We start from the raw sequence: 288,358 nt of genomic DNA, 5'->3' as shown, positions 1-288,358 counted from the left end.
TCACAGTCGTTAATAATTTCTTTAAAATGTAATAGCAGTGTGTTTATAATGCAATTTATTTGCATTTTTTGTTGCTGTAAGGTGTTCATAATGTAATTTATTTGATGTAGTAAATAATGAATGTATCTTACAAATAATAGTAATCATTGTTATTGTTATAAAACATTTTTTTTTCATTGATTGCATTTCACTGCTAAGAAAAATGCTAAAGTATGTAATAAATAACAGTAATCATTGTTGCAAGACATTTTTTAATTTCATGCATGTTTGCATGACATTAAAATTTCATTAGAGTTTGAAATTTCTGTTTAGTATGCTTAATTATTTGCATTGACCAAACCCCATTTATGATTATAAATATTTAATAGTAAATGTGATTATTTTGTGTTATTTATCGCATTAAACCAACAACTGGATTATTATTAATAATCACTGGATTTTTTTACTTTGACCATAATATATGCAATGAATACAAGGGGGAATATATACTGTAACAATTTCATATGCTAAAACAGATAAAAATATGCCTAGGCTAAATTACTGTAACAAAACTAAGAATTGTTGTACATTGCTTCAGGGAATCTAGTGGTTTGGCTCATCGATGTTGCAGTGGCAGTCTGTCATTGGCCATATCTTAAGTCGTGGGACCACAGATGCGGGCTGTAGCAGCGCAATCAGCAAATTACGTAGCATAATATATCCAGAAGAAAGATCAAATCAGCGTAAATGTTGCACTTGAGGAAAAGGGCAAGGAAAAAAAAAAAAAAAAAAACTACGAGGAAATGACACTCAACCTAAACACCATACTAAATTAAAATGTGTGTGACATGTCCTTGAACATTATAGTTGCAAAATCTTTGCCTGTTTCATTATATCTGGGATATCAGTTAAGAAAAATGCTTGGAATAAAACCATAACTCAAGGATAAATTATAGATCATCTTCTGTCTGACCAAAGTATTTTTCTTAAATTCTAACCTGATAAATCACACTGTGTTTCATATGCTGGGAAATACAGTATCTTGAGATACTGCAATCCATGTGACTGAAATTTGTTGCCAGAATTCTATCATTTGCAGCTGCTGGTAGTCTCTGTTATTCCAGTGTGTGCTGCATTTGTATACCAGACATGTTCAATTGGGAAAACATCTAGTGAATCCAGCAGTCAAGGCAGAATTTTAACCTTTTATGTGTTGCAGAAGTTTTGACATTGATTGCTTACTGTGATTGTGCATTACCTTGCTGTAAGGTAATTCTGAAGTCCTTGTGAAGATATGGGAAAAACCACAGTTTTTATCATATCTGTAATGTAACTCTGGCTAATTAGTTTATTGTATGCTTTCTTTACACAAGCTTAACTCGTATCAAATGGCACCCCACAAAGCAGGTCGTTTCGACACTGGGGCAGTTTGAGGCCATATTTTTTTTAGTATTTTTATTTATTTTTAGAATAAATATGAAGTAATATAAATAAGTAATATGACTGATTTTTATTTATTGAATTAGCAATTGTTTGCATGCATATTTGAAATAAATATATGTGTGTATATGTGCGAAAGTGTTCTAGATTTTTGTTTATGTCCCAGATTAGTGAGAAGCCCTCTCGCCAATGTCACGGCCCCGGGACATGAAGGAGGTTTTTTTTTTTTATTTATTTATTTCAGAAAACAGTATCAAAACGGCAAAATGCACAAATTTTAAAAAAAACATATGGTTACAGACAAATATAATTACAGGTAAATAAGGTTACACATAAATAAGATTAGAGATAAATTAGATTACATCACAGAACTGTTATTATACTAATCCATTGCTAAGTTATGCGTCACACTTTTCAGATATTCCATTATTTTGTGGATTTTCAAAATCTTCAACTATTACTTTAATTCTCATATCAGCTCGCAGATACCTATTCTGCTTGTGCCGCAGTTCATCTCCACGTACAAATTGTTCATAACATTGATCAATTGATTTAAGAACATGCCTGAGACCATCTATGAATTCCCATAATGTGGGGTGTGAAACACCAAATGATGATAACACCAAATTTATTTGAATGATGGTGCAAACTTATTCTAAAAATAAATAAAAATATTAAAAGTATGGCGTCAAACAAGAACAAAAAAAAGTATGGTGTCAAACTGACCCCGCGTCGAAACGACCTCGTGTCAAATTGACCACACATCGAAATGCTGGCGTCGATCTGACCTGTAAAGGGCACCCCATACTATACCTCCTACTGCTGGACCTGTAGGATTCATACAGTAAAATTCTAAGAAGCACTTCCTACTGTGGAGGCATCTGTATATTTGTCTACCTTGATATTGCATGTAGAAGCAGAATTTGTCTGAGAAATGTCATTCAGTTCATATAATCGCATGTACCACTCTGTTCACAAATGAAGGTCATATGCTGCTGCACCATAAAGGTAGGCGGAGGAGTAGCAACTGTGCCTATTCCGCTTATAGCAACCGTGCCAAGGTATGAATTCTGTGAATGGGCTGTTTGATGGCAGATTTCGCCATCTGTTACTCGACTAATTGAAGCATTGTTATTGCAATGAAAAATTCAACATAGGTTTTAAAAAGACTATCTTACATCTGCATCAGTGTGCAAAGCACTCTGATACTCATTGGGCAAATGATTTATGTTTAATTTGGAGGAAAGAAAAAGATGGAGACATTAGCTAAAACATTAAGTAATGTATGAGCCGAACAGTTGTCTATAATTGCTAAAATTTTGCATCATCGGATGAATGAACTAATTTCAAACGTTGCTGAGCATCTGGTATGAAATGATTTTCAAAATCAGTCATTTGTTAATGTTTCTGTCATTCATGCTTTTATATTTAAGCGATGATAGAGAAAATTTTACTCTTTCAAATGTCAAAGTTGTGTTATTCCCAATTGTGTAAAGTTTAAATTTGTGCATTCCTGTAACATTTGCACATACCAGAAGGATTAGTCTCGCTTTGGAATCTTTGACACAAGGTTAGGTCTTTTCTGTAGAGGTAGCTCGGGTATTTCAAAATTCGTATATTACCAGGCAACACCAATGTCATCACAGCAATAAATTCTGGAGATAACTTTCATCCTTAATGAGTTTGGTGAATACACATGGATCAGCTGAAGCTTTATTGCCTGAAATTTTGAACTGCCTCATGCCATGGTGATTTTTAAATTTGGTTAACCGACCTGCTGAATATACGAATTAAGCTTTTAACTTCATCATCATTAAATATTTTGCCTACAGCCATTAGCAATGGACTGTCAATGATGCAGCATCGCTATCTCATCTATTCAATCATCACTTTGTCATAATTGTCATTTTTAGAATTATGAATAGTTTTTTTTTGTTATTCATTGTTGTTCTATTGACTCTCCAGTGCCATATTCCTAACATAAGTTCTAACTTTAATTTTAATAGTGCAGCACCAATTATACCAGATCTAAAAAATAATAAGCTGAATCAAATTAAAAAGTTAAGAAAGAGCACAATTTGCAATGTTAACTGAACTTAAATTCCTCAGAATCAAATTCCTTCTCCTGTTGCTATGCAAGTGAACAGAAACTAGGATGAGCGACGTTCTGCTCCCAAAAAATATGTCTTGGACATTCAGTTATTGTTTATGTTAAAATATAAATTATATTGTTAAAAAAAATGCTAATCCCCCCACAACCATTCAAGGGCAAAAAGTGTAGTCATAGCCACTGTTAATACAGTGTTAATCAATGTATTGCTATTAGCCAACATGTTATTCTGAGCCAGCAGGTGTTTGAATGTTATGAGTAGGAATCTCAGTTAGTCAATGAGAAAAATCACTGTTATCGAACAGTTTCTTTCTTTCTTTCTTTCTTTCTTTTTTTTTTTTTTTCTTTTTTTTTTTTTTTAAGTATTATACTCTCCATTCCAACACTTTGTAAGAAAAAAAAAATCTTAAAAAATTGCTGAAGGCTGTTCTGAAGTCCAGATATTAGATCATTACGAATATGAAAAATTCAGATTTTGGACTTTTTATTATAAATGCTGTATTAAAGTAAATTGGTTGAGCACTTTTTGTAGAAAGCATGAACAATATCATTTCTAGTATTGGAATTAAAATTTTGGATCTTAAATCAAATTTAAAAAATACTCATGTATAGAAATTTATTCCCATTTCATTAAATATTTATCTCATATACAAGTTTGACATGTTTAAATTGCGTTTATTTAATATAATTCTTAGACTTCTGGTTTGGTTACAATATTAAAAAATTTAAATGTAATATCCTTTGTTCAATTTGATAGAGTTCTGCTATAAATTAAGTTAGAAAAAGTGTGTTGGAATATTACATGGCCTACATAATGATAAGAAAACACTGTTAAGAGGTTTTGGATATGATAGTTTTCTAAAAATTAATGGGCAGCAATTCATTGGTACTACTTTCCACATCTTAACTCTAAAACATATTAAAGACTTAATTCTAAAATATGCTGTATGCACATTATCTTATGTTTTTACTAAGGTGTTTGACATTTGTTAAGTTACTTTTTTTTTTTTTTTTTTTTTTTGTTTCATTTCTGTTTTTAGAGTAAAGGATTCATGACAACACGCTGGAGTATTGGTCATACAATCTTTGATCTAGTCTAGATACATCTTTTTCCTGACGCATCAAATTTCATAGCCATGGAAGATGTAAGTTTTGTTTAAATGATTTTGCTGAAACTTTTGCAAAAATTATGCTTTTATGTTTAATCAGATTTGCATGAAAACACGGGAGAGTCTGAAAGATACTGCCATATAATGTAACTGGAAATTTAAAGGGAAGTTGAGTAATATGTTTCATGTGCCTTGCAAGTTGTTATTGGATTTGAAAATCTGTTTAATACATTTAGTTTTGACATTATTAATGTGCTTTATTGGATTTGAAAATCTGTTTAATACATTTAGTTTTGACATTATTAATGTGCTTTTCTCTCTTTTTTTCATTCATGATTTTGATATCATGCTTGAATGCTTATGGGGGATGGTGAAGACCAATTTTTATTCTATGAAACTAAAAACTTTTAATGACATTCATTAATGAATTACCATGGGATTCAGTCCATACTGCTTGTTGTGTGTTGCTGTGTCACGGAGAGCATGATCCAACTGATGCATGTGTGCATTTAGAAACACGGTGACTGGATTGAAGGTATTTACTAACTCAGGTAAAATAAAATTACCTGACTTGTACATGTGCAATATGCTTTGTATTGCCATATCTACTTATATGTAGCTTGCATTAAAAATTATTATATTCATTGAAGTGGTAACATTCATGTTGCTTGTCCTGTATAAGTAGAAATAATGGATTTCATTAAATGTCTAAAATTTGTATTATTTTTATGTTCCAAATTTTCATAAATTTACTTAAAATTGAAAATATTTTTGTATTGGCTATTGTGAAGATTTTTCAGTTTATTAAGCCATGTTGGGGAACTAAATCATTTTGCTATGCTATTTTTGAAGCTAGAACTTACTCTGTTTCTGTTTTCAAGGTCTTGGCTCCAAACAGAGTTAAAAGCAAAAGTTCATAGTTTTGCTGGATGAACACTCCACATATGTAAAAATGAAATAATCACCTGTTAGCATTTCTTAAAATGTTTTATCTGTCCATCTTTTAACCCCTTGTCTTATGATTTGAATTACAAGAGTGCATGCCTTACACACCAACAAGGTTGGTCACACATCAAGATATTTTATGATTTGGCTAAGCATTTAAACTGGAGGCAACTTCTAGCATCAGTTATGTCTAAATACTTCACTTTCCTAAATGATTTATGTTTCACTTTCCTAAAAACTGTATTTTTGCAAAATTGACTGACATTAAAGATATATTTCTAACGTCCCGCTTATATTGCTGAATAGCCGAACTGAAGAACTGATTGCTGTTTCACCCATAGTAATCAAATAGACTGTTCTGTTATTAATACTTCATCTTTGTTTTCATTTCTGACCTACAAAATGCTAAGAAGTTTCTTTGATCAAGTAACGGAAAATAACAATTGCTAGCTTTTAAATGTAGTTTGACCATCTGAAAAATACTAGTGAAAAACCAGACAAATCTTGCACTTGTCTTTTGATAAAGCTATTGTTTGCAAAATGGAAACATTTAACTATCGGGTTGTAACGAAAGTTTTCAACCAAAAAACGTTCTTAATAAAGTTAAAAAAAAAAAAAAAAACGTGAAACCAGTACCTCTAGTGCAGGTAGTAATCACCACCCAAATGTATGATTTTCTGCTAACATTTTGATAGCTTTTCAAAGCCTTCAGCCCAGAATGGAATATAGCACCAGCAAGGTGTAGCTGCAGATGTAAAAAAAGTAGAAGTCCAAAAAAGCAATTTCAGGGCTGTACAGTGGGTGTTGCAAAAGATCCCATTCAAGTCTGTACAGAGTCCAGCTGGTGAATGCAGACACATGTGGTCTTTCATTATTTTGATGGAGTATGTTACCTTCTTGCGCCGGAACTCAGTTTGACATTTTTCTTTGATAGTAGCATCAGCATGGACTAGTATCTTGCTGTACACCTTACTGTCAGGGGTTTTACCTTTTTCCAGATACTATTTGTGTATAATACCACGGTTATCCCACCAGATACAAAGCATGATCTTTTTATTAGTCAAAATTATACTTTGCAATGCTGCCGACAGGTTCACTGCATGCAGAGCAAGCCACTGTTTGGTTTTTGTTGTTGAAGTGAATCTGCTTTTCATCAGAAGTGTTGATTCGGTCCAGAATTTTATCCTTGCATTGATATTCGAATGGATTAGTGCAGGCCTGAACATGTCTGTCTGTATCTGCTTCGTCTCATGCGGCACCCAGTAATTGAACTTGTATGTCAAGTTTATGCGATGCATAGCATGAATGATGGACATGGCACTAACATCTAATTCCTTAGCAAGCTCTCGAGTAGTTGCATACTGATCTTTTTCTGCAAGTTCTGGCAGGCAGGCAGGCCTCATTAACATCAGTAGGACGGCCAGAGCATTCTGTTTCTTCTATGTCATAGTCCTTGTTTTTGAACTTTCGATACTAAACCATCACAGTGTTATATGATACAATGTTAGTACCAAAAGCTGTTCACATGATTTGGCGAAATTTTGTAGCTGACTTTTTGCAATAGAACTGGAAATAAATGATGTTTCTAATGTGGTAGCCTGATAGTTCTATTTGTGACCCAATTCTACTTGACAATATTTTTTTACAAATTTTACAACACAGTGTACTAAAGCAAGTGCCTTTCTTTCAAATATCAAAAATCATTTGACAAAATGCGTTTAAACAGGCGAATGTGATCTGTTTAGTGGACAATATTTGCAGTGGTGGGAAACTTTGATTAAAACTCGATATTTGCAAAAATCTGTTGAACTGCATCATTTTTCTGAATACTCGAGTTTCTTAACTGCCCTCATTAGAGGAATTCATTTGAATTGTTGGCTTCAGTTCAACCATTATTGTACATAATGGAAACTATATTTTCATGTCGTCCCAGTCTACAGGAAACCAAGTCTTGTCTATTTTTTGTCTGTTGCTTGTCTATTTATTTAAATTGCATGCTGTATGGTTTACGTGCTTATGTTTTCATGCAGAAAGTAAAATATCACTACTGTCAATATTATTATTTAAAATACCTGTTAAAGCATAGTTTAAAATGTTAGCAAACTTTTATTACCCTCATCAAAGCTTAGTATTCTTTCTGAAGACATTTTCAAGGGTATCTAATATTCAAGAAATATATCTTCACATTCCAATGTAGACAGAAAAATTGATAAGTGTTTTGTTGCATGTAGCTCAAAGAATATAACTAGCTCATGTCTGTCACATGTTGTGTTTACTTTTGGCCCTATTGACGTACCACATCTCTCATATGCCATAGTTAATGCAAGGTGTTAAATTTTACAGCTAACAAATGCAGAAAGCCTGGAGTTAAATTTTCAAAGTTTATAGTTGACAAAAGAACTGAATGTAATCATACAGTGATGTGTGCTGTGCTGGATATGTGCATAACATATTGTTTGTTCTGCATTGCTACTTTTACCTGAGTGGATTCTCTTTGCTGAAGTGAGTTAAGGGGTGATAAAATATAAATAGAATACAAAGTCTATAATGCAGACTCGTCGGGACTTCGGTAATTCTGGATTAGGGCTTTTTTTCGGATTATAGATCATCAATTTAAATCTGGTAAGATGGCATGAAGAAATTATACAGTTAAAAATATGAAATCGTAATTTATGAAATAAAGAGCAATTATGATCTAAAGGGTATCAAAATTTACAAAAAAAAACATAATATTTATTTGTTTACTTTATTAAACATTTCTTTCATATTAAGTTGCTATTTTTTTTTCCCCTTTAATACTTTTTATAAACTATATATCTTTCTATAAACAGACATAATTACTTGTTCAGTTACAAAGTTCCACTGTTCAAGTCCTGTAAATGCTGTGTCGAGTATACCAACTGACTTGTCAATTGAAATTTTTTCGTTTTCAATAACCTCTCTGTCACTTTCTTTGCTATACGGTATTTTCTGGATCTAGAACCATACTACAGATTTCGCTGTCCATTTATTGAAGATTGGGGCATTGTCATTGCAATGAAAAACTTCTGCTATATCACCTTCATTTATTAACACATTTCCACATTTCTTTACAAAATTTAATAACTGGAAAATTTCGCCTTTGGTTTGCGATGTCCGAAAACCTTCAAATTTGCGGCTATCATCTTCATCGTCCTCACCATGAAATATGGTAGCTGGCCATAAATTATGCCATGCATTTTTTAACGTATCTGGAGACACATCCTCCCAATGCGCATGTGCAAACGTGCGTTAATGCGTATGTGTAAACGCATTACACGCATGCGTAAAGCATACAAAAAGAAAACTTTGTGGCTTTGAGTTTCGGATTATAGATCATTCCAGATAGTGGATGTCTGTATTACAGACTTTGTACTGTATTATGCTTTTAATATTGAATTTATGATCAATTGCTCTAAAATTAAAAATTAATTTTTTAGTTTTTTAAGTTCCTTACTATATATTAAAGCAGAATGAAATTCTGCTATGCTACATCAAAGTGGCGGGGTGTGTCACTGGGCAGAATGAGCGAAGTATGTTGGGAGCATAACTCCTGGTAGGGCCACCTTAGACATGAAGGCCATTTCAATATGCCCAGCTAAAGCATAGCAGGTGAAGATCCTTCAGGGGATTACTGTCTTAGTGATCGGGTATCACAATCCTAGGCCTTTTTCATCCTTTCTATCCTTTTTCCATCTCCTCTCAAATGCTAACTTTTCTCTTTTTCTTCTGCTTTGTGGTATTCCTCTTCCGAGGTTGAGGTTTGTTATGAGAAACTAGAACTGTTCTTGTCTCTAGTTTTCGAATGGTGAGAAAACTGCGTGCGTGGAGATCCATGTCACTGGAAAGGAGGGTCCTGGTAGTTGAAGGACGAGGTACTGTCCCCAACACACTGCTTTGGCTTCTACTTCTTCTAAATGGGAGGCACTTTATTGTACTCATGAGTATCAATCGGCTGGCCATTGGTCCTTTTGTCAGTGGCTTGGGGACAAGCTCTCGGGAGTACCTGCTTTTAGGAAAGCTGACTGTGGGGCTTCAGTTTGCATATAAACCTGGTTATCCTTGGTGCAGGAATCTGAGTCTCCTTGTTAGACTCTGTGGTGGGTGGGGATGCGGGGTTCGAATTTTTATTTCCTTCAAATATGGCTTTGCAAAATTTTATTACACTTCATGAAACTGCCAAGTAATCATCTAGTAAAAGACCTCAAACTACAGAAAGTACAGAAAACACTAAAATTGTTCCCCTATTTTTGGTTATGACAAGATCTGCTGAATTGCATAAAATGTCACATTTCCTTGTTCAAAAATATATAAAAGCCTGTGCAGTGTTTGTATGTAGAATGTTTCGAGCCACCCCTTCAGCTGAGACATGAGTAGTTGTCTCTTCACTATTACTTCAAAAACTGTTTCACATCCTGATAATTGAGCCAACTACTTAGTGCTCGATAGCCAGTTTTATTTGCTGTACCAAGTGCATCTTTCTTGTATTCCTGCTTTGGGATTATGCGTTCAACAGTGGATGCAAGAACATGGCTTCTAAGAGGTGAAAGTTCCAGCAGTAAAATATTTGGAAATCCTCCTTGGAAATATGCTTACATTGAGCTTCTCAACACATTTTCCAACTTAGCTAAAGATAACACCAATGATGATGTGTACAAGCAGATTTTCTATGAACATAGACAGGCTTTCAATGACTATGTTGCAGTGTATACAGATGGATCTAAGTCCCAGGATCACGTCGGCTCTGCCTTCGTGTGCAGGAATACTGTTGAGGGAAGAAAACTTTATCTCGCTTATACCATCTTTACTGCAGAGATTGTTGCTTTGCTATTAACTCTATCTTTCATAGGTAAACAACATATGAAAAATTTCATTAGTTACACACACTCGCTTTGTGTGCTAAAAGCTCTTGAATCCTATGTGGATAACACAAATCTGTTAATCTTAGAAGTTCTGAAGTTCAGTGTTAGCTTAAAAATCAAAGGTTACCAGATCCTTTATTGCTGGGTACTAAGCCTTGGCTTGGTACCCAACAATAAAGGATCGACAATGACCTTGTCGTGCTTCCATTTTATCCTTCTGTTAGCTATAAAATTGCACGGATTCTCCAGAAATTCAATTTTCAAGTCGGTTTCTCGCCTATTAATAAAATTCACCCTTCGATTCTAAAAGATTGCGTTTCTGTCTTGAATTCTTGGGGAATTTATAGTATATCGTGTCAGTGTGGTTTAAGATATATTGGCCAAACAAAAAGAGCGTTAAAGTTTCGTATCAGGGAACATGAATCTTATGTCAGAAAAGGCGAAATTAACAAGTCTTCAATAGCGGATCATAGTTGGACATTTAACCATAATTTTGACTTTGGGTCTGCAAAAATTATCCAAAAGGCTTCTTCCATAGGTGAATTGGATTTTCTTGAGGCTTTTCATATTCACAAAGATTTAGCATGTTTAGTTAATGATTTTAAGTCCAATCCAGTCCTTCCTAATGCCTTTAAAATTTTACTATCTTAATTCAGTTATTTTTGCCGAAAGATGGCGTTACATCCTCGCATTTGGTATTACCAGAGGGTATAAAAATCTGTTCAGTGGTTGCTTTCCATTATTCGAAGTTCAGATTTTGAGCGTGAAGGTGCATTTGCCCCTCGCTCCCTATTTTTAACTTCGCCATTTTTCTTGTCCTTTGTGTTACATGTTTGATCAGATAGCCTGGCTCAGTAAAAGTAGGCGGCCAGTGCAACTCTGATTAAAAATTTGGTTACAACCACGTGCAGTGCTGATAAGGACCACGTGTTTCTAAGACTCCTTTCCCTGTATTTTTCTTCTTTCTTGTTATTTCTTTCTCCTGAGGAGGAGGGACCTTTAGCTGCCCTCGAAATCGATTGAGTGTTTCAAATTTCTTACGCTAAATACAAGGTTGTTTTTACGATTTTGATTGTCACATTAGCATGTTTCTCTTCTATTCTACTCTAATAAAGGATCCATTGGTGTTGTGGGAAACGAACTGGTGGATGTCACTGCAAAATATGCCTGTTCAGCTAACCCGTTCCCTATTCATATAACAACACTTTGATTAGGAGGAAAATTTTGATGAAATGGCAAAATCTTTTGGATGCACAGTTAACCAATAAATTACGAAATACAAAACATAAAATAGAACATTGGAAATGTACCCTATATCGAAAGGAGGAGGTCCTTCTGACCTGATTAAGAATTGGTTTCACAAGGCTAATACACAAATACCTATTGATGGGTGAAATTGAACCAGTTTGTGCTAAATGCAACACTGTTTTAACCATTAAGCACATTTTAATTGATTGTCCAAATTTTAATTGCTTTCGAAATTTTTATTTTAATACTTGGGAGATTTCAGCAAAAGATTAAGTTGGTAAAGAACCACATTCTAACATTTTTAACTTTTTAAAAGCTACAAAGCTTTACCATGTTAATTGTATGCCCTGAATCCAATTTGAGTTTCAGAAGATCTAACTGGGATCTAGTTATATTCATATTCATCAGAATTTATCCTTTGACTATAGAGTTTACTATCTGTATTTCATGGTTTTCAAAAATTAGTAAAAAAGAAAATTGTGTGTTTGATCTTATAGCTTGCTATTTTATACCTATATGTAACATTGTATTAAATTTCCAATCATGACTCGTGAGTATGCACTGAATGGTGCATGTGTTCTTGTCTTTATTTGTTTAAGTTTTGAAAATACATAATCTTTTGTTTGGCGCAATATTAATCACCATGCGTTTTGTGCCGAAAAGTTCCAACCAACCAACCTAAATTTTCTGTGCTTTTCAAATTTCTACCATTTTCCTAGAGAAAAATGCAAATATCTTTCGGATATTCTTACCTAACATTTTGTTAATTATTTAACTTAACATTTTGTTAAGTACTTACTACTTACCTTATTGATCCAACTTTTTTTCACATTGCTTGTCTATTTTTATTCATTACATTTTTCTTCGCAGACTGATGGCGGCTAAGTGAAATATCCCATTTTACCATGTAGATTCTTCTTATCACCCTTTTGTTGTTCCAGACATTCTTTTATCTGATGCAGAGTAAAAGTGCACTGTCACTCTCTTTCCATTCGATACAAGCAAATTTCTACCAGCATACTATTTTGACAAAAAAAAATTTGGATTTTACCAACTGTATCATCTTATCATGAAACATTTCTTTTTTTTCCTTATTTGATTAACCCTAAAGGTAGGAAATGCATATATGGAAGATAAAGTATATGCGAATTAAAATTACAATTTAAATTAGCAATAGCCAGTTAATTAAATTAGCCAGTTAAATTAGCAATAGCCAGTTTATATTTAATTTGGTCATTTCCCTCTCTGTTCTAAAAATATTGTTAACTGTTTCTGGACTGTGTTCTGTCTAGATCAGTCCGTATAATATGACTTACATAACATTGAAGATGTAACTAATTCAGAACTTGAACTTGAAATTTTGAGAATAAATCTTTCTCTTAGTGAACTTTCATATTGAATAGCTATGCTCTTTTGCATATCCCTCTGTTCTTGCTAAGACACTGCCTTGCTGCTCTATTCCTACTACAGTATCAGAAAGGTAAATATTTTTTAATAGGCATGACTAGAGTGCCAAGTGAATTGTGTCTGTAAATGTCAATTGAAATAAAGATGAATATTTATTTGCCTCAACTGCCAAGTTTGTTTTTTTTTTTTCAATATTGATCAGCATTCTATGCTATCAATATTGCTAAGTTTGCTGTATTGCATATAGTTACTGAAAACTTAGTGTATTAAAATTATTTTTTGCTAGTGAACAGGATTTTCATTACTGCATATAATGTCTGAAAGAGATTATAACATGCATTAAAAAATTTCTACTCTTTAAGTACCTTGAAAGGTGTTGCAGCAAAATAGTTTTTGAAGCAGTGGTTGGCAAATTAACTTTTAAATTTTATAAACTAATAATGTATGTTTATATTAGATTTCTGTTGCAATGCTTAAAGTTTCAGTAAATTTAGATATGTTTTGATAACTGAAAACTGGCATCTATTAATGTATTTATTTTGTGGCTGTTTTTACTTTTATATCGTCCAAGGATTATATTAGAGGCAGTTTTATCTTTGCTGATTTCTGAAATTTATTTTTAGTATTTATTATTAATATGAAAATATATATTTGTTTAAATGAAGCTTTAAAAAAATTGTTGTGGATGTTTAGGTCTGCTTTTTGCAGTTTATGAATTAACAATTTTACAGAAAAAAACAAAAACTGCGTTTGAATTTGCTTTTGCTAAAGTGACTGGTCATTTGAAGTATTTTTTTTTTTTTTTTTATTGTTAAACATTTTGCTTGATATGTTGAAAGCGTAATGCTTCATTGTCATTTAAGCTTTTTAAAATATGAATCATTAGATTCATATTTTAAAAACTGTTTGTTTGTTGATATTACTGTTGTTTACTTCTATTTGATATTACTATTATTTTGTTTTCAGTTGGTATTACTATTATTTTATATTCACCAATGTACTTCATTTTAAACTTATCCGATATATGATTGGACCAATATTTTTATATTTCAGTTTCTGTCAAGATACTAGGCAAAATGCATTAGGTTATTTATTACAAAAGTAAGCATATTTTTTCATTTTACTTACTAATTTTTCTAAATACCTTATGGTATGTATATTTTAGTTTTTTTTTTTTTTTTTTTTTTTTTTCCTTAAATGCTTTGTAATATACTGAACTCTCCTGTGATGACCACCTTTTGTAGACAGCTAACTGCATGAGAACATTAACAAACACTGGTATTAAAAATTACCTCTGGGGTGTCCAAAATCATCTGAAACCTTGAGTGGTTTTTGAAAAGCATTCACTGTTTGTATAAAGGCATTTGAGAATCAATCATTATTATTGAAAATGCGTGATAAAGAGTTAAAATCAACAAAAATGCAAAAATTATTTTTCATCATAGTAAAAAAGTTAAATGAACTCATCTGTATTTTCACATATCATCAGATGATAATTCATGTTAAGAAATCTCTATGGGCTGTTTGTCTTGCTTCATTGTCTTGCAGTCCTTGTGTGAAGAATTGTTGTTAAAAAGGTTAATCAGTTGCAAAGAAGATGAGGTTAACCACTTGTTGAAGGTTAAAATAATCATAAGACAAAGCAGAGTATTCATGGACTGATGTCTCCACAAAGTGCTGAACAAGCCATACAGTATTATTTACAGGATTCAGAGAAGCCTTCTAGGTTTGGTTGTGTGAGGGTTGCAACAGGCAAGCATTATTTTGACACTCAGTTGTGTCTCCGCCTTTGTATCTTTCATGCATATTTTTTAATTTTATTAATTGTAGGTGACTTTTAACCAATTTCCTCAAGGAATGAACAGAATTTTTGTGTTTGAAGTTGAAGGAAGTCTATGATTTGTTTCATGTAGGATATCTGATGGTATAATTTTAACATCTTGTAGAATTCCAAAAGTGTGTACTTTCTTCATTGGTTAGATGAAAACAAATCCCAATGTGACATGCAGTTCACCTTCTTTCATGTTTCTGATATTAATATAAGTTACTTTTCTTCATTCTCAGTGAAAAATGGGTTAATCTTGTAACTACTATTGTAAAAATCATTGCATTATGCAATTATTTCTAAGTAAAGTACAGTGCTCATTTAAACCCTTTCAAATGTCAAATATGAATTTGGTGAAATGTTTTGATTAGTTGCTGTTTTAGAAATAAAATATGCATTTTGATTGCCTTCTTTTATTAGAGAAGAAAATTCTAAATCTGAAGGCTATGGCAGGTGAAGCATGCAGAACTAAGACTTGTTAATAGAACATATTGTGTCAGTTGATAATTTTATAACATCATACATTGAGTAAAATAACTGATAAGTATAAAACAGCTTGTTAAGAAATATGAATACTATTTGAAGAAAAATTTTAGATAATTTAAAAAGCTGGAAGCATATTTTATTTATTTATTATTATTATTTATTTATTTTTTATTTTTATTTATTTATCACACACATAGCAGTGTAGAAGTACAAGTAGTCCTTCTTCAACACAGCATCCTGTAACACGGTTTCACTGCAACACGATTCATAAATTGCAAGAACCCTATAACAATATACAACAGGGATAAGATTAGATTGTCTTTAAAGAAATTGTTTTAGTTCTCATTTTATCAATAGATGTCGCCGGTAGCTTAACTCATGTTCAGTCTTTCTTATCTCAACTTATCTAATCACTATATCTTATCTTGTTCATTTCACTTTTGCAAATGAGGATGATGGTTCGGTAAAACCATCGAAACTAGTCCTGTGAAAATTTGAAAACATAATACTGATTTTTGTTGTTTGACTTCTAAATTAATGTCTAGCCCTATATTGAGAAATTTAAAATGACTGGGTAAGAACTAGTAAGCAAAGTAAAATTAGGGATTTTGTAAAGATGGAAGAAAATGGCAGAACTTTAAATGAAGAAAGAAATAATGAAAGTGAAAGCGATCTCATTCCACTGAAAAAACATTCTCTGTTGATTATACTGAGTAATGACAAAGAAGAAATTTATTACACTAAAGTTGTATTAAATTAAAATATGTAATATTCTTTGTTGTGTGTTAGGCCCACCAGCGGCCGAGCGGTAAAGTCGCTGAACACTGGTAGTTCGGTCCGAGGTTCGAATTTCGCGAACGGGCTGGCTGCATGGGCGTTTTCGTGGTTTTCCCCATGTGTAACGTGTATACGAGCCAGTTTCCCTTAGAAAGTCCTCCACGAAGGCATCCCTCCCCTTAGGCAGGTAGCCCTAGTGTGCTTTGCCATAATTAAATACACCACACCACCTTTGTTGTGTGTTAGCCCCTTTTTATATTGGCTCTGGGTCTCGTACAACATGATTTCACACAACACGGCATTTTCTAGGAACTGTGTTTCTACTGTGTTATACGAGGGTTACTTGTATTGGCATTATATTAGCAACATTATGGTAATGATAATCTTAAATTGAAGCATTTTAGTTACTCATAATAAAGAAACAATTCTAAAACAATTGAATTTCGGCCATAAAGACCAAACATTGTTCAGATCATTGTTTTTACAAGTATTTCATAAAAGCATTATCAGTATGATTGTCAATCCATACATTTTACAAGCATTTTAAATCTTGCAGTTATAAACATTTCAATCATTTACCAAACCACAAGGTTTAAAATTTCAAAGACAAAATTGCACTTAAATTATGTGTTAAAGCATCTAATATGTGTAATCTATCCAAGGAAATTAACATGCGAATTGCAATGAAAATGGTATAAAAATTGCCTCTTTTTTGAGAAAGTGGCATGTGTAAAGTATATACCATGTTTATAAATATGTAAATTTTAAATACAGTATCTATATGTTTATATTTGTTAAATTAATATTACATCTATCTAAATATTATAGTATCAAAATAAATGAAAATTATTTGTTTTATGAAATTTCAATTGTCTGTTTTTCTGCTCTAAAAAGTTAAATTTAATGTTTAACCATATTTTTCTGAAACGCAAATAATCAGTTTTAAGTAAATTTTGCTGAATAAATTTCACTAAAATTAAAACATTTTCAGCTGAAGTAGAGATTACATGCAAAGCTTCTGAGAGATTTGATTGCTGACATTGAAGTGATATTGGGAGTTGTTCTAGGTGTTGGGAGGGTGTGTTCTATTGTAGTATTATAGTCATTCGTACAGAAATGTCCTGTCATATATTTTAGAGATGCCTTGGTCCAGAATTTATATTCATGCTATATTGCATGTTTTCATGAAACTTGGGTGAGGGAAGTGCTTTTCTCCATGTAAAGGATTCTGATGCATGGAAAGAGTGTCTAACTATAAGCTTAGCAGGGCATTTTCAGGTATAACTGAATCAAGGAAATAAAAGAAGGCGGGGAAGCAATTCTGTATCGTCCATTCTACTCGGCCAGTTGCTGAAATTCAGCTTGCATTTTTTATGTCTTGAAAGCATAACATAAGATATATATTTGATAACATAAGATATATTTATATGCAGTGTTATTCTAATATACTTATTCTGACATAAAATTGGAATTTTTCTGAAAAAGCATGGCAATTTTTTTCCATATTTCAATTCTAAGACTCAACTTATGCATTCAAATATCGAATTTTATAAATTGTGATCAGAAATTTAAGGAAAAATTTGAGAATTAAGTTTTGCTCACTTTTTTTACATTGTGCCAAGAGTAATTCACTTGGAGAACTTCCTAGTTTTTGGCAACATATTTCACTTTTCTTTTCATTCTTAATCTGCCAAAGTCTCAGTTCTTCTTTCGTAGAAATATTTTTGCCATATATTACATTTTTTAATCACTGTTGAAATTTTTTCCCTTTTCAAATTTTACTGAATTGCTGTAGATATATTACTGAATTATATTCCTTTAAATAATTATGTAAAAAATTTAATTTTATACATTTGGATTGTGTACTTTTAATTATTTATTAATAAATTTTTTCAGTGTTTTTTTATTTATTTTAACTGCATTTCCTTTTAAAGAGTGCTTTGTGAACCAGTGTACACCGTGATGCATTTAAAAACTAGATGTCTTAAAAAAAGGAAATATAGTAAGCACAATTCGTACGTCTTTCTGTGAGCCGTTCTGGAAGAATATATAAATGAAAAAGATGATAATAGAATTTTAATTTAGGAGGAGATGCATGTATTGTTTATGCGGTTTTTCATTGCCTTGGCTTTAAACAATTTTGTTATTGTGACTTTTTTTATATATTATTACATTTTTACCATCTTACTTTTAAGTTTGTTAAAATGTTATGCGTATTTCAGAATAAGTTTAAATATTTCATTTTTTAAATCATAAGAATTAAATAGTGTAATATAAAAAAAAAAGAGTTCGCAAAAAATTATTTTTGAGTTTTTAATACTTTGCCAATTTTTTTGACATATTCTACAAATATGTCTGCTGTCATTCACTTTTTTGGGCTACATATTGTCAATAGTTGTGAAACATCTTGGTTTTTGTAACATTCTTAAGAGTAGTCTTCTATTTTTTCCTTATTTGCTCAATATAAAATAGTGAAGGGATTTTCACCGTGATACTGAAGGTCTTCAGAGGTGAGGTATTTTAAAAACTGGAGAAGAAAGAAATGACTAGTTTCATCAACATTTAAATGTTTTTAGATGGTATAAATGTTTTTTACTTGATTGTTGAACTTTGGATAAATTCTTAATCATTTGGCTGAGACATCTTTGGGTTTTCAATTTACGATATAACATTCTGTGAGACATGTGTAAATTTATACAGCCCTTCAGTGAAAAAATAATCATCTTTTGCATTCATCCACAAAGTTGTATCTTGGCCCTTTTCAGTTTACATAGGCCCATTTGCTTAACTACTTGATGTGCTACACTGCCTGAAAAATTTTAATAAAATACGGTTTGAACATTCAGATATTTTGCTTTGAACATGCAACTTCTCTGAAATGGATTTTCTGCAGTTGTTCATTCTTCTAATTTCCTTCTTTCAGAAATATTTGTTTTCAGTGTTGACACAAAAACATTAGTTTTTAAACAGTTATATTTCCAATTATTATGTATTCTGGCCAAATTCTCAAATTTGAATTGTATCTTTCAGGAAGACCACCTTTCATTTTAAAGATATTTCACTTGCAGATTAAATTTCAAGCAAAGCTCATTGGACATACTATTGAGTTAAAACCTGTTTAACAAATGATAGAGGCTTGTTTTGGGCAATGCTGTGAGAGAGGATCCACTATCCAATTGCAACTCAATGATATGTTATATATCCAATTGCAACTTAACTTTGTATATATTGTTTATTTATCTATATCCATATCATGTACAGTATGGATGTTTTCCTGACACTCTAGTGAGCAATCAGCTATGTTGTTTACTAGGATTAAGTGAACTGTGAGTGCGGCATAGAAAATATTCCTAAATTGATTTGCTTCAGAGGGGCAAGAAAATTCTACCTCCAGTTTGAAAAGCAGTTGTTCACTGAGCTCTTGCACCTGCTGAATTTAGTTACTTTGTTATGTACAGTAATGGGTATAAAAAGCCTCCCCTCCCCCCCCCTTTTTTTTTTTTTTTTTTTTTTTTTTTTTTAATATTCGGGTTATCTTGCAGGTTTTGGTATTTTTGAAAAGAATGATCAATAAATTTCATCTCTGATAATGCCAGTTTGCAATATATTTGAGAAATATTCTAATTAGATTCTTAGATGTTTGTGGCAATAATTATTGTTTGTTATTTGTCTTGGAAGGGATGCTTTCTAAGAAAAACTGCTATGTATTCACATTATTTATGGAAAACATCAGCCTGTATGCCAGAAGCCAAATCCAGTATAAACTATTAGAATTCAGTGGATTTAATTGCTTGGCCTCTGATTGATGAAATATTCTCATATAAGAGCTGTTAGTGATTCATTTAAATATTATTATTTGCTGGTACTGTGCTTTAGTGTCTAAACTGTAAACCCAACATATGTGCATGTATATACGAAAATTCTAAAATAGATATTTATAGGTGTACATAAAAATAGAAATCTGTTTGAAACTTCATTGAATGAACTTTGTAACTGCATATGTTTCTAATTAGCCAGTATGAAAATTTTTAACATCAGAAAGAGAATATTAATGTAGTTCATTTATTTTGTTATGGGCTATCTCATCAAGGCTGTCTGCCCACTCTGGAGGTCTCTGTGAAGAAAACTCACTTATTGATGTGTTGGAATTTATAAAAATTCACTCACTCAGCCAGTTCAGAAATAAAGAAGTCAGAGCAAATTCTCATTATTTTGTGCTTTTTAGCCTCTGAGGCAAATAATATATTTCTATGAAGGTTTTTAATTGTGCTCAGTTTATCAGGACCACTATTTCGTCTAATCACTTTGGCGAACATGTGGGTGTCCTGAGAAGAATAGTGAGTTTACTTTAAAGTATGTCCGATGAAATTGTAGAAGATATGACAAAGATGGGAAGGATTTAATTACCCTTTATTCTTCATGGTTTGCAGCTGCTCCCACACTTCAGGATACAAAGACCAGTACTTGTGGTCTGAACTAAAAAAATAAGAACTACAAACTAACTAAATTTAAATAAGAGCTAAACTCAAATACTATACAAAGACTAGTATCACTAAGATTGGCCTTTTAGGTCTTTACGTATGTAATACACAAAATGCGGGAAAACTACAGTATGTCTTCAATATCAAGAGGACTAAATTTCTGGCCTGAAAGGTGGACAGCAACTGACTGAAAAGCGTGCATGAAATAAGGTGACGAGAAGTCTCTCCCTCTCTTAACTCCTTCTTGGCTAAAAGCCACAACTTAAATACTTAATAGTTTGCAAGCTCAATTTGCATACTAAAACTAACCGCGTTTATTCTGGCCGGAAGTGGAAAATAAGAGAAGACACTAAAGTTTTAAAATAAAATAAACTTTAGTAAAACATAAAATCCTTACAAGTTAATTGGCCTCACCTATGATAATCCCATATTTTTTGAAAGATTCTAGGACTAAGAAATAACATATTATGAAAAAGATAACTTATACATTCTACAAGGAAGATAGTTAATTTATCTAAATACCATACTGTAAGGAAAGCAAATATATAAAGTTTTATTTCAGAGGTTTGAAGTTTATTAACTATTGAAATATATTCTTAAATGTTTAAATAGATTTTCCAGAAGATCATTTTCAGGAGGAAAATTATCATATATTCTTAATATTATAGAATGCCAAATAGCTCATTCATTTGGGTAGTTAGGTGGTGAGTATTTCATAAGACAAAACACCTATAAAATCTGCAGATTAAAAAACCTTGCATTCAATCAAATTTTAATGAGCTGAATTGAAGGGACTTCTTAATCCCTTCAGTTCAAGGATGCTCATCAAAGTTTGTCTGAATTGAAAGGACTATGAAAAATTTCGTGCTGAAAAATTGTTTGACTAATTACATTTGAAGAAAATCTCGGATTCTTCATAGATATGCATATAAGTATTTAATTAAATAATAATGCTTTTTAATTAAATAATAATGTCTTGGGCATAGTAGTAATGCTGAACCTGTTAAAGCATAATTAAAAGCAAAAAGTTAATCATAATTAATTTAACCTATGATATTGTGGCAATTGAAATGATATAGGCATTCATGGATTAAGTGATGCTGACATAAAACCATACAGTTCCGTTAGTGAATTAGATTATACATCTCCACTTGAAAAAGAAACGATAATTTTTCCCATGATTATGACTATATTTCTCTTTCTTCCAATGATAGAAATATCTGGAAATGTTATTAGTGATGCAGTCCAAATGATATTAAAATATTACCTTTTAATTTCTGAATGGCAGTGTTTCAGATTTCTTGAATCAGCAAAAAGAGAGAAAGGGAAGCAGTTCAGGTTTATTTAATTACAAATAAAAATGTAGGATATACTGCTGAAATAAATTTTCTTGAAAATGTGTTTTTAAATGCTAAGAAGTGAAGTGAAGGTGACTAATTCATTCAAAAGACCATGGAAATGCAAATTACTCCACATTTATGGATTGTGTGAAGTTGGTTTGTGACATGACCTCAGGGATTGATTCATGACTTTTAGGGATAATATCAGACTTCAATTGCTAGGGAAGGGAAAAAGTCAAGAAACAGTTTCATTATCATTCAAAAACAAGTTTTTCTTATTAAATTCTGTGCATTGAAGAAATTTGCTTTATGTAGAAAGTTTACATTAAGTTTCTGTACAATTTGTTGAAAACATAAGTTTTACTATGTAAGTACTGGAATTTATTTAGTATATAATATATGTTCATTATAGAGAAATGCCGCAAATGTTTGTGCATCCACATTAAGATGTTTGAAATGTATTTGGCAAGGGGCATGGTAAATTCATGAAGAAGTCTGTTTCTTAATTTAGCTGCAAAAACTTAATGGTCATTCATATCAGGCAGGCTTTATAAAGCATGCTTATTGTTGACTAATTAATCTCTCATTTATAATTATTAAATATTATTTGTAACTTTACCACCCTTGATGAGGGCCAGTAATTTATTTTGTTTTTAGATATTGCAAAAGAATAGAAAAAATATAAACAAAAATATGAAAATGATGAAAGGAGCAAGCTATTCAAAATATAGGAAATAGAATGTTCTTATTCTATATTGACTGCATAAACAATCATTGCTGTTCCCCCCCCTTGTATACAGAATATAATTATAAAAAAAAGTTTTTGAAAATAAAAGAGAACAGTATTCTTTCTTGAGTATTTAAAAATAATTTCTGATATTAGCATTAGTTATTGAGCATAGTGTTATGATCCTTTATGTTTGTTTATTTTTATTTGTTTATATTTGAAGGTTACATCAAGTTGGATTATGCATTTTGTTCTTTTAAATATGCTACTGTGTATATAGTTATTTTAAATTTGTGACAAATTGATCAGTTTCATATTTATAGCTGTGGCATTTAATTTTATTATTTTTTATTATAGAATTTTATGTTATTATTTCAAATTTCTAAGACTGTGTTACACTAAAAAAGTTGTTGTAATATTATCTCATAGCCGTTTTGCAATTTGTCTTGAATGTTTTTTTTTTTCTTTTAGTATCTATTTTAGATAATGATATATTACAGGTTTTCTACTGACCAATATGAGAAAGTACCATTCTTTATTTTTGGAGACTGTAATTTTTGCCTAGATACCAAAGATGCAATACAGGTAATATCTTCAGAAAAATAAGTTTGCATAGTAATTATAACATTTATATGTTAGATAAATGGAAATAATTATAACAAGATAGCTAAACATTGTTTATTCTGTACTTCTACTAGCTGTTGTTATGTATTAGAGTTATAATATGTATAATCTTACAGTTACATATTTTGCAGTAATATTCCTCTAAAATATCTGAGACACAAATTTTTGTAGTTTATAGTTAGTCATGCAAATAGAATATTCAGATTCGTTAACAGATATCTTAGTATATATTATTTTCTAAAATTGAAGGAATCTACAAGTAACATTGAACTTGCCAATTTAGTTTGAGTTTTACATAGTTGTAAAAAAAGTTTTAATTTCCATGTTTGCAAAAGAATAATGCACAACTTTAAAAAATGAGCAAGAGCTTCAAGTTCTAGTAATATATATGTTTCTTGTAATATTAGAAGGTGGAGTGAACATAGTTGTGTATGTTATTTGAATTAATTTGTTGAGGTTTTTAAAATCTTAGTGATAAAATCACTGGTTTACAAGGGAAAAAAAGCTGGTGATAAAATCTGAATGTGCATATTTTCTTCCATATTTTATTTTTTGTTTACTTTACCCCCCCCCAACTCCAATTTTTTTTTTAAATGACCAACATAAGAGTTTCGAGAAAAATCAATTTTTATTTATTTTTAGATGTATACAAAACAACATATTTCACCTTTATACTGAATGTATAATGGCCTACCATACTTTTCCTTTCCTTTGGAAATTTTTCTTTAAAATTTCAAAAGGTTGAAACAAAAAAAGGTTCAAAAGGTACCATTGCTTGCTTTTTAGCATCAGACATGACGAAGCTTCCACCCTTGTCCTTTCAATTACTGCTCTCAGATTGATTTTGATTGAAAGCAACAGCTGTCTTTTTCTTCTCTCTAATGAATTCATCTAATGTGAGCTGTTCATTACTGTATGTTATGGACAGAGATCAATCTCATTATTTAATAACCACACCATGTAGGTGTCTATGAAAACTGGAATTTCATTTGCAGTAACACAGTTAATATGTAATTTTTTCGTATATTAAATGTGCCCACCAATGGGCGAGTGGTAAAATCGCTGAACAGTGGTAGGTATGACCTGGGTTTGATTACAGGCGAACATGCTAGCTGCTTGGGCATTTTCATGATTTTCATCATATGTAACGTGTATATGAGCCAGTTTCCCTTAAAATGTTCTCTACAATGGCATCCCTTTAGGCAGATAGCCCTAGTGTGCTCTGCCATAATCAACTAAATCAAACCATATATTAAATATTGACCTCTTTATGTTTATCATTTGTATGTTGCAACACAAGCTAAAATATTAAGAACTTTATAGTCAGTAAGGAGATTTTTGTATCTGCAGATGTGAAAAAACTGAATTCCAAAGAATAGTAAATGACAGGTTAATATGTAATTAAGTGAAAATATTAATTCTGTTGGTGGAGATTTCCGAAACATAGGGAAGGGAAAACTACTGTAACACAGCTAGAATTATCTATGATATGTGTTTTTCATAATAAACTGAATTGCCTGTTTATTTTTATTCCTCTAGATTAAGTATTACAAAAGCCATGTTCCGAATTTCCTTGATATATCCAGAATACTAAAAAAATCATACTTTTGTTGGACCATGTGTCAAGAAATGCCAGCTAAAGGTGCTAAAAAGGTGTTGTTAAATAATAAATTAAATATTACTACCATCTGAGTCATTGACTTGAGATGACATCTGAGTCATCTCAGCCTAGTATAATGATATTATACTAGGCTGAGATGGCCAATATGTATTTTGCTTATAGGTCTATGGATAGAAATGGATGTATGTGAAATTGAACGTAAGATATATGTACTGCACTAGCTATTTAACACATCTTTAAGGTCTTTCAGTCCAGATGTAATAAGTATGCACAACTAGTGTTTATCTCCTTATAGAGACAATTACTAGGAATAGGAGATTACAGCCAGCATGTAGAATTTCCACACTGGTTTTTGTAGTTATGTTCTGAAGGATGAATTTTTCCATTGCGGGTATGCATATGTAGGTATATGACAAGCCATATAGCTTTATACTATAAAACTATAGTTCACTATAAATGTTTGCATTGGTACTCTTTGATTGGTCTTTCTTTCTTTCTTCATGACTTGACTAGCGAAAGATATTCCGAGAGAAGATCTTGTCAGAACTGCAGTTTAATGTTCCTGGTGTTTTAATATATTTATTTTTTATACAAATGTTTTAATGATTGAAGCTAATATGTATCCATATTCTAACATATTATTTTATTTATTAACAAGTTTTATGTACTTGTTAATAAATAAAATAACTCTATCATCAAGTTCTACTTATGATGCTTCTTCCCTAAAATGTATATATATGACATGTATGGAATGGGCTGAAATATATATACCCAATAGCACAGGGGTTCTCAGCCAGGTTGAAATTTCCCCTTGGGGGAAAATTTTCATGGTTTCATGTGTGGGATGTGGTCAGCCTTTTACTCTTAAACTTGTTTTAGTTTATGTATATAAAAAATTATTCTTATTCAAGTTTTATCAACATTTTCTATACTTTTGGTTTACTTAAAAGAACATTAAAAATAATCTAAATTTAAGTAGATGTATATGCATTTTTCAGTTTTGGAGTTGCATGGGGCAAAAAAACTTGAGAGCCACTGCAGTAATGTAAGCTCAAAGTATACCCTCGTAGTTATACCACCATAATATGAAATGTATAACTCTTTCAAAAAAGTTTGTGGAAGAATCATATCACATGTATAAAACTTGCAACAACTGAATTTTGTTGTTAGAGGATGTTAGTATATTCTTTATAAAAGACATATGTGAAGTAATATCTTGTGGGGCAGCATACACAGGTGATCTCATGCAAATAGAAATTAAAGCATCTTTTGACTATTTAGTGTGATGCTGCATTTTGTAAAAAGTGTGCTCGAATGCAAATACTTGTGTTTCTTTGATCGGAGAAAAATTTTCATCAAACCACAACAACCTTTTTGGGAAATGTTTTATCCTCCAACTCCATTTTTCTGCATTATTTAAGTGTTTCTGTAAGGTCAGCATTTCTGGACAAGCTATTCAGTATGATATAATGGACTGTCTGAGATGTACATGTAAAAGAGGCATTCTACTAATGCTTCCACTGAAGTGAATGTTTGTACATTCAAGTTTTGAAAAAATTTCTTGGCTGCAGTTATCCCCCCCCCCCGATATTTGCATTCAATAATTTGTGGTAAGGAATAAAAAGTTTTATTATTTAAAAATAATGACTGAGTCATTTCTTAAAAAATACTTCCATGCTAGGTGTTTTAAACTTTGTGCCTGTCATTGTATGCAGGTGGTTGGCACTTATTTATGTTTTACATTTCTGAAAATCAAGTAAGCCTTATATTTAAATTTTAGTGATTTAGATTTATAATTAAAATCTCGGTAATGTTTTTATGTTGATTGATTTTAATATTTCTGTATATCTTTTTCCTTTACTCTTTAATTGAATAATCTGAATATTTTATAAGTTTTGAAATTAATCAAAATTATTATTTAGAAACTGACCAACCAAGCTGTTCCTGTCTATGTCAAAAGTGCCCAAAATGGAGAAGTTGAAAAAATGTTGTATAGAGATCCAGGGAATGAAAATAAGGTAAGTCTTTTATCCTCACGAGCAAAATTTAAAATGGAAATAAAGTAAAATTTCTGCTAAGATTCTGCAATATCCAAGGTGAACTTCTAAATGTAATGTGCAGTGTGCATCAGAAAAATGTATACATACTTTGAACTGTCATAGAAAATTTATTTTCCTACCTACAAAATTAAATTTCTAAGAAAACATAATGTTATGTTTCCTCAGTAGGTAACAGCAGTCATTGATCTAGCTGTACAATCCAGTTAGTGTCAAGTGAAGTAACATCAACATAGCAGACATATGTTTGAGCTTTCAAGAGCAGATGCAGGTTATTAAGTGGTAGTGAAAGTTTGAAAATATTGCTGTAGTTCAGAGAGAGTGGAGGTGTGAGTGTGGGACTAATCCGCTTTCAAGAGTAATAATTACATGTGTACAAGAAAAATCTAATGTCCGTGGAACAATGTGTGATGTGCATAAAAGCTAATCAGGCCAACCTTGTATGGCTACAAGTGATGAATCTTCATTTGTGGTGCTGGAACTGTTTCAACATTCACCAAAACAAATCTTCAAGCAAGGCTTGCATGAGAGTGGTGTAAGTGCTAGTAGTGTGCTATACATTTTGAAAAAGGGCAAGTTTAGGGTACATTCCAAGGCTGGGGCAACAGCTAAGTGATGATAACCCTAATCGCTGGGTACAGCTTTGTGAACGAGATCAGAAGGTGCTTAAACGCGATTCGGGGTTTATGGATAGCATTGCTTAGTCAAATGAGGCACAATTTAAACTTAATGGAAATGTCACTACGCATAATTGTGTGTAATGGATTGAAAATAATCTCCACATTACTGTTGATAAGCTGTGAATTTTCTTGGTGTGGTTTGTCTCCTAAGGTATCATAGGGTCTTTCTGTTTTGAAGGTACTGTAACTGGAGAAGAGTATTTAACATTGCTTGGTGATTCCATTTTCCTTGCCATTCTTGCAATATGTGGTAATGGTAAGGTATTACCAGCAAGATGACACCTTTCCTCTACATAGCATACCTGGATCAAAATGTACTAGGACATTTTGATAGGGTGCAGGGAACCAGTTGAGTTCCGTGTATGCTCTTCACACCTTACGCTGCTTGATTTTTTTGTATGAGGCACAGTAAAAAATGAAGCGTATTGTTGTTAACCATTCAACCTTGACACACTTGGATAAGATTCTAGTAGTTTGTGCAGAAATCCCATCAGACACTGTAGTGCGAAGCACAAGTCAATGATGATTCATACTCTGAAATACTCTCTTTTGCAAAAAAATCAAAGCACCATGGAGGAAGTGGTTGTTTTTGATGAAATTGAATATGTATATAGCTCATACATAGATAATAAAATAATGAAAAAAGTAAGGTCATAGTACCTGTTCATGGCTCATAATCACCCACTGAATGTTCAAATTCTATAGTACAGTCAAAAGTCGTTAATTCGGAGAGCCATAATCCGGACCTCAAAGTTACAAACTTTCTGCGCATGCATCGCGTTTACGCGTGCGCGTAAGACCTTTACGGCTGCGAATATGCGTGTGCGCATGCGCATAATACGTTTACGCATGCACATTTAATGTATAACGGACGGTATAAGCTAAGCTAAAATTATCTAATTCAGTTAATGTTGCAGATTGCATTGTTCCTTAATCTTCAAATTGAATACGGCTTATTATTTTTTGCAGACTGTTAGAGCAATTTTATAAAAGTAAGCTTGAACTTTCGATTATGTCAAATAGAATTTCCGATATATATTTACTAATATGTAAAGGATCTACAAAGCGAAAGTATGTTTCGAAGTCCATGAAACAAAAAGTGGAATTGCTGCAAAAAATGGATAAAGGCATATCTTTGTTTCTTAACCATTCCGAAATCTGTTTATCAATTTCACGCTGCTCTGCGGGGGGTGGGGAGGGGACATCGCGGCGCGCAATGAACTGGAAGTTGATCTGTTAGCACCATCCTTATTTTCAGGGCAGATGTTTTTTATTTTATTCAGCTTATAATTCCTTACTAAATGTAGTATTTCATCTCGATGTATTCCGTCTTTGATATGATTTAAATCAAATTCCTCGTCATTATATATATCACGAGTACACATCAAATAGTTTTCTGGTTGCAATTTTCTAATTTCGACTATGCGTAATGTATGCTTTACGCATGCGCGCGTTGGAAGAAATGAATAAAGTAAACAAATAAATATTAAGCTTTTATTTTGTAAATTTTGATACCCTTTATATCATAATTGTTCTTTATTTCATTAATTACGGTTTCATATTTTTAATTTTATAATTTCGGCATGCCATTTTACCAGATTTAAATTGGTGATCTATAATCCGGAATCACCAAAGTCCCGATGAGTCCGGATTCACGACTTTTGACTGTAGTTGGTCGAACCGCCCCTGGTGGCAACTCATGCTTGAATTCGTTGAGGCAAGGAGTGGTAGAGATTCCTAATGTCATCCAGCGACACATTTTGCCAGGCATTCATCAGTTGTCACTCCAGATCTGTGATATTTTGTGGTGCCCGAATCTGGCGGCCTACTATGTCTCAGACATGCTCGATTAGTGAAAGACTCATGATTCCAACTTCCTCTTTCCCCAGTGTAGGGGCCCACTAGCAGCCAAGTAGTGCTGAACACTGGTAAATTGGTCTTGAGTTCAAATTCCGTTGAACATGGGGCATGGCTGCATGGATGTTTTTGTAGTTTTTCCCATGTATAATGTGTATATGAACCAGTGTTCCATAAAAAGCCCTCCACAAAGGGAAGAAAGCATCTCTTCTATCTTGGGCAGATAGCTCTTGAGTGCTTTGCTCAACCAGCCCCCCATGTAGCAATCATCCTTCAGTACCCTCTTCCTTCCTAGTCCTTGAATTGAAGCATATGTGCTTCAATTTTCTTACAGCTTCTTTACATAAAATATTCTTCATAACAATGCAGCATAAATAACAGTATTCTATACTATATTATGTATTGATATGATTATTACTGAGCTCCATAAACATGTGCAATATTCTAAAATTTTAAGTTATTAAATTATTTTAAGATTAATTATTAATAATTTTATTTAAGATTATTTAAATTAGATTTTCTAAAGGCATTTCACTTTGATATAAATCTTTCAGTTCTAGTTAGCAATCCCAGTTCCAATCCGTCTTTACCCTCAGTTTCTAATGAAATTATTTGACAGCTGTTTTCATTTTTCATCATCAGCAGAGGGTGCCAGCAGCTTGACATCCTTCTTATCATTCTTATTGCCTAATCTTATTACTGCTTTTTCCTTCATCATTTGCACTTCTGCAGTTGAAGAAGGAGTTTCTATATTAAACCTTCAAAACTAGTCCTGTGAATTTATAAATATTGTGCTAATTCTTATTGCTTTAACTCCTGCAATAATAACTATTTGCATGTCATTTTAACTCGGATACACTTGATTTCACATATGTAATATTCAATTAAAAACTCTTCCTTGCCAAATAAGATTTAAAAAGCTCAATAGCTTTTCCATAATTCTCTTTAGAGAGCAAAATCTTCTAATAAGCTAGCGAGTTTGGTTTCATGCATTGAAATTAATGATCAAATTTATCCTCAGAATTAAGAGATTCATATTTAAAGTAAACAATATTTTCATTGCCATTCTGTAAAAGATAAATTTAAAGCAATGCAACAGTATTCGTGTTCAACAGATACACAGTTTGCTTCACGTTAGTGCCTTTTCTGCTTAAAAACTGCTTTCTCTATAGAAAACAAATTATTTCTCAAAAAGAATGAGCAATCCAGACTTTTTTAAGGTTAGTTTGAAATTAAAATAGGTGAAAATTATGCAGGATACCTCTGTTTTTTAAGGAGGACTTTGCTGCTGAACAGTGCAAATTATTATGAAATAAATGCTGTACATCTTATATGTATTACTTTGTGTATTTTGACTTAAAATGTTGTCTTTAGAATTTAAAGAAAATTCTGATCAGGAACAGTTTTTCCCTTTCATTATGAAAATAACTTGTACTTGCGTAGATCTTAAAACGTTTCCCTTTTTATCAGGTAAGCTTTTCATTAGTTTTAACATTATTGATAAATATAAATACATAACATGAACAATAGAGTTAATTATTACTCAAGGAAAGAATATCAGCTATAGAACTATGATTAAAAACAATAAAGACAGTAGGAGAATAATCATTAGGATCACTGGCTTTTTTTAGTTCATCAAAAAAATCATCTCAAGAAATTAGAATGTCATTATTGTCTACAGAAACATCAGTCTTTTCTCTCAGAAACTGGTCCTTGCCACCAAATGTTACCTATTCAATAAAATGTCAGCACCAACTCTCCTGCTGAGATCTGCGAGATTTTCTTTCCCAGGGCACTGGTATCACTTAAACCCTATATTTCGTTAACTCTGTTGGCAGCAAATGATTTCTATCATTTTGTTGTCCTCTTAATCCAACAGAGTGATTTTTGAATCCGTCCAAAAAACACCAAGGAGCGCCTTTTTTTAAATGCACCATTTCCTTGACTTTGCTTGCTAACTGAGCGGCAAGCAAAGCGCCGAATAATTCTAGTTTTGGAAGAGTGATTTTTCTTAGTGGCGTCGCTTCACACTTGCTAACCAATAAATTCACTTTGTTTGGGTTGTTTACTGTATTTGGTATTTTAGATTTTTCTGTATTTAACAATTTCGAATGAAGATGTTTGAAGTGTTTATGTACTTTTGCATTGCTGCGAAGTGATTGATTGTAACAGAAATGCATTTCTAATGAAATTCGAGGAAATAAGTCTAAAGAAATTGCAGGGATACAAGTAATATAAAAAAATTGTCTAAAGTCAATTCCTACTTAGATCAACACAGAAACATTTTAAAAATACAACAAAATTTTAAATATGTGAAAAAATTATATTAACATCAAGTGTCATGAACTACAACTTTAAAAAAAATGTATTTGAACTTCAGTGGACGAATAGAAAGTATTTTATTAACAATTGAAAATTTGCACAAGATATTGGTTGAGTGTGAGCTGATAGTAGGAATTTTAAAAAGTAAAATTTCAATAGTCAGTACAAGGCAGTCGCATGGTGTGCACATTATATATTTACTATGAATTTAATTCAAATCTTCTCTAACAAGTTTATTATTATCTATTTCAATGCAGATTGAATTTGAAGGTGAAACCACTGATGGAAACTTTGCTCTTGATGACGTCACCTTTTACGATGGGAACTGTCAAAGTAAGTATGATAACACATTTTTATGCTCTTTTTAAATGCAGCTAAGATGCTCTTCCCTATGTCAGTCTGTAGCGATATCTGCCATGAAACCTCTGGCAGCCCCCATTAAAATTTAGCCTTTGGAAAGTTGTCAGAATTAAAATCATAAAATGAAGTGCAGTACAAGTTGTCAAATGAAGAAAGTCCATGGTTTCACCGGACGGACATCATCAGCAACTGCACCAATGCGGTGCAGGTATTTATATAAAATGTCTTGTCGAGAGTTGAAAATTTGCCGTAAAGAATGCACGGGGTATGTCCACTGGGATAGGCGAAAATACAAGAGTATTCCACACTTTATCGGTTGAAAGGAGTTTATACATTTAAAAGTTGGTCCACTTTCCTCTTTGCCTCAGAACTAAACTGTTAATTGGAGAGTGAGAAATGTGGCTAAAGTAATCATTTTTATCATTCAGATTTCAAATCATTATAGCATAATGTGGCTAGGGTACAAATAGGGCGCAGCCCCATCCACCTAATCGACAAGATTTTATGACAAACAAGGGCTGCGCCAGGATAGCTTACAGCCATTTTTAGGCAGAAGATGGGCTTTTTCATTTCCAGTGGCTGGGGATCCATTGAAAAACAAGCTCCGAGCCAAAAGCCATTGCATTGGATACATTTATCTTGGTCTCTTCAACAAGAAAGTAATCAGTAGGTGTATGAGACAGCTGCCCACTCGGGAGTGAGCAAATATAACTGCCTTGCTAAAGTTAGTATCAGGTACAAGAAGATTTAAAATTGCCTTTCCTGTGGCAAAAATCTCTGCGTCGAAGTTAGAGGCATTCAGATCAACAGAATAGGATTCCGCAAAATATCCTTCACAGTACAACCGGCACCAGTATTTTCCTTACGTGCAGTGTCATAAGTAGAAATGTGGATCCACTCACAGCTAGGGTTATTTGTAGCTATAACTTCTAAAAAAAAATTTTAAGAGCATCAGGAACTGCCTCGTATATTTTTTCAGCCATACCAATTTCAAGATTACAAGTAGGAGGAGAGAGGCTAAACTGGTTAGGGTGGAGTAAGGTAGGCGTGATTAGGTATTGCAATTTCGGACCAAAATTTCAATACCTGCATTTTTTGTAGGAGAAAGTTTAAATGTCTTAACAATTTTTCAAACTTGATTTAATTATAATGAACTTGATGAGTTAATATTTCATCCTCATTAGCAATATCTTCAACAATTACAGGGTGATTATAATTAAAGTTGCGATATCAAAACGCTGCTCTAACTTTAAAACTACCAGTCAGAATGACTGGATATTTTACCAATGGAATCTGAACCATCGTGAAACAATTGAATTTTGTTTAGTGAAGGAAAAATACCATATTTGCCGCCGTATAAGACGCTTTTTTTGTCTTTGAAAATAGGTCTGAACAATGGAATTCGTCTTTATACGTCAATACTCAGTTTTCGATTACATTTATTTCTCAAAATTTCCTCTATTCGGAGTTGCACAATCTTTTGTCTTGTTTTTTGCAGAGTATGGGAACATTAGTTACATAAAGTTCATTGAACCCGCATGCGCACATATCGACAATCACAGCTGAAAACTTTCCAGTTTTTGGGAACGACTTTTAAGCGTGTGAAATTTCTACTGTTCAGTTATCTTTCATTTTTTGCCAAGTTATAGCTAAAAGAACCATTGTCCGCATTGCTATAACATAACATGCAAGGTACGTGTGATTGCGTATGGTAACAAGACTATAGATAGGCATTTCGGGCCACCCCGACTGATAAAATGATAAGAACTGTGAACTGGGATGCTGTGAAACTAAAGATAGTGTTTAAATCATTTAAGAAATGTGGTATTAGTAATGCACTGGAGGGTACAGGGGACAATTTGTTGTATGAGGACTCTGATGCTGATTTAGAAGGTTTCTATTGACTTTCCAGTTAGCTCTTGAGATGAGTATCTGAATTTTGACGAAAAAAATTAAAAGATGGTCTTTCCCGGATAGATTGGATATTTGCAGAAATTATTAACTTGTATTACTTTATATTTAAAATACTGTAAATTCATTATAATGATCAGTGATAACGTTTTATCCTTCAAAAATGTGTATAAAAAAGGGGTGCGTCATATATGCCGGCAAATACGGTAGTTTAAAAAATGTGCCGATAGATGGCGTTGTCAGGGTTTACATGGCTGTTGTAGAGATATGGATATTTCAAGACTTGACATGCACACCACAGATATAGCTGTGATAAAAATGCAGAACATTAGCAGAACACGTAATGCTTTGCTTAAATGCTTTATTGTGACTGACAATGAAGGATCGCGCTCTGCTCGTGAAACTTTTCTGTCAGAACGGTGACTCTGCATTAACAGCTATCAAGAAGTTTTGGACATTATAAAGCGCATAAAATTCACCCCCAAAACCGCTTACGGCCTGCGAAAACTGATGGATAAATTGAAAGAGACAGATTTATTTAACGTGAAACGAGATAGAGGACGAAACCCAGTTGCGACAGTGGAAGATGTGGCTACAAAGTTCCAAGAATAGACGAACAGTGATACAGGAATCAGCAGTGCATGGGGAACTGGACGAATGTTGGATATGCCTGTCAGCACGGTGCGTAATGTCCTGTGGAACATCTTGCGCTGTTATCCGTGCAAGCTAACTCATGTGCATAACTTTCTACTTGCTTACCTGGAAATATGTGAATCGTTTGCACAGTGATTTCTTGCCCGGATGGAAGTGGAGAGTGGATGGCCAAGGAATATTCTGTGGTCTGGCAGAGCCCATTCCGTTTTGCAAGGTTCTGTAAATACTCAAAATTGCAGGATGTCGGTGATCAAGGATCCGTTCCCGCTACAGCGAGTACCTCTTCAGTCTAAAAAGGTCACTGTGGTGCGGAATAATGGAAACGTTTGTCATAGGTCCGTTCTTCGAGATCAGATCTGCAGGGCTCATTAACTGCTTAACCATGTCCTTCTGGCAATTCAGCAGCATCAGTGGTTCACACAAGATGCAAGATGGTGCTCCTCTGGACATTGCTACTTCTATGAAGGAACTGCTGACCACTCATAAAATCATAACCTGCCATTTTCCAACAGTTTTACCGCCACGTTCGCCCAACTAAACCCATGTGATTTTTGGCTTTGGGGGATACCTGAAAAGTATTGTTTGCAGTCGGTAGGTTGGGAATCTGGCCGACTTGAAGGCAACCATCACTTACCACATTCATAGCATCAGCACAGATACCCTCCGGAACTGTACTGGAACATGTCGTTTTGCACTTCCAACTAGTAACGGAACAAGGTGGACACCATATCGAACAACTTATGCGCGTTTGTTTTCATGAAGCTCTTCCTTTTTCTCTTGTCATTATCATTGTACACACGTATTCTTTAAACTATTCGCTGTAAACATGTCTTTTTGCCTGTCTTAAAGCCTTGGAGTCTATTATTTTCTTTTGGCTAACAACATTCGTGTGGTTATTGATTAGGTCTTACCCCTGCTAGCGTAGTCTATCGCCACATTTTGGAACTATTTTTTCCCTTCGCCAAACAAAATTTCATTGCCTCTCGATTGTTCTGGCAAAATATCAAGTCATTCTGACCTGTAGTTTTAAAGTTAGTGTTCTGAAATCGCAACTTTAATTATAATCACCCTGTACCTTGTCATTATCTTCATTGTCACTCTCTTCAACGACGGAATCGGAAGTTTCTATATCTACAGTATGCGGGTTCTTCTGTTGTTTATTTTTGGTATAATACATCTACTACTCCTAATTGGAGAGAGTGTGCGACACTGCAAAAGAGAGAGTGTGCGTGTACGTGTGAGAGAAAGTATGTGAGTGCGAGAGAAAGAGTGAGTGAGAGTGTGAGTGCGAGAGACAGAGTGAGTGGGTGTGAGGAGCGTTTGAGAGAGTAGCACTCTCACGACTCTCTAGCACTCTCACGACCCACACTCTCTCTCGCAATCACAGTTCTCTTTCAGACTCTCTCTCTCTCGCACTCATACACTCTCTCTCGAGTGCGAGAGGGAGTTCGTGAGTTGCAGAGAGAAAGTGTGTGCGAAAAAGAGTGCGTGTGAGAGAGTTTGAGTGCGAGAAAAAGTGGGAGACTGCGAAAGAGAGCGTGCGTGTACGTGCGAGAGAGTGTGAGTGCGACAGTGTGTGCGAGTGCTAGAGATTGAGTGAGAGTATGAGTGCAAGAGACAGTGAGTGGGTGTTAGGAGTGCTTGAGAGAGTACACTCTCTCTAGCACAATCACACACTCTGTCTCTCGCTCTCACACTTTCTCTCACCTCTTTCACACCCTCTCTCTCGAGTGCGAGAGAGAGTGTGAGTGCAAGAGAGAATGTGAGTGGGTGTGAAGAGCGTTTGAGAGGGTACTCACACCTCTTTCACTCCTCCCTCTCGAGTGCGAGAGAGAGTGTGTGTGCACGAGTGCGAGAGAGTGTGTGAGACTATAGAAGAGAGAGTGTACGTGCGAGAGAGATTGTGAGTGTGAGCATGACTGCAAGAGAGAGAAAGTGAGTGGGTGTGAGGAGCGTTTGAGAGAGTATACTCTCTTGCACTCACACACTCTCTCTGTCTCTCGCAATCACACCTCTCTTTCACACACTCTCTCTCGAGTGCGAGAGAGAGAGAGTGAGTGAGAGTAAGTGGATGTGAGGAGCGTTTGAGAGAGTATACTCTCTCGCACGCGAGTGCGAGTGGGTGCGAAGAGCGATAGACACACACTCTCTCACACACACAAAAGAGAGTGTGCGTGTACGTGCGAGAGAAAGTATGTGCGTGAGAGAGAATGCCTGCGAGTCAGAGTGCATTTGAAAGAGTAAGTACACTCTCTTACACTCGCAGGCGTTCTCTCTTGCACTTGTCCACGCACAAACTCCTCATACGCACTCACTCTGTCGCATGTACATGCACTCTCTTTCGGAGTCTCACACTCTCTCTCGCATTCGAGAGAGAGAGTGTACTCTTTCTCTTAAACGCTCCTTACACCCACTCACTCCCTCTTGTCCTCGAGAGGGAGGGAGAGTGTATGAGTGCAAGAGAAAGTGTGCGAGAGCGGCAGAGTGCGAGTGTCTGTGAATGCGAGAGAGTGATTGGGTGTCAGGAGTGTACTTACTCTCTGACTCGCAGGTATTCTCTCGCACTTGTGCACGCACTCTCTGTCTCTCACACTTTCTCGAGGGCAAGAGGGAGTGTGTGGGAGTGCGAGAGAGAGTGTGCGTGTATGTGAGTGCGACAGAGAGTGAGTGGTGTGAGGAGTTTGTGCATGCCCAAGTGCAAACTCACGCACGTACACGCACGCTTTCTCTTTTGCACTCTCTCTCCCACTCGAGAGTATGTGATTGATAGAAAGTGTGTGTGAGAGAAAGAGCATACTCTCTCAAACGCTCCTTACATCCACTTACTCTCACTCACTCTCTCTCGCACTAGAGAGAGTATACTCTCAAACGCTCCTCACACCCACTCACTCACTTTCTCTCTTGCACACTTGCACTCGAGAGGGGGGGGAGGTGTGTGAACGAGAGAGAGAGAGAGTACCCTCTCAAACGCTCTTCACACCCACTCACTCTCTCTTGCACTCATGCTCTCACACTAACTCCCTCTCGCAGTCGAGAGAGAGAGAGTGAGTGCGAGAGAAAGTGTGAGAGCGAGAGCCACTTTCTTGCACCCTCTCGCAGTCGAGAGAGAGTGAGTGAGTGCGAGAGAAAGTGTGAGAGCGAGAGCCACTTTCTTGCACCCACTCACTTTCTCTCTCTCGCGCGCGCGCACTCATACACACACTCTCTCACAGTCGAGAGAGAGTATGTATGATTGCACTTTCTCTCTCAAACACTCCTCACACCCACACACACTCTCACTCACTCTGTCGCACTCACATTCTTTCTGGCACGTACACACGCTTTCTCTTGCACACTCGCACTCAAACTCTCTTAATCACGCACACACTCTCTTTGACTCGCATTCACACGCACTCTCTCACTCACACTCTCACACATTCACTCACTTCTTCTCCCTCTCCCTCTTATTTCGTAAGGTAACCCCTGTGTATCTAGTACTATGGTAGTCAAATTTTTACACACCTTTGATCACCGACACTTTCCACACACGTTGCTCTTCAGTTCCCTAAAGTGTCACAGTGATAGGGTTGACATTGTCGAATACTTTTCCCCGATTACAGGGTTAGCAAGAAGCAAATTAGCGATAGACAGCAAGGGAGCAAATTCCAAAGACATCTCACCCCAGTTCTGCATAGTCAGCCAAACATTACCTTAAATTGTCACCCAGCTCAATCAGGGCTCCGTCAGTAAACCGACTATGCGACCCAAACTTCTTCATAAGTGCTTCGGGTGCCCAAGAGAGAACCATTGCTCTGTGTATGTTGAGCTAGCTGCGAGTATTCCCTGAGCAACAGAACATGGAAAATGGACTCTGGAATACTCTGGAAACTGGTATCAGGGAGTAATCAGTCTTAAAAAAGACGACACACTCAGAATAAGGCGTCATGCTCATGAAGCAATGGATCCTGCATGCCAGGCCATGGCGACTTAATCATGGTTTGGGCTGTTTTCTGTTTGGCACTATTTCGATGTTTGCTACTTGTATCAATCTCCCTCCGTCTGCTTCGGTACGTGGAGTTGCTGGCCAATCTTCTCTATCCATTTATATAACCTATTAAGTGTTTCTTTCACCGTGCCTGTATCAACAAGTTAATGCAAATGTACCTCAACTACTAGATGTTCAACAGTTGCCCCTGTAGGGCTATGTAACATATGCCTGTTAACCTCTGTTAAACTTCAGGCATTCCCATCCTCCATCACCTGTCTTTCATACGGAAATTCAGTATTCCAGCAAGATAATTGCACCTCTCACAGGTCCCAGTTGCCTACTGCATGCTGACATCACCATGCCTCTGACTTCTGCGTCATGAATTAGTTACCTAGAAACCCTAAATGACTCAATCCTATTGAGAATCTTTAGGGGAAAGATGTAAAATTCCAGAAAATTATTGAATCAATGCCTGGTAGTGTTGCGGCCAGATGAGGCCAAACGTCTTATGGACTAGCTATCCAAAATACAGTTAACACTTTTTGTAAATAAAATTCTTTTCTTTTCCAGCTCATCCTGTAGAAGCAGCAGTGGAGCCCCCTCTATCTGAGAAATTCCAAGTGGTTTAAGAAACTGCTAAAAAATGGAAAAGAAAAATGCCGCTTTTAAAATACAGAATATTTCTAATTAAAGCAACCAAAAAAATATAAAAATTAGGCTTACCATGTTTCATAAAGTGCCTTATATTTACTCCTGCATCCCATTACAGTGGCAAACTGAAAATCAGATACTTTCCTCAACCATCTCTGCTTTGCAGCAAATTTTGATACTTTGGAAAAGATATCGATATTACTTTCTCTCGTATTGAAGGACAAGCTGGGACTTCAAAGAGGAATCTGCCATTATTTTCATGCAACTGTGGTATCAGCCAGCTTTTTGTTCGCATCTACGGCATTTTCGTGGCATTCGAATAAATCTTAGCGTGCCACATAAATAAATGTCTGCTCAATTCGCAAAGCTATATGTGAAACAAATCTGACACATTAAAAAACTGAAATGTTTCACGTCATGTAATTATAAATAACCTTGTATTTAAATACATTAATATTAAAACTATTTAAAATTATGACAATTTTTATACTACATCATTAAAAAAGATATCAGTTTTGCAAGAAACTCTCTATTGAATCTTTCCTTTTAAATAGCATGTGCTTAATTACTATAAATGCAATATAAATTAATGTTTATTAAAGAAAAAGAACAAAATGGAAAGCCTTAACCTAATTTAAAAATTGATATTTGCTAAAAAATCTTAGCAGTATTTTAACACACATAAGGCAATTTAAAATTTCACGATCACCATTTTGACTACACATTATCATACACCTGGTCACATGCGCATCGAATTTCGAGTTTTTAGATTTACTTTTTGCAAAGTTAATACTTTGCACTAACTTTCATTAACAAACTCGGCGATTTCAAAGCAATAGATGGCCACTCTGCAAGACTTATGATATTTGTCTTTCAAATTTCATCAAAACCAGCAATTTCAAAGAAATATGTTCACGCTCCAATTTGTTTCCATTTGGCGAAGCATAAAATACTTTTTTTTTCCAGTCTTCACAGTATATAACCTGCCTCTTACTGATAACCAAATTAAGCGATTTAAAATCAACTAGTTCTTTCAACAAGTTCTTTGTGTCTTTTATTATTAATTGCTAGTTGGACATGTCAAATCAATCTAGGACTCATTATAATTGTATATTTTTTTCCTAATAACTATTTTAAACACTTGGTTTAAAAAAATATGTAAGTGAGAAATATATATATTCTTTAACTTATTTTTTCGTGTTTTTTCCTAATTTCTTTTGGTGAATATTTTTCCATTCTCTGTCCTTGTATTCAGTTATAACAGCCAAGCGATAAAATGTTTTCACTCCTAACACAAACTGAATATGTATACTCTGTTCAATATTTATGTTGTCGAATAATAATAAAGTATATAGCAAACATAAAATTACAGTCTTTTAATAAAATTGTGAAAAATTACAAAAATGTATAAATGAGTAAAATAAAGCATTTGTACTTGCGTTTTTTTATTATTATTATTATTATTATTTCAATTTTTTTATTTTATTTTTTTTTTTATTTAGACGGAAATTCACAGGTGCACTTTTACAACGCATTTCAAAACGACGTCGCATGACCCAACATCTTACACATTTTGCAATGAGAATGTAGTATGACAAAGCGAAACCAATATTTCTGCTTAAAAGAAAAATGTAAGCAAAGACCTGAAATCCAAGTCTTTGCGACGGTCAGAAAATCGTGGAATTTCGCATATATCTAGGTAGCTTAAAAAGGATGGATTTCATTATGCTGAATAAAACAAAAATTTATCTTTTAAATGCCAGATAAAATAATAACGGTTTAAATGAGGTCTTTTTCGTTGTTGTGTTTGTACTCATAATCTACTTAAATTGATATTTTTATATTTTTTTAACTTTCTACTAATATTTTCTACATTGCCGTAATAGCAATTCTGAAACTACAGAAGATTTTCTTATTCCTATAAATACTAAGTTATGATTTCAGATCTGAAGAATAAATTGTGCAAATTTCGCTTCAAAATTTAGTACATTACATTATTTTATATAATGCATTATACTCTGGTACCTCAAAACTTTAAACGGTTTTTATTTTATAGGTTCGCCAACAAAGGGCGCCACAGATAAAACTTTGTTATATTCGTTGCTGCAAATGCACAGCACATCAGCACGAGCAGAACTACCATAATAATTGCATTTTTCTACAACTAGGACTAAAAAATTCTCCACTTTAAAATCATAAAGTGGATCTCCTTCCCCACTACGACGTACCCTGTAGGGTAACTACTTTAGGAGTCAAAGTCTTTTAGACTAAATACTCCTTCCTACTGCAATTCATGCCGTGCAAATACGCATTTAACTCATGAAATGTAAAGATTCAACACATTTGTAACCATAAGGGTCACTTATAATTTAGTTATGAATAAATCAAAGGTAAATTTTAATTTAGTACCATGTATTTTCACACGCGAAAAGCACCCGTAAATAATATTCTAAAATATTCAATGTAGCTGCAAATAATGGTGAAAAATATTTAAAATAAAAGCAATAACAATCAAAATTCTGAAAGAATTACGATTTTAACGGTCGCCCAAGAGGATCAAAGTTTTTATGCTGTCGCTAAGCTCGCAGTCTAAGAGTCTGTTACATTCCCTCTTACCAACCCCCCTTTTATTCCTTTGTCTATTTAGCTCTATTATAAACCACCATTAACACTTATACCATATAAAGTATGTGTCATCTTTTCAAGGTATATGTGAATCTTTTGAAACAGAGTCAACCATTTAAAATAACTGTCTACTTTTTGTAAAAAAGCCTTTTAACAAATGAAATTAATTTTAAAGGTAACCTTCCCGTAGCCAAATACATATTCTCACTCACGTTATTCGACAGAAACAAATATTCTTTAATATTACATGTTTGGAATATGCACAACATAAATTATTCTTGTAAAATTAATAAAATGTATTTTAATCTTCCTGCAATATTAATTATAAAGACAAACTTTGTTATGACCCTGAATATTAAAATTATCCAATATAATACATTTTCATAAAATATCAATCTTTAACATACTGAAAATTTAAAAATAACAAATATTTTCTTACGATAAAATATGAATTATTTTATTTCTTCAGTACACGTTTTCAGACGATTCTTTTTTCATACCTCGTGTTAATTATTTTTTCTCAAACGTTACAAGTATAAAAAATTATCTTTTTTTAATTCATGAAATAAATTTAAATAACAATTATAAGCACAAATTTGTGATCTGGTTCCTTTGAATTCTGATCTTTAAAAAGTAGACATGCTGATATTTTCCTCCAAGGTAACAAACATTCTTAAAAAAGAATTTACAACAAAGAAAAAATAAATAAGTAAAAGCATTTGTTTATTGTCCGATGTTTTACTTTCGTAGAAGAACAACTTGTGTAAAAGCTCATGCTGCTAATTCAAATGAAACTTACTGAAAACTCATCGTAGGTAATTAATAAATTACATTTTCTTAATTTTTATGCAGCAAATAAAATTAATTCCTACAATTAATTACTTAAAAACTTAATCTGAAACCGAGATGCATTTCAATAAATTTTATTGGTTTATTCTTACCTCACCTCTGAAATAGTCAATATACTCATAGCTAAGTAATTCTGCGATTTGTAAATTAGTGAATTATTTTTTAACGTCAAAAGAAACGTCAGTGTCAAGTATAAAATCAGGTAAAAATTCCAAATTTAAGTTAGCTTTGGTTTTATAGCAAACTCGATCCATTTCTAGGAAGAGAAGCAAAAGGGTCTCATTTTCGGTACGAAAAAAAAAAAAAGATCCACAGTACACTGAAAACTACCTTCCTTTGAAAAAATATAAATAAATGAAAAATAAACAATAAGTCTGAAATTATATTCGACAGAATATTAAGGCTCGCCCAAAACGGTTTGCTAAGGTTTTCAGGTTCGCAGTCTGCCTGTCTGCTGTTGCACTCCCTCCTACTAACCCCCTTTTTTATCTTTTTAGCTCTATGATTAAGCATTATTTTCTTCGCACTTACCCTTTATACAATTCAATCAGAAAATTACAAAACTTTCAGAAGCAGCACACCAGTATACGTTTAAGAATTCCCGATGCAAGGTTGTTGGAATACACTTTTCTGCTCTCGTACATTCCTGTGAAAATGGGGCTGAGCAGTTGCAAAATGTGCTATGAAGTGTACTATAGGGTAGCGTGCTATGAAGGGTAACGCAAACGGCTGCAGATGTCATCAACAAACCGTTTAAAATTGCCTACGCAGGATGCCCGTTAAGTTGCCTATTCCCATATATGCTATATAAGCAATAACCGCAAATGCCCAGTATACAAGAGACAACTAATAGTGACTCAGGTGTACTGCATGCACCTTGCAAACTACGATAAATGCACCTTGCATACTACAGAGTCCAACCATGAGTGATACACCCTGTACACTCATCAAACCATACCAACAGTGTACTCAATAGATCATAAGAACTGTGCACTTTATAAATTATATAAGCCCCACGCGAACTGTGCAAACGACTTTTCGTATAACTAAGAACTGTTTGTCTTACAAACTCTATGAACTCTAAACGTAATGATCTCTATGAACTTAATACTATTGGAATATCCTTACAAACCAAATGAACTGTGTACCTTAAAAACTCTGTGAATCGCCTAAAAACTCATAAGTTTACAATGCCTAATATACAAAATTAATGTTAAATTTAAAATGTAGCATGTCAAATTTATGTATAAGGAATGTATGTGCCACATTTTAATGTTTCAATAAATGCTGACGCAGGGTTCCTCTGGATAGTTGGTGTACAGGGGCAATACCACTTATGCGACGTAATGGTGCCCCTTATACTTTTCTACTGTCCTGTCCCGTACATGACGTGCTGTAAGACACATCACACCAGGAGTAATGGCCACTGTCAAACTAAGGCTGATTGGGCCTTGGTTCCTCCACACGCGGAGGTGATCGTCATCTGCTCCAAGATTGAATGGAGGTTCATCGCTGAGCTCTACGCTTAATACTACACGACGATGTCAGTTGGTTGGCAGTACGATGATCAGTTACGAAAACCACTCCAGGCGACTCTGTCGATATTCTGAAGATAAAGGCAGGCGTCTTCAATGCCGCTGTGAGCGTAAATCCACCTCAAGCAAGCACCGTGAGATGATGGAAGGTGGTGTGAAAGATAGCTGTAGCACGTTAAATAGCGGACAATTACACCGTTCGGGCATGCGACACAATCATCTGATCTTTCCTCGTTTCTGTGAGCATTTGTTTTCCAGAGCCTTCCGCCGATGAGCGTCTTGCTGCTTCACGAAAATCTAAAATGCGACCATGTTCGAAATCGTGCAACTGTCTATGAAGTTTTCAACAACGTCCTAACGGCATTATTGATTGTGTTTCTAGGAAACTGCAACACCAAGAAGGAGAAAAGATTAAACCGTCACCGTACTATGCAAGTTGCGCAACAGAAACAGGCGCTTTGTTCGAAGTTAACAATCATTGCACTGATCATCGATTAGTCGTTATTAATCAAGTTATCAATCATCTGAAATATTTAATCATTTGCATACTAGGTATAAAATTTCGAGATGATCAGATCATTTTTTAAATTGCTTTCCTCTCAAGAGAGTATATAATAAAAACAAAGACGATCCAATTTTGCAACAAGTAATATTCTATTTAGGAATTCAAAGGAACTTTACTATCTTATTTTAAATGCGACTAACCATTAATCAACTCGCTGCTGGTCGATTCGCGTAATTTATATTATAGTTTATAGTGAAATAATAAACAATCCAGAGAAAAATAAATACGAATAACATTATAGTATTGCTGCTTGTAACTAATAATTGAAAATAATATGGCATTACTAAGTATATTGCCACAAGACTGAATTAAAATAATAGCAGTATCTGTTTAAAATCGTAATTATAAATGTTAATGTGGCATTCATGGTAGTTAATGATTAATTATATTGGAAGTGAATGTATTATATGTTCGTAGCAATAACATTTACAATTTTGAGAAGGGCTTCTTATAAAGATTTTAACTTAAATCGTTATCACACAGAAATATTTTGACTTCTTTAAATGCAAAGTTAAATGGGTTGAGAAATACCATTATAATTCTAACATATGCTAATTACGTATTAAAATATAAAATAATGAAAGCTCATCTTGCATTTCTCCTGCTTCAAAATAACCTAACGTATCTACAAATTATATATTTTAATTGAACAAATACTATAGTACATCGGTATACGTCCCTGCTTGGATGCGAAACGTTTTTGATTTTTTAGAGTACGACTCGAGGTTGATGTTATGACCGACTGCACGCACTACGCCTGGTTACCTCTTTCAAAACTGTGCTACGACTGGCCATGATCATCAGTATGCCTGTTGCTATTAATCAATAAACAATCCCAGCTATAACTCTGAATCTTCAAAAATTTTAGTGTATTTTCGAAGTGCGAATACGGTATGAGTATCCTGGATTTGACTCTCTCATACCGTATGCCGAGCACGATGTTGTGCACGACTGCGGAAAAGAAAGACAGCAGTGAATCGACTAACGCTGCAGAGGGCATAAAATCGATTACCAAACAATAACCAGAGACATTACAACTTGGAACATGTTAAAAAATTGCTTTTGAGTTGGACAGCAAAATAACATTTGCGTACGGTCTCTTGTATCATATATAGGTTTCATCCACTGCATTTGTAGTTGCATTAAAAATAATTTTAGTTGGTTATGGCAAATCATACTAGGAATATCGCCTAATGGGAGCGATGCCTTCGCAGAGGACTGTTCAAGGAAAACTGGCTCGTATACGAGTTACAAATGAGGAAAATGCTCATGCAGCCAGCCCGTTCATCTGGAATCAAGCCCAGGCTCGATGATTTTTTACAAGAAAGGATTATTTTCCCTTTATTTCTTACTGGTTAGTTTAGTTGATTATGGCAAAGCAAACTACAACTATCTGCCTAAGGGAAGGGACGCGTGGAGGACTTTCTACGGCAGACTGCACGTATACACCTCTTCGTGGAGGACTTTCTGCAGCAGACTGCACGTATACACCTTACACATGAGAAAAATTATGAAAACGCCCATACAGCCAGCCTTTTCGACCGGAATTGAAGCCAAGTTACTGTTTAGGAATTTTACCAATACAGTAATTTGGTGGGCCTTTTCATTTCTTACTGAGAAATTTTGTTTGCTATACCCCAAGGAAGAGTGGAGTAATGATGTATAACGGTTTAGAGGTACCACAGTAAACCAGCTGCCGAACCCAGATAGTAGTAAGATGACATTGGCTGCCGTACCAAAAGGCCCGGCATCGAATCTTGAAAAAGGCATAGATATTTGTAAATGTACACTGTCCATGCGGCATGGGTGGTTCCCCCCCCCCATGTGCAACGTGTATACGAACCAGTTTTTCTTAGAAAGTCCTCCACGAAGGCATCCCTCCCTTTAATATGATTTGCTATATTAAAATAAACCATACCCCACATCTTTAAGCATGCTAGCAAATATCGTTTCACAATGCAGAAAGTAGATTCATAATTTTACAAATTTGAATTACAAAACTCGACATTAGCCAAGGGAAATTAAATATGGCATTGTTTTGTTAATTGATATTCCATTGTATAATAATTTGGAGATCGTATATTCCCACAGACTCAAACATCAATATTGCTAAATCCATACTTACAGAAAACGTTGCAAAGAGAACACAAACACGAGGGCACAATAAAATTTCATCTAGAAGCAGAATTTAAACCCACTAAAGATTCCCACAGTTGCAGAATTTAATTGCAGAAAACGTGATGTACATGATAAGCATTACACGTGTATATATATGGCATTTAAATGCGTATCATGCATATATAGTATACTCGATATGTAACATATCGCATTTTAAGTATAACATGTATAATATCGCGGTATATGTATAATACGTTGTACGTGTAATGTGCATCATAACGTAAAACGCGTATGACGCGATATGTATAATGCACGTTTGAAAGGTATATGCTCATACATATCGTGTTTAGATGAGTTCTCTATGTATATAATACGCATTCAAACATGCTGGGGATCAGTGAGACAAACTATTGATAAATTCGGCGCTGATCAGTGACACTAACTATTGACAGTGTTTAAAGTGAAGAAGGTTGCATTCTCTAGGATTAAGATTTGTATGACGTACGTGAACATACGTAAATGATTAACGCATGGAAGTGTAAAGGGAAACTATTTGTTCTATTAAGTTCCCTATCAAAGCGTTTAGGGAGAAAATTTAGAGCTCGTTTTGCGTTTTCACGTAGGGTAAAGCACTTTAAGGAGCTACAGTGGATTAAGAAAGCATTGGCAATATCCTATAATTGATCATATTAGGTAGCAAAGGAAATGCTTCACAATTTTAACTGGTCATAATAAACACAGGAGGTAATGAAACTTTCATTTTAATATGGCTTTTACACAAATTTTGCTATGTTGAGCTCACGTGTTTAGACTAGCAAGACACCCTGTTAGTATAAAGCCTGGAGTGCTACTTCAAAACTTTTAAAACGTTATTTGACTAATACTGTGATAAAATGGCTTCGAAGGAGTTGGATGTTAATGCTAAAAACATGATTATTCAGCTCCGAAATGAGGGTTTAACTTATCGTGCTATAGGAATGCAACTGAAAGTCTATTTACTTCTAAAAGTGTTGTAAAAATATTCAACGAGACAGGATCGACGGAAAATAAGATTAGAAGTGGACGGCCTCGAATATTTTCTGCAAGGGAAAACGGGCATTATCAAAGAGGTTAGGAAAAACCTTCAAATCAGTGCACCCCAGTTAGCCAAAGCTTTTGCTAATACTTCGCATAAAACGTTCAATGTGAAGACTCTACGGAATATTATACCTGAGGAGAGTTATTATGGAAGGGCAGCTATAAAGAAACCTTTCATTTCAAAAATAAACAGGACAGAGAGATTATATTTTGGAAAATCCTATGTTAATTTATCAGACGAGCTTTGGAACATGGTTATTTTCTCCTACGAATCGAAGTTTAACATTTTCGGGACTGATGGACAACAATATGTGAGGAGAAAGCCAAAATCCGAGCTGGAATTCAGCATTTAACCCCGACTGTGAAACATGGTGGAGAAAACGTCGTCGTTTGGGGCTGCATGGCAGCAAACGGACTTGGTAACTTTTGCTTCATTGGTAATATTATGACACCATGTACACTTACATACTGAGCTATAACTTGAATTTCAGTGCTCAAAATCTTGGCTTAAGAACATCATTCGTGCTTCAACAGGACAATGACGCTAAGGATACAGCGAACCTCACCCAGAAGTAGTTACTGTATAACCACCTCAATCCCTTGACAAATATTTATTATTTATATGCACACGAGAGAAAACATGACAGTGCTCATACACCAGCCCACCAAAACCCGATTCCAAATTGAACTACCAATATTCAGCTGTGCCTTCAAAGGTAAATTTTGAAGGTTAAAGTTAAGTATAAAATAAAGTTCAAGCTTCACATTTCCTCAACTAAAATGCTGATTTGAAATAAAATACCAAAAACAATTGCACTTAAATAGAATTTTGAATATTTGATAGTTACCGTTTCACATACTTGTCACGTTAAAGAATAGAACTTTGGCTTTAGTTTAAAACATTTGGGAGAAATATTTTTTTTCCGTGATTTTCGCTCGCTTTATTACATGCTTCTCTGGAAGAATTATTCATGACACCTGCAAAGAAATATCAGCATCCTATTCTGAATCTTATCGTATGACCTAAAATTCCAACAATAAAGCATCATTCCCCTTAATTAGTTACAGTGGAGGGGAAAAATATTTGAACAATACTGATTTATGTCATAATTTCATTGCAAATGATGCAAATTAAATTTTTAAATAACTAGTTCATATTAGCTTATGTAATAAATAAAAATTAACTATTAAGTAATCTTGTCACAACGCAGAAAAACGAAGTTACGTGAGTTTCCAAAGGAAACAATGCATTTGAACCACCACTGAAAAACCTGTCTTCAAATACTGAAAGTGAAAGAAAAGGAATGCAGTTTGTTTTAGAACGTTCTATTAGTCGAGAACGTTCTGATTTTACCATATAACTATTGAAAACATTTGAAGTTTTTTTATGCAAAATACATTTATTTAATTATTTTCTGAATTTTATTTTGTGCATATTAGGGGGATTTTCGAGTTACTTATATATTGTGATTTTAAGAAGAATGCCGACTAAATATTTTTTGAACAGATTAGACTTAATGCATTACTGAATTATGACTACCGTTAGCTTATTTGAATTCCATTCATTCAAGCTTATTTGAATTCCATCTAGAGTTTGGTGTGATTTGGTTCATTTGATTATGGCAAAGCATGTTAGATCTAGAGATTGTATCTGCCTAAGAAGATGGATGCCTTCATGGAGGACTTTCTAACGGAAACTTGCTCCTATCCATGTAACACTTCGGCAAAGCAACGAAAACGCCCATGCGTCTTACCAAATTCTAAAAATTTTGCTGCACCGGAATTCTCATACTCAGTGTTTTTTCTACATTCTAGAAAGTTCCCCATCCCTAAATTTGGATGTTTCTCTAAATTCAAAATTTTTGCCTTTCCTAAGTACACCACATGGATTGCATCGCCTCTGGCGCCGGGCTTTAAATAAAAATCGTTGCAACTTGAAACAGAAGGAAGGCATACGGAATTGCTTATTAAAACTGAAGAATTGTTAGGCTCATCAACTCCAGAGTTTGATGACTTCTGATAAGGTGGTTGCGTTAATACCTAATTAATTCTTCATCCTGTGTCATCACTAATAATCGTTAGTTCCGAGAAGGATTGGATTATTTAAATTATAGCAAAGCACTCGAAGGTTATCTCTTTAGTAGAAAAGATGCCTTCGTGGAGGATGTTCTAACAAAAAATGGCTCATATCCATATTACACATGGGGAAACCAAGGAAAGTCTCAACCAAACTGAAGTTTTTTAATATATGAACCAGTAGCGTAGCTAGGGTTTTCAGCGCCCGGGGACAACTGAAGATTTTGCGCCCCTTGCTCTGTGCCAAGAACGGAAAACATTTCATTCTAAAATTTCGTAACATCAATTAGGCACCACCTGAATGCTGCGCCCAGGGACAGATGTCCCCCCTTGCCCCACCCTAGCTACGCCACTGATATGAACCCAGGTCACTCTACCACTTGGAGGATTGGTATATTGAGAATACGGCAAGCACACTAGGGCTATCTGCCTAAGGGAAGGGATGCCTTCGTGGAGGACATTCTAAGGGAAACTGGCTCGTATACACGTTACACATGGGGAAACTCACGAAAACGCCCAAGCAGCCAGCCTGTTCGTGGGATTCGAACCGAACTACCAGAGTTCAACGATTTTACCGCTCGGCCGCTGGTGGGCACTACTTGAAGGAACTCCAGTAAGAGGATATCAGAGGGGTATGCTAGAATTAAGATGTCCATTCAAAGAGTGCAACGATTTAATGAAATTTTATATCAAATAATATTTAATATTAAATCCATCGGTTTCGTTGACGCACATCTTCTGCGAATTTTTACGAAAGAGCTCTTATTAAATTGGTACTTTTATGTTATAGCAGTCCCCATCCATACTTGGCGATTTTAGATATGCGCCTATATCTCATCTATATTTTCGCGAAACTCGTGAAAGCAAATGTAAAAATACAATATACAGGGTTAGCATAAATTATTCATTCATTTAGAAAAGGCTATATTTTCAGAAGTATTACGGATATGCACAGGATAAATATATAAAATGAACCACAAACTCACCAAGTGTTTTTCACTCTATCACCAAGTTTACCGGATAAGTGGAACGTTACTTCATAGCTGAATATCATCTTGGTGGCAAAATCTTTGTCCTCCAGTACTGATGCAAAAATCTGGTTGACGGGTTTAATCCTCCGGCTTTAATTATTGCAGGAACTGCGCATGGTACGGTTTGAAATGCAACTGTCATTTCCTAAATCTTTTAACTATTCTTATTACTAGACGCTAAGCGGTCAGCCTTCGTCTGGCTTTTCAATGTACCGGAAAACAAATGTCCAGTATCCAAGAGAAAAACTGCACAGAATTATCGCCCTCATTTTACCGAGTGGCAACAGTGTTATATCGGCAACAATGGCTGTATGCCATTGTTGTTCCGTGCTATCGATTTGATGCGATTTCATCAAGAAACATAAAATTTAAAAAAAAAATCTCATTCTACATTTGAAAAAACCGCTTCGAGGTGCACTGGCTCTTGTCTAGATGGACCTATGGACCAAATTTCGTAGCTTTGGGTTAATTAGCTTACGAACAAAACACACACACAGACTCATCCTTTTATTATATATTGAGATTATTATCGCATGCAACTATTCCAGTCTCAACTGCAGCACTTTCACTCAAATTAAGCTGTTGATTACACCATTTCATGGACGTCAACTCGTCTGTCCTAGAATACATACACATAATAGCAATGAAAAACGATATTCTGGAACTGCTGAGCCAATGTCCGACACGAAGACCCTTCTTCCTGCAGTTTTTAATATTGCATCTACAAATGGTTTCGTTAACATGAAGTTTCATGTTGTGGCCATTTTCGCAAACTTGTTTGTCAGGCAAAAGACCTCTTTCTTGAAAAAACGATAGAGCATCTACCTCATTACTTGGTAAATTAAAGCTTGTTAATGTCATATTCACAAAAAAAAAAAAAATAATAATAATAATAATAATAATAATAATCTGAAAGGTTTCAGATTTTAAATTACGTCCAAAGGGACTTTTTTTAAAGTTTTGTGTATTATCTTTATTTATTAAATATCATGTTCTACGTACTCAAACTATAAAATTCAGTTCAACAGCAATATCGCAAATTAATTTTAAAATGAGTATATCTTTACAATTTCCGATATACAGTCTCGCGCGCTGAAGATAATTTTTTTTTTTCGTAGTGTTGCCATTATTTGCTTTGAAATCGTTTAGTTTTTAATCCAAAATTCGTTGAAGTGTTACAACATACGAAATCGATAATGAAACAAATTTCAAATTTAAATTAGGGTTTCCACATTCTACGTAAGATTACGTTATTCAAATTTTGATGGCTTTTACCGTTGTTTTATCACAATGCGAGAAACATGCATACATTTAGGCGGATTCTTCAATATTTAATTTCTTTAAATATAAGACAGGGCGATAATATATGGTGCGAACGATTTGAAAAGTGATACAGCCTTTTAAAATTTTCGTCGCAAAATGCCAAAACGAAATTAATAGTCCTTTAGGGCAAACTGCACCTTTGGACTTATAAAAAAAAAAGAGGAATATATTTTTAAATAAATAATGCGAACTCGAAAACCTCAACAAAAATGAATAATATAAGAAAACGCAGTGACAGCAAAAATGCAGCAATACTTCTGCACAATACTATACTAATATACGACCACGGTGGCGAGGTACAAAAATACGCAACCAGATTACGGCGAGATATTTCGGTTGATTGCCGACTCAATACCAGCGGTTGCTACAGCAAAAAAGGGTACTTACGTACTATGACGACTACCTTGGCAACATCTGCCGATAAAAATATTCATCGGCGGTTAATGTTTATAAATTCTTTTAAAAATAAAAGCCCTAATTATAAAGGAACAAAAACTTGAAAACAAAAAAAAACGAATATATATATATATATATATGTCTAATGAAATTATGGTTTGAAGGTGTCAGAGTGGGAAGCATGAAGACGCAATTTAGCACAACATATCTTGAAAAATCGCAATCTTTATTTTTTCCATGCATATCAAATAATCCTTTTCAGACAAGATATTTCTTAATAATATTTGAATAGAATAACTCCCATTTTGAAGTACAACGTCATCTTAAGCAAGTAAGCGGCAGCAGCATGGATGAGTGAGCGTCTTGTCAGCAGGAAAGGTTATAGTACTTTCGTAGCAAGAAGGCTGAAGTTTCAGTTCACAGTTTTGGTTTAGAATTAATTTGATTGGACGAGAGGCATCTGCATTAAAACGTTACATGAGATAGAAAAGTCTGGAACCTGTGAGAAGAGATGAATTTAGGAGCAGATTACCAAGTTTAGAATGTTAATTTTGAAATCGTCAATTATTTTTTTGAAACAGCTATCATATTTTGTTATATCTTACATATACCCCCTTAAAAAGAAAAGTTGGGTGAGCAGGGTGGAAGAACAAGCATTAGAGCAGCAAAATGTGAAAGATATAATTTTGAAATACAAACATATTAACTTTTAAACAAAAAATTATTGCCATAAAATTTTGACCGATATCTTGAATCAATTTTGACATTTCACTGAATGTCATAAAATTTAGAATTCAATAATAATTTTTTTGAATACGAATTTTATAATTATTCTAAAAATTAAGATGTTAAAAATAAGTGAAATTAGTACAGATAAGTAATATGAAATTATGGTAAATGCATGTAAAATTTATGGCTTATTGTGTGTTAAGTATAGTATGATGAGGGTGTACTGGTTCCTTCAACAGAGGCCTGTAATTACCTCTGTACAGTTGTTCCTTTTACGCTCTTCATGCAAGATAATGTTGGAGGCTCTCATTTTATGAATGCATGTAAATTTTTTTATTATTATATTTTTTTATTATGGAATGTATTAGTGCAGTTCTCATAGGCCAGTTACCTTAATGAAAGGAACGGAGGCCTTTTCAAGTAACTGTCTAGGCACCCTGGGCCACTAGTGCAGAGAACACACTGGTTAGCTCAAGAGGACAGCCCTATTGATGGATATGTTTGTTTAGAAATATTGCGAGGCTTCCAGTTTGGTAAAATCAGGAATTGCAAATGAAAGATAATAACGGTGAAACCATATTTTCTGAAGCTTACTCCTATTATTATATGCTGTTAAAATATAATTTATCAGTATAGAAATAAGTATCATAAATATTTATGTGCATTACATTTAATTATAAGTAATGATTGTGTAAAAGTTTATTTTGTGATATTCTGTAATAACAAGAACCTTCCCTGAAGAATTATGATTATGTGAATTCTCAAACAAAAAGACTTTTGGACTGAAATGCTGAAAAATTCAATAGGACTCTAAAAATTAAAAATTTATTAAAAAAAATTGATATTTATAAATTATACTTTACAGGACAAAAATTTTATGATTTATGTTTTTTTTTTTTTTTTTTTTTTTTTTTTTTTACATTTGCTAGTGCTTTAACTCTTTCTCTTTCAAAAGGCTTCTCTGTCGCTACACCTTTTTCTTTTTGAAGGGGGGAATATGTAAGATAAAATTATATGAATCAGAATAACTAAAAACATTAATTCTTCCTCTTTATTCTAAAATCGTAATAACTTCTCTGCATTACGTCATTTCTAGATCACTCTATGGCCCGCGCAACTCTGATGACGTAATAATTAAGAACTGAAACTGACCTTGTAAACCAAAACTTTTCTCTTCGCGTGCTTCCATCTTTCATAACTACGCACTTCAGCTTTTGCCCTCTACTCTGGTAAGATGTAATTTCGCTGGCTTGCTTTCTATCTCAACAATATCAAAAATGTAAATCTTCTGTGGAAAGGCACGACTAGAGTGCCAAGTGATTGTGGCCACAAATATCAATTGGAAATAAAAATGGAATTAAAACTGCCTCGACTGTTGTAATAATAAAAGCACAGGAAAAGGAAAAGACAGAACACTTTCGATGCGTGATGAGATAAAAGCACAACGAAAATAACGGAGCAGTGTCGATGTGTGATTAGACCCATACTGAAGAAGAATTTGATTGCGTAGTATGCTAGTAATGCTAACTTGGTAATATTTAAAGAACTTGGCAGTCGAGGCAGTTTTAATTCCATTTTTATTTCCAATTGATATTTGTGGCCACAATCACTTGGCACTCTAGTCGTGCCTTTCCACAGAAGATTTACATTTTTGATATTGTTGGGATAGCAAGCAAGCAAGCCAGCGAAATCACATCTTAGCACAGTAGAGGCTAAAAGCTGAAGTGCGTAGTTATGCAAGATGGAAGCACGCGAAGAGAAAAGTTTCGGTTTGCAATTTGGTGATTGGTCGAGAGGGATCTGCATTATGGGTTAAGTAAGATCGCATGATTAATTTGAATGACGCAATGCAGATAAGTTATTACGATTTTAGAATAGAGAGGAAGAATTAATGTTTATAGTTATAATTCTGATTCATATATTTTTATCTTACATATTCCCCCCTTCAAAAAGAAAGGCGTAGCGACAGAGAAGCCTTTTTAAAGAGAGTTAAAGCACTAGCAAATTAAAAAAAATATATAAATAAATAATAAAATTTTGATCCTTAAGCCGGTAGGATAGTTTCCTGCAGCCTGAAACCTCAATGGAAAATTTAATTCAGCTCTTCAAATCATCGTTTTGTGATAACTCCAAGATAATGTGAAAGAAGTGAATCATCAAGTTTGTTTTTTCAGTGTTTAAAAAATAACAGATCATTCTTCTGCTGTGGTGTTTTGCAAGTGCTTCAAAAAAATAATCTCGTGTAGTGTTTACAGATTGAAAGTAATCTCTCAATAAATTGAGAAGTTCGAATGCCTAGTGAAAAAGAATATTGAATTTGCTTCGCCGATCTCTACAATATTTAGAAAAGATGTGCTTTAAATCATCAGTGAATTACCGTTTAGGAATTAAGCATTACAGCGAGTTCAAGGTCGATCTGAGTTGGTGTTTGCAAGTATGTGCGACAGAAAATTACTATTTGCACTTCCGCTTTTGCAACAGCTCAAAAGTTATTACATTCGTGTGAATCTAGCTCAGGAACTAAATTATTTAATGTGCTGCGGATTCTATATATGCGGATTCATTTCAACTTTGGTTAAAATTTCTGCAGTTTGTTTTGAGAAAATCTGAAATTCTTGTTCATTAATTTTTCTAATTTTTCATAATTATGTGTGAGCAAATTAAGTAATTAATTTTAAGCTATTTAAATTATTCATAGGGAAGAATTAATGTTTATAGTTATAATTCTGATTCATATATTTTTATCTTACATATATATATAAATTATTATAAATAAACGCATGTATATATAGTGTTACGGATTTGGCATTTAAATAGCTAATGTTGGTAGAATTATAAATTAAATTGTTTTATTTCCCGTGCAGTGCAGCGCGTGACGAATATTATGATAAAGCTAAGCGGAAAAAAATTTTAAAAATACAAGAGCACGTGCATTTAACATTTAATAAACAAATATCTCTTTTTGATTTCGAGAAAATACAAGAAAATTCTCGCGCATTTAAAAAGCTTATATAAGCGGCATGAAAATCTCTGAATTCGTTAGTTATTTAGTTAGTTGTTGTTTTAAGAGTTTGTTTAGAAAACCGCTTGTGGACTGTAGGGAACTCGTTAATTAGTTTTCTCTCTAGCTGTTTTGAATTAAGTTCTGTTGAACGCTTGAGTAGTTAAAAGATAACTACTGTGAGATATTGTAATACTGTACGAATTTCTGAGGAAATTTAAGCCTTTTTTTTTTTAATAATAATAATAAATTTTGTTCATTTTTCATCGGACTTGTGCATTCATTTCATAACGAACCCGTATGCACGCAACAATATATATAAATTATATACTAAATATGAATTTAAAAAATTAACTTACCTAAAACTGGTTAAAAGGAAACATTGAAGTTAATGGTGAGGAAAGTGGTGGGAAATAGTTTTTAAAATAGTCAATCAATTCGAAAGGAGTTTCGTGTTTTTCCCGCCAAATAAATTCAGCTAAATAGGTATACAAATGATGGCGGCTTGTCCCACGTTGTCCCTTGTTCTTTCGTTTACCTCCTCTATAACCTATGTTAGGATTAACTTGTATAACCTACAAGAGTAGCCAGTTTTGGCGAGATATCTAGGTAGTCGTCATAGTACGTAAGTACCATCAAATCTATTGATTCCTAAGGTGAAAAAATTATGGCAGTTAGTATTGTTCCGTCGATCATGCAAATTGGCTAAAATCGAACCATGAAAGCTGGCAGAAATCCCGTCAAACGTCAAAAATTTGTCTTAACGCACTTTTTTCAGTTTGCGTCAAAGAATGGCGAAATTCTTAATTTATGATAACCTATTTCCCTTTCCCTTTCATCGCGCACCACAGGAAAAAAAGTGCATTGTTCTTTCTTTGGAATAAATTTAATTTTTAGTGGATAAAGCAAGTATAGCATTATTACTCGTATCACTTATAACAATATGCAAAATTTCAAAACCTACCATTATATAAATGCACGTATTAACTTTTGAATGGAAAACAAATGTTTTTACAGGTATATACTTTCATAAGTATATACCTGTGATAAGTAGGTGATAAAACTTTCATAAGTTATTAATCAAATACTTTTTGAAACCTAAATTTCGAACAGTAAAAAAAGTAAATTTTAAAAAAGAAAAAAAAAAAAAAAAAAAAAAGAAGAAAAAAAAAAACAGGAAATTAAATTATAATCCCCCCCAACAACCAGATTTAAAATTATAATCCCCCCCAACAACCAGATGCACTGCGCTTTACATAGATTACATCCTGTTCATATGTTATTTAACTAATTTGGACTTCTAAATGCAAGCAAAATTCGCATTCTTCTCTTCAGATTGGAAGATAACGAGGGCATACAGACAGCATTGATTTCGCAATGGTTACTAAGAAAATGTTATGTCAGCTGATTGTTGTGTGGCAACAACTTAATTCATTGCACAACAACGAGCCGCAGTTTTTTGGCTTAGCTGGCAACATTTATGAACAAAGAACTATAGCAATATACTAAAGCAACATTTATTATGAGCCGCCTAACCGGTATAGTGGTTAGCGTTGCTGACTGCCGTGCCGAAGGGCCCGGGTTTGAATGCCGGAGAAGACATGGATATTTGCAAATGTATAGTGTTTGTAAATGTATAGATGTTTGTAAACGCATGGCTGCTTTTTAAATATGCGACAAGCGGTTTGGTGGAAGGGAAGAGGAATGGAGACCCCCCGGGGTGCTCTCCATCAAAATGGGGGGCGGAACTGAGCTCAGTCGCACTGTTACCTGTAAGGTGTACAAGACTGGTTGCCAACGCTAGGTGTATCTTGCGCTTCTTGCCAAGAGGAATTTTGTGGGCGTGGACTGATGTTACTGTCAGACAAGTGAGCGTAAGTAACAACATAAAAATGGAATATCCAGTCCGCACCTCAGTGTTGAGGTATCACCGGAGCCATAGGCTAAGAATATTAACTAGTCAGCCAAAGCTAAGCTAAAGAAAATAAATTTAATAATCAGTTATTTTTTAATTTGAGTCCTAGCAAATTTTGAGGTCCGCTTATCAGGTTCAATGTTTCTTCTAACCTTCTTCGGAAACATACAATGACCTGACTAGAACAGAGAGCTTACTAAAGCTATGTTCACTAATTGTAGTAAGTAGACAGGATACAGACGAAGGGTATACAAAACCCTTTATTTTTTTTCTTTATATACAATGACTTCCGTACTTCGGAATACAATGACCCTCCACTCGGGGTCTAACTTAAAAGATATCAAAATAAAACTAAACTCTAATTTAACTTTAGAATAAGATTGGCCTTATAATAACAGGAAGCGTATGTAGCACAGAGACTGTGAACACTACAATACGTTTAATTTATCAAGAGGATTAAAACCTCTGGCCTGGAAGGCAAAGTAGCAACTGCGTAACTTCTAAGGTAAGCGGCCTGCTTCGAACTCACGGCTTCCTCTCTTCTGCTTGGCAAAAAGGCCACACTTAAATACTTGGCGTTCGCCAGACAACTTTGCATAAACTCCTTCACGCTTATAATTCTGGCCGGAAGTAGAAAATAAGAAGTGATAGTAAAGATTTAAAATAAAATAAACGTTAGTAAAACTTAAGATCCTTACATACTTCCCGCCAGAGTTAATTAGTTTGAAACTGAGGTCTAAAACGACCTTGTTGAAAACTTTTAGCTCTAGAAACTAACGCGAGGCCAACCTTTTACAGTCATAACTTAGCTAGAAACTAGAAAATTTTAAAAGAAAGAAATTTGTTACAATAGCAGCTCCCGGAATATACAACAATCTTTTTTCTTTTTCATCTGTACTGCATCTAAACAGGAGCTTTATTCAATTCTGGTTCCTTCCAGAGATCTGGAAGGAAAACTAGTTTAATGAAATGTTACAGAATGACATTGAAAATAACATATAGAATATACTTTTCTTAACATTCTTATTTCATTCATGACTATTTTAATTATCTCTCCCCGTGCTCTCTGACATGTGTTGTAAAAACACCAAACACGAATGTGTTTCTGTCTATGTGTTCAACACTTCCTCCTACAATCAAAACACTAACGTGTTAAAATTCAACATACGAGACCTCTTAACACACCCTAATTTCAACTCTAGACCCTGAGGTACTATTCTGAAAGTGGCCAACTCTAAAGTGTAGCGTCAGAGAGCCTAACTACATCATTCAACCTTTAACACATATTCACCATGATTTAATCTTTACAGTCACACGAATAACAAATTTTTAACATTACTTTCACTTTTACCATATCACGGTATTTCTAAACATTCAAAATAACAGTTCACATGTATACAAGAACATATCAAGATGCCGTTAATTTTACACATTTGAAAACATACATTAGTAGTACATTGTTAACTTCTATTCTTTTCAAAGCAAGTGCCAATTCTTTCTACATTGAAATAATACTACATTTCAAAAAGTCTTTCAGACTAAAACTTCTTTCTTGTTAGAATGTTTTAAATAAAATTTATACAATAACTTTTTACAATATTTAAGTCTTTATACAACGCTATTATACATCAACTTTAGTTTTACGCGCGAGTAATTGAAAAACATAATAAGAAAATCGGTCACAACTCATTTCTCGCCCTTTTGGCGATAAAGGTAGACCTCGCATGAGGTAAAACTTCTTGAAATCTGCCACTTGCAGTAAGAATGAAAGATTAACTTAAGTTTGTAAAGTAACATAAAATTTTACTTATCTTTGTAATATTCAGACATCCTTTTCTGGGCCCAGTCTTTAAAGGTGCTGCAGACCGTAGCTTGGTTGATCCTCCTTCTTGTACGGGCTCGCCCTTCAGTGCTTTCCTCTGGAAGCTTCCGTTTTTCACCACTACGGCCACCCTTGAACATCTTCCTTCTGCCCTCTGCTTGTGGTCTTGGCCGTTTGAAGGCAGCTGGTCTTGGTGGAACCGGGAAACTTCTGTCGTGATCCTGCTTGGACCTCGTTGTTGGCCGTTCAAATTTTTCTTGTACTTTTTCCTCCGCCGCTGATGGCCCTTCCGCAGTTCGGCGACTTTTGCTGCGGAGAGTTCTGTCGGATGAGTCAATCTTCCGTTTCACAGCCGGGTTATAGCTGCCGTCCTTTCTCCCGGTCTTTTCCACATACGTCGCCCTTCTCCCTTCTTCATTCTGGGGGTGTTCGTGAACTCTGTTTTTTGGACGGTGGAACGGCTTCTTTTTCTTTGTACCTTCAATTTTTCCGCGGGGCAATTTTCTTTTCACTTGCTTCTGTCTCTCATTGGCTTGCCCTTGTACTTGTCGTTTTCCCACCTCTGGAACTTGTACCTGCGGTGTCTGCCGTACCGGATCCTGCAAAAGATCTGAAAAGATTTGCATTTTATTACGGTCATAGAATGGTTTTATCTGGTCAATGTTTGCGGAACAGGTTTCACCATTTCTTGCCTTTAACACTACAACAGCGTGAGTTATTTTTTCTATAACATATGGTCCTTCAAAGCGTGGAAAAAATTTGGCAGTTTTATCTTCTGGTGCTGAAGAAAGTGAATGCTTAATTTTTAGTACTTCATCCCCTACTTTATAAGTTACTCCCCGTCGTTTCAAGTCATAATACAATTTTTGTTTTCTTTGTGCTACTTCCGTATTCTTTTTTGCTTCTTTTATTAGTTTTTCTATATCACCCATTTTAAATTCTGGGGCTCTTTGTTGCACGTAAAATAGTTTATCTAACGGTGTTATAACCTTTCTGCCTAGAAATAACTCAGCAGGAGTTTTGCCCGTTGTATCATGTTTTGCGGTCCTAAGGGCGAAAGCAAATTCATTGACATAGTTATCCCAGCTTTTATGAAAATTTTTAACATAACTACGGATAATTTTCACTATATTTCTGTTGACCCGTTCCGCTATATTTGATTGCGGCCGATACGGGACCATTTTTAAATGACGTATGCCCAGTTTTTGGCACATGTCTTCAAATATATTACTTACAAATTGAGGACCATTATCCGATATAACTTTTAGGGGCGCCCCGTATTTTAAAATATATTTATTTAAAATAGAATCGGTAACTAATTTCGCGGAGGCTCGTTTTAAGGGAACAATTTCGGTCCATTTACTAAAATGATCAACTATAAAAAGGAGATAGCGACTTTTGTTTAACTGACTTTTTGGGAAAGGGCCCAATAAATCGATGCCGATTATTTCATTTGGAAATTCGGATTTAATACTATTTAGAAACCCGGCCTGGCGGAAATTAATATAATTAACGGCTTGACATGTTGGGCAGGACTGGACATACGCCCTTGTTAACTTTTGCAGTTCAGGAAAGTAGACTGCCTCGCGTACGCGTTGAGTAGTTTTTCGAATACCAGCATGAGAAGCTAAAGGGCTGTCATGGAGCTCTTGCAGGATATTTAATCTAAGACTAGCTGGGATAACAGGTCGAAATTCGTTGTTGGAATTCGTAGTTTTTGTATAAAATAATAGACCATCTATTAGTTCGTAATGGGCCGCCCTATTTCTTATCGCCACAATATCTTGGTGGCTAAAATTTTCAGGATCCTTCAAATACTCATAAATACTTCCAAACTCAGGATCCTTACCCAGTTCGGTTATTACAGTTTCTCGGGAATTTATTGTACACGCTGTCAGCATTGCAACTTTTACGGTATTACCCTGTTCGTCTAATTTAATTCGTGACAGGGCATCTGCTACGATATTTTCCTTTCCGGGGGTATGCTTGATTACCAGATTATATTCTTGCAGCTTGAGTGCCCATCTTATTAACCTTGGGGATAAATTTTTTCCAGAGTTCAATCTAGTTACCGCCGCATGATCAGAATATACTGTTATTGGCGCCTTTCCAAAATAGACTCGGAACTTTTGCACTGCTAACAGAACTGCAAGTGCCTCTCTCTCGGTCGCGGAATAGTTTCTTTGTGTTTGATTTAAAGTTCGGCTAAAAAATGCCACTGGCTGCTGATTTTGCGAAAGTACCGCTCCTACCGCATAATCCGAAGCATCCGCTGAAATTTCTAAATTTTCATCCTTTTCAGGAAATTTCAACACAGGGGCTTGCGTTAATGCTTGTTTTAATTTTTTGAAAGCACTATTGGCTTCGGCCGTCCACGAGAATCTTGCCTTTTTCCTTTTTAATTTTAACAATGGCTCAGCGATAGCCGCAAAATCTTTTATAAAGGACCTATAATATGAACAAAGTCCTAGAAAAGAAGAGAGCTTCTTTGCCGTGTTTGGAGTCGGATACTTTTGTACAGCGATTATTTTTGATTCGTCTGTCTCTATTCCTTTCTGAGATATTTTGTAACCTAAATATTTTAATTGAGGGGCTGCAAATTTGCACTTTTCGACATTAACTTTTAGACCGGCTTCATTTAATAAAGAAAACACCTGTCTTAAATCCTGTACATGTTGGTCGAGATTATCACTAGTAATAATGATATCCTCTAAATAGATAAATGTGGACTTTCCATGAACAGGCCTTAACACAATGTCCATGCATCGCTGAAATGTTGCTGGGGCGCCTGAAAGGCCAAACGGCATTCGCAAAAATGCATAAGTGCCAGACTTGGTTATAAAAGCAGTCTTAGGCACGTCCTCAGGCCTGACCCCTATTTGAAAATAACCATTCGTTAAGTCTAAAGTTGTCATAAATTTGGTTGATTTTATGTTCCTTAAAATTTCTTCTATAATCGGTAACGGATATACCGGATATTTCGTTATGGAATTTAATTTACGGTAATCAATAGCGAATCTCCACCTTTTTGGATGCTCCAAAGGATAATCATTATTTTTCTTACATAAAACCACCGGACTAGCATAACTACTTGAGATAGGCGTTACGATCTTTTTACGTAGCATATCGGTAATATGCCATTCTATAATTTTTTCCTTATTCTTATCATACCGGTATGGTTTTTGACGAACCGGCAATGCATCTCCGGTGTCAATACTATGGTTAGTAACCTGGGTAAATCCTGGAATATCACTAAATAAGGAAGCAAATTCACTTACCACTTGTCGGATTCTATCTTGCTCGTCATTAGGCAGGTGGTCAAGATTTAACCTCGGCGGTTCAACCTTTTCTACACGCACTGGTTTCATCGTCAGCTTAAGAGACGCTTCATTAAAATCCAGTGTAGCTTGTGCGTCTGAAAGAAAGTCTATTCCTAGTATTAAGTGTGCTTGCAAATTCTTTAGTATAAAAAACATCACCTTTACTTGTTCGTCCTTGATACGGATGTACAAAGGTACTTTACCTACGCACTTACATTGTTCTCCTTGCGCCGCTAATACTGTTGTATTATCCGCATTATATATGCGGTATTTGCGAAAATACTTTCTAAAAAAGACTTCTGCCACACAGGAACACTGCGCGCCGGTATCCAGGAGTGCGGTGGCCGGGATATTATTTACCAAGACTTCAATCTTCGGAAGAGTTAAATTTTTCACCATTACTGTATTTAACTTGTAGGAAGAGGGGTTTTCGTGGCCTTCGGATTTCCGCACCCTCTCGTCAGCAGAAATCCGTTTTAGTTTAAATTATTTTTTCTTTCGGTGCTTTCCTTCTTTCTCCACTGGCCTTGAGACTTTTTTCCTGGGTTGCTATTGAACTGTCGACGTTCGCCGGCTGTTTTTGAATGCTCGGGTTTCCTTGCCCACTGATTCGCTTTTTCTCCGTAGCCATGTGCTTGAGTTTGCTGTAGTCTTGGCGTACCAAATTGGTTTCGCTGTTGATATTGGCGTCTTCTTTCGACGTCCGCCGTTCTTCTACTTTCAAACTGGATTGCTAGCTCAAATAATTTTTCCAGTGTAGTCGGATTTCTCAATTCAATAAAGTCTTGCACTTGGGGTAGTAGCCTCGGCAAAATCACTTGAATTATTTCAGGATCCGGACGGTTTCCATACAAGAGCTTGAAAACGTGAATTTTTCTTAAAATAAAACTCGAGAGGTTTTCCATTCTTTGTTGATATATACTGAAAAGTTCTGTTTCTAATTTCGCACGATCCCTTACAACAGGGAAAGCTTTTAGTAGGGCAGTCTTGAAATTTTCGTAGGTATAGGTGGGACTTCCTGCTTGACCCAAGAGACTTCTGCCGATACATTTGAACCAGTTAAGCGCTTGGCCCCTCAAAGCGCTGGTAGCTAAGGTAACTTTTTGAAACTCGTGCACGGGGTAGAGCATGAAGTGGTCATCCAATTTTTCCAAAAAACTGGTTACCTGTGAGTTTCCATTAAACGTTGCTTCTGGTTTCATCGAAGCGCGCATGGTCTGGACAATATACCCAAATCCTTCCAGGGCGGCAGCTGGCATTTCTGGATTCTGAGCTGTTTCTGCAGGCAGCACAGGTTCTTCTTGAAACTCGGCCATGGTTATTCTTCGTCGGGCGCCACTATCAGGTTCAATGTTTCTTCTAACCTTCTTCGGAAACATACAATGACCTGACTAGAACAGAGAGCTTACTAAAGCTATGTTCACTAATTGTAGTAAGTAGACAGGATACAGACGAAGGGTATACAAAACCCTTTATTTTTTTTCTTTATATACAATGACTTCCGTACTTCGGAATACAATGACCCTCCACTCGGGGTCTAACTTAAAAGATATCAAAATAAAACTAAACTCTAATTTAACTTTAGAATAAGATTGGCCTTATAATAACAGGAAGCGTATGTAGCACAGAGACTGTGAACACTACAATACGTTTAATTTATCAAGAGGATTAAAACCTCTGGCCTGGAAGGCAAAGTAGCAACTGCGTAACTTCTAAGGTAAGCGGCCTGCTTCGAACTCACGGCTTCCTCTCTTCTGCTTGGCAAAAAGGCCACACTTAAATACTTGGCGTTCGCCAGACAACTTTGCATAAACTCCTTCACGCTTATAATTCTGGCCGGAAGTAGAAAATAAGAAGTGATAGTAAAGATTTAAAATAAAATAAACGTTAGTAAAACTTAAGATCCTTACACGCTAACTGAAAGATGTATTGACCACGCCAAAGTCTTTATTTGCAAAAAATTATAAATAAAGTGATCAATCAATTTTTTGACATCAGAATTATAGATAATACAAAAACAGTGTCAAAGACCAAAATTGGGTACTTTTCCATTTCGCCGGCGCAAATCTCGCCAAGTAGATTTTGTTGGCGACAACATACAGTATACACATAAAAGCTGTTAACAAACATTAGTTCTAAGAATTTTTTATTTTGAAGGCATAAACATTTTAATATGGTTTAAAATTTTGTAAAAAGCCAATAATTTGTAAAAAGTCATTAATACGCTTTCATGGTTCAACATCCTGATTCGCCGATTCGTATCACATGACCCCAAGTAATCTCATATCACGTAAACTGCGCTATAAAAATCTAATTCAGTAATTATCCACATTAATTTTAAGTTAAATCTTAATTTGGAATACACGTTTAAATGCAAGAATTATTTCAATTCGTACGAATAGCTTACTCAGAAATCATGTAAAATCGCAGTGCTTTACTTCGCTAGTCCATTCTCATTAAGAATTGATGAATTTAACCCTTGATTTTGCCTTTTCTTTATTTTAGGGTGAGCGGTGTGATTGCATTCTAATTGATTTAATTACCGCGAATGGTCTTAGGGCATAAATTTAACTATCTTGTAAAAATTCTATGTAATTGTATGCCAGTATTGAAAGAAACAATCAATCTGATAAGAAATGGCTGCGACTTGTTTTGGAAATGAGGCGTAAAAGGTTACTAGCGAAGGTATTCCGTTTGGCATCAGTTGTACCATTGTTGGCGACTTTATCGTTTGCGCCGGCAAAACGGAAAAGTACCCAAAATTGAAAGATATCATAAGTTTTGTTACGGTTCGAACAGAAAATAAAATACAAAGTTAAGCATATAATAGAAAATCAAAATATTAGAAATACATTTTCAAGCCACAAATATTTTATGTTATACATAGATTGTGTTCTCATTGGAATACAGGAATTCCATAAATTTGGAAAGCAGTTGGCGACCTTTGTCTCATAGAATTAATTTGCATAGAAGGTCGAAAGTCAAGGTTTGCGGAAAAAGTTCATTTCTTTTTCTGTCCAAACTCGGACAGTGAAGAATGCAGTGCGTCCGCTGTTTCTTGTCCACATGTACAGCGACTGGGCGGAGTCTTGAGTTTGAATCTATTAAAGTAACTAGGAAAGGCTCCGTGATTTGAGAGCAGTTGATTAAGAAAGAAATCATTGAAGTGTCTTTTTTCAGAGATTCTAGGAAGAATCTTGTATTCTAGGAAGAATCTGCCCGTATCTTCTTCTTGCCATCGATGTTGCCACAGAGTGAGAGCTTTTTCTATAGCTGTTCTTACTATGAAGCTCAGAGGAAGTTTGCAGTCTATATGCACTTCAGAAGATGTGCCTTTTTTGGCGAGTTCGTCCGCTTTTTCGTTACCTCTGTAACCTTGATGGCCTCATATCCAATGTAATTTAGCTTTAGTTTGATAGACGAGCTTTTTAACTTCTATGATTTCTTGATTCAGAATGTCAAATCTTTCCAATGATTTCAGTACGGCTTGACTATCCGTATAAATGTGGGCTGTATGCGTGTGTATTATTAGCCAGTTTAGAGCTGATTTCAACGCTTGAGTTTCAGCTTGGAATACTGAACAATTGGGGTTCAGTTGAAAAGAAAATTCAGCTTTTAATGTGCCGTTCCAATAGACACAAAATCCCGCTCCTGTGCCATCTTCAATTTTGGAGCCATCCGTAAATAATTCATAATTTCTATTTAATGGGAGATGATCGTTCCATTCACAAGTCTTTATTGTGGCAGGATGGGTAAACCATTTATGTTTGGGAAAGTCGAGGGCTTCTTTTAAGAAGTGAAAATTTTCAAATGAAAAGTCTGACCAGCCTCTTTTAGTTCTTTGGATTGCACTTTCTTGGTCCAATTTAATATCTAATGGAATCAGGCCGGCTAAGATCTGTAGAGCTGAGGTCGGAACTGTTTTGTAGCATTTTGTCATAGCTAGTAGGGCTACTCTTTGAATAGTATTTTCTTTATTTCGCATTTTAACAGTTGGTGGAAACCACCAACTGTTATACAGGCGTATACAGCTGTCCTTTCTATGGCTCGTTTGTAAAGTTCCTTCATAACTGCTTTGGAGAGGCCAGGAAATTTCATAAGCCGATTTATAATCTTGCAGACTTTTGTTTTTATGTAATCCAAATGTGGAAGCCAGGTAAGGCATTCATCTATTATTATACCTAGGTATTTGATTTGTTTGCGCCTTTTAATAGTAGTGCCATTCAACTTTATTGTGGGGGCTGAATATGCTGCGCCCCTCTTTTTGACGGCAATAAACATTGAGCTAGATTTCTCCGGGGAGAAGCTAAGTTTGCTCTTCTTCGCCCATTCAGTTATTTGAATCAGGGCATTGTTGGCTCTATTATGGATTTGTTGGTGGGTAGCTCCTGATACTATAAATAGTACATCATCTGCATAAGCTTGTATTTGAACTCCCTCTCCATTTGAAGTGCAGTGTTCATGACAATATTCCAAAAAAGTGGTCCGGAGTTTGATCCCTGGACACAGCCTTTTTCTTGAGAGTGGGTAAGAGAAGTGTTGTTTGCTTCATAGATGATTTTTCTATTTTCCAGCATTGATTCTATTACTTTATATAGGTTGATTGGACATAGGAGATATTTCTCAGTTCTTGTAAAAGAAAAGGCCACCAAACGTTATTAAAGGCACTTTTAATATCGAGAGATATAATGTTCGTATAGCAGTTGTTTTTCCGGTTATTTTCAACTGTGTCGATTATATCTTTAATGGCGTCCGTGGAACAAACTCCAGCCGTAAAGCCATATTGTCTGTTACTGAGTTTGCTGTTTGAAAATAGGTAATAGTTGAGCCTGTTAGTTATTAATTTGTCATAAACTTTACTCCATGTATTTAATAGACATATTGGTCTGTATGCCTGTGGAAGTTCCAAGCTTTTGCCTTCTTTAGAAAAGAGAACTAGTTTAGCGGTTTTCCAGCATTCAGGAAAGATACCGCGTCTAAGAAGTTCATTGAATAATGCCGTGTGTACTGTTGGGTTGGCGTAAAATGCTTCTAGAATTATTTCTTTAGGAAGGTTATCCAAGCCAGGAGCTTTACCAGAATTAAGTGATTTAATCGTGAATTCAACTTCCTGTCTGGTGAACGGAAGATATTGTTTAGCACCAAATCGGGTCTTAATTTGAGTTCTAATTTGACTATGTTCTATTGAATCTGTGCTCCGGTCATCAGCTGGGAAGTGGTGCTCCAACAGCAATTTTAGAGTCTCATCAATGGTTTCAGTCATAGAATTATCAGGTTTAAGAAGCGCTTTGATTTGAAAAGGCAAGGAAATATTTCCTTTTGCCAGATCATAATGAATGCCAAATGGAGATTTTGGATCTATGCTTTCTAAGTGATTTTTCCAACACGTTCTTTTGGAACGGAGGATTTCTCGTTTATATTTGGCTAAGTCTTTCTTATAGATAGTCTTATAATAAGCTCTTAAGTTGTCGTCTTGAGTACAACGCTGATAGCGTTTTCTTTCTGCTAGAATTCTTTTCTTCATGATATTAAGCGATTGAGTCCACCAAGGGACCTCTTTGTGCTGTACGTTGAGGAATTTGCCCTTTGCTTTTATTGCTTGGTCGAAGATATCTTGGATCTTTTGGGTCCAAGTTTTTATTAAGGCTTTTAAGTCAACAGTATCTTTCACATATTGAGGATTAAAGGTAGAAAAATAACTACTGAGCTTTTCCTTAAGTGTAAGCCAGTCCATCTTGTTCAGTTTATACTTCCTTCGTATAATCTGATCTGTGCTTTTGTCACGAGAAATTTCAAAAGATACATAGCAATGATCGCTGAGCGATGAATCATCCAAAACTCGCCAATCATGAATAATATTTCCTTGGCTTACTGTTAAGTCTATCCAGCTCTTTCCTCTGGAACAGTTATATGTTGGGGGACAATTTGGGTCATTTTCAATAATAAATTGTCTAGAAATCAGAAATTCTCTGACCATTCTGCCTCTAGGGTCTTCAAATGGAGAACCCCATATTTCACTTTTAGCGTTAAGATCACCCAGGATAATATTGTCTGTATTATCCGATAGATTTCTATCGACTAAGTCTAGGAGAGAAGTTAAGTCTGTAAGGTCCGTGATTGGTGGGCTATAACAGTTAAAGATCGTTAATGATCTTTGTTCAAATTTCAGTTTTATAATATTCAAAGTTGGAGTGGTCAGCGTGTTAAGAACCGTGAGGTTAGGATTTACGACCACAGTGGCCGTCTTTGGTAGTCCGTCGGTTGTTGAAATGACTTTAGTTTGTAATGGGAAACCAACTGGTTTGTTGTCAATACAGTATGGTTCTTGCACGAAGACCAGATCATAGTCAAAAATGTGCACTTTAAGTTGTGCGGTTGCAACATGAGAGCGTGCTAAATTAATTTGTAGTGCTCTTAAATAGTTCTTTTGAGGTAAATTATCCATGATTTATGCGTTTCTTAAGTTCGTCTATCTCTAAGATGCGGCATGGACAATTTTTATCGAAGCTTGAATGTCCTTCGTCATATTGTTGCTCGTTGTTGGCGTTTCGTTCCGCACAATTAATACATTTGAGAGTTGAGCTATCGCAGTCTTTGTGAGAGTGGCCCACCTCACCACAATGACCACATGCTTCTTCCGTCTGACATTGCTTTGAGATGTGCCTAAATTGGCAGCATTTAAAGCATTGTGTAGGTCTTAAATATTCTTTGATGCTAAATCGTTAATTTTTAGGAGTTGTTTGAATAATTCTGGAGGGGCCTCGCATACCCAGTGGTTTTTATGCTTTTGTTTAATGGGGAATTTAACTACCAAACCTTCCCCGTCAAGTTCTTCATTTTGAGCCTTTAATGATGTTAATAACTCTTCTTTTGTGATATCCTTTGGGATATCATAAATAATGATTCTTGGAGACCGTTTTAATGGTCACAAGCTCACTCTTGTTGGATGGAATTTAATGGAAGTTGATCGTTACATTTTACCGCGTTGCTGTTTATACATACAGCACAGTCCCGCAAACTCGACGTTATGTGGACTAAGGATCTAGGATCGTATCTTTTCTTCTGGCATCAACTTCTATGAGTTCTAACCAGTAGTTAAACATTTTACCAAAGGCCCTTAGTAATCATAATAAAATAAGAGGTGTATTGAAAAATACACCACACCCGAAGGCAAGATCGAAGTCATGAGATGAACTCAGTAAATATAATTTTTTAAATGCAATTAAATGGCATGTCATTAGCAGTGGTCGGTGCAAAATAAGTCCTAAGTTTCATAAAATTGCTGAATAAAACGTAAAATAAGACTGTAGAAGTAACACCACGTGATGCGAGATGGCCGTAGCGAGTGAAGGAGTCGTAAGACCGCGAACTAAAACTTTTCCCTGTAAGCAAAGTCTTTGCTATAAAGCACTTTATAGTACTAAATAAATTCTTGGTTAAATAGAAATAATAAGTAAAATAAGTAAGTAATCTAAGTTGCAATCAAAGTCCATAAGCTTTGTCAGAGCATTGTCCAAAACATAAGCAAAACTTGATTCAATGAAGAGTATTAAAATATGTGAAATAAGTAGAATAATATATATATATATACTGTACACTACCACCATAATGCATTAGGATGGATAGTTCGCGGTCTTTTTACTACATGTTCTTCAGTGGGATCATAGTTTGTGAGTTCTTTAATAGCCGGGTATTGCGAGTTTTTCATTTTTTTCAAAGAAGTTGTGTGCAGTAGTTAGTATTTGATCATGAATCGGCAGAATCTTTAAATCCTTATGAATTTGCGCGTTACGCACAAACCAAGGTGCTTTGGTAATGCTTCGAAGAATCTTATTCTGTAAGACGTTTATTTTCTGGCGTTCAGTTTTTCCAGCAGTCGCCCATGCAGGAACTGCATAAAGCAGAATTGGTCTGATGAATGTGATATAAAGTTTTCTCTTGATGTTTAGATTTAATTTAGATTTCCTTCCAAGCAGGAAGTAAAGAGACATGAATGCTGCATTAGCATTATTGATGGTATACTGGATATGATCCTTGAAATTTAAAGCTTTGTCGACGTACACTCCTAAGTATTTATATGAGCTTGATACAGGAACTGGTGAATTATCTATTTTTATAGTAGTTAACAGGATAATTTTTCTTATATCTGCGGTATAAAACAACACAACATTTAGCTGCGTTAAGTTTAATTTTCCAATCTTCACAGTATTTGTTGATTAGATTAGCTTGCATTTGGAGTTTGTCAAGAGCATTTTGTGGATTTCTAGAACTGGTTAAGATAACTGTATCGTCAGCATATTTATAAATACTTGAGTGTAGTGGGACAGGCATGTCATTTATGAAAATATTAAAATATTTCGGTCCTAAAACTGAACCTTGAGAGACGCCTCGGAAAATCGTTTTGAAAAAAGTATTATTACGTGCATATGGGTTTATAATAGATTATTCAATCTACAGAACCGGTGGTAACTTGATGAAATTTTTTCAAAAGAAAAAAATTTATTTAATATTCAATCATGCTGGAATGACGGCAGAAATGTTGCTACCCAGGAAAAGAGGGCTGAAATATTATCGATTTCATTTGCTGTAAATTAAAACGCCAAACGATAATTTTAATTGTGGTGACCTTATATGAAGCTAACGCATTCTTACCGTTCTTATGTTGTCTTATATGTGATCTGTGGTTTCTTTAACTAAAAAACAAGTTCAAGAGTGTAGAAAAAATGTTTCGAAATGGCGGGGATGCCAAAATCCAGAAAGGTGGAAGCACGTGGATAGTTTTCAGTCAAGCAGTTACAAATTTCGCCAACGTCAGATTTTGTGGTTTTGACAATGGAGTTACACAAACCAGAAATGTAAACCGTTTCGAAAATTAAATAATTCATTTTCACAAATCTAATGATATATTTCATTTAGAGTTAATAGTTTTTAACAAACTTAATAAATATATACTAGATAAATAAAAAAAGGCTATATTTAAGAATTTACCAATTGTGACCGGCTAACAGAATAGTATCTATATCTTCCTGATACAAGCGTATCGGTATATAAGCCGACCAGCTTAATTTAGCTTTATAAAAAAAAGTTTCTAAAATTCTTACCGTATATACGGAAATATACTGTGTTCTTCTGCAGAAAGCATGCGAATGTGTTCTAATTTAACAAGAATTTTGGAACAAAATCGTGTAAGTGAATAACAGCTTCGTATGCGTTTTTCCATGCAATCAAGTGTTACTTCCCTGGAAAAAATGGAACAAAAAACGAGTATCTAGGACATATCCCTACTAAATTTCCTGTTCTATCACCAATGTGTTTTTGAGCTTTTGGACTTTTAACCCTTTGGCCTATAACCACGAGCCTGACTTGTGGTAAAGAATTTGTGTCATAAACAAAAGCCATGAGTCTGACTCGTCGTCAGGAATTTGTGTCATAAACAAAAGCCATGAGTCTGACTCGTCGTCAGGAATTTGTGTCATAAACAAAAGCCACGTGTCTGACTCGTGGTGATTAATTTGTGCATAAAATGCCGCGTATTATTAGAACAAGCGGTTGGTGCTGATGTATTTAATTATGGCAAAACACACGAAGGCTATCTGCCTAAGGGGGGTGCCTTCGTGGAGGACTTTCTAAGTGAAACTGGCTCGTATACACGTTACACATGGGGAAAATCACGAAAACGCCCATGCAGCCAGCCCGTTCGCGAGATTCGAACCTCGAACCGAACTACCAGTGTTCAGCGATTTAACCGCTCGGCCGCTGGTGGGACCAACAAGCGATTGGAGTTATTCTACATCGAATATTTTTCCTTTGATTGTAACGTCAGTATTTTTTTTCAGTTATTTCTGACGAAATTGGATGATCTGTTACTTTAGTTCCCCGTAAAGCTTCGTTACGTTCACACATTTCATATACAATTTCGTATAAAGAATTAAAAAACTCTTATACCCATCACATCCATCGTGCAATTATGTTTTTCAACTGTACAATTGATTACGATTACACACAATTGATTATGTTTTAAAATTACTATTTGTACCTAAACATTGTTTATTATTTCACCATTCCTTTCGTTACACTGAAATGTATATGTCATGAAAAATATACATTTTGCGCCAGTTCGGGTACACGGCTGAACAATTGAATGGTACGGCACGCGACCGATTTTCTTGTTTACTATAGCTCGCGCAATTGGCAGATATCGTGTAGTCCAAGGGGTTAAAAAGCGGTCTTTCTTAACGTCGACATACAACCTAATTAAACTTTGGAAAAGATGTTCGAGTTCTTCCGATAATGGTAAGCGCTTTATTGTTGTGGAAATGACGGTGTAGAAAAACAGTAAAGAAATATCAAATAGGTCATTTAAAACATAACAATTTTAGGTAAACTATTTCTGTAATTAGGGTAAAAAATGTACGAAAAGCCTCTGTACGTACCGATGTCACGAAAAAGTCTTCTGAATCTCTTTTGAATCCATTTTATAATCCGTTTTGAAAATCATCAGTTTAGCAGAATTTCGTTCGGTGTTCTGCCCACCAGCGGCCGAGCGGTAAAGTCGCTGAACACTGGTAGTTCGGTTCGAGGTTCGAATCCCGCGAACGGGCTGGCTGCATCGGTGTTTTCGTGGTTTCCCCCATGTGTAACGTGTATACGAGCCAGTTTCCCTTAGAAAGTCCTCCACGAAGGCATCCCTCCTCTTAGGCAGATAGCCCTAGTGTGCTTTGCCATAATTAAATACACCACACCACAACACCGTTCAGTGTTCTATCGAACAGAGCGAGAAATAATCTTTTAGAAGAACACTACTAGTCTTTTGCAATACCGCTCCTGCGTATTTGTCAATCAATATGCAGATCAACCATTGTGCTTATTAGGTAGTGAATACAGCTTATTAGGTAGCTCCCTTACAGCTTATTAGGTAGTGAATTTTCTTATATAATTTATTAAAAGTGTGCGAGGAATGTCTAAGCTCCATCATAATTTTGAGATAACACACACACAAATATTTCGGCTCCAAACTTCTTAACCCTTTCGAGACGGCGCGCCTGTGTTTAAGACGTTCTCTCCGGACGGACGAGAGTCTAAAGGAACGCTTCCACAGGACAGGAGATTTTACAGCGCTAAGCCTAACTTTAGGAAAAAGAAATAATTAAAAAAAGTTCAAATCATAATTTTTACCATTTTAGATTGTTACTTAAGCTATCATGTACTTTAAAATTTAATAGTTTTTTCTTTAATTTACATGAAAAATCTTAAACGATTCTTACTTTAGAAATTTTAAATTTAAATAAAGTTTTAATTGGCAAAACACATTGATAAACTTAAAATGTAATTAAAAGATAGTATAAGAAATATTATTTACCAGAAATGACAAAATCTTTCACGGAAAGTGGAAGGCAGGCACTCAGAGAGCTCAACCTCTGACGACACGTGACACGCCCTGTTTGCTTTCCTTTCCCATCCTGAGTCATGTTTATCTCATTTTTAGAAGGTCAAATCTATATGTATCTCAAATCCTACGGACGTGCAAAGCCATTTTGTGTCAAAAGTTGTAGTTTTTGAAATGTTCTAAGACACTGGCACGAATATGTGACGAACATGTGACGAATATGACACGAATATGTGACGAATATGACACGAATATGTGACGAATATGACACGAATATGTGACGGTGGGGCAACAAGCAGACGATTAGAATCGAAATCCATTTGATAACGAGTATTTTGTCGAGAACAGCTTACCAAGTAGTATTAGAAAGCATACATTTATGTTTCCGTTAATTTAGAAGCAAAGCACGTTCCGTTCTGAATGAAGCAAACCGTCAGACCAAGAAATCTAAATCATGGCAATGTAACATAAAAATGAAATCTACACGAATTTGAAAATGCAACAGATGCATATGCGCTTTGTTGGATAAAGAAAATCCATTGGATCAACAAATTAAACACGTTCTGAGATGGATGATGTAAATGAAATTATACTTTTCAGATGCTCAAGAGAGAAAAAAAAAATAAAATAATAATAATAATAATAATAATAATAATAATAAAAAAATCTGAAATGTTTCAGATTTTAAATTACGTCCAAAGGGGGCGTTTTTTAACATTTTGTGTGTTACCTTTCTTTATTAAATATCATGTTCCTCGCACTTAAACCATAAGATCCAGTGCAACAGCAATATCGCAAAATAGTTTTAAAACGAGCATATCTTTAGAATTTCCGATACAGAGACTCACGCGCTGGAGATAAAAATGTTTTTTCTGCACAACGTTGCCATTGCTCGCTTTGAAATCCTTGAGTTTGTTAATCAAAAATTCGTCAAAGTTTTAAAAAATAGGAAATCGATCATAAAACAAATTTCAAATTTCAAATTTGGTCTTCCACATGCTCATATTCGTTGGAGGATTACGTTATTCAAAATTCGATGACTCTATGTACCGTTGTTTTATCACAATACGAGAAATATACATACATTTATGCAGATTTTTCATTATTTAATTTCTTCAAATATAATGCAGGACTCTAACATTTTGTGGCAACAGTTTGAAAAGTGAACCGACGTTTATGAGTCCGACGCAAAATCGCAAAACGAAAACAATAGTCCTTCAGGGACAAATGCCTTTGGACTAAAAAAAAAAAAAAAAAAAAAAAAAGACCTGAAAGTTTCCAGATTTTATATTACGCCCAAAGGAGGGGTTGTGCCTTACTTTTATTAATTAAATATCACATTGTTTGCACTTAAGCCATAAAATTAAATTCAAAAGCAATGTCGCAAAATAATTTTAAAATGGGCATATCTTTTAGAATCTCTAAAACGTAGTGTCGCACGCTGGGGATTAAAAAAAAAAAAAATTTTTTTTTGTACAGTGTTGCCATTGTTCTCTTTGAAATCGTTGAGTTTGTTAATTAAAAATTCGTTAAATTGTTACAAAATATGAAAGCGATAGTAAAACAAATTCCGAATTTTGGTTTTCAGATGCCCATATTGAGAGGAGGATTACGTTATTCGAAATTGGATGGCTCTAGGTATCGTTGTTTTATCACAATGCGATAAACATACATACATTCATGCAGATTCGTCATTATTTAATTTCTTTAAATATAATACAGGGCGATAACACAGAGAGCTCAACCTCTGACGACACGTGACAGGCTGCCCCGTGTTTGTTTAGATTGTGCTTTCTTTTCTAATCCTGAGTCATGTTTCTCTCATTTTTAGTAGAAGGTCAAATCTACGTGTACAGTGGTGTTCAAATTGTGGACACTTTTGGAAATTTTTATGTTTTTGAACTTTGTATGCTTATAGAAAATGTTACGTTTCGCAAAATGCAAACTTGTGTATATCATTTTAAAGAGAATTTATTACTGAATTCAATACAAAACACAAAATTCAATTATTTGCAATACAAAAAAAGTTATATGTACTTTAATATAAATAAAAAACACAGTTATGAAGTGGTTTGTAATGTCTAGCTTTCCTGGTCAATCACTGTTCTTGTTCTGATAACCAATCAAATGTTAGTAACTGCCAGTAGAAGCTGACATCATGTTTACACTTGAAACAATTCATTATTTTACTTTGTTCTGTAGAAGGAGGACCTGTTTCTTATACACTGCAATTACAAGTAGGAATTTTTGTAAAAATGTTTAATATTTAGTCAAGAAGCAATGACATCAAATAAAAGAGTAGATCTGACATCTAAAAGATGTAATATTATTGTGTTATGAGAGAGTGGTCTTTCCTATGCTGAAATTGCAAGACAGGTGGGGGGTTCAGTGACTACATCTGGAGTCCGAAAGTTTTGTTTACGATATCAGGAGACAAATTCAATAAAAAACAAAGAAGGAAAAGGCCGAAAAAGGTGCACCACATCTATTGATGACAGAAGAATAAAAAGACTATGTCTCCAAGATAGAAAAATGTCATCAGCGGCAATCAGAAGTGATCTGAATGATGCTGGTGTTTCTGTCAGTTCAAGAACAATAAGGAGAAGATTAACAGATGTTGGACTGAGAGGTAGAATTCCACGAAAAAAGCCTTATCTTAATTTTCAGCAACGAAAGAAAAGACTACAGTAGGCAAAGGAACAAATTAATTGGACAGATGATCAGTGGTCACAAGTTATATGGAGTGATGAAACTAAGATATCGTTATTCGGTAGTGATGGGCGAAAATATATAAGACGTAGAATAGGAGAAGAGCTACATCCTGACTGCATTCAAGCAACTGTGAAACATTCAACCCAGTTAGTGTTATGATTTGGTCATGCATGTCAGCAGATGGTATTGGCCGCCTTCATGTCATCGATGGGACCCTAAATGCCAGAAAATACATTGACACTATTCTAGAACCAAAACTTCTACCTTCCATCAGAGATCTCTTTCCCAACAATGCTTTGTTTATTTTTCAACAGGATTCTGCTCCTTGCCACACGGCCAAAATATCGAAGGAGTGGTTTCGTACAAAGAGCATTAAATTGTTGTCATGGCCAGGAAACAGTTCTGACCTCAATCCTATCGAAAATTTGTGGCACCGTTTGAAAACTCTTGTCCGAATGAGGCGCCCATCAAATAAAAGGGAACTAATTGAGGCTATAATTGTTTCCTGGCATCATGTAATAACGAAAGAAGAGCTTAAAACTCTTGTCAGCTCAATGAAACGTCGAAGTGAAGCTGTAATCAAAAATAAAAGGTACCCTACTAAGTACTGATAACTCACTGCAATCATCACTATCGATAACTATTATCGTTTAACTTCTTTTGTATTGCAAATAATTGAATTTTGTGTTTTGTATTGAATTCAGTAATAAATTCTCTTTAAAATGATATATACAAGTTTGCATTTTGTGAAACGTAACGTTTTCTATAAGCATACAAAGTTCAAAAACATAAAAATTTCCAAAAGTGTCCACAATTTTGGCCACCACTGTATCTCAAATCCTATGCACATGCAATGCCATTTTGTGGCAAAAATTTGTAGTTCTTAAAATGTTTCAAGACACTGCCACGAATATGTGACGGCCGGATATGATTTTTCTTTAATAGTTGTGCCCTCGGATGTCTAAAGATGTCAGCGGATTCTCATCTACCGTATTTTTAGAAGTAAAATATGTTCTTTCTACTTCTAAACTTTTTTAACTATAAGACGTGGAGAAGAATGTTTACAGGATTTAGCATTGAAGAAACTAAACTCGAAATAACTTCAGTATTGATATATGCGCTTTCTCCGTAAACCTAATGCAGAACATTTTTCAAACATATAAAATTTAATTATTAAATTTTTTAATGCCTTGAAATTTTTAACGGTAAGCTCTTTAGTAGACAGCAATCTGAAAATCTCAATTTCGAGTCTTTTTATTCATTTTATTTTTGATTTTAAACAGTAATCGGTAAGATAGGATAAAACGTACTGTAGAAAGGTGATTTTCTGAGACTGACTGGAAATGCGTGTGTATTTTAGGAGACAATTAATACAGGATATAATTTTCATAATGTCTGCTATAAAATATTGTCAGAGTTTTTTAAACGATCGCAAATTAAAATCAAATTAACGTCTTTAAAAAATAAAAATAAAAAATTTCCCCTCGTTCACTGTTTTGGTAGCAGAAAGCCGCATAAACTCTTAAAAATTAAAAGAAAATAACTTACTACCAGATTTTCTTAATTTATATATTTTACTTTTAACTAAGCGAACGGTCTTGGGGGGGGGACGGAATTTGACCCAAACTGCAAGGAATACGTTGTTAGCTCTTCCGGTTTCAAGTTTTAATTATCATTAAATTAGTATTCGTCACGTTGAGATAATAGTGAAATATTTCACATAAATTAAGATAACGAATAACACGCCCTACATTTCATACTATGATGAACTATCAATTTCAACTGCAGCTTCACTGCATAAAAAGATTATTATCTAAATACGCTGGATTTGGCAAGAAGTCGCCAAATGTGTAGCAAATTGGAGGAATTGAATATCCGCGGGCAGTTTACTGCGCATTGATAACTTGAAGAACAGGGTGAAAAGCTGTGAAAAGGTCGTTCTAGCTTTGTATGTGTTCTCAAGTTAGCTTGTCGCGAAGTGTAGTTGGTTCGTATGGTAATTAAGTGATTTATGATGTGTTAGCAAAATTTTAGTACTATTTTTTCGGTTGGCTGGAAATTCGACAAGTATTTAGAAGAAGGTTTTGAACATTAATTTGTGAAACATAGTATGAACTTTGTGGATAGTGAGTCTGGCTGTCATATAAATAATAAATTAAAATTACGATGTCATAATAGATTACGTGGCGGCGGGTTAAAGCGACGTTGTCAACAGAAAATAGGAAATGCAATTTGGAGTTTTATTTGGTGGTATATTTTCCATCGTTGTTCTGACACGAGAGAAGAGGCTTTTAACAAACTTGTGGTGAAATTGTTTTGGTGATGTTTGAAATTAGTATTTCTGCTGTTCGAAGAAGCATTTATTTATGGTAAGTGCGTTTTGTTTTATTCTTGTTTTTAATCTAGTAGAATGTTATGTTCATTGTTTTTTTAGTATGAATTTCTGTCGTTATTGTGGTTTTTTAATTGTTCGAAATTTATTTTAGTTTATTTTGTTCATTAGTGCGCAATGCCTAGATTGTGCAATTCGTAGATGTTTTTTAAAGTTTAAACAGAACGCTGTGTACACGGTATTCTTGAAGCTTATTATTATGTTAATTTATTAAAGCGAGGTGTTCGTAGATTATTCGTTCGTTACCTAGATAACAGGATGCTGTGTACATGATATTCTTTGAAATTTAATATTGTTATGCTAATATATTAAAAAGTGGTGTGCGTAGTTCGCTATTTTGTTTCGTTGTCCAGATTGTGCAATTCGTAGATTTTTTTAAAGTTAAATCATATCGCTGTGTACATGGATTCTTGTCAGATATTTTTGGTTAGAAACTTTACGTTTTTGCTATATAAATTTTTTGTTTTTATTTCAAATTTTTAGCTTAAATTGTGTGTTTAAAACATGGTTTTTGCATGTGCGAAAACCGCGTTTTGGGAGACATTTTAGGCTTAAAGTTCGAAATGTAGATGTTACGGTGAAACACCGAAATTTGGAGAATGTCGACTTTCACCGGTGAATGTCAACATTCACATAGTCACTTGGTGTATGTCCGAAATATTTTCCAAATACTCTTATTTCTGACTTACACCGGTCAATGTCGACATTCACCATGTACTAATGGTGAATATTGAACATATAAGAAAGTTATATTTTCTTCTCCGTAATTCAATCGCGAAAAAACGCACTTTTTTGACTTAAAATAAGAACTTCAGAATATTAGAACTTAAAACACACAGTACATTCAAAATGAGAAAGGAGAATGATAGAAGTTTAAAACTTATTAAATTATGTGATTCAAATGTTATTTATTGCAACAACTTAAACTATTATGACACTTTGAATTGCACAAGAGGCCCTTGCTTTTGCAATTGCATTTATTTGCGGAACACTTCCTTTTGCAATGACAGCGTGTACATATACTCCTCTGTTTTCGACCTACACCAGAGCATATCTGTGATTGTCGACATACACCGGTGAGGGTCCGAATGTACAAGAATGTAATGCAATATTCGATCTTTCGCCGACAGTTCTTCGGATGTTGGAAATTCAGTAGCTGTAAATTGTGAGATATTGTATGAGTCTGCAAAACATCACCGTTTCGTTTTGACCTCGAAGGCAGCATGTTGTTCCCGTGGGTCTCTTTTGAAGTTTTTCTTTCAGTTTTTTTAAAGTATTTTATCGGGGTACAGTGTTGTCAGAAAATTTTCAACTAAAGTAGCAAAAGAAGACTCAAAAAGTCTCCAAAAATGGCAAATGACGTCAGAGATCACGGAAGTTTGACGTCATAGTTACGCAGGCTCATATGACCTCTGATGTCATCACAAATTTACCGTCTATTGGTTCTGTAAGTTACAGACTATTCAATTCTTAGTCTTTTTAATTACATAACTTAGCTTTAACGAAAATTTTAAAACTATATTGCTCATTTTCAGTTGTTTATATATCCATTTCTTTTTTAATTAATTCTCATTTAATTTAGTTTCAATTTTTAAATTAATTTGCAGATATCCATTCTTAAGAGATTCCTCACGTTTAGACTGTTAGCTCTTTTGTATTAAATTTTTTTAGTTGGCAGTTAATTTTTTAATTTATTTTTTTTTTTGCTTAATTGTAAACAGTTTATTTGAGGCATGCTTTTTAGTGAGTTTTCCGTTCTGTGTGGTGGATCTGTTTCAGATCCTGATTACTTAAAGAATTTTTCTTTCACTGTTAAATTTATTTTTCTTGTTATTTAGAAAAATGCCGTTGCTTTCATTTTCAAGTCATTTCCATTGCTTAGTTCTTAGCAATATTATAATCAGGAGTATGAATTTATTTCTCTTTTGGGTACCCAATATATGGCGCGCAAGCTGCAAGTTCTTTGATTCGATTCATCATCACCACAGAGCTCGGGGGGGGGCTGACTGAAAAACAAAATTCACGGGGGACTAGGGAGGGTGGTGAGAGGTCCCGAAGAATTTTTTTTCTTTCTTTTTACTTTTTTCACTTCCCTTAGCCCCTTTCTTGTTATACCAGCATCAGGCTGTGTAGTCTTGAAAATGGAAGCCCACATCTAAATAAGATTGCTAGATGTCAACTTCTATTTTAAGCCTAAATAAACTATTTTTAATATATATTTAATTGATAAATTATTTTAAAATAAAAGCATTTTACGATATATTAAAATAATCTTTGAAGTCGCAAAAAGTAGCATAAGAAAATGATAGATTTCGCAAATACTAAAATATTAGTAGCACAGGTTCGTCAAAAGTCGCAAATTTGTGCAATATCGCACGATCTGGCAACAGTGTCAGGGTACTACATTCTCAGATGATCCTCCAGCTTGGATGGTTTCATAGAGCCATTGCTTAAGACTTTGCACACTTTGTTAAGACGGCACATGGGCAGGTGGTTGCCCTACAATGAAGGAGTGAAGCCAAACTTTAAGCAAAGAACTGTATACTGCCTTTCTTTTTAGATTCAGCCGTGTCTAGTATCAGTTATTTGTGATCGAAAGTTAAGCTGTTTAAATGCAAGGCATAGCAATTCAAATTTGATTACCCGTTGTAATGTATTTTGCAGTAATTGACAAAACAGATAATCTTCTTAGTAGAACATAAATTTTCTTTTTCTTTTACGTAGATAGATAATTTCAAGAAAATTATTTTGTGGCAAAAATTTCATACAACTACTAGCTGGAAAAACTTCAGAATTCTAATTTTAAAACAATTTCTCACCTTGCTGAGCAACGGTTACATAATACAAATATGGCGTTGCCACTTCAACAATAAATATAGTTATTTATTAAATAACAAGATATTACACTGTGCAAAACCTTATTTTAATCTTGAGGAAATTATACAGCATGTTTTTTAAGTTGGAACATTACATTTATTAAGCTGTAGTACTTACTAAATAGAGTTACTCTAAAATTTTCATTATACAAGTAAGTTAAAAAAAATCCCGCTTTACCTCCACCAAAAAAATGTCTTCATTCGTCCGCAAGCAAAACATACTAATTACTTGGTCGATCTGAAATTGTGTTATACTCGATATAATGCAAAATGTTGTTTCAGAGGAATGCTTATTCGCCACGAGCATAAACAGTACTCAAAATACCTTTGTTGTTATTTTTAGACGCGCCTGCTTTAAATTTTATAAGTTACATTGTACGAAGGAACTACAAAAGTAATATTGTATTTAATAAAGATTAATTTTTCTTAAAATACACAGCATGATTCTTTTAAAATTGTATGTATTCTAAGCATTACGAATATTATGTATAATAGGTACTTATGTATTAATGCAACTACTTTAATAGAAATCGCCAAATTTTCAGCCACACCCTGGCAACCATGCGCCTAACGACTGGCAAATATGCCGATAACAGTCCTTCAGTCAAGCAGAGCCGCCATTTTCGTATGTCTTGTTTTTTTTGTCCTATTCCAAGTTCCAACGGTCTTTATAAATAAATCGTGACATGTTTTACATTAGTTTTAAAATATGAGCTTGGGGAATTAATTTACCAGCAATAGAAGAAATTGTAGTAAAATTATTGCAGGAATGCAAAATTTTGCTGAAAATTTTCTGAAGGGAATAAGAAAGATATGCGTTTTCCAGATGGTCGCTGCTGCCAAGGTTTGCGCTAAGCCGAGTCTCTACAATTCTCTAATGTTTTTTAAACGAAAACAGATTGCTGTATACTTCGGGAAAAGAAAATAGCGCATTTGAAGAAGAATGTAAGTGTTTTATTTTTTAATGCATCACATAATCCTTATTCCTTATTTTATAGCTAAATTTGCATTTTAAATTGCTAAAGTATGTTTTCTTTTCATATGTTGATAATGTTTGTTTCGCCATTCTTTGACGCAAACTGAAAAAAGTGCGCTAAGACAAATTTTTGACGTTTGACGGGATTTCTGCCAGCTTTCATGGTTCGATTCTAGCCAATTTGCATGATCGACGGAACAATGCTAACTGCCATAATTTTTTCACCTTAAGAATCAATAGATTTGATGGTACTTACGTACTATGACGACTACCTAGATATCTCGCCAAAACTGGCGACCCTTGTAGGTTATACAAGTTAATCCTAACATAGGTCATAGAGGAGGTAAACGAAAGAACAAGGGACAACGTGGGACAAGCCGCCATCATTTGGATACCTATTTAGCTGAATTTATTTGGCGGGAAAAACACGAAACTCCTTTCGAATTGATTGACTATTTCAAAAGCTATTTCCCACCACTTTCCTCACCATTAACTTCAATGTTTCCTTTTAACCAGTTTTAGGTAAGTTAATATTTTTAATTCATATTTAGTATATAGTTTATATATATTGTTGCGTGCGTACGGGTTCTTTATGAATTGAATGCACAAGTCCGATGAAAAATGAACAAAATTTATTATTATAAAGCAGTTTTCTAAACAAACTCTTAAAACAACTACTAACTAAATAACTAACCAATTGAGAGGTTTCCATGCCGCTTATATAAGCTTTTTAAATGCGCGAGAATTTTCTTGTATTTTCTCGAAATCAAAAAGAGATATTTGTTTATTAAATGTTAAATTCACGTGCTCTTGTATTTTTTTTAAATTATTTCCGCTTAGCTTTCTCATAATATTTGTCACGCGCAGCACTGCACGGGGAATAAAACAATTTAATTTATAATTCTACCAACATTAGCTATTTAAATGCCAAATCCGTAACACTATATATACATGCGTTTATTTATAATAATTTATATATATGTTACGGTGAAACACGGAAATCTGGAGAATGTCGACTTTCACCGGTGAATGTCAACATTCACACAGTCTCTTGGTGTATGTCCGAAATATTTTCCAAATACTCTTATTTCTGACTTACACCGGTCAATATCTACATTCACCATGTACTAATGGTGAATGTTGAACATATAACAATATTAGATTTTCTTCTCCGTCATTCAGTCGCGAATAAACGCACTTGAGACTTGAAATAAGAACTTAAGAACATGAGAACCTAAAACACACAATACATTCAAAATGAGAAAGGAAAATAATAGAAGTTATAAACTTACTTAATTATACAGTACGTTCTAAATGAGAAAATAAAATAACAGTAATAAAAAAGTTACTAAATTATGTGATTCAAATCTTATTTATTGCAACAACTTAAACTATTATGGCACTTTATAACCTCTCTTTTCAACTTTCACCAGAGCATATCTGTGATTGTCGACATACACCGGTGAGGGTCCGAATATACAAGAATGTAGTGCAATATTCGATCTTTCACGGACGTATTTGGTGAATGTTGACATTCTCCGGTGAAAGTCGACATTCTCCAATTTCGATCTTTCACCAGAGCATATCTGTGATTGTCAATATATATATTCGGTTTCTTTGGTTTTCAAGTTTTTGTTCCTTTATAATTAGGGCGTTTATTTAAAAAAAATTTATAAACATAAACCGCCGATAAATAATTTTTATCGCACTTTTGGTTTGGATTTGCTTCGAGCTGGTTGTCTTTCACGCATCCGGATTCTTGGTAAGCATTTTCAAGCTTTGTTCTTACGATTGTTTTCTTTTGATGAACAATGCCTTGCTTCGAGTTACGTTAAGGATCTCGTAAAGTTTAGGTTTTTGTTATGGATTTAGATTTTCTTAGGAATAGAGATTTAATTCATGATATTGTTGCGTGCTTACGGGTTCGTTATGAAATGAATGCACAAGTCCGATGCAAAATGAACAAAAATTTATTATTATCACAACAAAAAAATGCTTAAATTTTCTCAAATTATCATGCAGTATTACAATATCTCACAGTAGTACAATAGAACTACTCAAATGTAGTTAACTTTTAACTACTCAAATGTACAATAGAACGTAATTCAAAACAGCTAAAGAACGCTAATCCGCGAATTCGCTATAATCAACAACGGCAGTTTTCTAAACAACAAACTAAGCAACTACTACAAACTGAGATGTTTTCCTCCTTTTATAAGATTTTAAAATCACGCGCTAGAATTTTCCAGTACTTTCTCGAAATCAAAAAGAGATATTTATTTATTTAACGCACGCGCTCTTGTATTTTTAATTTTTCCGGCTTAGCTTTCTTTTAATATTCGTCACGCGCTGCACTGCGCGAGAAATAAAACCATTTAATTTATAATTGAACTAACATTAGCTTTTTAAATACCAAATTCGTAACACTGCCCCCTTCCCAAGGACTGCACGTCCCGGGCAGTACAATCCCTGGACAGGAAGCTAAACTTACAACTGTGGCATAAATGCAACTGAAGCATAAACATTACATTACAATATCAAACAATATAAACAATAAATGCAATAACTAGCTTAAACAAATCAAATGCTATCAAATACTAAATACAAAACAAATACTAAATACAAATCAAATACTAAATACAAATCAAATCAAATACACATTTATAAACAAAAAGGACCATGGTCTGATACTATTTACAATTATTTACATTATGTACTATGGCCATAGTAATAAGCTAACCTGTCGTAAGAGTTCGAAGACTCACGGATCCGAACCACGACGTCATTCGTGTTCAGCACTGTACATGGATCATCCGAAGGTGACTGTAGTTCAGGCCTGACTCCTTTTCGCCGAATCGGGTTCCACAACCACACCTTGTCTCTTTTGTTGAATCTATGTCCAGTAGCTCTCGCGTTGTATCTGGTCTTCACTTTCTCCGTCGCCAAGTTCACTCGCTTTCGTGCGGAACGGTGCATTACTTCAAAACGGGCCTTGACATCTTGGATGTGTTCCTCAGGCGATGAAGGCGCATCCGTACGGCGATGAAACAGGCGGTCACAAGGCAGACGAAGGTCTCGACCGAAGAGCATCTGAGATGGAGAATAGCTGGTAGTCTGGTGTTTCTTTTCGACCCTAGCATGATTTCGGCTGTTTCTCGAGCTGGTTCTTTCGGACAAAGCGTCGGCATTTCCAGGTGAGGATCCCTTCTTAGGATGGATAGTCATGTCTTCAGATCCTGAAAGCAGTTTGTTGTTTTTCAAGTCTAAGGAAAAATTGTATTTCCTTAAAAAGTCCAATCCGAGTATGCATGGATCTGTAATATCTGCCACATATGCCGTGTGATGGTAGGCGGCACTTCCAAACGTGATTTTCACGTTTAACTTCCCAGCTATGTCGATCTTATCACCAGACGCAGTCTGAAGGGTAACACAGGATGGCGTCCAAATAAGTTTATCTTTAAACTGTTCAGCTAAATCTTTCCTAATGATGGTAACGTTAGCTCCTGTGTCAATGATCATACTGCAAGGAACTCCATCGATATTCCCATTGATGGACAGTCCGTTATTGTTGCCACTCACTGTATAAATTTTAAGAGCTTTAAAACAAGGTTTTTCACTATCTGGCAACCTCCGTTCCTCGAAATGGTCACTAATTTGTTTACTGCGTTGTTGCTGGGAAATGGTCTTATTTTCCGTACCTCGGGGTGTTCTGCAGTTTCTTCGTATGTGGCCTTCAACTCCGCAGTTCCAGCACTTTAGAATTAGTTTCTTTTCACTTCTGTTCCGTCTCAAGCCACTGACTTGTCTGGTAAAATCATCTGCTTTATATTCCGTACCCTGGGGTGTTCTGCAATTCCGTCTTAGGTGACCTTCACTACCACATCTCCAACACTTTAGAGCCACTTTCTTCTCGCTCCTACTCCGTATCAAATCTTCGACTTGTCTGGCTAAATCATCTAAACGAGCCATCAGTTGATCCACTGGCTCATGGACTCGCACAGCTCTAACTGGGTAGCGATCTCTATTAGTTGCTTCCTGGGCTGCCTCGAACTTCATGGCGTACAACAGAGCGCTTTTCAAATCTTTTACATCCGCCATTCGCAGTGCTTTCTGTATTTCAGGGTCCCGGATGCCATCGATGAAATATTGCAGGGACAGGATTTCCCTTGTTTCTGTCGGGCACTCCGAAAAGGCGTGATGTGACAGCCTTTCAACATCCGTGGCGAGCTCCTGAAGCGTTTCGGTGAGCTTCTGTTGACGAGATTTTAATTGGAGCCTGCTGTAGTCTTTTAAACATTTCTCGCCGAAGCGCCGGATAGAGCTTCGAAATCTAGCCTTTGATTTTCGGGAAGCGTCTGCAGGATATCCGCTGCGTCTGCTCTCAGAGAAGCGGCGAGATGACAGGCCTTATCTTGGGAATCCCATCCATTCGCATCCGCAACGATAGAAAATTGTGTCCTATACACCTGCCAGGAGGTCTTCCCATCATATGTAGATAGTTTCAGAACGGAACGAGCAGGCATCGATAAAAATTTAAAACCTTCAGAATTGTTTCCTACCGTCGCTATGCACTTCTTTAGGCTGTCAACTTCTTTGGCGACGGCAGCAGAAACCCTATCATCAATTTGTTGTTCGACGGCAGAAACTCTCTCTTCTATATGTTCTTTTACAGAAGAAATTCTTTCTTCTACTTGTTCTTTTACCGAAGAAACTCTTTCTTCTATTTGTCCAACTTTAGTTTCAACCGCGTCTATTCTGCCTTCCATAGCCTCAAATTTATTTTCTATTACGCAGGTAATTTCTCTTTTCATTTCGTCCTGACCTGCTTTCATCTCGACTTTAAGGGATTTCATCTCTTCCTTAACGCATTCCTGGCCCAATTTCATTTCTTCCTTAACGGATATTTGACCAGCATCCATTTTCTCTTGTACAGCTTTTATATCTTCCTTAACGGAGTTGACGGCTCCTTCCATCTTTTCTTGGAAAGCAGCAAATGCAGTCATCATTTGCCTGAATTGTTCTTCCATCGCTCTTGTTATTGGCATTCAAATCCCACTTCTGACACCAAAAATTGTTGCGTGCGTACGGGTTCGTTATGAAGTGAATGCACAAGTCCGATGCAAAATGAACAAAAATTTATTATTATCACAACAAAAAAATGCTTAAATTTTCTCAAATTATCATGCAGTATTACAATATCTCACAGTAGTTATCTTTTAACTACTCAAATGTACAATAGAACGTAATTCAAAACAGCTAAAGAACGCTAATCCGCGAATTCGCTATAATCAACAACGGCAGTTTTCTAAACAACAACAAACTAAGCAACTACTACAAACTGAGATGTTTTCCTCCTTTTATAAGATTTTAAAATCACGCGCTAGAATTTTCCAGTACTTTCTCGAAATCAAAAAGAGATATTTATTTATTTAACGCACGCGCTCTTGTATTTTTAATTTTTCCGGCTTAGCTTTCTTTTAATATTCGTCACGCGCTGCACTGCGCGAGAAATAAAACCATTTAATTTATAATTGAACTAACATTAGCTTTTTAAATACCAAATTCGTAACACTGCCCCCTTCCCAAGGACTGCACGTCCCGGGCAGTACAATCCCTGGACAGGAAGCTAAACTTACAACTGTGGCATAAATGCAACTGAAGCATAAACATTACATTACAATATCAAACAATATAAACAATAAATGCAATAACTAGCTTAAACAAATCAAATGCTATCAAATACTAAATACAAAACAAATACTAAATACAAATCAAATACTAAATACAAATCAAATCAAATACACATTTATAAACAAAAAGGACCATGGTCTGATACTATTTACAATTATTTACATTATGTACTATGGCCATAGTAATAAGCTAACCTGTCGTAAGAGTTCGAAGACTCACGGATCCGAACCACGACGTCATTCGTGTTCAGCACTGTACATGGATCATCCGAAGGTGACTGTAGTTCAGGCCTGACTCCTTTTCGCCGAATCGGGTTCCACAACCACACCTTGTCTCTTTTGTTGAATCTATGTCCAGTAGCTCTCGCGTTGTATCTGGTCTTCACTTTCTCCGTCGCCAAGTTCACTCGCTTTCGTGCGGAACGGTGCATTACTTCAAAACGGGCCTTGACATCTTGGATGTGTTCCTCAGGCGATGAAGGCGCATCCGTACGGCGATGAAACAGGCGGTCACAAGGCAGACGAAGGTCTCGACCGAAGAGCATCTGAGATGGAGAATAGCTGGTAGTCTGGTGTTTCTTTTCGACCCTAGCATGATTTCGGCTGTTTCTCGAGCTGGTTCTTTCGGACAAAGCGTCGGCATTTCCAGGTGAGGATCCCTTCTTAGGATGGATAGTCATGTCTTCAGATCCTGAAAGCAGTTTGTTGTTTTTCAAGTCTAAGGAAAAATTGTATTTCCTTAAAAAGTCCAATCCGAGTATGCATGGATCTGTAATATCTGCCACATATGCCGTGTGATGGTAGGCGGCACTTCCAAACGTGATTTTCACGTTTAACTTCCCAGCTATGTCGATCTTATCACCAGACGCAGTCTGAAGGGTAACACAGGATGGCGTCCAAATAAGTTTATCTTTAAACTGTTCAGCTAAATCTTTCCTAATGATGGTAACGTTAGCTCCTGTGTCAATGATCATACTGCAAGGAACTCCATCGATATTCCCATTGATGGACAGTCCGTTATTGTTGCCACTCACTGTATAAATTTTAAGAGCTTTAAAACAAGGTTTTTCACTATCTGGCAACCTCCGTTCCTCGAAATGGTCACTAATTTGTTTACTGCGTTGTTGCTGGGAAATGGTCTTATTTTCCGTACCTCGGGGTGTTCTGCAGTTTCTTCGTATGTGGCCTTCAACTCCGCAGTTCCAGCACTTTAGAATTAGTTTCTTTTCACTTCTGTTCCGTCTCAAGCCACTGACTTGTCTGGTAAAATCATCTGCTTTATATTCCGTACCCTGGGGTGTTCTGCAATTCCGTCTTAGGTGACCTTCACTACCACATCTCCAACACTTTAGAGCCACTTTCTTCTCGCTCCTACTCCGTATCAAATCTTCGACTTGTCTGGCTAAATCATCTAAACGAGCCATCAGTTGATCCACTGGCTCATGGACTCGCACAGCTCTAACTGGGTAGCGATCTCTATTAGTTGCTTCCTGGGCTGCCTCGAACTTCATGGCGTACAACAGAGCGCTTTTCAAATCTTTTACATCCGCCATTCGCAGTGCTTTCTGTATTTCAGGGTCCCGGATGCCATCGATGAAATATTGCAGGGACAGGATTTCCCTTGTTTCTGTCGGGCACTCCGAAAAGGCGTGATGTGACAGCCTTTCAACATCCGTGGCGAGCTCCTGAAGCGTTTCGGTGAGCTTCTGTTGACGAGATTTTAATTGGAGCCTGCTGTAGTCTTTTAAACATTTCTCGCCGAAGCGCCGGATAGAGCTTCGAAATCTAGCCTTTGATTTTCGGGAAGCGTCTGCAGGATATCCGCTGCGTCTGCTTTCAGAGAAGCGGCGAGATGACAGGCCTTATCTTGGGAATCCCATCCATTCGCATCCGCAACGATAGAAAATTGTGTCCTATACACCTGCCAGGAGGTCTTCCCATCATATGTAGATAGTTTCAGAACGGAACGAGCAGGCATCGATAAAAATTTAAAACCTTCAGAATTGTTTCCTACCGTCGCTATGCACTTCTTTAGGCTGTCAACTTCTTTGGCGACGGCAGCAGAAACCCTATCATCAATTTGTTGTTCGACGGCAGAAACTCTCTCTTCTATATGTTCTTTTACAGAAGAAATTCTTTCTTCTACTTGTTCTTTTACCGAAGAAACTCTTTCTTCTATTTGTCCAACTTTAGTTTCAACCGCGTCTATTCTGCCTTCCATAGCCTCAAATTTATTTTCTATTACGCAGGTAATTTCTCTTTTCATTTCGTCCTGACCTGCTTTCATCTCGACTTTAAGGGATTTCATCTCTTCCTTAACGCATTCCTGGCCCAATTTCATTTCTTCCTTAACGGATATTTGACCAGCATCCATTTTCTCTTGTACAGCTTTTATATCTTCCTTAACGGAGTTGACGGCTCCTTCCATCTTTTCTTGGAAAGCAGCAAATGCAGTCATCATTTGCCTGAATTGTTCTTCCATCGCTCTTGTTATTGGCATTCAAATCCCACTTCTGACACCAAAAATTGTTGCGTGCGTACGGGTTCGTTATGAAATGAATGCACAAGTCCGATGCAAAATGAACAAAAATTTATTATTATCACAACAAAAAAATGCTTAAATTTTCTCAAATTATCATGCAGTATTACAATATCTCACAGTAGTTATCTTTTAACTACTCAAATGTACAATAGAACGTAATTCAAAACAGCTAAAGAACGCTAATCCGCGAATTCGCTATAATCAACAACGGCAGTTTTCTAAACAACAACAAACTAAGCAACTACTACAAACTGAGATGTTTTCCTCCTTTTATAAGATTTTAAAATCACGCGCTAGAATTTTCCAGTACTTTCTCGAAATCAAAAAGAGATATTTATTTATTTAACGCACGCGCTCTTGTATTTTTAATTTTTCCGGCTTAGCTTTCTTTTAATATTCGTCACGCGCTGCACTGCGCGAGAAATAAAACCATTTAATTTATAATTGAACTAACATTAGCTTTTTAAATACCAAATTCGTAACACTGCCCCCTTCCCAAGGACTGCACGTCCCGGGCAGTACAATCCCTGGACAGGAAGCTAAACTTACAACTGTGGCATAAATGCAACTGAAGCATAAACATTACATTACAATATCAAACAATATAAACAATAAATGCAATAACTAGCTTAAACAAATCAAATGCTATCAAATACTAAATACAAAACAAATACTAAATACAAATCAAATACTAAATACAAATCAAATCAAATACACATTTATAAACAAAAAGGACCATGGTCTGATACTATTTACAATTATTTACATTATGTACTATGGCCATAGTAATAAGCTAACCTGTCGTAAGAGTTCGAAGACTCACGGATCCGAACCACGACGTCATTCGTGTTCAGCACTGTACATGGATCATCCGAAGGTGACTGTAGTTCAGGCCTGACTCCTTTTCGCCGAATCGGGTTCCACAACCACACCTTGTCTCTTTTGTTGAATCTATGTCCAGTAGCTCTCGCGTTGTATCTGGTCTTCACTTTCTCCGTCGCCAAGTTCACTCGCTTTCGTGCGGAACGGTGCATTACTTCAAAACGGGCCTTGACATCTTGGATGTGTTCCTCAGGCGATGAAGGCGCATCCGTACGGCGATGAAACAGGCGGTCACAAGGCAGACGAAGGTCTCGACCGAAGAGCATCTGAGATGGAGAATAGCTGGTAGTCTGGTGTTTCTTTTCGACCCTAGCATGATTTCGGCTGTTTCTCGAGCTGGTTCTTTCGGACAAAGCGTCGGCATTTCCAGGTGAGGATCCCTTCTTAGGATGGATAGTCATGTCTTCAGATCCTGAAAGCAGTTTGTTGTTTTTCAAGTCTAAGGAAAAATTGTATTTCCTTAAAAAGTCCAATCCGAGTATGCATGGATCTGTAATATCTGCCACATATGCCGTGTGATGGTAGGCGGCACTTCCAAACGTGATTTTCACGTTTAACTTCCCAGCTATGTCGATCTTATCACCAGACGCAGTCTGAAGGGTAACACAGGATGGCGTCCAAATAAGTTTATCTTTAAACTGTTCAGCTAAATCTTTCCTAATGATGGTAACGTTAGCTCCTGTGTCAATGATCATACTGCAAGGAACTCCATCGATATTCCCATTGATGGACAGTCCGTTATTGTTGCCACTCACTGTATAAATTTTAAGAGCTTTAAAACAAGGTTTTTCACTATCTGGCAACCTCCGTTCCTCGAAATGGTCACTAATTTGTTTACTGCGTTGTTGCTGGGAAATGGTCTTATTTTCCGTACCTCGGGGTGTTCTGCAGTTTCTTCGTATGTGGCCTTCAACTCCGCAGTTCCAGCACTTTAGAATTAGTTTCTTTTCACTTCTGTTCCGTCTCAAGCCACTGACTTGTCTGGTAAAATCATCTGCTTTATATTCCGTACCCTGGGGTGTTCTGCAATTCCGTCTTAGGTGACCTTCACTACCACATCTCCAACACTTTAGAGCCACTTTCTTCTCGCTCCTACTCCGTATCAAATCTTCGACTTGTCTGGCTAAATCATCTAAACGAGCCATCAGTTGATCCACTGGCTCATGGACTCGCACAGCTCTAACTGGGTAGCGATCTCTATTAGTTGCTTCCTGGGCTGCCTCGAACTTCATGGCGTACAACAGAGCGCTTTTCAAATCTTTTACATCCGCCATTCGCAGTGCTTTCTGTATTTCAGGGTCCCGGATGCCATCGATGAAATATTGCAGGGACAGGATTTCCCTTGTTTCTGTCGGGCACTCCGAAAAGGCGTGATGTGACAGCCTTTCAACATCCGTGGCGAGCTCCTGAAGCGTTTCGGTGAGCTTCTGTTGACGAGATTTTAATTGGAGCCTGCTGTAGTCTTTTAAACATTTCTCGCCGAAGCGCCGGATAGAGCTTCGAAATCTAGCCTTTGATTTTCGGGAAGCATCTGCAGGATATCCGCTGCGTCTGCTCTCAGAGAAGCGGCGAGATGACAGGCCTTATCTTGGGAATCCCATCCATTCGCATCCGCAACGATAGAAAATTGTGTCCTATACACCTGCCAGGAGGTCTTCCCATCATATGTAGATAGTTTCAGAACGGAACGAGCAGGCATCGATAAAAATTTAAAACCTTCAGAATTGTTTCCTACCGTCGCTATGCACTTCTTTAGGCTGTCAACTTCTTTGGCGACGGCAGCAGAAACCCTATCATCAATTTGTTGTTCGACGGCAGAAACTCTCTCTTCTATATGTTCTTTTACAGAAGAAATTCTTTCTTCTACTTGTTCTTTTACCGAAGAAACTCTTTCTTCTATTTGTCCAACTTTAGTTTCAACCGCGTCTATTCTGCCTTCCATAGCCTCAAATTTATTTTCTATTACGCAGGTAATTTCTCTTTTCATTTCGTCCTGACCTGCTTTCATCTCGACTTTAAGGGATTTCATCTCTTCCTTAACGCATTCCTGGCCCAATTTCATTTCTTCCTTAACGGATATTTGACCAGCATCCATTTTCTCTTGTACAGCTTTTATATCTTCCTTAACGGAGTTGACGGCTCCTTCCATCTTTTCTTGGAAAGCAGCAAATGCAGTCATCATTTGCCTGAATTGTTCTTCCATCGCTCTTGTTATTGGCATTCAAATCCCACTTCTGACACCAAAAATTGTTGCGTGCGTACGGGTTCGTTATGAAATGAATGCACAAGTCCGATGCAAAATGAACAAAAATTTATTATTATCACAACAAAAAAATGCTTAAATTTTCTCAAATTATCATGCAGTATTACAATATCTCACAGTAGTTATCTTTTAACTACTCAAATGTACAATAGAACGTAATTCAAAACAGCTAAAGAACGCTAATCCGCGAATTCGCTATAATCAACAACGGCAGTTTTCTAAACAACAACAAACTAAGCAACTACTACAAACTGAGATGTTTTCCTCCTTTTATAAGATTTTAAAATCACGCGCTAGAATTTTCCAGTACTTTCTCGAAATCAAAAAGAGATATTTATTTATTTAACGCACGCGCTCTTGTATTTTTAATTTTTCCGGCTTAGCTTTCTTTTAATATTCGTCACGCGCTGCACTGCGCGAGAAATAAAACCATTTAATTTATAATTGAACTAACATTAGCTTTTTAAATACCAAATTCGTAACACTGCCCCCTTCCCAAGGACTGTACGTCCCGGGCAGTACAATCCCTGGACAGGAAGCTAAACTTACAACTGTGGCATAAATGCAACTGAAGCATAAACATTACATTACAATATCAAACAATATAAACAATAAATGCAATAACTAGCTTAAACAAATCAAATGCTATCAAATACTAAATACAAAACAAATACTAAATACAAATCAAATACTAAATACAAATCAAATCAAATACACATTTATAAACAAAAAGGACCATGGTCTGATACTATTTACAATTATTTACATTATGTACTATGGCCATAGTAATAAGCTAACCTGTCGTAAGAGTTCGAAGACTCACGGATCCGAACCACGACGTCATTCGTGTTCAGCACTGTACATGGATCATCCGAAGGTGACTGTAGTTCAGGCCTGACTCCTTTTCGCCGAATCGGGTTCCACAACCACACCTTGTCTCTTTTGTTGAATCTATGTCCAGTAGCTCTCGCGTTGTATCTGGTCTTCACTTTCTCCGTCGCCAAGTTCACTCGCTTTCGTGCGGAACGGTGCATTACTTCAAAACGGGCCTTGACATCTTGGATGTGTTCCTCAGGCGATGAAGGCGCATCCGTACGGCGATGAAACAGGCGGTCACAAGGCAGACGAAGGTCTCGACCGAAGAGCATCTGAGATGGAGAATAGCTGGTAGTCTGGTGTTTCTTTTCGACCCTAGCATGATTTCGGCTGTTTCTCGAGCTGGTTCTTTCGGACAAAGCGTCGGCATTTCCAGGTGAGGATCCCTTCTTAGGATGGATAGTCATGTCTTCAGATCCTGAAAGCAGTTTGTTGTTTTTCAAGTCTAAGGAAAAATTGTATTTCCTTAAAAAGTCCAATCCGAGTATGCATGGATCTGTAATATCTGCCACATATGCCGTGTGATGGTAGGCGGCACTTCCAAACGTGATTTTCACGTTTAACTTCCCAGCTATGTCGATCTTATCACCAGACGCAGTCTGAAGGGTAACACAGGATGGCGTCCAAATAAGTTTATCTTTAAACTGTTCAGCTAAATCTTTCCTAATGATGGTAACGTTAGCTCCTGTGTCAATGATCATACTGCAAGGAACTCCATCGATATTCCCATTGATGGACAGTCCGTTATTGTTGCCACTCACTGTATAAATTTTAAGAGCTTTAAAACAAGGTTTTTCACTATCTGGCAACCTCCGTTCCTCGAAATGGTCACTAATTTGTTTACTGCGTTGTTGCTGGGAAATGGTCTTATTTTCCGTACCTCGGGGTGTTCTGCAGTTTCTTCGTATGTGGCCTTCAACTCCGCAGTTCCAGCACTTTAGAATTAGTTTCTTTTCACTTCTGTTCCGTCTCAAGCCACTGACTTGTCTGGTAAAATCATCTGCTTTATATTCCGTACCCTGGGGTGTTCTGCAATTCCGTCTTAGGTGACCTTCACTACCACATCTCCAACACTTTAGAGCCACTTTCTTCTCGCTCCTACTCCGTATCAAATCTTCGACTTGTCTGGCTAAATCATCTAAACGAGCCATCAGTTGATCCACTGGCTCATGGACTCGCACAGCTCTAACTGGGTAGCGATCTCTATTAGTTGCTTCCTGGGCTGCCTCGAACTTCATGGCGTACAACAGAGCGCTTTTCAAATCTTTTACATCCGCCATTCGCAGTGCTTTCTGTATTTCAGGGTCCCGGATGCCATCGATGAAATATTGCAGGGACAGGATTTCCCTTGTTTCTGTCGGGCACTCCGAAAAGGCGTGATGTGACAGCCTTTCAACATCCGTGGCGAGCTCCTGAAGCGTTTCGGTGAGCTTCTGTTGACGAGATTTTAATTGGAGCCTGCTGTAGTCTTTTAAACATTTCTCGCCGAAGCGCCGGATAGAGCTTCGAAATCTAGCCTTTGATTTTCGGGAAGCGTCTGCAGGATATCCGCTGCGTCTGCTCTCAGAGAAGCGGCGAGATGACAGGCCTTATCTTGGGAATCCCATCCATTCGCATCCGCAACGATAGAAAATTGTGTCCTATACACCTGCCAGGAGGTCTTCCCATCATATGTAGATAGTTTCAGAACGGAACGAGCAGGCATCGATAAAAATTTAAAACCTTCAGAATTGTTTCCTACCGTCGCTATGCACTTCTTTAGGCTGTCAACTTCTTTGGCGACGGCAGCAGAAACCCTATCATCAATTTGTTGTTCGACGGCAGAAACTCTCTCTTCTATATGTTCTTTTACAGAAGAAATTCTTTCTTCTACTTGTTCTTTTACCGAAGAAACTCTTTCTTCTATTTGTCCAACTTTAGTTTCAACCGCGTCTATTCTGCCTTCCATAGCCTCAAATTTATTTTCTATTACGCAGGTAATTTCTCTTTTCATTTCGTCCTGACCTGCTTTCATCTCGACTTTAAGGGATTTCATCTCTTCCTTAACGCATTCCTGGCCCAATTTCATTTCTTCCTTAACGGATATTTGACCAGCATCCATTTTCTCTTGTACAGCTTTTATATCTTCCTTAACGGAGTTGACGGCTCCTTCCATCTTTTCTTGGAAAGCAGCAAATGCAGTCATCATTTGCCTGAATTGTTCTTCCATCGCTCTTGTTATTGGCATTCAAATCCCACTTCTGACACCAAAAATTGTTGCGTGCGTACGGGTTCGTTATGAAATGAATGCACAAGTCCGATGCAAAATGAACAAAAATTTATTATTATCACAACAAAAAAATGCTTAAATTTTCTCAAATTATCATGCAGTATTACAATATCTCACAGTAGTTATCTTTTAACTACTCAAATGTACAATAGAACGTAATTCAAAACAGCTAAAGAACGCTAATCCGCGAATTCGCTATAATCAACAACGGCAGTTTTCTAAACAACAACAAACTAAGCAACTACTACAAACTGAGATGTTTTCCTCCTTTTATAAGATTTTAAAATCACGCGCTAGAATTTTCCAGTACTTTCTCGAAATCAAAAAGAGATATTTATTTATTTAACGCACGCGCTCTTGTATTTTTAATTTTTCCGGCTTAGCTTTCTTTTAATATTCGTCACGCGCTGCACTGCGCGAGAAATAAAACCATTTAATTTATAATTGAACTAACATTAGCTTTTTAAATACCAAATTCGTAACACTGCCCCCTTCCCAAGGACTGCACGTCCCGGGCAGTACAATCCCTGGACAGGAAGCTAAACTTACAACTGTGGCATAAATGCAACTGAAGCATAAACATTACATTACAATATCAAACAATATAAACAATAAATGCAATAACTAGCTTAAACAAATCAAATGCTATCAAATACTAAATACAAAACAAATACTAAATACAAATCAAATACTAAATACAAATCAAATCAAATACACATTTATAAACAAAAAGGACCATGGTCTGATACTATTTACAATTATTTACATTATGTACTATGGCCATAGTAATAAGCTAACCTGTCGTAAGAGTTCGAAGACTCACGGATCCGAACCACGACGTCATTCGTGTTCAGCACTGTACATGGATCATCCGAAGGTGACTGTAGTTCAGGCCTGACTCCTTTTCGCCGAATCGGGTTCCACAACCACACCTTGTCTCTTTTGTTGAATCTATGTCCAGTAGCTCTCGCGTTGTATCTGGTCTTCACTTTCTCCGTCGCCAAGTTCACTCGCTTTCGTGCGGAACGGTGCATTACTTCAAAACGGGCCTTGACATCTTGGATGTGTTCCTCAGGCGATGAAGGCGCATCCGTACGGCGATGAAACAGGCGGTCACAAGGCAGACGAAGGTCTCGACCGAAGAGCATCTGAGATGGAGAATAGCTGGTAGTCTGGTGTTTCTTTTCGACCCTAGCATGATTTCGGCTGTTTCTCGAGCTGGTTCTTTCGGACAAAGCGTCGGCATTTCCAGGTGAGGATCCCTTCTTAGGATGGATAGTCATGTCTTCAGATCCTGAAAGCAGTTTGTTGTTTTTCAAGTCTAAGGAAAAATTGTATTTCCTTAAAAAGTCCAATCCGAGTATGCATGGATCTGTAATATCTGCCACATATGCCGTGTGATGGTAGGCGGCACTTCCAAACGTGATTTTCACGTTTAACTTCCCAGCTATGTCGATCTTATCACCAGACGCAGTCTGAAGGGTAACACAGGATGGCGTCCAAATAAGTTTATCTTTAAACTGTTCAGCTAAATCTTTCCTAATGATGGTAACGTTAGCTCCTGTGTCAATGATCATACTGCAAGGAACTCCATCGATATTCCCATTGATGGACAGTCCGTTATTGTTGCCACTCACTGTATAAATTTTAAGAGCTTTAAAACAAGGTTTTTCACTATCTGGCAACCTCCGTTCCTCGAAATGGTCACTAATTTGTTTACTGCGTTGTTGCTGGGAAATGGTCTTATTTTCCGTACCTCGGGGTGTTCTGCAGTTTCTTCGTATGTGGCCTTCAACTCCGCAGTTCCAGCACTTTAGAATTAGTTTCTTTTCACTTCTGTTCCGTCTCAAGCCACTGACTTGTCTGGTAAAATCATCTGCTTTATATTCCGTACCCTGGGGTGTTCTGCAATTCCGTCTTAGGTGACCTTCACTACCACATCTCCAACACTTTAGAGCCACTTTCTTCTCGCTCCTACTCCGTATCAAATCTTCGACTTGTCTGGCTAAATCATCTAAACGAGCCATCAGTTGATCCACTGGCTCATGGACTCGCACAGCTCTAACTGGGTAGCGATCTCTATTAGTTGCTTCCTGGGCTGCCTCGAACTTCATGGCGTACAACAGAGCGCTTTTCAAATCTTTTACATCCGCCATTCGCAGTGCTTTCTGTATTTCAGGGTCCCGGATGCCATCGATGAAATATTGCAGGGACAGGATTTCCCTTGTTTCTGTCGGGCACTCCGAAAAGGCGTGATGTGACAGCCTTTCAACATCCGTGGCGAGCTCCTGAAGCGTTTCGGTGAGCTTCTGTTGACGAGATTTTAATTGGAGCCTGCTGTAGTCTTTTAAACATTTCTCGCCGAAGCGCCGGATAGAGCTTCGAAATCTAGCCTTTGATTTTCGGGAAGCATCTGCAGGATATCCGCTGCGTCTGCTCTCAGAGAAGCGGCGAGATGACAGGCCTTATCTTGGGAATCCCATCCATTCGCATCCGCAACGATAGAAAATTGTGTCCTATACACCTGCCAGGAGGTCTTCCCATCATATGTAGATAGTTTCAGAACGGAACGAGCAGGCATCGATAAAAATTTAAAACCTTCAGAATTGTTTCCTACCGTCGCTATGCACTTCTTTAGGCTGTCAACTTCTTTGGCGACGGCAGCAGAAACCCTATCATCAATTTGTTGTTCGACGGCAGAAACTCTCTCTTCTATATGTTCTTTTACAGAAGAAATTCTTTCTTCTACTTGTTCTTTTACCGAAGAAACTCTTTCTTCTATTTGTCCAACTTTAGTTTCAACCGCGTCTATTCTGCCTTCCATAGCCTCAAATTTATTTTCTATTACGCAGGTAATTTCTCTTTTCATTTCGTCCTGACCTGCTTTCATCTCGACTTTAAGGGATTTCATCTCTTCCTTAACGCATTCCTGGCCCAATTTCATTTCTTCCTTAACGGATATTTGACCAGCATCCATTTTCTCTTGTACAGCTTTTATATCTTCCTTAACGGAGTTGACGGCTCCTTCCATCTTTTCTTGGAAAGCAGCAAATGCAGTCATCATTTGCCTGAATTGTTCTTCCATCGCTCTTGTTATTGGCATTCAAATCCCACTTCTGACACCAAAAATTGTTGCGTGCGTACGGGTTCGTTATGAAATGAATGCACAAGTCCGATGCAAAATGAACAAAAATTTATTATTATCACAACAAAAAAATGCTTAAATTTTCTCAAATTATCATGCAGTATTACAATATCTCACAGTAGTTATCTTTTAACTACTCAAATGTACAATAGAACGTAATTCAAAACAGCTAAAGAACGCTAATCCGCGAATTCGCTATAATCAACAACGGCAGTTTTCTAAACAACAACAAACTAAGCAACTACTACAAACTGAGATGTTTTCCTCCTTTTATAAGATTTTAAAATCACGCGCTAGAATTTTCCAGTACTTTCTCGAAATCAAAAAGAGATATTTATTTATTTAACGCACGCGCTCTTGTATTTTTAATTTTTCCGGCTTAGCTTTCTTTTAATATTCGTCACGCGCTGCACTGCGCGAGAAATAAAACCATTTAATTTATAATTGAACTAACATTAGCTTTTTAAATACCAAATTCGTAACAATATTATTGATAATGGCACTCCGGAGGATAAGTATAAGTTATGGATTAACTTAAATACGCATCGCAATCAAATTCTAAATGGAAAGGTTACTGTTGCTCTTGATATTCTTGATGAAATTTGTAAACTCACTGAAGTCCTTAACTTAGGCATGAAAATGTTCAAAAATGTTGATGAACTTAATGAAAATTTTCCCATTGATAATGAATCTTCTGTTAGTAAACCAACTGATTCTCAAAATATGCAAAGCATAATACCTCCCGATAATATTCAGAAGGCTACTGCTGATAAACAGAAAGAGGAATGGATCTATCCCCCCCCCCCCAAAAAAAAAAAAAAAAAAAAAAAAAAACCACAAACGCAATCTTAGCGAAGATAGCAATCATTCAACAACATATGTTAAAAATAAATATTCCGCTTTCCCTAACGAAGACGATATGGATGTTCAAGTCATCAGTTCTCAGAACTCTCAAGATAGCGAAGGATTCGTTAAACCCAGAAAAACCGCTAATAGAATACCTCCTATAATCATTTCGGACGTAAACGATTGGAAAAAACTCCGCGATGAAATTAAAAAACTAACTTCTCAAATGGAATGCAACTTTAAAGGCACTGATATACACATCAAAGTTAAAAGTTCAGATGATTACAGATTAATCACTAAATTCTTAGATGATAAAACTATTCCGTATCACACATTTCCTCTGCCAACTGAAAAACCCATACGCGCTGTGATTAAAAAACTCCCAGCACACACTAAAACAGAAGACATCTTTGAAGCGTTAACTGAAAAAGGAATCACAGTTAAAGCTGTTAAGCAGTTCACCAAGAAAATTAATGGCGAAACTGTCAAAATGCCCACCTTTTTAGTGGAAGTAAAAAGAAGCATTGAAGGGAAAAATATTTATAAAATTACACATATCCTAGATTTAGGAATTAAAGTTGTTAGCTTCCAAACTACGCCAGGTCCGACACAGTGTCACAACTGTCAAAGGTACGGTCATAGTAAAACGCACTGCAAGCATAAAACGCGCTGCCTAAAATGCGGCCAAAATCATGCTACGTATACTTGTACTAAAGACAAAAAGCTACCTGGTACCTGTGCCCTTTGCGGAGGTCCGCATATAAGTTCTTATCGTGGGTGTGAAATGCACCCTGATAATATAAAAGAGAAATCAAGAGAAGAAAATCGTAATACCAGAAGAAATAACCCACCTCCACCTCCAAGGGACTTAGAAAATTTTCCGCCGCTTCCTACTCAAAATCAAACCCAAAATGTTGAAAATAATAACAACGAAAATAATACAAGTCAAACCAATCGGAACCCAGAAAGTTCAGGAGAAGCACAAAACTCCGCCCCCGGATTCATATTATGGCTAAAAAACTTATTCAACCAAGCCAAATTACTTTTCTAGAAATTTATGACAGCAAAATCACTAATTGACAAAATCCAAATCGGATTTGAAGCATTTGAACTCTTAAGCAATATGAACTATGAATTCTAATCCTTATATTAATGTTACTAGTTATCATATCACTGCCTCGAGTAGTTTAAATGTCGCATATTTTAACGCAAATGGTATAAAAAATAAAAATACCGAGATACTTAATTACATTAATCGTCAAGATATTGATATTTTTCTCGCTAACGAAACTCATCTCAGAGCATGTGACAAATTTATCGTCATGATATTGATATTTTTCTCGCTAACGAAACTCATCTCAGAGCATGTGACAAATTTAAAATACAAGGATTTAGAACTTATCGTTCTGACCGCTCTCATAATAGAGGAGGCGGGACTTTGATTCTTGTTAAAAATTATCTTCGCTCCACTCCATTTAGCCTCAGCGGCAATACCAGCATCGAACACACAGCTATCATTGTGCACTCTCGTACCAACGAACCAGTGGTTTTTATCTCTGCCTACAATCCACCAAGGAACACCATCAGTGGTCACGATCTCATCAGCTTTAGCAACATCGCTTTTCCGGTTGTCATAGCCGGCGACCTTAATGCCAAACATAATTCATGGAACTCAAGAATCAGGTACACTAATGGTAACATACTCTATAGTTTCGCACTAAATAACGATCTCAGAATTTATGGCCCTACTCACCCTACCTGTTACCACCATACAGGGCCCACCAGCGGCCGAGCGGTAAAGTCGCTGAACACTGGTAGTTCGGTCCGAGGTTCGAATCCCGCGAACGGGCTGGCTGCATGGGCGTTTTCGTGGTTTTCCCCATGTGTAACGTGTATACGAGCCAGTTTCCCTTAGAAAGTCCTCCACGAAAGGCATCCCTCCCCTTAGGCAGATAGCCCTAGTGTGCTTTGCCATAATTAAATACACCACACCACACCACCATACAGGTACAGCTGATGTTCTTGACATTGTCATTACGAAAAATATTCTTCAAATTCCATATCTTAAAGTCAATAATGAACTGAGTTCAGATCACCTTCCAGTCAATTTCACATTTTATGGATATGAAAGGTCACTTCCTCTCAAAAGCATCACTAACTGGACTAAATTTAAGGAAATTCTTGAAACACTACCTGCACATCCGGTTTTAGCTGATATTTCACACATCGAAGAACAAATCACTAAAATCAACAGAAGAATTAACACTGCTATTATCAATTCTACTACTTTTAAAGAATATCAGAAGCCCAAATTACCTGACTACTTAATTGATAAAATCAAAGACAAAAATAGGACTGCCAAGCAATGGAGAAGGACGGCTGATCCTACTATTAAAAACCAATTAAATAGAAAAATCCGTGAAATTAAAGAAGCTATTTCTGAATATAGGTCAAATTCTTGGGATGATCTCCTCGATTCCATGGACTTTAACCCAGGAACTGTCTGGAAAATTGCAAAAACACTCCGTAAAAATCAAGACTATAATATTGGTTCTATTAACACTAATTATGGCATCGCCTACTCTGAAAAAGATACTGCAGAAGCTCTTGCTCCCCATCTGGAAAATACTTTTACTAACAACAATTATTACATTGAGGAAATAGAAGAGGATGTTTATAATTTTAATATTCACCTCCCGGACCGCATTGCTAATGAGCATATTAATCCCACCTCACCTAATGAAACATCATCAAAAATCTAAAAGTCAGAAAAGCTCCGGGTTCCGACGGGATTTCAAATAAAATCCTAAATATTCTGCCCAAAAGCTACATTGTTCTAACTACTAATATCATAAATGCGTGTCTCAGGTTAAACTATTTTCCACAGCAGTGGAGACATGCAAATATTGTTACTTTCCTTAAACCGGGGAAAAATCCAAGAGAGCTTAACTCATATCGTCCAATTAGTCTGCTTCCTGGGCTGGGCAAAGTTTTCGAAAGTGTCATACAAACAAGACTTACAAAGCACCTTCAAGATAAAAATACCATAAATAGTGAACAATTCGGCTTCAGAACTGGACACAGTACTGTTCATCAACTGCTTAATGTAACAGAGTATATCGCTGATTCATTCGTTAAAAAGAATACAATTGCAAGTTGTTTTTTGGATTTAGAAAAAGCATTTGACAAGGTGTGGCATGATGGTTTAATTTACAAGCTACACCTTGCTCATCTGCCAATTAACTTCATTAAACTTCTAAAAAGTTATCTGAGAAACCGTACCTTTCAAGTAAAAATTAACAACACTTCTACGAATAAATATATCAAAAGCGGAATTCCACAAGGAAGTGTTCTTGGACCCAGTCTTTTTTGCATTTATACAAATGACATGCCCGTCCCACTTAATTCAAAAATAGTTAAGTTTGCTGATGATACAGCGATATTGACCAGATCAATGAAACCACAACTTGCTGTTGATAAGCTTGAAATTGCAGTGAATCACGTTGTGTATTACCTTAAATCATGGAGACTCAGCATTAATCCCTCTAAAAGCAACATTCTACTTTTTCGCCGACATCGAAAATTCACCCCAGTTGAAGTGAACATTAAAATTAATAATCAAGAAGTTCCTGTGGTTAACAGCACTAAATATTTAGGTATCTATTTTGATTCACAATTGCTCTTTAAAGAACATTCCGAATATGCACTCAGAAAAGCGACTGTCGCAAAAATTGCTCTTCAACCCTTGATTGGCAGAAAATCCAAGTTAAATGTGAGAATTAAAAAGAAAATATATATTACACTTATTCGCCCGGGCTGCGGCGGCGTCTGGCGGCTTGGCTACTCGTGCTTTTTTCGTGCCTGGATTACTGTGATCGCCATGTGATTACAAGTTTTTCAGTGTGTTTTGCGAATCTACAACGTGTGATTTGTGAAATTCTGTTCACTCATCATGAGTGAAGGTGATAATTGTGTGAAAATTATGGAAAAGGCTGCTCGGCAAATTGTTAATTTCTCTGAGGATTACATCGATTACGGTAACTCGGTATTAGGTGGAAACTGGTGTGACATTCTTCATAAACAGGATTTCGGACCTAGAGATTACATCGCCTGTGTGCAATTTCGTGACAAAATCAAAGCGGATATTAACTCACAAGGTCGATATTGTGCAAACAGCCTAAGGATTATGACGGATGATACCCAGAAACAGATTGTGGAAGAAAACTACAGAAAGACCAGAGCGATTGCCGAAGGACTTATTTCTGCATGCATAGGTAAGTGCCAGTTCTTTAGTAGTCTGGATCCTGGTTTTGTTAATCGATTTAAGGAAAATGTAATTAATAGGAATCGTAATTTATCTGATGTTTTGAATATGTGTAATGTTATTGATGCTTATAATACTACTGACAATGATAACAAACTTAAGCCCAAGGCTAGAAAAAACTCGGTCAAACGAGTTAAAAGATCAATAAATGATACTAGGGATTCTCCCGAAGAATACCTCCCGCCCTGTTAAATTAGTTAAAAACAATATTGATCTCCCTTTGGCCAATAAATTTGAAAACTGTCTTGTGCAAATAATGATGCTAATGAAAATGTACCAAATAATTGTAATGAAAATGAAGTTGAAATTATTGAAATGGACACGTAACAGGGTTCTGACAGTGTCATACCACCAGCTCTATCGCCAAAAATTCGGCCTATCATGGTTAAGCCTGATATAAAATTCAGCGACTTCATTAAGATATTAAAAACTGACAGCAAAGCTGACTTTGTAGGCAAAGTCAGTGGAGAATTCCTGAAAATCTTCCCGGCTACAGAAAATGACCACAGAATTGTTACGAGCTACCTGGACTCTAAAAAAGTGGATCACTATGTTATACTCACAAAGCATGACAGACCGATCAAGGTGGTAATCAGAGGGTTGCCAATCGACTGCCCAGTGGAAGAGATAAGCGAAGCGCTGCAAGACCAAGGATTCAAGGTTCGACGAGTCGCTCAAATGCACAGAATAAAAACCAGAATTCCTATGCCACTCTATCAGGCCCAAATTAACAATGTACCTGGTGTTGAGCAGGTGTATGACATTGTCAAGCTCCTGGGATTTTATGTTAAAGTGACTGCTTACCAATCAAACAGAAGTGTTGTGCAGTGTCACAACTGCCAACACTTCCATCATTCTTCAGATAACTGCAAATTTAAACCAAGAAGTGTAAAGTGTGCTGGGCCACACAAATCTGCCGAATGCTCTGCCAAAAGGCTTGATATTGTTAAATGCTGTAACTGCTTACAAACAGGGCATACTGCTAATTATAGGGGGTGCTCTAAGTTCCCCGTCAACAACACTATTAAAAACAAAAATGCAGGTGCCAAAGTTGGTTCTGATACCCTAAGCGCTCCCAAGCAGAGCGAAACCAATGTTCAAAATTCTCATGTGTCTAATGGTCGTACCTTTGCTGCGGCAGTTAAAAATGTTATTTTTGATAATTCTGAAAATGTTGTAAATAAGCCATCTACTAAGCCTCGTAAAAATGAAAATGTACAATCTCATGTTGATATTGCTAAAAATTGTAACCCCTCTGCTGAGGGAGGCTTTAGTGCCATTATGGAATTTTTAAGTTATTGAAAGAATTAAGCTGTGTTTTTAAAGGCCTCTCAGTAGGCAATGTTATTAGTAAAATTAGTGCCAGGCTGCCAGAGTTACAAGCAGCTAATAATGCCATTGACAAGCTATTTGTTGTCTTTAACATTTGTGAGGACATATTTGGCTCTAATAATGTAAATAATGAATAACTTGATGAATGATTGTGTACATATTTTTACATGGAATGCGAATGGACTATCCCGTAAAATTCATGTACTTCGGGATTTTGTAAATAAGTACGACCCCGATATCTTCTTCCTACAGGAACACCGCCTTGGCCCTTCATCACCTATCTTTGTGCAGAATTATGCTGTACACAGATATAACAGACCAGCTACAGATCAGAACCCTCATGGCGGGGGCACAGCACTTCTTCTTATTATTCCTCACAACCCTGTTCCAATTCCACGGCTTTCAGCTTTTGAGGCCTCAGCCACCTCACTCATAACAAGCAATAATATAACATACATTTTTGTCTCCACATACATTCCACCCACACGTAACCCTCAACTTGTCCGCATGGACTTGCAGGTTTTACTCTCACTTGGCACACATGTTATTATTGGTGGAGACCTTAACGCTAGACATCGCGCATGGAACTGCTATAATTCAAATGACATAGGACATGTAGTTTTCAATTTGGCCAAATCGGCGAATCTACACATAGCAGCTCCCAAAACACCAACACGGTATACTGCCCGTTCTACTGGAATCTTGGATTTCTTCCTGCTCAAAAATACCAGCGTTCCGCTGGATATTTCTGTGCTCGACGAACTCTCTTCTGATCACAATCCGGTCAGACTGATTCTGAACGTCAGCAGCTATACTCCACCAGACACAAGAGTCTTTCGCACGGACTGGCGAGCCTTCGCCAAAACTCTAAACAACATGCACTACACAACCCCCACAGTACAATCGAGGGATGACATTGATAGTTTAATCAAGATTTTTACCGATGATATCACTCATGCTTACTCTGCAGCCAGAAAGCCTGTGCCGAAGGGGCGCACTTACAGAAGCCAAGAGCTCAGACTACTCATCAGACAACGCAACGCTGCCAGACGTCAGTTCCAGAGGTCCCGCAACCGAGAGGACAAACAAAGATTCAACAGACTCTGCGGAGAGGTCAGATCTCTACTCAATACACAGGCACAACTCAGCTGGACCAGGTACCTTCAAAACCTCTCCACAGACGATAACTCGCTATGGAGAGCCATCAAAAGGTATACGAAATGCCACAACAACATTCCGCCCCTTAAAGGTCCTCAAGGGATCCATTACACCGAAATTGAGAAAGCAGAACTTTTAGCGCAGCTGGAATCAGTTTCGCACTAACAACATTCATGACTCCACCACTGAAAGCACTGTTCAATACTTTCATTCCACTTTCTCTATAAGCCCACGCACTGACAACATTATTCCAACCTTACCTTCAGAAGTCCTAGCTATTATCAAGAAACTCAAAAACAGGAAGAGCCCTGGCATTGATAACATCACAAACATCATGCTTAAGAAGCTGCCAGTCAAAGTCATCTTCATTCTCACCAAGATCTGTAACATCATCCTGGAATGGCAATACTTTCCTGAGTGTTGGAAAAAGGCTAAAATAGTCCCTATACTAAAGCCTAAAAAACCACCAAACAAACCAGAATCATACAGGCCTATAAGCTTGCTTTCGTCCATCAGCAAAGTGTTCGAAGCAGTCCTGCTCAAAAGAATCAACGCACACCTGGAGGACAACAACATTCTGATTCCCCATCAGTTCGGCTTCAGGAAGCAACTCTCCACGGCAAATCAGCTCTACAGGGTTGTTGAGACCATCGCTGAAGGAATGGCTAACAAGAGGATCACTGGTAGAATTTTTCTTGATATAGCAAAGGCTTTTGATAGAGTCTGGTTGGAAGCACTCACATACAAGTTACATGTTCTGGGTTTCCCAGAATACATCATTAACATCACCAATTCCTACCTAACAGGTAGATACTTTGTCGTTCATGTAGCAGGCACAAACTCAACTTTCCACCCCATCCATGCAGGGGTCCCTCAGGGGTCCTTGCTTGGACCTACATATTTTAACATTTACGTGAACGACATTCCCACCACACATGACACAACATTAGCTATGTATGCGGACGACACTGCGATCCTGGCACAAAGTGCATTTATTGGTCCAGCAATACAACGACTACAGAATCACATCCATGCACTAGAGACCTGGCTCACCCAGTGGAAGATTGCAGTTAATGTCGACAAAACCAAGGCCATCCTGTTCACTAGGAAAACCAAGATCAAGAAAAATCTCCAGTTCTTTGGTACCACCATTCCCTGGGCCAAGCAAGTCCTATATCTTGGGGTGATCCTCAACAATACTCTCACATGGTCCCCACACATCACTTCTATTATCCAAAGGTTCCGGGTTCGTAAAGCGCAACTCAACCCCTTAATTGCTCGGAACAGAGTGTAATCTATAGACAACAAGTTACTTATTTACAAGTCCATTCTCAGACCATTACTCTGTTATGCCAGCCTTATCTGGGCCCACACACGCAAAACTAACAGAGGCAGGCTGCAGGCTTGTCAGAATATTGTTCTAAGGCAAATTACCAACGCAGAATGGTATATCAGGAATAATAGAATACATGAAGAGCTGGGCATGATGCAGCTCAGATCATTCTACTACAGGCTGGCCAAAAGATTTCACAGTAGGCAGCAAATTATTGACAATCCCTGCATCAAAATCTGTGAATATGATTATAACGATCTTGCGAATATTGATCGTCCCCTTGCTCAGCTCAATGTGTACATTATGTAATTTATTCCTGCTTTGTGTATACTCTTTCTCACCCTTTTACCTGCCTCTGATGTCATGTATGTTCTTATTTTTATTATCTTCTAATGTTTCATTAATTATTGCTCATATATTTTTTGAATCATGTATCATGTACTTAATGGATCCAGACTATTGACTTACTCACTTACCATGTAACTTTGTAGTCACGGCTCGACAGCTTTCCTGGGCTTCCACCATAACAGCAATTTACCCTCTAAAGACCTAAAAATTTATATAAAAAAAATATATATATATATTTTGGTAATTACTTATATTGAATGGTTAACTGTAAATATAATATTAAATGGAACCAGACATATTCTACAAGGGGTAAGGCCTCTGGCCTAGGCACCCTGGTGTTGCAAACACCGCTCTACTGGGTAATACTTATTCGCCCGATACTTCTGTACGCTATCCCTGTTTGGGCCACCGTTTATAAAACCTATAGAAGAAGACTACACATTTTTCAAAATAAAATTCTACGCGATATCATCAATGCGCCGTGGTTTGTCAGAAACTTACAGATTCATAAAGAATTGAAGATCCGGCCCATTCCTGATGAGATACTCACTACAAGCCACAGTTTCTTTCAAAAAATAGCTAACTCAAGATATGACCATATAAGGGAGCTAATTAATTATGATTCTATCCTGGAATGTGCTGCAAAGCACCTTCCATTATGTGAAGTGGTGAATTGTGAATAGTGTATATAAAAAATTATATTACATGAGATTGTATAATATCCCGCAGCATCGGACTTTGGATTAAAGCTCACTTATTCTTCGTAGTTTCAACTACCTCAAATGAACATTGCGACATCCTAATGGATAATGGCATTGCTCTTTGGTAGCTTTTTATATTTTTCAAGTTCAATTTGTTTTCTACTACTTATGATTGACTTTGCGACACCCACATAGGTAATAGCTTAGCTCATAGGTATCTGCTTTTATGTACATATTGTGTATATACAGAAATTCACCACTTCGCGTTTTGAGAACAGCTACAGAGTACAAGACTAAAACCACTGTGTTCTTGGTTCATCAAGTGTTCTTTTGCTGTTTCATTGTGTATACATTTAATTTACTATGCTTTACAAGTATTGTGTGTCTTCAAGTGTGAATTCTTCATTTTCACTTTATAATTTGACTGTGCTTACCTGCAAGTACTGTTTTCTTTTTCCACCGGAATGTGAACTTTCAAGAAGCATTGGCCGAGGTCAGTTTACGGGAGGGTGACTCCTGTCGTAACTGCCGCCGACCTACGACGTTTCAAGCCACACCCACTGGGTAGAACTCATTGCAATTCAGCCTGTAAGTGCCTTTTGATTTAATTTATGAAATTCAAAGTATTAGTGATTTAATTATGATTGTTCATGACTAGCTTACTACATAACTTAATATATTTTCATATTTTGTTGCCAGCTCTAACAGTTTTCCCAGATGTACTTCTAAATTTCATTGTGTACTCATGTACTATTCTAGCTCCGCCTATAGAGGCGCGGCGGTTACCGCCTTATTCTCATTTTTCCAAGCCTTAGGGCAATACCATGACAGGCAGTTAAAGCTAAATGCTGTCTAAATCAGATAACTGAACTGAACTAATTTTTATCGGCAAATGTTGCCAAGTAGTCGTCATAGTACGTAAGTACCCTTTTTTGCTGTAGCAACCGCTGGTATTGAGTCGGCAATCAACCGAGATATCTCGCCATAATCTGGTTGCGTATTTTTGTACCTTGTCACCGTTATCGTATATTAGTATAGTATTGTACAGAAGTATTGCTGCATTTCTGATGTCACTGCGTTTTCTTATATTATTCATTTTTGTTCAGGTTCTCGAGTTCGCATTATTTATTTAAAAATATATTCCCCTTTTTTTTATAAGTCCAAAGGGGCAGTTCGCCCTAAAGGACTATTAATTTCGTTTTGGCAATTTGTGTCGAAACTTTTAAAAGGCTGTATCACTTTTCAAATCGTTCGCACCATATGTTATCGCACTGTCTTATATTTAAAGAAATTAAATATTGAAGAATCCGCCTAAATGTATGCATGTTTCTCGCATTGTGATAAAACAACGGTAAAAGCCATCGAAATTTGAATAATGTAATCTTCCGCAGAATGTGGAAACCCTAATTTGAATTTGAAATTTGTTTCATTATCGATTTCGTATGTTGTAACACTTCAACGAATTTTGGATTAAACTAAGCAAGTAATGGCAACACCGTATGAAAAAAAAAATTATCTCTAGTGCGCGAGACTGTATATCGGAAATTGTAAAGATATACTCATTTTCCTAATTTGAATTTGAAATTTGTTTCATTATCGATTTCGTATGTTGTAACACTTCAACGAATTTTGGATTAAAAAACTAAGCGATTAAACTAAGCAAGTAATGGCAACACTGTACGAAAAAAAAAAAATTATCACCAGCGCACGAGACTGTATATTGGAAATTGTAAAGATATACTCATTTTAAAATTAATTTGCGATATTGCGGTTGAACTGAATTTTATAGTTTGAGTACGTAGAACATGATATTTAATAAATAAAGGTGATACACAAAACTTTAAAAAACGCCCCTTTGGACGTAATTTAAAATCTGAAACCTTTCATTTTTTTTTTTTTTTTTTTTTGTGAATATGACGTTAACAAGCTTTAATTTACCAAGTAATGAGGTAGATGCCCTATCGTTTTTTCAAGAAAGAGGTCTTTTGCCTGACAAACAAGTTTGCGAAAATAGCCACAACATGAAACTTCATGTTAACAACGAAACCATTTGTAGGTGCAATATTAAAAACTGCAGGAAGAAGGGTCTTTGTGTCGGACTTTGGCTCAGCAGTTCCAGAATATCGTTTTTCATTGCTATTATGTGTATGTATTCTAGGACAGACGAGTTGACGTCCATGAAATGGTGTAATCAACAGCTTAATTTGAGTGAAAGTGCTGCAGTTGAGACTGGAATAGTTGCATGCGATAATAATCTCAATATATAATAAAAGGATGAGTCTGTCTCTCTCTGTGTTTCGTTCGTAAACTAATAAACCCAGGGCTCCGAAATTTGGTCCATAGGTCCATCTAGACAAGAGCCAGTGCACCTCGAAGCCTCAAATTTTTTAAAAATTTTAACAATGGCATACAGCCATTGTTGCCGATATACCACTGTTGTCACTCGGAAAAATGAGAGCGATAATTCTGTGCAGTTTTTAAATTTAATGTTTCTCTTGGATACTGGACATTTGTTTTCCGGTACATTGAAAAGCCAGACGAAGGCTGACCGCTTAGCGTCTAGTAATGAGAATAGTTAAAAGATTTAGGAAATGACAGTTGCATTTCAAACCGTACCATGCGCAGTTCCTGCAATAATTAAAGCCGGAGGATTAAACCCGTCAACCAGATTTTTGCACCAGTACTGGAGGACAAAGATTTTGCCACCAAGATGATATTCAGCGATGAAGTAACGTTCCACTTATCTGGTAAACTTGGTGATAGAGTGAAAAATACTTGGTGAGTTTGTGGTTCATTTTATATATTTTTCCTGTGCATATCCGTAATACTTTTGAAAATATAGCCTTTTCTAAATGAATGAATAATTTATGCTAACCCTGTATATTGTATTTTTACATTTGCTTTCACGAGTTTTGCGAAAATATAGCTGAGATATAGGCACATATCTAAAATCGCCAAGTATGGATGGGGACTGCTATAACATAAAAGTACCAATTTAATAAGAGCTCTTTCGTAAAAATTCGCAGAAGATGTGCGTCAACGAAACCGATGGATTTAATATTAAATATTATTTGATATAAAATTTCATTAAATCGTTGCACTCTTTGAATGGACATCTTAATTCTAGCATACCCCTCTGATATCCTCTTACTGGAGTTCCTCCAAGTAGTGCCCACCAGCGGCCGAGCGGTAAAATCGTTGAACACTGGTAGTTTGGTCCGAGGTTTGAATCCCATGAACGGGCTGGCTGCTTGGGCGTTTTCGTGAGTTTCCCCATGCGTAAAGTGTATACGAGCCAGTTTCCCTTAGAACATCCTCCACGAAGGCATCCCTTCCGTTAGGCAGATAGCCGTAGTGTGCTTGCCGTGTTCTCAATACACCAATCCTCCAAGTGGTAGAGTGACCTGGGTTCATATACTAAAAAACTTCAGTTTGGTTGAGAGTTTCCTTGGTTTCCCCATGTGTAATATGGATATGAGCCATTTTTTGTTAGAACATCCTTCACGAAGGCATCTTTTCTACTAAATAGATAACCTTTGAGTGCTTTGCTATAATTTAAATAATCCAATCCTTCTCGGAACTAACAATTATTAGTGATGACACAGGATGAAGAATTAATTAGGTATTAACGCAACCGCCTTATCAGAAGTCACCAAATTTTCAGAATGTGCCAAACTCTGGAGTTGATGAGCCTAATAATTCTTCAGTTTTAATGAGCAATTCCGTACGCCTTCCTTCTGTTTCAAGTTGCAACGATTTTTATTTAAAGCCCGGCGCCAGAGGCGATGCAATCCATTGTGGTGTACTTAGGAAAGGCAAAAATTTTGAATTTAGAGAAACATCCAAATTTAGGGATGGGGAACTTTCTAGAATGTAGAAAAAACACTGAGTATCAGAATTCCGGTGCAGCAAAATTTTTAGAATTTGGTAAGACGCATGGGCATTTTCGTTGCTTTCCCCAAGTGTTACATGGATAGGAGCAAGTTTCCGTTAGAAAGTCCTCCATGAAGGCATCCATCTTCTTAGGCAGATACCCCTAACATGCTTTGCCATAATCAAATGAACCAAATCACACCAAACTCTAGATGGAATTCAAATAAGCTTTCTCATAATTCAGTAATGCATTAAGTCTAATCTGTTCAAAAAATATTTAGTCGGCATTCTTCTTAAAATCACAATATATAAGTAACTCGAAAATCCCCCTAATATGCACAAAATAAAATTAAGTAATCAGTTTACTGAGAAAATAATCAGATAAATGTATTTTGCATAAAAAAACTTCAAATGTTTTTAATAGTTATATGGTAAAATCAGAACGTTCTCGACTAATAGAACGTTCTAAAACAAACTGCATTCCTTTTCTTTCACTTTCAGTATTTGAAGACAGATTTTTCAGTGGTGGTTCAAATGCATTGTTTCCTTTGGAAACTCACGTAACTTCGTTTTTCTGCGTTGTGACAAGATTACTTAATAGTTAATTTTTATTTATTACATAAGCTAATATGAACTAGTTATTTAAAAATTTAATTTGCATCATTTGCAATGAAATTATGACATAAATCAGTATTGTTTAAATATTTTTCCCCTCCACTGTAACTAATTAAGGGGAATGATGCTTTATTGTTGGAATTTTAGGTCATACGATAAGGTTCAGAATAGGATGCTGATATTTCTTTGCAGGTGTCATGAATAATTCTTCCAGAGAAGCATGTAATAACGCGAGCGAAAATCACGGAAAAAATTATTTCTCCCAAATGTTTTAAACTAAAGCCAAAGTTCTGTACTTTAACGTGACAAGTATGTGAAACGGTAACTATCAAATATTCAAAATTCTATTTAAGTGCAAATGTTTTTGGTATTTTATTTCAAATCAGCATTTTAGTTGAGGAAATGTGAAGCTTGAACTTTATTTTATACTTAACTTTAACCTTCAAAATTTACCTTTGAAGGCACAGCTGAATATTGGTAGTTCAATTTGGAATCGGGTTTTGGTGGGCTGATGTATGAGCACTGTCATGTTTTCTCTCGTGTGCATATAAATAATAAATATTTGTCAAGGGATTGAGGTGGTTATACAGTAACTACTTCTGGGTGAGGTTCGCTGTATCCTTAGCGTCATTGTCCTGTTGAAGCACGAATGATGTTCTTAAGCCAAGATTTTGAGCACTGAAATTCAAGTTATAGCTCAGTATGTAAGTGTACATGGTGTCATAATATTACCAATGAAGCATAGGTTACCAAGTCCGTTTGCTGCCATGCAGCCCCAAACGACGACGTTTTCTCCACCATGTTTCACAGTCGGAGTTAAATGCTGAATTCCAGCTCGGATTTTGGCTTTCTCCTCACATATTGTTGTCCATCAGTCCCGAAAATGTTAAACTTCGATTCGTAGGAGAAAATAACCATGTTCCAAAGCTCGTCTGATAAATTAACTTAGGATTTTGCAAAATATAATCTCTCTGTCCTGTTTATTTTTGAAATGAAAGGTTTCTTTCTAGCTGCCCTTCCATAATAACTCTCCTCAGGTATAATATTCCGTAGAGTCTTCACATTGAACATTTTACGCGAAGTATTAGCAAAAGCTTTGGCTAACTGGGATGCACTTATTTGAAGGTTTTTCCTAACCCCTTTGAAAATGCCCGTTTTCCCTTGCAGAAAATATTCGAGGCCGTCCACTTCTAATCTTATTTTCCGTCGATCCTGTCTCGTTGAATATTTTTACAACACTTTTAGAAGTAAATAGACTTTCAGTTGCATTCCTATAGCACGATAAGTTAAACCCTCATTTCGGAGCTGAATAATCATGTTTTTAGCATTAACATCCAACTCCTTCGAAGCCATTTTATCACAGTATTAGTCAAATAACGTTTTAAAAGTTTTGAAGTAGCACTCCCGGCTTTATACTAACAGGGTGTCTTGCTAGTCTAAACACGTGAGCTCAACATAGCAAAATTTGTGTAAAAGCCATATTAAAATGAAAGTTTCATTACCTCCTGTGTTTATTATGACCAGTTAAAATTGTGAAGCATTTCCTTTGCTACCTAATATGATCAATTATAGGATATTGCCAATGCTTTCTTAATCTACTGTAGCTCCTTAAAGTGCTTTACCCTACGTGGAAACGCAAAACGAGCTCTAAATTTTCTCCCTAAACGCTTTGAGAGGGAACTTAATAGAACAAATAGTTTCCCTTTACACTTCCATGCGTTAATCATTTACGTATGTTCACGTACATCGTACAAATCTTAATCCTAGAGAATGCAACCTTCTTCACTTTAAACACTGTCAATAGTTTGTGTCATTGATCAGCGCCGAATTTATCAATAGTTTGTCTCACTGATCCCCAGCATGTTTGAATGCGTATTATATACATAGAGAACTCATCTAAACACGATATGTATGAGCATATACCTTTCAAACGTGCATTATACATATCGCGTCATAAGCGTTTTACGTTATGATGCACATTACACGTACAACGTATTATACATATACCGCGATATTATACATGTTATACGTAAAATGCGATATGTTACATATCGAGTTTATACGTCACTATATATGCATGATATGCATTTAAATGCCATATATATACACGTGTAATGCTTATCATGTACATCACGTTTTCTGTAATTAAATTCTGCGACTGCGGGAATCTTTAGTGGGTTTAAATTGTGCTTCTAGATGAAATTTTATTGTGCCCCCGTGTTTGTGTTCTCTTTGCAACGTTTTCTGTAAGTATGGATTTAGCAATATTGATGTTTGAGTCTGTGGGAATATACGATCTCCAAATTATTATACAATGGAATATCAATTAACAAAACAATGCCATATTTAATTTCCCTTGGCTAATGTCGAGTTTTGTAATTCAAATTTGTAAAATTATGAATCTACTTTCTGCATTGTGAAACGATATTTGCTAGCATGCTTAAAGATGTGGGGTATGGTTTAGTTTAATATAGCAAATCATATTAAAGGGAGGGATGCCTTCGTGGAGGACTTTCTAAGGAAAACTGGTTCGTATACACGTTGCACATGGGGGGGGGGAACCACCCATGCCGCACGAACAGTGTACATTTACAAATATCTATGCCTTTTTCAAGATTCGATGCCAGGCCTTTTGGTACGGCAGCCAATGTCATCTTACTACTATCTGGGTTCGGCAGCTGGTTTACCGTGGTACCTCTAAACCGTTATACATCATTACTCCACTCCTCCTTGGGGTATAGCAAACAAAATTTCTCAGTAAGAAATGAAAAGGCCCACCAAATTACTGTATTGGTAAAATTCCTAAACAGTAACTTGGCTTCAATTCCGGTCGAAAAGGCTGGCTGTATGGGCGTTTTCATAATTTTTCTCATGTGTAAGGTGTATACGTGCAGTCTGCCGTAGAAAGTCCTCCACGAAGAGGTGTATACGTGCAGTCTGCCGTAGAAAGTCCTCCACGCGTCCCTTAGGCAGATAGCTGTAGTTTGCTTTGCCATAATCAACTAAACTAACCAGTAAGAAATAAAGGGAAAATAATCCTTTCTTGTAAAAAATCATCGAGCCTGGGCTCGATTCCAGATGAACGGGCTGGCTGCATGAGCATTTTCCTCATTTGTAACTCGTATACGAGCCAGTTTTCCTTCAACAGTCCTCTGCGAAGGCATCGCTCCCGTTAGGCGATATTCCTAGTATGATTTGCCATAACCAACTAAAATTATTTTTAATGCAACTACAAATGCAGTGGATGAAACCTATATATGATACAAAAGACGCACTGTACAAGAGACCGTACGCAAATGTTATTTTGCTGTCCAACTCAAAAGCAATTTTTTAACATGTTCCAAGTTGTAATGTCTCTGGTTATTCTTTGGTAATCGATTTTATGCCCTCCGCAGCGTTAGTCGATTCACTGCTGTCTTTCTTTTCCGCAGTCGTGCACAACATCGTGCTCGGCATACGGTATGAGAGAGTCAAATCCAGGATACTCATACCGTATTCGCACTTCGAAAATACACTAAAATTTTTGAAGATTCAGAGTTATAGCTGGGATTGTTTATTGATTAATAGCAACAGGCATACTGATGATCATGGCCAGTCGTAGCACAGTTTTGAAAGAGGTAACGAGGCGTACTGCGTGCAGTCGGTCATAACATCAACCTTGAGTCGTACTCTAAAAAATCAAAAACGTTTCGCATCCAAGCAGGGACGTATACCGATGTACTATAGTATTTGTTCAATTAAAATATATAATTTGTAGATACGTTAGGTTATTTTGAAGCAGGAGAAATGCAAGATGAGCTTTCATTATTTTATATTTTAATACGTAATTAGCATATGTTAGAATTATAATGGTATTTCTCAACCCATTTAACTTTGCATTTAAAGAGATTTTTAAAGAAGTCAAAATATTTCTGTGTGATAACGATTTAAGTTAAAATCTTTAGAAGAAGCCCTTCTCAAAATTGTAAATGTTATTGCTACGAACATATAATACATTCACTTCCAATATAATTAATCATTAACTACCATGAATGCCACATTAACATTTATAATTACGATTTTAAACAGATACTGCTATTATTTTAATTCAGTCTTGTGGCAATATACTTAGTAATGCCATATTATTTTCAATTATTAGTTACAAGCAGCAATACTATAATGTTATTCGTATTTATTTTTCTCTGGATTGTTTATTATCTCACTATAAACTATAATATAAATTACGCGAATCGACCAGCAGCGAGTTGATTAATGGTTAGTCGCATTTAAAATAAGATAGTAAAGTTCCTTTGAATTCCTAAATAGAATATTACTTGTTGCAAAATTGGATCGTCTTTGTTTTTATTATATACTCTCTTGAGAGGAAAGCAATTTAAAAAATGATCTGATTATCTCAAAATTTTATACCGAGTATGCAAATCAGATGATTGATAACTTGATTAATAATGACTAATCCATGATCAGTGCAATGATTGTTAACTTCGAACGCAGCGCCTGTTTCTGTTGCGCAACTTGCATAGTACAGTGACGGTTTAATCTTTTCTCCTTCTTGGTGTTGCAGTTTCCTGGAAACACAATCAATAATGCTGTTAAGACGTTGTTGAAAATTTGATAGACAGTTGCACAACTTCGAACGTGGCCGCATTTTAGATTTTCGTGAAGCAGCAAGACGCTCATCGGCGGAAGGCGCTAGAAAACAAATGCTCACGGAAACGAGGAAAGATCAGAAGATTGTGTCACATGCCCAAACGGTGTAATTGTCCGCTATTTAACGTGCTACAGCTATCCACCCGTGGTACCTTCCGTCATCTCATGGCGCTTGCTTGAGGTGGATTTACGCTCACAGCGGCATTGAAGACGTCTGCCTTTATCTTCAGAATACCGACAGAGTCGTCTGGAGTGGTTTTCGTAACTGATCATCGTACTGCCAACCGGCTGGCATCGTTGTGTAGTATTAAGCGTAGAGCTCAGCGATGAATCTCCATTCAGTCTTGGAGCAGATGACGATCACCTCCGCGTGTGGAGGAACCAAGGCCCAATCAGCCTTAGTTTGACAGTGGCCATTACTCTTGGTGTGATGTGTCTTACGACAGCACGTCATGTACTGGACAGGAAAAAAGTGTAAGGGGCACCATTACATCACATAAGTGGTATTGCCCCTGTACACTAACTATCCAGAGGAACCCCGCTTCGGCATTTATTGAAACATTAAAATGTGGCACATACATGCATTGATTATACATAAATTTGACATGTAACATCTTAAATTTAACATTTACCATGCATTTTATATATTAGGCATTGTAACCTTATGAGTTTTTAGGCGATTCACAGAGTTTTTAAGGTACACAGTTCATTTGGTTTGTAAAGATATTCGAATAGTATTAAGTTCATAGAATTTGCAAGGCAAACAGTTCTTAGTTATACAGAGAGTACATATAGTTATAGGAAAAATCGTTTTCACAGTTCATGTGAGGCTTATGTAGTTTATAAAGTGCACAGTTCTTATGATCTCTTGAGTACACTGTTGTATGGTTTGATGAGTGTACAGGGTGTATCACTCATGGTTGAATTCTGTAGTATGCATGGTGCATTGATCGTAGTTTGCGAGGTGCACGCAGTACACCTGAGTCACTATTAGTTGTTGTCTCTTGTATACTGGGCTTATTGTTACATATACTATGCATTTGTGGTTATTGCTTATATAGCACATATGGGAATAGACAACTTAACATGCATCCTGCATAGGCAATTTTAAACGGTTTGTTGATGACATCTGCAGCCGTTTGCGTTACCCTTCATAGCATACTATCCTATAGTATACTTCATAGCACATTTTGCAACTGCTCAGCCCCATTTTCACAGGAATGTACGAGAGCAGACAACCCTGGATCGGGAATTCTTAAACGTATACTGGTGTGCTGATTTTGAAAGTTTTGTAATTTTCTGATTGAATTGTATAAGGTGTAAGTGCGAAGAAAATAATGCTTAATCATAGAGCTAAAAAGATAAAAAAAGGGGGTTAGTAGGAGGGAGTGCAACAGCAGACTGCGAACCTGAAAACCTTAGCAAACCGTTTTGGGCGAGCCTTAATATTCTGTCGAATATAATTTCAAACTTTTTATTTTTCATTTATTTATTTATTTTTATTTGTTTATATTTTTCTTTCAAAGGAAGGTAGTTTTCATTGTGCTGGGGATCTTTTTTTTTTTTTTTTCGTACGGAAAATGAAAGACCCTTTTGCCTCTCTTCCTAGAAATGGATAGTTTATTATAAAACCAAAGCTAACTTAAATTTGGAATTTTTACCTAATTTTATATTTGACACTGATGTTTCTTTTGACGTCAAAAAATAATTCACTAATTTGCAAATCACAGAATTACTTAGCTCATGAGTATATTCACCATTTCAGAGGTGAGGTAAGAATAAACCAATAAAATTTATTAAAATGCATCTCAGTTTCAGATTTACGTTTTTAAGAAATTAATTGTAGGAATTAATTTTACTCGCTGCTTAAAAATTAAGAAAATGTAATTTATTAATTATCCATGATGAGTTTTCAGTAAGTTTCATTTGAATTAGCAGCATGAGTTTTTACACAAGTTGTTCTTCTACGAAAGTAAAATATCGGACAATAAATAAATGCTTTTACTTACTTTTTTTTTGTTGTAAATTCTTCTTTAAGAATGTTTGTTACCTTGGTGGAAAATATCAGCATGTCTACTTTTTAAAGATCAGAATTCAAAGGAACCAGATCACAAATTTGTGCTTATAATTGTTATTTAAATTTATTTCATGAATTAAAAAAAGATAATTTTTTATACTTGTAACGTTTGAGAAAAAATAATTAACACGAGGTATGAAAAAAGAATCGTCTGAAAACGTGTACTGAAGAAATAAAATAATATATTTTATCGTAAGAAAATATTTGTTATTTTTAAATTTTCAGTATGTTAAAGATTGATATTTTATGAAAATGTATTATATTGGATAATTTTAATATTCGGGGTCATAACAAAGTTTTTGTCTTTATAATTAATATCGCAGGAAGATTAAAATACATTTGATTAATTTTACAAGAATAATTTATGTTGTGCATATTCCAAACATGTAATATTAAAGAATATTTGTTTCTGTCGAATAACGTGAGTGAGAATATGTATTTGGCTACGGGAAGGTTACCTTTAAAATTAATTTCATTTGTTAAAAGGCTTTTTTACAAAAAGTAGACAGTTATTTTAAATGGTTGACTCTGTTTCAAAAGATTCACATATACCTTGAAAAGATGACACATACTTTATATGGTATAAGTGTTAATGGTGGTTTATAATAGAGCTAAATAGACAAAGGAATAAAAGGGGGTTGGTAAGAGGGAATGTAACAGACTCTTAGACTGCGAGCTTAGCGACAGCATAAAAACTTTGATCCTCTTGGGCGACCGTTAAAATCGTAATTCTTTCAGAATTTTGATTGTTATTGCTTTTATTTTAAATATTTTTCACCATTATTTGCAGCTACATTGAATATTTTAGAATATTATTTACGGGTGCTTTTCGCGTGTGAAAATACATGGTACTAAATTAAAATTTACCTTTGATTTATTCATAACTAAATTATAAGTGACCCTTATGGTTACAAATGTGTTGAATCTTTACATTTCATGAGTTAAATGCGTATTTGCACGGCATGAATTGCGGTAGGAAGGAGTATTTAGTCTAAAAGACTTTGACTCCTAAAGTAGTTACCCTACGGGGTACGTCGTAGTGGGGAAGGAGACCACTTTATGATTTTAAAGTGGAGAAGTTTTTAGTCCTACTTGTAGAAAAATGCAATTATTATGGTAGTTCTGCTCGTGCTGATGTGCTGTGCATTTGCAGCAATGAATATAACAAAGTTTTATCTGTGGCGCCCTTCGTTGGCGAACCCATAAAATAAAAACCGTTTAAAGTTTTGAGGTACCAGAGTATAATGCATTATATAAAATAATGTAATGTACTAAATTTTGAAGCGAAATTTGCACAATTTATTCTTCAGATCTGAAAATCATAACTTAGTATTTATAGGAATAAGAAAATCTTCTGTAGTTTCAGAATTCCTATTACGGCAATGTAGAAAATATTAGTAGAAAGTTAAAAAAATATAAAATTATCAATTTAAGTAGATTATGAGTACAAACACATCAACGAAAAAGACCTCATTTAAACCGATATTATTTTATCTGGCGTTTAAAAGATAAATTTTTGTTTTATTCAGCACAATGAAATCCATCCTTTTTAAACTACCTAGATATATGTGAAATTCCACGATTTTCTGACCGTCGCAAAGACTTGGATTTCAGGTCTTTGCTTACATTTTCTTTTAAGCAGAAATATCGGTTTCGCTTTGTCATACTACATTCTCGTCGCAAAATGCGTAAGATGTTGGGTCATGTGACGTCGTTTTGAAATGCGTTGTAAAAGTGCACCTGTGAATTTCGGTCTAAATAAAAAAAAATAATAAAAAAAATTGAAATAATAATAATAATAATAATAATAAAAAAAAACGCAAGTACAAATGCTTTATTTTACTCATTTATACATTTTTGTAATTTTTCACAATTTTATTAAAAGACTGTAATTTTATGTTTGCTATATACTTTATTATTATTCGACACCATAAATATTGAACAGAGTATACATATTCAGTTTGTGTTAGGAGTGAAAACATTTTATCGCTTGGCTGTTATAACTGAATACAAGGACAGAGAATGGAAAAATATTCACCAAAAGAAATTAGGAAAAAACACGAAAAAATAAGTTAAAGAATATATATATTTCTCGCTTACGTATTTTTTTAAACCAAGTGTTTAAAATAGTTATTAGGAAAAAAATATACAATTATAATGAGTCCTAGATTGATTTGACATGTCGAACTAACAATTAATAATAAAAGACACAAAGAACTTGTTGAAAGAACTAGTTGATTTTAAATCGCTTAATTTGGTTATCAGTAAGAGGCAGGTTATATACTGTGAAGACTGGAAAAAAAAAGTATTTTATGCTTCGCCAAATGGAAACAAATTGGAGCGTGAACATATTTCTTTGAAATTGCTGGTTTTGATGAAATTTGAAAGACAAATATCATAAGTCTTGCAGAGTGGCCATCTATTGCTTTGAAATCATCGAGTTTGTTAATGAAAGTTAGTGCAAAGTATTAACTTTGCAAAAAGTAAATCTAAAAACTCGAAATTCGATCTTCGATACACACGTGACCAGGTGTATGATAATGTGTAATCAAAACGGTGATCGTGAAATTTTAAATTGCCTTACGTGTGTTAAAATACTGCTAAGATTTTTTTTAGCAAATATCAATTTTTAAATTAGGTTAAGGCTTTCCATTTTGTTCTTTTTCTTTAATAAACATTAATTTATATTGAATTTATAGTAATTACGCACATGCTATTTAAAAGGAAAGATTCAATAGAGTTTCTTGCAAAACTGATATCTTTTTTAATGATGTAGTATAAAAATTGTCATAATTTTAAATAGTTTTAATATTAATGTATTTAAATACAAGGTTATTTATAATTACATGACGTGAAACATTTCAGTTTTTTAATGTGTCAGATTTGTTTCACATATAGCTTTGCGAATTGAGCAGACATTTATTTATGTGGCATGCGAAGATTTATTCGAATGCCACGAAAATGCCGTAGATGCGAACAAAAAGCTGGCTGATACCACAGTTGCATGAAAATAATGGCAGATTCCTCTTTGAAGTCTCAGCTTGTCCTTCAATACGACAGAAAGTAATATCGATATCTTTTCCAAAGCATCAAAATTTGCCGCAAAGCAGAGATGGTTGAGGAAAGTATCTGATTTTCAGTTTGCCACTGTAATGGGATGCAGGAGTAAATATAAGGCACTTTATGAAACATGGTAAGCCTAATTTATATATTTTTTTTGTTTGCTTTAATTAGAAATATTCTGTATTTTAAAAGCGGCCTTTTTCTTCATTTTTTAGCAGTTTCTTAAACCACTTGGAATTTCTCAGATGGAGGGGGCTCCACTGCTGCTTCTACAGGATGAGCTGGAAAAGAAAAGAATTTTATGTACAAAAAGTGTTAACTGTATTTTGGATAGCTAGTCCATAAGACGTTTGGCCTCATCTGGCCGCAACACTACCAGGCATTGATTCAATAATTTTCTGGAATTTTACATTTTCCCCCTAAAGATTCTCAATAGGATTAAGTCATTTAGGGTTTCTAGGTAACTAATTCATGACGCAGAAGTCAGAGGCATGGTGATGTAGGCATGCAGTAGGCAACCGGGACCTGTGAGAGGTGCAATTATCTTGCTGGAATACTGAATTTCCGTATGAAAGACAGGTGATGGAGGATGGGGACGCCTGAAGTTTAACAGAGGTTAACAGGCATATGTTCCGCTTCCTCCCTGGGAGTTTATTTAAGAACTAAGTGTAGATACGTAGCCCTACAGGGGCAACTGTTGAACATCTAGTAGTTGAGGTACATTTGCATTAACTTGTTGATACAGGCATGGTTAAAGAAACACTTAATAGGTTATATAAATGGATAGAGAAGATTGGCCAGCAACTCCACATACCGAAGCATACGGAGGGAGATTGATACAAGTAGCAAAACATCGAAATAGTGCCAAAGAGAAAACAGCCCAAACCATGATTAAGTCGCCATGGCCTGGCATGCAGGATCCATTGCTTCATGAGCATGACGTCTTATTCTGAGTGTGTCGTCATTTTTAAGACTGATTACTCCCTGATACCAGATTCCAGAGTATTCCAGAGTCCATTTTCCGTGTTTTGTAGCTCAGGGAATACTCGCAGCTAGATCAACATACACAGAGCAATGGTTCTCTCTTGGGCACCCGAAGCACTTTTCAAGAAGTGTGGGTCGCATAGACGGTTTACTGACTGAGCTGGGTGATAATTTAAGGTAATATTTGGCTTGGCTGGCTATGCAGAACTGGGGCGAGACGTCTTTGGAATTTGCTCGCTTGCTATGTATTTTCTTGCTAACCCTGTATTCGGGGAAAAGTATTTGACAATGTCAGCCCTATCTCTGTGACACTTTAGGGAACTGAAGGGCAACGTGTGTGGAAAGCGTCGGTGATCAAAGGTGTGTAAAAATTTGAGTACTATAGTACTAGATACACAGCGGTTATCTTACGAAATAAGAGAGAGGGAGAGAGGGAGTGAGTGAATGTGCGAGAGTGAGAGTGTGTGCGTGATTGTGAGAGCAAGAGTGCGAGTGTGCAAGAGAGAGTGTGTACGTGCCAGAAAGTATGTGAGTGCGACAGAGTGAGTGAGAGTGTGTGTGGGTGTGAGGAGTGTTTGAGAAAGTGCAATCACACACTCTCTCACAGTCACACACTCTTTGAGATAGTGTGTGCGAGAGCTAGAGAAAGTGTGAGTGTGAGTATGAGTGCAAGAGAGTGGGTGCGAGAAAGTGTGTGTGTGCACGAGTGCGAGAGTGATAGAGAAAGAGCGAGTGAGAGGATGAGTGGAAGAGAGAGAGTGAGTGTGAGGAACGTTTGAGAGAGTATACTCTCTCTCTCGTGACACACAGTCTCTCACACTCACTCTCCCTCTCTCTCGACTGCAAGAGGGAGTGTGTGTGTGAGTGTGCGAGAGAGAGTGCATGTGAGGAGCATTTGAGAGAGAGTGTATGAGTGCGAGAGAGATACAAATCACCCTGTGCCCTGTATGAGTGCGAGAGAGATAGTGTGTGAGTGCGAGAGACAGAGACTGTGGGTCGCGAGAGTGAGAGTGCTAGAGAGAGTATACTCTCTCAAACGCTCCTCACACCCACTCACTCTGTCTCTCGCACGTACACGCACACTCTCTCCAATTAGGAGTAGTAGATGTATTATACCAAAAATAATAAACAACAGAAGAACCCGCATACTGTAGATATAGGAACTTCCGATTCCGACATTGAAGAGAGTGACAATGAAGATAATGACAAGGTACAGGGTGATTATAATTAAAGTTGCGATTTCAGAACATTAACTTTAAAACTACAGGTCAGAATGACTTGATATTTTGCCAGAACAATCGAGAGGCAATGAAATTTTGTTTGGCGAAGGGAAAAAATAGTTCCAAAATGTGGCGATAGACTACGCTAGCAGGGGTAAGACCTAATCAATAACCACACGAATGTTGTTAGCCAAAAGAAAATAATAGACTCCAAGGCTTTAAGACAGGCAAAAAGACATGTTTACAGTGAATAGTTTAAAGAATATGTGTGTACAATGATAATGACAAGAGAAAAAGGAAAAGCTTCATGAAAACAAACGTGCATAAGTTGTTCGATATGGCATCCACCTTGTTTCACTACTAGTTGGAAGTACAAAACGACATGTTCCAGTACAGTTCCGGAGGGTATCTGTGCTGATGCTATGAATGTGGTAAGTGATGGTTGCCTTCAAGTCGGCCAGATTCCCAACCTACCGACTGCAAATAATACTTTTCAGGTATCCCCCAAAGCCAAAAATCACATGGGTTTAGTTGGGCGAACGTGGCAGTAAAACTGTTGGAAAATGGCAGGTTATGATTTTATGAGTGGTCAGCGGTTCCTTCATAGAAGTAGCAATGTCCAGAGGAGCACCATCTTGCATCTTGTGCGAACCACTGATGCTGCTGAATTGCCAGAAGGACATGGTTAAGCAGTTAATGATCCCTGCAGATGTGATCTCGAAGAAGAACGGACCTATGACAAACGCTGCCATTATTTCGCCCCACAGTGACCTTTTTAGACTGAAGAGGTACTCGCTGTAGCAGGAACGGATTCTTGATCACCGATATCCTGCAATTTTGAGTATTTACAGAACCTTGCAAAACGGAATGGGCTCCCCCAGACCACAGAATATTCCCTGGCCATCCATTCTTCACTTCCATCCGGGCAAGAAATCACTGTGCAAACGATTCACATGTTTCCAGGTAAGCAAGTAGAAAGTTCTGCACATGAGTTAGCTTGCACGGATAACAGCGCAAGATGTTCCACAGGACATTACGCACAGTGCTGATAGGCATATCCAACATTCGTCCAGTTCCCCATGCACTGCTGATTCCTGTATCACTGTTCGTCTATTCTTGGAACTTTGTAGCCACATCTTCCACTGTCGCAACTGGGTTTCGTCCTCTACCTCATTTCACGTTAAATAAATCTGTCTCTTTGAATTTATCCATCAGTTTTCACAGGCCGTAAGCGGTTTTGGGGGCGAAGTTTATGCCCTTTAATGTCCAGAACTTCCTGATAGCTGTTAACGCAGAGTCATCGTTCTGACAGAAAAGTTTCACGAGCAGAGCGCGATCCTTAATTGTCAAACAACGAAGCATTTAAGCAAAGCATTACGTGTTCCGCTAATGTTCTGCATTTTTATCACAGCTACATCTGTGGTGTGCATGTCAAGTCTTGAAATATCCATATCTCTACAACAGCCATGTAAATCCTGACAATGGCATCTATCGGCACATTTTTTAAACTACCGTATTTGCCGGCATATATGACGCACCCCTTTTTTATACACATTTTTGAAGGATAAAACGTTATCACTGATCATTATAATGAATTTACAGTATTTTAAATATAAAGTAATACAAGTTAATAATTTCTGCAAATATCCAATCTATCCGGGAAAGACCATCTTTTAATTTTTTTCGTCAAAATTCAGATACTCATCTCAAGAGCTAACTGGAAAGTCAATAGAAACCTTCTAAATCAGCATCAGAGTCCTCATACAACAAATTGTCCCCTGTACCCTCCAGTGCATTACTAATACCACATTTCTTAAATGATTTAAACACTATCTTTAGTTTCACAGCATCCCAGTTCACAGTTCTTATCATTTTATCAGTCGGGGTGGCCCGAAATGCCTATCTATAGTCTTGTTACCATACGCAATCACACGTACCTTGTATGTTATGTTATAGCAATGCCGACAATGGTTTTTGAGCTATAACTTGGCAAGAAATTAAAGATAACTGAACAGTAGAAATTTCACACGCTTTAAAGTCGTTCACAAAAATTGGAAAGTTTTCAGCTGTGATTGTCGATATGTGCGCATGCAGGTTCAATGAACTTTATGTAACTAATGTTCCCATACTCTGCAAAAAACAAGACAAAAGATTGTGCAACTCCGAATAGAGGAAATTTTGAGAAATAAATGTAATCGAAAACTGAGTAAGACGGATTCCGTTGTTCAGACCTATTTTCAAAGACAAAAAGTGCGTCTTATACGGCGGCAAATATGGTATTTTTCCTTCACTAAACAAAATTCAATTGTTTCACGATGGTTCAGATTCCATTCATAAAATATCCAGTCATTCTGACTGGTAGTTTTAAAGTTAGAGCAGCGTTTTGATATCGCAACTTTAATTATAATCACCCTGTAATTGTTGAAGATATTGCTAATGAGGATGAAATATTAACTCATCAAGTTCATTATAATTAATCAAGTTTGAAAAATTGTTACGACATTTAAACATTCTCCTACAAAAAATGCCTTATTTGAAAAATATATAATAACTGGAAGTAAAACAGAACATGTTTTAATATTAGATTCTAAACCACGTTGGAACAATTTACTCCTAGTGATGGAACGATTTATGAAACTGAAATATGCAATCCCCAAAAGCAACAATCGACTTTAATCTCCCAATTAATTTTTCCGATACGGAGAGATTCTAATTTCTTAACAGTTAGTGCAACAAGGAACAGCTCACATCACTATTTAAAGAATTATATATTACATTGAAAAATCGCACAGGAGAAAGGCATACTGAAATAGAAAATGGCTTACGGTATTTACATAATTATAATGATTTAAAAATGAAAAAGAGGAAGAGACTAATCAAATCAAGTTTATGTTAAATTTTCTTAAAATGAAAATAGAAAGAAATATTAAACTTTCTTAAATTACCCACAAACCTATCCACACACAGAAGAATTCGGTACAGTTATCGAAGATGATGATGGCACTAATGTCGATAGTGAAAAGAATTGTCTCTTGAACAAAAATTAGAATTAGCACTAACTAAAAAAAAATTCAACAAGCCAAAATAAAATACAGAAATCAGTTATATCCAAAACCATCCAATGAGAAATCGATTTATTTGAAGATGAAGGATTTCGAGATAAATACTTGGAAAAAGTATATCGCCCTTGCTAACAGTACCACCTACTAGTGTAAGATGCTGAAAGAGGGTTTTAGACAGCTGGTAATTTTTACACAAAATTACGCTCCAGGCTCAATTATGTTTTTTTAAGATCACATTTCAAAAATTTTAATAGTACCACAGAATACTGATATTTACACTTTTTTGTGATTTAAATATATAAGATGGTCCTCGTTTCTTTACAATTCTTTATATACTGTTATAATGTATAAATTATGAATGATTTTTTGGTGGTATATACTCTAATAAAATTGGCAAATAAAACAAAGAAACACCTGTGTTTTCTTTCTTTTTTTATAAAATTCCTACTACCGAATACAGGTATTGAAATTTTGGTCCGAAATTGCAATACCTAATCATGCCTACCTTACTCCACCCTAACCAGTTTAGCCTCTCTCCTCCTACTATTAGGGCTCCTACTTGTAATCTTGAAATTGGTATGGCTGAAAAGATATACGAGGCAGTTCCTGACGCTCTTAAAGCTTTTTCCTTAGAAGTTATAGCTACAAATAACCCTAGCTGTGAGTGGATCCACATTTCTACTGATGACACTGCACGTAAGGAAAATACTGGTGCCGGTTGTACTGTGAAGGATATTTTGCGGAATCCTATTCTGTTGATCTGAATGCCTCTAACTTCGACGCAGAGATTTTTGCCACAGGAAAGGCAATTTTAAATCTTCTTGTACCTGATACTAACTTTAGCAAGGCAGTTATATTTGCTCACTCCCGAGTGGGCAGCTGTCTCATACACCTACTGATTACTTTCTTGTTGAAGAGACCAAGATAATGCAATGCAATGCAATGGCTTTCCAATGCAATGCAATGGCTTTTGGCTCGGAGCTTGTTTTTCAATGGATCCCCAGCCACTGGAAATGAAAAAGCCCATCTTCTGCCTAAAAATGGCTGTAAGCTATCCTGGCGCAGCCCTTGTTTGTCATAAAATCTTGTCGATTAGGTGGATGGGGCTGCGCCCTATTTGTACCCTAGCCACATTATGCTATAATGATTTGAAATCTGAATGATAAAAATGATTACTTTAGCCACATTTCTCACTCTCCAATTAACAGTTTAGTTCTGAGGCAAAGAGGAAAGTGGACCAACTTTTAAATGTATAAACTCCTTTCAACCGATAAAGTGTGGAATACTCTTGTATTTTCGCCTATCCCAGTGGACATACCCCGTGCATTCTTTACGGCAAATTTTCAACTCTCGACAAGACATTTTATATAAATACCTGCACCGCATTGGTGTAGTTGCTGATGATGTCCGTCCGGTGAAACCATGGACTTTCTTCATTTGACAACTTGTACTGCACTTCATTTTATGATTTTAATTCTGACAACTTTCCAAAGGCTAAATTTTAATGGGGGCTGCCAGAGGTTTCATGGCAGATATTGCTACAGACTGACATAGGGAAGAGCATCTTAGCTGCATTTAAAAAGAGCATAAAAATGTGTTATCATACTTACTTTGACAGTTCCCATCGTAAAAGGTGACGTCATCAAGAGCAAAGTTTCCATCAGTGGTTTCACCTTCAAATTCAATCTGCATTGAAATAGATAATAATAAACTTGTTAGAGAAGATTTCAATTAAATTCATAGTAAATATATAATGTGCACACCATGCGACTGCCTTGTACTGACTATTGAAATTTTACTTTTTAAAATTCCTACTATCAGCTCACACTCAACCAATATCTTGTGCAAATTTTCAATTGTTAATAAAATACTTTCTATTCGTCCACTGAAGTTCAAATACATTTTTTTAAAGTTGTAGTTGATGACACTTGATGTTAATATAATTTTTTCACATATTTAAAATTTTGTTGTATTTTTAAAATGTTTCTGTGTTGATCTAAGTAGGAATTGACTTTAGACAATTTTTTTATATTACTTGTATCCCTGCAATTTCTTTAGACTTATTTCCTCGAATTTCATTAGAAATGCATTTCTGTTACAATCAATCACTTCGCAGCAATGCAAAAGTACATAAACACTTCAAACATCTTCATTCGAAATTGTTAAATACAGAAAAATCTAAAATACCAAATACAGTAAACAACCCAAACAAAGTGAATTTATTGGTTAGCAAGTGTGAAGCGACGCCACTAAGAAAAATCACGCTTCCGAGACTAGAATTATTCGGCGCTTTGCTTGCTGCTCAGTTAGCAAGCAAAGTCAAGAAAATGGTGCATTTAAAAAAAGGCACTCAATGTTTTTTGGGCGAATTCAAAAATCAATCTGTTGGATTAAAAGGACAACAAAATGATAGAAATCATTTGCCACCAACAGAGTGAATGAAATACAGGGTTTAAGTGATACTGGTGCCCTGAGAAAGAAAATCTCGCAGATCTCAGCAGGAGAGTTGGTGCTGACATTTTATTGAATAGGTAACATTTGGTGGCATGGACCCAGTTTTTGAAAGAAAAGACTGATGCTTCTGTAGACAATGACATTCTAATTTCTTTAGATGACTTTTAGATGAACTAAAGAAAGCCAGTGAGCCTAATGATCCTATTGCCTTTATTGTTTTTAATCATAGCTCTATAGCTGATATTCTTTTGAGTAATAATTAACTATTGTTCATGTTATGTATTTATATTTATCAATAATGTTAAAACTAATGAAAAGCTTACCTGAAAAAAAAAAAAAAAAAAAAAAAAAAAAAAAAGGAAAACATTTTAAGATCTATGCAAGTACAAGTTATTTTCATAACGAAAGGGAAAACTGTTCCTGATCAGAATTTTCTTTAAATTCAACATTTTAAGTCAAAATATACAAAGTAATACATATAAGATGTACAGCATTTATTTCATAATAATTTACACTGTTCAGCAGCAAAGTCCTCCTTATAAAACAGAGGTATCCTGCATAATTTTCACCTATTTTAATTTCAAACCAACATTAAAAAAGTCTGGATTGCTCATTATTTTTAAGAAATGATTTGTTTTCTATAGAGAAAGCAGTTTTTAAGCAGAAAAGGCACTAACGTGAAGCAAACTGTGTATCTCTTGAATACGAATACTGCTGAATTGCTTTAAATTTATCTTTTACAGAATGGCAATGAAAATATTGGAATATGAATCTCTTAATTCTGAGGATAAATTTGATCATTTATTTCAATGCATGAAACCGAACTCGCCAGCTTATTAGAAGATTTTGCTCTCTAAAGAGAATTATGGAAAAGCTACAGAGCTTTTTAAATCTATATTTGGCAAGGAAGAGTTTTTAATTGAATATTACATATGTGAACTCAAGTGTATTTGAGTTAAAATGACATGCAAATAACTATTATTGCAGGAGTTAAACAAGCAACAAGAATTAGCACAATATTTATAAATTTACAGGACTAGTTTTGAAGGTTAAATATAGAAACTCCTTCTTCAACTGCAGAAACGCAAATGATGAAGGAAAAAGCAGTAATAAGATTAGGCGATAAGAAGGATGTCAAGCTGCTGGCACCCTCTATTGATGAAAAATGAAAACAGCTATCAAATAATTTCATTAGAAACTGAGGGTAAAGACGGATTGGAACTGGGATTGCTAACTAGAACTGAAAGATTTATATCAAAGTGAAATGCCTCTAGAAAATCTAATTTAAATAATCTTAAATAAAATTATTAATAATTAATCTTAAAATAATTTAATAACTTAAAATTTTAGAATATTGCACATGTTTATGGAGCTCAGTAATAATCATATCAATACATAATACAGTATAGAATACTGTTATTTATGCTGCATTATTATGTAGAATATTTTATGTAAAGAAGCTGTAAGAAAAATTGAAGCACAATTCAAGGACTAAGAAGGAAGAAGGTACTGAAGGATGATTGCTACATAGGGGGCTGGTTGGGCAAAGCACTCAAGAGCTATCTGCCTAAGATAGAAGAGATGCCTTCTTCCCTTTGTGGAGGGCTTTTTATGGAACACTGGTTCATATACACATTATACATGGGAGGGATAACTGCAGTCAAGAAATTTTTTCAAAACTTAAATGTACAAACATTCACTTCAGTGGAAGCATTAGTAGAATGCCTGTCTTTCATGTACATCACAGACAATCCATTATATCATACTGAATAGCTTGTATTATCCAGAAATGCTGACCTTACAGAAACACTTAAATAATACAGAAAAACGGAGTTGGAGGATAAAACATTTGCCAAAAAGGTTGTTGTGGTTTGATGAAAATTTTTCTCTGATCAAAGAACACAAGTATTTGCATTCGAGCACATTTTTTACAAAATGCAGCTTCACACTAAATAGTCAAAAGATGCTTTAATTTCTATTTGCATGAGATCACCTGTGTATGCTGCCCCACAAGATATTACTTCACATATGTCTTTTATGAAGAATATACTAACATCCTCTAACAACAAAATTCAGTTGTTGCAAGTTTTACACATGTGATATGATTCTTCCACAAACTTTTTTTGAAAGAGTTATACATTTCATATTATGGTGGTATAACTACGAGGGTATACTTTGAGCTTATGTTACTGCAGTGGCTCTCAAGTTTTTTTGCCCCATGCAACTCCAAAACTCAAAAATGCATATACATCTACTTAAATTTAGATTATTTTTAATGTGCTTTTAATTAAACCAGAAGTATAGAAAATGTTGATAAAACTTGAATAAGAGTAATTTTTTATATACATAAACTAAAACAAGTTTAAGAGTAAAAGGCTGACCACATCCCACACATGAAACCATGAACATTTTCCCCCAAGGGGAAATTTCAACCTGGCTGAGAACCCCTGTGTTATTGGGTATATATATTTCAGTCTATTCCATACATGTCATATATATACATTTTAGGGAAGAAGCATCATAAGTAGAACTTGATGATAGAGTTATTTTATTTATTAACAAGTACATAAAACTTGTTAATAAATAAAATAATATGTTAGAATATGGATACATATTAGCTTCAATCATTAAAACATTTGTATAAAAAATAAATATATTAAAACACCAGGAACATTAAACTGCAGTTCTGACAAGATCTTCTCTCGGAATATCTTTCGCTAGTCAAGTCATGAAGAAAGAAAGAAAGACCAATCAAAGAGTACAAATGCAAACATTTATAGTAAACTATAGTTTTATAGTATAAAGCCATATGGCTTGTCATATACCTACATATGCATACCCGCAATGGAAAAACTCATCCTTCAGAACATAACTACAAAAACCAGTGTGGAAATTCTACATGCTGGCTGTAATCTCCTATTCCTAGTGATTGTCTCTATAAGGAGATAAACACTAGTTGTGCATACTTATTACATCTGGACTGAAAGACCTTAAAGATGTGTTAAATAGCTAGTGTAGTACATATATCTTACGTTCAATTTCACATACATCCATTTCTATCCATTGACCTATAAGCAAAATACATATTGGCCATCTCAGCCTAGTATGATGGTGCATCTTAGGTCATGCAAAGTCAATGACTCAGAAGGTAGTAATATTTAATTTATTATTTAACCTTTAGCTTTTTTATTTAACCTTTTAGCACCTTTAGCTGGCATTTCTTGACACATGGTCCAAGAAAAGTATGATTTTTTTAGTATTCTGGATATATCAAGGAAATTCGGAACATGGCTTTTGTAATACTTAAGCCAGAGGAATAAAAGTAAACAGGCAATTCAGTTTATTATGAAAAACACATATCATAGATAATTCTAGCTGTGTTACAGTAGTTTTCCCTTCCCTATGTTTCAGAAATCTTCACCAACAGAATTAATATTTTCACTTAATTACATATTAACCTGTCATTTACTATTCTTTGGAATTCAGTTTTTTTCACATCTGCAGATACAAAAATCTCCTTACTGACTATAAAATTCTTAATATTTTAGCTTGTGTTGCAACATACAAATGATAAACATAAGAGGTCAATATTTAATATATGATTTGATTTAGTTGATTATGGCAAAGCACACTAGGGCTATCTGCCTAAAGGGATGCCATTGTAGAGAACATTTTAAGGGAAACTGGCTCATATACAAGTTACACATGAGGAAAATCACGAAAATGCCCAAGCAGCTAGCACATTTGCCTGTAATCAAACCCAGGTCATACCTACCACTGTTCAGCGATTTTACCGCTCGCCCATTGGTGGGCACATTTAATATACGAAAAAATTCTGAAGTCTTACATATTAACTGTGTTACTGCAAATGAAATTCCAGTTTGCATAGACACTTACATGGTGTGGTTATTAAATAATGAGATTGATCTCTTTGTCCATAACATACAGTAAAGAACAGCCCACATTAGATGAATTCATTAGAGAGAAGAAAAAGACAGCTGTTGCTTTCACTCAAAATCAATCTGAGAGCAGTAATTGAAAGGACAAGGATGGAAGCTTCGTCATGTCTGTTGCTAAAAAGCAAGCAATGGTACCTTTTGAACCTTTTTTGTTTCAACCTTTTGAAATTTTAAAGAAAAATTTCCAAAGGAAACGAAAAGTATGGTAGGCCATTATACATTCAATATAAAGGTGAAATATATTGTTTTGTATACATCTAAAAATAAATAAAAATTTATTTTTCTCGAAACTTTTATGTTGGTCATTTAAAAAAAAAAAAAAAAAAAAAAAAAAAACTTTGGAGTTGGGGGGAGGCAAAGTAAACAAAAAATAAAATATGGAAGAAAATATGCATATTCAGATTTTATCACCAGCTTTTTTTCCCCCTGTAAACCAGTGATTTTATCACTAAGATTTTAAAAACCTCAACAAATTAATTCAAATAACATACACAACTATGTTCACTCCACCTTCTAATATTACAAGCAACATACATATTATTAGAACTTGAAGCTCTTGCTCATTTTTTAAAGTTGTGCATTATTCTTTTGCAAACATGGAAATTAAAACTTTTTTTATAACTACATAGTTATAAAAAAAGTAAAACTGAAACTAAATTGGCAAGTTCAATGTTACTTGTAGATTCCTTCAGTTTTAGAAAATAATATATACTAAGATATCTGTTAACAAATTTGAATATTCTATTTGCATGACTAACTATAAACTACAAAAATTTGTGTCTCAGATATTTTAGAGGAATATTACTGCAAAATATGTAACTGTAAGATAATACATATTATAACTCTAATACATAACAACAGCTAGTAGAAGTACGGAATAAACAATGTTTAGCTATCTTGTTATAATTATTTCCATTTATCTAACATATAAATGTTATAATTACTATGCAAACTTATTTTTCTGAAGATAGTACCTGTATTACATCTTTGGTATCTAGGCAAAAATTACAGTCTCCAAAAATAAAGAATGGTACTTTCTCATATTGGTCAGTAGAAAACCTGTAATATATCAGTTTTATAACTTGTAATATATCATTATCTAAAATAGATACTAAGCAAAACAAAACAAAAACAAAAAAGCATTCAAGACAAATTGCAAAATGGCTATGAGATAATATTACAACAACTTTTTTAATGTAACACAGTCTTAGAGATTTGAAATAATAACATAAAATTGTATAATAAAAAATAATAAAATTAAATGCCTCAGATATAAATATGAAACTGATCAATTTGTCACAAATTTAAAATAACTATATACACAGAAGCATATTTAAAAGAACAAAATGCATAATCCAACTTGATGTAACCTTCAAATATGAACAAATAAAAATAAACAAACATAAAGGATCATAACACTATGCTCAATAACTAATGCTAATATCAGAAATTATTTTTAAATACTCAAGAAAGAATACTGTTCTTTTTTATTTTCAAAAACTTTTTTTTTATAATTATATTCTGTATACAAGGGGGGGGGGGAACAGCAATGATTGTTTATGCAATCAATATCGAATAAGAACATTCTATTTCCTATATTTTGAATAGCTTGCTCCTTTCATCATTTTCGTATTTTTGTTTATATTTTTTCTATTCTTTTGCAATATCTAAAAACAAAATAAATTACTGGCCCCATCAAGGGTGGTAAAGTTACAAATAATATTTAATAATTATAAATGAGAGATTAATTAGTCAACAATAAGCATGCTTTATAAAGCCTGCCTGATATGAATGACCATTAAGTTTTTGCAGCTAAATTAAGAAACAGACTTCTTCATGAATTTAAAATTTGAAATGTATTTGACCCCTTGTCAAATACATTTCAAACATCTTAATGTGGATGCACAAACATTTGCAGCATTTCTCTATAATGAACAATTATTATATGCTAAAATAAATTCCAGTACTTACATAGTAAAACTTATGTTTTCCACAAATTGTACAGAAACTTAATATAAACTTTCTCCATAAAGCAAATTTCTTCAATGCACAGAATTTAATAAGAAAAACTTGTTTTTGTTTTTGAATGATAATGAAACCATTTCTTGAATTTTTCCCTTCCCTAGCAATTGAAGTCTGATATTATCCCTAAAAGTCATGAATCAATCCCTGAGGTCATGCCACAAACCAACTTCACACAATCCATAAATGTGGAGTAATTTGCATTTCCACGGTCTTTTGAATGAATTAGTCACCTTCACTTCACTTCTTAGCATTTAAAAACACACTTTCAAGAAAATTTATTTTAGCAGTAGATCCTACATTTTTATTTGTAATTAAATAAACCTGAACTGCTTCTCCTTTTCTATTTTTGCTGATTCAAGAAATCTGAAACATTGCCATTCAGAAATTAAAAGGTAATATTTTAATATCATTTGGACTGCATCACTAATAACATTTCCAGATATTTCTATCATTGGAAGAAAGAGAAATATAGTCATAATCATGGAAAAAATCATCGTATCTTTTTCAAGTGCAGATGCACAATCTGATCACTAACGGAACTGTATAGTTTTATGTCAGCATCACTTAATCCATGAATGCCTATATCATTTCAACTATAATATTAGGTTAAATTAATTATGATTAATTTTTTACTTTTAATTATGTTTTAACAGGTTCAGCATTACTACTATGCCCAAGACATTATTATTTAATTAAAAAGCATTATTATTTAATTAAATACTTATATGCATATCTATGAAGAATCCTAGATTTTCTTCAAATGTAATTAGTCAAACAATTTTTCAGCACGAAATTTTTCATAGTTCTTTCAATTCAGACAAACTTTGATGAGCATCCTTGAACTGAAGGGATTAAGAAGTCCCTTCAATTCAGCTCATTGAAATTTGATTGAATGCAAGGTTTTTTAATCTGCAGATTTTATAGGTGTTTTGTCTTATGAAATACTCACCACCTAACTACCCAAATGAATGAGCTATTTGGCATTCTATAATATTAAGAATATATGATAATTTTCCTCCTGAAAATGATCATCTGAAAAATCTATTTAAACATTTAAGAATATATTTCAATAGTTAATAACTTCAAACCTCTGAAATAAAACTTTATATATTTGCTTTCCTTACAGTATGATATTTAGATAAATTAACTATCTTCCTTGTGGGATGTATAAGTTATCTTTTGCATAATACGTTATTCTTAGTCCTAGAATCTTTTAAAAAATATGGGATTATTATATGTGAGGCCAATTAACTTGTAAGGATTTTATGTTTTACTAAAGTTTATTTTATTTTAAAACTTTAGTGTCTTCTCTTATTTTCCACTTCCGGCCAGAATAAATGTGGTTAGTTTTAGTATGCAAATTGAGCTTGCAAACTATTAAGTATTTAAGTTGTGGCTTTTAGCCAAGAAGGAGTTAAGAGAGGGAGAGACTTCTCGCCACCTTATTTCATGCACGCTTTTCAGTCAGTTGCTGTCCACCTTTCAGGCCAGAAATTTAGTCCGCTTGATATTGAAGACATACTGTAGTTTTCCCGCATTTTGTGTATTACATACGTAAAGACCTAAAAGGCCAATCTTAGTGATACTAGTCTTTGTATAGTATTTGAGTTTAGCTCTTATTTAAATTTAGTTAGTTTGTAGTTCTTATTTTTTTAGTTCAGACCACAAGTACTGTTCTTTGTATCCTGAAGTGTGGAAGCAGCTGCAAACCATGAAGAATAAAGGGTAATTAAATCCTTCCCATCTTTGTCATATCTTCTACAATTTCATCGGACATACTTTAAAGTAAACTCACTGTTCTTCTCAGGACACCCACATGTTCGCCAGAGTGATTAGACGAAATAGTAGTCCGAATAAATTGAGCACAATTAAAAAGCTTCATAGAAATATATTATTTGCCTCAGAGCTAAAAAGCACAAAATAATGAGAGTTTGCTCTGGGTCTGACTTCTTTATTTCTGAACTGACTGAGTGAGTGAATTTTTAAAAATTCCAACACATCGATAAGCGAGTTTTCTTCACAGAAACCTTCAGAGTGGGCAGACAGCCTTGATGAGATAGCCCATAACAAAATAAATGAAGTACATTAATATTCTCTTTCTGATGTTAAAAATTTTCATACTGGCTAATTAGAAACATATGCAGTTACAAAGTTCATTCAATGAAGTTTCAAACAGATTTCTATTTTTATGTACACCTATAAATATCTATTTTATACTTTTCATATATACATGCACATCTGTTGGGTTTACAGTTTAGACACTAAAGCACAGTACCAGCAAATAATAATATTTAAATGAATCACTAACAGCTCTTATATGAGAATATTTCATCAATCAGAGGCCAAGCAATTAAATCCATTGAATTCTAATAGTTTACACTGGATTTGGCTTCTGGCATACAGGCTGATGTTTTCTATAAATAATGTGAATACATAGCAGTTTTTCTTAGAAAGCATCCCTTCCAAGACAAATAACAAACAATAATTATTGCCACAAACACCTAAGAATCTAATTAGAATATTTCTCAAATATATTGCAAACTGGCATTATCAGAGATGAAATTTATTGATCATTCTTTTCAAAAATACCAAAACCTGCAAGATAACCCGAATATTTAAAAAAAAAAGGGGGGGGAGGCTTTTTATACCCATTACTGTACATAACAAAGTAACTAAATTCAGCAGGCGCAAGAGCTCAGTGAACAACTGCTTTTCAAACTGGAGGTAGAATTTTCTTGCCTCTCTGAAGCAAATCAATTCAGGAATATTTTCTATGCCACACTACACAGTTCATTTAATCCTTATTAACAACATAGCTGACTGCTCACTAGAGTATCAGCAAAACATTGATATTGTACATGATACAAATGTATATAAATAAAGAGGATATATACACAAGATGCAATTGGACATATAAGAAATACTCTTAAAATCAAATTACTCAGATAAAAATATCACCCGCAGAATAATTAAGGATAATGTTGCTCTGGGTACGTCACTTTTACTGACAATAATGTTGCATGTATAAAGGAACATGAAAATTTCTCTCAAAGAAGTGTGTCTTTGATGAAGCAGCAACCAGTCCTCTAAATAGTGCATACATAATTGTACATGCAAGTATAGTTCTAGAGAAAGAAGTACAACTAGAAAAAAGTTTCCATAAAGTTTCTATTGAAAACTCAAAATATTTATGAATAATAATAATAATAATAATAATAATGATCCTGCAGTTTAATAGGAACAAGAAATTAACTCTCTTTACAAAACTCATGTATGATTTTATATCATGAATAATAAAAGTGTGGGGATTCCTTGATAAATTTATAAAGTAATATAATTTTAACAATGCAATTCAATGAAGATATTTTATTATTTAGGTTGGCACACTATTTGTGACGTAAACTGTAGATTAATCCTGTAAAAAACATTATTTAACGTCCTTCTCCAGATTTGTTTTCTTGAAATTATTTTCAATTTCCCAAACCTAAAATTGCCTCTCAAAGTAAAAAAAAAAAAAAAAAAAAAAAAAAAAAAAAAAAAAAAAAATACTTAAAAGTGACATGGCAAGGTAGCAATAAGTGCTTTTCAAACTGGAGGTAGAATTTTCTTGCCTCTCTGAAGCAAATCAATTTAGGAATATTTTCTATGCCGCACTCACAGTTCACTTAATCCTAGTAAACAACATAGCTGATTGCTCACTAGAGTGTCAGCAAAACATCAATACTGTACATGATATGGATATAGATAAATAAACAATATATACAAAGTTAAGTTGCAATTGGATATATAACATATCATTGAGTTACAATTGGATAGTGGATCCTCTCTCACAGCATTGCCCAAAACAAGCCTCTATCATTTGTTAAACAGGTTTTAACTCAATAGTATGTCCAATGAGCTTTGCTTGAAATTTAATCTGCAAGTGAAATATCTTTAAAATGAAAGGTGGTCTTCCTGAAAGATACAATTCAAATTTGAGAATTTGGCCAGAATACATAATAATTGGAAATATAACTGTTTAAAAACTAATGTTTTTGTGTCAACACTGAAAACAAATATTTCTGAAAGAAGGAAATTAGAAGAATGAACAACTGCAGAAAATCCATTTCAGAGAAGTTGCATGTTCAAAGCAAAATATCTGAATGTTCAAACCGTATTTTATTAAAATTTTTCAGGCAGTGTAGCACATCAAGTAGTTAAGCAAATGGGCCTATGTAAACTGAAAAGGGCCAAGATACAACTTTGTGGATGAATGCAAAAGATGATTATTTTTTTACTGAAGGGCTGTATAAATTTACATATGTCACAGAATGTTATATCGTAAATTGAAAACCCAAAGATGTCTCAGCCAAATGATTAAGAATTTATCCAAAGTTCAACAATCAAGTAAAAAACATTTATACCATCTAAAAACATTTAAATGTTGATGAAACTAGTCATTTCTTTCTTCTCCAGTTTTTAAAATACCTCACCTCTGAAGACCTTCAGTATCACGGTGAAAATCCCTTCACTATTTTATATTGAGCAAATAAGGAAAATATAGAAGACTACTCTTAAGAATGTTACAAAAACCAAGATGTTTCACAACTATTGACAATATGCAGCCCAAAAAAGTGAATGACAGCAGACATATTTGTAGAATGTGTCAAAAAATTGGCAAAGTATTAAAAACTCAAAAATAATTTTTTGCGAACTCATTTTTTTTATATTACACTATTTAATTCTTATGATTTAAAAAAAATGAAATATTTAAACTTATTCTGAAATACGCATAACATTTTAACAAACTTAAAAGTAAGATGATAAAAATGTAATAATATATAAAAAAAGTCACAATAACAAAATTGTTTAAAGCCAAGGCAATGAAAAACTGCATAAACAATATATGTATCTCCTCCTAAATTAAAATTCTATTATCATCTTTTTCATTTATATATTCTTCCAGAATGGCTCACTGAAAGACGTACGAATTGTGCTTACTATATTTCCTTTTTTTAAGACATCTATTTTTTAAATGCATCATGGTGTACACTGGTTCACAAAGCACTCTTTAAAAGGAAATGCAGTTAAAATAAATAAAAAACACTGAAAAAATTTATATTAATAAATACTTAAAAGTACACAATTCAAATGTATAAAATTAAATTTTTTACATAATTATTTAAAGGAATATAATTCAGTAATATATCTAAAGCAATTCAGTAAAATTTGAAAAGGGAAAAAATTCCAACAGTGATTAAAAAATGTAATATATGGCAAAAATATTTCTACGAAAGAAGAACTGAGACTTCGGCAGATTAAGAATGAAAAGAAAAGTGAAATATGTTGCCAAAAACTAGGAAGTTCTCCAAGTGAATTACTCTTGGGCACAATGTAAAAAAAGCGAGCAAAACTTAATTCTCAAATTTTTCCTTAAATTTCTGATCACAATTTATAAAATTCGATATTTGAATACATTAGTTCAGTCTTAGAATTGAAATATGGAAAAAAATTGCCATGCTTTTTCAGAAAAATTCCAATTTTATGTCAGAATAAGTATATTAGAATAACACTGCATATAAATATATCTTATGTTATCAAATATATATCTTATGTTATGCTTTCAAGACGTAAAAAATGCAAGCTGAATTTCAGCAACTGGCCGAGTAGAATGGAAGATACAGAATTGCTTCCCCGCTTTCTTTTATTTCCTTGATTCAGTTATACCTGAAAATGCCCTGCTAAGCTTATAGTTGGACACTCTTTAAATGCATCAGAATCCTTTACATGGAGAAAAGCATTTCCCTCACCCAAGTTTCATGAAAACATGCAATATAGCATGAATATAAATTCTGGACCAAGGCATCTCTAAAATATATGACAGGACATTTCTGTACGAATGACTATAATACTACAATAGAACACACCCTCCCAACACCTAGAACAACTCCCAATATTACTTCAATGTCAGCAATCAAATCTCTCAGAAGCTTTGCATGTAATCTCTACTTCAGCTGAAAATGTTTTAATTTTAGTGAAATTTATTCAGCAAAATTTACTTAAAACTGATTATTTGCGTTTACAGAAAAATATGGTTAAACATTAAATTTAACTTTTTAGAGCAGAAAAACAGACAATTGAAATTTCATAAAACAAATAATTTTCATTTATTTTGATACTATAATATTTAGATAGATGTAATATTAATTTAACAAATATAAACATATAGATACTGTATTTAAAATTTACATATTTATAAACATAGTATATACTTTACACATGCCACTTTCTCAAAAAAGACGCAATTTTTATACCATTTTCATTGCAATTCGCATGTTAATTTCCTTGGATAGATTACACATATTAGATGCTTTAACACATAATTTAAGTGCAATTTTGTCTTTGAAATTTTAAACCTTGTGGTTTGGTAAATGATTGAAATGTTTATAACTGCAAGATTTAAAATGCTTGTAAAATGTATGGATTGACAATCATACTGATAATGCTTTTATGAAATACTTGTAAAAACAATGATCTGAACAATGTTTGGTCTTTATGGCCAAAATTCAATTGTTTTAGAATTGTTTCTTTATTATGAGTAACTAAAATGCTTCACTTTAAGATTATCATTACCATAATGTTGCTAATATAATGCCAATACAAGTAACCCTCGTATAACACAGTAGATAGGTTCCTAGAAAATGCCGTGTTGTGTGAAATCATGTTGTACGAGACCCAGAGCCAATATAAAAAGGGGCTAACACACAACAAAGAATATTACATATTTTAATTTAATACAACTTTAGTGTAATAAATTTCTTCTTTGTCATTACTCAGTATAATCAACAGAGAATGTTTTTTCAGTGGAATGAGATCGCTTTCACTTTCATTATTTCTTTCTTCATTTAAAGTTCTGCCATTCTCTTCTCTCTTTACAAAATCTGTAATTTTACTTTGCTTACTAGTTCTTACCCGGTCATTTTAAATTTCTCGATATAGGGGTAGACATTAATTTAAAAGTCAAACAACAAAAATCAGCATTATGTTTTCAAATTTTCACAGGACTAGTTTCGATGGTTTTACCGAACCATCATCCTCATTTGCAAAAGTGCAAATGAACAAGATAAGATAAGAAAGACTGAACATGAGTTAAGTTACCGGCAACATCTATTGATGAAATGAGAGCTAAAACATAATTTCTTTAAAGATAATCTAATCTTATCCCTGTTGTATATTGTTATAGGGTTCTTGCAATTTATGAATCGTGTTACAGCGAAACCGTGTTACAGGATGCTGTGTTGAAGAAGGACTCCTGTACTTCTACACTGCTATGTGTCTGATAAATAAATAAAAATTAAAAAAATAAATAAAATAAATAAATAAATATGCTTTCAGCTTTTTAAATTATCTAAAATTTTTCTTCAAATAGTATTCATATTTCTTAACAAGCTGTTTTATACTTATCAGTTATTTTACTCAATGTATGATGTTATAAAATTATCAACTGACACAATATGTTCTATTAACAAGTCTTAGTTCTGCATGCTTCACCTGCCATAGCCTTCAGATTTAGAATTTTCTTCTCTAATAAAAGAAGGCAATCAAAATGCATATTTTATTTCTAAAACAGCAACTAATCAAAACATTTCACCAAATTCATATTTGACATTTGAAAGGGTTTAAATGAGCACTGTACTTTACTTAGAAATAATTGCATAATGCAATGATTTTTACAATAGTAGCTACAAGATTAACCCATTTTTCACTGAGAATGAAGAAAAGTAACTTATATTAATATCAGAAACATGAAAGAAGGTGAACTGCATGTCACATTGGGATTTATTTTCATCTAACCAATGAAGAAAAAGTACACACTTTTGGAATTCTACAAGATGTTAAAATTATACCATTAGATATCCCACATGAAACAAATCATAGACTTCCTTCAACTTCAAACACAAAAATTCTATTCATTCCTTGAGCAAATTGGTTAAAAGTCACCTACAATTAATAAAATTAAAAAATATGCATGAAAGATACAAAGGCGGAGACACAACTGAGTGTCAAAATAACACACCCATTCAAAATAATGCTTGCCTGTTGCATCCCTCACACAACCAAACTGATCCCTTCACTTGATGTTACAATGAATATATTCACTAAAGAAAGAAAAGTTCAGATTGAGCCGGAGACTAGCAAACAGACAATAATGAATTTCTTTCTACTGAGGTGGCTTAAGCTCTGAAAATTTTTACCTGCCAGATATCATTGCATGAAATTATAAAGTTAATGCAAGCCACATCATGCAGGTTACGAACTTTTAGCAAGCACCTCTTAGTGGCTAGCATCGAACTGTTCCTAAACCTAGAAGGCTTCTCTGAATCCTGGAAATAATACTGTATGGCTTGTTCAGCACTTTGTGGAGACATCAGTCCATGAATACTCTGCTTTGTCTTATGATTATTTTAACCTTCAACAAGTGGTTAACCTCATCTTCTTTGCAACTGATTAACCTTTTTAACAACAATTCTTCACACAAGGACTGCAAGACAATGAAGCAAGACAAACAGCTCATAGTGATTTCTTAACGTGAATTATCATCTGATGATATGTGAAAATACAGATGAGTTCATTTAACTTTTTATGATGAAAAATAATTTTTGCATTTTTGTTGATTTTAACTCTTTATCACGCATTTTCAATAATAATGATTGATTCTCAAATGCCTTTATACAAACAGTGAATGCTTTTCAAAAACCACTCAAGGTTTCAGATGATTTTGGTCACCTCAGAGGTAATGTTTAATACCAGTGTTTGTTAATGTTCTCATGAAGTTAGCTGTCTACAAAAGGTGGTCATCACAGGAGAGTTCAGTATATTACAAAGCATTTTGGGGGGGGAACTAAAATATACATACTATAAGATATCTAGAAAAATTAGTAAAATGAAAAAATATGCTTACTTTTGTAATAAATAACCTAATGCATTTTGCCTAGTTTTACTGTATCTTGACAGAAACTGAAATATAAAAATATTGGTCCAATCATATATCGGATAAGTTTAAAATGAAGTACATTGGTGAATATAAAATAATAGTAATACCAACTGAAAACAAAATAATAGCAATATCAAATAGAAGTAAACAACAGTAATATCAACAAACAAACAGTTTTTAAAATATGAATCTAATGATTCATATTTTAAAAAGCTTAAATGACAATGAAGCATTACGCTTTCAACATATTAAGCAAAATGTTTAACAATAAAAAAAAAAAAAAAAAAAAAAAAAAAAAAAAAAAAAAAAAAACCACGTCAAATGACCAGTCACTTTAGCAAAAGCAAATTCAAACACAGTTTTTGTTTTTTTCTGTAAAATTGTTAATTCATAAACTGCAAAAAGCAGACCTAAACATCCACAACAATTTTTTTAAAGCTTCATTTAAACAAATATATATTTTCATATTAATAATAAATACTAAAAATAAATTTCAGAAATCAGCAAAGATAAAACTGGCTCTAATATAATCCTTGGACGATATAAAAGTAAAAACAGCCACAAAATAAATACATTAATAGATGCCAGTTTTCAGTTATAAAAACATATCTAAATTTACTGAAACTTTAAGCATTGCACCAGAAATCTAATATAAACTTACATTATTAGTTTCATAAAATTTAAAAGTTAATTTGCCAACCACTGCTTCAAAAACTATTTTGCTGCAACACCTTTCAAGGTACTTAAAGAGTAGAAATTTTTTAATGCATGTTATAATCTCTTTCAGACATTATATGCAGTAATGAAAATCCTGTTCACTAGCAAAAAAATAATTTTAATACACTAAGTTTTCAGTAACTATATGCAATACAGCAAACTTAGCAATATTGATAGCAAAGAATGCTGATCAATATTGAAAAACAAACTTGGCAGTTGAGGCAAATAAATATTCATCTTTATTTCAATTGACATTTACAGCCACAATTCACCTGGCACTCTAGTCATGCCTATTAAAAAATATTTACCTTTCTGATACTGTAGTAGGAATAGAGCAGCAAGGCAAGCGTCTTAGCAAGAGCAAAGAGCAAAAGAGCATAGCTATTCAATATGAAAGTTCACTAAGAGAAAGATTTATTCTCAAAATTTTGAGTTCAAGTTCTGAATTAGTTACATCTTCAATGTTATGTAAGTCATATTATATGGACTGATCTAGACAGAACACAGTCCAGGAACAGTTAACAATATTTTTAGAACAGAGAGGGAAATGACCAAATTAAATATAAGGAATTAACTGGCTATTGCTAATTTAAATTGTAATTTTAATTCGCATATACTTTATCTTCCATATATGCATTTCCTACCTTTAGGGTTAATCAAATAAGGAAAAACAAGAAATGTTTCATGATAAGATGATACAGTTGGTAAAATCCAATTTTTTTTTTTTTTTTTTTTTTTTTTGTCAACATAGTATGCTGGTAGAAATTTGCTTGTATCGAATAGAAAGAGAGTGACAGCACGCTTTTACTCTGCATCAGATAAAAGAATGTCTGGAACAACAAATGTGTGATAAGAAGAATCTAGATGGTAGAATGGGATATTTCACTTAGCCACCATCAGTCTGCGAAGAAAAATGTAATGAATGAAAATAGACAAGCAATGTGAAAAAAAGTTGGATCAATAAGGTAAAGTAGTAAGTACTTAACAAAATGTTAAGTTAAATAATTAACAAAATGTTAGGTAAGAATATCCGAAGGATATTTGTATTTTTTTCTAGGAAAATGGTAGAAATTTGAAAAGCACAGAAAATTTAGGTTGGTTGGTTGGAACTTTTCGGCACAAAACTCATGGTGATATATTGATATCACCATGATTACCATGATTAATATTGCGCCAAACAAAAGATTATGTATTTTCAAAACTTAAACTAATAAAGACAAGAACACATGCACCATTCAGTGCATACTCACGAGTCATGATTGGAAATTTAAGACAATGTTACATATAGGTATAAAATAGCAAGCTATAAGATCAAACACACAATTTTCTTTTTTACTAATTTTTGAAAACCATGAAATACAGATAGTAAACTCTATAGTCAAAGGATAAATTCTGATGAATATGAATATAACTAGATCCCAGTTAGATCTGAACTCAAAGATTCTGAAACTCAAATTGGATTCAGGGCATCCAATTAACATGGTAAAGCTTTGTAGCTTTTAAAAAGTTAAAAATGTTAGAATGTGGTTCTTTACCAACTTAATCTTTTGCTGAAATCTCCCAAGTATTAAAATAAAAATTTCAAAAGCAATTAAAATTTGGACAATCAATTAAAATGTGTTTAATGGTTAAAACAGTGTTGTATTTAGCACAAACTGGTTCAATTTCACCCATCAATAGGTATCTGTGTATTAGCCTTGTGAAACCAATTCTTAATCGGGTCAGAAGGACCTCCTCCTTTCGGTATAGGGTACATTTCCAATGTTCTATTTTATGTTTTGTATTTCGTAATTTATTGGTTAACTGTGCATCCAAAAGATTTTGCCATTTCATCAAAATTTTCCTCCCAATCAAAGTGTTGTTATCTGAATAGGGAACGGGTTAGCTGAACAGGCATATTTTGCAGTGACATCCACCAGTTCGTTTCCCACAACACTAATGGATCCTTTATTAGACTAGAATAGAAGAGAAACATGATAATATGACAATCAAAATCGTAAAAACAACCTTGTATTTAGCGTAAGTATTTTGAAACACTCAATCGATTTCAAGGGCAGCTAAAGGTCCCTCCTCATCAGGAAAAAGAAATAACAAGAAAGAAGAAAAATACAGGGAAAGGAGTCTTAGAAACACGTGGTCCTTATCAGCACTGCACGTGGTTGTAACCGAATTTTTAATCAGAGTTGCACTGGCCGGCTACTTTTACTGAGCCTGGTTATCTGATTTAACATGTAACACAAAGGACAAGAAAAATGGCGAAGTTAAAAATAGGGAGCGAGGGGCAAATGCACCTTCACGCTCAAAATCTGAACTTCGAATAATGGAAAGCAACCACTGAACAGATTTTTATACCCTCTGGTAGTACCAAACGTGAGGAGGTAATGCCATCTTTCGGCAAAAATAACTGAATTAAGATAGTAGAATTTTAAAGGCATTCGGAAGGACTGGATTGGACTTCAAAACATTAACTAAACCTGCTAAATCTTTGTGAATGTGAAAAGCCTCAAGAAAATCCAATTCACCTATGGAAGAAGCCTTTTGGATGATTTTTGCAGATCCAAAATCAAAATTATGGTTAAAAGTCCAACTATGATACGCTATTGAAGACTTGTTAATTTCGCCTTTTCTGACATAAGATTCATGTTCCCTGATACGAAACTTTAACGCTCTTTTTGTTTGGCCAATATATCTTAAACCACACTGACACAATATAATATAAATTCCCCAAGAATTCAAGACAGAAACGCAATCTTTTAGAATCGAAGGGTGAATTTTATTAATAGGCGAGAAACCGACTTGAAAATTGAATTTCTGGAGAATCCGTGCAATTTTATAGCTAACAGAAGGATAAAATGGAAGCACGACAAGGTCATTGTCAATCCTTTATTGATCCTTTATTGTATCCTTTATTGTAGGATCCTTTATTGTTGGGTACCAAGCCAAGGCTTAGTACCCAGCAATAAAGGATCTGGTAACCTTTGGCTTTTAAGCTAACACTGAACTTCAGAACTTCTACGAGTAACAGATTTGTGTTATCCACATAGGATTCAAGAGCTTTTAGCACACTAAGCGAGTGTGTGTAACTAATGAAATTTTTCATATGTTGTTTACCTATGGAAGATAGAGTTAATAGCAAAGCAACAATCTCTGCAGTAAAGATGGTATAAGCGAGATAAAGTTTTCTTCCCTCAACAGTATTCCCGCACACGAAGGCAGAGCCGACGTGATCCTGGGACTTAGATCCATCTGTATACACTGCAACATAGTCATTGAAAGCCTGTCTATGTTCATAGAAAATCTGCTTGTACACATCATCATTGGTGTTATCTTTAGCTAAGTTGGAAAATGTGTTGAGAAGCTCAATGTAAGCATCTTTCCAAGGAGGATTTCCAAATATTTTACTGCTTGAACTTTCACCTCTTAGAAGCCATGTTCTTGCATCCACTGTTGAATGCATAATCCCAAAGCAGGAATACAAGAAAGATGCACTTGGTAGAGCAAATAAAACTGGCTATCGAGCACTAAGTAGTTGGCTGAATTATCAGGATGTGAAACAGTTTTTGAAGTAATAGTGAAGAGACAACTACTCATGTCTCAGCTGAAGGAGTGGCTCGAAACATTCTACATACAAACATTGCACAGGCTTTTATATATTTTTGAACAAGGAAATGTGACATTTTATGCAATTCAGCAGATCTTGTCATAACCAAAAATAGGGGAACAATTTAGGTGTTTTCTGTACTTTCTGTAGTTTGAGGTCTTTTACTAGATGATTACTTGGCAGTTTCATGAAGTGTAATAAAATTTTGCAAAGCCATATTTGAAGGAAATAAAAATTCGATCCTGGCATCCCCACCCACCACAGAGTCCAACAAGGGGACTCAGATTCCTGCACCAAGGATAACCAGGTTTATATGCAAACTGAAGCCCCACAGTCAGCTTTCCTAAAAGCAGGTACTCCCGAGAGCTTGTCCCCAAGCCACTGACAAAAGGACCAGTGGCCAGCCGATCGATACCCATGAGTACGATAAAGTGCCTCCCATTTAGAAGAAGCAGAAGCCAAAGCAGTGTGTTGGGGACAGTACATCGTCCTTCAACTACCAGGACCCTCCTTTCCAGTGACATGGATCTCCACGCACGCAGTTTTCTCACCATTCGAAAACTAGAGACAAGAACAGTTCTAGTTTCTCATAACAAACCTCAACCTCGGAAGAGGAATACCACAAAGCAGAAGAAAAAGAGAAAAGTTAGCATTTGAGAGGAGATGGAAAAAGGATAGAAAGGATGAAAAAGGCCTAGGATTGTGATACCCGATCACTAAGACAGTAATCCCCTGAAGGATCTTCACCTGCTATGCTTTAGCTGGGCATATTGAAATGGCCTTCATGTCTAAGGTGGCCCTATCAGGAGTTATGCTCCCAACATACTTCGCTCATTCTGCCCAATGACACACCCCGCCACTTTGATGCAGCATAGCAGAATTTGGGGGGGGGGGTACAGGAAAATTCAGACCTTCAGTACATATTTCATTCTGCTTTAAGCATAATACAGTACAAAGTCTGTAATACAGACATCCACTATCTGGAATGATCTCAAACTCAAAGCCACAAACTTTTCTTTTTGTATGCTTTACGCATGCGTGTAATGTGTTTACACATACGCATTAGCGCACGTTTGCACATGCGCGTTGGGAGGATGTGTCTCCAGATACGTTAAAAAATGCATGGCATAATTTATGGCCAGCTACCATATTTCATGGTGAGGACGATGAAGATGATAGCCGCAAATTTGAAGGTTTTCGGACATCGCAAACTAAAGGCGAAATTTTCCAGTTATTAAATTTTGTAAAGAAATGTGGAGATGTGGTAATAAATGAAGATGATATAGCAGAAGTTTTTCATTGCAATGACAATGCCCCCATCATCAATAAATGGACAGCGAAATCTGTAGTATGGTTCTAGATCCAGAAAATACCATATAGCGAAGAAAGTGACAGAGAGGTTATTGAAAACGAAAAAATTTCAATTGACAAGTCAGTCGGTATTCTCGACACAGCATTTACAGGACTTGAACAGTGGAACTTTGTAACTGAACAAGAAATTATGTCTGTTTATAGAAAGTATTAGCAAAAAAAAAAAAAAAAGCAAATTAATATGAAAGAAATGTTTAATAAAGTAAACAAATAAATATTATTATTATTATTATTATTATTTTTTTTGTAAATTTTGATACCCTTTAGATCATAATTGCTCTTTATTTCATAAATTACGATTTCATATTTTTAATTGTATAATTTCTTCATGCTATCTTACCAGATTTAAATTGATGATCTTTAATCCAAAAAAAAAGCCCTAATCCGGAATTACCGAAGTCCCGACAAGTCCGGATTATAGACTTTGTATTCTATTTATATTATCACTTCAGCAAAGAGAATCCACTCAGGTAAAAGTAGCAATGCAGAACAAACAATATGTTATGCACATATCCAGGACAGTACACATCTCTGTATGATTACATTCAGTTCTTTTGTCAACTATAAACTTTGAAAATTTAACTCCAGGCTTTCTGCATTTGTTAGCTGTAAAATTTAACACCTTGCCTTAACTATGGCATATGAGAGATGTGGTACGTCAATAGGGCCAAAAGTAAACACAACATGTGACAGACATGAGCTAGTTATATTCTTTGGGCTACATGCAACAAAACACTTATCAATTTTCCTGTCTACATTGGAATGTGAAGATATATTTCTTGAATATTAGATACCCTTGAAAATGTCTTCAAAAAGAATACTAAGCTTTGATGAGAGTAATAAAAGTTTGCTAACATTTTAAACTATGCTTTAACAGGTATTTTAAATAATAATATTGACAGTAGTGATATTTTACTTTCTGCATGAAAACATAAGCACGTAAACCATACAGCATGCAATTTAAATAAATAGACAAGCAACAGACAAAAAATAGACAAGACTTGGTTTCCTGTAGACTGGGACGACATGAAAATATAGTTTCCATTGTGTATAATAATGGTTGAACTGAAGCCAACAATTCAAATGAATTCCTCTAATGAGGGCAGTTAAGAAACTCCAGTATTCAGAAAAATGATGCAGTTCAACAGATTTTTGCAAATATCGGGTTTTAATCAAAGTTTCCCACCACTGCAAATATCGTCCACTAAACAGATCACGTTCACCTGTTTAAACGCATTTTGTCAAATGATTTTTGATATTTGAAAGAAAGGAACTTGCTTTAGTACACCGTGTTGTAAAATTTGTAAAAAAATATTGTTAAGTAGAATGGGGTCACAAATAGAACTATCAGGCTACCACATTAGAAACATCATTTATTCCCAGTTCTATTGCAAAAAGTCAGCTACAAAATTTTGCCAAATCATGTGAACAGCTTTTGGTACTAACATTGTACCATATAACTCTGTGATGATTTAGTATCGAAAGTTCAAAAACAAGGACTATGACAGTGAAGAAGAAGAACGTTCTGGGCGAACATCAGTAGGACGCCCAGAACGTTCTGCCTGCCAGAACTTGCAGAAAAAGATCAGTATGCAACCACTCAAGAGCTTGCTAAGGAATTAGATGTTAGCGCCATGTCCACAATTCATGCAATGCATCGCATAAACTTGACATACAAGTTCAATTACTGGGTGCCGCATGAGACGAAGCAGATACAGACAGACATGTTCAGGCCTGCACTAATCCATTTGAATATCAATGCAAGGATAAAATTCTGGACCGCATCAACACTTCTGATGAAAAGCAAATTCACTTCAACAACAAAAACCAAAAAGGGGCTTGATCTGCATGCAGTGAACCTGTCGGCAGCATTGCAAAGTATAATTTTGACTAATAAAAAGATCATGCTTTGTATCTGGTGGGATAACTGTGGTATTATACACAAATAGTATCTGGAAAAAGGTAAAACCCCTGACAGTAAGGTGTACAGCAAGATACTAGTCCATGCTGATGCTACTATCAAGGAAAAATGCCAAACTGAGTTCTGGCGCAAGAAGGTAATATACTCCATCAAAATAATGAAAGACCACACGTGTCTGCATTCACCAGCTGGACTCTGTACAGACTTGAATGGTATCTTTTGCAACACCCACTGTACAGCCCTGACATTGCTTTTTTGGACTTCTACATTTTTTACATCTGCAGCTACACCTTGCTGAATAAAAACTGAATAGAAAAAAAACTTGCTGAATAGAATAAAAACTGGTCTTCACCATCCCCCATAAGCATTCAAACATGATATCAAAATCATGAATGAAAAAAAGAGAGAAAAGCACATTAATAATGTCAAAACTAAATGTATTAAACAGATTTTCGAATCCAATAACAACTCGCAAGGCACATGAAACATATTACTCAACTTCCCTTTAAATTTCCAGTTACATTATATGGCAGTATCTTTCAGACTCTCCCTTGTTTTCATGCAAATCTGATTAAACATAAAAGCATAATTTTTGCAAAAGTTTCAGCAAAATCATTTAAACAAAACTTACATCATCCATGGCTATGAAATTTGATGCGTCATGAAAAAGATGTATCTTGACTAGATCAAAGATTGTATGACCAATACTCCAGCGTGTTCTCGTGAATCCTTTACTCTAAAAACAGAAAATGAAACAAAAAAAAAAAAAAAAAAAAAAAAGTAATTTAACAAATATCAAACACCTTAGCAAAAAAACATAAGATAATGTGCATACAGCATATTTTAGAATTAAGTGTTTAATAGGTTTTAGAGTTAAGATGTGGAAAGTAGTACCAATGAATTGCTGTCTATTAATTTTTATAAAACTATCATATCCGAAACCTCGTAACAGTGTTTTCTTATCATTATGTAGGCCATGTAATATTTCAACACACTTTTTGTAACTTAATTTATAGCAGAACTCTGTCAAATTTTTTAATAATGTAACCAAACCAGAAGTCTAAGAATTATATTAAATAAATGCAATTTAAACATTTCAAACTTGTATATGAGATAAATTTTTAATGAAATGGGAATAAATTTCTATACATGAGTATTTTTTAAATTTGATTTAAGGTCCAAAATTTTAATTCCAATACTAGAAATGATATTGTTCATGCTTTTTACAAAAAGTGCTCAACTGATTTACTTTAATACAGCATTTATAATAAAAAGTCCAAAATCTGGATTTTTCATATTCGAAATGATCTAATATCTGGACTTCAGAACAGCCTTCAGCAATTTTTTAAGATTTTTTTTTCTTACAAAGTATTGGAATGGAGAGTATAATACTAAAAAAAAAGAAGCTGTTCCATAACAGTGATTTTTCTCATTGACTAACTGAGATTCCTACTCATAACATTCAAACACCTGCTGGTTAAGTGGCTATGACTACACTTGCCCTTGAATGGTTGTGGGGGGATTAGCATTTTTTTAACAATGTAATTTATTTTTTAACATAAACAATAAATGAATGTCCAAGACATATTTTTTGGGAGCAGGATGTCGCTCATTCTAGTCTAAGTTGCTATGACTACACTTTTTGCCCTTGAATGGTTGTAGGGGGATTAGCATTTTTTTGAACAATATAATTTATTTTTTAACATAAACAATAACTGAATTTCCAAGACATATTTTTTGGGAGCAGGATGTCGCTCATCCTAGTTTCTGTTCACTGGCATAGCAACAGGAGAAGGAATTTGATTCTGAGGAATTTAAGTTCAGTTAACATTGCAAATTATGCTCTTTCTTAACTTTTTAATTTGATACAGCTTATTATTTTTTGGAGCTGGTATAAATGGCACTGCACTATTAAAATTAAAGTTAGAACTTTAGTATTACAAATTAAAAGTTTGAACTTTTTGAAATCAAAATTATGTTAGGAATATGGCACTGAAGAGTCACTAGAACAACAATGAATAACAAAAAAACTATTCATAATTCTAAAAATGATAATTATGACAAAGTAGTGATTGAATAGATGAGATAGCGATGCTGCACCATTGAAAGTCCAATGCTAATGGCTCTAGGCAAAATATTTAATGAGGATGAAGTTAAAGGCTTAATTCGTATATTCAACAGGTCAGTTAACCAAATTTAAAAATCACCATAGCATGAGGCAGTTCAAAATTTCAGGCAATAAAACTTCAGCTGATCCATGTGTATTCACCAAACTCATTAACCCCTTCGCGCCGACTGTCACGTATACGTGCCAGCAACGAACACACTTACCTACCGGCCGACACGCAGGCGTGCCAGAGGATTGTTCCGTTCTCTACCGACTGTCACGTATTTGTGCCAGTACTTTGGAACGTTTTTCAAACTATAATTTCTGCCACAAGATGTCATTGTATGTCCATATGGTTTCAGATACATGTAAATTAGACCTTCTACTCGAAATGAGAGAATACTCACATACACGTGTTTTTAATTATATAAACAAACGGGGAAATAAATGTTTCCGAATGGCGTGATTTATGACGTCTCTTTAAATCGCACTTTTTATTCGCACGTGGTAGTTGTTTACTGTAAGTAGAGAAGTTTTATTTGCTCTAAAGCATTGGGTATTTTGGTTTGCAGTTCAGTTTTTAGAAAATAATTAGATCTTGTTAGACGTGAATTCTTTGTTTTTACCGTTGCAATTTCGAAGCGTCGAAAATGTTTAACAGAGCATGAAATAGCAGAAATGATGCAAAATATTTCAGATATTGATTCTGAAAGATTAACTGAAAGACATTTTCTAAAACTTTGTTCAGAAGAGACTGATAAGAAAATGAGACGACGATGCTTCGTTTGTTCACATTCCCGGAAAAATCCTCCAAAACGGCAAATGAGTTATTACGAGTGCAAGGAATGTAACATAGGACTGTGTGTAGATCCCTGTTTTCAAATTTTTTATACGAAAAGAGAATTTTAAGTAATATATCTAGTTTTCAGATGTATAATGTTAAAATTCATAAAATGGTGAGTAATTAAAATAAAATATGTAAAATATGCTTTTAAACAAGAAATAAGGTAATTAAAGTATATATATAAAAATATTTATAAAGCATAAGTCATTTAAATACTCTATAGAGCATTATTAAACAATGCATTTATACTTCGGAAATTTCATGGATTTAGGCCTTATAGCAAAAAAGCCCCCGGCCCTGGAGAGACGCTCGCGTAAGACACTGCCGGCCTCAGCGATAAGCGCGCGTTTTCGCTACCCGGCTCGAAGGGGTTAAGGATGAAAGTTATCACCAGAATTGGCTGCTGTCATGACACTGGTGTTGCTTGGTAATATATGAATTTTGAAATACCCAAGCTACCTCTACAGAAAAGACCTAACCTTGTGTCAAAGATTCCAAAGCGAGACTAATCGTTCTGGTATGTGCAAATGTTACAGGAATGCACAAATTTAAACTTTACACAATTGGGAATAACACAACTTTGACTTTTAAAAGAGTAAAATTTTCTCTATCATCGTTTAAATATAAAAGCATGAATGACAGAAACATTAACAAATGACTGATTTTGAAAATCATTTCATACCAGATACTCAGCAAAGTTTGAAATTAGTTGATTCATCGGATGATGCAAAATTTTAGCAATTATAGACAACTGTTCGGCTCATACTTTACTTAATGTTTTAGCTAATGTCTCCATCTTTTTCTTTCCTCCAAATTAAACATAAATCATTTGCCCAATGAGTATCAGAGTGCGTTGTACACTGATGCAGATGTAAGATAGTCTTTTTAAAACCTATGTTGAATTTTCAGAACAGTAACAAGGCCATTCAAGAAATTTTCAAGTACACTGACATAAAATCTGCTTCGTGGATCATTGGAAGGTCATAGAAAGATGTGTCTGAAGATACATTTAGAAATGCTTGGAATAATTTATTGCTAGCTGCCATATTTCACGGTGATGATGATTACAACAATCACAAAAATTATACACAAGCTGAAGGCAAAATTTTCCAATTAATGGAATTTGTGAAGGAATGTGGAAAATTAAGGTCAGATCAACGCCAGCCATTCGACGTGTGGTCAGTTCAACACCATACTTTTTTTTTGTTTTTGTTTGACGCCATACTTTTCATATTTTTATTTATTTTTAGATTACGTTTGCACCACCATTCAAATAAATTTGGTGTCATCATCATTTGGTGTTTCACACCCCACATTATGGGAATTCATAGATGGTCTCAGGCATGTTAAAAAATCAATTGATCAACGTTACGAACAATTTGTATGTAGAGATGAACCGCCGCACAAGCGGAATAGGTATCTGTGAGCTCATATGAGAATTAAAGTAATAGTTGAAGATTTTGAAAATCGAAAAATAATAGAATACCTGAAAGGTGTGACGCATAACTTTGCAATGGATTAGTATAATAACAGTTCTGCGATGTAATCTTATTTATGTGTAATCTTATTTACCTGTAATTATATTTGTCTGCAATATAACTACTTTGTAACCATATGTTTTTTTACCATTTGCGTATTTTGCATTTTTGATGCTGTTTTCTGAAATAAATAAATAAAAAAAAAAAAACCTCCTTCATGTCCCGGGGCCTTGACGTTGGCGAGGGAGTTTCTCATTAATCTGGGACACAAACAAAAATCTAGAACACTTTCACACATATACACACATATATTTATTTCAAATATGCATGCAAACAATTGCTAATTCAATAAATAAAAATCAGTCATATTACTTACTTATATAATTTCATATTTATTCTATAAATAAATAAAAATACTAAAAAAATATGGCGTCAAACTGCCTTGGCGTCGAAACGACCTGCTTCGTTGGGTGCCATTTGATATGAGTTAAGCTTGTGTCAAGAAAGCATACAATAAACTAACTAGCCAGAGTTACATTACAGACATGAAAAAAACTGTGGTTTTTCCCATATCTTCACAAGGACTTCAGAATTACCTTACAGCAAGGTAATGCACAATCATGGAAGCAATCAATGTCAATACTTCAGCAACACACAAAAGGTTACAATTCTGCCTTGACTGTTGGATTCACTAGATGTTTTCCCAATTGAACATGTCTGGTATACAAATACTGCACACACTGGAATAACAGAGACTACCAGCAGCTGCAAATGATAGAACTCTGGCAACAAATTTCAGTCACATGAATTGCAACATCTCAAGATACTGTATTTCCCAGCATATGAAACACAGTGTGATTTATCAGGTTAGAATTTAAGAAAAATACTTTGGTCAGACAGAAGAGGATCTATAATTTATCCTTAAGGTTTTATTCCAAGAATTTTTCTTAACTGATATCCCAGATATCATGAAACAGGCGAAGATTTTGCAACTATAATATTCGAGGACATGTCACACACATTTTAATTTAGTATATTGTTTAGGTTGAGTGTCATTTCCTCGTAGTTTTTTTTTTTTTTTTTTTCTTGCCATTTTCCTGAAGTGCAACATTTACGCTGATATGATCTTTCTTCTGGATATTACGCTACGTAATTTGCTGATTGCGTTGCTACAGCCTGAATCTGTGGTGCCACGACTTAAGATATGGCCAATGACAGACAGCCACTGCAACCTCGATGAGCCAAACCACTAAATTCCCTGAAGTAATGTACAAGAATTTTTAGTTTTGTTACAGTCATATAGCCTAGGCATATTTTCACCTGTTTTAGCATATGAAATTGTTACAAAGCTGAAACAGCTGATTTGCCTTTCAGATACAACAATTTAACCAGAAATTCATTATTGAGCAATACAACTGACAGTGACTCATCAAAATTAGAAAATATAAAAAAACTAAATTTCAGCAGATGAACAGCTTAATCTCTTTGGCATTTCAATTACCCTACAGTATATATTCCTACTTGTATTCATTGCATGTATTATGGTCAAAGTAAAAAATCCAGTGATTATTAATAATAATCCAGTTGTTGGTTTAATGTGATAAATAACACAAAATAATCACATTTACTAATAAATATTTATAATCATCAATGGGGTTTGGTCAATGCAAATAATTAAGCATACAAAACAGAAATTTCGAACTCTAATGAAATTTTAATGTCATGCAAACATGCATGAAATTAAAAAATGTCTTACAACAATGATTACTGTTATTTATTACATACTTTAGCATTTTTCTTAGCAGTGAAATTCAATCAATGGAAAAAAAAAAAAAAAAAAAAAATGTTTTATAGCAATGATTACTGTTATTTGTAAGATACATTCATTATTTACTACATCAAATAAATTATATTATGAACACCTTACAGCAACAAAAAATGCAAATAAATTGCATTATAAACACACTGCTATTACATTTTAAAGAAATTATTAACGACTGTGAAATATGAATTTACGGAGGGTTTCTGAATTTTTCCACTGTAGTGATTTGGGCTACCATTACTTGTGCAATTACAATATTGAAATCCCTGACTACGTAAATTTCTTATGAGCACATTTTCTTACTTATTTTAATATTTGTAACTTTATTGACTAAAATAAAAGCTTCCTAGCATACACTACAATAATTCTTTGGTTAGAAGTTGGTTTTAAATGCCATGTTTTGAGCTTAAATTATTTTCATTTTGTTTAAAAATTGTAACAGCTATAATTCACCTTATCAGCCTTTCCCATGCCATCCCTCTGGTATTTTTATCCAAACGGTTTCTCCTAAATTAACAGCTGCAGGTTTTAACTTAAAAAGTGCTAACATGTTTTCTTCTTGCTTATTTGGTGACAGTTTAGCACAGCGCTAAGTTTCTTGAATAATTTCTGAGACTTCATCAATTCTTTCTCTTTTCAACTTCAGAATTATGTTGCTCCTTTTCTATTACCCAACACTCTTATTTCTGTTTTTCATTACATCTGCAACAGTCTCTACCTCCAAGTCTTCATTCAAATCACCCAGTTCAACTTCCATATTCATTGCACCAGTATCTTTATCCTCGACTGAGATTACTTTCTGAGGATGGATATCAGCCTTAGACTCTTAATAATGCCAGGTATTCTTCATCTTCAATTCCTATTAACTGGCAAGTAGGTTCTTAAACATGCTTTAGCTTTACAGCTAAATATAGCTTCATACGTGCTGTGATCTCTTTCTAAGCAATGTGCACCATTTCTCACAAATTGAATAAACTTTATGCCTTCTGACCACTTTGTATGTTTGTTTCCAAATCAGCAAGTAACACCTCTTCAATATCTTGTTTCAATATTTTTATTAGCAAATTATTTACCATTGCCAGTCTTAGCTCTCCATAACGTGAACACATCCAGCAGATGATAGGTAACTTAATTTGCTTTTAATGCCCTTTACTGAACAATTTTCATTACATGGTCTCGTTAAACCGTTATAAACTTAATGTCTCTATTCGCTTCCGACTGTAAATCAGTAAGATCAATTTGACACCTTGGATTCAATTTAATGCTTTTAACAAAATAAACAAACAAAAAAGTTTTATCTTGGAACGAATTGTTTCTTTTGACAAAATTCACAAAGATTTAAATATATCAATTTTAATCACAATCTGCTTATATTTTGTCTTAAGCATTTTTATCATTCTATTGCACCCTCCATGGCCTCCAGAAAAGCATAAAGTATAATTAGGTCTTTTTTATTTTTAGCTGCAGCAATATGTTTTTTTAACACAACCAATTCTTCACAATATCATACCTTGATAGTCAATGATAATCTTCTGGTTATTTGCCAGAAGTCTTCTCTTCATTTTCCTTCTCTCTCTAGGGGAAAAAAAAAAAAAAAAAAAAAAAAAAACTTTCTAACTGAGATTTTTTTCTTTTTTCGATTTTAGCATATCAAAACCATCATCAAAATGTGCCCTCTGAAATCTAAATCATCATCCACTGTGCTTACAAAGAGAGTAAAATTTGTCAAAATTTGGAAACATTTATGTGTATGCTAGCAACTGACGAAAGTAGTACCAAATTGAGACACAGCAGAACACAGAACATTTGTGAATGCTGAATGTAAAGTACATGTGAGTGTTTTGAAAAATGTAAGTGCCTACAGTAGATTTTATTCAGTTGTGGCCAACAGGCAAAAACAAACATGAGTGTTCACCACCACTATTATACATTTGCAATTTCGTTAGGTGTTGATGCAGGAAAATCACACTCATGCATAATGGCAAATCTCAAAAGGAACCCACTGAAAATTGTTACACTTCCCTTCATTGATGGTAATTATTAATAACAAACGATTCATGTGATAAACTCTCATAAATTATTAATTTGAAGTGGTTTGTTATTATTAATAACTGAGTTTTAAAAATACCTGACCATAAAATATATAATATATGGTTAAATGGGAGGTTTTATATCTTGATTTACTACGTTAACTACAAAAAAAAAAAAAAAAAAAAAAAAAAAAAAAAGAATATTTATTTAACCGCTTCACGTGCTTTAACAAATCTGACTACTCATGATTCAGATTTTGTCCCAAACATAAACATCATGAGACAGGCTCGAGAACAGAAAGCAGAGCCACACATAAACATCACGATTCAGGCTTCTGAAAAGAAAGCTGCGCTAGTGAGCATTAACATCGTAATTTCATGGTTGTAACCCAATGTTAGTTCCTATCAGTACACTACATGAGTTAGTCACAATTTTTTATTATACAGTCAAAAGTCGTTAATCTGGACTCGTCGGGACTTCGGCGATTCCGGATTATAGATCATCAGTTTAAATCTGGTCAGATGGCATGCAGAAATTATAAAATTAAAAATATGAAACCGTAATAAAGAACAATTATGAAATAAAGAACAATTATGATCTAAAGGGTATCAAAATTATAAAAAAAAAAAAAAAAAAAAAGCTTAATATTTATTTGTTTACTTTATTAAACATTTCTTTCAATGTAAGTTGTTTAAGTTGCTTCGTTTTTTATGTGATAATACATTCTCTTTAATTCTATAAACAGACATAATTTCTTCTTCAGTTACAAAGTTCCGCTGTGTTGCTCCGTTCAGATACTGTGACAGTTTGAAATGTCTGCGTTAATTGAAAATCCCGCGAGCTGCGAGGTGCGCTCAGTAATAAGGTTTCTGACTGCAAAAAACTGTAAACCGATAGAAATCTATCGGCAGCTTCGTGAAATGTATGGGGACAACATTATCACTGAAGGTGGAGTGCGTCAGTGGGTCATAAGATTTCAAAATGGCCGAACCAATGTTCACGACGAAGATCGAAGTGAGAGACCCAGCATAGTGACCGCCGAACTTCTCGAAAAAGTCGATGCTAAAGTCCGTGAAAATCGAAATTTCACAATAACGGAACTTTGAGTTTTCCACAAATTTCGCGAAGTTTGTTGCACGAAATCATCAGCGAAAAGCTTGGTTACCACAAGTTTTGTGCAAGATAGAAGGCAAGAAGAGGTAACGAAGTGGTTGAAGGCGCAGGCGGCCGAATTTTTCGACGAAGGAATTTCCAAGCTCGTACATCGCTACGATAAATGCCTTAATTTGTATGGTGACTATGTAGAAAAGTAGTATTTGAGTGTGGCTTTCATCTGTATATAATAAAATTTGTTTCCTATACTTTGTTTATTTTTTTATTCCAAAACGTAATCTACTTTCTGGATAGCCCTCGTAGATCCTTTACATATTAGTAAATATATATCAGAAATTCTATTTGACATAATCGAAAGTTCAAGCTTACTTTTATAAAATTGCTCTAACAGTCTGCAAAAAATAATAAGCCGAATCCAATTCGAAGATTAAGGAACAATGCAATCTGCAACAATAACTGAATTAGATCATTTTAGCTTAGCTTATACCGTCCGTTATACATTAAAAGTGCATTCGTAAACATATTTTGCGCATGCGCACAGGCATATTCGCAGCCGTAAAGGTCTTACGCGCATGCGTCAATACGACGCATGAGCAGAAAGTTTGTAGCTTTGTGGTCCGGATTATAGATCATTCCCGATTATGGGTGTCCGAATTAACGACTTTTGACTCTATAAATGATATAATTTTTATTAAAATTATATATTAAAAAAATAATATATTTATAATATCTGCAAAAGGCAGAAGAATTAAAGTTTACTTCTACTAAAGTTTACTTACTTGAAGTATTATTTATTTATGAAATATAATTTTGAAACTGTTATTTATTACAAAATATATTTATAATATCTATGAAGGATTAAAGTTTACTTCCACGCCACCAGTATCGCACAAAAGTGAGTATAATACAGGCATTTATGCTTCGGCTTGTATTGTGATTGTTCTCAAGCATCAGTCTGGCTTGTTTACCAAACATTGACCCATAACACTTGAGCCCAAGTTTTGTCGAGGTAAATGGCATGGGAAGGAGTAAATGCAACATAAATCTTGAAAATATCAGCATTGCTTTCAATCATTAAATATGATAATTAAAAAATTGAAGCAATGCAGAAAAATGGTGGTGTGTGGCGTATTTAATTATGGCAAAGCACACTAGGCCTATCTGGCTAAGAGGAGGGATGCGTCCGTGGAGGACTTTCTAAGGAAAAGTGACTCGTATACACATTACACATGGGGAAAACCACGAAAACGTCCACGCAGGCAGCCCGTTAGCGGGATTCGAACCTCCGACCGAACTTCCAGTGTTCAGCGACTTTACCGCTTGGCCGCTGGTGGGCCCCGCTGCAGAAAAATGAGAAAGATAAATTTTTAAGCAGGTGTCCTTTAGATGTATCACAGCACTTTCTACATTACACTGCCTATTATATATATATATCACAGTAATTATTTCAAAATTTTGGAAAAAAAAAAAAATTCTTGGCATGTGACTCAGTGTTTCCCCCATGAAAAAAGCAGAAAAGCAGAAACTAACGAATTAATGTTACCTCAGGAAATATCTCTGTGGGAAATTTTGATTTTTCTTTCATTCCAAAATGCTCAATACTTCCAATATAAACTTCTTTCCCTGTCAAAGGTAAGTACTTGTGGCCTAGACAAGTAAAAATATCATGATTTAAATTATTTTATTTAAAATATACTGTGCATACAAATGGTGAACATAAGTGTGATTTATTACAATAAAAATACACATGTAACAAATCATAAAAGCAGAGCACTTTTTAAAGATCTTTTTATTTTATGCATAAAATTATATACAACATATCATTTTCAGTAATACCAGTATTCCAGATTAGTAATTCTTAAATTGTTTGGGCCCCAGCCATTTGAGTAAAATTGTTAACTCATGTTCTGCACCTCATAAGAGGCAAAATATAAATTGTAGTCTTCAGATTAAACACAGTACAAAGTCTCCAATATACGGAATAATCTAAACTCTGGACCTCAAAGCCACCAACAAAATTTATTCTTTACGAATTTTTTTTATGCTTCATACATGCACATTTGATTGTTTTCCCCATAATAAAACATGTAGAGAGTCCCGATTCTCAATTTCATTTCGGCACTAAATAAAATACCTTGCTATTGAAGAAACAATCATTTTAGCATAAATTTGTGTAATCAATAATTTGGTTCCGTATATGTGTATCTACTTGGCATACATCTCAAACAGAAACATTCTACGTAAAAACATTGTTGATTTTAAAACTTTTATATCTCTGATGCCAACCTGGCAAATTATTATTTATTATATTTTACTTTCATAACCGTATGTTTATCAAGACATGACAACATGAGTAATGACTCATTCAACGATGCCTAAACAATATTTTTATATTAGTAACTGAATAACAAGGAGTATGGAAACCTTTCATGTTGACATTTACGCTTGGCGATGATTACAGATGCGCTAAATGTTGACAAGGAAAAATTTAACAAAAATGTCTTTCCATATGCTAAAAATAGATTTTGTTAACGATGCTCATAGGTCAAAAGATTACATGTAGTGCTAATTGTTTAACACATACACTCAGAGCCGGCACCCGAGATTGTATGGTCGCACCCGGAGGCAGAATATATGGAAGAAAAGATTGTTGGAATTTAGAGAAGCACCGAGCAACAAAATTAAGGGATAAAAGGATATCTGGAATTTAAAGAAAGCTCTGGGATCCAAAATTTAGGGGTGGCAAAAATTTAGAACTTGGGGGGAAGTGCATGGTAGGAGACTTTAGGACCCATGGAGACTGCACCAGGCGATAAGATATCTAGTGCTGGCCCTTGATAAGCCTCAAGTATCTGCGGGAATTATTTGTTCAGGACTCCGATAAGTCTTAAACATGTGTAATAAATAGAGACATGAGTATAATAAATAACTAATAATTATGGCTTAATTGCCTCAGTGTGCTATAGAGGCAAGACAAAATTAAGCGGAACAACTTGTCTTTCATCATCAATCTCATAATACATAGCCAATAGTGTATGGCGGACGCTATTAAATTAGGCTAAAATGATTTCGATTCCAAGGAATTTCAATTCATGTAGCAGCTTGTGCAGTTCCTTAACCTTCTAGTTTGATCCAGCTTATTATTTTTTTTGCAGGCTATTTTTATTACAGCAATTTTATAAAAAATTAAAGTTTCAACTTTCAATTATGTCGAAAAGAGTTACTTATTCTGGAGTTGCAACAGGATCTAAAAAGCGAAAACCTACTTCGAAGTCCAATAAACAAAAAATGGAATTGCTGCAAAAAATGGATAAAGGTATACCTGTCTCAAAATTATGCGAGGAGTATGGCATTTGAAAGCCAACTGTATATGACATAACAGAAAAAGAAACTTTTTGAATTTTTTGTGGATTCCAACACCCACAAACATAATATAACAAACTCGCATAACAGAAAAATTATTCGTTATGCAAAAAGTGAAGATTATGGCAAAGTGATGACTGAATGGGTCAGACGGTGTCACAGCGAGGCATGCCATTGACGGATAAAATGCTAATGGCTCAAACTAAATTATTTGACTAAGAAATGAACTTACAAACTAAACATATTCGACAGGTTGGTTAACTAAATTTAAAAATCGCCATAGTATAAGGCAATTAAGAATTTCAGGTGAAACAATTATGATGAACTATTTGCAGATGAATTCATTGAACTCATTAGTTAAAAGTTATCTCCAGAACAAATTTGCAACACAGATGAAACTGGTCTTTTAGAGCAATATGTACCGTAAATTACCTTGGACACCTTTACAGAAAAGACTCCAACTCGTGTCGAAGATTTCAAAGCGAGATTAACAATTTTTGCATGTGCAGATGCTGCAGGAACGCACAAGTGTAAACTTTTCGTAATTGGAAAAAATACAGGACATCAAGAATTTAAAGGAGTAAAATGTTTCCCATCATATATCATGCAAATAAAAGAACATGGGTGACAAAAGTGTTAATGAATGGTTGGTTTGAAAATTATTTCATACCCAAGGCTTGGAAGAATTCGGTTGGTTTACGGAGGCCTGACGTAAAAATTGTTCTGATTGTAGACAACTCTTTGGCTCATATGCCACTCAAAATTTTAGCAAAAGACAAAGTAACCGTATTATTTTTTCCTCCAAATTGTACGTCCATCATTCAGCCTATGGATATTATCAGAATAGTGTGCATGCTGAAAATGCAAATATAAATTAGAATTTTTTCAATCCTTGTTACACTTCTTGAACAATGGCAAGACTATTCAAGAATTTCTGAAATATTTTAGCGTAAAATCTACTTTCTGGAGCATCACACCATCTTGGGTCTCTTCAGATACTTTAAAAACTGCTTGGCATAATTTATGGCCAACATTTCATGTTAAGGATGATGAAGATGACAGCCGCAAATGTGAAGGCTTTCAGATATCTTAAACCAAAGGTTAAATTTTCCAAGTAATGGATTTTTAAATGAAATGTGGAGAAGTGGTAATAAACAAAGATGATATAACAGAAGTTTTTCATTGCAATAACAATGCTCCAATCATCAATCAATTAACGGACAGCGAAATTTGTAGTATGATTCTAAATCCAGAAAATACCACTACCAATAGTGAAGAAAGAACACAGAAGTTATTGAAACTGAAAAAATTTCGATTGACAAGTTAGTCGGTGGTGATGTGGTGTATTTAATTATGGCAAAGCACACTAGGGCTATCTGCCTAAGGGGAGGGATGCCTTCGTGGAGGACTTTCTAAGAGAAACTGGCTCGTATGATAGTTAAACATGGGGAAAACCCCGAAAACACCAATGCAGCCAGGCCTATCGCGGGATTTGAACCTCGGACTGAACTACCAGTGTTCAGGAACGTTACCGCTCGGCTGCTGGTGGGCGACAAGTTAGTCGGAATTCTTGACATACCAACTACAGTACTTGAACAGCAAAACTTTGTAACTGAACAATTATGTCCGTCTATAGAACTGAAGAGAAAGTATAAGCACAAATAACGAAGCAACTCAAACAATTTACAATGAAAGAAATGTTTAATAAAGTAAACAAATAAATACAGTACAAAATCCAAAATCTGGATGTCCATTATCTGGAATGATCTAAAATTCGGACATCAAAAACCTCCAAAACATTTTTACTCGTAGGCTTTACACATGCATATTTGATTTCTCCCTCTGCGCATAATAAAACATCTGGAGAGTCCCAATTCTTAATTTCACTTCAACACTACATAAAATACCTTGTTATTGAAGAAAGAATCATTTTAGTGTAAATTTGTATGACCAGTAATTTGTCTCTGTTGCTGCCTATCTGCTAGGCACACATCTCAAATGGAAAAATTCCACATAGATCCATCATTGATCTGATGTCAACTTTGCAAATCATTATTTATTGTACTTTCCTTTCATCACTGCATGTTTATCAAAACATGACAACTTGAGTAATGACTCACGTAGCGATGCCTAAACAATTTTTTTATGTTAGTAATTGAATAATAAAGGAGTATGGTAACCTTTTATGTTGACATTATGCTTGTCAATGATTACAGATTTAAGTTAAATGTGCTAAAAATGTTGACAAGGAAAAATTTACCAACAATTTCTTTCCATACGCTAAACATAGATTTTGTTGATGATACTCATAGATCCAAAGATTACATTTAGGGCTATTTGAATTAAGAACAAACGATTTGTTATTCATATAAACCCAGAACCAGCGCCCATATGGTTGCATCGAGTCGCAGAATTTAGGACCCACAGAGACTGCATCAGGCAGTAAGATATCTAGTGCCGGCCCTCAATAAGGCTTAAGTATATGTGGGAATTTATTTATTCAGAACTCTGATAAGCCTTACACATGTGCAAGAAATGGGCAAAAGTATAATAAATAACTAAACTAATACAATTCAGGCTTAATTGTCTCAGTGCGCATTAGAAACAACATAAAATTTAACGGAACAACTTGTCATTAATCGCCAAGCCCATGATGCATAGCCAAATATGTATGGTGTAGGATAGCTAAATTTGATGATGATAGCTGCTAATTTTAAAGGTTTTCAGATATCACAAAACAAAGGTGAAATTTTCCAATTAACGGATTTTGTAGAGAAATGTGGATATGCAATAATAAATGAAGATAATATAAAAGAAGGTTTTCATTGTGATGACAATGCTTCTCAATCATCAATCAATTAATGAATGGCGAAATCTGTAGCATGGTTCTAGACCCAGAAAATACCACTACTGTTTGTGAAGAAAGTTACAGAGAAGTTACTGAAAATGAGAAAATTTTGATTGACAAGTTAGTCAGAATTCTCGAAACAGCAGTTACAGGACATCCACAATGTAACTAAACAAGAGATTATGTCTGTCTTCAGAATTAAAGAGAAAGTATAAGCACAAAGAACAAAGCAACTTAAACAACTTACATTGAAAGAAATTTTTAACAAGGTAAACAAATAAATATTAAGTTTTTTATAAATATTAAGTAAGAGGTTGGACATATTTGAAAGAAGATAAGTGACATTTACGTTTTACTAATAGTTAGCTTTATGTTGATTTTTTTTTTATGTCTCATTTTGTCACATACTTGATCAGTCTAGAGCAGAGGTTCCCAACCAGTGGTACGTGTACCACTGGTGGTATGCAAGAAAAAAATAGGTGGTACACAAAGAAGCAAAGTATTTTAAACTATTTTTTTCAAAAGTTAAAATCCCAACATCCTGATTGAGTTTTTTCTCTTAACACTCGTAAATTTATGTGATCTGCGCTTTGTTCAAGATTGATGGTGGTAGTACTTTGTAGTAATGGTACTAAAGGGTTTCAATTTTTGTTTAGATGGTACACGTTAGTCAAAAGGTTGAGAACTGCTGGTGTAGAGGTTTAATAACAGGTAGATTTTATGTCAAACGGCAGAGGTTAAAATGAGAAGTAAGATCATAATCAGCATGATTCATAACAAAAGACTGAATATTATCACTGCTGCTGCTTGTCTAGAGAGAGACCTGCTGATTAGAACAAACTTGAAAGGCCTGATGTAGGCACGGTTAGCAAGTGTTGAAAGTTAGTCAAGCTCTGTTTGATGCAGTTAGTGTCATAGCTTTGTGCAGAATTCCACGGGTTGTAACCCAGTTAATATACTTTCAGGTTCCAATAAGCCATTCAAGCACCAAAGTTGATAAGTTGTATTATTTTAAGTCTCACTAGATGCAAAGAATAAGTTTTACTTGAATTTCTACATTTTTGTGTTTTATCTTGTGACCACAGTGAATATTAACCACTGGCGCTACGACTAAACTTCACGGTTGCGGTGCCATGCGCTACAATATAACAAGCGGTAAAGTGTCTCATTTACGCAGCTCCGCGTCTGTGAGTACAATCCAGAACTGTAACTCGAGAAATAAACAATCTCGTTGTTAGGCGACGTGTGCACCACGTTATTTTCATTTTTAGGCATGGTTTGAGACAAAAGCATCTTGACGTGCGTGGCACGTCTTTTTAGCGCAAGTGATTAATGAAAGGCAATAACTCGCTTTAATACATGGAGATAATTTTTAAGGGCAAGCAGTTAGTTATAAATAATTAAATTAGGTAAATAGGTAACCTTAGTCACTATGCATTTACATGGCCACTATTAAATTTTTTTTCCAACAATATTTGTTAAAAAAGCCCTATTAAAATCAAAATCTAATAAAATTTCACAGTTTAAAATACATGTAATTTATGACACTGATTCTTAAATAATATTAGAAAAATTACACATTAAAAGCTACAAAACATGTATGTTTGTAGTACATATGTTTGTAACATATGTACATATGTTTGTAACAACAACACTCAACAAAATATTTATCCGTCATTTTAATTTCAAGCCTTCTCAAACATTTTGGCTAGTTTGCTAATATGCAAACCAATGCTCTCACTAGTTTCTGCATGCTTTATCTCCTAACTTGTCAACCACTCCACAATGTACCTATGAGGGTTTACTTGATCTGGTAAAAGCTAAACAGTCCAAAACCCTCCAGACAGATGTCAAGCAAATTATCACTAAGTCTGAAAGTAACTACAATATCAGACAAAGGTTTAAATAAGCCTCTTATTTAAAAAGAACTTAAAACATAAATGCATGCATAAATGATGTGCTAACAAAATCTATTACAGCTCACGGTGACGTAATTAAACACAAATTCAAACTAAAAATGTGGACTAGTGGTCAAAGATTGTACAATTTAATTTAATCTGGTTCAGTAACCCTATCATATGAGGAAACAGAAATGGAAAATTATAGTAAAGGTTGAAATTATAAATAATTGGGTAATTTACATAATAACTGCACATATCTTTGAAGAATAATTTTCTTTATGTAGTCAGTTTCTTTCTTCAGCATGTTTCCTTTTCATTTTAGAATTTTTGGATTTAATTAAAGATGTCTGTTTTTCCAAAAAACACTAAATGCATTTAGAATGTATAGAAAAAAGTGACTAATTTAATTTCTTTAGTAATACGAAATTCAGAAGAAATATGAAATATATATGGTAAAGACCGGTTACAGAGATGGTGTGGCAGAATTTTTAGAATTTAGTGACACACCAAACAACAAAATCTAGAAATAGCAAAACTTTTATAATTTAGAGCAGGCATTGGAAGCAGAATTTAGAAAGGTACTATGCAGTTGAATTTAGGATCCACAGAGATTGAATCAGATGGGAAAATTTCTAGTGCCAGCTCTGTGTATGATGCACTAAGACATATTAGATGGACCTTTTAAATTGTAAGTTTTTTATTTCTTTATTAATTAAAAAATCCCTTTCTATAATCTTTCCTTTCTTTCCAAGTGATAAGATTAGAAGCATTTTTGATATTTTCCATGCTTGTGTCTAGTGAAAAGTAGAGAAAATAAAGGGAAGATAAACATGTTAAGAAAAAGATTCTAGTAGCAGGAGTAAAACATTCAAATATTATGCCTTCATTGTTCTTCCAGACGTTCTCCAAAAAGTAAGAAATTAATCGCAAACTTTCTGTAAAATACATCCATTACGCGTTTATACCATGGAGACATTTTTCACTTTGTCACATATTTCTCGAATCATCTAGAATCGAGGGTCTATAAATCTTGCCTTCAAATCCTTCTAAATTTTCCAAACTGCAATGTCAAAAATACTAAAGAAAAATTATCCCAACCAATTTTGTAACAGCAAAGAGCCAGAAATATTTTGGGGGAAAAAAAGGGGGGGATAAAAGTATAAAATTAATTTTATAAAGAAAACTGACGCATATTCTGAGAATTTTGAATATTCTGAGAGAATTACATCGGAAAAACGCTTACTATGAAAAATTAAAAAGGAGACTTTTTAATTAATTACACAGCTAACTTTGCATTTGCTAAGAGCTGTTTTGTAAAATGTGCTTTATAGCATTATACCTTGTTTATTTTTCAGATTTAAAATATTGTATAATAAGTTGCCAAAATGAAACTTTATAATATAACAGCGAAAAATAAAAATTGTTTATTTTAATGTTATTTTTAAAATATAATTTCAATATATTACCATTATTTTAATGAAATTTATCAATGTTACAATGTTTAAAAAAAAAATCGTCGAAAAATTCCCAGATTTCAGAATTAAAAATTTTCTATATAAACTGACGTTAAAATTGCCAAAATGTTGACAAGTCGACAAATTTAGAACTGCTTAATAAAAGAATTCACATCCCCAAAAGCGAAAATTGTTTAAGAGCTCTTTATTACCAAAAATGAAATTCGAAATGCTGATGTTTCACTTCTTGCTTAGAAACTCGAGTATCCCATGAAACTCGAGTAAATATTAGAAATACAAACAAATTACAACCCATAAACCCATTAAAAAAAAAAAAAAAAAAAAAAAAAAAAAAAAAAAAAAAAAAACATCAGTGAATCGCAAAAAAATATTTCTCCAAAATGCTAATTCACACTCAAAATGGCAGTCGTAAAAACAACACAGAAATTTCAGATGATTAAAATTAAGGACCTTCTACTGATTTGGGCCAAAATTAAGGACTTTTAAGGACCAAAAATTGATTCCAAAAAAATTAAGGACTTTTAAGGACTGTACGAATCCTGTAATAGCATATCACAGCAACAGATAACCACAGAGTTTAATAAATACAAGCATGATTGTTGCTCATAACATGTAATTGAACACTACTTCAGAAATAGTCTACTCTCCTGTGTAATATTCTGAACCACTTAGAACTGAACTTAAAGACTACTACCACCAATTATGATAACACATGTTAAATGTTCTACAACAGCAAATTTGGATAATCATATGGACTTTTTGAAGTAACCAATCATTAAACATTAGGTGTCTGCTGTTACGATTTTATTAAAAGTTTCTTCATTTGCCCTGCAACTTATAGTGCATTAATGCCTTTTTTTTAATAGTGACTTTCTGTACCTTAATAGAGAAAGAGCCAATGTCTAGAGTGAGACTTGAATCAGTCACATCATAACCATGAGCTTTATCATAAAGAAAAGGTTTTCTACCATTATAACATTAAATCAGATTCCACTTTCAAGAGATCACCATGTTAAGCACTTTAGAATAAAAGAATATTGTAAAAATATTTAAAGCAATATGTGCATAAAAATAAAAAGTAGCAATTTACCTTTTCACTAATTAAATAAATAAAGAAAGACAGAAACTGCAGTACAATGCTTCTTTAACCCCTTGAGGACAAGTGTGCAGGAAATGAAGAGCAACCACAGGACTGAACACCATGCTGAATACTTTTTTGCTTCATATAAATCCATATTTTGGTTACATACTCCACTGTTGTTATTAATTTTGAATTTATTTAGCATACAAATTTATGACACTCTAAAACGTGACATATGTCAAAAATTCCTTTATGCATGTTTTCAGTGCCATTTTGCTGTTCACAGCTCATTTGTTTACATTTCACAAAATGAGCATGTTTACATCAGTGGAAGAATACACACATGCTTTTGAAAACAGCCCTTGTAAAGCTTCTTCTGGCTCTAAAAATAGAAAATATGATAGCGAAAAAGAGCCTAAAGAGGGGAGAGATTTCCTATAAGTTTAAAATTTTAATTCCAGTAATTCTGGTAGTGTCATTAATCAAAATGTGCCTACGCAGAATATAATATTGAAATCAACAAACAGATTCAATTTAGGGAAAGCCTTATTAAGAGGGTGTTTGTGAGCTGTGTAGTTATTTGTAATTTTTTATTAATAATCTTTTTCTCTCATTTAAGAGTGTAAAAATAACTTTAAAAGATGCAGTTTTTCTGTACATACTACATTACAACTTGAGGCTTAAATACCTACATTAAATTAAATTTGGACTTGGATGTTCCTCATGCTTGGCTTATCCTTTACACAGCAGGTCAAAGATTCACTTAAGAAAAGCAATTCTACTAGAGTTTAATGTTCAAAATATTTCTCATAAAATGTAAGAGCAGGCTTTAGAAAAAATTTAAATGAATACTTATGTTTGAAATCTCCTAACAAAAAAAGAATGACACAGGCATAAATACTGTAAGAAAACTAAAATTATATTTCAGTTCTAAATTTTATAAAATTTACAACTGAAATTATTGTAAAATTCCGAAGACCTTCAAAACAATCAGTTTTTAAATTTTGCACAGGCATAAATACTGTAAGAAAATTAAAATTAAATTTCAGTTCCAAACATCATAACATTTACAACTGAAATTGTTGTAAAATTCAGAAGACCTTCAAAACAATCATTTTTTAAATTTTGCACTCAAATGCTCTATTTGACAAAACTAAATTATGAAACATCACATAATAAAACTAACACACTATGTTTCCTCACATATTTTCCCCTTTTTCTTTTACTAACAGAAAAAAAAAAAAAAAAAAAAAAAAAAAAAGAGAGAGAAGAGAAAAAAAAAGGGGGGGGGAAATAATGTGAATAATTTAATTTCCAAACGATGCAGCTACAGCTAAGAAATTAAGAAATGAAAAAGAGTAGTCATAAATAAGCAACATGTAAATATTATTATTTCTTTAAAAGGAAACCTACATTCCAAGAAGAATACATAGCAGCATTACAGTACCTAATAAGATATCTTCATTTTAACTTATCTATAACTTTAATCTCATACATTCTTATTGTTTTCTCTACTACTCCTTAGGCCTCAAATCATCCATAAATAATTAGAGAAGCTGAATGTGCAGCTGACTCAAACTAGATTGACTGACCGCTCATGTTTGCTAAACTGTGGCTAGTTGGTTCTTGTATTGGTCTGGCACGAAGTTCAATACAGTGTTGCTACCTTTTTAAAACTTCTGACCAGCATATTTTTAAATGAAATATTTAATTTAAAAAATTAACCTATTTTTTTCCAAATTTATGGTGAATAGAAAGTAAATATTTCTATTATTACATTTATTATTTATAATTATTTATTAAAAATATTGAACTAATTAATTATGTTAAAATTAATAAACTGCTCTGTCTGCTTTTGCTTTACTATAAAATTCAATAGTAAAGAAACTATAATTGTCTAAGTTAAACAAAAGGTTTAGACAGCAACAAGGCAAAAATTGTGAATTTTATCTCTTTAACTGTTTATTTTCTTTAATTTATGCATTTACCATATATACTATAATATATATGTATATTCAGAACTGGTTGAATGACTGAATAATTAAAACAGAAATTAAAAATTTATAAAGTGAAACTAACATTCACTTTACAATAAATATTTTCAGGTTAGAAATTAAAAATTTCACATTTTGTCACTCGAAACCTTTAGATCAGTTTAGATAAAGGTCAAGTTATATTCATTATCTGTTCCAACAAAATACTCAAAAATATTTTTGCAAATTTACTTTATTTAATCATAATTTTTATAAAAACCGGACAAACTGACAATTAATTCAGATCACAAATCTAAAAATCGGCTTGTCTGGTGAAAACTGGCTTGGTGGGAACAATGGATTAAAAATTTAAGGGAAAGGTTCAGTGTGACCTTCACAAGTAGTTTCCAAGGGTTTGCATAAATGAAAACAATCACCATGTGGAAGAATCCATTTTAAATTTTAGGGAAGCTTGTTCTTTGAATGCAGCAAGGAAAGGAAATCATGCAAATATTTTTTAAATCTTCAAAATCAGGTCCTAAAAGGCTAGGAGATAAAATAGGAGAGGGGGGAATACATGAAGAAATACGGTATATTGTAAGGGTGAAATGACAAGCTCAGAGCACAGATATTTTTCTCTAATATTTAAATGAAAAAGAAATAAGCTATAATGAAATTATTAGAAATGTAAATGTTCATTAAGAATTAAAAGTAATTCTTTTCTGACAGACGTCTTATTTCCAAATAAAATGGCTACAGTATATTCAGATCTCATAATAGTGTGAAATTAATATTGTAAAATCTAAACTTTTTTAAAATCAGAGAAATTTAAAAATACAAGTACAATTTCCTAACTCATTTGAAATCACAGGATTTGGACATAAATGCAAGTCCTCTAATACTCTCATTAAATTTCACTCACTTAAAAAGGTTAAATCACAATAAAACAAACCATTTTTAAATAAATAATTCTTATTCGTATATTAAATTATTACATTTACCTCTTGACATACAAATAAAATAAACGTCTGAACCCCTTGACATACCAATAAAAAAATCTGATGTGTACACCACATGACTTCCTGGTACGGAATATTAAATTACACGCATTTTTTCTTGCATTTTATTTAAACTTATTAGATTGAATTAAACCTACTTCGCCGACAGCGCATAAACCACAATAGAATAAATGCATTCTTTAAAATTCACTTTGTTTACCATAGCGACACTCTGGCGCTAGGTTTACTTAACAGTATTATATTTCATTCACATTATAACTCAGAATGCACAAAATGTATATCATTTAAAGAATTATCTAATTGTTGCTACATGTTCTATTCAAATACTATAATAAAGCTAGAACTATGTATAAAAGAAATTAAGCAAACAAAACAAAACAGAAACAGTTTTTCACAGACGATTGAGTATTTCTCATTTAATTAATTCAGTTCTCACTTTGCGAGAAGGCAAAAATACATAAAAACTCAAAATATCTACATTAAAAATTACGAAGTACTAAATCTCAAAAGTGATAACAAGAGTGATGGCTTATGACATCATAGTTTTTGGGAATGGTTTTTAATGCAAAATATATAAAGTAATTGTAGGTACTGTGGAACATATGAACACTATTAGTTAAAATTGCTCATTTATAGAAATAAATCAAGTGCACAGCCAAAATTTGGTACATAACGACTTCAACTGAAAAACAAGTGTTGTTCATACATTATTCTTTTTGTTTTTAAGTGTGATCCATTACTAATTTAATTTAATGATGATTTAATTTTACACAGTCAAAAAAAAAAAAAAAAAAATCTGAAGATTGATTAGGTGAAAATACAGATAAACTGCTTAGTATTTTTCTGTTACTTGTATTATAATATGGGTAATTCTATTTTCCTGTGTTTTTGCCTCAGATTAAATGATTTTTAGTTAACCATAAGCATGTTCCACAGTATTACCCCAATACACCAAGAGTTTAGTAATTCATAGTCCCCTTGAAATATGTTTGCCAGCTATTTGATCAAAAGAAACTAGAGGGATTAAATTAATGCAGAGTAAGAACCAAAGATTTGTTATGAAAATGCTTTTAATAAAAGTAAAAACACTATAACATTTCATTACTTATCAGTATGCAATTACAGATGCTTTAGCAAGAAACTTAGAGAGAACAAAATATTAAATGTGGATAATCTCACCAAAACTGACATCAAAGCAGAATAGCACTGAAGTAATTTAATTTTTATTTAAATATATTATAAACATTTAAACAAAGTGTGTGGTCATGTGGACATCTTTGACAAGGTACATTGTTTTGCTGAAAATCATATTTACCTGCTCTGCTTAACTATCAAATAATTCTAATCCTAGAGACACAAGAATCCAGTCAGTTAGTTTTCCCACTTTCGATTAACAAAATATATTAAAAGAATGTCTGCATCTGCCTGTTACATTATTATTACATAACAAGTTCTATGAAATACATGATGCTAGAGTGACAACCAATAAAAATGTCCAATGTTCATTCCTCAAGTGAGTAATATAACATACATAAATAAAGATTAATTTTTGTAATCAAAGCAAGGTCTCTTCACAAGATTTCTCAGATGAGGTAAGTTTTCAGCTCATTTTATATTACATAAATATAGTTAAGAAATGAACTTTGATCACATTCTTATAGTCACTAAACATACTGAATGCTGATGTTAAGAATATTCTTTACATAGCAACATCCAGAATGATGCCACAAGCTTGGAACACTCTATATCTTTTAAAAGCACACAATTCATTCAACTCAGAAATTTTATATGCTGAAAATAAATCCTCTATAATTTTCTACCTTCACCTTTCAAGCTACATGTGTGACTCATGAAAGCTGTATTAAATGATGAACAGTCTTTATGGCCGTAAAGGAAGATCATGATATTCAAGGAACCATAAGGAACACACAAAGGCATTCCATAAAATTAAGTTTTTTGAAAATATATTAATGATGAAAAATTTTCAAGCACCGTTTCATTGCTTTATGTAATTAAAAACATTGCTATAAAAAAGGAATTACATGATGGCTTAACTCATTATAAAAATGCTTTAAACTGAAGCATTAAAATTTTTGCCCTTATGATATATTTTATATTTTTATTTATTTATTGTAATTTATTTTTCCACCAATCATGCCGATTCTTCTAGAACATATTTCATGGTGTTAGCTATATTCTGCTGGTTTCTAAGCTGTAGGAAAAAAAGGTAATGAGTGCTAACCCTCCCCAAAACAAAAGGGAACAAAGAAATTCAATCCATTTAAATTATTTTAGTTTTTCTATTCTCCAACTTTTAGCAAAAAAAAAAAAAAAAAATTGTATTCCCACATTTCTTCTAAATATTTTACTTCTGAAACATCCAGAATATGTAAAATTTCTCATCTAATACTTATTCAGAAAAATGGTTCAAAGCTAACCAAGACTGTTTTTTTTTTTTAAATTATAGCAATGAAAAGTCCAAAAAGCACCAAAACTATAACTCCTCATGCATCTAGGCATCATTGCCTTCATTGAGGCAATTCTGTACTTCTTCAGAAAGAACTGCATCACTGCTGAGACTAAAAGTTAAGGCTGCACTTTTTTATCTAACTTGCATATTATCCCTCGTATATGGTGTTTTTTTTGGGGGGAGGGGCAAGCACACTAAAATGAAGCAGACAATCAGTTGAATGACAAAAGGAGACAAAGATACTAAACACAGATACCAAAAACCAGGATTATAATGACCATATGGCAAAACTTTCAAATTGGCCCTTGTGACAGCAGGCACTTTCATGGAAAAAGGATGACAATTTTATACACCAGGTCTGAGCATTCTATGACCCACAGGTCACAGAGCAACCCACTTCAGTTTCAGAACTAAGGTAAAAGGCAAATATGAAACAAACACTTGAAGAATATATAAAAACATTAATTGAAACTAAATAACAATAACATTTTTGTTTGATTACAAAGTTCCAGTCAAGAACACACATTTTTATTTTTAAATTTAAATTGTAGTATAATTTCAAGAAGAAATTGATAAGTTTGGCAGTGCTGTTCTATAATTCTTTGACATCTGAGAACATTAATACTGTTAGCTCAATTCTCCTCATGCACTCTGAGATGTTCAGTAGTCCAAGAATGACTTCAGTAGCGAAAAAAATCGGCATTTTGTTCAACTTATAAATGCAAGCAAATATTTTCACACACAAAATTTATTTTAAGTAAGAACAGGCAGAGCTTAAACACCAAAAATTCAGATGCTTTTGTTATTAAAATGTTATAAATAAAATTCATTTACGTTTGTTTTTATACGTAAAATTGTAATTTAAATTTTTACGTTTAAAGTTTAAAGCATATTAGAATTATTTTCTCAAACAAACTTATAATTCACCCAAACTGATGGTTTTAAAATGAAAACACCACTGGCCCAAAACATCTTAATACACACATTGTGGTTGATTTTAACCCACAGCCAAAAAAAGGTTGCCAACACCTGCTACACATCATTGCAAGTCAGTTCCACTAAACAGCATTTTGTATAGCACCTTTAATCTTTTGATGTAAAATTTTATGTTTTGAAAATAAGCTTTATCATTTTTGCATATCTACTGCTTCTAAATTTTGTAAATATCTGCAATTAAGATGTTTTTTCATATTAAATCAATAGTTGTCTTCGAATCTTTTTAAATTGCATTTACCAGCATAATAGGCCACAGGATCACTTTGCTCAGTTCTGTCCCGATTTTCATGGAGATCAACCCCCAAGGGTAAGGCCTAAAGATACCCCTCTTTCCCAATCGCTATCGCTAAGCCACTCAGCAGGACTTCAGCTCACCATATATTTATAATGTCATTAAGCCACACAAACATCATGCCTCCCAGAGGATTCAAACCCAAACCCAATGAAATATACAGAAGCCAGGACTACTAAATATTATACCGATCAGGGCAGCATAAACCATATCATGATGTGACACTGATGACTTTTATATTTAACAGTTTAAAAATCTGAGCAGAACTTTGTTTCATTCATCATAGAAATCAAACTACAGGATGAACATTGCAAATCAGGGGCAGCTTACTACTGCAACATAAAACACATATCATACAAGGCTTAGAATATATATACTTTGTCAGCATCTGCTCAAGGAACCTGTAATCACTTTACAAACAGACATTTTCATTACAGAAAATTACTAACATTTTCAAATTAGCCGAACTTCCAAAACTGCGCTGACATGGTATGTCATAATCATCTCAGTAAATTTCTTTTCCTACCTGAGTCACACTATTAATGCCATATTCTTTATAATGAGCGTAAATCTTTACTAACATAATCATAGGGAACAGGGGCATGTAAAGACTTATATTTCACAATTTTTATAAAATTTGTTTCAGAGTTACATTTTAAGTAAAAAATAAAAGCTTAAAATTTTTACTTAAAATAACCTTTTACTTAAAATAAGCCAAAAATTTTTGTTGCACACCAGTTTTATGAAACTGAATATAATTACAACTAAAAGTGTTTAAAAACAACAGATATATTCTTGATTATAAGGAAAAACTCAACCATAAAAATGGGGGGGGGGAAATAGCTTCTACAATCACTTCTACAAAAATAAAGTCATTACTGATCAAATAATAGCAAATTTATTGGAATTTCTCCCTAGTACCAAATCACTCCACATATGTACTCCATCTTTAGAAGATTTGATTATAAACTTTCCATTACCCCAGTCCCATCAGTCTGAAAATCGTTATAATCATATAAATCAGACATTGCCATAGTAGATACTTCAGGCATATATATATTATACCAAATTGTAGCAAAGATACTAGCACAGAAACTCAATATATGACTCAACATCCAGAAAATTATCAACAATGATTACTCAACATAAAAAAGGTATATCCGGGTTCTCTGCCAGCCACTTCATTAAAGAAAATAGCAAATTTTTGGTTAAATTCTTCACCAAGCATCCATATTCAACAATTAAATGCGACAAGGTCAAAATCATACCCAAACCCTCTCAGAGTTCTCTTACTTTGTCTCAGAGTTCTCAGAGTTCAAATTACTTTATCTGCATTCTTTACACAACTTTTAATCTAGATTAAAATTTATTTCTATAGTGTTGCTTATTACATATATCCCTTCCTTGAACTTCTGATTTTTGTTATATATTTTACTATCTTCGGATTTTACTGGTTAAGTGCATAGAAGCATTAAACAATATTATTTTTAAAAAATTCTTTTTAAAATAATATTGTTTAATTCTTAATTTTTTTTAGTTAAATTTTTTTTTTTTATTTTTAGTTAAAATGCAATCTTGCCGATAGTAAACTATTTACTTTTTAATTATTATTTAACTCTGAATTAGAATTTTCATAAAATTTGAGATTCCCATACATGAAATTCAGATATATTACTGTCGTATTTATAATATGTTATTGGCCATGCTTAGAACATTGCCATCAACAATGTGCAAAATTTGCTGAGTTTTTGAAAATCAAAGTTACAGCAGAATATACCCAATCTTTGTCCATCAAATTGCTTTTGCCAATAAAGGTAAAAATATGACATTTGACACATAAACACTTTAAAATTTTGGTAGCAAATAACTTTCCTGTGCTACTGCAACCATATTATTACATAAAACTCTTTTAAATTTAAGGAAAAATAATTATGTAAAAACCTATATAATGTAATTTTTTATTCAAATCCTGGATCGCTACAGTTATATTTAAGAATATTTCACACTTTTCATAATTATAAAAAATAAAATTTTAAATTCAGATACAAAAAATTGAACCAGATTATTTAATTTCCATGTTTGAAATCATATTCAGAGACCATACACAAACTGAACACAATGTTTACATTTATACATGACGAAGATAATATATAAGTTTATAAAAAGGTTTCTGATGTTAATATTGCATCATCTGAAAAATTCTGCATTGTTCAAATTGAAGTATGTTTTCTTATTATTTTATTACTTCTGATACTGAGTAACCTTGATCAAAGTGGACATGTTCAAATACAATCTTTTCTACTCGCACTGCATAATTCTAGAATGTGCTGGAGGCCCACCAGCGGCCGAGCGGTAAAGTCGCTGAACACTGGTACTTCGATCCGAAGTTCGAATCCTGCGAACGGGCTGGTTGCATGGGTGTTTTCGTGGTTTTCCCCATGTGTAACGTGTATACGAGCCAGTTTCCCTTAGAAAGTCCTGCACGAAGGCATTCCTCCTCTTAGGCAGATAGCCCTCGAGGCTTTGCCATAATTAAATAACCTAACCTAGAATGTGCTGGGCACAATTTTTTTTTTTTTTTTCAGAACAGTGCTAAGAACAGAGAACCTATAAGTTATTTTTGTCATATTATGCTCATTTATTTTAAAATGGAAAAAAAAATGCTAATTAGATTGCCAGCAAAATGTGTGCTGTTTCTTATGACACAGTTCCAAGGTAGTTTGAGAACTACAAGCCTGTAAATTTCAGCTCTGAACTATGCAACATTACATGAGAAAGATCATAAGGTTAGCCAAAATAACTCTTTTGGTTAGTAATACCAAAAGGGGACTGCATCCAAAAAAAATTAATGCTTTGTGCATGGAAAGACTACAAAGAAATTATATACTACAAATTGCTGCCACCAAATCAGACGAATTCAGAAAAATACTGTTTCCAAATGGCAGTTTTAATATTAAAAAAAAAATCAATGCAAAGAGCCTAAAAGTGACCAACCTTTCTATCACAACTACGATTGGCCCAACATTTCGATGAATGTCAGACGAAAACATACTGAGCATGGATGAGATGTTTTGTGTCACCCACCCCCATATTCAAGACCTTGCCCTCTTGGATTTGCATCACTTCAGGTTACTTAAAGAATCTCTGAATAGCCTGCAGTTCATTTTTTTTTTTTTTTTTTTACATTATTTAACAACATGTCAATAACTTCTTTTAAGAATGATCCTAATGATTTTTTAAAATGTAAATTTTTCAGGTGCTTGAGAGATGTCACAGAACCAAAACAAAAATTATAGGGGCAAAAACTCAGAATAAAATGATGCTAAAAAGTTCAATGTAGGTTTCCTATGTTTCTGCTCAGTTTCATTTGTATTTATCATCAGAAAATTTTAGATGACCCAACAGATTAACTGATAAGCATTCTATGCAAATTGTTATAAGTATTATTCAACATAATGCTTTTCAAAAATGAAATTTTATTTACAAAATCTTAGAGAACCCCTGTACTAGAAAACACTGGAAGACTTTAGTATTGACAAACAGCCAACTCGTAGCACTGTTTGAATAATTTTAAAATGAAAAATATTTCTAGTTTGACTTTCATTGTATGAATATTATATCATGATTCTAAAATAATAAAACTTTATAATTAATGAGATCCTCTCAGCATTTGAAAGCTTATCAATTAATTAGATAATTCATTCAGCATACAATATGGATCATAATTGAAAATTAAAGTAGGTTACCCTCTAGTAAACCACAAAAGAATACCACTGAATGACATTTCCGAAGGAAAAAAATCACCTCAAATTATTCTAATATATTTATTAATAAGGCATCTCAAGGCAAATTGACAATGATGCCAAAAATCCCAAATTTTGAAATTAAATATCTTAGACAATTTTTGTCATATTGGAAGTTAAGCTTGTGTTTTATTTTTCATAACAGGGATATAAATTTCCTGAATGTAAGAATTACAGGCCCCAGGGAACTGCATAAAAAATACATTTTGTATCATTTGCAAAATTCAATTTTTTGAACAAAAAAGAAAAAAAAAGGGTGGGCTAAAGCATGAATATTCATGTTATTTAAAACTTTTTTTGTAACTGGAAGTAGATATCCTTGATTAACAGTTGTGAAAATAAAGGCTGTGTAATCACTTTTCTGGACATGGTTTATACGTGCGTATGTGTTTGTGTACATGTGAGTATTAAATGTTCATTTATCAAGAATAATTTGTCAATTTTTTAATTTTAAAAACCTATTATATTAGTAATGAAACAATCTAATTCTATAACTGCAAAATTAAATATATACAATAAATTAAGAACACATTTACCTTAAGAATTCTTCAACATGCCCCATAGATTCTTTAGTGTTTTTACCTCCAACACTAAATTATAAATTTTGGTGCATAACGCTTAACCACCTGAAAAATTTCACTTTGAATCAGCACGTATAACATTAACTTTCTATGCATGCAACAGAAGGAAATAGTATTAGCCTCGAATCCTTTTTTATTCAAAAGGGGAAAATATAACACTGTCTGAACAAAAAATTAATAAATATTAATAAATACTACTAAATTTGCCCCTGGGATCAACTAAGTCTCATATACAATTAAATGAAAGATGACTTTGAAAGTTGAATGCTACAGAAATATTTTAATTCACCTTCAAAATTTTCTCATAGAATTCAAAATTTAATCTTACAAATGAAGTACTTTTTTGGTATTATATTCCCCCCTCCTTTGTTTTAAAACAGCTGATGATTTCATTTTGGTTAGAGCTATTTTAACCTCACTCAAACATGTATAATCTCAAATGTATCATAATTCTGTGTGCATTACATCAATAATATAATAATTTCATTCACAGACAGAATATAAATATTTAATACATCTTACTCCTAATGTTTCTCGTTTCTCTAGTGGATTTTTTTTTTTTATAATTGTTATTCGATTTAAAAGCGCAATTTTTTGTCTTCTAAAATATAAGCTATTATTTGAGGCATTATGCATTTGACATATAAAATTAAATCCTTAGCTGGGTAAACATAAATATTTTCATTACTTTTCTTATTCCAAATTACTCATTTCTACATCAGGCACTTAATATTCAGCCTTAAAGCAGTTCACTCATTTTTACACATCTAATTTATAAATGCTTGAATTAATTTTATTAAAAATATCATTCCATCATTTCTAGACACAATATAAAATTAAGAACGCAAAACAAAATTGTTTTTATATGTGCTTTCAACCAATTTTTAAAAGTTTTCTGTACTTAAAACTCATTACCACGAAAGGGAAAAGGAGATGCAGCAAAATTTGACAGATTGCAAGGACAGATTTAATATTCTAGATAATATTTCATATATCCTCAAGAACTTTTGGCAATGTCCAGAATTTGCCAACCATAAAATAATACTACTACAATTCAAACTTTTTAATGAATTGGATAATACATCACTTTTTTTATATGCCATGATGAAGTATCATCCATGTAGTATATGTCATTTCCATGTCCATATGATTAACAGGGGAAATAACAGACTCAAACTTTTAAAAAGATTGCCTGGCATCACTTGGGGTTCCTTGACTGATACTCTTTTGACCTCATATAAAACTTATGTCAGGCCTGCTTTGGAGTACGGGGAGTGAACTTGCAAGCCACTGCCTCCAGAACCTGTCAAGAAGATATTAACTTGATGCAAAATAAGGCACTCAGGATTATTACTGGTGCAGCTGGTTCCATTCCAATTGCTGCCATAGAGATTCAGACTGACACTGAGTCTTTAAAATTTAGAAGAGAAAAGCAGGTTTTAAAACTCTGTGATAAGTATGAAAGATCGAATTTGAAACATTGGAATAAGTATTCCCCCGCCCCCCAACTGAAAACATACAAATCATTTATCACTTGTGTTGAGGAACTCTGTACCCTATATAACATCATACCTACTTTACTCCACCCTTTCCAGTTTGGCCTCTCTCTTCCTACTATTAGAGCTCCTACTTATAATCTTGCCATCGGTATGTATTTTGACTCAAGATCCAACAACTTTGTTTAATATCAAATTTATTTCACTTTATAAACACATACATATTAATGCGACTATTTACATGTATAGTATAATGATCAAATGATCCATACATTTTAATGATAAAAAGCATTCAGTAACGTAACTTAACTGCTGCTTACTTAACTGCTTAGAACAGGAATTTTCCGATCACAATATTCAAATTCAAAAACAAAACTGGTTGCCAGGTTCAAACATAAAAAAAAAATTACAAAACAAACTATTAAATAATAATAAAATGGAAATGCTAAACTTAACAGGAGTCACAACGTCCTCCTTAAAAACGAGCCTTAAAAGCAATGCAAATTGAAGCAGTGAAAATGTATACATATATAATACACATAAACTTTAACGAATGACATGAAATTGAACTAAGAACTATAAATGTGTGAATATAAATATAACAATATAGAACAATAAACACACAAATAACATTATAATTATCAATGTCTAAGAAAAAGTCAATAGCAGTTCATTAAGTCCATCCGTTCACCAGGCACTACTTGACGACCGTTTTGAATTACCTTTACATCTTCTGGAATTTCATTATCACAAGACCCAAGCATTTCACCCAGGCAGTTTTATGACTTTTAATTCTGACAACTTTACCAAGACTAAATTTTATTGGGCTGTCAGAATTCACATGGCAGATATTGCTTGCTACAGACTGACACGGGGGGGGGGAGTCCCTATTCTAGAGCAAAACCATGTTTCCCACAAAATTTTCAGCTTGCACTTTTATTATATTCATATTTAAAGTGAAAAAAATTTATAACTGTAAGTAAGGATTTAGCTGCATCTACCAAGAACACAACACCAAAACAGATTCTCAGTATTTAAGAACAATATAATCCTCCTCCTCCTCCCTTTTATTTTTGATTTGATAGTTATATTAAGATCAACCAAAACCTCAACCTCTTAAAAAAAAAAAAAAAAAAAAAAAACCTTCAAATATACATATTATTAAGAACTTATAAATCATCTTTGAATGAAATTATTGAAAAAAATTATTATTTAACATACTTGGAAAAAAAAATTATTTCCTGCAAGATACCAAGCATTTTAAACAGTTTTCCTAACAAGTGAAGCAGAAACACAAGTATTGTTAGACACAGAGACAGTTTGCTACAATTTATTCAAATATATCCATCTCTTAAAAATTACAATACAAAGGTGGTTTCCATTACAATTAATACAGTCTTGCTGCATTATATGAAAAGATACTTTATGATAATATACACCCATAATGAAATCGCAAATTTGCTATAGACTTTGAAGAGCATTTGTGAATTCAATGCCCACTTACAGCAGAAGTATTTGTGCATTTTAACATTTATTCCAATGATGTCCAGTTTGCTTATTATTTTACATTCTTTTTTTCCCACAGAAGAATGCTCTCCTCATGTACACAGTGATCTGTTTTCCCCTTAAACAGAGATTAAACACAAATTCAGAAGACAAACAACAAAAATCAGCGTTATATTTACAAAATTTCCACAGGACTAGTTTCGATGGTTTTACCGAACCACCATCCTCAGCTGCAAAACCGCAAATGCGGTTTTGCAAACCGCATTTCTTACAAAAGCTTGTCTTGAAGAGAAGCATGTTATCTACGGCTGTTCTCCTCTTTCGGAAACCGCTTTGATAAGGCGATATAATATTATTCTTTTCCAAGAAGTAGACTAGGCGGCTGTTTACCATGTTTTCAAACAGCTTACATATGCAACTCGTAAGGGTTAATTGGCCGATAGCTGGAGGGATTTCTTGGATCTTTCCCTGGCTTAGCAATAGGAATTACAACAGCTCTCCTCCCTGCACTGGGAAAATTATGCTCCTTCCACACTTTATTGTAAAGAATGAGAAGGGCAATCAGTGAGTTATAGCACAGATGCTTTAGCATTTCATAATTCACGCCATCAAGACCCGGAGAAGACCTATGTGTCTGCAACAAAGCTCTCCTTAATTCAAGCAAAGTAAAGTCTCTTTTATAAGACTCAGATTTGAAAGAGTTGAATGCGATGGAATTTCTTTCTGAGCGCTGGATAGAAAGAAATGCAGGTGAATAGTTTCTCTTGGAAGAAATGGCAGCAAATGTCTCACCAATAGTATTCGCAATTTCTTCTATGTAGCTAATCACTCAGCCATCTTTTCCCAAAAAGGAAAGTGAGCGGTCTTAACATATTCTGCATGGTTTTTGAACTTTTTCCCAAACCCGCTTACTAGGCATAGAGGATGTTATTGATGACACATATGAAATCCAAGAATTCCTTTGGCTCTGCCTTCTTGCTTTTCATGCATTTGCTTTGGCTCTTTTAAATGCTATGAGGTTTCGCAGAGTAGGATATCTACAAAAAATGGTATACAATTCTCCGAAGTTCCCCCCCCCACACACAAAGCATTCCTTTTCTAGGATGCAACCTCCTTCTTGATATTACTATCATGTAACATTACTGTATAGAGCATTACTTGCATGGGCAAAATTTCTGTATTTAAACTTCTCAAACCATTTTCAAACTGTGTAATCAGAAACAGCCATTTGAACGAAACCTATGCCATAGCAAGATACTAGAATTACAGAAAGTGAGCAGAAAAGACCATATTTAAACATCTCCTTTGATAAAGTTCATTCTTTATCAGCAGTAATAAAATAATTAAAAGAAAATGCACTTGATTTAAAAAACTGCTGAATTTTCCAGATGATACAATATGTAATACCAATATATTACAGTAGCTTCTTCTACAAATTTTACAATGTACTGCATAATTTTTATGAGCTATCTGACCAGCACTTTTTTCCCTTATATAAAATAAATATGAGCATATGACCAAAAGGAATTGGAAGAATTAATACTGATGAGATACTGTTTAGCTAATAGTAGAAAAACACTCCTGTTTAAAAGTAAGCCGTTTGTCAGGTCCTAGTCTCATATACTTGAATGAAGTAAAGGCTTTTAATTATTTGCTATTTTATATATATTTAAAATAATTTTTTTGTTATTATATATATATATATATATATATATATATATATATATATATACTTAAGGAAATGAGAAGAGAAATTGTAGTTAGCTCGCCAAAAAGTTATCAGGAGCTGTGGCTCCAAGAAAAAGTTCAACACAGTTTTAAAAAAAAAAACAATTACATTGAGGGGTGAAAAATTAGGCTACAAGCGAAATAAAATGTAAATTATAAAATACAATCGTTGGATACAAGTTAAAGTCAAAAAATACATTAAATACCTATCGATGTGACAAGTTAAAACATATAAAAAACCAATCGATGCAACAAGTAAAAACAAATAAAAACATATAAAAATTATAAAGTGGAAAATGGTAAATTAGCTCAATTCGAGGTCTAACCTGGCTTTTCAAGGGAAATTTCTGGTTAAACGTCGAACCAAGCTAACTCCATTACGCGTTTCGCCGAAACAGACAATTGAAACTTTAGCGTTACGAAATTTTTAATTAATTAGATAAATTGCCCTAAAAATTTTTTTTAGTCTCAATTCTCTGTTCCAATTTCCCAACGCGTCTGCTCAAAATGACACATTAAGGTGTAAAAAAATGAAAATGCAACTCCGATGTACAACAATAATAAAAATAATAATAAATAGCGGTCTCTGCTATTAGTCAAAATATACAATAACGTATGGGCTAGACCTGCCATCTTAAAGAATTAAACCTTTATAAATTTAGAAATCAGAAATTAAATTTAAATGAAATCTAACAGTGTGGGTCTTGCTAAGACCAAGAAAAAATTTTTTTGAAAAAGAAACATAAAAAACAGACCTGTGGCTATGCAGTCTTTTCTATCGTGAAGCATAAACTGAAAGAGGTTGTAACTCCCCTCTGTGTCTTTCAACGCTCTCCTACTTGTCGTGTGACGTAAGAAGGGGTAAACAAAGTCACTGGGCAACAGCCTATGTGATAAGACTGTCCGTTGGTGGGAACTCGCCCCAACAAACTAAAGGGGGGGGGTCGAAAGACTTGGAAAAAGTTCAAAATGGCGTCAGTCAAGTTGTTTTAAAAATAAGAACTGCCTCAAAAAGTGAAAATGGCTAATTCAGCTAAAATTACTTAACATGGCCACAAAAGTAAGAGTAAAATGGAAAAAACAGTCATTAGTTAATAAAAGTCATAATTCTTCAAGGTAGAGAGCGATCAAGGCCTCAATGAAAAACGAAAAGGCCCGTTTGTTAATAACAGGAGTAGAATTGGCCACATTTTTAATATTTGGTTTCAAAGACATAAGTCCACACAAAACAGACATAAATGAATATGAGAAGAAACATGACCTTCTAGACGCAAAGAACTTGTTACTACTCGATAAAATTATTTTCAAGTGACTGCAAGAAAAAGGTTTATCTTTTAAACAACAAACCTTCTGAACAGTAACTATAGAAGTACTGGGTCTTTCCCAGATTTAGATTGAAGACTCCTTTGACGTACTTACAGTATCCAGCTTATGAGTCTTACAGTTGTCTCATCTAGTCACATTAACTGATGATTATTTCAATTTTCAGGGTGTCATTCACATAAACATTAAAACACAGTCAGACTGACAAAAAAGTTTAAAATACTGCAGTGGTTTGTAAATGTTTACTCAGCTGTGAGAAACGTATGACTGCTATACGCCTAAAAGAGGCATTCCTTTGTAAAGGACATTCTGAAATCACTGGCTTATACAGTACAAAGTCCGTAATCCAGACTCGTCGCGACTTCGGCGATTCTGGATTAGGGGTTTTTCCGGATTATAGATCATCAATTTAAATCTGGTAAGATGGCAAGCAGAAATTATACAATTAAAAATATTAAACCGTAATTTATGAAATAAAGAGCAATTATGATCTAAAGGGTATCAAAATTTACAAAATAGCTTAATATTTATTTGTTTACTTTATTAAACATTTCTTTCAATGTAAGTTGTTTGCTTTGTTTTTTGTGCTAGATGCGCATACGTAAACGCATTACAGGCATAAAGAGAAATTATGATCTAAAGGTTATCTAAATTCACACATACACACACACACAAAAAAAAAGAGAGAGAGCTTAATATTTACTTGCTTACTTTGTTATACATTTCTTTCAATGTAAGTTGTTTAAGTTGCTTCATTTTTTGTGCTAAACGCACATGCGTAAAGCATACAAAAAAAAAAAGTTTGTGGCTTTGAGGTATGGATTATAGATCATTCCGGATAATGGACTTTATACTGTATTTCAGTTACCCTCATAAAGAAAACCATGAAAAACTTGTTCAGTGAGCCCTAATTAAAAATCAGACCTGGGCCAAGTGAGGATATTTTAGTAGCCTTAATCTTTCAGCCATTGGGTAGTCACTCCGTGAGAGATATAAGTATCAAACAACACAGTATATATTTGTTAAGAATTTGCCACATGTAATATGTATTCAGAAATCAAGATGATCAATTTATGTACAGATGCATCTGAAATGTCTAAAGCTGTTCTTTATTTTTTAACAAACACTAATTAGTTAAACATCAGTATTTAAAGCAAACAAGCAATGAGATTGCAGCACTGAAGCATGTAAGTAAAAATTCTGCCTTTACAGGTATAAATAAAAGCTGAATTTTTGAATTACTACTTCCCCCCCCCCATTATATGCATATGTGTATTAAATGGCAAAAATATAGATAAAATATAAATCTTCATTATTTTTCTTTATAATTTGAAGCATCTCTGTCTTACAATGGGATATAACTCCAAAGTACAATCCATTATCAAAAAAGGAATCTGGCCATTAATTCCATAGCTTTACAATCATATTATTTCCCTATACATTTACAGACTTAAGAGTATATCCCTAGTTACAGCAAATTTTTGTCAAAGTGCTCAGGTGAAATAAAATACTTGAAGAGCTGGCCTCCATCAGTACTGCATACAGATGGAAATATATCCAACACAATATTAGAAAGGGATTGCAAAGCCACCTATTTAAAAAATATAGATATGTATTTACATATGTGTAAAATCTGAAAGCATTAATATGAAATAATCATTTTATATTATGCCCAAAGGGACACTTTTTTTATGTTTTGTAAGTTACCTTTATTAAATATCATTTTCTTCACCCTTAACCTGTAAAATTATATTCAACAGCAATATTACAAAAAAATTAAAAAAGAGGATATCGAAAATCAGAGTTTCCGATGCACAGTGTCGCGCGCTGAAGATAAAAACTTTTTTTCCCCTCCCCGTACAGTGTTGCCATTGCTTGCTTTGAAATCATTGATTTTGTTAATCAGAAATTCATTTAAGTTTTACAAAATAGGAAATGCATACTAATACTAATTCCAAATTCGGGCTTCCAGATGCCCATATTCGAGTGGAGGACTAAATTATTTAAAATTTGATGCCTCTAGGTACCATTGTTTTTTCAGTGCGAGAAACATACATGCATTCATGCAGATTCTTTATTATTTAATTTCCTTATAATGCAGAGCTCTAATATTTGCTGGCAACAATTTGAAAAGTGAAATGCCGTTTAGAGTGAACCAATGCAAAATGGCAACCCTCTGGGCTAAAAAAAAAACAAAGAATCTAATTAAAGAATGATCAACTACTGCAAGTTCATGATGTTCATACTTCTAATCTCAAATTTAAGAAGGCATAAGTTTAATTCTAAGTCAAAGCACAATCTAGCAACCTACATATTGTAATGCTTACTCATAAGAAAGATTTTCAGAGATTTCATGCAAACCATCTTGGAAAAATTACTGAGATACTTAATATGGCAAGCATTTAATGAAAAATTTTATCCATTTAATAAACCGTCAGTCTATATTTTACAGTCACAGCCTCTGTGTAATGAAAAAGAATAAATTTCTAGAAGGTTACAACTTAAAATTTCACATTAGCTGATAACTTAGGCACTAATTTTGTGTGAATGAAACACATTTATAATAGCTGTTCTAACCACAGTTTGTGCTAGGCAGTTTCCTACCCAAGTGTAGTCTCTATGGTTCCAAAATTCTGTAACTCAATGCCTCCATAAATTCTATAAATTTTGCCACTCTGCTTCCCATTGCCTCCCCTAAATTCTAAAAATTTTGCTACTCGATGCTTCTCAGAATTCTAAAAATGTTGCTCTCCCCCAGTGCAACCACACAGGTTGCACCTACTCTGGTGGCGGCTCTGGTTCTAACTTATTACACAAATATTTAATTTGGCTGAAGTTAAGATAGGCTCCTCCATAGATATCTCCCAGAAATATGCAGTAACAGATCATTATTTTTGAATAACACTCTCACGTTGATAAAGTACAGAACTATTTCAGACAGTTTCCAGAGCACAAACAGCACAGGTTAATTGAAAATGTCTGGATAAACCTGAATATTCATAATCTGCCTCACAGACACCAAAAACCAGCTCATTCTTGGCATAAGAGGACTGCAACATAATGAAATTTTGCATACTGTTACAGGAAGGTGCAGCATTTTCAATACTTATATGTGACTCACATTACCAAACCCAACTTCCTCTTTACTTTACCAACATTGGTATGGTTAACAACCGAAGAAAATTCTGAACTGACTGATGATTGGAAATTTATTGATAATGTGATGTACAGATTTTTCATGCATACTACTTTTATAGTACATGATTTTGATTTATGTTACTAAATTCAACCGCTGTTACATTAAAAGTCATGCTTCCATGGGCAATGCAACCAGTGCAGTCACACCATAAGCAGATTTTTTTTTTTTTTAATTTAGAAAAGCAACTTGTAGCAAATCTACAAATGGAAAATTTTTTTAGAATTTAGAAGAAACACTGCCAGAATTCATGCATAGTAAAATTTATAGAATTTAGAGAAGTGCTGGACAGCAGAATTTAAAGACTCGCAAATACCGCACTTGGAGAAAAAATGGTTAGCTTTGATCCTGATAATGCCACTGATATTACAGCCAAAATTTTCCACTGGTAGATATCCCAATACTTGTGGCCAGATAGCGCACTTTAGATAGTATAAAATTGACTGTGACCAAATAGCATAAAATTAATCTGGGAAACAAAAACAAAACAAAATCATAGGATACTTATAATACAGATATTTAAGTCACACTACAGAGCATACCTAAAAACAAGAGATCCTTTTCAGATCACATCAGATAGCCTATTTGTATAATATTTGGTACTAGCAATAATAGCTTAATACTTATGATTAAGAACAGGTACCATATATACCTGCGCATAAGTCGATCCCCCCCCCGACTTTTGAGAAAAATAAATTTGCCACTGCTGATAAACAGCATGCCAATGTACTTGATAAAATTACACTCGCACTTTAGCAAATTTTTGCTTATTTCCATTTTAGCACATGATAAGCACGATGCAGTCGAAACATATCCCAAATCAAAAAGGAAGGTTTCCTTAAAATTACATATGGTTTTTAAAACCATAGATTTTGAAACCAATCAGTCATTAGGGTGTTGTCCATTCAACCATTTTTCTGGAAGCAAACATGAACACATGCTGGAAATGCTGTCAAATGCTGCACAAACAAATTTAATAAAAAACTAATAAATAAAATGGAAAGAATAAATAATTTTTTTTTTTCTGTACGAACGATAACGATATATGTATGTGTGTGTGTGATTATGGCAAAGCCTCAAGGGCTATCTGCCTAAAGGGAGGGATGCCTTTCGTGGAGGACTTTCTAAGGGGAACTGGCTCATATACACGTTACACATGGGGAAAACCACGAAAACGCCCATGCAGCCAGCCCATTCACGGGATTCGAACCTCGGACCAAACTACCAGTGTTCAGCGACTTTACCGCTCGGCCGCTGGTGGGCCTAACGATATATGTAATAATCAAGTTTGCTGATGTGTCATCGATCAGTGACGGCAGATCTTCTTTTCTTTTCTTTTTTTTCTTTTTAAAGGTTTTGCGTATAAGTCGACCCCCTACTTCAAAGTTTGATTTTTTTCCTTAAAATTGTCAACTTATACAGCATTTAAACTAAAAATTACCTTGTCATAGACATTAGTCAAATGTGAAAAGGACAATTTTATTATTTGTCACTCACTGTATTAACAATGGGTGGAGATTAAAAAATCATGCAATCTTTTTCAAATTACTTTTTTTACTTAATTATTATTTCATCATAAAAGTGATAAGATGGCATGAAGGATCACAGGAATTACTGTAACAGAAAGTTACAAAAAAACATTTTGATAAACAATATTGTTTGTGCTTGAATGTTCAATTCATTGTTAAAGAAAAAATTAAATCATGAATCATAAATTAATCGTAAAGAATTATGAGTTATCAGTAAAGAAAATTCACTGTCTCTTATAACAGTAATGATAATCTCCCTAGAGAATATTTTTAAAAGCTACACTAATTCAAAACCAAGAAACAGGCTCCACATATGCATATTGTGTAAAGATGATCAAATCAAAATAGTTTAGAATTTGTAGAATGAAAGATTATATTTGTTTCTTTCTTACTTAGAGATTACCATTACCCTAAGACAGATTCTGTGCTAATGCTGATAAAGCATCACAGGAATTACTGTAACAGAAAGTTACAAAAAAACATTTTGATAAACAATATTGTTTGTGCTTGAATGTTCAATTCATTGTTAAAGAAAAAATTAAATCATGAATCATAAATTAATCGTAAAGAATTATGAGTTATCAGTAAAGAAAATTCACTGTCTCTTATAACAGTAATGATAATCTACCTAGAGAATATTTTTAAAAGCTACACTAATTCAAAACCAAGAAACAGGCTCCACATATGCATATTGTGTAAAGATGATCAAATCAAAATAGTTTAGAATTTGTAGAATGAAAGATTATATTTGTTTCTTTCTTACTTAGAGATTACCATTACCCTAAGACAGATTCTGTGCTAATGCTGATAAAGCAAGCAAGCATCTCCAATAAAACCCAAATTTATCTACTCTTCGCACAAATTTTTAAAAAATTTTGAAAACTTAAATGATGCCATGGATCTATTATACTCATACCTTTTTAAAAAGACCACAACTGCTAACTATAAGGTATTCAACAATATGTTGACAAACTTAGCATACATCAGATAAATGCTCACAATTAGATTATAAAGCTCATTTTACTTTTTGCCATGAATACACATTTTAAAATGACACTTTTAAGAGCATATACGAAGGCTCCTACCGATATGAAATTGACAATTTTAACTGATAACTATTTTACAAAAGCGTAAAAGCGTAACTGCCAACACTTTTTTTTACTACAAAGATACACTTTTACAGCACACACAAAGGCTCCTACTGATTTGAAATTGACAAGTTTTAATTGATATATATTCTACAAAAGCACAAATTGCTAATGTTTTTTCGTTACAAAGATACAGCAAATATGTAAAAACAATTTTTAAAAAAAGGTATGAGTTTTTTTAAAATAAGAAAAACATTCACTTTATATGGTATAGTAAGCATTTAATAAGTTTAATACTGTCTTCAAAATAAATAATACCTGCAAGGTAACAAAAATCATATTGATTTTTGCCATATCTACTCTTGAAGCTGAATTTTTACTGATTGTCATCAACTAATTAATGTTTTGTTCAAGAGATAAACATAAGAATGCATATACATATATATTTTCATTAAAGCATGGTCAGGATTGTTTTATACATTTTGAAATGCTATAACATGAAAATAATTTTTAAGCAAATGCCAAAGTACATTCATTGTATATGGATAATTAATGGGGTAGTAACATATTTATCTCATTTTTCCACTTCCCTTAACCATTATACAATTAAAGCGGATAAAATTCCTCATTTTAAAACTTAGATCCGAGCTGCTTTATTGTGATCAATATGCCCTATAGTAATACAAATAACAGACATTTTTCTTACTATCCTTTCTTTATTATGAAAAAGAGATCCTTGTTACCTTGCATCATGTATAGGGTTGGTGCTGCAGATGATTTAACAAACAGAAAATGGTTATGGAGATAAATAAAAGAAATTTTCATGTCAAAGATACATTTTGCGCTGTATGACCTGTCACCACAGCTGTGGATAAAATGAAACGATGATTAATAGCACCTCTCATTTGATAACTAGTGAGAATGATGAGACACTTAATATTAATACCATTATGGTTTTGAGTCATATATGAAAGACTGGAAGCTCATTATTTTGGTACTACACTGCTGGCCATTAAAATTGCAACATGAGGAAGGAATGATCTGACGAACGTCAAAGGAAGAAGTTGGAATGTGCAAATCATTAGTATTTCAGCACATTTAGACGATGCAGGAGGGAGAAAAGACATCTGAAGCACAGCATAAAAGAAAAGTTATGTAGTGGATTTCTCATTCGGAAAGTGCTTTGTAAGGTTGGAGTTTGCTCAGAATATCATGTTATCCTCGGATAAGAAGAGGAAATGCTTACCTGCAAGTTTCGAAATTCGATAGAGGCAGGATCGTTGCCTGTCAAGAGTGTAGATTATCGTTCTGTGATATCACCGGTTGCACTGGTCGACATCCAACCACTCTCATGCGAATATGGAATCAATAAAGTGCTGAGGATCATACTGAACAGCATGCAGGATCTCAATGCCCTCCCATGACTAATGCCAGAAAGAACAGACATATTGTGAGGTAAGCCCTGCAAAACTGTATGACCACATCACGGACCATTAGTCAGGAAATGGGCAAGTTTGTAGCACGCCCAGTATCAGCTCATAAGGTGCGTTGACGTTATCAGCAGCGTGGACTATCAGGAGGGTGACCATTACTTCGCTTCCTTTGACAAAGTAGCATAGAGACAGACAGCGACAGGTGCACCAAATGACAAAGCTGGCTACAGGAGTGGCACAATGTCACCTTTCCAAATGAGTGCCGGTTCTATGTGCAGTATTTTGATGACCGTATACGTGTCTGGAGGGTCCCAGGAGCCTGCATGTCATCTGCTTGCATCTGATATCGACATAGAGGTTCTGCACCTGGTGTGACGGCTTGGGCAGCCATTTGGTACACGACACGCACATCTCTAGTTCGGATGGATGATAATTTCAATGCAGATGGGTACATTTCTGACTTTTTACGTCCAGTGGTTGTGCCCTATCTTCAAGACCCCTAAACAGTATATTCCATATATTCCTAAGCAATATATAGTAAAGATAATGCAAGACCACATGTTGCATGTCATGTTCGGACCTTCCTCGATACACAGGGTATTTGATTGCTACCCTGGCCTGCACAGTCTCCAGATCTGTCACCCACTGAAAACGTTTGGTCATGGCTAAATGAGAGACTGGCCCACCACCTCTCTCCAGCTAATACAATTGATGAAATGTGGCATAGACATGAAGCAGCATGGAATGAGTTGTCCATTTCTGTATTCTCAGCTCCATGCCTAATGGTTTAAAGGCCGTTTTAGCTGCCCGGTATGGCAGCTGTTTCTACTAAGTTTGCAACCCTGTAAACCTCCAATGTGCGTACATATTTAATCATTTTGTCTTCATACCACACTGTTTACATGCAATCTTTTTCGCATTTGCTTTCCTTCATGGTGTTGCAATTTTAATGGCCAGCATTGCACATTAATTGAATAATCAAAAATTTAGTGTTATTTGTCTGTGCAAGGTTTCATTACTTAAATGCAATGAAAATTAGTTTTTCCTCAAACAACTCATCACTGGAAATGAAAAGTAGACTTTACAATGTTAGTAAAAAAAAAAAAAAAAAAAAAAAAGGAAGAAAGTCATTATGGAGGATTTTTTTTAAGGAACACTGGCTTGTATTTATGCTTCACCTATGGATAGCCATGAAAACAATTTAGTTTTTTCCAGTACAAAGTAAATTTCATATAGCACATAAAACCCAATCAAAAACCAAACTATTATTAATGTCCTATGGTTTTTTTTCCACACTGTCGTTGATCTGTATTAATAGCACTAAATAGATGGAAATATGTAAAACTCATTAAGTCATTATATATGGACGTTGAATCCATGAAACAAAATAAGGACAGAAAAGTCAAAACTCATGGACTGCACTGCATAAAAAAATTCACACTATAGGCTGACTTTTACAGATGATGTCGATTTTAAAACTTAATTTTAAAAGGTTTCATACTTTGGCTGTAGTAGCCGCCCAAGCAGTATACTGGGTATGGGAGTCAACTGCGATACTGAAGAGCACGGGTTCGAATGCCGGAGAAGGCATGGATGTAAATTGTCTGTCCCCTCATAGGAGGCAATGGTGGCCACCTAATAGGAGCCTCCATAGTAAAATGGTCACCACTTCTGGCCTTAGAAGTCGCCAATGCTGATAAGGCAAGTGCCTGCCATTCGAAGGGGGTAACTTTGGCTGTAGTCACACATTCACACAAAAAAACAGTCTCTAAAAATATATAAACAAATACTACGAAACTCAATAACTAATTCTTGATGCTTATCAGAACAAAAAGAGGAAAAATATTGTGTTAGAAGTATTTATCAGTAAAAGAGCAGTAGAATGTTTATTAAACATTAAACAACACTTTAAAGAAATTTAAGGAATCATCTTTAAAACAGCAAAAGATCTGATCACAGAAATCAAGAAAAATTAAAAGACTGAAATTCTAAAATTATATGCATAAAATCAATGATCCCTTTCAACTTAAATACTACAATAACCTTATTACAGAATGTACGCAATTCATTCATTGTCTGTCTGGCAGTTTAGTCTCCTATGTGTCATCTTTTAAGTGCCCCAAAATGGTTAATTTCTAGCATTCTAATATGATGAACTAATTACTGATTCAAATTACTTGTTATCCCATACATTCGGTAATAAATATTTTCCATGATTATCATTAATACAATAATTATTTGTTCTATCTCAGATAGAAAAAATAATTTAGAATTGCAGAACAATATAAGAAATTTCACATATTTAACTACAAATATTTTTTGCTCTTTTCAATCTATGCAAAATTTATAAATTATTATTTCCAAGTATGATCATTTTAAAATTACAATGCTGTTAAATCCAAATTCTAAAATTATTATGGCCTATGAAACTGCAAAGCTTCACTACATCAAATCTCACACAATTAGCACCAGCTCAAAATTTTTTTTCTTTCCATAAAGCCATTTACATGACACACACTAAGTTCTGCATTCCAATCTGAAATTTATGAACATTATGAACTAATGTTTGTAACTTACATAATTTTAACTCATATCATAATTTTAATTCCAAAATAAGCATTTTATGTACAGAGTAATAGAAAAGATACAACAGATCAACTTAAAATTGCATGATATGCAAATAATCATGAAAGGCAATAAATTAATAGCAGTACACATATATGCCATTTATGTACCTCAGAAATACTGATTGGAAGCACTGTACATGGGTAGAACAAAGAGCTACTGTTAAGTTTCGGATTTGTGTTTTTCATTGCTCCTGTGCATAGGCAGCTTAAACTAGATCCTGTTAAGAAATATGGCTGCCATAAAAAAGATTTCCAACATTAACGGCTAGAAATCTATGGCATATTGAAACTGAAAACTACCTTTTGAGAAACTAACATTTGTGTTAAGATAGACTATTTGCATAGTGATGCAAACATGAGGAAAAATGGACTCAATGAAGTGAAAAATCACAACAGCTGAATCATATGAAAGACCATGATAATGGACATACTATATGCATAGTTAATTACTGGACAGTACTGCCACAACTCAAGTATTAGAAAAACTTGATGTACTGCAAAGCAACCAGTTACTGCACATATAGTTGAACACTGACATACCACTGGGAAATTTTTGCCAGGTACCCATTACTTCAGAATGCATATCATAGGTCTCTGAGACTGCTATGAGACCCTAGACTATTGCATATGATGGGATCAATGACATATAAAATTTTCATATGAATCCCCTCTGTAGCACCATGATGCCATCCAACGGTAGAACAGGGACAGACAGAGTAAGTCCCACATTACATATCAGAGTACCAATCCATCATCTAGCATTATGGTATAAGATGCCACTGGTTTCCAATTCTCACTGCACCGGATAACCACCATTACATATCTGAAGTGTAACAGCCTGTTGTTCTTTTTCAGGCCATGCATTCACTAGATGTATCACCTAATAAATGCATCTGGTCATGATAGCACAGCACAGACCAATCTTAGCTACAGCAGATGAAACCTGATAACATACCGAAACTACCGAGTTGCATACCTCAAATACATAATGAACATAATTTCCCTTCTGTACTGGGATACAGAACGGCAGTTACCACCACTTACAGTGGCAATGCACTACACTGACTTCTTTACATTACACATGTCAAACTAAGCAGCAATTATTTCTTTTTCATATAAAATAATATCTGTATTAAACATAAGGAGTTCATGGCTTTCTTGTTACATAATATTGCACTTTTTCGTATGTGTATTTGTATATGCCACGAAAAAGTGAGCACCAGTAAGCCTAGCTGAATGTTACAATATTTAATTCTACAATTCTTCCTAATTCAAAGCAAAAGGATCAAATTACAAACACAAACAAATTCCTAATTCAAGACAAAAGGACAAATTGCAAGAAAAAATTATGAAGATAAACAGGAAGACAAGGAATGACAAACTGTCCGCATTTCAAGTTTTGTCATCCTATAAATTAAATGCCATCAAATTAAGCTAGAGTTAGTTAGTAGGTTCACTTTTACTTATTTCCTACTTTTAATCCTACAGCAGCTCTGCACACAATATTTTTTTTAAGATATTAATATGTCTTTCATTTACTTTTATATATATTGTTACCAATTTGGTATTTAAAAAGCTAATGTTAGTTCAATTACAAATTAAATGATTTTATTTCTCGCGCAGTGCAGTGCGTGACGAATATTAAAAGAAAGCTAAGCCGTAAAATTGAAATTACAAGAGCGCATGCATTAAATAAATAAATATCTCTTTTTGATCTCGAGAAAGTACTGGAAAATTCTAGCGCGTGATTTTAAAATCTTATAAAAGGAGGAAAACATCTCAGTTTGTAGTAGTTGCTTAGTTTGTTGTTGTTTAGAAAACTGCTCTTGTTGATTGTAGCGAATTCGCGGATTAGCGTTCTTTAGCTGTTTTTAATTGCGTTCTATTGGACATTTGAGTAGTTAAAAGATAACTACTGTGAGATATTGTAATACTGCATGATAATTTGAGAAAATTTAAGCATTTTTGTTGTGATAATAATAAATTTTTTTTGTTCATTTTTCATCGGACTTGTGCATTCATTTCATAACGAACCCGTACGCACGCAACAATTTTTGGTGGCAGCGGTGGGATTTGAATGCCAATAACAAGAGCGATGGAAGAGCAATTAAGGCAGTTAATATCAGCCTTTGCCTCATTTAAAGAAGAAATTAAAGAGGAAATGAAATTGGGCCAGGAATCCGTTAAGGAAGAAATGAAATTGGGCCAGGAATCCGTTAAGGACGAAATGAAAGCCGTTCAAGCTGGTCAAGAAGAAATGAAAAGAGAAATTACTTGCATAATAGAAAATAAATTTGAAGCTATGGAAGGCAGAATTGACGCAGTTGAAAATAAAGTTGGACATATTGAAGAAAAGGTTTCTTCCGTAAAAGATCATATTGAAGAAAGAGTTTCTTCGGTGAAAGAAGAAATAGAAGAAAGAGTTTCTTCTGTAAAAGAACATATAGAAGGGAGAGTTTCTGCTGTGGAGGAACGAATTGAAGGAAGAGTTTGTGCCGTCCAACACCAAATCGAACAACAAATTGATGAGAGAGTTTCTGCAGTTGCCAAAGAAATGGATACTTTAAAGAAATTCGTAGCGTCAGCAGGGAGCAGGAGTGATGATTTTAAATTCTTACCAATGCCTGCTCGTCCACCTCTGAAGCTATCCACATATGATGGGAAGACCTCCTGGCAGGTGTATAAGACACAATTTTCTATCGTGGCGGATGCGAATGGATGGGATTCCCAAGCTAAGGCCTGTCATCTCGCCGCTTCTCTAAGAGCCGACGCAGCGGATATCCTTCAGACTCTTCCCGAAAACAAAAGGTTAGATTTCGAAGCTCTATCCGGCGCTTTGGAGCTGCGCTTCGGCGGGAAATGTTTAAAAGACTACAGCAGGCTCCAATTAAAATCTCGTCAACAGCAGCCTACCGAAACACTTCAGGAGCTCGCCGCGGATGTTGAAAGGCTGTCCCATCTCGCCTTTTCGGAATGCCCGACAGAAACAAGGGAAATCCTGTCCTTACAATACTTTATCGACGGCATCTGAGATACTGAAATACAGAAAGCTCTTCGAATGGCAGATGTAAAGGACATAAAAAGCGCTCTGTCGTACGCCATGAAGTTCGAGGCAGCCCAGCAAGCAACTAGTAGAGATCGCTACCCAGTTAGAGCTGTGCGAGTCCATGAGCCAGTGGATCAACTGATGGCTCGTTTAGATGAATTAGCCAGACAAGTCGAAGATTTGATACGGAGTAGGAGCGAGAAGAAAGTGGCTCTAAGGTGTTGGAGATGTGGTAGTGAAGGTCACCTAAGACGGAATTGCAGAACACCCCAGGGTACGGAATATAAAGCAGATGATTTTACCAGACAAGTCAATGGCTTGAGACGGAACAGAAGTGAAAAGAAACTAATTCTAAAGTGCTGGAACTGTGGAGTTGAAGGCCACATACGAAGAAACTGTAGAACACCCCGAGGTACGGAAAATAAGACCATTTCCCAGCAACAACGCAGTAAACAAATTAGTGACCATATCGAGGAACGGAGGTTGCCAGATAGTGAAAAACCTTGTTTTAAAGCTCTTAAAATTTATACAGTGAGTGGCAACAATAACGGGCTGTCCATCAATGGGAATATCGATGGAGTTCCTTGCAGTATGATCATTGACACAGGAGCTAATGTTACCATCATTAGGAAAGATTTAGCTGAACAATTTAAAGATAAACTTATTTGGACGCCATCCTGTGTTACCCTTCAGACTGCGTCTGGTGACAAGATCGACATAACTGGGAAGTTAAACGTAAACATCACGTTTGGAAGTGCCGCCTACCATCACACGGCATATGTGGCGGATATTACAGATCCATGCATACTCGGATTGGACTTTTTAAGGAAATACAATTTTTCCTTAGACTTGAAAAACAACAAACTGCTTTCAGGATCTAAAGACATGACTATCCATCCTAAGAAGGGATCAATCACCTGGAAATGCCGACGCTTTGTCTGAAAGAACCAGCTCGAGAAACAGCCGAAATCATGCTAGGTTCGAAAAGAAACACCAGACTACCAGCTATTCTCCATCTCAGATGCTCTTCGGTCGAGACCTTCGTCTGCCTTGTGACCGCCTGTTTCATCGCCGTACGGATGCGCCTTCATCGCCTGAGGAACACATCCAAGATGTCAAGGCCCATTTTGAAGTGATGCACCGTTCCGCTCGAAAGCGAGTGAACTTGGCGACGGAGAAAGTGAAGACCAGATGCGACACAAGAGCTACTAGACAGAGATCCAACAAAGGAGACAAGGTGTGGTTTTGGAACCCAATTCAACGAAAAAGACTGAGCCCTAAATTACAGTCACCTTCGGATGGTCCATACACAGTGCTGAACACGAATGACGTCGTGGTTCGGATGCGTGAGTCTTCGAACTCTTACGAAAGGTTAGCTCATTACTATGGCCATAGTACGTAATGTAAATAATTGTAAATAGTATCAGACCATGGTCTTTTTTGTTTTTAAATGTGTATTTGATTTGTTTTATGTATTGCATTTATTCTTCATGTTGTTTATTATTGTAATGTAATGCTTATTAATGCATTTATGCCACAGTTGTAAGTTTAGCTTCCTGTCCAGGGATTGTACTGCCCGGGATGTGCAGTCCTTGGGAAGGGGGCAGTGTTACGAATTTGGTATTTAAAAAGCTAATGTTAGTTCAATTACAAATTAAATGATTTTATTTCTCGCGCAGTGCAGCGCGTGACGAATATTAAAAGAAAGCTAAGCCGTAAAATTGAAATTACAAGAGCGCGTGCATTAAATAAATAAATATCTCTTTTTGATTTCGAGAAAGTACTGGAAAATTCTAGCGCGTGATTTTAAAATCTTATAAAAGGAGGAAAACATCTCAGTTTGTAGTAGTTGCTTAGTTTGTTGTTGTTTAGAAAACTGCTCTTGTTGATTGTAGCGAATTCGCGGATTAGCGTTCTTTAGCTGTTTTTAATTGCGTTCTATTGGACATTTGAGTAGTTAATACTGTGAGATATTGTAATACTGCATGATAATTTGAGAAAATTTAAGCATTTTTGTTGTGATAATAATAAATTTTTTTTGTTCATTTTTCATCGGACTTGTGCATTCATTTCATAACGAACCCGTACGCACGCAACAATATAAATAATTAAAGAAAGGAGAACAAATTAAAAAAGACCTTTGTGGTCAAGAACTTTTGTGCATTGAGCTGCAAAATTTAGAAAACAAGTTAAAAGAATAGTCTTAGTGCTTCCGCTAAAAAGTAGCTTAGATACTGCTGTTACAGTGAAACAAATTTTAACATACGGAAAATAAAGTGCAATTAAGTGTAAACATTATTATCACTAGAATATTTACAAATAAAATTCAAATCTAATTGTAAGTGAAATGTTGATCAAGGTAAGGCAAACTTTAAACAATAGAATAAAAGTGTGATATAAGACTTAAGCAAAAATACAAAAACAAAAAAGCGGTAAATGGTAAATTAGCCCAATTCGAATCTCATTACCGACCCTTCAGGGGAAATTATATAATGATATTCGAATCCAGCTAATTCCATAATGCATTTCGTCGAAACAGACAACTGAAACTATACACGAAACTCTTCTTGAATATTAACTGAAAAAACTTAGTTAAAAACTTTAGTGTCAATTCTCTGTTCCATTTCCTGACGCGTCTGCTTGAAAAAACACATTAAGGTGTAAGAAAAACTATACATAATGGCCTGGTTAGGTAAATGTACAAAATAAAATAAATAGCGATTTGCTATTAGTAAAAAAATACAAGATTTTTAGGAAGGACCTACTAGCTTGTAGAGTTTAAACCTTGTGAACGTAGTTAAGAAATTAAAATAAAAAGCGAAGAAGACTATATATATATATACACACTATATATATAAATTTTTAAAAAGTTAAATTATAAACAAATAGCCAAATTTTTTTCAAATAAATTTTAAACAAAATTTTAAACAAAAATTATTTTTTAAATAATAAATAAAAATACATTATAATAAATAAAAAATATATAAATCGATGAAAATTTAGCAGGTGAATGAACAGTCAATATTTGAGACTGAGATCTGAATGAATATTAATTTTTAGACCTAAAAATTCAAACAGCAGAAAATACATGAAAATTAAAAATGAATACAATTGTTTTATCAATGTTAGACCTGAACATCGTCAGGATGTATGTGAGCTTAACACTGATACAATTACCATACCCAGTCTACTAGATATGTTTCTGTTCATCCCAAATTAGCATAGGATTCAAAATTAATTATTTTAAAATTATTTGTACCTCTAAAATTTAAAAAACGCTACCCCTACATACCCAGCCTGCTAAAAAAATGTAAATACAATAGTATAAACAACATTCAAAATAAAAATTCAAGGCATCAAAAAATACCTGTTGGATCACATGTATAAAAGTGAACAAAACTTCTCGCAAGAAAACAATAAACAATTGTGTAAGTGCCTACTGAAATATAAACAATCTGGAATTATAACAATGTTAAAAATTGGCATCAAAATACAAAAATACAATTACAAAAAAAGGCGAAGAATTAATTAAAATTTATCAAGCAGTAGCTACTTCTAAATGACTGCTGAAAAGAATGTAGGCGGAAAGTCAGAGTAAGGTTATTATAGACGACAATAAAAATACTTTCTCACCCATTCACCTCATTCCTCCTCGCGGTTTAAAAAATTGGCTTTATTATGTAAAAGAATATTTATAGTCTGTAGAGGAAGCCAGCTTTTTTTCAGTAGTTTCTTAAAAATAATTAGGAATTTGATTATTGCCCACTTACTTGTGAAAGTAATAAAATTTCCTGTTGCTATTGCTCAACTTATGTGCAAATATTATTGATACAAACTAATTGATAATAAATAGTATTTTCTACAGCCTTTTTGAGATGTTACTGCTCCATTTAATTAACTTAATTGAATAAAAGTTAATCTCACTTCTTGATAATTAAAAATGCCAAGATTCAGAAAATTAACAGTCAGGTTTGCTCCGAGTTAGTGTTACTAAGATACGAAAAGCAAATACTGCTAGACTGGATATGATTAAAATTGTTGAAAGTAACAAAAAAGAAAGTAATGCGAGTGAAAGAAATCTGGGTCAGATAAGGTAACTGTATCAATAGGCTTACCTACTGACAATGCTCGGATCTGACAGTGATAAAATGACCATACCAATTTCAATTTTGATGTATTTTTGAATTTTTTAGAGTTAAAAATTTAAAACATAATGTTCGTTCAGATGTCACTCTCAGCCAAAGACTACTGACTATTATTCATTCAACTTTTAAATTTGCATCTATTTTTATATTTTTCGTTTCATACAATAATTACTTTTGTTTGCAATTTATTATTTAAAAAAAAATACTTATTTGATTATAACTTAACATGTTTAAGTAATTTATGTCAATCTTAGCAGCAAATGCACAGGGTTCTAGGTTTGACAGTCATTCTTGCAATTTGCTTTTTTCAATTTTATATTAGTTTGTATCTGAGTAAGCAACTTAATATATTCTTTTATTATTATCTATTACTCTTATTTTAATAATTCAAGGACTTTCCGATTTTGAATTAATCTATTACTTTCAGGCAAAACTGAGGTTTCAAGTTTTTCCTTCGTAAATCTTGACTGTAATTAAGGTTAGCTCCCTTTTTACTTTTATCATCTTGCTGATTTGAAATATAGGAATGTAAAAATTCCAATTGTTTAACATACAGACAGACATAATGCCCCACCAGCTAATCCAACTTGGTGAGAAAAAGCAGTCTGAAAAACATCTAATTGTATTTACTCTATTACTTGTAACAAATGTAGTAAGGTTTGTATAGGACAGACTAAAAACAATCAAGAATAAACAACTACAGATCTCGCATTAAAATGAATTGCTTGCATCAGCTCATACTTTTCAGGCCACAGTAGAAATAGAACATTTTAAAACACACAGTTTCACTGATATTTCAATTAAAATTTTAGATTTTATTCCTAATCTAAAAATTAGGCTTTTCAGAAAATCTGCACATTTTAAAAAACAGGGACTTAACACTTATCTTAATAAATGTACTTTATATTTTAATCATACTACTTATGGAAGATTTAATATTTTCAGTAAAAACGCTCTTAGAAGAACTAGATGAGGCAAAAAGACTACAAACAAAATACTAGTGGTTAATGTTAATAAACTTCAACTTAAGTTCATTAATTTATTTAATACTGAGATTTCACTTTAAAAAGTGTCACATTACTGCACACATTTACATTATCACAACTTCAATAGTACTTCATAGGTACTTTCAATAATTTTTCTGATATTAAAGACTTTGTATTAGATTTTATTATACTTAAATTTCAAAGTAACAGAAAGATGATGACCATGAATTTCTCTCTTATTAACTTTCTACATCTTGCCTTCAATAGAATAAATTTAAAAAAAAGGTTTAAAACATCACAATATCTTTTCCCACAACAGATTCCAGGACTCATGTCTGTTTCAACTACCCCCCCCCCCAAAAAAAAAAAAAAAAAAAAAAAAAAAAAAAAAAAAAAAAAAAAAAAACGGCTTTCCAACCATCAGGAACTGAACTGAAGAGCAACTTGATACTGCAATGATGTAGTTCCCCCCCCCTTCTTGTATGGATTCTCCCAATAAACACATTATTACTGGTAATTTTGATATAGTTGGAAGATTATTTTTTAAGGCAGCTTATGAAACAGAGTACTAAATTTACGACAGTTAGTTGGCTCAGTTAATAAGTCATTATGCATTAAAAATGTTGAAGATAATACAGATGACTTCATTTTAAGAACCAGCTTCAAGCTTTGCCTACCTACTCAAACCTTTATGGAATGGAAACATATATTAAACAATGGCAAAATAGCACTGTCTAAGCAGCAAAGTTCTGAAAGTTTTTACCTCTTGCAAGAACTCAAAAAAAATTTCTACTCTTAGGGCTAAATTTTTTATAACTAAAAACAAAGTCGGTAATAATTTCAGCATCATTTGTAACAGCTCTCTTGATGAAAGCGAACTTAAACAAGCAGTTACTTATGGTGTTGCTAAAAGTAACAAAAGAGCAATTATTAATAATAAACATCATGCTTTCCACAGAACACTAAAATTATTTCTTAATTCTGATTTCAGTAGATTTTCTAACTTATATGCACTGCTTAAGTTCCAAAAGAGCTCAGTCAACTTCAGATTTATTCCTAATGGCACGAGGAACTATAAGGAGGGATATGACTACATTTTTTTCTCTTAAATTCAAGCAGATTTGTAAACTTAATTTAAAAAATGTAAACAAAGAAAAACACTTCAATTGCATCATTTATAACAACCATCATGTGATTAAAATTGTAAAAGAGCAATATACTTAATATCAATTGCTATGACTTTGGGAACCTTTATACACCACAGCCAATGAAAAAAATTTATACCAGTCTATTAGAATTACCAATGTTACAGATACGTAAAAGTTTAGATACTATTACCTGGAAGGTATATCTCCACTGCTCTCTTTTTCACAATTACATTTAGTTCCGAGATACTACTTTTCTGCAAATTAATGGCATCTTTATGGGAATGAATTATTCTACTCAAATATGTAACCTTTACTTATTTACTAAAAAGTAGAGATTTCTATAGATATATTGATGATATCATTCTTTCAACAATTTTAACTTCATCAAATCTAGCAATATTTAGCCTTCCTGTCTTAAACTTAAGACAAACTGAGATTCATCAGTTTGACCAGCTGTCGATTTTCTGGATCTTAACATTTTTAATTACCAAAAGAAGTCACATTACTTGACAAAAGAGATTTCGACTTTAATTCTATTAAGCTACTTAATCGGAACAGTACATCTCCAAAAAGGTTATAGGAAATACTATTTATAATCAACTAGCTTGTATAAAAGATATTTTAAGGGAAGTCAACATACCAGAAATTCTATTGCTTTCACAAACATTCGCCAATAATCAAGTTAATAAATATGTTTAAAAATAATTAAAACTGAAAAAAAGCTGGCATCATCTATGAACTGCGATTTTTTTTTTAACATAATGAAGCCCTTTTTTAAAGGAAGAATGAGGTGAATGGGTGAGGAACTACTTTTAGTACGTAAAATTTGTAAAATATGTAATTTACTGTAAATTTGTATTTTTATTTCTACCATTATGGCTGTAACTTTGACTAATGGGGACATTTCAAATTTTCTGAAAGTTGCCACTGCAGCCAAAATAACACAAAGAGCTGTTAGTCTGTTCTATTTTTCTTTTTCTTAATTTTTGCCAGATTCTGAATTCCATTTTTTAAAGTTTTTCTTTAAGTTTTTATAGCAACTATTTCATTAATATTATTTGGCGAGATTAAAGGCTGCTCTGAGTTCAGATAATTTTCCCATCCACATTCTTTCCAACATTCATTTAGAAGTACCTACTGCTTGAGTAAGTTTTAATTGATTCATATGATTTTTGTAATTAGACTGAAATATTGATTAACAAATTTGCTGCCGATCAGCATTAAGTTTTGAAAATATGTGCTAGTACTGGCATGGAGTGAAGGTTAGAAACTAGTTGTCAATGTATGTAGTTTGGAATGAAGACAAAGTTCCATTTCATGCAAAGACCATACACGAATAACATTCAGAAATTAGTTTGTAGGAATATCATTGTAACTGTCTTATAACATATTTATTTATAATATATATATATATATATATATTTGTTTGTGGCATAGTTTCATTCAAAAATAATGCATATTATTGTTACTAATTTTGATTCATTTTTAAATACCTTGTGCCAGGGTTCATGCAGCATTGCAAAAATAAATTTACCTTTAGTGCCAATCACACACTGGTGTGCAGTCATAAAATTCTATGCTTAAAGGCTTAGCAATCAATATGGTAGACATAATAATCTTTTGTTACCTCTTTTAAATCATATTTCTCATAAAGTTGGCATATGGGTACAATCTATTTCTATCACACAGCATTAACTATCAACATAACCTCACATGACCAGCAGTGAAAGTGTTAATGTTTATTGAATTCCAGATTTTTTATACTTAATTTTATGACTGCATTTACCACTTATATATTTACTGTGTTTATAGTTTTCCTGTAAAAAGTGTTGCTTTTGCCCACTTTGCCATTTTTATGCATACGACCCAACCGAAATTTTCTGATGCTTTGAATTTTCATTTTGAATGTAGTTTATACTATCGTATATATGCTTCTCTGGCTGGCCATATATGTAGGGATAGAGTCTTTAAATTTTCAGACATAAAAATAGTTTTTAAAAATGGTAAATATTACATTTTAAAGCCTCAGCCAATTTGGGATTAACAGAAACATATCTAATAGGCCAGGTATGATGATTGTATAGGTGTTATATCTACCTACCTCCTGACAATGTTCAGGTCTGGCAGTGAAAAAAATCAACATATTAATTTTTAATTTTCATTTATTTTAATCATGTAATTTATTAGTTCAAAAAAATTTGCATACGTGGTAATAATTTAACATTTTAAAGTAATGTACGTCAATTTTAGCAGCAAATGCACAAGATAATAATTCTCAAAGTCATTCTTGCAATTTGCTTTTGTCAGTTTTATATTAATTTGTGTGTTGTGTATGTGAGTGCACATGCATGTACATTTATATATGTGTGTGTGTTTACACAAGAAACAAAACCAAATGCTGGGTATTGGTGACTGGAAGAAAGCATTACTCATTGCAGAGTATCAGTAGCATGGCCATCACCTTGAATCTTGTTTGAAATTTTTAGCAGAGTATCAGTAACAAGAAACAGTACAAACAGAAATGGGAACAGCAGCAACATAACAAAATCCTTCCATCATTTATAATGCCAATCTCATTTGAGTCCCAGACTTCAGGACTACTTTAGATCAGATAGAAGGGAAAAAAGTAACAGGCACACAACAGCCAAATTGTGTCAACTTAGATACTTATTCCTTTTAAAAAATAAGGTATGAAAAAATTAAATGCAATATAAGGTATTTGAAAATTCTAAAAAATTTTAACTACAATTCTTGCATCACATACCTCCATTTTGATTTACAAAGTTCATCGACAAGTCACGATAGATACCATAATAATCATACTCTTCAACAAGTAGCACTTTCACCACTCAAGACCTAAATTTGAGTTAGATTCCTGCAATGACTGTTGAAATAGATGTTATTAGGTTTTTCAAATCATATTATACTTAGAAAGAAAATAACTATAATAATACTGAAATGCCATTAGCTTAAAACTTTTTTTTTAATGTGAAAGGGTATGTACAACAGACATTTCTCTGTCAATTAATGTAATTATCTTGCAATATCATTTTTATTAAAAGGCTTGTGTTACAATATGTAGTTTCCTATTAATACCTATAGTTAATAAAAATCAAAACTTCAATTTGTGTAAAACAACAAATAATTCTCACTGTGTTTTTTTGCACTGCAACTTTGTGAATGTAACCCCCCCAACCCCCCAAAAAATATCTTTGATAAACTACAAAAAATTTGATAATGCACTAATTATCAGGTTAGCGAGGGAATACTATATATTAGATTAAGCATAAATAGTTGCAAATCTCCGACTAATCTTGATGCAGAATAAAAAGTAATACAAAGCAAAAATTATGCAAATATTTTTCATGTGTATTATATAGAACTAAAGAAAAATCCAGCAACAATAACAACAAATGATGAAAGTTGGAATATATCATTTCTTCCTTTAAAAAATAAATTAAGAAAAAATCATAATAGCATAATGCAGATGACACATGCAAGCAGCAGGGAAAAGAAACTTTTACAAATTTACTACACATGCAACATAAGTGGCAAATGATAGAAATTCTTAATAAACAATTGTAAAAAGTTTCACACTTCTGTAGATGATATTGGAGCAGACAGTTTCTAGAAAGAGTAAACATGTAACATATAAATCATAATGAAAAATACACAGCATGCAAACAAGCTTTATATCAAACAAGTTTTGATTTAAAAAAATATAATAATATAACATCATATTAAATTTTCAAAGCCTATAACATGTAATAAGGGAAAAAAAAAAAAAAAAAAAAAAGAAACTGAACATACTATAAAATATCCCACTTACGAATCTAAAACTCAACCTTGAAATATATTTATTCATCAACAATTACCTAAAGCATTCAAACTTCCATTAACTACCAATCAGAGTTTAGCAATTATATTACTTAAAAACATGCTAGGGAAATCTATAATGCTTGAAATTAAATGAAATATCAACTCCCCTCCCAAAAAAATTCTCTCATTCATTAGTATCATCATGAAATACTATATGGTTCTCAGGAAAGAATAAACATCCTATAAATTATAAAATGCTAAAAATAGTCTTGCATTTAAAATTAGCATAGAAGTCAATTTAGTATATCAAAAGTAAGTCACTACTTCACTTTAATCATTGATTTAAGACACAAATATTGATGGTACAGTAGGAAGTAGTATCTACAATGACAAGCATTTTAATAAACAAGGCAAGTGCATTAAATTGGAAAAATGACACTGCAAAAAAATAAATGTAAGATTCTAGGCAAAATTCATCCGCCCTTTATAATATTTTTGCTTAGTGTCTCACTTTGAAGTTCAAAGTCATATACTAAACTAAAGAAATTTGGGTACTTCTTCGATATAGCGACCCCCGAGATTGAATCGCCAATCAACTAAGATTTCTTGCCAGAATCTGGCTACGAGTTCTGACACTTCACAAAACGATCATATATCAGCTTTGGGTGCATGTTTTTATACCTCGCCACGTAATCGTATATTATTAGCTGTTCTTACATTATTCCTTTCTGATGAGGTTTTTGAATTCACACTGTTTATTTTAAAATACATCCATTGCATTTTTTTTTTTTTTTGTGAATATCACATTAACATTCTTTAATTTACCAAGTAATGAGGAAGATGCCATATCATTTTTCAAGAAAGAGGTTTTTTACCTGATAAACGAGTATGCAAAAATGGCCACAACATGAAATTTTATGTTAACGATGAAACCACTTGGAGATGCAATGTTAAAAATTGCAAAAAGAAGAAGGGCCTCCACATTGAAAATTTGTTCAGTAGTTCCAGAATATTATTTGTCACTGCTATTAGATTTAGGAATTCTTGGGCAGAGGAGCTGATGTCCATGAAACTGTATAACAAACAACTTAATATGGGTGACAGCTCAATAAGTGCTGCAGTTGAACAGCTGAACAGGAGCTGCAGTTTACTGGAATAATTACATGAGAGAAAATAATAATAACAAAGATTTTTAAAAAACATGCTTATGAGTATTTTTGTAATATATAATCTGTTGTTTATTTTTACATTCACATTTCATGAGCATGGAGAAATTATAGTTGAAATCTCGGCACAAATCTAAAATCACTAAACATGATCGAAGCCGCTGTAACAAAGTACTAAAATTTGATTATCAAGTAATGCATCACAGAAATGCATAGTATTAAGCAATGCATCATGTAATGCGGAATAAGTAATCCACTTATAAATGGTTTTTGAATGGAAATGTTTAATTTAAAAATATGAGATTTAAAAGGAAACACTTAAAATACAGCAGTCCGGTATTAACTATGCTGCAGCTTCACCTTGTTAGTTGTGCGTTATTATAACACTTATTAAAATGATTAATTTACAGGTGTATTTCCTTTTCTTCTGTATTATCAGTCTTTATACCCTAAATTAAGTCATATATCAAAGATAAATTAGACTCTGTTACTTTAAAACAGATAAATATCTCAAATCAAGATCTCTCAAAGCAACTTATTGTCTCCTCTAGCTTCTCCAGTAATCATGGCAACATCTAAATATATATTCAAGATCCTATCTAAATATATTCAAGATCCTATCACTTTACTTCAATTTAACCATTTGCGCTACGACGAAACTCCACAGTTGCGGTGACATGCACTACAATATAACAAGCGGTAAAGTGTCTCATTTACGCCGCTTTGCATCTGCGAGTGCAATCCAGAGCTGTAACTCGAGAAATAAACAATCTCGTTGTTAGGCGACATGTGCACCACGTTATTTTCACTTTTGCGATAAATGCCTATCGATGTGGTGTTCATGTCGCATGCGGTTTGAGACAAAAGCATCTCGACATGCGTGGCATGTCTTTTTAGCGCAAGTGGTTAATGTGTTTCAGTTCTAGCTTAAGTCAAATTACATTACACAAAATTCTGAATTATTCCCGCAATCAAACATATTTCAAGACATCATATGTTTTCCACAAGAAAATAAATATCCCAAATTCTGTTCTTTTGATTCTATAGAAACATGTTAAACACATTTATAATGGCTATTAGAAAAATCTGGATTTATTATAAAGTCATATATTAAAATCTAATAGCAGTGTTCAAACAGCAAAATGTAAAGATTTCGTCCACTTAACAATTTTTCACGTAATGTATGAAATCAGAAAATTCAAGCAAGTACTACAATAAACTAACTTTACAACTCCCATTTATGCATAATAAATTGCCATATTTTATATCCATTTAAGCAGATATTCTTCTATATAATTAATCATGATTTTGACAAGGCTGTGAAGAATAAATTATTAGGCATTTAAGTTTAAATACCAGTTACATTTTTAAATAAGATCAAATTCTCATCAACTCTATTTTTAGAATGTTAAATAATTCAAATTAAAAGGCAAATTGCTTTATATACAATTGTGTTTTCTCAAAACTTTTGCCTTCTCAAGATTTGGAAAACCCTGAATTAGTAATTTATTTCTCAAGAATCTCATGCTTTTAAAAAATTGCTTCAGTTAAAAACTAAACAAGTCTGCACTGATGTATGTAATAATACATAGCACTAGAAACATAGTAACAGTAATAATATAACAGCAATGCTTCAAATGTTGATAACTTTTTAAATGATAGCAGGTTAAATAAATTTAAAACAAAGATTTTATGCTTTACTTTCTTGCAGCCCTTTAAAAACTGAGTAACAGTGAGATCAGGTGAAAGATAAATTAATCTTATTCTTCATGCGATAATAACACTTGTCAAGCTGTATGGATAAAAATACGCCATAGCATAAGGCAAGCGTCCAAATTTTTGGACAAACTCTGCTTAAGACATTCCTAACATTTACAGAGAAATATGCTTAAAAATAATAGGAAAGGGTGAAGTGCACAAAAAATCGTAGAATACAGAAACAGAAAATATTATTATATTTTACATTTATTCAATCAGTAGTTATATTACAAATATATAACAAGTTATGTTTTTCAGTTGCTGACAATTTTTACATAAAGCGTCTATTGCTTTATCTGCTAAACAGGTCCTGTGTTTAGATACAAAAATTCCAGAAATGGAAAAAATTTTCACATTTTGTGTTGACATTAATTTTATGCACTATGGTGTATTTCTCAGCATTTTCAAATCTCACAGTCATCTACAATATGTTTCTGGTATAGAAAGCTTCTCTAACTTCCCTACCCATACACTGACATCTACATCAAAAACAAACCCTTGCAGTCTTAATAAAACTCTGCAGCAGCATAAATATTATAACACTAACAAATATTTAGACAAAAAGCAACCTCAAGAGATGTAACTAGGCAACTGGTAGGTGTGTGAAATTTTATTTTACACTTCATCAGCACCTTCTCCAAAATCCTGGATAGATATGATTGCATTCAGTCGCAATACAAATCTTGCTTTTTAAAGCAATTTATGGTTATGCTTAATGTTATATCATTCTCTGAAGCTCATTCAAATCTCACATCATCAAAAAGTCTGAGCATAAATAAGAAAATCTTAGATTTCCTTCCTACATCATTCAGTATTTTTTCGATATTTTATTTTTAAGTACCGTAATTTCCGGAAGAAACGCTGCAGCGTTTACGTGTTTAAAACTTAAATTTTCAGCGTGTGCGGCATTTCTACCCATGCGGCGTTTAGGTGTACTAAATATAAAATATTTCCTATGATGGTCATTGTACATAGTTTGGATGGCCTTGTCATTGTGCATAGACTGGTGCTGTTCCCACACAAAAGACCACTCGGTTGATTTTTGCGAACGTTATTTTGTTTACATTCTTTCCCTTGAACGGATCTACATGCCTTATTCACCCTAAATAAGATCTCAGAAAAATAACATTCTTCCCCCTTTCAAATCAACCATCTCATCAGTTCGAATAGTCTCTCTCCTCTGCCATTCTATGAATCTTCCAGTACCCATCCTCTCCCCACCCCTGCCTTTTCTGCAATTTTTTTCAAAGGTGGATACAACTCCACCTGGCCTTGCAATAATGAACTCTGACATATTTCCCCTTCAGCATGAATCAATTTTTCTTGGCATTCTGCCAGATACAGATCCCATCAGTTTGGGTACAAGTACTTGTTGGATAGTTTTTAAGTAAGAAGAGAGTGGAAAATTTTTGAAAATGTCACCTAAACGGCACAGAAGCTATACTGCTGGTTTTAAGCTTAATGTAATTTCACGTGCTGAGCAAATTGGAAATCGAGCAACAGCTCGAGAGTTTGAAGTTGACGAGAGTTGTATTCGACGTTGGAAGACTGAAAAAGAACTTTAAAATATGCCACAACAGAAACGAGCGTAAGAAGTGATACTGTAAGGTGGCCGAATCTAGAGGACGACCTTGAAAACTGGAAAAAGGAGCAACGAGGAAAGGGAATGTAAAAGCTGTAAAAATTCGCTTCCAAGCAAAATTTATAGCAAAACGAATGAATATAATGATTTCAAAGGAGGTGTAGCAGATTTATGAAAAGAAAAAATATTTCTGTGCCTACTAGAACAACAGTTGGGCAACAATTACCAATGGACTGGCAGGATAAAAAGGCATCTTTTCTAAAAATATGTGACAGATATTATTGACAAAAAAAACTTCTTCGGTCACAGATGGATGAAACGCCGTTAGCTTTCGACTCTCCTGCAAACAGAAGTGTTGATGAAACTGGTGCAAAAACCGTATCTGTGCTTACGACGGGGCATGAAATAACGTCATTTACATGTGTGTTAGAATGTGCCACAAACGGTGACAAGCTAAAGCCGATGATCATTTTTAAACAAAAGACTATTCCGAAGAGAGATTTTCCTAATGACGTAATTATTTGTGCAAACGAGAACGGCTGAATGTTCGAAACAATCATGCATGAGCGGCTACAAAAAGTTTGGCAGTGTCGTATGGGATCTTTTTTCCAACCAAAAGGGTTATTGATAATGGATTCCATGGGTGCTCATTTACTTGAGTCAGTGAAAACCAGATGTCAAAAATTGTCTACGACCGAAGCAATAATTCCTGATGGTTTGACAAAAATCTTACAACAGTTAGATTTATCAGGTAATAAATCCTTCAAAGCTGAAGTCCGAAAGCAGTGGGAGTGTTGGATGAGTGAAGGATTGCATACGTATACCAAAAGCGATAAAATGTGTAGAGCATCTTATGAAGAAGTTGCAAAGTGGGTAGGAAGTGCGTGGAAATCGGTAAAAACATTGTCAATAATAGCAAGGTTCAAAGAAGCTGAAATTATATCCTTAGATAAACAGACTGTAAACCAAGAGGATGAATGTGATGATCTGGAAGACTTGGACTTACCATGCTGTTTGGTATTCATTACTAGTATTTAAAAAAAAAAAATTAATGAAATTTAAAAGCCAGGCCAATGATGCATGATCCCATGTGGAGCAGGAATTTTCTGCTGCAGAGACAATAATGGAAATGTCTTATGGCCTTAACTATGGCAAGCAACTCTTTCCTGGTCACACAGTAATTATTCTCCTGTTTAGATAACTACTTGCTCTATTAGGTCCCAAAATGTTTTCGGCTGTTAATTTCTTGGGACAAAACAGTACCGATACTTTCATTGCTTGCATTTGTGTCGCGAATAAATGGTTTGTTGAGCTGAGAATATGTGTTAGGATTGGAACAGATGTTAGAACCTCCTTCAGGTTGTTAAATGTATCCTCACATTTTTTTGTCCCCGGAAACTTTTGCTTGCTGTCTGTCAGCTTGTGAAGCGGTCTTGCGATATACGAATAGTCCTTCACAAATCTCCTATAGTAGATGCAAAGACCCAGGAAACTTCTCAGCTGATGCACATTTTCGGGGTGTCTCTAACCTTCAACTGCTGAAACATTTTCTGGATCCGTACTCACACTTTCGGCAGAGATGACACGTCCAAAGTAAGTCATTTCTAGTTTGAATAATTTGCATTTGGCGGGACTCAACTTTAGACGGGCTTCCTTCACTTTCTGAAATACCTTTCTAAGATTTTCTAAATGTTCTTCAAAACTCTTCCCGATGATGATGATCATCCAGGTATATCAGACAAGCATCACATGAAAGACCTCTCAGCACAGTCTCCATGAGGCATTTGAATGTCGCTAACGCATTACATAATCCAAGCGGTGTCCAAGAATATCATCAATTCTAGGAAGAAGGCAGCTGTATTTCTTCGCAACTTCGTTTAACTGGAGATAGTCAACACAAAATCTGGTTGAACCATCTTTCTTTCTGATGAGGACGATGGGAGATGCTCATGGACTTACTGAAGGCTCAATGAATTCACTTTCTTGCATGTCCTTTAAAAGTGCTCTTACCTCTTCCTATTCAGCAATTGGTAGACGTCTTGGATGTTGCTTGATTTGTGGATGATCCCTGATATCAATTCTATGCTGTGTCAAATTGGTTCGACCCACATCAGAAGATATCTTGAAATTCTTGAATGACATGGTCGGCAGTACTCCTCTGTTCATCGCTTAATTTTACATTCTACAGTAACTCCAATGTCATGTTCTCTGATGATGCGGATTCTGGAGAGTTACTGTTCCATTTAATGCTGATCACTGGAGTACATTCAACAACCACTTCATCTTTTCTAACAACTCTTGCCTTATCAGTTACATTGGCAAATCTCACTGGGACAACAGTTCTCGACAGGTTGACGAGTGCTGGGGCTACTAGTACCTATTTCGGGGTGTTACAGTTCTTTTCCACAATGCACAGAATGAGAGACCATAACTTTGTAACTTAGATTTTTCTAGTTATTTTGTTTACATATGATTTGTTTATATAGATACTTATTTATTGCATTGATTAATTAGATTTTGAGAAATACTTTTGGATAATATTGAAAAGGCTAAGGCAAAGCGAATGAAAATAAAGAACCAAGAGCCTTTAAATATAAAAATGAAAAAACAAGATTTCTACAAGGCCTTTCAAGAAATAGAGAAATATGACTGCGCTTGCAAGACACCTCTTTTGGAACTTATAAAAATCTATCCTGAAAAGTTAAAAGAAGTAGTCCTAACAGTAACAGTCTTCTTCCTACTCAAGTTAGTGTGGAAAGACTCTTCTCAGCTCTCAAGTTTATCAAATCGGATCTAAAAGTCTCATGTCCAGAAATTAATCCATGAACCATTATGCAGTCCAGAAATAATTGTCACTGTTTTTGGAATACAGAGGGAAAATACGCAATAAGTTCTGAATAAGCAACATCATCAGCTTTATGCGAGTCATACGTTATGGACTGATCTATAAATAATGCAGTCCAGAAATAATTATTACTATTTTTGGAATATAGAGACGAAATGCCCAAATTAAAAATGAGGAATTAAGGGGTTACTGATAATTTAAATTATAATTTTGAATTACATACTTTTTTATCTTATCCATATTATTAAAATATGTCTATTTTTATTTGCTTATAACATTATCTCCTCCAGAATGACAGGGAGTTGAATTTTGTAAAAAGTACTGTTGGATTCCAAAAATTCGTGAGAAGCCATTTTGACCATTCTCATCTTCGTACGACTTTAATAGCCAAGATATTAATTAAAAACTCTGAAAATGCTAATTTTCACTTTCATTTTTCCAAATGCTAACAATCTCGCATGCTGGAGATGCAAATTTTTTATTAACAAACTCTATGATTTTAATGATTTGAAAGCGAGCAGTGGCCATACTTTTCGAAATAAAACAGATTTTAAAGTTTTATGCCAAACATTAAACACATTATTATTATATAAGGCATTGATGAATTAATTCTGACATTGAAGAAAGCAGAATATTGCATGTGACATAACAGCATGTCAAAAATGTTTCGTTAATATCAACATTTAAAATAAATAGCAGCTGCTAAGCAACTTTTTTGTTCTGGGTTAGGATAATTGACATGATATGTTATTGCCACATTAATTATTTTGATATTGAGAAAAAGTTGTTACATTACATTAAATTTAAATCATGATGTCATACGTATATACTATGTATTAACTTAAAGTGTCAAAAGTTTTGGCCCCCCAAAAAATATTTACCATTTGGTTGTTGCTTGAAGAGACTGAAATACAGTCAAAAGTCGTTAATCCGGACTCGTCGGGACTTTGGTGATTCCGGATTATCGATTTTTCCGGAATATAGATCATCAGTTTAAATCTGGTAAGATGGCATGCAGAAATTATAAAATTAAAAATATGAAACTGTAATTTATGAAATAAAGAACAATTATGATCTAAAGGGTATCAAAATTTACAAAAAAAAAAAAAAAAAAAAAAAAAAAAAAAAAGCTTAATATTTATTTGTTTACTTCATTAAACATTTCTTTCAATGTAAGTTGTTTAAGTTGCTTCATTTTTTATGTGATAATACATTCTCTTTAATTCTTTAAACAGACATAATTTCTTGTTCAGTTACAAAGTTCCGCTGTTCAAGTCCTATAATTGCTGTGTCGAGAATACCGACAAATTTATCAATTGAAATTTTTTTGTTTTCAATAACCTCTGTCACTTTCTTCGCTGTCGGAAGCGAATTATAATGACGAGGAATTTGATTTAAATCATATCAAAGATGGAGTACATCGAGATGAAATACTACATTTAATAAGGAATTATAAGCCAAATAAAATAAAAACATCTGCCCTGAAGATAAGGATAGTGCTGACAGATCAACTTCCAATTCATTGCGTGGCGCCGCAGCGTTAAAGATAAACAAAGTTTAGATAAACAAAGGATATGCCTTTATCCAGTTTTTGTAGCAATTCCACTTTTTGTTTAATGAACTTCGAAACATACTTTCGCTTTGTAGATCATTTACATATTAATAAATATATATCAGAAATTCTATTTGACATAATCGAAAGTTCAAGCTTACTTTTATAAATTTGCTCTAACAGTCTGCAAAAAATAATAAGCCGGATCCAATTCGAAGATTGAGGAACAACGCAATCTGCAACATTAACTGAAATAGATAATTAAATAATTTTAGCTTAGCTTATACCGTCCGTTATACATTAAACGTGCACTCGTAAACGTATTTTGCGCACGCGCACAAGCATATTCTCAGCCGTAAAGGCCTTACGTCAACCCGACGCATGCGCAGAAAGTTTGAAGCTTTGAGGTCCGGATTATTTGTGAAGGAATTGAATGTCCCTCTTCTTGTCCTTGGCGGTGGAGGATATACTGTTCGAAATGTATCAAGGTGTTGGACATATGAAACATCTCTTTTAGTAGAGGAAAATATAGGCAGTGATATTCCTTATAATGGTAAGAATGTATAATAATTTGTAATTTTAGATCATTCCGGATTATGGGTGTCCGAATTAACGACTTTTGACTGTAATTTCATTCACATTGAAATGTTTTTATACACTTTTCTTCAGCTGAACATAGAACTTAGAAATTTTGCTTTGGCTGCAGCCCGCTAATACATATATGTATAAGATGTACTAGAAATCTTCCTGGCTCAGCTAAAACATACCTATTTGGAGGAACTTCTTCATCGTTGTTGTCATGAGGATCATCTTCACTTGTCCAATCTTCATTAAACTCAATTCCAGGCCAAAAATCCAAAATTTCTGTTAAATCAGCCATTCTATCAAATTTAAAAAAAAAAAAAAAAAGGATTCCTCAGAGAGAAAAAAAAAAAATCAGAGCAACAAAAATCACTGTTTAATGCTGAAAATATACAGAAAGAAAAGTACTTTTTTAAAGAATTAAATGAATTAAAAAGCTAAACAATATCTGGTTTTTCATTTTAATTATAGCAAAGCTAAGTCTACCTGCTAAGGAAGGGATGAGGGAAACTGAATCCTATCTCATACACTCAATTAGCCTTAATTAATATCTGAAAGCCTCCGGCAGTACAGAGGATATTTTTTATTTTCACTTTTGTGAATTTATATGGCGATGGCAGTATACAGATTCTTTGGGATGTTAAGGAATTCTATGCGCTACTAGACACAGAAATTTCTAAATAAGTAAGTCGATATTTCCTTTTTGTTACTGTACATATTAGACATCATGTATTTCTATTTTCATGTTATTTCCTTGTTTTATTTTGATTTAAAATGCAGTTTATTGAGTTTATAAATTTTTTATGTTTTGGATGTTATTTTACTTGGAAATAGGAACAGTGCCAACAAATCAGCAAATTTTTTTTTGCCTGAAATAGAAATATATTTTTTAAGCCCTACCTTAGCACATTTTAATATTAAAAAGTGAGTCATCAGCGAGATATGAAACAATGTGTTACTATGTTATTAACGTGTAATACAGACAGAAAAATTAAGACTCCATTAGTCATCGGTGCAAGTAGAAAATCTCGTTGTCCGAAGGGTGCCTATTATAGCAATAAAAATGCTTGGATGACAAGAAGGATTTTTAGAGATTTACTTATGAAGTGGGAAAAAGAACTTCAGTAAGAAAAAGTGGTACACTTATCAGATAACTGCACTGCCCATCCATATGATCTCTCACTGAAGAATATAAAATTAGTTTTCCTTCCTCCTATTACAATTTTCATTCTGATCAGGATGTTATATAAGCATTGAAGACCCATTACAGGAAGGAAGTGGTTTAAAATGTTATTAATGAAATTGGTACTCTTCTGTTATCCAATCCAGATTTATGTATGTATGCACAATATGTGTATACACACATACATATATATACATACATGTGTATGTGTGTATAGACAAATACATACATATATACATACATGAACACATTCATACATACATCTCTCAATCTGGTCCTGATAACAGAAAAGTACCATGAAATTGATATGGCTGACACAGTTTGTTCTTCTAGAGAAGCTGTTAAGTCGATTTCTCTTTTAGATGCTATGCATGTTATTTTAAATGCATGGGATGAAGTAACTCCCAATTGATTTCAAATTGCTTTAAAAAAGCCAGCTTTCATCCAAAGCAAATTCCTGGAAACTCTCGAGATGTGCCAGAAGACAAGGGTGGCGATGAAGAAATGCATGATGAGACCTGCCAAAAAAATATCAGGCTGTGAAAAGAGTGATGCAGAGATCATCCAAGTTATCAGGGAAAACAAAGGAATCAGTGAAAATGAAAGTGAGTTGGAAGATAAAATTCCAGTCCTGTACCAACAGCAGCAGAGTCTCGACAAAGCCATTAACAATTTTTAGAAAAACACTTGAACTTACAAGTGGAGATACAGAAAGTTACTAGGAAAGTCATGTCTTGGGGAACACCCTTGAAATGCTACTAACAAAAAAATATGCAACACGCTCAAATGGCTAAATTTTTAAATGGCTCTGGGTTAAAATTTACTCTACAGTACCCCTTGGCGAATCATTTCTTTTTTGACACCAAGATCTTCGTCAGGAAGGATCTATGGTGATTTCCTGTTATGTTTTACCACCAATCCTTGAATTCCATATCACAGATTATGTTCTTACTGCATTAATATAAATATTAACAAGACATAGTGCACAATAAAAATTAAGCTTTATTTAGGAACTTCGCGCACACTGCCCGACAGCCTGCCTCTTTCGCTCTGCTCGGTACTCGTAAGAAACTTCTCCTCTAGGGTTGCCACACTTATCGGAGGGCGCAAGGCGCACTCCTTATCGCCATCACCACAGATCTACACCAATTTCAAGATGGTGCCGATCTTTCCCCCCGCTACACAAAACCAAAACAAGAAGTCAAAGACTTACACAAACTCGGTGTCCATGTACACATCAACCTATTTTAACTTTGAAAAAAAAAAAAAAAAAAAAAATCAGAGAATTGCACAAACCAGGCATTTCACACTGCCTTAACTTTGTCCATGAACACATCGACCTATTTTCACTTAAAGTTAAAACTATCATGTTGACCAGAAAAAATTTGCCGCTGCGTTAACTCACAGAGATGAACAAATAACCGAAAATGCATATTTCCTAACACTAAACAACAAATCTTTTAACAAAAATTAACATACGGAGACAAATAAATAAATGAAACGTCAATTTTTTAACATACCTTTTTATCATGAGCATACTTTCAAGCTTCCCACCACCATCTTCTCCATCTTCCATGTAAGCAATTCAATTAAATTTTTGGTTGTTTCGGCTATCTGCTGTTAATGGTGGATAAATACACATAATAGAACCCAAACCATCAACATTCATCCTCTTACTTACCTCAGACATATTCAAATGATGGTACCCACATCAAAATACAACACTAATGCACGTGCAACTGAACACATCAATTGAAAAGAATGGTAAGTATAAAAAAATCCCGGTCCATACTGAAGTAATACTATTACAAAAAATAGCCAAAATCTCAATTTATCACAACACATTTGGTGATATTCGCAGAAAAACGGCTTCTTAACGATTAAAAAAAAAAAAAAAAAAAAATTCTCCAAGGCAAGTTTTGCCAACATTATCAACATTACGGTTACCAACATTGGGGTTTTTAGATTTCACGAACAACCAATACTACTTTCTGATTTTTCCAGAAACCAAGGGATACCGTACGGTAAAGACCAGCTTGATGTCTGATTATACTTACATAATGTATCGATCAGTGTAATGTTGAAATTTACAGTTTTTCTGAATTGAAATATTTTTTTGTCATCTACAGAAAAATAATGAAGATTTTATAAAAAAGTGTTCAACTGTAGCTCACACATTAAACACCAAATCAAAATAGAGTACGAACTGATGGCAAAAATAAAATCGAAATAGAGTATGAATTGAGAAATTTTCAAGTAGTGAATGAAAGCTTTTACTGATCAAAGTACTTTAAATCCGGATAAACTTGGTAATGTACTGTAGATCAAAATAAAATTAAATTAGACGTAAATATTAATTGATTAAACAGAGCTTGAACCCTGATGTAAACATCTACAAATATCTCCATTAGATTAAGATAATTCAGATCAGATGATGTTTAATAAAATTAATAAAAAATACAATTCAAGTATAATAAAATTTAATAAGAAAAATTATTCTGAAAATCACTAAAGGTGAAAAGATCGAATTAGCACAATTTAAGTTTAATTCATTCAATGAAATTTATTCATTTCTGGGAAAAATGTTCCTTAATAAAGGCTAAAAACTGAAAACTGGGAGATTTGGTAATATACCAGGAGACCAGAATAAAAACCACAGTTGGGAGCTGTGGTTTATGAATATAAAAAACTATTTTTATTCAAATCCTGGTTGTACATCAACATTTTCTGTACTTTTTGTTGTTTAATTTATAAAGCAAGTTAAGCAATCTAAATAAATATACATATGCATTTTTCAAGTACTGAAAAGGAAGGGCATGATGAGAATGATCTTCTAGCAATGACGAAAGGGGTGGAATAGGGCAAAATAGGTTGAGAACCACAATGTTAGATCTTTTATGTACTAGTAAAAAAAAAAGGCTAATCTTTGAAATATGGTAACAGGTAGTTTGGCGACATTTTGGTAAGGCGATTGTTGTACCTCTCACATACAACGAGAATAAGTCTGGCAACAGCTGCAGGAAGAAAAACTTGGCAGTGCTGGAATGGCAACAGCGGATGATATTCTATAGATTTTAATATTTTGATTTTGAGTCGATGTTTTTTGCATCTTTTGCGATACTATTACGTTATAACATTTGAGTTTTGGGTGAATGAAATGGAATCCGCTGTCCCGCTACGGATATTAGTAAAATATATTTAGAAAATTAGCTGCATTGGAAAGGATGAAACCTTGTGTTTGAATTAGCGGTATTGTTCCTGCTAAAGTTGCGTCGAGTTCAGAATATTATGCCAGGCTTATTCACGCTGGCGCAGATAAGTTCAAATTTTGTTTATTGTATTTATAGTGTATAACTTGCAAATATATGAATAGAATTCTATTAAATAAACATTTAAAATTCTGGAATGATGTTTCAAATTTTAGATGTAGAGTATTCAAATTGCTATGTCGGAGCCAGTGGCAGTCAGGTGCAAAATAAAATTGTTTTTGCTCCACGACATAACAGCGATAAAAGTTACTAGCTAGGACTTTATTAGTGTACATGGATAAAGTCAAGAGTGTGCGCAATGCCATTTTGTGCAATTCTGGGATGCTTTTTTAAGTGAAAGTTGGTTGACGCGCACATGGATGATACCGTGTATGTGCAATTCTTAAAAACGCGGCAAGCAGTTTGCGATTCTGCACTTTCTCCCAATTTCGCACCTAATCTTCGTCATGATTAAGCATTTGGTACAACTCTAATATATGCCCTAATTTCACCAAATGTGGCGATATGTGTTCTGCGATGGTTTTTGGCGCGATTTCGTGTTCTATGGCAACCCTGTTGACGTTGAAAAATCTTTCGCTGGAGCTCGTTGGTTCGCCTCTGTGTCTGAGAAGATGGGAGGGAAAGATAAAATGGTAGTTGTTGAATTGAAGTTCGGCAAAAGGAAATATGATTGTGGCTATCCTGTTGAGGGGTAGTGGGTATTTGGAAGTGTGGAAAGACGGTCTGGGAGATTATTTTTAATGGCACTGCATGATAGAAGTAGGGATTTGTGATTTTATTTATTTGTGAACCATAGTATAAATTTTCTGGATAGTGTGTCTGGCTGTCATGTAAATACGATAGTGATTACGTGGCGGCATGTTAAAGGCGGTATGAAATTTATATTTCTGCTATTCGAAAACGCATTAATTCATGGTAAGTGCATTTTATTTTATCCTTGTTCTTATTTTGTAGAATGTTATGTTCATTGGTTCTTTAGTATGAATTACTGTCGTTATCGTTGTTTTTTTAAATTGTTTGAAATTTATTTTAGTTTATTTTGTTGTTTAGTGTCTAGACTGTACAATTCGTAGATGTTTTTTAAAGTTGAAACAGAACTCTGTGTACATGGTATTATTTGAAATTTATTGTTGTTACAACTGGAACATATTCATATATAACATATTTATATGGCGCATATTGTATAATATATGTTATCAAATGTGGACTTTAAATAAAATTTTTAGAGTCCACATTAATAACATTGCAACAGCAAAAATTGCAAATATGGTGCAAGTTAGATCATTTTTAAATGCATATATTTATATTAATTGCACTAATTGTATATGTTTATTATATGAATATTTTAAATGTCTGTTTTATCATTCAATATTAATATATTTATGAACATTTCTGTTTTGATTGTTCTGTTCAATGTATCTTTGATTTTAATTTCACTTTTAAATTTTAGCACCATAATTTTATCAAAGTCTTCTGAAATTTAGTCACAATTTCACTCAATCAAATCTAACAGTGTAGTTCACAGATGCAGCATAAAAACTATGTCAAATAACAGTCACTAAGGTGTATGGATTAGGTTTTTCATGCCATCTGTTTTGTTTATTTCATGCTTATGACTGCATAAGAAGACTTACATGAAACAAATGTGTCACAAGCAGTGACACTGAGATGTTGTTTCACATAAAACTGAGAAGTACAGCACTAATTAGCACTGTAATTGTTAAAGAAAGTATCCTAGCTTTTAAAAAGCTTTGTTGCATGTAATGTGAACTTAATTACTTTATCATTTTAAGAATAAGAAGGGTTTGTGTGTTTATTTAATTCATAATGCAAAGCATGCAAGGGGTGGCTGAAAAAGGCATGCTTTCGTGAATAATTTCTAGGGCAATTAGGCTCATATTTACATCACTTAAGGAAAACCATGAAAATGTCACAAAATTCACAAAACACATGCGAAAAAAAATAACCTGCACAGCCAGCTCATTTTTCAGGATTTGAGCCGAGATTTAACTACCACTATTCAGCCTTCTGAATTACTCGTAAGACTAAATATGTAATATGATGTAATAAAAAGTTAACTGTGTGTTGTGTGGCAGGATTGCTTTCTCAAGTATCAAGGAAGGAAATACTATTCTTTTCTAAATCTATTCTTTTTTTTTTTAAGTGTTTGGTCACAGTATTATTCATTACATGTACTTTCCATAATTCATATAGAATACTAATATTTCTACTACAAGTGTCTTTTTTTTTTTTTTTTTTTAAGTGTTTTGCTTGTTGATATTCTCAAAATTGTATCTGATAATTAGTATAGTAACAGGTATAAATACAATAGACGTATATAATCAATCAGGAGTGGCCACAACTGCATATTTACATTATTCTAAAATAGGTGAAGTAGGTTTCAGGCAACAAGAAATGTGGATTCCAAACAATCATTCAGTGACAATGTTAGTTCAATAAGAGCTATGTGCCTGTAATAAATTACTGAATGCATGACTTTTAATACATCCATTTTACATAAACAGTTTTTCAGTATTATTTTTTTTTAATTTACTAGCGGTACAACTCTAATATATGCCCTAATTTCACCAAATATGGCGATATGTGTTCTCCGCTGGTTTTTGGCGCGATTGCGTGTTCTATGGCAACCCTGTTGACGTTGAAAAATCTTTCGCTGGAGCTCGTTGATTCGCCTCTGTGTCTGAGAAGATGGGAGGGAAACATAAAATGGTAGTTGTTGAATTGGAAGTTCGGCAAAAGGAAATATCATTGTGGCTATCCTGTTCAGGGGTAGTGGGTATTTCGAAGTGTGGAAAGAGGGTCTGGGAGGTTATTTTTAATGGCAGTGCATGATAGAAGTAGGGATTTGTGATTTTATTTATTTGTGAACCATAGTATAAATTTTCTGGATAGTGTGTCTGGCTGTCATGTAAATACGATAGTGATTACGTGGCGGCATGTTAAAGGCGGTATGAAATTTATATTTCTGCTATTCGAAAACGCATTAATTCATGGTAAGTGCATTTTATTTTATCCTTGTTCTTATTTTGTAGAATGCTATGTTCATTGGTTCTTTAGTATGAATTTCTGTCGTTATTGTTGTTTTTTTAAATTGTTTGAAATTTATTTTATTGTTTAGTGTCTAGACTGTGCAATTCGTAGATGTTTTTTAAAGTTGAAACAGAACGCTGTGTGCATGGTATTATTTGAAATTTATTGTTGTTACGTTATTTTATTAAAGCGAGGAGTGCGTAGATCGTAGATTCCTTCCTTGCCTAAATTGTGCAATTCGTAGAATTTTTTTTAAGTTTAAACAGGATGCTGTGTACATGGTATTCTTTGAAATTTATTGTTGTTATGTTAATTTATTAAAGCGAGGTCTGCGTAGTTTGTAGATTCATTCATTGCCTACATTGTGCAATTCGTAGATTTTTTTTAAGTTAAAACGTGTCGTTGTGTACGTGGATTCTTGTCAAATATTTTTGGTTAGAAACTTTACGTTTTTGCCATATAAATATGTTATATATGGCGCATATTGTATAATATATGTTATCAAATGTGGACTTTAAATAAAATTTTTAGAGTCCACATTAATAACATTGCAACAGCAAAAATTGCAAATATGGTGCAAGTTAGATCATTTTTAAATGCATATATTTATATTAATTGCACTAATTGTATATGTTTATTATATGAATATTTTAAATGTCTGTTTTATCATTCAATATTAATATATTTATGAACATTTCTGTTTTGATTGTTCTGTTCAATGTATCTTTGATTTTAATTTCACTTTTAAATTTTAGCACCATAATTTTATCAAAGTCTATGGCGCATATCGATGTGTACATGGACAAAGTCAAGAGAGTGTGCAGTGCCAAGTTTGTGCAATATTGGGATGTTTTTTTAAGTGAAAATAGGTCGATGTGTACATGGATACCAAGTTTGTGCAATTTTTTTACTTGCCATTTTCAAGTTGGCAATTTTGAGAAACACGCAGAGATTCTGCACTTTCCCAGTTTGTCGCCAAGGGCTCTCCTAGGATTTTACCCAAATTTTAATTAACATAATCTAATATTTTAAAGTTGCAGTTGCATAACATTATGGGGAGAAACGTATTCATGGAAAGGTTGTTTCACATTATGGAAAGCTTCTATCAATCAACTTTTATTTATTTTTAATTAAAACAAATTTTAAGACTATTTAACAGGAAGCGAGAAATAAAATGGAACGGATCACAGGATAAATAGTAGCATTTAGGCTGATTAGCATACCTCAGCTAAATATCCACTGTATCCTTAATTCTTACTCATCTATTACAATATAAATATACCTAATATTAAAAGTTTCAAAAACAATATTATAATTAAACTGCCTTGGACTAAATATCTCACAAGATTAATAAAGTTCTGCTTCAAGTAAGAGAAAAGCAGTTATGTAATTAATTGATAATACTGTATTATATTCTACAAGACATCTTTGTTGGTTTTTCAAGAGGATTTACCTTTCGAATTCTACCCTGCTTCAGAAAATATGTTAGTGTCAAAAGCTGTTAAATACACGATTTTAAAAGTTAGTTCTTTGGCGCAGCTACAAACAGCGAATCAAGTTGCAACGCAGTGTTGCCAAATCGCGCAATTTTTGACAAAACTATGCTGCCAAAATTTATCTGCTTGCGATTTTGGGAAATTTTCACTGCTCTTTTTTCTTAAATGCACATATGTTAAAATAACTTTTATATTAAAATTAATTTATAATAAAAAGATTTTTCCCCCAGATGGTATAGTGTTTAGGAGCCACTCGAATTTTTCATGTTTTAATTTCTTCAAATATAATATATACTCTAATATTTGGTGGCAACATTTTGAAAAGTGAAACGGACATTTATATTCATTCAACGCAAAATTGCAAAACGAAAACAATCGTCCTTTAGGGACAAAGCCTCTTTGGACTAATAATTTAATATGTTCATGATAATGTAAAATTATTATGGCAACAGTGATGTTTTATTTACATATGCTTTGAGCGGTTTAAATACGAAAATTGATTAGAGCCACTCCGAGTAAGTTGTTCATAAGACAAGTAAGTTTAATTATTTTTTACCCTACTGTCTAGAATTTCTGCATGATTAAAAGAATATAATTAAACCAGATTTCAGTTGAACAGTTGAACCTTTATTTACTATCATTTTTCTTATCATCACTAAATACTTGTTTTATTCTTTTAATATTTATTTCGATTCCGCTATGTTTATCTTGAAAAACAGCATAAGTTAAAACTATACTTGAAAGTTATTTTGTACATTAAAAACTTCATAGTGACTTGCAATTAAGTTTCAAATATGAATATTTCTCGCATTTCTAAAATTCCTTTAACCTGCAAAATTGTATTTTTTTTTTTTTTTTTTTCGTTATGAAATGCTTTTTTAGAAATATTTATTTTTGGTTTTCATCCGCAGAGAACCCGTTGGCGCCGTTGCACTTTTACTCGCCAAGCTAGCGGTTTAGCGACGATGAGCCGAGCCGTAAACGTTATATTCTGTAAACGTGATTTTTACTGCATGTAAATTCAAGTTAGCAGACAAAACAATATATTAAGCATATGGTAGTAAAAATTCACAGATAATAAGCATGTAGATGTAAAACTAACCGGTTAAACGTGATATACGATAATAAATTTGTATTAAATTCAAGTTAGCAGAGAAAAGAATATATTAAGCATAAGACAATATATAAGCATTTATAACGGAAATAAAAATTCATTTAATAAATATAAATTAGTATTAATATACTGAAATTAACCGGTTAAATGTGATAAGCGAAAAAAAAATTGTCTTAAATTCCATTTAACACAGAAAACAATATATTCCTTACACCAGCAGTGGTTTGCTAATTTTGATGACTATGGTGATACATCAAACTATTCTGTCATCTTAGATAATCAATAATATTTTTTATTTCAATTTAATCATCTATTTATGTCACACCTGCCATCCTCTGAAAGGTTATTGTTAGAAAAGCATTAACAATATATTACCTTTTAAAATTTTACACTATAAAAATTGATTTATTCTCATAATTTTAGATGACAATAAACAATAATAAAAATAAAAGCATTACTTAGTTATTTAAAATGCACATGCACATTTTTGCGGCCTACGGAAACAAATTATTTTAGAGGTTGGAAACCTCATAGTTCTTAGAGCTGTTAATAATTAAGAACACAATGTAAACAGCCATGTTACAAATTAGCATTCACCACCGTATTTTCTTCCTTTCATCCCGAACCGAGAACCGGCATCTATCTACGAAAATCTGCAAATGCGAATAACGACAGTGATAATTCAACAAAATGAACGCAAGAGGAATGGTTGCAAACTTCAAACAAGTGAATAGGATAAATCTGCTGGGTTACCAGATTTAAACTATTATCGCCAAAGTTGGCGATGTTTACATTTACCGGGTTCTCTGTGGAAGTGCTTCCTTTATTTTGTGTAAATCATTTTATTTTTTACGTAAGAGTTTATGAAATTTAATAATCATTTGTGTTAAATATCGCTGCCTCAGCTTGGCGACATGTTTGAGCAATAACTTGCGGATTCACGTGAAAGTATTGCAATGATCGGTAGTTAAAAGTGAAAATCAAATGCAGATATTTAATTAAATTAATCTAATTTGGAGACTTTAATACGTGGCTTGCCAAATTTTTTTTTAATGATAAAACTATAAACTGATGCAGGTATTTTCATAATAGCTTACTATCGAATGAATACTTAGCAGAGACTTTCAGTTTTTATTCCTTGCATACAATTTTTTCCATCTCTTTATATTTTCTCATATAAACAATAAAATTTTACGAATTAAATTCTTTAAAATTTTTTAAAGAATTTAATTCGTATTTACAACTCATTGAGGCATTAATTTTAAAATCCTATGCCTTAATGCAATCGGACACAGTAAGTCAGCATTATTACTACAGGAAATATAAATGATAATGCTTGATAAAACTTTGGTTGAAAAATGGGAGGGTTTTTCATTTTCGAAGGAAAGGCTAATCTTTGGAATATGGTAACAGGTATTTTGGCGACATTTTGGTAAGGCGATAAAGGTTACTAGCTAGGGCTTTAGCAATGTACGTGGATAAAGTCAAGAGTGTGTGCAATGCCATTTTTGTGCAATTCTGGGATGTTTTTTTAAGTGAAAATAGGTCGACGTGTACATGGATATCGTGTATGTGCAAATATTAAAAATGCTGCAAGCAGTGGGCGATTCTGCACTTTTTCCCAATTTCGCACCTAATTTTCGTCATGATTAAGCACTTTTGTTCCATAAAAGTTCGAGCATATGCGTAATTCGGCTAGCAGATTGTTGGAACAAATGTTGAGAGGGGGGGGAAAGTGCTTTTACTTCGAGAAAACAAAATGGCGTCCAAAAAAAAAAATGACTAGCAGGTTGCTGTAGCAGGGTTGGTCGCCAAAAAGTCGTTAAGTTACCATAATCCAAAGATCAACCAGATGTTTTTGAAAAATGAGGGGTTTTAAAAACTAAACATTGCTAAAATATATGGACTGATTTGTGTTGGGCTGCCATCTAGTTTAAATAAAGAAGGTTCAGATTAATCTATAAATCCTTTTTCATTTAGTTTTCTGCCATCTAGTTTAAATAAAGAAGGTTCAGAGTAATCTATAAATCATTTTTCATTCAATTTTTCTGTGCCTACAGAAGGAAATTTTTAGATGTGCCCAGACCAGGCACACCGTACCGCAAAGGGTTAACTCCGATAATGAATAATCATGATGTCATCAGATCCTCTTTTTGATCTTTTTGACTTGAACTTGATTAATTCTTAATAAGCCATTTTTTTAAGAAGTTTTATTTCTTTACAATTACAACCTGATAATCGTTAAAAACTAATTTAAAGTATTTTTCATTTTTAACACTTGCAAATAATATTACAAATTGGCTATATGCCAATACTGAAGCCTGCCAATATAAATGAGCATGAATTCTATACAATTATACGACTAAGATCTACATTTAGGAAATAATAATATTGATCATTATTTTTTGTAATAATCTGCATAGAAATGCTGGTCACTAAATCTCTTAACATCAGAAAAACTGATATTTTATTGTTAGTCTGATCCGAATGCAGACATTTCGTTCTTCGCTTTGTGTATGGCCCCTGAATATGCCCATGGGTTATTTGAAATAATTGATTTGTGAATTATAGATTATTGATGTTTCTTTAAATACTAAGTGCAGATAAGCTGAAAGAAATGAATAATTTATTATTTATTATGAAGCACAATAAGTAGCACACACAACACAACAATAGCTAGAAATTACTCAAAGAAATGCAGATATTAAGTATTCCTTCTTAGTATGCAAAATATATTGTGAAGTTTCTCAAATACCTGTCAGGGTGGACCCTAACTTAAAATTCAGCTAACTGCTAAATATCATAGCTGATTCATGACTGAACTTTCAGGCTTTCTGATCTGTGTTTATGTACAGTGGACATGGGCTCTGAAATATCTTAAAGAATTGGCTTTCAGGGTTCGTATGGTCCTTAAAAGTCCTTAAGTTTTTTTGAATCGATTTTTGGTCCTTAAAAGTCCTTAATTTCGACCAAAATCGAGAGAAGGTCCTGAAATTTAATCTGAAATTTCTGTCTGTTTTTATGACTGCCATTTTGAGTGTGAATTAATATTTTGGAGGAATATTTTTGGAGCTGATAATCTTTTGGTTATCTTTTGAATGGGTTCATGGGTTATAATTTGTTCCTATTTCTAATATAAATAGTGGGATACTCAAGTTTCTGAGCACGAAGTGAAACATAAGCATTTCGAAATTATTTCATTTTTTATAATGAAGAGTTCTTAAAGAACTTTTCACTTTTTGGGGATGTGAATTTTTTTATTAAATGGTTCTAAATTTGCCGATTTATCAACATTTTGGCGATTTTAAGATCAGTTTCTATAGAAAATTTTTATTTCCGAGATCTGGGAATTTTTCAATGATATTTTTCAGAACATTGTAACATTGATAAATTTCATTTAAATAATGGTAATATTTTGGAATTGTATTTAAGAAATAACATTAAAATAAAGCATTTGTATTTTTCGCTGTCATATTATAAAGTTCCATTTTGGCCACTTATTATGCAATATTTTTGAATGTGAAAAATAAGCAAGGTATAATGCTGTAAAGCACCTTTTCTGAAACATTTCTTAGCAAAAGCAAAATAGCTATGTAATTAATTAAAAATCTATTTTAAAATTTTTTATGGTATTTATCGAGTTTTTCCCATGTAATTGTCTCAGAGTATTCAGAATTCTCAGAATATGCATCAGTTTTCTCCAGAGCTTAATTTGCGACCAAGCCCACAGGAGCCCAGCTCCGGTACTTCTTAGTTTTGCAGTTAAATCATAATTCTACCCGGAGCCCTACACTTTTATGTACCTGAGCAAAATTTCAGTAGAAATTACATCTTGAAAATTTTATTTTTACTAATAAAATTATATTAAAAATCATATTAAATTTTAATTTATCTCTTCATATTTTGTTAAATTTTAACTTGCACTATTTACCGTATTTGACGGCATGTAAGACACACTGGCATATAAGACGCACCCTTATTTAGAAGGCCACACACATGTAGATGTAGAAAAAGTTATGTGTGTCTAGATCTTTATCCGGGCTAAAAATAGCATTCAGTATTGAAAGTGTCCTTCATGGATAAGATGCAGGTAACTTTTTTGAGACCAAATTTAGGAAAAAAAGTGTGTCTTATATGCCGTCAAATACGATAATTATTTTAAGCATTGATTAGTGAATTATTTAATTTTTTAATTATTAATGATTTTATTAGTCATGCTGTTACAGAATTGGTAGGGGTAATTTTGCTTTAGGATTTTAGACATTGCAGCTTGGAAAGTTTAGAAAGATATGAAGGCAAGATTGATAGACCCACGATTACAGAAGATTCCAAAAAAATGTGACAAAATGAAAAATGTCTCGATGGTATTAACACGCAGTTTCTTACTTTATGGAGAACGTCTGGAAGAAAAGTGAAAACATTGGTTTTATAGTTGAAAGTTTTACTTCTGATACTAGAATCTTCTTAACATTTTTATCTTCCTTTATTTTCTCTACTTCTCATTAGACATGAGCATGGAGAATATCAGAAATGCTTCTAATCTTATCATATGGACAGGCATTATAGAAAATGTTTTTTACTAATAAAGAAATTGAAAACTGACAATTTAAAAGATTCATCTAATATGTCTTAATGCATCATATACATGGCTGGCACTAAGCATTTTCTCACCTGATGTAGTTTCTGTGGATCTTAAATACTGCTTCCAGTGCCTGTTCTAAATGCTAAAAGTTTTGCCATTTCTAGATTTTGTTGCTCGGTGTGTCAATAAATTCTGAAAATTATGCCACATCAGCTCTGTAACCGAACCTTATCATCTATATTTCATATTTCTTCTGAATGTTCATATTACTAAAGAAATAAAATTAGCTGCTTTTTCTATACATTCTAAATGTATTTATTTTATTTAGAATAACAGAAATCTTTAATTAAATCTAAAAATTCTAAAATGAAAAGGAAATGGAGAAGAAATAAACTGAATACATAAAGAGAAAGAAAATTATTCTTCAAAGATATGTACAGTTATTATTATGTAACTTACCCAGTTGTTTACAATTTCAGCCTTTACTCTAATTTCCCATTTCTATTTCCTTACCAGAATGCAAATCACTTAGACAGTTTTTAAACTGAGGTTTTTGGAATGTAAGACAAGAGTGTTTCTGACCTCCACTTGCTCCCTGCATTAGTTCCTGCCAGCTCTCATAATTTGTAATTATTTGTCTTTGCATTACCGTTGCCGACATTTGAGTTTGTTACAACGATAGAGTGAGTTAAATGAAATTAAGTTGCATAGTCTTTGACCGCTAGTTGATATTTTTAGTTTGAATTTGACTCTTCTTGTTTAATTACATTACCACGAGCTGCAGTTGATTTTGTTAGCATAAGAACATGCCTCTATGTCTAAGTTCTTTTTAAATAAGAAGCTTATTTAAACCTTTGTCTGACTTTGTAGTTACTTTCAGACACAGCAATAATTTGCTTCACAACTGTCAGGGGTTTGGGGGCTATTTAACTTTTACCAGATCAAATAAACCCTCATAAGTACATTGTGGAGAGGTTGACAGGTTAGGAGATAAAACACGCAGAAACTAGTGAGGACATTCTTTCGCATATTGAGACAAATTTATAATTGTTAGTAAAGATTGTTCAAGAGAAGGAAATCGATATAAATTACTCAAAATGTCTGGGAAGGCTTCAAATTAAAAAGATGCATAACTATTTTGTTGAGTGTTGTTGCTACAAAATATAAATGGTTTTGTAGCTTTTAATGTGTAATTATCCTAATATTGTTTTAGAATCAATGTCATAAATTATAGGTATTTTAAACTGTGAAATTTCATGAGATTGTGATTTTACTAGGGCCTTTTTTAACAAATATTGTTAAAAAATAAATAAAATTTAATAGTGACCATGTAAATCCATAATGACTGAGGTTATCTAATACCTAATTTAATTACTTATAACTAACTGCTTACCTTTAAAAATTATCTCTGCATATTAAAGCGAGTTATTGCCTTTCATTAACCCTTACCGTGATCACAACATAAAACACAAAAATGTAAAAACTTATGTAAAACTTATTCTTTGCATCTAGTGACACTTAAAATACTGAAAAATAACTTATCACCTCTGATGCTTTATTGGCTTATTAGAACCTTAAAGTATATTATCTGAGTCGCAACCCCTGAAACTCTACATGAAATTATGACAGTAACTGCGTCAGACGGAGCCCAGCTAACTTTCAGAACCTGCCAACCGTTCCTACATCAGGCCTCTCAGGTTTGTTTTGATCAGCAGGTCTCTTTCTAGGCAATGACAACAACCAGTCTTTTGTTATGAATCATGCTGATTATGATTTCATTTTAACCTATGCCCCTTGACATAAAATCTGTTTACTGTTTATTAAATCTCTAGACTGAGTGAGTATGTTACAAAATGAAACATTAATAATAATAAAAACATAAAGCTAACTATTTGTAAAACATAAATAAAATGCCACTTATCTTCTTTCAAATATGTCCAATTATTATAAGTGTAAAATATTTAATGCTACTTGATAAATTCCATAAAGTTAATTTTATTCTCACACTTATTAATTATAATGTTAATTAAGCTATGCTTAATAATAATGCATCCTACTTACGGATCTATATATTATTTATAGGATGGTGTTACAAAAGTGAAGTTCAGGCATAGATAATATTTTTAATTGAATTTATTCAGTTCCCATTTGTTCATAGGTCCTTAATTTTTTTTCATTAATGGTCCTTAAAAGTCTTTAAAAGTACTTAATTTCCATGTGCAGAAATGTGTACGAACCCTGGCTTTGAAAATGTGTTTTTGCAGATCTCCCATAAAAGCACCAAGTTGACAAGTTCTTATTCCCAAATGGGTAGCAAAAATTGCTGCCAAGGAATAAAGGAAATGAATTATTAAATCAAGTAAACCCCAAAATTATCAGCCTAAAAACAATAAATGAATAGAACACCACAAGAATGCAGAAAAACAAAAAGTGTAATCAGAAAGGATTCAGATGTTTACAAATATTCACAACAGCATTATTCAAGATAAATCTGCTGCAGTTAGTTTGGAACAAATGGGCACCCCATTGTTCTCAGCTACTGTAGCTAAAATAATATTTGAATGTAAGAAACTTTGATTTTCTAAAATATTTGTTTTTTTATTAGTATTTCATATATCTAAGGATGGTCTATTCCTGAAGTTATGTTTATTCCTTGAAACTGTATAAAGATGAAAAAGATAGAGTTTTAATAATAATTTGAAGTAATTATTCTACATAATTTTATTTCATATTTTAACCTGCAGTTTAAATAACAATACATATACTGGGTTTACCTGCCTCTGCAAAATCAACTGATATTTGTATTCAGTGGTATCAAGAATCTGTAAGTGGTAGAAGAACTTTTAAGGTATGTTGGGCAATTGACAACACCATCATAAGCAGTGCTGCAGATCGTGCTAATCTGTTAGAAGAAAATTTTAATTCAACTGATCTTTTTTTTTTTTTTTTTTTTTTTTTTTTTTTTTGCTGGAGGAGTTATTGAGGTAACAATGAATAAAATATAATCAGTTTTAAACTTTGCTGAACCAAACATCACGTCATTAGCAGTTTTAATATTTAATGGGTGAATAAAAGTAATTTTTTATAAGACATATTTTCATTAATTTTTTTTCTACTATTGGTTTAGATGGCATCATAAATCTGAAATGCATTCACCTTTCTATGTCTCTTTATAATTTTACATTTCTAATGTTATGGTCACACTGAATTGAAAAAAATAATAAGCTGTTAAAAACAATTTTCTTGTAAATGATAATCACTTATTTCTGTTTCTTCCTTATGTCTGCATGAGGTTTGGCTCCAGAAGCCATAGAATATAAGAGGGGGAGGGCACATGTATCCTTAAAAAGTAGTCTTTGTAATATTCTGCTGTTGTATGAATTGCTTGCTTTAATAAAATATATTTTGCTGACAGATTGCTGACAAATGCTGATCTCTTAGTGCTTCTGCAGTTAGGGCTGTTTAACATGCATTGGGCATCTGCAACATACTTGTGTCATTTTATTGGATCTTCAGTAGACAATTTGGCTAAGACTAGAATTAGAATGAAAGTTGAATGGATACTTTCTGCTTGACCATTTCCTCACAGAATGCCTGTAGTTTAGAATATGTACTGGTTTTTTTTCTTTTGCACAGTAATCATCTGGGCAGTTCTTTGAGGTGAAAGCCGTATCTCTGTTTGTAATTATTCTAAAAGGATCTCCAAAGATGAATCTTGGGCTGATGTCAGCTTTACTGATACATCTAGACAAACTTTATAAAAGCATCTACAGGGGTCAATTCTTGTTTATAGTAACGGTCCTATAAAATCTTCATGAAGTGTGCTTAAAGGTACATTTTCATTGGTTTCATGCTTCCACCTTTTCCTTGCTTTTTGTTGCATAAAATACAACCTACACAATACACAGTAGCTTGCTGTATTCACTTTTTGAAGGTAGGAATGAAAAAAATCTCTCTTCAGTGTATAGAGTTTGATGCTCTTTCACAGCATAAACTGATATTCAAACTCCTAATGGACTTGAAGTGAATTATTGCTTGGCTGAAGATACTGACAAAGACTTCTGATGGTTAAAATATAACCTTTTTATTAAATCAGATCCTTGAACTGCACATCTCATGTTTAACAAAGTCAAACAATGACTTGTCGCAAGCTATCTTAAAAGTCACATTCAAATTCAAATTAAAACTAATCCAGTAATCAAATATTGCACAATTCATTTAATGGGAAGTTGGCTCAAACTTCTCACCAGCATAAAAATTTAAATGTCAGCAGTCACAATCCAAAGCCAGAGACTTTGGATTGTGATCTTATCTGAGATAGTGAGATAGATATAATAATAAATTACTGAGATAGTGAAATCTAGTAAATGTGGCCTCGAGAAGCAGAAACAGGCTTTGTCTTAAAATCTGTAATCCTCAAGTTTTCTCGAACTAGTTTGCATTCTGATAGGGAAATGAAAAGGAGAAGTGTAAATTTCTAAATCATAACTGGTTAAATTTACGTTCTTGTGTAGCATGAAATTTTTGGCTAAATAATTTTTGGCATAGGCATTCCAGGCATGATTCTAATGCTAGAATGACATATGAATGTAGAAGAGGATTACTTTTAAAGGGACAGAAGTTAATTGACTTCAGAAAACTTTTTTAAATGTTGCTATACTGTCCATGCTTCGTAGCTATAGCTGTCCAGTCAATTTTTTAAATCACTATGGAATAGCTTTTGCCTACATTTTGTCAGGTATTGAAAACAAACTTGTGTATTTTGTTTGTTACTAAATATAAGAAAATGCATCCTTATTAGATTCATTCACCTATGTATAGTCTTTTACTGCATACATTGGCAAATAAATCTAAATAAATAAACAAAGCTATTTTGAAAGCTATTCATCATAAAAATTCCTAAGTGCCAGAGTTTTTCTTTTGCCATGTCTAGAATTATGATTGTAGGAACAAAATTGTACTGTTAAATTGACTGAATCTTCTAGTCATCATCAATGAGAATTTTTTTTTATTTTAAATTTATTTAGGTATCATTTATTAACAAGTTTCATTGCATCACAAATTAGCAACTATATATGTAGTCTACTGTTTCTTTTAAATATATTATATTAGGGCTTTTGTAATTCAGTACATGTATGAACGCAATAAATTAATTAAGCAGAAATTACTACTGAGGTTCATGACCAAATGTTTGCGTGCAATAAAAATAAAAAATACATTTGAAAATTGCTGACAAATACAACTTTCTGGATGAATATTCAACTGTTAACACAAATTTATTTATGTGTCATAAATCAAGTGGATAAAGTAATTGTACATTGGCAGTTCATTCTATTTCAGTTCAAATATTATCTGTGTGAATATTTTCATTGCTTTCCTCATGTACTTCTGTCTGTATGTTGCAAACATGAATGAGTTTAATTTAAGCTAAATAAATAGTGCTAAATAAAAGGAAGCCTCGAGGACTGGATAATCCTTGCATGCATTGTCGTAATCATTTATTTGTGTACCTGAATTTTATTCAATAAGACAAACACAGTTATTTTAAAATCGTAATTGATGACACCGTAAATAAATAAAAACTGATAAAAATTATTATACGTAAATTTACCCTCATACACTCATAATTACACCTGGTTTACTCATCATGGACCTCTTAGTTGTATGCTTTATTTAAATATTTGAGGCTGTTTACCCGCAAATAATAATAACATAATAATTATTTTTGTGGAAATATTTGTGTGGCTTTGCTGAATCTGATTAGAACTTGCTTCATCAAAAAATTTAGTATACAAAAGGGAATTAATGTTTATTAATACTGTGTCTTTCATTGTATATTTAAGGTGGAAATATTTATTATTATTATTTCTTTTATTTTAGACATTTCTAAAAGAAAGTTTCCATGAAGCAAGTCTTGATCCAACATATTGCAATTATGTAGTAGGTGGAAGAATAGCATACCTGTGTTCTGTTCTTGTGGAAGATACTGCTGTTGTTTTCTGTGGTCCAGGCCCAAGAATTCTGGTGGCAGTTGATTTAGATTTATGAGATGCTGTTCCTGCTCCAACTTATTTAATGAAACTTAACTTCAGTAAGTGGACTGTAATATTAACAATAACAAATTTATTTTAACAAAAACAACATTATTGAATACTAGCACACGCATGTGCTTATAGTTACCTATGTAACTTAGTTAAAAGCGAACAACCATATGCTCCCACATCAAGTCAAAAATCATACATACTAATAAGGCAAAAACGAAATAACTTTAGGGTTACACTAAAGCCAAACTCTGCTTGGCGTAAAACAATGCTGCCAAGCAATACTCTTTCAGACACCGAAGACTAAGTAACACCTTTTTCTTTATGGTTCTTTTTATAAAATGGACTGATTAATTTTATTTCTAATTGTTTCTTTAGTTTTGGGATATATGCACATAGACATGCTTTGTCATAATCAAATAAACCGGTTTCTGCATATTACAGAAAACATATTTTTTCTGAACATTGGTGAGATATTTTGAATGATTTGGTGTCTTTTCAGTCAGTGGAAGATTAGCCGAAAGGGAAATTAGTATACTCAGAGCAGAAATTTCTCCCCCTCCCCCCACACACAGAAAGGGAAATGAGGCAGGTTGCAAGTAAATAATACCTTTCCATTGAGAAAATATCTTGCATCTCTACCTGTCTTACTTGAGTGTTAACTTTTGCTTAAGTTGCATGTCTTCAACTGGCTTATATTTGGCAACTATTTGCCAAATTTTGCATATTAATTAACAGCGGTAACTTTTAGCCTCTACAGAGCAGGCTATTTGTGTTTTCTTCTATTTGCATTTTACTCGCGTTCTTACTTGAAGAGGAAAAATTAAACATGTTATTCTATATAATTTTGATTTAAAAAGAATCTAGACAAATTAACTTAAAGAAAGCTAAAATGCATGGATTTATAAATAACTCTCTTCCTTAATAAGTTTTAAAAGTAATTAGTTTATTCAGCTAGCTTGAGATTTCTGTCTTCAACATACTATTTTAAAAAATGATTAGACAACAGTAAATTCAAATTCTATTCCTGGAAGACAGTACTTTCATTTTAATTTGCAGTTATTTAATTAAATTAAATTTCATAGGATAAATTATAAAAAAAAATTTCACTGATGCATATACCTCTAAATTATTATTTTAAAATGAAATGAAACAGCAAGCATAACATACATGGCAAATGGCTACATTCTGACTTTGTAGTTTAATCTCATATTTGATATTTCTGTGTTAGATACTATATATGTAGTCTACTGTTTCTTTTAAATATATTATATTAGGGCTTTTGTAATTCAGTACATGTATGAACGCAATAAATTAATTAAGCAGAAATTACTACTGAGGTTCATGACCAAATGTTTGCGTGCAATAAAAATAAAATACATTTGAAAATTGCTGACAAATACAACTTTCTGGATGAATATTCAACTGTTAACACAAATTTATTTATGTGTCATAAATCAATTGGATAAAGTAATTGTACATTGGCAGTTCATTCTATTTCAGTTCAAATATTATCTGTGTGAATATTTTCATTGCTTTCAGCATTAATTAGAATAGTTAAAGCTTTAAAGACATTATAAATAGTATTAAAACATAATCTCAAAAGCTTGTGAGATCATATTGTGAGTTCAACATGTGAGACAATTTGGAATTTTGATTTGAACTCATTTTTCATGGGAAAACCGAAAAATATATGAAATTTTAAATGAAAAATATGTAAAATATGAATATAACACAAAATAAAATGTTTGATTAATTATACAAACATTCCAATAAAATGAGAAAGCTGCTCAAATGACTGAGTAGCAAAGTTACTAAAAAATGTGTCTAAGGGATAAGATTAATTTTTCTTTTACGCATTTTGCAAGGGAAATGTTTCTGAAATTTCATTTCAGTTTGTTAAAATTTTCGTCAGTTCAGAAAATGCGATGCTCCCAAATTAACTAGCTACATGGGCATTTTCTTACTTTTCTCCTTGTGTAATGTGAGTGGGAGACAGTTTCCCTTAAAAGGTCTTCCATTAAGGCATCTTCACTTTAAGAATATTGTGCTTCCCCATAAAAACCATTAAACAAACAAACTGAAAATACAAAGCACTGTTAAGTTTTTGTCATAATTTGGGGTGTTGTCAGAAATTTTATAATTCATCAAAATTTCCTCCAGTAAACTGAACAGCCACATGCAACTCTTTGCCTCCTTAAATACAGTCAAAAGTCGTTAATTCGGACACCCATAATCCGGACCTCAAAGCTAAAATCTTTCTGCGCATGCGCCGCATTGACGCATGCGCATAGGCGTTTTACTCGTGCGCCCAAGACATTTACGACTGCGCATATGCGTCTGCGCAAGTGCAGAATACGTTTTTGCGTGCACGTTTAATGTATAACGGACGCTATAAGCTAAAATTATCTAATTATCTATTTCAGTTAATGTTGATGATTGCGTTGTTCCTTAATCTTCGAATTGGATCCGGCTTATTATTTTTTGAAGACTGTAAAAGCAATTTTCTAAAAGTAAGCTTGAACTTTTGATTATGTCAAATAGAATTTCCGATGCTGGAGCTCCCAAAGGATCTAGAAAACGAAAGTATGTTTCGATGTCCATCAAACAAAAAACGAATTGCTAAAAAAAATGGATAAAGGCACATTCTTTGTTTATCTAACCGTTCCGAAATCTGTTTATCAATTTCACGCTGCTGTGCGCGGGAGGGGGGGGAGACATCACGGCCGGCGCGCAATGAACTGGAAGTTGATTTGTCAACACTATCGTTATCTTCAGAGCAGATGTTTTTATTTTATTCGGCTTATAATTCCTTACTAAATGTAGTATTTAATTTCGATGTACTCCGTCTTTGATATGATTTAAATCAAATTCCTCGTCATTATAAATACCATGAATACAAATCAAATAGTTTTCTGGTTGCAATTTTCTAATTTCGGCTATGCGTAAGGTATGCTTTCCGCATCCACGCGTTGAAAGAAATGTTTAATAAAGTAAACAAATAAATATTAGGCTTCTTTTTTGGTAAATTTTCATACCCTTTAGATCATAATTGCTCATTATTTTATAAATTACGGTTTCATATTTTTAATTTTATAATTTCTGCATGCCATCTTACCAGATTTAAACTGATGATCTATAATCCGGAAAAATCGATAATCCGGAATCGCCGAAGTCCCGACGAGTCCGGATTAAAGACTTTTGACTGTATAGTTTTCTTTATAATAAGCAGTAGTTTAATTTGTATAATTAAATATATAACTAAGTTAAATGTATAATTCAAATATCATGCTATGATGCTTGTTTATACGTATCATCAACTTCGTTTTTCATAGTATATTAATGCATATTATAATTTCAAAATGCATAAAATACATTAAATTTTTGAAGTATTAATAAAAGACCAGAAAATTCATTTCTGGACTTTGAGCAAATTGTTTTTAGAATGGGCTTTAACTGTTGAGACAGTATAAAAGACATATATTAGGAATACATTCTGCAATTTTTCAATTTTTTTCAGTCTTTTCTCAGTTTATTATATCAGCTGTATATCAGTATTCAGTTTTACCACATTAAATTCAATTTGACAGCAAAATCGCAAGATATTTAAAAGCAGCCAAACACCAAACTCGTACGGTGTTGCCACTGCTTGGTTTGAAATCATTGAGTCTGTTAACCAAAAATATATTAAATTTTTGTAAAACATGAAATAGATAATAAAACAAATTCAAATTTTGGACTTCCAGATGCACATGTTTGGGTGGAGGACTGCATTATTTAGTATTTGATTGCTCTACGGTTGTTTTTTCACAATGCAAGAAACATGCATAAATTCATGTAGATCCTTCTTTATTATACAGGATGCTAATATTTGGTGGCAACAATTTGACAAGTGATACAGTTAATCTATCTCAAATTCATATAAATGTATCTCATCATTGTTGGATAATTTCTTGCTTGAAATACTATAGCCAAACTTAAGACGTATTTCTTTAATTTTAATTATAAACTAAAATTTATTCTAAACATGATCAAATTCATATGAATTGTATTTTAGAGATTTTTGACTGTTCTATCAAAGAAAGAATTACTGTCCATTAATATGCCAAATTTAACAGTTTTTGACCAAATGAGCAAAAAACTGAGAAAAGCAGACATTCAGGTAAAGTTGTTCATATGGATAACTTGGAGAAGAGGAAAACTTTTTTTTTTTTTGATTCATTAGATTTATTGTACGAATTGGAAGATATGGAGACAATCTGGCATGCATTGGTGCAACTTCTAGGAACCACAGTGCATACTTACAATTTTTTACAAATGGAGGTAAATATGTTTTATCAAATTGAATATTACATGAGATATTATTTAAATGCTTGAAAATGTTTTTGAGTTATTCCATTATTTTTACATAATGCCATTCTTCCTTTACTTTAAAGAAATTATTAAGTAATGCATTTATAATTATTAAAATATTATACATAGTATTCACGTAATCATAACATGTCTGCTGAAGTGTCACTGTATTACGGATACTTGATTAGTAATAAGTTATTTCTCTGTTAACCCTGACAATGTCTATCACATGCTGAGGCTTACTTTCAAAAAGTCAGCAGAAATGTTTCAGGGGTAAGCCGTGCCAAACATCTAGGATTTCCCATGAATAAATTAAGAACACTGTGATGTTGGATGATTGGATCACACCTCTTCCTTCAAGATATACCAAATCATTTAATAAGTTTGGGTTCTTGGTGGCCATTTCAGAAAAGAGAATTCTGTAAAATGCTCCTCAGAAGAGAAATTGTCTTTTTGGAGCACTCTATTTTCATCCAGATAGCAGAAAAGTGATAAGAAATGTGACTTTTGAGCAGTTTCACATACTTGTTGGTTCAAATAGCAAAGATCCCAAACATTGCCAAGGAAGCTGTCTCGAACCATCACTGAATCATCACAATCATCATGACCTTGTCCATTTTCAGACTGGCACATTGGAAGTTTGGCTTTATAAGGATAGTACCGTATTTCTAACCTTAAAGTCAGCTTAATGCATTTGGAATCAAGACTCATACCTGCATGCCACTTGCTTCCATTCATCAATGAACCAGTCATTGTGTTCTACAACTCGTAGAAGGCAGATGCTGATACAGTGGCATGCTGTTGGATGTGGTATTATCACAGTTCTTTGGCTTCTGAAGTCTGTACAAAGAAATAAGTAGTCACAATTTATCTAATCAGGTGTAAAGAGTCAACTAAATGAGGTGCCCTGTCTGGATTGCTCATGTAGTTAGGTGATCACCTGAACTAAGGTTTAGTGTTATTGGCTACACATGATTATGGCTGAGACTACAAAGATCATGATCATTCAAGATTGCTTCTTAAATGATCAGGATTTTTAGCAATTGCTTCAAGATGCTAAACTTACACTTGTGCATATCCTATGGGAATATCTTCACATGTTCAAAAATGAGGCAGCAGTACCAGAATATCTGCATAATGATATTTATCCTTAGGGATGAATAGCATTGTGTAGATATGCATATGCACTTCATTGTGCATATAATATACAAAAAAGGTGAATGAAACCTTTTCTGCATATGAAGGCTTTTGTTATTATCCAGTTCTTATTTCATTTCCTGCTTCATTGTTATGAGAAGACACTTGAAGAAAGTAACTAAATGCTGGTATTTATATATAACAATAAAACCACTGCATAGAAACAGTTGTTAAAATTTCAGATTTTTTATCAGCAATTTGGTTGCCACTAAAAAGAAGAATCATTCAAGTTCTCTTTGCTTCATTAACTGAACAATACATTGTTGCAATTTAAAATGTACATTAAAGTTACCATTTGATTGACAATCATCCATCAATTTCTAGTGCTGAATTTTTATTTTCTTGCCCCATAAATATTTATAAGTACACACATACGCACAAAAAATATTTTAATGCATTAAAATGGTTTCACTATTTCAGTAATATTTAGTTATATCACTTTTTATTAATTTTTTAAAATTTTCAATTATTTTGCTCATTTCTCAGGCATACAATGGCATCTACTACATGAACTGAATTATGCTCATGCTCATGTTTATCCTATAGTTCTTCCTGAGAATGGCATCAACTGGAAGTCGTTGGTGGCAACCATCAGGTTTCTTTGAAGATGCCTGCATTAGATGATGACATTTCTATTGATGGTTCTGAAATCAATGCATTTGAGTTATTGGATGATTTGAGAGCAAGGAACTTGATCCTACAAACTGGTGGTTTGGGCCATACTCTGGGGTGAGAAAACTGAGTGTATTTTTAAGTTCTGTTAGGTATTGTGTTGCCCATTTAAGTTAAATTATTAACCATTGACTCATTTTATGAGAGAAATGGTTATTTTTATAGTAAAAACTGAACTCTGGGATGGTAGGTTTATGTAGATGTTTCTATTTTTAATTTTTTACTATCGCCAGATGTGCTCGCTTCTCATTCTTCTCCGCACCACTTTTATGTTCACATTACTTTTCAAATAAAATGATACTGCCTCTAAATGTTATTGTTATGTATTATTTTGAAAGAAATGATATAGGGAATTAAAAAAAATATTTTGGCAACACTTAATACTATATCAGGAATCCTAATGATATGCTGTTTTTAAAAATTTTGTGATTTTGTTATTGAATTTTGTGTGGGGTAAGTGCAAAGAAAGGGATGCTTAATAATAAAGTTAAAAAGACAAAGATAGTTGTGCAGGTCATTTTGTTAAGAAAGCTATGCATTGATATGATGAATTCAGAAATGACAATAGAAAGTAGGAAAATTTATGGCAACATTTAACACACTATTGAGAATTCTAAATGTGAATCTACTATTGAATTCTATGTGATGTAAGAATTCAGTGGGCAAGCTACAAATTTCATAACATATGATACCATTTTATAATATAGAACCATTAATTGCCGAACAAGCATTTTTGTCTTTTAAATGCTCCCTAAATTTGTTTGAAAATTTAAGCATTGAAATGGTATCTAAGTCAGAAAATTCATTCTTGAATATTTTTGTGAATTTGTCAGCCATATTTATGTGTTTAAATAAATATATAGGTACCCACCTACATACATGCATATATACATGATTAGGCATAATGAATATTTTACTTGGAATTTTTGTGCTACCGATACCATATACAATATTTGATTTTATATTTATAGACTTCTTTGATATACATAATTGAATTTATTTCAATAACTTTCTCTATCTTATTTTAAAAACTTCTGTAACTGGAAATCATTTCTAGGATTAATACTTTAGAAAATGAAAGATTTACTTAATATTTGCAATGTGACAGAAAATATCAAGAAAAGAAGTTACTTGCAGTTTTTTTATTTCTGTATTATAATAGAGTTTTCTTTTTTGCATTTTGTTAGCATTTGTTTTAAAAGGACATTTGCATTCTCAGTTTTTTCATTTAAAATTTCAAAGTTATACTCTGGCAGCATAATGAGAACATGAAGTGACTTTTCCGTAGACTAAATTCTTTATAATGTAATAGCTGGAATTAGTATATAAAATTGCATTTATATGAAGAAGACAATGCAGTAAAAAGGGGTGGCTAATTTCTTGTTAGTAGGAGACACATATTGGAGCTGAAGAGGATTGAAAAGTAATAAATATTATCTTTAAAATTAGTAAACCAGATTTAGGGTAGAAAGTAGTGTTTGAAGTAATTTAATAATATTTCACATTTCTTAATTCATAAAATCACATAGTAATAAACAAAAAGAAGTAATTTTTTGCTCTTGCTCATTTATCAGGAAAATATGTTCAGTAGCTACACACATTTTTTTTCACGTGTTCATTTTTTCACATTTCGCACATTCATAATAAACACAAAGAAGTAATTTTTTGCTCTTGCTCATTTATCAGGAAAATATGTTTAGTAGCTACACACATTTTTCTGCAATGTGTTGAACATTTTCTTACCCAAATAGGAAAACAAGTTTTTTCCTTTGATTTCCAATATTTATTTTCTTTCTGATTACAGCTATGAATCAATTTTGCCAATTTTAATCAACTACTACATTCAAAATAAACTTTTTCTTACCCTCCAAAGGTCAGATACTTGCTGGATGCTTAAATCCATAACGGTGACTAAATTAATTACACATCAAGCTGAGAAATGAAACTTATTTTAAAATAAGCTTTAAACTTAGCACAATTTTTTTTTTTTTTTTTTCATTCTTTATCACTAACGAACAGGGCAATTGTAACATGGGATATTAGCATACTGCCCAAAACAATAAGTGTAAAGTATATCTGTGGAATATTCCACTTCTTAATATAATTTCTAAAACTTACAGCACATAAAAATCCTTGTGCCTTTTATGATAATTTTAGTGTTTTCCTGGCCTTCATTGGAATGAGCCCAGAGACTTGGGGAGTCATTGCCGAAAATTGACATAAAATCGACTCAATTTGATCTAACAAAAGCACTTGGTTCTAGAATTTGGACCAGTCTTTTCTAGAATTAGAATTGCATTAAATTAATAATTATGAGTTAAATAATTATTTAAGTAGTAATGTCCTAAATAATTTCCTAAGCTGTTTTTAATTTGTTGAGTTTCTAAACTGTTAGAGGTGTTGCTTTAACTGGGTCAGGAAGCATCTTTTGCAATCAATTAATGCCATTCACTACTGAGTCCTTTTCAGAGCTTTTGTATTGAATGTATTGTTTTCAGTGTATTCAATAGTTTGATCATTGTCTAATATCAAAAGGCACTGAAAAAAACACTGCTCGAGGAACAGCAATTTGTATTTTCTTCAGATGAAGATTTTTTATCTGGAAATGCTTACCAAGGTTGTAAAATTTATATGTAATGAACTGTTATTTGTAGCTGTTGGCCATTTGAATCATTACACCATGACAGAATCATACATCAAATCTGAAATTTGCATAAAAAGTAGAACATACTGGGATATGCAAATGTTCAGTATTCCACAGCATGTGTACATTATATGAAAGAGTAAATAACACTACAAAGTAATTTAAAAAGGCAGACTAAAATGCCAGTTTTTCATCCATACATTATGTTTACTTGTTATTTTGAAGGTTGGGGGTCATGTAATGTCTCATAAGACAAGAAGCAATTCATACTAACATGTCTCAGAATTCAGTTGCAAGGGGACTCAGTATTGTGAATTACTGTGTATCCCAACTGCTAATCATTTTGGTCTAATGATTTTTGCTAGCCTTTGCAGTTAATAACTCCAGGAGAACCACAGAGATTGGCCTGAGAATCTCATTGGTCTTCTCTCACTATTGCCCCAAATGACAGATATCTTGCCCACATGACTGTTAGGAATTTTTTATAGGAAACTGGATATATCGCTTAACATCAAGTATGGCTCAATGGCATCTGAAGCATTGTAGATTATTTGTAAAGTGAGCATTACTTCAGCTTTCTTTCACACTCTGACACAGGAATCAATGCCTTTGATGGTGTGTTCAGCACCAAACACAGGTTCATGAAAAGTGTGATGTCACCATTTCGAATAAGTCCCACTTTTCTTTTAAAATGTTGTGATAGTCATATCCATGTGTGGAGAATGCATATTCGAAGCTTGCATTTTTCATCATTATGCTGGCCCAGCAACAGTATGAGGTGCACTGGATGCACATCCTGTTTACCTGTAGTGTGCATATCTGGTACTCTTACCAGTCACTATCATATTACTGAGGTTTTAATGCCCATGGCTATGAATATATCCAGGGCTTCTGTCCCCTCTCCTTTCAATAGAACAATGGGCAAACCAATGTTCCTCACATTGCCCTACATATTCTTTATACACAGGATGTTCAACTCCTGCTTTGCACAATGCATGTTCAAGATTTCTCACCAATTAACAGTTGGAGAGAGACTGAAATGACAATATTTACATGCCAGTGCAACACTCTAGCATAGACCTTGAAACCACAGGTGGACTTTTGTACCCATGACTGCCATCCGAAGTTTGTCTGACTCACAAAAACAATAGCAGGTAACATTCAGTTTCCTTTCAGCTGCTATAATGAGTTATGATTATTGGGAGTACTGATTTCTGAATCCTCCGTACCACTAAATTTCCTGAATTTTAATCAATTCATCCTTCCATTTGTAGTATTTATCTGAGTAAAATCTAGCTATAAAAAGAGTCCTTGGTCAAATTATTCAAGAGCTCATTTTTCATACTTTGGAAAGCAGGAGATAATATTAATCTTGTTGATCCTACTGATGTTGGGAAAATAACACAGAGAGCAGCCATATTGACTTTTCTTCAGCAGGGAGCACTAATCAATACATGATACAATGGCAATAAAAGCGAGTCTAGATGATTGCAGCAGCGTCTTGCTAGGATGAAAGCGAGAAAGATTCAGAGGAAGAAGGAAGGGAGTCAAAAGTTTCAGTTTGAATTAGAAAAAGTTTCTATTTACAATTATTTATTATTATTGCTATTGATTTACAATCTTTTTGATTTCGCAAGAGGCATCTACATTAAGTGTTATGTAAGATCGCATGATTAATTTGAAGGACGCAGTTTAGACTTATAGAGCTATTTTTAAGATAGCGAGATGTTCGCAAAAATGTTTTACTCCTGAAGATGAGGGACTGTGCCTGATCGCCCTCAAAATCGATAGAGATTTATTGAAAATCTTCTCAGATAAGGTAGCTTTTCTGGGTAATTTTATAAGTAAAGCCTTTTCTAAGGGAAGTTTGTGAACATTTAAGTCAAAATCCTGTTTACTGAAATAATGCTCTTTAATATAAATTACATTTTATTATTAAATAATCATTAAATTACATATTTTATTAATCCATTTAATTATGTATGATTTAATGATTTCCATTTAATTATGGATTATTTAATGATTTTTAATCATAATTGCATGATTATTATTTGTAATCATAATTACAAATCATTAAATCATTCTGTTTAATAAATTGCAATTTATTATTTACTATGTAAAAATCTCATATAGCAAATGAAAAGCAATTTACATTTGACAGAAATTTTTTCTGTAGGAATACTTCAGGTTTTGACACCAGGTGCCATTATTATTAAATATTAATTTTTAACACTTTTCCTATTATTAAGAAATTAAATTCTTAATATACAACTGTGTACATTTGTAAATGTATAGAACCAAGTAGATTAATAATATGTATTTCCCTTTAATTAATGAATGAGATAATTAAAGCTAACCAAAATAAATTTTACAGTATACAAGAGTTTCACGAGCACATTTAAATGCAATTTATGGGCTTTTGAAGAAATCCATTGATTAAAAAAAAAAAAAAAAAAAAAAAAAATGCTTTTTCACATAATGTATAAAATTTCATTTGAAATATTTAAAAAGAAAAATACGTCATAAGAAATTCATTTGTAATAGCAAATAATTTTTAAAAATAAGATCAGGAATTAAATAGTCAAAAGGAGTATTGGTACAGCTTTGAAAATGGAAATAATATTTATTGAGCCTTTTTTAAATTAAATAAGATATTCTCATTAGATTTAAAAATAAATTTAAGTCAAATAAAAGCTTATTTCATGAAAAAGGCGTTTCCTAAATGATACATTAATTTGTTTAGTAAATTAATTGTTTTGTCATAGTACATTTATATTAGATTAACTACTCAGTGAAATTTAAGACTTTATTAATTTTCGAGAGAATTTAAATTATGATAAATATTTCTTAGTTTCATTCGAATAGGGAGATGTGTTTTATTTAAACTTTTAAAATTTAGATCCAGTTATTGATTAAAAAAGTTAAATATTCGAGTGATTCATGAAATATTCATAGAAAGAAGTTGAGTAATTTTCTCTTGAATAAAAAAAGACTAGAATAACTCTTCTTGAAATTCATAAAAACCCTTCTTAGTATGTTCAGAGGCCCACCAGCAGCCGAGCAGTAAAAGCCACTGAACTCTGGTAATTCATTTTGGAGTTTGATTCCCAGCAAACGGGCTAGCTGCCCGGTGGTTTTCGTGGTTTTCCCCATGCATAAGGCAGATACGAGCCAGTTTCCCTTAAAATGACCTCCACAGGGCATTCCTTCATTTCCGTGTAATGCCTAAAGGCGGAGCACGTAATAAGTAAAAATAAAAATATGTTTTAATATTAAAAGGCTTTCCAGCTTTTACTTATTGTTGTTGTCTTGACCATGAAAGAATGACCTTTTACTTGTTACTTGTACAACTGCTTTTAAAAGTATGGTTTTCTTCTGCAAACCCCTTATATTCTTCTCTATAATATACAGCATACCACATAAATGTAATAAAAATTATGGCACATAAATAACTTAATAATTAGAATATGAAAAATGGTTTACTAGGTTCTTGCCTTATTATTTTTTGTATTGTTTTTGATTTTACAAATATACACAAGTTTTCAGAAACAGAATCACAGATTTTATTTGCACAATGGCTCAATTTTTATTACCGCGATGGCTGCGCTTTAGGTATTGATGTAATATTTTAAATATTTAGCATAAAATTGCTTAACATGATAGTTTCTTGGTTTCTACAGTAAATTATTGACTTATCTGAAGTCTGCTTCTACTAGGTAAGAAAAAGGGAAATGTTAATGATGTTTGTTGTTCAAAACCAATCCTTCTTCAATGCGATCAGTTTTTCTTTGATAGTTATTTCAAAATGAAACGTATGGCATTTCAGCGGTTCTATGCAAACACAATCAAGTTTTCACTTTATTAAAGCGAATATTAAAAGCTTTCAAATTTTGCAAGCGGCTCGTACGTAACACATATCTTCTGAGGAAGTTTTAAGTGCTTTGTAATTTTCGTGGTTGTGTTTTCTTGTGTTCCTGCCTTTTACATTTTTATATTGCACTTCTTGTGTAAAATTTTTTTATATATTTAGAAGAAATTAAAATTCGGTAAGGTTTAATATTTTTACGGTCGCTTAAATGAATTTGCTAAGGTTTTCTGTGCTCTCTCTCAGCTTGTAGTCTATTAATCTAGTCTTGCACTCGCTACTAGTTATCCATTTTTAAAGCTTTGTTATTAAGCATTGCTTTCTTCCCAATTACGCCGCTTACACTTCAGAAAAATGTCACATTTTTAAAAGCTGCATACTAGCATATGTTTTTGCAAATTTTGAATAGCGTAGTCCTGCATGCAAACATTCGCACCTGAACGCCCGATTTTTGAATTTCAAATTTGTTTTATTATTTATTTCATATTTTAAAAAACTTTTCATTTAAAATTTAAAATTTTTCATTAACGAACTCATTGATTTGAAACCACGGAACCTACGGCGAAACTTCGAAACTAAATATTTTTGTCTCCAGCGTGCGAAGCTGTTGCCATTCAGAAAAGTGGAAGTTATTTATCTTTCAATTTTAATAAACAAATTCGACTCTAACTTTTCATGATAACTAGTTTTTATAGAAGTAGTATAGCAAATATAAAAATATGCATGGCGTCTTCTTCCATTGTATCACCAATTTAAAAGTATGCTGTTTTTAAATATTTAGTGATTTTGCCGTTGGTATTGAATTTTATGTGGTGAAGTGTGAAGAACCTTATATTTAATAGATAAGGTTAATACACAACAATAAGAAAAAATTAACAATATTGTTAGCACATAGCAATATAACACAATGTTAATAACAAAATGTTAAAAAAATGTTTTGTAAGCCATCTTGCTATCAAAACTGAATACTAATATGATGAACTGATTAAAGACTGAAAAAAATATGAAACTGCATAACAATACTTGTTACTGTATTGGAAATTCTAAAGATATGCTGCATTAAATGTAAAATAATACTTTTGTCATTTTACCATTGAATTTTACACGGAGTAAAAGCGAAGAAAGCAATGTGTATAACAAAACAAATTATGTAAGTGAGTTCAAGAGCAGACTAATAAGCTGCGAACTCAGCGAGTGTGTAGAAAATCTTAATAAACTCTCTTGTGTGACTTTAAAATCTGAACACTTTCAGTTTTATTTCATTTTATTGTCCCAAAGGGGAATTTACCGAGGAGGGCCATTCATTTCGTTTTTGGCATTTTTGTGTTGATTCACTATAAACGGCATATCACTTTTCAAATTGTTGCCACCAAATATTAGAGCCCTGTATTATATTTAAAAAAAATTAAATAATGACGAATCTGCACAAATGTATGTATGTTTCTGGCATTGTGATAAAACAACGGTACCTAGAGACATCCAATTTTGAATAACGTAGTCTTCCATTCCTATATGGGGATCTGGAAGAATAAATTTGGAATTTGTTTTATACCCAAATTTGGAATTTGTTTATATTATAAAGAACATATTTAATAAATAATGGTAACACACAAAAACTTTAAAAAACGCCCTTTTGGGAGTAATGCAAAATCTGAAAGCTTCCAGATTTTTAAATTTTTATATTTACTTCCCTTCCTCCTCAGTTTAAAAAAAAAAAAAAAAAAATAGTAGTAATGCTTTTTCACTCACGTGCCCCAAGATGGCAATTAAACTCCTGGTTCAGTTTTCTTTTTCGAATCAACTGTTTGACCAATAATTAAGAAAAATATCTAACTCCAACTCAATGTCGGAAAGAAAAAGGAAGGCCATTATTTAAAAGAAATTAGTAGCTTGACATTCACTTGTCAAAAACCTAACACAGAATTTGCTAATTAGGCTTAATGAACCAGAGCAGTCAGAATTAACCAAGATAGCTATCCACTTATATTGCCTCTCGAGAGAATATTTTAATTCTACCGTAATATTTTATTCTGCTTGACTCAAAGAGGTTTGAGAAGATTTTGTCTTCCTTTCTACATCTTTTTAATTACTAACAGCAGTCTATTCTAAGACGTTTTCGAGAAAAAAGCATTTTTTACATATTATACATGTTCTTTCAGAGATCAAAACTATAAATGAGTCATTTTTATTTATTTACTTACTAGAGGAAGTATCCGATGCCAGTTAAGTTAAATTTAGAATAATGTATCTTGTAAATTTAGAATAATATAAATTTCTGTAGAAAAATAAACTAATTCTCTCCCATTATATTGGCAACAATCGCACACAGTTTTTAATGATTTTCGTCTTTCTAATCAAAAGGTCGTAAAAGCTCAAGTTCCGTCCAATATGTCACCTATATTCAATTTCAGTCCATTAAATGTGACAAAAAGTTTATCATAATTTATTAGAAGTCAATAATGCGAACAAACAAACACACACACACAGACATTCTTCTTTATATATATATATTGTAACGCCAACACATTTTTGACTAACAAACTGCGATTTGAAAGCTAGCAAATGTATTTAATGTTGAGCAAAGCTATTTTTATTTCATCGTAAAACTTACAAATTTTTTTTTAACAAACTCTACGATTTGAAAGCAAGCAGTGACAACACTTCTCGAAAGAAAGCAGATTTTTATCTCCAACGTGCGAGATTGTTCCTACTCGAAAAAATGAGGTCGAAAATTAGAGTTTTCAGAATTAATTAATATCTCAGATTTTAGCTATTTTTGGGGAGGCAGTGGATGTCGACCTTTCTCAGGACCCAAAAAAGAACTGTAGAAAGCTTAGTGACGATAGCTATAGTAGTAGCTGAGTTAATTGCGAACAAATACACAAACATTCTTCTTTATATATATGTAGTGTTGGCAGTGGCGATAAATGCAAAGCATATTTTGCTTCCCTTAAAGCTAAGACTAATCTAAATAAAATTCATGCTTTATTCCGTAAATTAAAATAAGCTAACACTGTAGCCTTTACATTTAAAATCATTTGAGTGAAAGAAAACTAGCATTATGCTAACTCATAAAAACACACATTCGCCGATACCGACGTACATATAATACTCGACCAACCCGCAGATCTTGACGTCATCGGCCAATCAGCAGCAACCATGTTAGCTTACCACCGATTGACCTCCGATCAAAATTTGCATAAGGAAAAATTAAAGCCAACAAACGGCCCTGTTTTCCTCATGCAAATACAAAAACAAAACTTACATAGAATTACAGAAGTTCATAGTTCAATTCTATTATACGAAAGCACTTATTGTCTTTAAACACTGAAAACATCTAAACAAAACTTCCTTAAATTAACAGCAGTCGCCGCTTTTGTAAATAAGTCCGCAGTATTTAATTTACTGGTGATAAATTCAAGGTCAAACACTCCATCATTTACTAGTCTTCTAATAAAGTGATATTTTATGTCTCTCTGCTTAGTTCGGCGATTTTCTATTGGCGATCTAGAAAAATCAATGGCAGACTTGTTATCACAAAATAGTTTATATTCTCTTAAATTAAACTTTAAAATTTCATCTTGTAAGACATTTTTTGTCCACATTAATTCCTTCGCTGCTTTAGATAAGGCGATATACCCCGCTTCCATGGTTGATAAACTTACACTTTTTTGTTTAACAGTTTTCCAGATTACCAGTACTCCATCTAAATATAATATAAATATAATAGGAATGACAACTTGTCATTCCTATTACTTGCATAATCAGCATCTGAATAACAATATAAATTTAGATGTTTAATCTTCGATAAGTTTAATTTATATAATTTAGTACTATTGAGATAACCAAGCAATTTCAACAATGCTTCCCAATGCCTAATTCCAGGATTCTCCTGAAACTGTGATAAGATATTCACTGCATATGTAATATCAGGCCTTGTCCTGTTAGCTACAAGAACTAAACATCCCAACAGATTTCTAAAGGGTAATGTATGCATTTCCGCAATTTCTGCACTTGTAGATGGACAATCTAATTTGGTAAGAATAATGCTTTTATCTATGGGAAGTGAAGTTATTGGTATCTGAAAATGTTTAAATTTTTCAAAAGTTTCTTCTATATATTTTTGCTGATATATAAAAACCCCATTCTCGTTCTCTAAGAATTCAATTCTAAGTAACATTTCAGTTTTGCCTAATACTTTAAGATCAAAAAACTTACTCAGCTGTGAAATTACTTTATACCATATTGATCTTTACTAAAAATCACAATATCATCTACATATAACAAGAGAGTTACATCTGAACTTTTATAAACACAATTACACCATTGTATTTTCTTAAAATGTAGATTTTCTAAAGTACTTTCAAATTCACAGAACCATTCATGGCCGCTTTGATGTAGACCATAAATGGCCTTGTGTAATAAACACACTTTATTTTCCTCTTCAATAAATCCCTTTGGTTAGGTCATATATATTTTTCATTTAGGTTTGCATATAAATATGCATTCTTTACATTTAACTGACAATTAGTCCATCCATATATAAACATACCAGTATAGTGAAAAATATTCTTATGATTGAAAAATTTACTACAGGACTGTAAACGTCATGAAAATCTTCACCTCTTTTCTGCCTGAATCCCTGTGCTACTGAACGTGCTTTGTATCTAACCACTTGATTCTTTTCATTTCTTTTTAGCATATAGAACAATTTGTTTCCTAGCATAGTTTTATTTTCTGGCTTTTCGACTAATTCCCAAACCTTTCTTTTCTTCATTGTGTCAATTTCTTCTTTCATTGCCTTATCCCATTCTTCGGCATTTACTGATTTTCGTGCTTCTTTAAAATTTTGTGATATAACAATTTCTACGGAATTTGCCTCTTCAGACACGGAGCTAGTCTCCTTTTCTACAAAATTAATAAATAATAAATTAACCCGAGTATTCGTTTTTTCCAATAAAATCAAACTTATCTTTTTCAAATTTAATATTTCTTGCCTCACAATACATTTCAATATCATTATAGGATCTAAAACGGGTGTCTGTTCCCTCTACATAATAATATATGTCTGTACATCTTCCGTCTGGCCTTTTAACTGCTTTTCTTTGCCAGTTTAAGTCTGATTCTTCTTTCGGGGTAAATTTATCATCTGAGAACTTTATTTCTTCTCTAGAAGTTTCCTGTTCTTCATCTGATTCTGCTAATAGCTCAGGTTCCTCTAGTCTTTTAAACTTAGTTTTTGTCTGGGGTATATCTAATGCTAAAAAATTCATCCAGTAACTGAATTATCCTTGCTTTTTGTTTTGAGTTCGAATTGCTTCTGTAGAACTTCCCATGCTTCTTTACCACTTGAGCATTCTTGTATCAGCAGCCTGAACTCAGTTTTAATTCCATAATATAATGTAGTGAAGGCTCTGTTCTCTCTCAATGTGAATTCCTGCTTTTCACGTCTTGTTGTACTTTTATCTAATTCTTCTTCTTCGTCCTCTATGAAGATCCAACAATTTCTATCCAGTACCAGCATTTTAATATCGACTTTCCATCGATCCCAGTTTTTGTCTGATTTCTGTTCCAGGAAGCAAATGGCATCCTGGAACAGAAATCAAAGTATCATCAAATTCAATTTTTCAACGAACTTCACATTACAGGTTTCTATTAATCTGCGTTCTTCTGGTAGCCATATCCTATAACCCATAGTTTCCTTCACATATCCTACCATGATTTCTTCTTTGCACCTCATTTGTAATTTATTTCTAATCTGTTTTCGCATGTCAACTACCAAATATTTTAAAATAAACAACATTGGGTTTTCTATTTAGAAACATTTCATAAGGGGTTCGGTTGCTTTTATGACATACTCTGTTCCATGTATGTATGAAACAGCCAAGAGCTTCTGCCCACCATTCTTTTCCCATTTTACCATCATTAAGCATAGCTTTAACTGCATCTAATGCCGTTCGGTTAAAATGTTCACACACACTGTTCTCTTCTGGGCTGTACGCGTTTGTGCGTTCAACACTAATTCCATTTTCGGCTAAGTACCCTTCGAATTGCCTGTTGCAGAATTCCTCACCGTTATCGGTGCGTATACTTATTAATTTCCTATTCGTCAGTCTTTCCATTTGCCTATGATAATTCTTAAAGTTGTAGAATGATTAATTTTTTTTCATACAATACACTGTTACTAATCTACTATAGTCATCCACAATAGTGAGGAAATATTTACTCCCACCGTTAGATGAAACTGGGAGTGGGCCACAAACGTCTAAATAAACCGACTGCAATGGTTTATTTGATCTCTTCGGAACAGTTTTAAAAGTTATTCTACTAGATTTAGCAATAATACACGGTTCACACCTCTCCATTGGTTTTTCAATTTCTGGTAACCATTTCACGCTTTGATTCTTACTAGTATTCTTAACATAATCAAAATTTACGTGGCTAAATCTCCGAAGCCATAGCATCGTATTGTCTACTTTATTTAACTTTCCAATTTCTGTACCGTAACCAGCTTCCTTTTTATCTGTTGCATATCTAAATGGTTTTACGTGATAAAGTCCGTCATATCGTTTAGCGTAGCATAATCTATCCCAATTATTAAAATATATCCACATCTTCCCTTTTGAAATCACAAAATGAACACCTGCCTTTTCTAACCTTGCTCCCGATAGTAAATTTCTTTTTAGATTTGGATTATATAACACATTATCTAACTCAATCCAATTTATTCGATTGCCTACTTTTACTGCAAATTTGACGGTACCCTTTCCTTGTACTTTACTTTCAGAATTTCCTACAGCTAAAGACATACATATATCAACTATTTCTTCAAAATTTATCATTAAATTTCTATTATTACAGAAATGAGTTGTAGCTGCAGTATCTACGACCCAATTAAATTTACCTGCGTTACCTCCTTTATCTGTAGTTGTTACATAATTTTCTACTAACATTAATTCTTTATCTTTAAACTGTCCATTATTATCGTCTATTTTAAATTTCTGATTTTTACTTACATTTTCTTCACATTGAGCGATTAAGTGTCCAAATTTATGACAATGAAACAAGGTCCTATTCTCATATTCCCCATTTCTCTGAATTTGTTCCCCATTTCCCTGCATATCTTTCCCTGCATTTGAACTAATAGTATTGAACACGCTTACCTTGCTGTCTTCTAAATCAGCATTTACCATAAGTCGGCTTTCTTCCCTTACCAGTTCTTCAGCAATTCTTTCCAGCGTAAAATCTTCGTCCTTCCACCTTAGATCAACTGTACAATGCCGGCGTATTCCTTGGGTAATCTCCTTATTGCCTGAAATCCTTTAAAAAGATCTGGCAAGTTGTGTGCAGCTTCAGCCAACTTTGCAGTCATTTTTATCCTCGCGATGAATAATCCTATTTCTTCATTTGGGGTATATCTAATGCTAAAAAATTCATCCAGTAACTGAATTATCCTTTCTTTTTGTTTTGAGTTCGAATTGCTTCTGTAGAACTTCCCATGCTTCTTTACCACTTGAGCATTCTTGTATCAGCGGCCTGAACTCAGTTTTAATTCCATAATATAATATAGTGGAGGCTCTGTTCTCTCTCAGTGTGAATTCCTGCTTTTCACGTCTTGTTGTACTTTTATCTAATTCTTCTTCTTCATCCTCTATGAAGATCCAACAATTTCTATCCAGTACCAGCATTTTAATATCGACTTTCCATCGATCCCAGTTGTCATGGTTTAGCAGCTCAAAACTTTCAGGTAGTAATGACATCTTCAATTAAGCGTGAGCACAACGACTTGAACAAACTTCTAAGACAGGTCAGCTTCTTTTCATGGATAACGGCCCTCTTCATCTACATTCATTCAATGCTGAGTTGAACTGGGTAACAGGTTAGCTGTTGGCTCTGGGCCCATAAGCCTTATGGCAGTGGAGATGAATGCAAATCATATTTTGCTTCCCTTAAATAAAGCTAAGACTAATCTAAATAAAATTCATGCTTTATTCCATAAATTAAAATAAAATAAGTTAGTACTGTAGCCTTTACATTTAAAATCATTTGAGTGAAAGAAAACTAGCATTATGCTAACTCCATTATAACTCATTCGCCAATACCGGCGTACATATAATACTCGGCCAATCAGCGGCAACTACGTTAGCTTACCACCGATTGAACTCCGATCAAAATTTGCATAAGGAAAAACTAAAGCCAACAATTATAGCCATCAAGCGATGTATGTCAGGGGTAAAATGAGTCTGAATCTGTTAAGAATGAATGCGAAGTTCTGGTTACGCTTTTTGCACCCCCGTATTTGGTTACATTAGTGGATACTCTGAGAAGACGATGTGTAGGATGTGCTTGAGCAGTTTATCTCAGTATTTCCCCTTACTGTACTCGCTGTCACTTAATGCACATTTAAGAACACAAATTTTCTTTCCTGGAAGGGTAACTAGCTGTAAGCATCGATAAGAATGCACTAGATAAGATGGCATGGCGAGAAATGTACGCGTTCCTAAACAAACTCCCCCAAATTTATTGCCCTTCTTAAACGGAAAGGTTTCCACATGTGAGTTGTGAGTGAGGGGACTTTACTTGAACGTCTCATGTTCTCATGAGCTCGTATTTCTAGGGAAATAGAGTATTGCAAGATCTGCTTATTGTTAAACTAAAACGTTAGGAATTCTAATTTTTGTCCTTGAAATTGTGGTTTAGTTTTATAAAAGTAGTACTGGAGCTCATCTTATTTAGGGCTCCGGTGTGTTCTGGCTACAATTGTAATTTATCTTAAAAATTTAGAAGCACCGGAGCTGGGCTCCGCCACAATTTAAGCACTGGGCATGCCACTTCTATTGTTCTGGTATTTTTACTAACCCAAACTGCCCAGCTGTGGCTCAAATGAAAAATGGACAGGACCCCTATCGTAATGTGCCCGGTGCTGCATGGAGCCTCTGAGGTGACAAGCACCGCACATCTACAATAGCAATTAATTAGCATTCCCCTTGTCCAGAGCATCCCAAGATGGTATGGGAAAGGGTGAGAGGCCTTAACACCAGTCGCTGATTGAAATACAGTGCCATACAAGAGGCTTGGCAGATAGTACATTGCCATACAATAATACTTTGGTTCATACACCATGTCGCATTTAAGGTACAACATATTACATATTGTTACGGATTTGGTATAGAAATAGCTAATGTTAGTAGAATTATAAATTAAATTGTTTTATTCCCCGTGCAGTGCAGCGCATGACGAATATTAAGAAAAGGCTATGCCTGAAAATTAAAAATACAAGAGCATGTGCATTTAATAAATAAATATCTCTTTTTGATTTCGAGAAAGTGTCAAAAAATTCTTGTACATTTAAAAAGCTTTTATGAGCGGCATGAAAACCTCTCAATTCTTTAGTTAGTTGTTTTATGAGTTTTGTTTAGAAAACTGCTGCGGTGAAATCCGTTTAGCTTTCTCTAACTTTTAACCTTTTTAGTGGTTTAAAAGATATTTGCTTGAGATATTGGGATAGTGTGGGAATATCTGAGATAATTTAAGCATTTTTTTTTTTTTTTTTTTGTGATAATAATAAATTTTATTCATTTTTTTCATCGAACAATTCATAACGAACCCATACAGACGCAACAATATAATTCCATATTACAAATAAGGTACATATACAACTAAAATATGTATACTATAGTACATTTAGAATAAAGTAATTTTGATTACGTCCATGTCTCTGAGGTGAAGAGGTATTGGGCCGGCCAACTGGTATAGTGGTCAGCGTGGCCGACTGCCATGCTGAAGAGCCCGAATTCGAATCTTGGACAAGGCATGAATGTTTGTAAAAGTTTAGTTTCTGCGTGACATGGTGACACTCTGGATATGCAGCGAGCCGAAAGTCCTCTCGTGTGGCTTGGTGGAAGGGGAAAGGGGTGGGAGACCATCGACCCATCTTCCAGGGGTGCTCTCCATCAAAATGGAGGGTGGAACTGAGCTAAATAGCACCGTCACCTGTAAGGTGCTCAATGCTGTTGCCAACGACAGGCGTATCTTGCACTCCTTGCCAAGAGGAATTTTGTGGGTTTGGGCTGATTTTACAGTCAGACAAGTGAGCATAAGTAACAACAACAAAGTTACTGGAGCACTAGGAGGGCAAATGATGAGATATTGGCTTTTAACATTATATGTTCACTGAGTTCTGTTTGCACAATACTGCATTCTATTGCATTGTTTGTACAATATCCTGTTTGTTTTGTGTGCATTCTGTTTTGTTTTGTTCTGTTTGTACGCTGCGGTTGGAAGTAAAAAAAAAAAAATTCTATAATTTGATTCGTTTCAAAAGAGAATCTGCATTTGTGACTATTCAAATCATTTCGTTTAAAGGAGATGTGACACGTTCTCCGGCTTTTACTTTTTCAAATGATCTAAGAAATTGCTCTTCATTTCATTTCAGTTCCATGAAATGGTCAACCGGGATGAATTGTGCAGGAGTTTATTGTAACGTTATCTGATCATCGTCTTCGCTCCCACCAGCAAGCCTATAGATAGGAACAAGGAATGGATTCTTGGTAGAGAGAACAGTGTTATGTCCTATCATATCTGTAAGTCTTTTTAGGATTTGATTGTTACCTGCTATAGGAAATAAGACATGGGAAAATAAAACAAGTCACTGAAACATAATTTGTAAACATAATTTCACTTTGATTTCTTCCCGACCGTAAAAGTGGGGGGGGGGGGAGAAAAGGTATTTGTGATGCGATTAAAACTACTGAAATATTTTTATATGTATCTTTTATTTTACACATTTGATTTTTGCATTTCTAAGCAATAGAAATGTTTAAAATTTAGAAATCGAAGTGTTTTAAATTTGAAATATAACTTTTTTATTTAAATTTAGTACAACTTCAACGTGAGGGTGGCATTGATTAGAAAAATGATTTTTAGCATTTCGAGCGATAATTTCACGTGGGTCTCTCATTTTTAAGCAGCTTTATTCTGCTTGGATTATGGAAAGCCACTGCAATAAAAGTTTTCATTTGTTGCTGTAAAAATCTGAATCAGTAATTGAAAGCTGAAAACTAACATTTTTGTTTAAATACAGAAAATCTCAACATCGCAATAACATTGATTGTAAAAATGATTATGTGCATCTATAAAGAGAGAATAATCTCATGCAGACTCTTAAAAATTTCAGCCGAAGCATACCGCAGTAAGATTTTGCATCTTTTTTTGCTAAAAATATGAAAAATTCAGAAAAAGGAAATTGAAATTTAGTATTTTTATTTTAATTAATAAAACTGCAGCCTCAAATGACATTGATTGTAAAAACCATTTTGTGCATTTTAAGCGATAATCTTGCATAAGTCTTTTTTTTTTTCAAGTGACTGTATTCTGCTCGCTTCCTTGAAAATCTCAATAATGGAAGTTATTACTTAGAATTTTGATGCTTGAAAGCACTTTCCAACCATACAAAAAAATGGCTAACGCACAGATTTAAAATATTAATAAATTTTGATTGTATCTGTTCAAAACATCTGTTTGCAAATTCGCGGCAATTTTCCAGTATTTAATCTAAAATTCTCAAGACTGAGTTTGAGCAAAAATTAAGATGAGTAATATTTTCATTGCTGTAAATACATCACTATCATGATCAATAATTATATTAATATGAATTATAATAATTAGATAATTGTAGGATAATTTTTTAAACTGAAATAAATTCCTCAAACAAAAAATAAAGCCGCCAAAACAATTTAAAAGGCATTATAAAAATTGCCAAACAACAAAATGTCGCCAAACATCGTGGTTTGTAATTTTAATTTGAAATTTCAGTTATACATATTAGGTGCAAACTCAGCCTTAGTTTGATGTAGATTTTCAATAACTCTGTTGATTTTGAAAGCATCGGACACAAGTCTCTTCTCTTCAGGAGCAAACAGCCCACCAGCGGCCGAGCGATAAAGTCGCTGAACACTGGTAGTTCGATACGATGTTCAAATTCCGCAAATGGATTGGCTGCATGAGTCATTTCGTGGCTTTCACCATTTGAAATGTGTATACGAGCCAGTTTCCCTTAGAAAGTCCTCTATATGAAGGCATCCTTCCCTTAGATAGATAGCCCTCAAGGCTTTACCATCATCTCAATAAATAAAATCAGGAGCAAAGAAATTCTCTGAAAATATCTATGCCTAACTTGGCCGAGCAGTAAAGTCGCTGAACATTAGTAGGTTGGAATCCCGGCAAACGGGCTGGCTGCATGACGTTTTCGTGCTTTTCCTGATGTGTAACATGTATACGAACCAGTTTTACTTCGAAAATCTTCCACGAAGGCATCACTCTCTTTAGGCAGATATTCCTGGAGGGCTTTAGCGTAATTAAAATATAATACTGTACCCGAATAAAGTTACATTTTTTCTCGAATTTTTTCATCAAGGTTATTATTAGTGAGTTGTAAGTTATAAATAAGAACCGGTTTATTTCAGCGAGTGACCGGTACTCATCTGATCCCATAAAAAGAAGAAATTTCTACCCTAGAGAGAGTGTACGCTTACTTACTTACCACCAGCTGAGTTGCTGTACCTCCTGTTGTATGACTCAATTGATGGAGCATTCTATTATCACTAGGCCCAGCCAAAATTTTCCGTGGAGTATTAAAAATTGTAGCGAAATTTATAAGTTACTCTGGAAGATGGGTTATTAAAGAAACCCTGTGCTGAATGAGTATTTTAGCAGTGTTTTATGCATTGTGATTGTGAGTTTATAGAGAATGTTGACTGTAGAGTTTGGATATAAGAAGATCTGATGCATTAAAACGAACAATATCAACTGGGTATATTAATGTGCATCCTATGTGCTATTCACATATTTCCAGAGTTCCTATTTAATATTTGCTTGTCACGTTCATTGTACTCACTCGTGTTGAGTTGAAAACTGTGTTCATTGAAAAACATGTGCGGTTCACCTTTACACGGAGCACCATTTTATATCTGCTTGGCATATTGAACTGGTTACTGGTAGCGAACACTTGAAGATGAGACTAGAAAATATTAAGAGTATATGCAGGACTAACGCTAGTTTACGAGACTTGAAATATTAGAGTATACGTTTAAGAACACTCATCTTTTCTACGGGTTTCCCTAGTAGAACGGCAGATATAGCATTGTCCCATTTTACTTTTTTATTTATTTTGTGCAGTGTGCTTCTTTGCATATTCTTCGATCATTCCTTAAGCAGTGTTAGCATCGGACACAAGTCTCTTCTCTTCAGGAGCAAACAGCCCACCAGCGGCCGAGCGATAAAGTCGCTGAATACTGGTAGTTCGATACGATGTTCAAATTCCGCAAATGGATTGGCTGCATGAGTCATTTCGTGGCTTTCACCATTTGAAATGTGTATACGAGCCAGTTTCCCTTAGAAAGTCCTCTATATGAAGGCATCCTTCCCTTAGATAGATAGCCCTCAAGGCTTTACCATCATCTCAATAAATAAAATCAGGAGCAAAGAAATTCTCTGAAAATATCTATGCCTAACTTGGCCGAGCAGTAAAGTCGCTGAACATTAGTAGGTTGGAATCCCGGCAAACGGGCTGGCTGCATGACGTTTTCGTGCTTTTCCTGATGTGTAACATGTATACGAACCAGTTTTACTTCGAAAATCCTCCACGAAGGCATCACTCTCTTTAGGCAGATATTCCTGGAGGGCTTTAGCGTAATTAAAATATAATACTGTACCCGAATAAGGTTACATTTTTTCTCGAATTTTTTCATCAAGGTTATTATTAGTGAGTTGTAAGTTATAAATAAGAACCGGTTTATTTCAGCGAGTGAACAGTACTCATCTGATCCCCTAAAAAGAAGAAGTTTCTACCCTAGAGAGAGTGTACGCTTACTTACTTACCACCAGCTGAGTTGCTGTACCTCCTGTTGTATGACTCAATTGATGGAGCATTCTATTATCACTAGGCCCAGCCAAAATTTTCCGTGGAGTATTAAAAATTGTAGCGAAATTTATAAGTTACTCTGGAAGATGGGTTATTAAAGAAACCCTGTGCTGAATGAGTATTTTAGCAGTGTTTTATGCATTGTGATTGTGAGTTTATAGAGAATGTTGACTGTAGAATTTGGATATAAGAAGTTATTCTGATGCATTAAAACGAACAATATCAACTAGGTATATTAATGTGCATCCTATGTGCTATTCACATATTTCCAGAGTTCCTATTTAATATTTGCTTGTCATGTTCATTGTACTCACTCGTGTTGAGTTGAAAACTGTGTTCATTGAAAAACGTGCGGTTCACCTTTACACGGAGCACCATTTTATATCTGCTTGGCATATTGAACTGGTTACTGGTAGCGAACACTTGAAGATGAGACTAGAAAATATTAAGAGTATATGCAGGACTAACGCTAGTTTACGAGACTTGAAATATTAGAGTATACGTTTAAGAACACTCATCTTTTCTACGGGTTTCCCTAGTAGAACGGCAGATATAGCATTGTCCCATTTTACTTTTTTATTTATTTTGTGCAGTGTGCTTCTTTGCATATTCTTCGATCATTCCTTAAGCAGTGTTATTTGCATTCATTCTATTATGCCTGCATTCTTAATATCTTTCTTGTGCTGCATTCAGGGTTGAGCAATATATCTGGAGACTAGCCTCCGTTAGGTGAGTAAGCATTGTGCATGCACCCTGCTCACTATGTTTATCTCAATTATATTGCTGAATGCTTAATCATTCCTGTTATTTGCAGCAGATTAGTGCTTGTTTTTATGTAGAGAAGTCAATTGAATGGCATAGCGCCTTTTGTTTTGTTTTCTATTAGTTTTATTTAAAATGGTTCGAACAAATGATTTAGTATTCTCTTATGTAAACTTTCAGCCCTTATAGGCATCTGTTCACATGAAATTTCGCATGTGCATTATATTACTAAAACACATTTTTTAAAATTGTATATTTTTATATCTAATTCTTGAAGATGATTCATGAAATATGAATTCCGTAGTAATAAAAAAATTAAAAGGCATTGTACATAATACCTATAACTAGCTGGGAATGTATGAAATTATTCATATTTCATACATTTCCTAGGAATACCAAATGAGAAACAGGCAAAGCATGAAATACATTTTTGATTCATTTTGAAGAACCTAAACTACTTACTAGAAGTTAATAAATCATGTATGAAAACCCAAATGACTACTAAGAAGGAACCATGGGACTAATGGTTCCTGAATCGCTAAGATGTGTATTTGTGGAAAAGAAAAGTACATTGATTTATCATTTTAAAGGAAGCGTCAATACTGTACAGTACTACGTTGCGGATGCCGAGTTATTTCCCGTACTTCATGAAAACTCATTTGAGTACTGGACATGGGCGAAGCGACAGAATGTTGAAAGAACTTTCAACCAAATACAAAAACATTGCACATAAATGATACTGAACTGTACAACCACCTTTGTGAGCTCTGCCGGAAAAAACAAAAAGTTATTAATAAAGGGCATTGTTGTGAAACTTATGACTATTTCTGAAATTAATTTCCGTTGTCAGGTAGATTGTTGTCTTACTGATTCCCAGTCTCGACCAGATAAAAAATACAAATTTATAATGTTGTATCAAATTCATCTCGCTACTTTTTTACGTATTTTGAATGACAGATTTTTAATGGGACTCTTTCATTACTTTTTCAAAATAACATTTGTACTTTTGAGGAATGAACATCTTTTAATAAAGAGCATTTGTCATTCTATAGAATGTTTATGCATTATACACAAAGCCTAGGCAAAATATGTAATTCTTCAGATGATATAATTTATTTCTTCAGGTAATATAATTTAATTCTTGAGATGATATCATTTTTCTGCATTCCGAGTTATAAAATGAATGAAATGTAACGCTGTTAAGTGAAACTAGCTCCAGGGTGTCTCTATGGTAAATAAATACAGTGAATTTTAAAGAATGCATTTATTCTATTTTGCTTTATGCGCTATCGACGAAGTAGGTTTAATTTAATTTTAGGTTAAGTATAAATGGAATGCAAGAAAAATGTGCATAATTTAATATTTACAAGGAAGCAATGTGGTGTACACATCAGACTCCTTTGAAATGCCCGAAAAATATCCATCCATCTTCTCAGTATTTATTTTCCCAAATAATCCCGTTCCAAATTTTCAAACTAGTTAGCCAAAAAGCCTTTGCAATCATCAACTTTATCAAAAGGATGATCCATGCTTATTGCGTTATTTGCGGGAACTTCATTAATGCTTTCACCTTGTTTAAAATTTTTGTATTCGTCTGCGAGACTATCTGCACAGTCGTAAAGCGTTACCATGGTTACCAGTTTTTGCTTTACCATTGTTATTGTTAAAAATAAAATAAAATGGCTGTTCTAAAGCTTCAAAGTTGTGTTTTAATTGTTTATTTAGACAACATTTTTTAATTACACCTGAAGCTTCAATTTCAGACCATGTTAATTCACTGCTGTATATCCATATAAGAGGTTCTGCTCCATCAAAACTTCTTTCTGTGCCTTAGTGTAATAATGAATGCATTGTAGAATGTTGTAAGCTCTTTTAGGCTTGTATTAATATCATTTGAGTGTATTCTGGACTTTTAAAATTTAAACACATAAGTGGAAAAATATGAATAACTGGCTGAGAGGCAGGCACCGCATCGCCAGACGAGATCATTTCTAGTCAAAAGAGGACTTCTGGTAAGCCTAATGATATTCCAAGTTTTCTCGCAGTATCTCTATATTTAGCTTCTCAGCTAATATCTTAATTTTCTGTCATAAGCAAAGTTAATAATTTAAATAACAATATTAACAATGTTCCATTATGTAACAGTGTTTCATTATGTAACACTGTTCCGTTAACAATGTTCCGTTAGCAATTTTCTATTAATAACGTTTTGTTCTTTCTATTTAAATGAATGAATGAGTATTTATTTAAATTTTGATTAAATATTTATTTGAATCTCCTTTGAATTTAGGTAAACTGTTGTTGGAATGGGAAGGTCGTCAAGCTCGTATCGTCCGCCCAGATGTGTAAACTGTCAATGGCGCCCTACACATGATTTGATCGTGTAATGATGATGAGGCGTGATCTTACCAAATCAGGTGCTCCCATTGGTCCACCTAGCAATGGCTTCTTATCCATCATTCCAGCATTTTTGCAGTCACCATCTTTTTCTGAAGACCAACACATCATAGAAAGAATAAAGGAAAACATAAAAAGGCAACGAAAACTGCTGTCAAACACTTACTGTGGTTAAGAGAAAAAAAGAAAGTTTCTCCCCCCCCAAAAAAAAAACTCTCTGAAAAGTGCATTTTAGAAGAAGAGGCGATTTCTGTGCAGTGTTGTGTTCTTTCATTGTGCAGGAACGTGAACCTTCAGACCAATACCAGAAAATGTATTACAAATTCACGAACTGAAGTGTAAAAAAATGTATGTTTTGGGGTAGGGTATGAATAATTCTGAAATTTGCTTATAATTCAAAGAAAGCCAGTGAAGTGACACCATGGACAATTTTTTGAGAGCTTTTAGATAGAATTTATCAAAACATGTTAAATGGTGAAGAGTAAAATTTATTGCAACATCTAAACTCATTTTTTAATTACAGTACTGAACACGAAATTTGCTGTCAATGTACAGCTGTTCTTAGTTCTATCTATAAAAGGTGAAAGTACCATTCCTGAATACTTGGGATTTTAGAGAAATAATCCACAAAACCTCTACTATGTTTCTTCTCTACTTTACAAAACTTTGTTATTGTATATTAATCTAACACAAAAATTGTTTAAGAAATTTATTTATTCATAATGAAGCGATACACAGATTGAAGTGTGTCAAAAACTATTTAAAGTATATTTAATTTATTAATAACAAATTCTATGTTTTGTGGAATACAATCATTAGAGTCATAGTTTGCTTATTACAAATGGCATCACACAACTGCTTCAAAAACTACTTAGTTGTAGATTGAAAATTATTTGAAAACAAAGGGATTGTATATATTACATATATAGTATGCCCATATTATACTTATAAATTATATTAATTCAGACATTCATTGAGTTAAAAGTACATGAGAATATATCTTATTCAGTTCTACTTTTAAAATCTTTGCTGGCAAAACTGATTCAAATTAATGAATTAAATCTGTTTTGCGAGACCATTTTGTTTAATGTAATTTCTTACTTATGTATTATACTAAAGCTGTTCCCCTAAAAAAATACTGTTATGCTTATGATGCTGAATCATATTATTTGCAATAATATTATTATTACTAATGTAGAAAGATATTTTTATGTATGTATATACGTGTGTGACGAAGAAACACACCTTTGTTGAAATGCTTCATAACACACACTGCTGTTTTGTCAGTTTGTAGTAATATATGCTTGAATGTTAATGTTTGACCAATGTATGAAAATGTAAATCTTACCAATGTATGGAAATATTTAAATTGTTGGATATAAATGAAAGGACCACTTTGGTTCACAAAATGCTACAGCAGAAAAAAAAATTGTGACTTGCTTTAGTTTTTCTTATTTTTGTGCCCAGTTGGAATAGGTGGCACTATATGGGTGCTATGATTCCGTAGTATGTTGTATTATTATGGTTACTATTTTATTACAAAAACCGTTAATGATTATTTTTGCAGCAGCACACAATAAAGCATTTGCTGTATTAGATGTGAACAAAACTTTGTTGTGGTCTTCGTCCTCCCCCTTATTGTGAATTAACGAGACTGTCAATCCAGAATTTTAATAAGAATTATTTGGAAAACGACATTTCCTTAATTTTTTTAACTTGTTTTACAATTGATAATTTACCAATTTCATGATTAATATGGACTTTTTTCCTACTAAATGAATTCGGAAAATTCTGATTTAAATTACATGTTTCTAAACCATTTACTGTTATGTAATAAATGAATTATTCTTTTTCATCTAATGATAGAACTTCCAAGGTTTCTAATCTGCAAAATTTATATAAATACATATTTCTTTTTCTGATGCATATAAAACTTTCCGGCTCATATTAGCATTTTAAAACAAAAAAACTAAATTAAATAAACTAGTAATTTTTAAATAGTTTTTTTAAAGCTGAAATTCAGATTTTTTTTAAACAAAAATAAAATAAATATAAAACATGAAATAAAGATTTAAGGGGAAAAAATGGCAAATAAAGCTACTAGAAATATTTAAAAGTAACTTTAAACATTTAACTTTTAGAATTTTAAGATAAAATATTTAAGACAAATACGCTTACTGTAATTTTTAAATTGTGTAAATTTACTTGCTTGAATTTTGACCCTTTTAAATTAAACAAAAACACATATTAAAAATATAAACAAAAATATTAAAATACAAAAGCACAAAATAAAACATGTTACAATTTAAACATTGCAGGGATTGTTTTGTTTGAATTTTAGTATTTTAAACTAAAACTTTTCAAACAAAAATAAAATAAATATAAAACATGAAATAAAGATTTAAGGGGAAAAAATGGCAAATAAAGCTACTAGAAATATTTAAATGTAACTGTAAGCATTTAACTTTTAGAATTTTAAGATAAAATAAGACAAGTATGCTTACTGTAATTTTTAAATTGTGTAAATTTACTTGCTTGAATTTTGACCCTTTTAAATTAAACAAAAACACATATTAAAAATATAAACAAACATATTAAAATACAAAAGCACAAAATAATGCATGTTACAATTTAAACATTGTAGGCATTTTTTGTTTGAATTTTAGTATTTTAAACTAAAACTTAAACAGCAAAATTGCACACTTTGAATTTATCTGTTTTGATGAAAATTGCAGACGAATTCTAAATGTTCTGTGAGTTGGTTCAGTAAGTAATATCAGTGACAGCTATGGAAAATACAAATATATGGAAAATACAAAAAATATTAACTAACACAAAATTGATCAAAATATTCAAACGAGAAACTTAAATTTTTGAATCAGTTTATGTATTTAATTTGTCAATATTTAGCCTTTTAATTAGGATAGCTCCCAAAGCCTTTCTCCTCTCCTTACATAAAACAGTCTTGGCACTGGAGTATGCCGGTATTTTAGTAATAAAATCATAACCTTTTTGATATAATTCTGAAAGTAGTTTTGGAAATATATGGGGAACGGGAACTGATTTTTTTTGGGGGGGGGACTTTTCTTCTGCAAGTCTCTAACTTCCTTTTAACTTCGTTCTCAGTAATGTTGGGCACGCAGAAATGTACTTCGTATATGTACTTTCTTCAGTACTTTGTATTGAAAATTTCTCTTTACATTTCCTTTACAACGATGTGTCTTTTCTTTTACACATACCCAACTCATTCCTAATTTATTTTTTCGGTGTGGGTAATCATCTACAACTAAACATTCTTTTTTTGTAGAGAGTAATTTTTTTAAAATGGCTATGGGTTCCATCGCAGATTTTTTTTCGACGCTAAAAAAGACATACATGCTTCATAAGGATCAAACATCGACTGAGAAAATGAGAAAGACATTTTCTATTATAAGTATCGGCTTTTCTCTACAGCAGGTGCAAAGCTTGAAACTACACAATAGATGACATATGACTGATTAGGAAAACAACACAATAAGTGCGAGAATGTCCGCTCTGTCCACCTAGCTACTCTCACGTGTCTGCTGTAGCCACTGTCCGCTCTGACCGCGTAACCAACCAATACAACCACCAAGAACCGGCTCAGTGTGCGCAGGTGAAACAGAAATATCAAACTTCCATCCTGGATCCTGGTATGTCTGAAAAACTTAAAGGAAGACAAGCCTAAGATACTAATTCTGAAATGCATATTATTTTAAAAGATAACAAACCTATATCTCTGATACCCAGAAGATATAAGAGATAAAGAAAGTGTTCAACTAAAACAAGTAAAATCTATTTTACAATTGGATTTGGATGTTCATGAAGAACAAGTTATGTCTTTGGAAAGAAAACTTTCCGTATCAGACTGTAGAAATTTTACAGAAACAACTATTAGATGCCAAGAATGAAATAGAAGCTGCGAAAATACAAATGTTTAAGGTACAAGAAGAAAATAAGAAAACATATAACTTTCGAAGACGTTCTTCAAAATGTTATGAAATTAATGATTTAGTAGCAATCACCAAAGATAAAATCCTGTCTGAGAAAGAAAATAAAGTTCAAAATGTTAAACTGAACATGCAAGAAATGCTAGCTTTAGAAAAAGATTGCATGAGGGAAATTATGGAGAAGAGATTATTTGCTAAACAAGCAGAATTAGAAAGAAAAATGTGTATCACTCATGAAGATATCAGAATTATATCAGAAAGGTTGTCGTCAGTTGCGAGAAATTCTTAATGCTGATGATTGGGAACATTAGGGAGACCTGTGTGGTGCTGATGCTGTTCCAACGCCATCTAGTGCGACTTCAACATCAATTTACAAAGCAACTAAACATAAGACAACGACACAGAAGAGGCGTTTCTTGAAGAATCTTCTGTCCCCAAAAGAAGACTTTCTAAAGCAATATCAGCTGTTAATTTTATATCTGAAGTAAGCAAACAAAATGCTTTTAATTTTCAAGCAAATACTGATTATACTTCTGGAAAAGAAATAATTGACGCAGAAATTCAAAATAGTTTTGAAACTTACGGAGAAGAGCTTCGAAAAGATGCGAAAATACAAATGTTTAAGGTACAAGAAGAAAATAAGAAAACATATAACTTTCGAAGACGTTCTTCAAAATGTTATGAAATTAATGATTTAGTAGCAATCAAAAGGACGCAATTTGGACCAATAAGTTAAAATCAAAGTATTTAGGCTCGTATAAGATTGTCAAAATAAAGAATAATGACTCCTATGATGTAAAAGAAGGAGATCATGAAGGACCCACTAAAACAAGTACATGCGCTGAATACATAAAACAATGGACTCAAGCAGAAGAAGATGAATAAAATAATACTGATTATGACGTTCTTAACCTGAAGTGATACAACTGATAACCGAACTGTGAGTTTCCACCTAATAATGACTTTTATTTCAGTAAATGCTATTTTTAAGATGAAATGAACATTTCCAAAACTGTTAAAGATTGAAGATATTTTTCGTTTTAGATGAAATATAGAAGGGACTGTCGACGATGTTATTGTGCAAAGATGAAGGACAATTAAGATGTTTCCTTTCAATATTGTCCTTAGCACACAATCTTCCCCTCTCCCTTCGTACTTCTTTTCAGGTTTCGGCTTATTTACGATGATGGTTCTTTTTATGATGTCAAGAGTAGAATAATGTCGTCGAGGTCGACGCATAGCAGGAACCCGAATGTGGGATACTAAATCCATAGTTTAACAATTTTCTTCGCGAGCTGTCTAATTTTTAGCTGTTGACTGCACGAGTGAAATTGATAGAACTTTGAACACTTTGTTTTATGAGAGGAGATGTAAGATGTTGTTTTATAGATATAAGGTGTTATAGATGTTGTGTTAATAAATGAACGATATTATACAGTCGGTAGATGGAGCAAAATGACAAAAACCTAATCCAGAAATCTTTTTTTTTTTTTTTTTTTTTTCCCTTTCTGAATATTTCTGAAAATCATGTCTCTATTTTTTGAGAAATAAATAAATAATAAAATTCAATTAAAAATTTTTACTTGAGATGAAATCAGAATGGCTTTCTAGTGAACAAATGTGAACAAATTTTCAACGAAAGAAGTACTCAGCAATAAGTACTACAACTTTTTCAAATTTAGTTTTCCAATTAGGAACACAAGATAGAGTAAAAAGTGGATTTCTTGTAAGATTTCATTTCTTTTTCTTGGAAAAAGTAGGAAATTACGTAATTTTGGAAACTTCCTCAATTGCTTTGAATGAAAAATTCTTCAATTCATATGCAGCCATTCTCAGCTTAATTGCTCATAGCAATCACAGCAGATTACGTTTTATGCTTTCTATAGATTTCTGTAGTGCAGTGGATTTACATTTTACTTTTGTTATTTAAAATTCATTTCCGTACATTGGAATCAAAATATTGAGAATGAATAATTTAAAATGCGAGCGTCCAAAATTCGTTTGCGAAGATTTTTCAGAAGTTGACGAGTTCCATCGACATGTGGCAACAATTCGCATTTCATTTTCTTTTATCGTTTGCAGATATATTAATTTTTAATGAATAAAGAATTTTTCCTTTGGAGATTTCCCAAAATAGCGATTCTTATCGCAAAGAATCTGCGTGAAATTTTGTCCTCGCAATGGAAATCCGCTAGGTAAGTTTTTGAAACTTTGTAAAATGCTTTTGAAGGCAATATTTTATTCAGCGTAAGAGATTTTGAGTAGTGTAAGATGTTTAATGAAGGGATAGAATACATCGAAGACGAAACTCGCTTTGTTAGATCATTTACTTTAAATAACTGAGTGTCGATCAAGTCGAAGATTTGCTTAGCGATCATCGTTCAATAAATTGGGATATTATTAAAGAAATTTTCATATCATCTAGACCTGTCAAGCTTTTGAACTTTAGTTCATCGCTTGTTCAAAATACAGTAACATGTCTCAGAAACATATCCTTCTTAAAATATAAGAATATTGCTGGTAATGGAATGTAGATTAATGTAATTAATGCTTACTATACCTGAAATTTGATTTAAGGATTTAACTAAAGAATTTGTATTATGGAAGGGAAAACAATCCGAAAGTATTTATAAATATTTTATTTGGTAATGATGTAGTATGCAAACTACCACTTTTTGTTACTTTTTTCTCAAATAGTGCGATTAAAATTCTAATTTTTAGTATAAAAATAAATGCAATTAAGAGTACATAAATGAATATAATTCCATTACTAATTTAAAAACATATTAAATTTTTAATGTCATTGCATTGATATTTAATATAAAATTGCTTTATAAAAAAATCGAATGTGTATTATTACCACATGACTTCCTTGTACGATTTGTTTTTGCTGCATTTAATTTAAACTTATTTCCTCGAATTTCATTAGATATATATTTCTCATTCAGTTAATTCAGTTCACACTTCGTGGCAAGGCAAAAATACATAAAACATCAAAATAACTTTATTAAAATTGAAAAATATAGTCTCTACATAGTATAATAAAAGAAAGAGTCTGTCTGTGTGTGCGTGTCTTTCGTTCGCGCTGCACGTAAGCTAATAGACTCACGGCTACGAAATTTGGTAGATAGGTGCATTTAGACAAGAGCCAGTGCACCTCGAAGCGATTTTTTTCGAAATTCGAATTAAAAATTTTTTTATTTTATGTTTTGTGACGAAATCGCGTCATTTTGAGACATAATGGCCTATAGGAAACGAGATTTTACTCTGCACACTCCATTTTCACATCGTCATGAAATGTAGGCACTTAACTATTTTACGAACTTAAAATAAATTGATCAGGAATAGGATAAGCTTCAGGCCACTTGGTGAAGTAATCAACGACAACGAGTATGTATTTGTTGCCATCAGCAGTTCGTGGCAGAGGTCCCAGGATGTCAAACGCGATTCGTTCAAAAGGCGCCCCTACGTTGTAACGTTGCAGCTTGCCTCGGCTGCGTCTCTTAGGTCCTTTCCGACCTGCACAGGCATCGCAAGATCGGCACCACTTTTGCACGTCATCCTTTGCATTATTCCAGTAAAAACGCTCACGAACTCTCTGTAAGGTCTTCATTATTCCAAAGTGACCTCCCGTAGGGCTGTTATGTAGTTCTTTAAGGACATCAGGATTGCGGGATCTTGGAAGTATCAGCTGCCATCGGAACGTCTTCCCATCATCCGATTCGAATTTCCGGTATAAGACGCCGTTTCGAATGTGAAGTGAATCCCAGAGTGCCCAATATTGTTTGGTTGTAGGACTACAGATAGAAATGTCCTGCCAGGTAGGTTTTCTGTTTGACGACTCCATTAGATCAATTATGGGTTTAATGTCGCGGTCTTCCAGCTGGTCTTTCCTGACTTCATCATCACTCCACGGTTCTCGATCAGCCGATGTTGATGTTGTAATTTGTCTTGCGACCGGAGTCAGCAGCTCGTATTTCGCTTCCACCCTGGAACAATATCGACAGTTTTCTTGGCAAGGTCTTCTAGACAGGGCGTCGGCGTTTCCGTGTGATGATCCCTTACGATGACGGATAGTGATGTCATATTCTTGGAGTCTCTGTATCCACCTGGCTATTTGACCCTCAGGATTCTTGAAATTTAAAAGCCAGGTCAATGATGCATGATCGGTGCGGAGCAGAAATTTTCTGCCGTATAGATAGTGATGGAACTGTTCTACAGCTTTGACTATGGCGAGCAACTCTTTCCTGGTGACACAATAATAATTCCTCTCCGGTTTAGACAGGCACTTGCTCCAGTACGCCACTACACGTTCTTGGCCGTCTGTTTCTTGGGACAAAACAGCACCGACACTTTCATTGCTCGCGTCGGTGTCGAGAATAAATGGTCGGTCGTGCTGAGGATACGTCAGGATTGGAGCAGATGTTAAAGCCTCCTTTAAGTTGTTAAATGCATCGTCGCATTCTTTTGTCCACAAGAACTTTTGGTTGCTCTCTGTGAGCTTGTGAAGGGGTCTTGCGATGGAAGAAAAGTCCTTCACGAATCTCCTATAGTAGGTGCAAAGCCCTAGAAAGCTTCTCAGCTGATGGACATTTTCGGGACGTTTCCAGGATTTAACCGCTGATACCTTTTCAGGATCCGTGCGCACACCTTCTGCAGAGATGACATGTCCCAGGTAAGTCACTTCCTTTCGGAACAATTTGCATTTAGCGGGACTCAGCTTTAGATTGGCTTCTTTCAGTTTCTGAAGCACCTTTCTAAGATTTTCTAGATGCTCTTCAAAACTCTTTCCGACGATGATGATATCGTCCAGGTATATCAGACAGGCTTCATAGGAAAGTCCTTTCAAAACAGTCTCCATGAGGCGTTCGAATGTTACCGGCGCATTACACAGTCCAAACGGCATCACCTTGAATTGCCAAAGCCCTTGTCCCGTAGTAAATGCCGTCTTTTCTCGGTCATGAAGGTGTATTTCTACCTGCCAATACCCACTCTTTAAATCAAGCGTTGAGAACCACTTGCTTCCAGAAAGAGTGTCTAGAATGTCGTCAATTCTAGGAAGAGGGTAACTGTCTTTCTTCGTAACCTCATTCAACCGGCGATAGTCAACACAAAATCTTGTTGAGCCGTCTTTCTTTCTGACGAGAACGATGGGAGATGCCCATGGACTTGTTGAAGGCTCGATGACATCGCCTTCTTCCATATCTTTTAACAGTGTTCGCACCTCTTCCTGTTTAGCAAACGGCAGACGCCTTGGATGTTGCTTGATCGGGCGATGATCGCCGGTATCTATTCTATGTTGTGTCAAACTAGTTCGACCCACGTCAGAAGACGAGCGGGAAAAAACAACTTGAAGATCTTTAATAACGCGATCGGCAGCATTCTTCTCTTCATCGTTTAATTGCGCATTCTGCAATAACTCCGATGTAATTCTCTCTGAGGACACGGATTCTTGGATGTTACTCTTTCTTTCAACGGTGGTTACTGGAGTACATGCTGCAACCACTTCACCTTTCTTAATAATTCTCCCCTTCTCAGTTACATTGGCGACTCTCACCGGGATAACCGTTCTGGATAGGTCGACGAGTGTTGAGGCTACTAGTACTCCTTTTGGGCTATTACAGTTATTGGGATATTCTATGACGCCGTAGCGGAAATTTCTGTTTTCGGCTATGGATCCAGGGAGTAAAATTTCTGTTCTTGCCGGTATTGTGATATTGTCTTGTGCTATGATTTTATGGACAGATTTAACTTCATCATTGACTCCAAATAACGCTATGTCCTCAGATGTAGAATGCAATTCGTTATTTTTAAAGTCCAAGGAAAAATTGTATTTCCTTAGAAAGTCCAATCCGAGTATGCAAGAATCAGTGATCTCTGCTACATATGCCATGTGATGGTAAGCGGCACTTCCAAACGTGATGTTAGCATTTACTTTTCCATCGATGTTGATCTTCTCACCGGACACAGTCTGTAGGGTAACGCAGGGCGGCGTCCAGATAAGTTTGCTTCCCAGTTGTTGAGCCAAATCTTTTCGGATGATGGTAACGTTGGCTCCTGTATCTATCGTCATATTGCAGGGAACTCCATTAATATGTCCTATTATGAAAAGTCCATTACTGCCGGCTCTCACTGCAGAAATCTGAAGCGCTTTAAACTGGGGCTTTTCATGATCTGGCAACCTCCGCCCCGCGAGATGGCCACTAATTAGCTTCCCTGCTGTTTGTTAGGAGCGGTCTTAGCATCCGTGCCCTGGGGTGTTCTGCAGTTTCGTCGGATGTGTCCTTCAGCACCGCAGTTCCAGCACTTTACGGTCGGTTTCTTGTCACCAATATTCTGACTCAAGGCGTTCAGTTGTCTAGTTAAATCGTCTAGACGAGCAGTGACTTGATCCCCTGGCTCCTGGACTTGAGCAGCTCTGACTGGATGGCGGTCTCGACGGGTGGCTTGTTGGGCTGCCTCAAATTTCATGGCATACACTAAAGCGCTTTTCAGATCTTTAACATCCGCCATTCGCAGTGCTTTCTGTATTTCAGGGTCCCGGATGCCATCGATGAAATATTGCAGGGACAGGATTTCCCTTGTTTCTGTCGGGCACTCTGAAAAGGCGTGATGTGACAGCCTTTCAACATCCGTGGCGAGCTCCTGAAGCGTTTCGGTGAGCTTCTGTTGACGAGATTTTAATTGGAGCCTGCTGTAGTCTTTTAAACATTTCTCGCCGAAGCGCAGCTCCAAAGCGCCGGATAGAGCTTCGAAATCTAGCCTTTGATTTTCGGGAAGCGTCTGCAGGATATCCGCTGCGTCTGCTCTCAGAGAAGCGGCGAGATGACAGGCCTTAGCTTGGGAATCCCACCCATTCGCATCCGCAACGATAGAAAATTGTGTCCTATACACCTGCCAGGAGGTCTTCCCATCATATGTAGATAGTTTCAGAACGGAACGAGCAGGCATCGATAAAAATTTGAAACCTTCAGAATTGTTTCCTACCGTCGCTATGCACTTCTTTAGGCTGTCAACTTCTTTGGCGACGGCAGCAGAAACCCTATCATCAATTTGTTGTTCGACGGCAGAAACTCTCTCTTCTATATGTCCAACTTTAGTTTCAACCGCGTCTATTCTGCCTTCCATAGCCTCAAATTTATTTTCTATTACGCAGGTAATTTCTCTTTTCATTTCGTCCTGACCTGCTTTCATCTCATTTTTAAGAGATTTCATCTCTTCCTTAACGGATTCCTGGCCCAATTTCATTTCTCCTTTGAGGGATTCCTGGCCCAATTTCATTTCTTCTTTAAAAGATGTTTGGCCAGCTTCCATCTTTTCTTGGAAAGCAGCAAAATCAGTAATGAGCTGTCTCAATTGTTCTTCCATCCCTCTTGTTATTGGCATTCAAATCCCACTTCTGACACCAAAAATTGTTGCGTGCGACGGGCTCGTTATGAAATGAATGCACAAGTCCGATGAAAAATGAACAAAAATTTATTATTATCACAGCAAAAATGCTTAAATTTTCTCAAATTATCATGCAGTATTACAATATCTCACAGTAGTTATCTTTTAACTACTCAAATATCCAATAGAACGTAATTCAAAACAGCTAAAGAACGCTAATCCGCGAATTCGCTACAATCAACAAGAGC

At 33.9% G+C, this 288,358-nt stretch overlaps 2 protein-coding genes and 1 long non-coding RNA gene across 21 annotated transcripts; 2 read left to right on the top strand and 1 right to left on the bottom strand.

Moving 5' to 3' along the window:
• Nucleotides 1-22,375: 22,375 nt before the first annotated feature.
• LOC118201472 (inositol polyphosphate-5-phosphatase A-like) lies at nt 22,376-40,900 on the top strand. The gene is made up of 5 exons (XM_085815496.1): nt 22,376-22,394; nt 23,255-23,339; nt 26,922-27,017; nt 32,173-32,248; nt 39,378-40,900. Coding segments are annotated over exons 1-5 (318 nt in total). The 5' UTR covers nt 22,376-22,392; the 3' UTR covers nt 39,437-40,900.
• An 84,019-nt stretch (nt 40,901-124,919) lies between these two features.
• LOC146997696 (inositol polyphosphate-5-phosphatase A-like) lies at nt 124,920-235,319 on the bottom strand. 9 transcript variants are annotated; one of them, XM_085815480.1, is made up of 10 exons: nt 235,163-235,319; nt 226,392-226,505; nt 216,500-216,529; nt 189,473-189,522; nt 167,393-167,496; nt 157,086-157,190; nt 148,812-148,867; nt 138,820-138,904; nt 133,043-133,118; nt 124,920-126,447 (listed from the first exon to the last, which is right to left on the bottom strand). In XM_085815480.1, exons 2-10 carry the CDS (start codon nt 226,502-226,504, stop codon nt 126,389-126,391), a joined length of 678 nt encoding a protein of 225 aa, XP_085671606.1. In that variant the 5' UTR covers nt 226,505; nt 235,163-235,319; the 3' UTR covers nt 124,920-126,388. The 9 variants fall into 9 exon arrangements, with proteins under 9 accessions (XP_085671606.1, XP_085671607.1, XP_085671608.1 ...); XM_085815481.1 differs by lacking the exon at nt 235,163-235,319 and adding an exon at nt 234,933-234,964; XM_085815482.1 differs by lacking the exon at nt 235,163-235,319 and adding an exon at nt 229,071-229,261.
• On the top strand, nt 230,697-278,450 carry LOC146997695 (uncharacterized). 11 transcript variants are annotated; one of them, XR_015040780.1, is made up of 7 exons: nt 235,584-235,740; nt 246,782-246,992; nt 251,168-251,265; nt 253,039-253,221; nt 263,559-263,657; nt 270,109-270,256; nt 276,647-278,450. It is a non-coding gene; the product is annotated as an uncharacterized LOC146997695 (long non-coding RNA). The 11 variants fall into 11 exon arrangements; XR_015040783.1 differs by lacking the exons at nt 235,584-235,740; nt 263,559-263,657 and adding an exon at nt 231,090-231,119; XR_015040786.1 differs by lacking the exon at nt 251,168-251,265 and having other exon boundaries at nt 263,559-263,710.
• Nucleotides 278,451-288,358: the final 9,908 nt, after the last annotated feature.

Source organism: Stegodyphus dumicola, chromosome 4 (genome assembly GCF_044657685.1).
Source record: "Stegodyphus dumicola isolate Sdum_Otavi_A_Nest chromosome 4, ASM4465768v1".
Lineage (NCBI taxonomy): Eukaryota > Metazoa > Arthropoda > Arachnida > Araneae > Eresidae > Stegodyphus > Stegodyphus dumicola.
Note: the sequence above shows the minus strand (reverse complement) of the source record. Positions and strands in the feature narration are given on the sequence as shown.

Coding starts and splice junctions, on each gene's coding strand:
- LOC118201472 (XM_085815496.1), top strand. Junction 23,340..26,921: donor ATACCAAAGATGCAATACAG/GTAATATCTTCA, acceptor ATTATTATTTAG/AAACTGACCAACCAAGCTGT. Junction 32,249..39,377: donor TTACGATGGGAACTGTCAAA/GTAAGTATGATA, acceptor TTTCTTTTCCAG/CTCATCCTGTAGAAGCAGCA.
- LOC146997696 (XM_085815478.1), bottom strand. CDS start 228,965: ATGGAAGATGGAGAAGATGGTGGTGGGAAGCTTGAAAGTATGCTCATG. Junction 157,191..167,392: donor CCACAGAGATATTTCCTGAG/GTAACATTAATT, acceptor TTCTGTTTTTAG/AGTAAAGGATTCACGAGAAC. Junction 138,905..148,811: donor TTAGGTTATTTATTACAAAA/GTAAGCATATTT, acceptor GATATATTACAG/GTTTTCTACTGACCAATATG.